At 45.5% G+C, this 288358-nt stretch overlaps 1 protein-coding gene and 1 long non-coding RNA gene across 13 annotated transcripts; one reads left to right on the plus strand and one right to left on the minus strand.

Annotated features, from left to right (window-relative positions):
• Nucleotides 1-24805: 24805 nt before the first annotated feature.
• On the minus strand, nucleotides 24806-188636 carry Osbpl3 (oxysterol binding protein like 3). Of its 11 annotated transcripts, XM_052173709.1 has the most exons (25): nucleotides 188148-188636; nucleotides 160140-160231; nucleotides 117871-118051; nucleotides 100699-100934; nucleotides 81676-81792; nucleotides 81472-81525; nucleotides 80584-80697; nucleotides 76731-76898; nucleotides 76067-76190; nucleotides 73705-73808; nucleotides 73409-73501; nucleotides 72263-72419; nucleotides 64835-64965; nucleotides 62237-62344; nucleotides 54876-55010; nucleotides 53701-53794; nucleotides 49170-49420; nucleotides 46199-46336; nucleotides 38752-38815; nucleotides 35590-35668; nucleotides 34603-34747; nucleotides 31660-31804; nucleotides 29299-29425; nucleotides 27410-27532; nucleotides 24806-25163 (listed from the first exon to the last, which is right to left on the minus strand). In XM_052173709.1, exons 4-25 carry the CDS (start codon nucleotides 100789-100791, stop codon nucleotides 25067-25069), a joined length of 2661 nt encoding a protein of 886 aa, XP_052029669.1. In that variant the 5' UTR covers nucleotides 100792-100934; nucleotides 117871-118051; nucleotides 160140-160231; nucleotides 188148-188636; the 3' UTR covers nucleotides 24806-25066. The 11 variants fall into 11 exon arrangements, with proteins under 11 accessions (XP_052029669.1, XP_052029667.1, XP_052029668.1 ...); XM_052173707.1 differs by lacking the exon at nucleotides 117871-118051; XM_052173708.1 differs by lacking the exon at nucleotides 117871-118051 and having other exon boundaries at nucleotides 100699-100940.
• Nucleotides 144371-157642, plus strand: LOC127678609 (uncharacterized). 2 transcript variants are annotated; one of them, XR_007976606.1, is made up of 4 exons: nucleotides 144371-144475; nucleotides 148753-150414; nucleotides 154519-155887; nucleotides 156826-157642. It is a non-coding gene; the product is annotated as an uncharacterized LOC127678609 (long non-coding RNA). The 2 variants fall into 2 exon arrangements; XR_007976607.1 differs by lacking the exon at nucleotides 154519-155887.
• Nucleotides 188637-288358: the final 99722 nt, after the last annotated feature.

Here is a 288358-nt window from a genome sequence, read left to right on the forward strand (position 1 = left end):
TCATCATAGAAACTGGTTCTGATCAAAGGAGCTTGGCACCCTTCCATCCCAGCTGTTCCTTCCCTTCTACCTTCTGTCTTGGGATGACTGGGCAAGAGGGTTATCTAACGCAACTCGACCAGAGACTTCTCAGCCTCTAAAGCTGCAAGAAATAAAATCTGTTCTTTATAACTCACCCAGATTCAGGAATTCTGTTCCAGCCTCCTAGTCAAGTAAAGTGTCGATCTGACTGTTATCAGAGTTTATTGCCCTGTAACCCGAGGCATTAACCCTTTGAGCAGTGTCATCCTCATAGCAGAACTTTGAGCAGACCCCACCTGCGAGGGCTCCTGTCAGATATCTAGGTAACCATTTGAAACTGAGACTCCATGAGTTTCTGAAGCAATGGCGGTGCCCTCGGATCTCATCCTTTCTACCCTGTGCAGTGACTATTCATGAACTGCCCGAGGCAGACACTAGCGGTGACATGTAGGTGGCGCTTTCTAGGTACTATCACCTCCTGATGTGCTTCCGAGTACTTTACCTGAGGAAGCTTGTGCATTTGGGAATGCCAGTGAGGCATTCAGTGTTATAACTCAGAGCTATGCAAGCTCCCCTGGTCCTATTGTTATCAGTAGTAACTGTGTTCAGCACGCACGTTGTCTATATCCAGCATCTCGTAAACAAGCATGTATTAGTATTAAGGAAGTACTCTGGGCTGTAGGGGAGACTAAAGATCCCTTCTACCATCTCAGTTCCTAGTTAGAATCCCTATATCAAGAAGCAGATTAACAAGAGGCAACACACACACACACACACACACACAAATATATTAGAGTACAACATACTAAATATAAGATTTAAATATAAAAATGTGTGTGCACCATACATATGATACATGGGTATGAATGTGAAGGTGCAGATAACCACATAGAAACATGAAACAGGAGGACACACTGTGCCTTCCCCTATCACTCCCTGCCTCGCTATTTTGAGTCAGAATCTCTCACTGGGTCAGAAGCTCCATGTCTTGGCTAGCAGGTTGGCCAGTAGGATCTGTTCATCTCTGTTCCCTGAGGCTGGGTTTACACTCACACAGAGACACAGCTGTCTTTGTATGTGGATGCTTGGGCTTCAAACTCAGGTCCTCATGCCTGAACAGCAAGCACTCCCACCCACTGAGTCATCTCAGCCTCTGGTAGAGCATCTTCAGCAAAGAATAACAAATCTGTATAGAGAGAAGAACCAAGGAAGGCCATAGTTTGTTTCCAGAGACGGCAAACTGGGGGGAAGTAAGTGTGTGGGGAATCCACGTACCTGGGGCTTCGCTTTCAGGCTCCCCTGCGCCATCTCTCCAGGCTCTGAACCTAGAACAGTCACCACCGGAGGGGCCTTCCTACCCTTCCTTCCATTAGTCAGAAAAACTGAATCCAAGGGCTGCTTCTCTGTTGCTGCTTGATTGCCTTTAGCCAAAAATTAACTATTATGGCAAGTAGGGATAATTTGGGGTGACATCTCGTGATCTCTTTGAATGCCAAGCAATATACTAGCTACCGAGGACACAAAGGTGAACGTGAGGAATGTTGTCCTGGCCCTCCATGTCCACAGAGCTTTGCAGCTTTCCTAGAAAGCTAGCAGAAGCAAAAGGGAGGGAGGGGGCAGTGATGGGAAACTGCAGGTTGTGTTGTGTAGCATAGTAGAGGAACAAAAGTAACCACTCACAAAAAGTAAATTTTGGTATGGTAACACAGAGTAAAGCCCTGTAACATAAAGACTCCAGTGCATGATAGCTCCTGATTGGCTCAGTGACTCATCTAAGGGGGGGTCCAGGTGCAGGCAGAGGGAGTTGGGGAGGATAGGCTCTTTGGGAACTGGGCTGGTGAAGGAAGGCTCTGACATAGTATACTGGCTGGTTTTATGCAACCTGACACAATCCAGAGTCATCAGTCTATTATCCAATCAAAGAGCTACATGTGCAATCGGGCCCAAGCAGGTTGTAAAGACCCAAGCAAGCCAGTAAGTAACACTCCTCTAAAGCCTCTGCATCATCCGCTGCCTGACTTCCTTTGGGGATGAACAGCAATGTGGACGTGTAAGAAGAATAACCCCTTTCTTCCCCAACCTGCTGTCTTTGGTCATGGTGTCTTGCTGCAGCAACGGAAACCCAGCTAAGCCTCAATGAGAAGCAAGGGAGTTGGCTCCCACCCCCATGAGAGGTTTATATGAGGCCGGCACATTCATTATTATCAGAGGTCAGCAGCCAGGCTCACAGCCCCTAATAACTGCAAAGGAGGCTGGGAAGACTGGGTGCAGGCACTCACCTTTAATTCCAGCATTCAAAATGAAAAGAAGCCAGGTAGGTCTCTGAGAATTGGAGGCCAGGCTGGTCTACACAATGACTTTCAGCCAGGGCTGCATAGTGAGACTCTGCCTCAGAGTTTATTTATTTACTTATTAGTCTGTGAATCCAATAAAGAGACAGCAGTAAACTCAGCTACAAAATGCCTTAGAGAACAAAGACGCCTCAACCATCTTGGTTTTGATGGGAGAACCCCTTCTGGGACAGCCCAGACAGAGGGGCCGATTTCAGTTAAATAATGTTTCCTCAGTTTGTATGAACAGTCTGTTTTCTAAAAATGATCTTTTCTTACTCATCTGCCGGGTCAACGGACAGCTGAGAATGTAGATGGCACTGTGGCTATGGTAGGCAAGGGTGTGGTAGTTTCATCTAGAGCAATTTATTACCAATAAAGCTTCCTAGCTGGGTTGTAATTGGAGGGGGACAGGGAACTGTGTACACGGTTGTTTGTAGGGTTCTTAAAAGGCTAATTGCAATGGGAAAAGCAGGTTGGCAAGAAAAACTGATCTTGGCATATGACTCCATTCTGATTGCTCCTTAAACACACCAGCCAGATGTCTGCCAGTGTGGACAAAGGAAGAAGTAGCTTCTGGAGCTGAATGCTGTTCACCTGTGCACCTTGGATTTTTGTTGTCTAGGTTTTGTTTTTCTTCACTGTTGGTAGAGGGGGAGCATTTTTTTCTATCACACTTTGAAATCTGCACATATCTCTTTTTCTGCTCAAAGGACCGTACATGTAAGTTCACGCTGAGCCTAGTTTTTCTGGAGAATCTAGGCAGCCAGTAGGAAGTGGGCTCTCAGGAACTTCTGATTCCAAGTGGCTTTGCTCTCCACGTTCAAGGGCCAACTTCCTCAAACCGGAGACAAGAAAAGTCCCAGTGTCTGTGAATTCGGAGATTCACCGGAGAAAATCAACTCCACCATTTTGGACCAAGCTTTATTAAATACAAAATACTGAGAGATGGTGGACTTTGGCCAGGACCATTTCCAGGCATTTCCCAGCTGAGAGCAGCCTCGAGCCACGGTTGCAGGGGCTTATAAGTACAGACCTATAGGCAACCATACTTTTCCATGAGGCTTTGCTATTTTTCCAAGAACTACAACTCCCAGCCTCCCAAGGAGTTACCTGGTTCCTGGGTTTACAGGTTAATTTGGGGCATTGCATGCCTTCCAAAGCAAATGGCAGTGACAGAGGCTGACTGAGAAGACTGCATGTTAACCTTTGACCCACACATAGCCATGCACACAGGCAAGCACAAGGCCAGCCTGAACGACATAGCAAGTTGCAAGGGTTTATGGTCTGAGAAGAACAGAGCAGCAACCAAAAGGCAGAGATGGAGTCTGGCTAGGACTGGAAGGTTTGAGTCCAGGCCTGAGTCCACACTTGGATTTTAGACTTCTTCCTGATAGGTAGATTGGGAATGAATCAAACATCTAAATATAGATGCCTTTTACTTTCTGGCTAAATAAGATTCATCTATTCAAAAATGTTCTACCTATTCTCTGTTTGATTTTTAAGCACATTTTTTGTCGGTTTGGTTTGGTTTTAAGACGGAATCTTCCTGTGGTACCCCAGTCGGATCCCACCCAGAGTGGCCAAGGCTAGCTCTGAACTCTGTCTTCTTCCCCCAGGACTCTGAATGGTGGGGCCACAGGCTGTGGCACCTTACCTAGCTCTTCAGTTCTGCAGAGGTCTCTGATTGTGAATCCTAAAGCAGCCCATGTGGTCTAGTCACGGGTTTATTGTATCTCATCCTGATATTAACATAAATTATTTTGATTGGGATGATAGCACATGCTTATGACCGCAGCAGTCAGGAGGATCAAGAGTTCAAGGCTAGCCTGCTCTCTAGCAGGTCTCTCCACAAACAAAGAAACAAACAAACAAATCCAAAACATTTTAATACTGCCAGTCGGCAGACAAACAAGAATAGCCAATTGAACAATCAAAAAATCTTTGTGAATTATAGACACTGGGTTTACTCTAACAGTAGGAAGAAAGGTATAGTGTGGCTTTAGAGGGAACTTCAAGAAAGAAAGGCGTTCTGAAAGCTTTCATTTATTTTTAGTAAGGACTCTACCATTTCTTATGAATTGCTCTAAACAACAATCATGCTAGATTTTAAAAATCTGGGATAAAATTACATTTAAAACCTTTTATTATCTGATATCTGCAACAACCAAAAACATTTTCTCACATCACAGCTTGGAGTTGATTTCCTCTTTTTATAAGGCACCTGATAATTCCCTATTAGGCAGTCTAGAAAAAAATGTTTTCTAAGGCTCCCAGACAGACTTATATGATCTCTTATTAAATGCCATCTGCTTTGGCTGTATTAATGTTTTATCAAGGACCATCTGGTCGTCGCTATAGAGCATACAGACTCTTTGCTGAGTCAGTTATCACCATCAATAAATCATAAGTGTTATTGTTAACAGAGAACTTAAGCTGAGCCGTGGAAAAGCACAGAGGACCCAGACAGCCACTTCCCCGGCGTGCCCATGGGTAGTCTGTGGCCAGCTTGACTCTTCGACGTGACCTGTCTGAGTACCTGGTGTTTCACCTCGAAATTGAAGGTTGAACCCAGTCACCCAGTTACAGCACACTCAGAGTAGTAGGCCAAGCACCCGCCACAACAGCTCAGGGGAGGAGAGCTGTTGGGAAGGCCAGGATGCTGGGCTGCTGGGAGCTGGTGGATAGAGCCCTGGTGATGGGGGAGGGGCACAGCACCAGGTAGAGCATTCTAGACTGGAAACCAACAAGAAAGATGAGACCATATCCCTGAGGAGGGATTTGCATGACAGTAGGATGGCATGAGTTTGGTTTAGGGATTTTTTTTTAAACCATTTTTTTTTCACTCCACTTTTCTTATAACCCATACTGGCTTCACATTTGCTATGAAAGCCAACTCTGGCCTTGAACTAAGAGCTAATACTACAGCCTCTGCCGCCACACCCAGTTTCAATCTTTTCTCTACAGTGTAGAGTCTTGACCATCTTACTCATCTTCTTGGTCTTTGCTTTGCAGTCTTTGGAGATCACTCTGATCAATCTGGCTAATGGGTTCAGTGGATTAAACACACACAGACACACCCCTCCTTCTTCCACTTCCTCTCCCCCTTCCCCACTCTACCCTTCCCCTTTCTCTCTCTCCCTCTCTGTGCAGGCAGACATACATATGTAGAGGCAAGAGGACAACTTTTAGGAGCCATCTCTCTCCTTCCACCATGTAGATTGTAGGGAATCAAACTCAGGGCATCAGGCCTGGTGGCAGACACCCTCACCCCACTGAGCCATCTTGCTGGTCCTAAACATCCCCATTATATCAAAGTGTATTTGGTGCAGCACACTGGAAGCAAGTAAGGCTAGACCCTGAGGTCTTGGGTCTTTGAGATGAAAGCCTTTGGTTAGTTATTGAACACATTTTACTTTCTGTCTGTGCTGGGAAATCATGAAGATTGAAGGCACTGCCCCAGGGTAATCTAGTTCCACCAAAATTAATTTACTTTATTAAATGGTTTCAACTACCAGTTCAAACATAGGTGGTCTTATATCAAATTACATAATATTAAGTTTGTACTGGATGATATTTTATTTTGTTAGCTTCATGGGTGAAGGAAGGAAGGAAAACCCACTCACCACATTCACTCCATCTCTGGTAGGTTCAGGTTGTATTCTGGGCACTGGGGGGAGCAGCTCAGAGCTCATATTCTAGTTGATAAAATGACAACAAACAGAACCATTAAAAAAAATGATGGCTATTGCTTGTAAGGAGCAAGAAGACATGGCTTAAGACTTAACAAGTAAGTGGAAACCAGAAAGCATCCCACTTAGGAGAAATGGTGGGAGGATGAGGAGTTGAAGGTCAGGTGATGACAGTCTGGGTACCTGACACCAAGCATCAAGAAAAACACAACCAAACAAAAACCGTACACTACTACCATCAAGTGAAGACCTGTGGCCCGATAGAGAGCTTGTCTAGCACGCATGAGCCCTGGGCTTATAAACCAGACACCGCAGCATGCGTGTCTTTAATCCTAGCACTTGGTAACCGCAGAAAGGTCAGAAGTTCAAGGTCATCCTTGGCTATACTGTGACTTGGAGGCCAGCCTGCATTGTATGTGATCCAGTCTCAAACAAGGAAAAGCAAAAGAGAAGACAAGAGAAAGAATAAACTGGATGGAGTGAAAAATCAGATGCTTTCCTTGGGTCTTGTGGAGAAGAGGGGTCAGAGGGCAAATCTCTTTCCCAGAAGGACAGATACCGGAAACCACAGCTGCTAGAGCGGACTACCTGGCGGGCACTTGCACAGCTGCAGGAAAATATCTGCTGTGATCAAGGCTCAGGGTCAGGGCGCATTGGCTGTGAGTTAACACTTCCCGTGCTATTGTGAGTTTTATGCCCAGGATTTCTAAGCAAGTTCTTTGCATTGATATGTTCTTAATACAAGGGCTTGTTTATCCCAGTCTGGCTTCAAATTCTCTGTGCGCCTCATGCTGACTTTTAACTCATGAACGCCCCATCTCCGCCACCTCACCTGAACTGCATTACAGTCTGACTCCAATCAAGGTGCGCCCATAGACCATCCCAGAACACTTCCCTCTGTTACCAGCAGACAGAGAAGAAAACAGTCAATTTTAAGATTTCAGATAAATTCTTAACAAGACCTATTTTCAAGAAAAGCTACTTTGAGACAGGAGAGATTGCTCAGTGGCTAAGAGCACTTCCTGCTCAGGCACAAGAACCAGGATTGTGATAAGGGCACTCGTGACAGGTGGCTCACAAATGCCTGTCACCCCTGCCCCAAAGGATCTGACATCATCTTCTGACCTGGGTGCTCTGTAGATACCGACACACCCACGAGAGCACACATACATAAGTAAAATATTTGTTAAAAGAGAGCTGTTTTACTAGAGTCAACATCCTCGAGGTTTTATCAGGTCATTATACAGCCCCTTCGCCTCTAGCCATTCTGCCCAGTTACCCAGTACAATACCCCAGCTCACAAGAAACAACTACAAGGCCCACCAAAACATATCTCTTCTGCTAGCCTATTTTTTGAGTTGTCTCCCTTATAATAACCAGACAATAATAAAAAGCACTCTTCTGGGTTCTGCATGAGCCATTCTAGGAGATGACTGAGACAGGGGAGGGAGTGACAGGGACCCCTTCCCTAGATGATAGCTGAACATGGATGAGCCAGAGGCTGAGCCCTTACCCTGTGAGGTCTGCATTCACTTGGGGAGTTGATATAAACTGAAGGGTTCGACATGAGAGAACTGGAGAAGAGAATCGGGCTCAGAACACCCCAGACAGAGCCCAGGAGTGGTGCAAGCAGGCAGATGAGAATATAAGCTCACACAGCATGCTGGAGATGAAGGCTCTGCCCAGGCACCGAGCCTGCCTTTGAGGCCTCATTAGATCACAGGACACAGACAGAGGAAGAAGTAATCTTCCAGGCTTCTGGATATGTCGATAGAGATGTAAGGGAGAGAGTCACACTGAGAGAAGAAACCAGAGGAAATACCCAGAGCAATTAGGACAGAGAAATTCTCAAATTAACATTGTCAGTTAATTAACGTGGTTAGACCCAGCTGTGCCATGGTGGCGCACGCCTTTAGTCCCAGGACTTGGGAGACAGAGGCAGGTGGAGCTCTGAGTTCAAGGCCAGCCTGGTCTACAGAGCGAGTTCCAAGACAGCCAGGTCTACACAAAGAAACCCTGTCTGAAAGAAACAAATAAAAACAAAACAAAAACAAACAAAAAACCCATACAGATCTAGATATCTCATAGAATACTAAATAGGATAAATGAGGGGTGGGGAGCACACAGAAAATTCTCTCTCTCTCTCTCTCTCTCTCTCTCTCTGGCACATCATAAGTAAAGTATAAAAAGACAAAGAAGGTTAAAAAAAAAACATCCTTTTGGAGGTGTATTTTGTTTTTTTGTTTTGTTTTGAGATGGGGTCTTACCATGTAGACTAGGCTGGCCTCAAACTCAGAGCTATCAGCCTCTGCCTCCCGAGTGCTTGCATTAAAGAAATGTTTAGTTAGTTTTATTTAGTTAGTTAGTTTCATTTCTGTTGCTGTGATTAAAATATCCAGACAAAACAACTTTAACAAACTGAATTTATTCTGATTCCAATCCAGGTCACAGTCCATTGTTGTCTCCAAGAAGTCAAGGCAGGAACTTGAAGTTGCTAGTCACAGGCACAGTCAGGGAAGAGCAGGAACACGGGAGAATAAACACCAGCATGTCTAAGACTTGATTATCCATCTCTTGTGCAGTGCATGGCCCCTATCTAGTGGCTAATGCTGCATCTGCCCTTGACCAAGACAATCAAGACAACACCACAAGCCAGGCTTACCTAGACAATTCCAGACTGAGGCTCCTTCCAGGTTATTCAAGGTTGTTTCAAGTTGGCAATCAAAACGACCATGAGGTGCTTTTTCTTCTTTTCACGCTGTCTCTGTTTTTTCTCCCATTTCACTCAAAACACTTTTAGTTAAATTAAGATAAGTGTTTGAATCTGTGGTAGGTCATCAAAGCTACTTTAGCTTCTTTGTGGTCTGGGACAGGTCCCTTGGTCACTCAAATCTGAGGGCATCAGTTCCTGGCCTCCAGATTATAGCTCTGGTCAGTATTTTCAGGTTACAGTAACGTGCCTTTAAGAACTCCAACAAGGCAATCACTGATAAGTGGATATTAATTAGCCCAGAAGCTCTGAATTCTCAAGACACAATTAGCATATCAAATGATACCCAAGAAGAAGGAAGGAGAGGACCCTGGTTCTGCAAACACTTGATCCAGCATTGTAGGGGAGTACCAGGACAGGGAAATGGGAGGGGGGTGATTGGGAAATGGGTGGAGGGAAGAGGGCTTGTGAGACCGATGGGGAGGGGGGGAAGCGGGAAAGGGGAAAGCATTCGGAATGTAAACAAAGAATATAGAAAATAAAAAAAAAGAACTCCAACAAGCATAGGCAACAAGCAACAATCTCCTGGGAGATCTAACCTGGAGGCTCCATGTCTTCTTGACGTCTAGATGGAGTTAAAACTGCACAGAAGCCTAAAGCTACTTGAAAGGGGCCGGATCGACTCCTATAACCACATCAGGACGCTCACATGGGATTTAAAGCTCTCCTTTTGCCTCCATGGGCACCTGCACATATACACATAAACAGACACACAAATACACATACACACAAATACACACGTGTACACACAAGTGCATGTACACACTCACAGATAAGAAATCTGTTCTCTAAAAGGAGGAGCCTAGAAAGATGTCTCGGCAGGTAAGAGAGAGCACTTGCTGCTCTCGTAGAAGACCTGCGCTCAGTTCTGGGCATCTGGGAGACAGCTCATAACCACCTGTAACTCAGGCTTGAAGGTCCAGCATTCTCTTCTGGCCTGCTCTAGGCAGAAACATACACATACACATAAAAGAAAAAATAAAATATTAAATAAAAAGGGAGGCCATGGAATGAGTTGACCCTGACTGGCGAAGGATCTAACTTGAGAGACTTGGATAATTCCCAGCAACAGTCACCCCACCTGGAGCTGCGTGGTGGGGCGGTGCTGGTTACAGATACACACAACTTCATGCTCTCGGACCCTGGCTCGCTGTTCTGGCTCTGAGGGTCCAGCCGCAACGGAGGGTGTAAGGCAGAACTCATCAGTTAGTGTAAACAGCTCCTTCCTCGTCTTCATGTCTGGGAAATCTGTCTTCACTGTCCTGCAAATGCATCTGCAGCAACTCAAGTTTTATATCTTTCTTAAAGAAAACCAGTCGATTCCACTCAGGCTGATAGCCTTTGGGGCGGAAGTGAATTCGTGTTTAATCTTATATCGCCGGCTCAGCTGGAATCCAGTTCTGCCTGGGATGTAGACATCTCCAGCTCTAACTGATGACACACCAAGTTAGATCCGATGGCTGACCATAAAGTGCCGTTACTGGTGTGCATTTCAGTCAAAATCATAAATCCAAATACCCACGACCTTCATTTTAATGTGGCTCACGACGAATTCGTTTTAATTACGCTCATCTTTGATGTTGATGACAGCTCGCATTCTTCTTCCATTTACTACTTTGTAATTTGTTCTTTTGGGGGGTAGGCCTCACATAGACTCTCAACTTCAGATGCATTGTGTATTGTGTAAAGAGTTTTCATGGCTAATTAACAGTCTTAATCGTATTGAACTTCTTACTATAGCTCCCTCTCAACCCTTTCCTTTATACGATTTTTTTCTTGTCTTTTGAGATAGTCTCAGTGTAGTCCAGGCTATCCCCAACCTGGTTGTGTAGGCAAGGACAAGTGCAATTTCAGATTTTCTTGCTCCAACCTTTGGAGCACTAGATTAGATTCCTGGTTTGTGCTTCTGCACCCAGTTTGTTTGTTTCTTTTCTTTTCTCTTCTCTTTCGTTTATATTTTGATAGTGCTGAGGACTGAAGCAGAGCTTTGGGAATGCTAGGCAAGCACTGCTGTGCCATATCCCCAGGCTTCGCCCTCCTTGTTAAAACCACTGGGGGGTGCGGGGGTTGCGAGCAAGAGGCTTCATGCATAGGATTGGGCCTGGGATGCACAGGCCCCGAATCTGTGGACAAGAACAAAGAATCCGTGGGGGAAAAGGAAAGACTTTTTCCTTTCCCTGGAACATACAGTTCTTGTCACTGTCCTAAACCAGTATAACAACTGTCCACACCAAATAGTAATTGTATTCTGTTAGCAATTATTATTGATTGCTTAGGAGAGGCTATGTGCAGGCTATAAGCAAGTGCTGAGCCATTCTGTGTGAGAAATTCGAGCATCTGTGGATTGGGGAATCTGTGTGTGCCCTGAAGTCAATCCCTGTGGATAGCAAGGAACAGCTACATAGAACAGGGAGTCCATCCCTGAAAGATCACCAGCTCCAGGTGTTCCAAGCACCCTACAAATTGATCTACAACCCCAGTTTCTGTCCTGCAGTCTTTAGGCAGAAAGAGAAAATATGTCTTTTTGAGAACCTCTTGTGATTTGGGACGGACTCCAGTGTCTTTCTAATCCCTCGCCTTTGACAGCTGTGGAAATCTCTGGACTTTCCAAGATCACAGAAAGATTCAGATGCCGTGACGTGAGTCCAGCACAGCCTCTGTTTGCTTTTCCTTCAGTTTTGAGTATCCTCTTGTCTTTAATTTCCCTCTCTTTAATTTCATAGATGTGTCTGGAATGCTCAAATGTATTCAAAGTATATGAGGTCAAAGTTGAAAATAAATCATCCTGCAGGGTTTTTTTTTAATTAAAAAGAAGTGGTGTGTGTGTGTGTGTGTGTGTATACTCATGTACATGTGCACATGGGTGCCAATATCCACAGAAACCAGACGCAGGTGTGGAATATTCTGGAGCCCTTGTTATAGGCAATTGTGAACATCCCATGTGCTGGAAACATAACGAGTCCTCTACAAGAGCAGTGTACGCCTCTAATAACTAAGCAATCTCTTAAGCTCCCGTTTATGACTTTAAATAAGGTCTACTATAACCAGGTTACCTTCAAACTCATTCAATAGCCAAGGATGACCCTGAATGCCTGATTCTTCAGGCTCTACCTCCCAAATGCTGGAAAAAGCAGTGTGGGGGATAAAACTCAAGGTTGTGTGCATGCCAGCCAACAACCTACCAACTGAGCTACATCCGCAGGTCCATCCTGCATGCTTTAAGAAGGAGGGGACAATCTGTCTTTCTGAGAGACTTGAGAATTAGAAGGGTGTCATAGGCAGCTGTCACCCTTTCCCCACCATTTCTCTCCAACTCTCACACTCACTTCCAGTTTTAAAGTCATGCACCCACAAACTCACTCAAGCTTACTCTTGTGGTTTAGATGTAAAATACCCCTCATAGGCTCATGTGTTTGGACATTTGGTCTCCAGGTGGTGGCGCTATTCTGTAAGACTGTAGAGCTTTTAGGAAGTGGGGCTTCAATGGAGGAAGTCACCCACTGGGTGCTAGCTCCATTTCCTGTCTCCTCTCTGCATCCCAACTGCAAGGACAATATCATTAGGCATGCAACAGTCCTGTCACTATGCCTTCCTTAGCATGGTGGACTATATCCTTACACTGTAAACCAAAAACAGCTCTTCTTCCATTTGGTGGCCAAGTATTGAGTCATTTCCATGAAACTGTAACTAGTACATTTGCCCAGTTTCCTTGGGACAGATCGAGGGATGGAACACAGCTCCTGGTTGTCATGTGCACATATAAAACCACAGAGTGTATGGAAGGTGTTACTAAACCATTGGGTAAACAAGAAACTAAAGCCAGCAGCTAAGTCCTACACAGCAGCGATCCTGGGAGACCCATCTCTCAGGTTTCCTTTTCTTAAGATGCTCATCAATGAAGGCAGCCCCTTTCCTAAAGACTCCAATGCCAGGCTTTATGGTCACACTTTCTTCTCCTGTTACAAAATATTATGTGGCCACAAAATCTAGTTTTAAGAAGGCAGATAATGTACTTTAAATTCTCAGCTTAGGAACAAGGAAAAAGCTAAATTTATATCCTCCATTATGTGTTCAGTACTCATTGTTTTGACACAGAGTCTTAGTATGTAGACCAGGCTGGCCTTCAACTCACCAAGATCTGTCTGTTTTTGGCTCCTGAGAGCCAAATTAAAGGTATGTGCCACCATGGCTTGCTAGATAGCTTTCGATGTGTGTTATTTGATTAAATTCTATATTATAAAATGAAGATGGTTATATAATAAGATTATGGTCCACTTAATTTGAAAAATGAGACACAGAGAAACAATAATTGTCCTAGTAATTCTTAAGAATGCAAAAGTGAGCCAGGTGCTGGTGGTGACGCCTGTAATCTCAGAACTCTGGGAGGCAGAGGCAGGTGGATTTCTGAGTTGGAGGCCAGCCTGGTCTACAGAGTGAGTTCCAGGACAGCCAGGGCTACACAGTGAAACCCTGTCTCGAAAAAACCAAATCCAAAAAAACAAAACAAAAGAAAACAAAAGAATGCAAAATGGTACAAATGTGTCAAATGAGTAGAATTCTATGGTACCTCAGAATTGCACATGCTTGGTATCCTAGCACTTTGTTAAAAAGAGAAGAGGATGGTAAGTTCAAGGCCAGCCTGGCTATGTGGTAAGTCACAAAACAGCCCGGGTTACATGGGACCTGTCAAAAAACTGTTTTAAAGATTAAAAGGAGATCTTGGGAATTCCTGACACATTACTGGTCCCTCCAACTCACCAGTCCCAGCTAGTTCTTAGAATCTGTCCTAAGAATGAATTGTAATAAGGATGATTTTCTAGGGACCAGCCATAATGGATATGGTTAGGGTATTTCCAAGTCTCCACTGTGGTGGAAGTCCTGTGTCACCCATGCTCAGACATCTAGTTCCTGCAAATGTCAGCATCATAATTCTAAATCTTACCCATTTTATGACTAGTCTCTTTTAAGACTTCACCATGATTCACCATTTCATTGCTGAAACATTACAGTTAATGCCGTAGTGAAAACCAATCATAGTCCTGGGAAGCAACTGAGCCTGATGGTCAGGAGCCATGGGGCCTCTTTCTCCCTGTTCCAGTCTGATGCAAACTGTACCCTTCTCACTCTTAAAAGGCCATAAATTCATTCACGTGTGTATGCGTACCTATGTTATGGTTTGGATGTGAATTGTTCCCCCAGAGGCTCATGTATTTGAACACTTGGGTCATAGCTGGTGGCACTTGTTCTGGAAGGTCATGGAACCTCTTGTGTTGTATTCCATAGCTGCCTGCAGCTATTATGAACTGGGTTGTTGGAACAGAAGCTGAGGGATGGATGAGGAAGGGGTGAAAAGAAAGGAGGGCCAAGACAATATTTCACCGATCAAGGCCAGAAACTTTAATGGCGGTCGGAACTTTTAACAGTTTGGGCAAACCCTTCACCCCAGACTCCAGGCTGAGTTCCGGTGGAAATTGTCTAGCTTCTCTTGGAGGTCCTTGTCTTGACTGCTCCAGCAGCTGGCTGAGTCACCTGCTTAATTCAGGAATTCCTAGACCTGGAGGAACAATGAGCTTAACCTTCACTGAGCTTCTTCACCCTAGGATAAAAATTCCTGCTTTAACCTACTTCCCTATTATGTCCTAAAGACAGATTCCTGCCTGAAGCCAGGGATTGTCCTTGACCAATGTCAAACTCAAACCATGTGCATGACTGCCCCAATATGGCTCTGTACACTCTTGGTCTGTGGAACCAAAGCTCAGCCTTTCTCCATGTTCCCTTCCACCCCGAGACTCCACAATGGACTCTGCACCTTTACAAATGGCTTCAGGGTCTTTCTACAGGAACTCCAATCCTGTCACATGGTGCCAAGGCTGAGCTGTTCCCCTCAACCATTTTGTGCCTTTAAAACCAATGCCACGTGGGAACCTCTCATACACTGCCAAATTGGGTTGTCATCTTGAGAGGCAACATTGGTCCATTTGGACCACAGTGTGTGTGTGCACCCTGAAATAATACTTCCCAGAAGATTTCACCTCAATGCTGCTGCCTCTTGTTAACCACAGCTGACTTCACAGGCCCCAGCTAACCCCAGCTCACATGTCCCAGTAAAGCAACAGATTCACTTCAGTGGCCTGTAGTCTAGTTAATCACAGCTAATTCATCCACCCTAGTAAAACAGAAACCACATGTTCTTAATTCAGAATATCATCTGAACAGCCCGAGAGAGACTTTGCTTCCCTCTGAAATGTTATGAGCCAGGCCTCTGCTGACTGTATTTCTCTCAACTCAGTAATCCTCCAAGCTCCCACAGAACAGCCCATTAAGTTTTGAATATTTGATGGCTTTTCCAGACCAAAGTTCCAAATACTTCTGCAATCCTCCCCCAAAACGTCATGGTCAGTCTGTCAAGGCAATAGTCCATGGATCTCAGTACCCTTTTCTATCCATGACCTAAAGCACTTTGGGGAAGCAAGGTCTTTTTTGTTTGTTTGTTTGTTTTTCCACTTACACTTTATCACCCATCACAGAGGAAAGCCAGGGCAGGAACTGAAGCAGAGACCTCGGAAGAAGAACACTGGCCTGCTCGCTGCTTGCTGTCCACAGCTTGCTCAGCTTGCCACGCACACCCCAGGCTGGGATGGCACCAAGCACACCCCAGGCTGGGATGGCACCACACACACCCCAGGCTGGCCCTTTCACACCAATTATCAATCAAGGAAATGTCCCACAGGCCAATCTGTGGGGGAATTCCTTGATTGATATTTAATCTTCCCAGACAACTCCAGTTTGTGCAAATTAACAGAGTAACCAGCACACCCAGGTTGGATTTGAATTTCCAGTGGCCTCACTGCCTCAGGCTCCTTAGCACTGGGGTAATTGGCATGTAAAATTTCAGTTCCTTATCTTATGGTTTTGGCTCTTTGGGTCAGTATCTGCTATGTACCAGAAGCTGGCCTGATATTTGCTCTATATGTAGCTAGCCTCAAAGCTTATAGCAATCCTCCCATCCTATCCTCTAGAGACATGTGCCACCATCACTGTGCCAAGTAAAAATTTCTATTTCTAAAACCACCACATTCTACTCCCTGGCCCCTATAGGCTTGTAGCCATAACAAATGCAGTTAGTCTAACTTCGAAAGTCCCCATAGTCTATCACAGTCTAAACAATGTTTAAATGTCCAAAGTTCAAAGTCTCTTCTGAGACTGATGCAATCTCTTAACTGTAATCACCTATAAAATCAAAGAGAGAGAGAGAAAGAGAGAGAGAGAGAGAGAGAGAGAGAGAACCCAGATAACCTATTTCCAACATACAATGGCACAGGATGTAAATTATCATTCCAAAATGTAGGGAAGGGAGCACAGTGAGGAAATACTGGACCAAAGCAAAACCAAAAACCAGCAGGCAAACTCCCTGCCATGTATCTGGCCCCAGTGGCTTTCCTTAGACGTGGAAGGAGACCCAGTATCTCCTTTAACACAATGGCCTCTCCATGCAGGGACATCCCTGATACATTCCTGGCCTCAGAAACTTTCCTTAGTACCAGAAGGAAATTCCATCCTTGACACTAAAGACAGAATCATGTGGCCGAAGCTGCCACGTTCTACTGCGAAACTCTGCATTTCCATGTCTGGTGAAAGTGTTCTGTAGATCTCCAATTCCTTCCAGCTTTCTTGATTGCAACACACTTCTTTCTCATGAACTAGTTCCACTCCCCATTAGCAGCTTTCCCTGACAGGTATCCCACCACTCTAGCATCTCCAACATCTTGGGGTCTCCAAGGTAATCAAGGCATCAACTTCACAGTTCCACACAATGGCCTCTCTGGGCCTCCATGAAGGGACACCCCTGCCATATATTTGGCCTCAGCAACTTTCCTTAGTAGCAGCGGGAAATTCCATCCTTGATTCTAAAGACAGAATCATGTGGCCGAAGCTGTCAAGTTCTGCTGCTTGCTGGGGCCAGAACATGTCCCCTTGTTCATTCTATTTTCAAGAGCTTTCTGTTTGCCATGGTTTTCTGAACTGCCTAGTCTTGACTGTTCTGAAACTTGTTCTGTAGACCAGGCTGGCCTTGAACTCAGGGATCTTCATGCCTATGTCTCCCAAGTGCTGGAATAAAAGGTGTGTACCACCACACCCGGATCTAAACTTTCCTTTAATTTCTTTTAATTATAGATCTTTATAAGCATGGACACTGTGCCTCGAGATCTGGATTAAAGATGTGTGTCAATTAAAGACATGTGATCAAAAGCATATGTCATCACATAACAAGATCTGAATCAAAAGCCCTTGTCTTTCAGCCTCAAGATCTGGAACAAAAGCATGTTGTGTTCCTGCCTCAAGACCTGGATCACAAATGTGTCCTCTATGTCTAGGTTGTAGTTCATTCTAGGTATAGTCAGGTTGACAGTGGAGAATAGGTATCACAATCTACCCCTTATCAACTTGACATACAATCATATCTTCTTATGGCCAAATGAAAACAATAGCATGTCCCAGGTCATAATAATGCCTAATATAACTATCACCTGTACAACTACAAACACATTGCAAATTTGGAATAGGTGTCATTGTCCTTTGGGGAACATACTTTGGTATCTCAAACATAAATATGATAATTGGTGTTTAGGAAATTGAAAGAAAACACAAACATTTGTACAAATACATATCTTAACAAAGTACAGCAGAAGTACTCATGTCAACTATAATCCTCGCTTCTGCAACTGGTCGTGTGGCCTTAGATGGTATTTATAACTATCTTCCTCTACTACCTATTCTGTATTTCCTACATTCTCTGCGTGCAGGTCTTGGATCTTTTCCTGGAGAAGTGGGCCACACCTTCATTCCTGATGGGTCTGTGTCCTCTATCATCCTGCTTGGATTGCTGTTGCAGTTTCCCATTGACTTTAATCACAGGACACTAAGTAGCACTGAGAGACACCCTAAAGGATCCTTCTTACTTCTTGAGCCTGGCTGCTCAGTTCAAATCACCCTCAGCACCACACCTTCCATGTTCCTACTAGCATTAAGCCACACTGAAAGCATTCTACTGCTTTCCTAATCCAATGTTCCAAAATCCACATTCCTTCCAACAAACACATGGTCAGGCCTATTCCAGCAATACCCCAGTCCCTGGTACCAACTTCTGTCTTAGGGTTTTATTGCTATGAAAGAGACATCATGGCTGAAGGAACTCTTATAAAAGATGTCATTTAATTGATGCTGGCTTACAGGTTCAGAGGTTTAGATCATCATTGTCTTGGTGGAAAACATAGTAGCACACAGACAGACATGATGCAGGAGAAGCTGAGGATCTACATCCTGATCTGCAGAAGAGGACTGGATTCCACACTGGATGGAGCTTGAGCATAGGAGACCTTAAAGCCCATCCCCACAGTGACACACTTCCTCCAACAAGGCCACACTTGTTGGAGTGCCACTCCCCATGGGCCAAGCACTCAAACACATGTGTCTAGGGAGAGCAAACCTATTCAGACCATCACAAGTATTTTGCCTACATGTATGCATCTGCACTACCTTCATGCCAACTCTGGGTTTGTTGTTGTTTTTAAGATAGCCAAGTTATGTCACATAAGTGCTCTCCTGGGAACAGCCAGGCTTCTGGGGGATCACTGGCTCCTTTGGGGACTGGCCTTGTTGCTCATTCACTAATCAGCAGAACCCCTCCTATCCAGTGTCTGAATGTGGCTCCCTAGAACCACCCTTGTCACACACCCAGGAAGCAGCTGAGCCTAAGTTTGTTTCTGGGCTTTGATACAGGCCCCAGAGAGCTGATGGCACTCACTTTGGTTCAATTTTTTTTTTTTTTTTTTTTTTTTTGGTGTGGGGAAGCCAAACTCCCTTCCTCTTAAGAACATATGAGATTTTAAAAAAGAAAAATGGTCATGTTTTGGATATTGTCCAGCTTTTCCCCATCTGTTCTCCTCAAAAGCTTTTTCTAAAAGGCTGTGTGTGAGCCAGGCAGTGGTGGCGCATGCCTGTAATCCCAGCACTCTGGGAGGCAGAGGCAGGTGGATTTCTGAGTTCGAGGCCAGCCTGGTCTACAGAGTGAGTTCCAGGACAGCCAGGGCTATACAGAGAAACCCTGTCTCAAAAATCCAAATCAAAAAAAAAAAAAAAAAGGTTGTGTGTGTGTGTAGGGGGGGGGGTGGGACTAGGGAGATGGGTGGTCATTAAGAGCGCTTGCTGCTTTTTCAGGGTCACAAGATCAGTTCCCAGTATCCTCGTCAGACTGCTCATAACTGCCAAAACTTCAGCTTGAGGGGATCAGAGCACAAGTGTGAGTGTGTGTGTGTGTGTGTGTGTGTGTCTTGCTCGCACTAAATGCATGTATGCATACGTGTGTGCATGCATGCATGTCTCTGTGTGCACGTGTTTGTGTGTGTGTATACATAAAAATAAAACGTTTTTTAAAAGGCTATGGCAAGAGTGAGAGGTTGGTTGTATTTCAGACATAGTAGGCTGCAACAAGAAAAATATGGCCAAGCGGATCCATGGACCAAAGGCATTTGTACTGATGTGACAGGCAGCCATAATGATGTAAACAAAGGAATCCCACTGGCTTGGTGAGAATGGAAGACTTGTTTTGTTCCACACCTGTGGCCCCAGCCTCTCTCTCTAGAGTTCTCGTAGAACATCCAGAGAGGATATGACAACTCAATAGTGTAGGTTGACCAGTTATCTCAGTTCATCTAAGAGTGCAGCAACTCCTGGTTAGCAGGACTCAACGTTAGAACAGAGAATGACCTGGGCAAAGCCAGGAGCATTGTTTTGCTTTGGGTGTCAGGTCCTCCCCTCTCTCATCCCTGTCACTGAGGCCCAGACTTCCTCTAGATTTGTCACCAGTTTAGAGGAACTTCCATCACCTCTCCCTGGACAATGTGGGCAACATCTGACCACACTGTGATGACTGACTAGCCTACCAGCTTGCCACCAGATGTGTGGCTTGTAAAGGCAGAGACATGGCTAGATTTAGAACTGTTTTTTTTTTCTCCATAAATGTGTCCCCAAGACTACATCACAGCAGCATCTGGGTCCGCCTTTTGTGCAGCTCCTTTGAAAAGTTCCTGAGTGATAACTGGGCATGGAAGCACATACCTGTAGTGTCTATCCTGGGCAACAAGAGAAACTCCAGTGCAAGCAAATCAAATATCACCTTGTCCCCACTTTCAATTTCAAAGACACTATAAAACAATATGAAATCTATGGAAAGAAATTTGTCCCTAGCAGCATAACAATTGTGTCCCAGACCCGTGGTAGTGCTAAAATGCTGATCAACACTGTGCCCTGGGTTGCCTAGGTTTGAAATACCTGGGAAAAGTGTGTGTGTGTGTGTGTGTGTGTGTGTAAATTACTCCCAGGACTTTAACCAAATTTAAGAGTCTTAATTAATGTATCCTTCCCAGTCTGTGAGTTTAAATGACAGCTAAGAAGAGCCTCCTCTCAGCTCATTAAAACTGTTACATGAGTGGCTGATTTGAGACCTAGGAAGGGATAGCTCTTCCAGCCAGTTCTGGGTTGTCTAGCCAAGTGGCATGCTCCTTCAAAGCCACGCTCCTGATGGTGTCTCCTTTCTGGGAGCTCCAACGGCCACTGAGGCAGTAAGTTTCTTGCCCTTTTAACCTCCCATGCTTCACACCTGCTCTGGGCCCTTCATTCAATTCTCCTAAATCTGTTGGGTTGGCCTGTGTCATGAAGTGTATGAGAACGCCAGCTGGGCACAGTCCTGGCTTGCTCATTACTGATGTCCGTGACTACAACGACACTCGTATTTTATGGGTATAGTAAGAACATGACTAAATATTTAAACTAATGGCTTGAGGTATATTCTCCAAATTGTCCTCTCAGTTGTCTGGACTGTGATGTTTTAATATCAGCATGAGCGAATAGTGGCCAATAATTTAAAAAAGATTTTAGGCTGCTTTTCAGACACCTTTTAGCACCACTCTATTGTACACAATGCGGGGACAAACCAACTTGAACCAAATGAAGTTCACTGAATGCTCAGGGATACGCCTTGGACAGGGAGACAGGTCAGTCACGATTTGTGTGACTACACAGGCGTGATCAATTCGCACTCTTCCATTTCATGTTCTGACACAGAGCAAGCCGAATAGTGCAGTACGGCGGGTGGAGCAGGCGATCCTTTGACTAGAGGTGACCTCCCAAGCTACTAGTGCCCATGTCAAGAGCTGAGAACGCTGGGAAATGCTGGGAAGAAGACTCCGGCAACTCAGGTCTTCCCAAGCTCACAGTCTTGGTGCCTATCACTTCAGGTGAGCAGTTATGCTCTTCAGTCAGACTCTAGGCAACATCTCGCTGCCTGTTCCGTCAACCACAGCAATGCACAGCCAGGAAAAACAAGAGACAAGGCAGCCTTTGCTGTATTCTTTATTCTCAGTCAGTGAGCTACACAGGGGTGGAGGAACAACAAACTGAAAGCTCTGGGGAAGCAAAAGGAGTGTAGGTAGTGGGGTACAAGTTAGATTTTACAAATGGTTAAATAGAAGATTTACAAGTCTCATTCCCCGCCCCCCAAAAGCATATCCTATGGGGTAACAAAGGAAGATAAAAAAAAATTCATCACAAATTAAGCAAATGAGTCACTTCTGACAACCACATCCCCTAAACTCAGTTTCAAAAACAAACAAAAACAAAAAATCGGCTTGCACTGTAGACCATCTTGATTTGCAGACACATTTGATACGTAGGTTTTCAACGAAGATAAATCACTGATTCACAGGATCAATACAAGACAGAAAACAGATCATGTGAAAATAGCTTTGATCTACTAGCAAAAATAGATTTATGCTGATGTTGGTATTAAAAATAAAGACATTCAAATAAATTCAAACCAAACATTGTAGCCTGTATTCCTCACTCAGCTCTGACTGGCAGGTAGAGGGGTTGAGGACAGTCTCTAATTGCTACAGTCCTCCAGCTTGCGGTGTGCACAGTAGGCCTACATTAAATAGCAAAGTAACCCTCACCTCTACTTTTGGCTTGACTTCTTTAAGGGTAGAATAAAACAATACATCATAAATCTGGCAAATATAGAGGAAAGACAGTGCTAGAAGACTGAGCAAATGATTTATTGGAAGTAATTAAAAATAGGATATGAGGAAAACAGAAGCCTAAATGGAGTTAACATTAAAAAATGCAGTTTATGTGGTTTTCCATCAGGAAGCCCCCAGAGGCACTGGAAGGCTTGGAGACTGCTGAGGCTTTCTTGCTACGTAGTAGGTAATTGTATTCATGACCTAAGTGAACCCCCATCTGTTTGGTACAAGAACCCTCCTGAGTCTGTTGAACTGCAATCTGTTTAGTTAGTACCAGGCTCCCCCAAGTGTCTCAAAATGTGCACTGCATCCATCTGTTTAGTACCCTGGTGTCTGGGAAGTGAACTGTATATCTTTAGTACCTGACTCCCCCTGGTGTCTGGGAAAGAAACTGCATCTCTTTAGTTAGTACCGGACTCCCCCTGGTGTCCGGGAGGTGAACTGCATCTCTTTAGTTGGTACCAGATTCGCCCTGGTGTCTGGGAAGTGAACTACATCTCTTTAGTTAGTACTTCACTCCCCCTAGTGTCCGAGAGGCATCCTTGCATCAAGATGTGAACTGCAGGAAGAAGCTGACTGAGACTTTTATTACAACAGGGCCCGTGGAAGAAACTGTACCGCTCCTTTGCTACCACCAAAGATACTCATTCCTTAATGATGCTTTCCAGATTAAGGTTGTGAGTACTGAGAAGGAGAATACATGAGGTGCAGCGTGTAGTTAGCACAAGGTCCCACTACTGGGAGAACATCTGTAACTTACCATAAACTTGAAATAAGATAATTAGAATGGAAGGGGTGAAACATACACATCAAATGGTGCAGTGATTGGCATTGTGTATGGGAGAAAGTCAGGAGTTCAGAAAGGTTAAACTTTACCTTAATTCTTCTCAAAACAATGCCGCAGTTCTGCTTTCCTTATGAAAACATCCAAGTTCTAGACATACAAACTTGGAGGCTGGGTGTGATAGACAGGAAGGGGGGGGATGTAGCAGCCTCCTCCCCCTGCAGGGAGTTTTAAGATTCAAGTAGCAGCATGCGCCTCCTGACCTTCTGCACTTCCGAAAGCCCTTTATTCAGACACTGGCAGTGACTTACAGAGCATGCACACAGTTCTGGAACATATTTTGTTCATTCCTGTCCCTGATTCAAATAAGGCAACTACAGAGGAGATGTTTGGGTCATCTGCGTGTGTGGTTCCAAATTAAAGCTTGAGGTCAACAGAAATTATATCATGAGATACTTTAAGAATTTTCAAACAACTGTCTGTACTGATTCTGGGGGTGCAGTCTCAATGTTGTGGTTTTTGTCATTTCTCCTCCTTTAGGGCAGCCTCCCGAGCAGGTCTATTTCACAGCCAGTATTTCTAAAATCCCACATGAGTCCTTGCAGTTTTATTTCCCGCAGAGATCCTTCCTTACATCTCCAGTCTGTGGTCAGAATGTGGATAACACTTGAAAAGGAAAAAAACAAAACAGGAACTACAGAATCGCTACACCACCCAGCTGCTAGAAATGGAAATGAGATGCCTGCTGCGATCAACTTGGCGTCTCTATTACATGGAATAAATGAGCCAATATTTAATGAGTTGCTTAAAGTAACAGTCACTTGTAGATTCCAAAGACTACTGGTTCACCTTCAGCCTTCAGCGCTCCACTGAGAAAACTCCACGCTGTCCAGGCAGTTGTCTGGTGTGACTGTAGAGCTGGCTCTCTCCTTCCGTCTGTTACGTGCGTCCTGGAGACTGGACTCGGTGCCAGGCTCAGATAATAAGTGCTCAGCTCTACCTGCTGAGCCCATCTCACGGGCTCCCTCAAATTCAGTCTATAGAAATCGCTACCCTATCATTATACGCCATGTTTCATAGAACTGCTACAGACATTGAGTCAAAGGCTTAACAATCAGGCTTTGGTTTTAATGTGCTCTGGGCAGAAGTCAGAGTTGTTTTGATAACACAAGTCAGCTACTGTGTACATTCTACTATTGTGATTTAAAGTAAGACATTTATAAGAACAACAGTTTCCCTTTGGTAGCTCCTATCTGAGACAGATGGAGAACTCAGAGTATTACAAATAAGAAGAGAGTCAAGGAAAGAGGCAATGCCTTGCAGCTTCCTCAGAGGACGACACAGAAGAACAGCAGTGTTTGTCTATAAGGCAGATGGTCAAACTGTCCATCCAAGGTCAAAGGTGCTCGGCAAGAGGTAGAGAACACAGAAGCCGTGCGGAGGGACCACATGCCGGGTTATTTAAAGCCACCGTGACTTCGCTCAACTTTAGAAGGTCACACTGCTGTGGGCTGTTACTGTTTGTCTTGTACTAAAAGAGAGACATTTCATCCTCAATAGGGGCCAAAAGGAGGGCTTGCAAGCCAGGGGCGGGGCAGGAAGCCGAAAATAGTTTCTTAAATTTTTAAGGATTCAGCTCATACTAAAGAAAAACAAAATGTCTGCTACCTCCTTAGGACACTACTGGGACCCTGAATTAATGGAGTCTTCTCTGACGAAGGCAAGTTCTCGAAGCAAGCTGGGGGCAGTTTTATACATAAGGCAACAGGAGTACAGGGAGAGAAGTTTCCCCTTCCGGTTGGGTGACACCCACCTACATAAAAAATATGCATTTCACTAACTTTGTACAGATTCCTTAACCATGAAAATGCAAATGAAAATATTCTTGGTACATCAGCACCGGCAGAATTGTTCTGTGCGAGCAATCGAAGAGCTGTCTGAGGCAAAACGATATCCCAGCTACCAATTAAACCTGGGTAGCTATGCATGGGTGAGTAACCCTGGGTCTTATTATTTCTTAACGCACCTGGGAATTTTCTTTTTCTCCAGTGTGATTTCATAAGGCATAAATTTGGATTCCCCCCCCCACCTCTGGAAAATTAGTGTTAAATTTTTTTGTAACCCACACATTAACATCCAATCTTTCATTTTTATTAAATAGTTTATATATAAAAAGAAATACCGAGGCGTTCTACATCCACATAAACAATCATGGTAACACTTGAAGTTGTAAAGAGGCTTACTGAAGGAAATACGTACTTCAGTGCTTACAATGCTACACTAAGCATGAGCGATCATTCTAGATACTATCTGTTAAACAGACAGACAGCTGTGTGCGGCTTCCAGAAGCAAATCTGGGCAGAGTACGGGAAATCTTTCTCCTTCACATTTCACCACAAGACAGGATGGTCCAGCTTGGAAAAGCCAAGGTCCTTCCTCAGTTCCAGGTAGGTCCCGTTGCTTACCCAAGCATCGTCACTGGATTTCCTGTGAGAGATGAGACGAGACAGCTCCTCGTAGAGTCCGCCATCACCTCCTCTCTCCCCACCCCCTTCCCCTTGCTTGCCCACTCTCGCTCCAGACAAATTCTTTGCTCTTGCTTGGGTATTTGAGCGGTGTCCCAAGACCGGCAGCCATTTTTTTACTTCTGATATATAATTCTTAAGCCTGGAATCTGGGAAGGTGGTGCTTCTAAAAGAACGTGTGTGTGTGTGTGTGTGTGTGTGTGTGTGTGTGTGTGTTGTACATCAAACAGGGTGGGCTGATAGCCATCACACTGGGAACAACTAAATCCTACCCAGTCAACCCGGCTGACCAAAGTCAGTCTAAGATAGCATAAAGCCAAACAGAATGAACAGAAAGGAACCGGACCGTAACAGTCTGGAGAGAGAGAGCACTTTTGGTTTACGGCTCTGGGAAAAGATAATCTGCTATGCAGCTAGAAATTCAAAGGGCACAAAAGGATCCAGAGCCTATTTTCTGCTCAGCCCTACCTCCCAGCCTCACGTCTGCTCCCAGGTGGTGATGTTGTCAGCTTTTATTCAGCCAGAGAAAGCTCCTGCCAGCCCGCGGGCTCCACAGGCCCCTCCGCTCCCTTTCCCAGCTCTGGGCGGAGCTCCGACACCGTGGTCTACACTGGAGCTCTTTTACACAGTGAGCTCACGCACACAGTCCACACAGGAACGTGGGTGACGTCTGCCTTCACTGCCCCTCTGTAAGCCAGCACACTAAGGTCAAGGGCCCAATTCAGCCTCCAGCGCCCGTGTGTTTTATCACACTGGGACCAAGGCCAGGGTCTCATGCTCTCCAAGAATTATACCAACAAGCCACAAGCCCAGCCCCACATAATCTCTGAGATCCTGTTTTATTAGAACACAGCCCTACCCTCCTCTTTAAATATTATCATGCTTGCTTTCATGCTGAACAACCGGGCTGAGGCCTTGTGGCCTGCCCAGCCAGCGGCGTCTACCATCTGCTTGTTGTGGATGGGTAAGCCTGGTGACCTGAGCCACGGGGTTTCCCATTCCGTTTCAGACAGTTGAGGGATAGTTCACTGGGGATACGGATGACAGGGCAACTTAGCGACTTGCCCCACTGATGGGCGGCTAAGCCGCCATTAACTCCGTTAGGAAGAAACATTAGTCCCAGTGTAGACAGCGGTGTCGGAGCTCCGCCCAGTGCTGTGAAGGGAGAGGCGGCGGCGTGTGCAGCCCGCGGGCGGGGGCTTTCTCTTATGTTCTTAGTGCTATTTTAATTTTTTAATTTAATTTTAATTTTTTTTTCCAGAGGCAGGGTTTGTCATTACTTAACTTGCCTAGGCTGGCCTCGAATTTGTAATTCTCCTGTCTCCGTCTTCTGTGCCACTGGCTCAGACTCTCTCAGCATTTTGGAATATAGACCTCTGTCCTGCTGCTGAGATTAGTCCGTTCAGCCTTCCAAAAGCGGCTCCTGCTGTCCATAGCAATAAATAAACCCAGGGCCACACCAAACAATAAACCACTGGCTGCGGGGCAGGAGTGGACCCTCATGTCGCATCTGCTACCTAAGCTGCGATGAAACCCTCAAATCACACAGAATTCTGCCAAGATCGTCAGGAGAGACCAAGGCCCCTCCGGAAGATTTCCTGGGCCCTTCTTCAACCCTCTCTACTCTCTGGGCCTCTGTTTCTTCTCAGTTAAAATAGAGAGGAGAAAGGATAAACAGCTACAATTGCTCATAGCTCTTTTACAATTTTAAGTATATTTTAAACAAGACTCTCTCAACTATTGATTGATTGATTGATTGATTAACAGGATTTCACAGTGTAGCCCAGGCTAGACTCAATCTCTTACCAATCTTCTTGCCTCAGTCTCACTCATCCCGGGATATATTTGTATGACTGCAAGTCACTCATGCCCAGCTCCAGAAAGTTATGTGAAGAGGAAAGACCAATCAGACCATGCAGACGTGAGCACAAGTGTATTGGAACTGCTGATTCGAGGCCCAGGGACGACAAATCCTATAGCAGGGCTGCCATCAACCAGCCTGTCCTGTGAAATCTATCCAAGCTGGCAAACAGCCACAGCTGCAAATGGCCCGGCACTGGGGCCAGCTCTGAAGCTGCCGCCCTCTTGGGCTACAAGGAGGCACCATTGAGGCACTGGGGAGGAGCAGGGGACTACAGGGGAGGCAGGGACCCTGACTCAGGGCAGCCATGCAGAAGCGCGTCCCCACCTCCTCCCTCCAGAACAAACCTGAAAAACCGGGGCTGGTGCTCCACCCCGTTCTCCTCCAGGACCCTCCGCCTCTCCCTCTGCAGCCTCTCGATCCTCTGCTTCTGAGCCTCAGCCTCCTCTATGCTCCCTTCTTCTAGAAGCCTGGGGATTGAGGGCAGAGAGGAAAGGAATAGTCACTGAAATAGATAATACCAGACACTTCTGTGTACAAGACTCAAAATTCAAAACCCCCAACACCCAGTCTCTTCTTCCCACCATGATGCAGCAGCCTGAGCCAGAAAGAGCACGGCCCGCTGTGAGCAACAGGGTTCAAAATCTCCACCCGGAGAGGAAGCCGCGAGCCCAGGTCTGTCCTCCTCCTCCCTGCTCTCCCACCACGGGAGCCCCACACTGTTCGTTTCGTGGGTACGTATTTTTCAACTATAAATACATATTCTTACTCCTTCCTCCGTTCTAGGTGCATAAAACGTGGCAAAGCAGCTTTGTTTTACTTTGGTTTTTACTTAACATCGCAGAGCTCTGTGCACAGTAGAGCCGGGATGTCTTCATTTTTAAAAGCTGTATTCAGTTTTGTGGACATACCTTAATTATATGCTCTATGTTTAGACATTGGGTTGGCCTTACTATTTTTAGTGTTACGCTTAATCTTGCTGTAAATGACTGTGGACAGCCACCTTTTATACGTAGGAAAGTGTATCCGTACAAGAAACTTCCAGGATTGTTGGACAAAAGAGTGAATCTTTAATTGATATATTATAAAACTATACTTTATAGTGAGTTCAAACAATGTATACCCCTTTTATATTATATAATATTTTACAACATATAATTGCAATTATAGCACGCTGTTACCAGCTATAGATATTTTTTCACCAGTCTAAGAAATGATATTTTCACCTGGTTTTTGTGCCATGTTTAAGAAATATTTGAGTTTCTTGTCTGTGAACTGTTGAGGTTTTTTGTCTGTGAACTGTTCAGTCTCCCAAGTCCACTCGCTCCCTATTGAGTGATGTCTTCCTGGTTTCTAGACCAAATTCGCACTGTAAGGTTGTAAGTACAGGCGTGTGTTGATCATTAACTTGGAACCTGGTTAAACAGTTGTACCAACCATGTCATTAAGGCTTTCTTACACAAAACTAGATTGTACACAGCCATCTTTTCTTTTCTTTTCTTCTCTTTTGTTTTCTTTTCTTTTCTTATGTGTGTGTGTGTGGCGGGGGGGGGGGGGGGGGGGGGTTGGTATTTTTCGAGACAGGGTTTCTCTGTGTAGCCCTGGCTGTCCTGGAACTCACTCTGGAGACCAGGCTGGCCTTGAACTCAGAAATCCGCCTGCCTCTGCCTCCCAGAGTGCTGGGATTAAAGGCATGCGCCACCACCGCCCGGCTATAGCCATCTTTTCTTTCATGTGGTCTTTAAATTTTGAGTCTCAATTTCAGAAGGTTCGAGGGGAGATTATTCTGTATTACAGAGTAGGAAACTGAGGTAGGGGAGGATGGAAAGCCCTGTCATAGACCACAGGACTCATGAATAGCAAGCCCAGAATCAGAAGTCAGATCTTAATGCACTAAAAGAAATTTAAATTGATGGGTCAGGAGAGCTGGGTGCTTCCACTATTCCAAATAAACAGTAAATTCTTTATTACTACACGCAATGAGAGTCTTCAGAACAGCCCCCACCACTTCCTCTTTCCTGGTATTTCAATAGAAATGGGTCCCTACAGATGTACTTCCACCACACAGGCTCCAGTCCCCCTGAGACAGCTGTATCAAGCCCCCATTTTATCCTTGTGTTTCTGATAACAATACCAGCCTCAGAGTCCAGGTGGCCAGGCAGTTGTGAATACCACTGTTTGTAGATTGTTTAAATGCCTCAGGAGAGAACGGTCTTTGGAAAAAAAAAATCCTTACCTTTGATCTGGTCTAAACCGAGTGTCGGTGGGTGGTAATAAAGACCTTGACAAAGGATCCATTTCATTTAACTCTAATGCAAACTGTGTGAAGCCGTAATACTGCTCGTAGCCTTTCGGCATGGGATCTGAAAGAGAAATAAACCACCCGGGTCTAATTTGCAATTCATTTATGTTTAATTCCGGCACCTTTTCCATCTCAGACCAGCTATGTTTTATCTCTAACTCTAAACTGCTCTATTTCTATTAAAATATTCTGACTAACAAGCAGCTACTGAGCATTTCTCTGTAGACTTTCCTGTCTAAGTTTTCCATCGCAGGGACTCTCCTCTCTTTGCCTTGGTCCTGTAGTGAATTTATTCAGTGCTGTGAAGCATCTGTAAGGTACGAGCTATCGCAGAATTTGTTATTCAAATACAAATACCAGGGGCCCCGCTGACATGCCACTCAAGACTGATGAACTGAGCTCAGAATCTACGAGTCAGAAAGAACTGACTTCTGCACAAAGTTGTCCCCTGACTTCCACATTTGTACTGTCATGAATATCCCTGCACTCATATCACACACACACACACACACACACACACACACACACACACACAGAGGCACGCACACACGCGCGCGTGCGCGCACACACACATACACAATGAAGTTTTACAAATCAAATAAATAAATCCAGTAGGCCTTTTCTTAACCAGCTAGACTCCCACTGCAGAAGACCCAAGTTCATACAACTAAACAACTAGAACTCCCCGGCAGCTGCAACCACACTGACCCTGAGGCCAGATTACACAAGAATTCTTTTCTTTCCTCCTTGACTTTCCCTCACCAAGTCTCAACCCCTAAAATCTCACATCACAGGGCTAGGACATTAGGTTCTAGTTTGCCCTTACTTTGATCTCGGCTAAGAATCAGGATCAGGTACACACCAGGGAGATCCAATGCGGACTCAAGACCTTCCCTTACTGCCTCAGCACTTGCACCCTCACATAAATGTCTTCCGTGAACTCTGCCACAAGTACACTTTTTGAATCTTTTCAAGGCCCACTGGCAGCCAATCCCATTCTAGATATCTCATCCTAAGTTCATCCACAGCTTTGCTGTGCTTTCCAGTTGAGACCCCACCCACCAGAGTAAAGATGGCAGTGGTTTCCTTTCATATGGGCCAGAGGAGCTGGAAGCCCACGTAGAGACACGGTCAAGGAAGAATGGTGAAGATCTGACAGTGATCAGGAGAGACTGTCTGTCATGCAGCCTTGTGGGTGCCCCTGAAGCTAGAAAGGGGCTACTGGGATGTCACACAATAGCCTTTAGGACAGGAGAAGATGTGGCGGCAGCCTCTTGAAAGAGACACTACTGACCCTACAGTCACGTCTCCTCCTAATGGGATATAAGCTGAAGTTACAGTCGCATCTCTTCCTAATGGAATGCAAGCCGAACTTCAGGTGAACTGAGCCTTCCCTGATGCCCACAGTTGGCAGGGGATGGGCTGGGACTCACTTCAGGCTCAGGTGCTGTTAAGTCACATTGGCTGGGAATCCTGGGAGGTGCATTATTCTTGAGAAAAGGGAGGTGTGGGATCAGAAGCTCTTTAGTCCTCCCTGACCTCCCTGCTTGACGTGTGGCCATGAGGTGACATGATACTGCGATGTTACAGTCATCTACACACAAGGGAGGAATCATGTGTTGCATGTTTCCTCATTGGTCTATGTCTCTGATTCCGGTAGGCTACAGAGGTGACAGCACGGGGCCATCACCCCTCACCTTACTAAATCCCTACCTCGACCCCCAACCTTTCTCTCTCTCCCTTAACCTGACTAACACCATCCTTAAAGGCCTCATCTCAGGGCAAAGGTTTAATAAAACAACTCCAACTTGGAAACAGGTTCTTTTCGGATCTGAAGCCGAGAGGGTTGCTGGTACAGCCTGGGCTGCCACAGATTTCTTGACACAGCTGCTCTGGGGGGAGTGTCCTTCTGGGATTTGGGGGTTGGAGCAACTGGGGGATCCTGCATGCCTTGGGAAGCCTAGGCCACTCTGTTTTTCTACGCTAGTTTGCTCTAGAATGACTTGCATTTTGCTGTCATTCCAACAAGGCCTGTTGGGACGTCATGTGTGAGTCCCCAAGAGCCCATCAGGCCACCCTTGGATTGGCAGTGGCTCCTTTCTGAGGTCCTGAGAACCCAGAACAGAACCTAGCAGCCAAGCTGAGATGCTGTTGTTAGCACAAGAAGGACTTGACAGACCGGCCAGCATCGAACCTCATTCAAGCATCAGGCAGCTAGATCCAGAGCAGCGCTTGCTCACCCCGCGCCACTCCCCTGCCCCAGGCAGCTGTGCTTGGGGTCCGGTGGACACTCACTGGCTCTCCAGACACACGTGGAGGAGGAGGCGCCACCGCAGTAGATGCTCTCATGCCATTTTCCAAACAGCCGGTGCACAGCCTTCCCACTGCGGTCGAATACCGTGCCTTCGATCTCGTGGGCATTAGTGCTCCAGTATTTTGCCTAGGATGCAGATGAGAAAGCTCTGGTATTCACTTATTACAGGTATTAAAAAAGAGAAAGGAAGCAAGAGAAAGAAAGCTCTATGGCTGGGCACAGCGGAGCACTTCTGTAAGGAAGGCAGGAAGATCAGGAGTTCAAGGTCATCCTCAGCTGCAAGGGGAATGAACTAGAGGCTGGTCTTGACTACACACCACATCTCAGGGGAAAGGAAAAAGGCCATGAGAGTGTTTCTATATGGCTGGCTATGAGTTGTTTATTTTGTAAACAAATGCAAAGTATATGTTCTCATCATCTACAAAATGATATTTTAAACTATATACACATTGTGGAATGGTTCAAGCTAATTAGCATATTTTACCTCACATTTATTTAGGTGAGAGCACTTAAAAAAATGGTTGGCAGTTCTCAAGTCTGTCGAGACATTGTTAATAGCTCTCTTGACTTTGCAGAAGATTGTATCCTTGGATCAGTAATTTCCCTAGGGCTCACCCCTACCTCTGGGAACTAACACCCTACTTCCTGTTTCTAGGAGTCAATATTTTTGGTTCCACTTACAGATGAGGTCACGTGGCATTTTTAATGGGCTTGGTTTATTTCACTTTGCACAGTATCTACGGCATTCATTTATGTGTATACGGCATATGACGGGACGCCATCATTTTTATGACTGGGTAGTGTTCCATTCCGGAACTGCACCTTATCTAAGTGTTGATAGCCCTTAGACTGATCCCTTTGCTCTGGTGAACAGCCATTCGATGAACCTGGGAGTGCAGGTGGCTCTCGTGTCCTTTGGCTGTTGTCTACTTAGAGCAGCTCAGGGTTTTGAGGCCCTGCATTCTCCCTAGAGGCCGCACTAACTCATGTCCTGTCAGCAGTGGGCAGGGGCCCAGTCTCTTCAGTTCTTCTCATCTCTTTGGTGCCAGCTACCCTGAGCAGTAGTTTTAATTTGTATTTCCTGACTGATCAGTAATGCTGAACATCCTCTCGTCCAGCTCTCGGCTGTCAGCATGGCTGGCTTTTAGGGGTGATTTTAGCAGGCTCCCTGTCACTGAGCCGTGCTTCTAGCTCTATTTGTCTTGTTGAAAACACTGGTGTGTGTGTGTGTGTGTGTTACAGCACACACATGGAGGTCAGAAGGTAACTTTCAGGAGTCGGTTCTCTCCAACCACGTGGGTTCTGTCTGGAGGCCAAATTCAGATCCTCAGGCCTGCAACAAAAGCCTCTAGCCTCAAGGCCAGCTCAGTGCACTTTACCTATGTCTTCTCTGTGATGGGATCTTACGGCTTTTACAGCGTCCCCTGCTTTACTCTCCTGAGTCCCAAGGGTTGGTGTGACAGGGTTGCACCACCACACACAGCTCCCCGTTTATCCACCGTGCTTGCAACTGAGTTCCATTTTGTGCTTTGTACTCGTCAGACTACAGATATTTCCCTTTCTGCACATGGAAATCCAGTGGTCCAAAAGCACTCTTGAAGAAACCATGTGTTTCTTTCTCACCATGTGTTCCTGGGATCCTTCTTAAAATCAATTAAATATAAACATATGGATTCACTTCTGGGCTTTCTAGCTTGCTCCCACAGCCTAGCCTAGGGTTCTGGATTTAAATGAAACAAACCAAACCAACCAAACCAAACCAGAACAAAACTTCTGCTATCCAATGAACATTGCAGTTAACTTCCTATTTGCAGTTAGTAAGCCAATAACCCGTATTTGTAACACAGGAACACAAACTCAGTTCTTACACTCTGCCAAGTACGGGGTACATGGCAAGTGTTCTCTGGGTAGTGCATTCGCAGCTGCCCCAGGTATGTCACTGACTAATGCCTGGGAGCTTTCACGTCTGCGATTTAAAATTAACTCATAATTCCTTCTCCTTGAAGAAAATAGCCATTTGCAGACCAGTTAAGGAGGTTGTTTAAAACTGCAGTTTGTATTATTTCCCCATCTAGGCCTGTTCCATCGGCAGGGCCTCGTAGGAGCCACTTTCTCAGCCTGTATCAGTGGAGGTCTGCGAGGCAGCCTGGCTTGTGGCTTACTCAGCCTGAGTCCTGCACCATAGCTCAGTTCAGCTTTGTTTACGCAGTACCACTCAGCAGCCAGCAGAGGGAGCGCCAACTCCCTAGAGGAGATGCTTTGGAAATCTCCAACTACCTGGCCACCCTTAAAAGTTCCTCATGAACAGAAGGCATTCCTCTATAAATCAAAAGCCCCAGTGCTATTTCCAGTGGAAACTGAAGCCATATTTGGAAAGCAGAAAATCTGAGTAACATTTTCAGGATGTTTTCTGCTGATTCCAAGCTTTGATAAAATGGTGGGACACATCAGCAGGGAGGTGTGAAAGGGAAATTAGAAAGTGAGTGCTCCAGCCACGTAAAAGTCTCAGGGAAGAAAGGAGTGCAGACCTTTATTGGGAAGTAGGGGTTAGATTTTTCCATTTATGATATTTATCAACAAATCAAATGTTGATGACTGGATGGGAAGTCACAGAGGAGACAGCCATGCCCACAAAGGTGTCTTGGCATCTGTGGCCAAATTCTTTCAACATCCAATGCTCATCTCCACAAACTACAAGCATATCTCCTATAGAGTGCGGCATGATGGTATACACCAGAACCCTCAGTACTCTGACAGTGGATGCCATCTCGTAAAAGAGTCTCCCAGGCTTTGCCCTGAGGGCGGACTACCGAAGCAGGCAGGGTCAATATCTTGGTTACGTGACAGAGTGGAAGGCAGCCCACGCCCCGGGCACCTGGCACAGCCTCAGCCCTCCAGCATCAGAGCACACTCACTCCAAGTACCTTTATGAAGTTCACTTTGCAGTGGCACGAGTCGTCATTCAGGTTCCTGATGACAATTTCACCATAGTGCTCAATCCACCGCTGCCCGCTCAAGATGTTGTGGATGCAGGAGGTCACTTTGTTCCACTCGAAGTGGTCTCCAAAACTGAAAGAGAAGAGTGAGTCAAAGATGGCTCCCAGTAGGGCCAGCCACGGCTGCAGCAGCCATCTTAGTTAGCTGAGGCCCCTGAGCCAGAGAGCACCTCTGCTGTCACCCTCCTGCCTCCTGAAGGCACCGGAGGCTTCACTAGCAGCTGGTGGCCTTCTGGACCACCAGCCACACCCTTCCACAGAGGAAGCATGGAGATCCCCGTAGGAAGGGGAAGTTACTAGAAGGAAGTATGGGGGTGCTGGCCAGGCTCGCAGACCTTACTACTTACATCTTTTCCATAAAAAAAGAATTGTATCTTTTCCATGAAAAAAGAACTCAGGCATTGCTTACAGAGTTGAGTAGCAACTGTGAGGAAATAGTAAGCGATATTCTAAGTGCTTTATGAATAATATATAACTTTCCCACGCATCCCATGAGGCAGGTGAAGGCATTAGTGACAAGAAAGGTGTGGCAGCCTGACCAGCAGTCATAGGTGAAAGGTCACAGCAGCACATGATTCCCAACAACCTGCCCTAGGGTCCGGGGGCCTCTGAGGGAATTCTGACAGGGAAGCAGGACCAGAATGATAAAGAAAATGACCTTTTATCATGGATGGAGGAAGAAATGAGTGTTGACACACCTCAGCTTTGAGAGCTGCTGTCCAAAGGCGGCATTTCCGTCCAGTGAAAGAATTCACTAGACTTTGAGCATTCCAGGGAAGGTGCCTGAACCCACTGCCAGGCGGAGTCAAAGAGAAAAAGCACAGACTCCGAGGCAGGGGGATGGTGGGCATCCTGCCCCTCCCTAATGTAGATTTCTGATCTGAGAGCTGACATTTCCAACATGGAGAAACTTACGCAGGCAGAGTCACGTGGGTTGTGCCAATTGGGACAATTTCCATGGATTTACCCCAGAATTTATTTTTCCATCTCACATCTGAAATGAAATATCAAATATCAAGTTATTGAACAAGACAGCTAGAAGGAGACTGTTCATTCTATAACTGTCACAGTCAAATTAGTTCTAATGGAGATAATTGTTCATTCGCTAGAAATGCCAACTGGACACCCAAAAACAGAGCCAGGAAGGCACAGCTGTAGGACAAAGTCCTCTTGAAAGAATCGACGGCATGAAAGTGGGGTGGAAAAAGTTGGGGTCACACAGACACAGGCTATCCCAGCGGGCTGTAGCATGAGATGGCGCGGGGGCAGAGGGAAGGCTGGTATGTCTACAGAAGGCCTTAAACAAGGCTTGTCAGAAGGGGCCATGTAACAGGGTTTTGTAGAATCCAAATGAGTTTGTGGATCATAGAGAAATCGGTGCTGGGAAAATAGAATTTACAGGGCTGGAGGTATAGGAGAGTCAACTGTGGCTGTGTCCTGTAGGTCTGAGATTATCTGAAGGTCAGAGTAGAAAATCAGATTGAGGAGACAGTTGGTTCCGCAAGCCTGCCTAATCAGCCTTTAAAAAACAAAACAAAACAAAACAAAACAAAACACAAAACATTCAGGGAACTAGCTAACGAGAAGAGATAAAAACTTGCAAAAAAAAAAAAAAAGAAAGAAAGAAAGAAAGAAAGAAAGAAAGAAAGAAAGAAAGAAAGAAAGAAAGAAAGAAAGAAAGAAAGAAAGAAAGAAAAAAGTCAAAGCCATACAGAGAACAGGTCACGGGCAGGAGGGGTTGAAGGTAAGGTGGTAGGAGAAGTGGCTGCCGCACGCTCAGGGGGCAAGCAGAGTGAGTCAAGCCCACAGCTGTGGTGCAGCGGGCTCTTACGGGAAGCAGCAAAAATGGAGAATGGAGTGGCAAACAGACATAGGCTGAGAAAAGAAGGGAATATTTATAAGCGATGTCAGCTGTCCTAATTTGTGGGTGCTGACATCAAGAGAGAGAGAGAGAGAGAGAGAGAGAGAGAGAGAGAGGGGAAAATCAAACTGGGAAGAAGGCTCTGACTGTTGACTGCACCGAGACAGAAGAACTGCAGGGAGAGGCAGAGGCAGGGCGGCCAGGAGCTGTGTGGCTGCGGTCCAGGTGAGACAGGTGCGTGGATTCCTCCAATGAAACACTGCAAATGGCGAATTTAAAAAGAAACTGTTTCTGGAGTGATGAAACTATTTTAAAATTAATTGTGCTAATTTAAAAAAAAATCACAAAGATATACTTTAGGTGGGTAAACGATATTATGTGTGAATATTTTTCAATAAAATTGGTATGAAAACTGGAAAAGGGAGAATTGGATTTGAGCAAAGATAGTAACAGCCCACTGCTACATTTATAACACACACAGCCCCACAAAGGCCAGGCTGACTTTGCTGTGTTTCTTACTGCATCTAGACTGGTGTAATAATGCCAGCTGACGGCAGACTGCAATACCTGAAAGATGCATAACATGAATCCTGAAGTAACAACTAAGGCATAAAACAAACCCTCACTCTAACTAACCTAAGCATAATACAACAGAAGAAATAAATGGGCATATAGACAGTATTCAACTAATTCAAAAGAAGGCATAAAAAGAGGAAAGGGGGAAAGAGGAACAGATTTCACAAATAAAAAATAAGGCACACTTAAATCATCTACACCGATCTAGAGTCACAACAAACATAAATGATCTAAACAACCCAGTTAAAGGGCAGAGAAATGGGAGGGGAGGGGAGATGAGGAAGATTTGAGGATCCTATACCCAGGAAGCAGGTGGACTGTACCCAGGAAAGGGTCAGGAGGAATGTAACATGGGAGCCTGCAGGTATTATTCTGAGAAGGCTCTCTTGTTAAAAACAAAAATGCAGACTTTAGGAAAACCAAGAAGCACTTCCAGGGTCAATGAGATTTATCAGGTGGAAGCGTAGGAGCCTTATGAGAAACCTTTTCAGAGGGTTTTAGTGATAAGTAGACAAATCTTAGGTGAAGCTTCAATATCTAATATTAAGCATCGATAGAAAAAATTAAAGAAAAGAAACACTTAAGTTTTACTTTTCAACTAGTAATATTGACAGTCTCCAGACAGAGTTAAGTGGGTAATGGAGAAAGATAAGAAGTGTTACAGTGTGCTATTGTAGTTTCAAATATCATGTATGTGTACATGTCAGTGTGTATAAAGACTGCTGCATGGGAGGCTGCACTATACCTCGGTGGTAGAAGTGTTTGCCTTTCCCAAACCCTTGGCTTATGTTCTGAGAGCAGCAAAAACAAAGCCAGACAAAAGCAAAACAAAGCAAGATGACAACTACCACGAAACACGGACGAAAATCTCCAAACAACACTCAAAACAAGCAAGCAACCAACCAACCAACCAGTCAGCTAACCAACCAACCAGCCAACCAGCCAACCAACCAACCAACCAGCCAGCCAGCCAACCAATCAACCAACCAACCAACCAACCAACCAGCCAACCAACCAACCAGTCAACCAACCAACCAACCAACCAGCAGACCAACCAACCAACCAACCAACCAACCAACCAACTAGCCAACCAACCAACCAACCAACCAGCCAGCCAACCAATCAAACAAACAAACAAACAAACAGCCAATCAACCAAACAGCCAAACAACCAACCAGACAAAATCAAGAGGATAGTGAGATGATTCAGCAGGGAAAGGTGCTTGTCACCAAGACTTTACGACATGAGTTCCATCCTTCAAAACCACATGACAGAGGGTGAAAGCCCAGCCCTGATGGTTATCATTTGACCTCTGCACTCACAAGCGTGCGCAGACACACAGACACCAAACAAACAGGGAAAAAGTTCAGTTGGTAAAGACACTCATAAAAACAAAGATGAATAGAAGTCAGGTGCCAACTGTATTTTTGGAAACAAGATTTAAATTTTTAAAAAGCAAGAAACCAGTTTGCTGCCTACCCTCTGCTAAAAAGCTGAGAATGCTATAAATCCTGAAATAAGTGAGGCATTCTGAGAGAAGTTATAGGGGAAGTGAGAGGAAAAGCTCTGAGATCAAACCATGGGGAAGGAGTGATCCTTTACTGCTGTGAAGGCGGAGGTCAAATGGATTAGCACTTTACCTTGCCAGAAAACAAAGTTTCCGGACTCAGCATGGCAGGCGGAGATTGGTGGGTGGTGGCTGACCTGGTGGAGACAAAGGACAAAACAGTATGAGTTCAGGCTGCTAAGTCTGCCATTAGTTTCCCTTGAGCTGAGCATAGGAGCAGTGCTGTCTGTAGCTTGGACAAGTGTGTCCACAAGAGGGCGCTCTTGACATAGCCAGCTCCTCTCTACTCTGGTGGGAAGGAGGAAGCTGTGAATGGAAGAAGCCCCCAGGAAGCAGGCCCAACCTTCAGGTGATGAGTACATGGGCATGATTTGAACTGTATAAAATAAAAACAGGGATGTCCGAGGACCACACCCTCCCCAGCCAGCACTGCGTTTAACATTCTTTGAAAAGACCTCCAAGTAAGCAGTCTTTATATACACAATGGAGTACTATTCAGCCATTAGAAACAATGAATTCATGAAATTCTTAGACAAATGGATGGAGCTGGAGAACATCATCCTAAGCGAGGTAACCCAGTCTCAAAAGATCACTCATGGTATGCACTCACTGATAAGTGGATATTAGCCCAGAAGGTTGGAATACCCAAGACACAATTCACATATCAAATGATGCCCAAGAAGAAGGAAGGAGTGGCCTCTGGTTCTGGAAAGGCTCAGTGCAGCAGTGTAGGGCAATACCAGAACAGGGAAGTGGGAAGGGGTAGATGGGGGAACAGGGGGAAGGAAGAGGACTTATGGGACTTTTGGGGAGCAGGGAGCCAGGAAAGGGGAAATCATTTGAAATATAAATAAAGAATATATCGAATATAAATAAATAAGTGCTACTTCTAAGTAATACAACACCATGTCTCCCCAGGGCTCAGAAAACTGAATCATAAAGTCTAGACTCTTAGGTCACTGATGAAGTCAGCCCAAGACAGTTCTTTTAAAAATACACCAATTCATTCATTAGCTTATTGTGCATGTGTGTGTACATGCACATACATATGCTTAGACACCATGGCTTGTATGTGGAAGTGTGAAAAACATTTGTAGGAGCCAGTTCTCACCTTCACTTTGTGGGTTCTAGAGATGGAACTCAAAAGGTCCTAAGGCTTGTCAGCCAGCGCCCTTACCCCCTGAGCCATTTTCCTGACCCCTTGGATAATTCTAAAGACTAATGTCTCTGTCAAGCAGAGGTAACCACAGCCACTGAAGAGAGTTCACCAACCGTTAGGGGGGAAATGTGTTGGGACTGGGTGACGGCTCAGTCCACGAAGCGACTGCTGTGTGTGTGTGGATCTGATCAGAGCTGGGCGGGCTGGCTGACTGGCATTCGGTATCCCAGCCCTAGGCAGAGACAGATGCGTGGGGCTCCACTGGTCAGTCAGCCCAGGCCGCTCTCCCAGGAAAACAACAAAACCGTGGGAGATGGCACCTGAGGAACAACTCAAGGTTTTCTTCTGGCTTCCACACGTGCACCCGTCAACACACAAACACATGCACATGAACACATACATATGCGCACACACATGAACACGCTACACACTCACGAAGGAAAATGTACTTATCATCAATATATTGGTTGAGTTAGTGATTACATCCTAGAAGGGGATGATGCTCAAAACAGAGACTGTCACTGGGGGCCCACCATTGCTTTACCCATCAATTAAAAAGATAGAAACAAAATGGTGGGGCTGCGTGCCCTGTCTTCTTTATCTCAGTAGCACTCAGGGCCATGTGCTAGTGACACAGATCAGTACTCGTAAAAAAACAGAAAACAAAAGCAGTCGTATTGGCAGCGTCCTTCCAGAAATTTCTCTGATTTCAAAGACTGTTGATAGAGGTATCTTCTCTTTGGAGTCTCTACCCACAGTCTTTCTTACGAACAAGATGGAGGATGAAACCAGATGGGTCATATTTCCCAAACCACAGCTTTTGAAGGGTCAGCAGAGTGAAACAGAGAGTCGGCACCTTGGGGTTAGGCAGCTGAATTGTTCTCAAAAAACATCACGTTAACAGATCAGCACTGAGCTCTACCTGGCTTGAGCGGGTGTGTAAGGAAACAGGATAGTGGCTGGTGGATGGCGGTGCATGGGATGGCGGTGTGGCGCGTCCCCAGGCGCTCACACGCCTCCTCTGGGCCCACCTGTGCTGAGGAACTGCTTTGCAAACTACCCGGTATATGGGATATGGAGAGCTGCAGGGCTGAAGAATCCCCAGGCAGCCTGCCACAGCCTTCACTGACAGACTGGGGAGCAGACAGAGACAAAAATAGCACCCACACCTTCAGATTACTCAATGAAATCCCAGCTCTGCGAAGGAGGAGGCGGAGCCCGGCTGTTGCTGGCTGTGATAGTTCCCCTGTGCTGGAGGCCCCTGCTTTCCTCTGCAGGGCTGGAGAGGAATTTTCACTAGCTCAGGGACCCAACTCTATAATCAGGCAGTCCTCTGCCTCAGAGCACTATACCACCCTAATTTCTCCCACGTGACAGCTCTCAAAATAGTCTAGTCAGGTTTTAAACTGCAGGATCACAGGCAGTTAAATTAGAATAATTTAACTCCTCCAACCCCAGGTCTCTAGTCACCTGACACGTCCCACTATGGAGTGGGGCAGGAGCAATACAGCTGTCATCAGGAACTTGGTCCACTTATGAAAATCACCAAATATAAAGCACACTATGGTATACAAACACCTGGTACCTGCTCTGTAATCATTTTAAATCCTATAAAACAGGGAGAAGTGTGTAGTTCATAAGGAAGGCCTTGGATACCTCTCTAGAAAGGGAGAAGCATATTGCCCACAGGGACTAAAGGACATCCTGTGATACATACATTTGATAAGAATACAGATATGTCTTTTAAAAACCAGGATAGCAGATCAATAAAATGATCATTGTAAGGCACCCTTACAATGAGTGAGCTCTTCCTGGCCTGGAAGAGACAAAATTTTAATTGTTTCATGAAGGCAGAGTAGTCTCCTGTCTTCATTAACCTTATTTTATAAATTAGGAAGCAGGGCCTTTCTGCATAGACCCTGCTGCCCACTACCTTCCCAACTGATGTGCTGTACCTGGTCCCAGACCCTGCGCTGTGCTCTCTGGGATCAGCAGGGACTGCATCCAGAGATGTCTCTCCTGTGCCTTCTAAAGCCACAGCATGCCATTAAGGTGCCTTTTCATGACTACTTAAAGAAAAAGAAAAAAATCTTTCTCTGCTTGCATCCACGCCAGAAACCATCAACTCGTGGGAGCCCTGAAGGGCTGGTGAGAGGTGGGGCCAGCTGCCCCACGACCATGCACCAGTGAGTATATGAACAACACAAAATAGACTTTTCTCTCCACACACCTATTTTTTTTTCTTTTGAGAGGAGAGGTCAAGAGGGGAGAGGCGAGACGTGGGAAGACTAGCAGAGAGAAGAATGCAATCGGGGTACATGATGTGAGAGCCCCCAAAGAATCAATAACAAAATATAGTTTACCCGCTGAAAGTTCAAAATAGATATAGAATCTGACGACTTTTCCTCACCCTGATCGCTCTTACCCTGAGCTATGCCTCATCGTGTCCTAACTGGATTCTTATAGAGTCCTCCGAACAGGTCTCCCAGACTGTCCATTTCCACGTGATCTGTTTTCAAGGCAATAAATATCCTGTCACTGTTTAAAAAGAATTTTTTTAATCTGATCTTTCTAACCTTTCTGTGCTACATTTATTTCTCTGTAATGCAAAGTCAGAGAGACTGTTTTGACTTCAACATACGACAAAGTATGTGATAAAGATACTGATAAAGGTACTGCTCTCAGTATCTTTAGAAGTGAACACTACGAGATACCAAACAGTTTGAAAGTCTAAGGCTTGTCCTTTTGAATGCCCAAAGAAAGGGTCCATTCACAGGTGATACTTGATCTCTGCGGTTGGAAGCCTCTCTATGCATGGGAAGGGGTAGCCCAAACTGCTGAGTCTTTGGTAATTAAATCTTGATTCTTTGTTTTTGGAACAAGGTCGATAGGTAGCCCAGGCTAGCCAAAATCGTGATCCTCCTGCCTTAGCATCCTGAGTACTCAGCTAACCTCATCAGTCTCTGTTATTACTACATCTTAAGCCAGGAAAAAGAAATCTTACAAAAGATTGTAAAGGGGGATGGGTTGAGGGCTCAGCAGCGAAGAGTTCTTGCAGAGGATCAGAGTTTGGTTCCCAACACCCTCACTAAGTGGGCCTAACTACCCATAGTTTCAGCTCCCAGGGATCCCGTGTTCCCTGTGGCCTCCAAAGGCACCCGAGCACACAGGTGTGTGTGTGTGTGTGTGTGTGTGTGTGCATACATGCACATGAGCGCATGCGCGTGCACACACACACAACCTTAAATTGGGGCCCCTGCTTAAATCATTACTATGGTTCTTCAGATATCTGTACTGCTGGAGGTCACAGGAAACCACAGAGTCCCCCCCAAACTTGTCACCTGCACACACTGGGCAAGTGTAGCCTCATGATGCCTCCATGGGGCAGATGGTCTCCTGGGCCAGAATCAGGAAAGTCACACCAGCAGGTACAGACATAAAATGACAAGGATTTTATATCAGGGAGTTGGGGTGGCAACAGCTTGTGTGGGGCCAGAGAGGCTCCATCAGGGGGAGAGTCCTCCTGACTGTCAGTGACATCACCAAGCCACACCTGGATCTTGGGATCTTGTCCAGAGGAGGGGCACAGCCTGTTCCATGAAGGAGGAAGGTTGTGTGTGTGGTATGTGTGTGTGGTGTTTGCGTGTGTGCGTGTGGTGTGTGCACATGCTTGCGTAGAGCTGAGCTGAGGTATGCCCAGCACCCCATAAAAAGGAGACTCTCACCTAAACCCTGATCGCTTCTATGGCAGAGGGAAGACACATCTTCACATTGAATACTCTCCTATGATAATAACTTGCTAATGGGGAAATCCACCTGTCCCAGCAAATATATACAGTGGTAGCATCCCAGTCCCAAGAGGCTCAGCCTTTCCTGGGTGCACTAAAAGCTGCAGCCATTTAAGCCATAAGGCTAAAATCCAGACAGAGGACACGGCTCCATTTCTATCAGGATGAGTGGTCATTGTGACAGCAAAGCCAGCATAGGCTGCCTGAGGGCTTCTTCTCCGTCTCACCAGCAGCGCTCAGCTCCTGTGCTGGCAGGGGGTACAGCAGATCTTACCCTCCTCCTGGGCTTCCGCCACTCCCCTAAAACTATTCTTAACACTCTATATTTAAGAGTGTTTAAAAGTTCTCTCCAAATATAAGAGCAATAACCATGCATTCTTTCAGCGAGTGTATTATTGTCCCAGCATCCCTCCGTGGGCCATGGGCTGTCACTCCCATCAGGAGAGGACACAGCGGAGGCTCCACGGACTGAGGCTGATTATGCAAGGCACACACCGGGCGAACGGGCACACCCTAGGCCTCAGACAACGCCAGCCGTTTTTGCTTTTCGCCTTGGGATCCAGTTCACACAGACTCAGGTATGTGGCACTCTCTGGTGACCTCTCTGGGTACATGGGCACCTGCCCTTGGACCCTGGTCCTCCTCTCCAAGTGCCACAGCAGATGTGCTGGCAGACCCCGTGGCTGGCGCCACCCCTCCAGGGCTGCAGGGCTGCCACTCACCTTCCCACAGCGCATGCCCCCCTCGTCCCTGGCCCCCCAGCCCTCGCCCCTCGCTGCCCTGATTGTCAGCTGTAGTTTGGGGCTATTTTGGGCCTTCATTTTTTTTTTCTTCACAAGAGTGCATATAACACCATGGTAACCAAACCATGTTTTCATTTATTCTCATTCCATTTTGAGTTCAGTATTTAAATAACCCAGCTGAATCTGAAGCAGACAGATGACTGGATCCCTTAACTACTGATTTAGCCCCCACCTGCCCCTATTCAGCCACATCTATCTTATTTCCACCCAGGAAGCCACTGGCACTACACTCGGGGCATTTGCCTATTGATTTTCCTCTGAGTTCCAGGGAACACAGGTGTCCTAGGTTTTGGTTTTGGCATTGTCTGTTTTGAGATAGGGTTTCACAGGGCAGCCTAAGCTGCTCTAGAACTCTCCATGGAGCCAGGATTGACCTTGAACTCCCAACCCTCCTACCTAAGGCACAGCCGTTCCCAGCCTATACTACCTTAAGACAAGCAGCATATTCTTTGGTTTCTTGGAAGGTGGGTGTGGAGGTTTGAACCTGTAATCCCTTGACTCCAGAGGTTGAGGCAAGAAGAGAGGGTGTTTGAGGCCAGACTGTGTATGCAGTGAGATCATCTCAGAGAAAAAGAGAGACAAAGGGTGGGCGGCAGAAAAGAAAAGCCAAGCTCACCGCTCTGCCGCCGTCCCTCCCAGTCCTATAATGCAAATCCATTGATAAAAATAACCAGAAGGCAAAGAATGTTTCAGCAAGCCCCACTCCCTCTTCATCCTCCGTTTTCTAGGAGTTGACAGAGAAATATATCAAAGTAATGATGACTAGTGTCCTGAATGGGGAGAAAGGCGGTTTTCATCTTTCTAAAGGTACGGTTTCTATTTTAGCTGAAGGAGGAGGGTTCCACATGGGCAAACACACGGGCCATTCACTCCCCAGTACACGTGAGCCCTCACACAGCAATGAGGACAGGGATCTCACAGAGCAGACATACTTCCTAGACCAGACCCTTCCCTAACCCCACAGATCACTAACAGTGGCTGTCACCCCCACTTTAAAGAGAAAACTGAGGCACAAAGAGACTAAGTAACTTGCCCAGAGTTCTATAGTCTGTAGAAACAGAACTGCACGTCTACTGTGAGCTGCGAGCTTCCAGAACCTCCCATGCTAAGTTTTGTGGAAGACGCTAATAGACCCCAGGCCATAGAAGGACAACGTGGCTATCCATTAGATGACAGGGACTCTCTGTCTATCTCTACAGCCTCCCATTCCACTGTGGGGTCTGGGCATCTGCAATAGCACCAGGCACACAGTAAACATTTATAAAAAGGACACAGCTCGTTGCTCTAAATAATAAATACACACGTGAATGATTCTCTTATGTAAAACTCTAGACCACTGCACTGATGTGACCACGCCCACTCTGAGGGGTACCCAGGCTCCATATGGTGGTACCAACTGTTCAGACACACTTTCAACCTCTAAGTCACACTCTGGTCAGAGGCTCTGTGCCTTGGCATGTCCTTTTACTAATGATCTGAAGGAGAATAAGTACTGTTGCTACTACAGCTGTAGCTGCTGTTACTACTGTCGCTGCTGCCACTGCTGCTGCTTCATTGTCCCCGGCAGGTGCTCAGAGTCACTGAGGCCCGTGTACCGTGGGTGGTAGCTGGGCTCCCACAGAGAGAAAATGGATCCTGGGTTTATGTTGCCAAGCCTGTAATTATCTCAGTCCTTTTGAAGCCAGTGAAAGGGGGAAAATAAATATTTCAGAAGCACATTTAATAGCATGCAAAGCAATGCTCTCAACAAACACAAAGGGCGCACATCACCTGCTCAGCAAAAAACTGGAAACCCTTGTCCTGTCGGATGCATTCGTACGTTTCTCCAAGGACCGGGTTAAAGGGCTTGCTGCCTGCTCGGAAGTAGCTGGATGCGTATGCAGAGATGGCAAAGGCTGCCACGTACACCTGTGAACACAAGGAAGGGCGGGACTGGCTTACTCCTGTGTCACCAAGAAATCTGTCATAAAGAAATAAAACATCTATTTCAGAAAGACAAGGATTGGTCTTTGGTTTAAAGACAACTCGAGCAACTTAGATTTACAACTGTAGGTTTAAATAATGTGCATTTGGGCCCAGAGGCAAGTCAACCAGTTGCAACTGCCTACTTATTTTGGTGACTGATATCTGGAAGCCAAGATCCGATTGAGGGGAGGAAATTCATCTAACAGCATGTCAAGGCTAAAACCCCTACTTGTAGCCAGGCAGTACAGGCAGACCCAACGTCAGGGTGTCAGGGCAGAGGATGGGAGTACAAGGAAGTCAAAGGATCCCCTAAATTCAGAAATACAATACACTCAACTAATCACCAATTAATATAGTAGAAACCCAGAAACTTAAAATTCACACTGACCAAAGGACCGTGAGAGTCACTGTTACACCCTGAGAAGCAGAGGTGTACTATACATTCAGCTCAGTCCCATCTATAATTGGCTGTGTTTATATGTGTGTGCACGTGTGCACATGTGTGCACGTGTGTCATGTGCATGGAGTAAACATATATGTGGTGGTGAGAGAGGTCAGAATCAGGTGTCTTCCTCAGGTGCTTCCTGCCATATTTCTTTGAGGCAGGGTCTGTTACCGAACATGGAGTTCACTGATTTGGTCAGCAAGCTCCAGGAAGCCACCTGTCCTGTCACCTTCCAGTGCTAAGGGTTACCCCTCCACCAGCCTTAACATAGGTTCTGTGGATCAAAGTCAGGTCCTCCTGCTTACACCACACATGCTTTACTGACTAAGCAGTGGCCACTTCTCTGTCTCCTTAGCTTTTGACACCAAACAGTAAACTCTCTCTCTCTCTTTTTTTAAAAATTTTCTATATTCTTTGTTTACATTCCGAATGCTTTCCCCTTTCCTGGTTCCCCTCTCCCGTAAGCTCACTTTCTATGTGGAATACCGAACACCCTGAGTCTCCTTTAAAATACAGGGCTGGAGAGGTGGCTCGTTGTTTAAGAACACTGCTGCTCCTGCAGAAGACCGGTGCATGGTTCCCAGCACCCACATGGTGGTTCACAACCTCCTTAACTTCAGGTCCAGGGGATCCAACAGTCTCTTCTACCCTCTGGGCTCCTACACACATATGGTGCACATAAACTCCCTCAAGCACATGCATAAATATGCTACAACAAACTAAAGAATGTAGTGTTATCCATGACACTGGAACTGAGGAGAGAGAGGCAGGCAGAACAAACTCTTCCCTCTGGTGACGCGAGGAGCCCACACAGGAGAGCGTGGTGATTACAAAGCAGAAAAGGAACCATCTGGGCTGTGGCTTTAGCTCCTTGATCACACTCAGGACATTCAGAACAAATTCAGTGAATTTGTTATTCACTTTTTACAAGATCTTATAGGTCATGCTGGTCTAGAAGTGCATCAATTCTCCTGCCTCAGCTTCCCTACTGTTGAGTTGAGATTATACTATGCTCAGCTCAAACTTTTGTCCAAGATCAAGAATAGGAATAATCAGTCAGCAACAAACGTGCACCAATCCTCCTGCCTCAGCTTCCCGGTGTGGGATTCCAGGCTGGAAGCACTGTGCTTTCCCATAAATATCTGTTCACAGCCAAGTGCAGGGAACAACTGCTGAACATCTTAAGGGTCTAAACTGCCACAGGAGAGAGACACACTTAAGAATATTTTCATGTTCAAAGCGAATCATTTTCTTTGAACCAAGCTGCCATAAATACCGACTTTTAGCATTTGCCTTAGATGCTTCCTGTCTCCTGTCTTCAGCACACACTCTCTGGGGAAATTTAACAAAAGGGCAAAATCACAACTTGTGCTTTTTGACACTTAGGACCATTACTATCAAGAGAGAAAATCTCTTGGATGAGAAGACCCCAGAGATCAGGCCAAATGATCACGGGATGCCTCTTTTAGCAAGATCTGAGGGTCCCCTTTCATTTCCAAATCATGGCAGATAAAAAGCTCTATGAGGGTCAGGACTGTGGGCTGTGTGGAGTCCGAAGGGGTTGCAGGGAGTGAAGGGCATTGTAGCCTCATTCTGTGAAGCCCCACCCACGGGGGGAGGTTCCTCTCCAATTTAGCCAGTCAGCAAATAGCAAGCGAGAAATCTGCATGGGGCGGGGACACTGGGGTCCCAGCTCACAACCCAGGGCAGGTATCCTGTGATCACCAGGTCACACATGAGGAAGCTGGAAGAACAGTTTCCAGAACAAGGATTTTCAGGAGTTTCACAAACAAAGTTGTTTATTTAAATAACTCTATAGGTGGTGGGCAGCGGGGGGAGAGAGGGAGAGAGAGAGAGGAATTTTTCTGGTATAATGATATAAAATGTCTTTCTGTGGATGCTATTTTCCAAAAGCGTAGGAACGAATGGGACAATTCCAGAAATAAACAAAAACATTCTCAAGGGAAATTTACTCTGGATGAGAGAAACAACTCAAGAGATTAAATTCTGAGGGCAGTAAAAATAAACACCGCTTAAAGCCATGTTTTCCAGCCAGGCCTATCAGAATCATCAGCCAGAAGCTTCCAGAGAAAGAGCAAGCACAAGAACAGAAGCGCCCGCCCCCAGCCCCCACCCCCCAGCTGCAAGAGCCCCTTGCGCCCCCAAGGCAGTTTCTGATGCGGTGGCGGCTGCTCATAACCAGGCAGGGGAGGGCTGCATATTTTCTGAGAAACAGCCATGATCTCTAAGGAGCAATCAAAATGAGGACTGGGCTCTAGCCACTGGCCTCAGAATGGCTCCGGAGACTCTTGCGGGAGGTGGGGTCCTCACCATCCTCTCCAGGGGATTGGGCATGCGCGCGGCCTTGTCCAGAAGCTCGCTGTACTCCAGCTCCTCGCAGAGCCGCTGCAGTGTGTTCAGGGGCTCGTTGAGCTCCACCGGCATGGCCACCTTGGACAGGTCCTTCCCAATGTTATTGCGCAGAATGCTCCACACGCTAACGCTACTGGTGTTGGGCCCAGGTGCCGGCAGGCTCGTCCTCCTTTTGGACCTGGCTTCCCCACTGCTTTCGAGAACAGGCCCTGAAAGGAGGGAGATCGAACTGACTTCCGGAAGCTTTTGCTTTTATTTCACCATTTAAAGTCACCCGTGAATATAACCTTCCCTAAGCAAGTACTATAAGAACTCAGTTACCCGGTGTATGGCGGAAAGCTAGACACTGGCAAAAGAATTCTGAATAATTAAAGGACTCAGGACTAGGATGCAGCTCTATAGCAGAGCATGTGCTCGTGCTCCAACCCTCAGCACTGCTAAATAAATCAAACTATTCCTGGGGAGATCTTTAAGTTCCCACTCAAAAGCCAGTTCCTCACAGCTCTCATATTCAGAATACGAATGGAAACAGGGTTTCTATGCCAATAGGAGGTTAGATTGGTGTAAACTCAAAAACTTAAACACAACAAATTCTAAAAATCAACTCTGTGTTTACCGTTTTGTTTCAGATGCAGTCTTATTCTGTAGCCCAGGCTAGTAATCATCTGTTTTCACATTTCCAGTACTGGGATAACTGAGCACTATCTACTGGCTAAGCTGTATTTACATTTAAGTTTACATATATAAGAAAAAATAGTTTCCATCTATGATTCTACCAACACAGATAATATCCATTTCCATTTGGGACTACTGTAAGTTAGCGTATTCATCGCCTGTGTTAGTCTCACTGTACGGGCCTTCTTATGCTATGCTTATTCAGCTGAGTGAAATACTTTTTAGTTATTTAAATTCATCAATAACATCATTTTTATAATTGTAAAAATATCCCAAGTAATAGGCATGTCATAAAATGTATCAAACCACTCATTACTATTGGGCCATTAAGTTTTTCTCAGTGTTCAGCTATGATTCTAAAATAAATAAATAAACAAACAAATGCAAAGAAAACCTAACAACAACCAAGAGTAGTGAATCTCACAAATCGCCCGGTACTCGGATCATTTTTCAGCACATGCAGGCGAGGACGGCCGTGACAGGCTCTAAATGTTTTAGACTTTTGGTTCATGTGATGTGAATGTTGCTTGAAAGGCAACTGAGTAGATGTGGGATAACCCCACCCCCACCGCAGCTCATCTGCTGAAGACCTGATTCCCTCGCTGATGGATCCAGTTACGACGGAGAGCTGGCTGGATCAGGAGACTGATGTTGTGATCCAGGACTTCTGCTTTATAGTAAGTGGACAATAGAAGGGTCTGGAGAGCGCACTCCCCTGGGGCTGCTCCTTCCTCCCGCCTCCTTGGCTTCTGGGCTCCCTGAGGTGAACTGCTCCATCACATCATCTCCATCACAGCATGACCATCACATGTTCCACCTCTCCACAGACCACAAGAGTAGGGCAAACGGCCAACCAAAACCTCTGAACTCACAAAGGAAGCCTTCCCTCCCCTAAGCTTTTCACCTCAGGAGATTGTCACAGTGACAAGACCCCCGAATATCACGGCTGCACACCATTTCCCACAGGACAAGAGCAGCTGTGAACCTCATCTCCTGAACCCTTTCCAAGCTGGTCATTATTTGTTTATTGCCCTCTACCACGGTACTTTCAGACAGGGCATTTTTATATACCCCAGGCTAGACCTGAATGTGCGATTCTCCTGCCTCAGCCGGCCAAGTGCTCGGATTGCGAGCTTGTGCCTCCATACCCAGCATCACTGTTTGTTTGGAATGCTGTCACATTGCTAGGAAGACACTATCATCTCCTGATTAACTGACAGTGGAGAACTTCCTGGTGAGTTCCAGAATGCTTCTGTGGGAATGTTTCTTTTGCTTTCATGTCTGCTGTTACGAGTCATCCTGACTCGGCATTTACTTCTGAACTGGGTCGGGGGGGGGGGGGGGGTTTGGTCAATGAAGTGCTTTACACTAATGTCTGTAAAACTGCCTGCATCTCTGCCCCAAGGTCTGTGTCTTTCAAATGGCGTCTTCTTGCTGTACAGATGAATGGCTATCACACCACTTTCTGGTGCGTGCATACTGAACATAAACACTCATTCACTCACTGCACAGCCAATCCTCGGAACAAGGAGGCAGCCTTGACAAAGCCTGAAATGGCGGGGACCACACCGCGTAGTCACACGGTAAGTTAAGCATCCAATTAAGTGCCACATTTACTTTAATTGGTTAAATGGGCAAAATTTGACTCAGGTGCACAGCTGAAAATGACGGCATCTTTAGAGACAACCTTGCCGGCCAGTCTCAGATTTTCCTTGATGTACTAGTCTAAGGTTTCGAAGACTCTGCCTCCACAGCCCCTTGGCTGCTGCTCACCCACGCCCTGCTTCCACTGTGCTGCGGTTCACCTCAGCCTCTGGCATGTGTTCCTCTTCTGAGCTTTTAGGATACTTCCTGAAGTCAACAATGTTATTATGCCCACTTTATAGGTGGGAAAGAGCACAGAGGAGGGCTGAGCACGCACAACCACCAGCAAGGACTAGAGATGGGGCTGTTCTCAAAAACGCCCTTCAGTCCACATTCTCAGCAACTTCGGGGGCATTCAGCACAGGAACGGGTCCTGCCACATGACCTGTGCTATTTTGGGAATGAAGCTGATAGGAAGATTCCTGACCACGCAGTGTCCTGGTGCAATAGCTGAAGTATAATAACTGAAGAGCGCTTGGTTCTGTTTTTTTTTTTTTCCATTTTTATTTTCTCCCTGATAAAGAGTCTCATCTATCAAACAGACTGGACTTGAACTCTCTATGCAATCAAGAATGCTCTTGAATTTCTGATCCTCCTGGTTCTACCTCCCTAATCTTGGGGTTACAGGCAAATACCACCATGTCTGACTTTACCTAGTCCTGGGAGTAGAACCCAGAACCTCACGCATCCTAAATAGTTGCTCTACCAACTGAGCTACACCATGGACACAATGCGTGTTCGTCCTTCTTCCTTCGGTAGGCAAACAGTCGTAGGACATAAACAAAGGTTATTTCCGCAGGCATCTTTTCAAGATGTCTAGAAAGCCTGTCACCATCAGAGACTGTCTGCAGAGAACTGAGGACATCTGACTCTAGCGTTCAAGTTCAGCATGAAGGAAGGTCTGCCCAGTGCGTGCTGCGTTCCAGCCAAGCTGCTACGGACTAAGCAAGAGAATCGGCCTGGCGGCCTAGCTCTGCTATCTTAGCTGCTGCTAATGCACCATAGCTGTTGTCTATGTTCTGGACCAACCCTCCTTCCGGTTTTACCTCTGCATCCCCTTCACCCTGCCTCTGAGAGATGGGGGAGGGGCCTCAGCATCTGTCATCCTCCTAGGTAGCTGGAGCACCATTCCAGTGCTCAGGGAGGGAGCACGGCAGCGAGGGACGGCTCTCCATTTCCCTTCTTATTCTGTTTTCATAGAAAATAACTCACATTCCCATCCTTGACCTTCTACTTCAGACTCGTGGGGTTTCAGGTTTCCCATCAAGGGATGGATCTCTACAGAGCACAGTATCTTCCTTTTAACATGTAATGCTGAAAGGAGGCTTTGTAGATGCTAGGAAGCTGCCCACCTGCTGCTTAATCCCCGAAGCAGTGGCTCTGTAGTGTTTAGATAATCCATCAGCATAGTTCACAAACATTAGCCGAGCTGAGACACTAAGATAAAGGCGCCCGCCCGCCCGCCCGGTACAGTCCCTGTCCTCTGTGTAGGTATGAGAGTGGGTGGTGGATGGTGATTTCAGTATTGAAAGTGGCAAACCAGAAAGCAACACTGAGACTGTCTGATATCAAGGGACTTGTGCAGGGGACTGTGTGCCCAGGGGACCATGAGCATCTCCCTAAACAACTCTATTCTGCTTCCCGAAGTCATAGGCTGCTGAGGAGTAGCCAGACACTCCAGGGACCCCACAGCTTAAACCCACATTATGATGTACCTTTCTTCAAAAATGACATTAATCTACTTATGTATCATTCATGTGCTGCAATATGGTGTCTGTGTGTGTGTGTGTGTGTGTCTGTGTCTGTGTGTGTGTGTGTGTTTATGAGAGGCATGGCACTTATCTCAACACTGGAAAGGCACAGACAGGTGGATCCCTGGGACTCTTGGGCCAGCAAGAAGTCCAGTCTAAGTGACAAGCCCAAATGTCAGTAAGAGACCCTGTGTCAAAAACTAATACACACAAATGACACCCAAGGTTGACCCCTGGCTTACATACACGCACGTGTGAAATCATGTACGTGTACACACACACACACACACACACACAGTTGCAGGCTTCCAGAGATACACACACACACACACACACACACACACATACAGTTGCAGGCTTCCAGAGATACACACACACACAGTTGCAGGCTTCCAGAGATCCTTTAATGCAAGACTTACCCAAGGTCTGTCTTTCATTGTCTAAATCGTTACTGAGGTTGTCTACAGACAGATTATCACTTATGTCACTGACGTATGAATCATCATCAGAGATCTATGGGAAAGAAGAGACAGCACACATGAAAGACAAGGCAGACAAGAGAGCAGTCTTTCTGAAAACCCTGTTCTAAATGATCAAGCACGCCCTGCCTCACATTACAAATCCACAGAAGTAATTTGGAGTTCTATTTCTATAGAACCCCCTCCCCAATCTGCCTAGGTAAAGCTCACAGCAAACAAGGAAGGGAGGGAGGGAGGGAGGGGGAGGAGAGAGAGAGAGAGAGAGAGAGAGAGAGAGAGAGAGAGAGAGAGAATATGAATGAATGAGGCTGAGGAGGATTCTGGTCCGGTGCCTGCCTAGGAGGGAGGGGGAGGGGATAAAGGGGACCCAAGTTCGATCCCCAGCACAGGAATAAAGGAAAAAAGAGACAGGAAGAAGGAGGGAGGGAAGAAATCCTTCTATATTCTTGGTTCTCAAAGAAAAACACACAGACAAAAAATTCCAAGGCTATTGCTGTCATCATAAAAATTCTTATCTAGAATCATTTCCAGAGCATGCTAAGTCTTTAGTAAAAGGGTGGACAACTAGTCTTTGAACTCATTGTGAAAATATAGTCTTCCATTGACATTAATACATAAACAAAGCCATATTTTATTATAAATCATAAATTATATATAAATATATATATTATATTATATTTCTCTATATTTAATGGGTAACAATTTCTAACTGTGGGGCTTGACTATTCCAGAGAGTAAGGTGTCTTATGCATCCATTTAATGTTTATAAGTATAAAGTAATATAATAAACATCAGACAGTAACAGTATAAAATGGGTAACATGAATTAGAATGATTAAAAAATCCACACAGAATATAAACAGGCATAAGCATAGATAGAATTCACATCTAGGGATGGAAAATTGCAAAAAATCTAAGTGACAGAAAAAGAGGGAAGGCACGTTTTCCACGTCTTCTGTCTAGCATATCGCTTTGTGTTTGGGGGTGCATTACAAGCAGACCCTGGAAGTAATGGCGGGGAGGAGCCATGGAGTCCAGCATTTTTGTTGACAAATCTTTGCTAAGCAGCTTGGTGAGCAAACTCATAAAGTTGGTGACTGAACACAGTATTCGAACCTCGTTTTCTGAAGAGCTAGGAGACAGCAGAACTTCCTGGGCATCAAAGAACTCCGAAAGGGAGTCGGTGATGGACAGCCTGCTCTCGTTGGAGAGCTGGTGCACCAGGGCTCGGTTTTCATCCCTGGAGTTTTCCTAGTGGAAGAGCAGAAAGAAAATTACATGGATTTAGAACAGTCTCAAGAGAAACAAACTACACAAATGATTTAAATGATGGGTCACAGGCCCATGCAAGCAGGAGCCTCAGAAGCAGAGTTCTCTCCCAGACAGAGATTTCACTCACAGTCTGGGAAGATACCTCAGGCACAGGCTGCAAGTCTCAAGCACAAACCAGCCTTGTTCTGCTGAGGAGCAGGAGGGCTCTAAGACAGAGGCACATCCTCCTATTCTCTACGGCTCAGCGGGTGTCTTTCCATTCTAAACTTTGCTCAATGCTCAGCTGACTTCAAGCAGGGCATCCTACAGCACACTCAGAGACCAACATGTTGTTTCCAAGGGTCCGCCAACGAATAGCTCTGTTTTGGTCCAGAGTTGCCTATGGTGGTAGACCATCCCTTATTCATGGAGGAATGGGAATAATTTCTTTGTCTCTCTTCACCCACAATGACTCTTAAAAAGGAAGGAAGCCTCAGGCCCTGGTGTGACTAACAATTTAGCAGAGCAACACTCTACTATTTTCTCCCATTCCCCGATTCTCGACTCCACTGAGTCCAGACTCATGCTCAGGGAAGGATCCGGATATTCAATGAGCGTGCTTTCTATTCTATTTGCAGGCAAAATTTCAACCCCATTCAATGAATTAAGCAAATATTTGCACACAGAGGAACATGGAAACAGACAAGGCTTCTGACTGGTGGGCGTGTACACAGTAGACAAGAACCACCAACAGACATTGGGCTACACAAGTGGAGGGGAAGGTGACCTTAACTTTGACTTGTGGGAGCTAGACCTGGTTAGGACTAACTTAGGACGGGGTGATTCCCTGGAATCGTCCCTAGTCAGCTTGGGTTCTCTGCTGGCCGCTGGGCTGGGGTGGCTCTTGTCCTGCATCTGGCAAGGGAGCCACAGAGCAGGCTGGAGAGGCAGCCCAGGCGGATGCTGTCAAGCCCAAAGGCCTCACGAGTTCAGGATGCTCTGCTCAACTCATCAACACACCCTGTGCCCAAGACATCCACCAAGGCGGGAGGCCTCGGCAGGGTTTCCTACTAATAAACAGCAATGAACCCCTCAATTTGAACTGACTTTGGGAATAGGAAATTCTGCACCTCTTGTCTTGGAATCTTTCTATGTCATACCAAGGTATAGGTCTCAATACCTTATACAGCCTCCAAAAAGTCAACTTTCCCTCTCCCTGTGAATATCTCCCAAGTATGGCAGCTGTTTGCTTTCTCTTTTTTTTTTTATTAAATGTAATTACATCATTTGCCCCCTTTTTCCCTCTGACCCTTCCCATGTTGCTCCCCTGTTCTCACTCATGGCTTCTGCTTTAACTGCTGTCACACACACACACACACACACACACACACACACACAATTTATAATACAGCCCACCCAGTCTGCATGTTATTTGTATGTATATTTTCAGGGATGAATAAATGGTATCAGATAATCAATTAGGAGAGGAGTGTCTTTCCTGGGAACGTCTACTTCTGTCCTCCGCACCCCTTAGTAGCCTTTAGTAGTTCTTTAACTGGGGTTGAGTTTTCCCTCTGCCATATTATCATGTCTTTTGGTGTCCTGTTTGTTTGGGTCTTGTTTAGGCAGCCACGTTGATGAGACATCACTCACTAATAGGCAGTTGTGTCCTAAAGGAAAATAGACATCTCTCTCCTCCAAAGACCCAGGCATAAGACGACTGAGCTGAAGTCCCAGCCCAGCAGGACTCCTTAAAGGCCATGAAGGCACAGAACATTCCTGTGTCTCCTGTAGACACTGCTGTTCAGAGATGCTAATGAGTTACTTACTTGATCTGCTCATCAATCCCTCACCACACACACCTGCTCAAGCGTCCTCTGCCTAGACTGATGGGTCAGAAGGATTTTCTGACTTACCAACACTGAAAAAAAAAAGGATGTGTTGCGGATCATTAGCTAAGATGTTTAGGTACAGCTGTGTTTTGGATTTCACTTTCAAAATGTATTCTTGAGAATGTAATGAGGTATCTTGGGGATGGGTCAAAGTGCGAATATAATGTTACTTGCATTTCCTATGTACTTCTACACGTAGTCGTAGTCTAAAGGGTAATTTCAGAGTATTTTTAGTGAACTAGTTTTAGATTGACACCTGTCATGTGAGGTATAGAACTTTCCATGTGTAGTACCATGGGGATCAAAACGTTTGGGCTTTGAAACTTTTCAGATTTGGATTCTAGCCCCTACCTGTTCTTGGTGTTCCTCAGTTTTAGCGACTGCTTATGAATTCATACTGAAAACTTCAGGACACAGCAGCTCCACCCTCCAGCACAGCTTTTTAAAGAATACAGGGTCTTGTTTACTGCAACAGTAACATTGTCTGTCATAGTAACTTGCCTCACTGCCTCTCAGGAGTGGTTGTCTATCTGTTGTTTATATTACAAAACAATATAAGTATAGTCATATGCCAATGATATTTCTGTCCAAGTGGCACAAACGATTTCAACAGAGTTGGAAAATCCCCGTTCCCCGATGATGTCAAAACAGCATAGTGTGACCTGACTCTGTGGAGATCTGTGGAAATGTTGGCAGAATGAGCCCACTAAATCTGGCTGTTTATAAATACAGGAGGTGTGGCTATGCTCGGTGCACAGTGCTGACAGAACACACAACTGCCACTGGGCTGAGTCGTAGTGACACTCTGTTTAGACTGTACTCCGCACACATAAGGAACCCTAGGTACCCACTGGAGCACACTCCAATCCCCAGAGAGGAGACTCTATTGCCCAGAAGCACTACCAGTGGGACAAAGGGCAGAGAGGCAGGTGACCTGTATGCCCTTTGTTAGTCAATAGCAACAAAATGCAAACTGCAAATGGGGAAGCGGCAGGTATTTTTTTAACAGCTCTCGTACAGGGCCTTGGGTATACAATCAGCTGTAATCTAGCCTGTGTGTATGCTCTACACATCACTTGTCAACACGATCACCTGATGACATCCCTGAGTATATCCTAGTAATTAAATACCTCATGACTGACTTGAAAAAGAAAAGTTTTAAAAATCCCACAGAAACAAAGCCCATAGCTCTGTATGCTGGTGGGTGGGGTTAATCTGTTCCTACCTGTTTGTTAATGCCTTAAATTACTCGCTATTCCTGGATCTTTGTTCACAGAATAAAGATACTATCACTGATTTGGCATTACCTAAGCCTGTCACTCTCCCTGAAGATATTTTTTATTTTTTATGTACCTCGTTTTATAAATATTTTCTTATAAAAAGTCAAATTCTGTTAACACTTCTTTTGAAAATTTTTTATTACTCCCTAGTTTAGGAAATCCTTATCCTAGCAGTTTGATAAATATTTGAATCAAATTTTGTCTCAACTTTCATATTTAACTTGAATTTTAGCACACAACGAAAGAAAAGTTAAGCTTCTTTTCAAATTGCTTTCAGCTGCGCTTTCCTAATTTATTGAATAATCTGCTTTTTCCATTGAGTTTTGATGCCTTTCTTATCCATCTATTTATTTCTTTCAGGAGAAATATAAAACCATGTCTATGCCTGAGACAGTCAATCCACGAATCTCCCACTCACTTTAAGTAGAGAACCTTGCAAGAGCACCAGGTCTTCAGGCTCAGCAAGGTTTTCTTGGTTGTGCAGAAGTATGAAACTGTGGTAATAACACATGCTCTGGCCCATGAGGCATGGCTTTATTTTATAAGCTGTGTTTCTCATGGAAGTTATTTAACTACTCTGGGCTTTGCTTTTCCCTGTTTCTAAAATAAAACTACCATCCCCTGTTCCATAGAATCAAGGTTAAGGGTGTGACAATAGTGTCCAGTGCCTGATTTAAAAATCAGCAAAGAAACCCACATACAAATAAAGGAATTAAGTTATCTTCTCTTAGGGTTTTTCTTTTTTAAGTTATAGTTTTAAAGGTGCCTTCAATGGGATTTATTTATTTGTTTGGAACAGAGTCTTACTGTTATCTTAGACAAGCCTGGAACTCAGTACTGACCCTGGGTTGGCTTCATGCTAGCCTTTGCCCCAGTCTTCTGAGTGCTACGTCACCATTGCATTCATTCTTAAATATCACTTAGATACAGAAGTTATTACCCTCACTCGGCCTTTGATTTTTTTTAAATAATTTATTTCTTATTCACTTTACACACTGATCGCAGCCTTCCTCCCTCCTCTCCTCCCAGTCCTGCCCTTACAAATCCCTCCCCCCATTACCCTCGCTCCTTCTCTGAGGAGAAGGGGAGCCCCTCCCCCTTGAGTGCTCCCTCCCACCCCCCCCACCCCCGAACAACTAGTCCCAACAGGACTAAGCAATCCTCTCCCTCTGAGGCCCACCAGACAGTTCAGGTAGGGGGAGGGATCCAGTGGCAGGCAGTGGAATCCAGGACAGGTCCCCCTCCAATTGTTAGGGGACCCACAGGAATACCAAGCTGTGTATCTGATACAAATGTGTAGGAGGCCTAGGTCCAGCCCCTGCTCTTTGGTTGATGGTTCAGTCTCTGTGAGTCCACAGCCTTTGATTTCTAATCTAAAATAATATAAGATTATATTACTCAGCCTACAAAGGCACCTGCCACCAAGCCTAACTTCTCCCCAGAACCCACATCGTGGAAAGTGACACCCGACTCCTGCAAGCTGCTCTCTTACCCCACACATGTCCTGTGGTACAAGTGTGCACATGTACATGTGTTATGTGCATATGTACACACTATACACACAGTAAATACATATTTGAAATGATTTAAATAACCAAAAATTTAAAGTTAGTAAACACACACACACACACACACACACACACAGGATTTAGGCATGTTTCAGCCTGTGTGACCATTCTTATTTATTTCTGTTCTTACTTCCTGAAGGCAATGATGGAGTTTCTTTGCTGGGAAAGTTAGCCTGAGTCACTCCGTGGCGGGAACAAAGAATAAAGCATTGGAAATAGAAACTCTTGAAAAGAGGAAATAAGTGAGACAGCGACACAGGCCAAGCTGAGACCACCGCGGAGGGAGAAGTTCAAACCTATGCTATCACCCTCCGGGACAGCTCGCAACATTTCAGCCTTCTGGCATTTCTTTTGAGAGGTTAGTCCCAAAAATGTACATTTTTCTAGACCTGGGATTTGGGTTTCATCTCAAAACACAAAAGCCTGAATGACATCCACTGAACAGGTTCATAAATGCACAGCCCAGGCTATTTAACCATAAACATAGAAATGTAATTCACATGATAATAATGTATATTTAAACAGGTAGGAATGGCTTGGAAGCCAATGTGTAGCTGGAGATGCTCAGTCATGTCCAGACGTGGCAAAGACCAGGCCCTGTGTCAGCTAACATGCAAACCTGAAAGGGCCGGGCCGGGGAATGAGCTCAGGCCTAAAACAGACTACTGTGAGCAGGATACGTGCTGAAGCCCACCAAGGGCTGTGTGTGTGTGTGTGTGTGTGTGTGTGTGTGTGTGTGTGATACACACATGCAGGGCTGGTCTCCCAGAGGTAGTGTGTCTGCAGAGGAAGTTCATCTTCAGACATCACCATGAGGGTGTGGCTCTGGTCTGATGCAATGCTCCTGTCAGCATGTCTTTGCTGCAAATAGGACAGGTGACCTGAGTGGATTGGCCTCAACTCTCTACCTATCCTCAGCTCACACACAGAAGGGATCGTGGGTGGGTTTTTAAAAGAGGAGATTACAATGAGGCATTTATAAATATATACACACACATGACCCCTTTTACTACCCTGTATGTGAGCGTGTGGGTACAGGTTGTGTGAGAATATGTGTGTGTGTGAGTGTGTGGGTACAGGTTGTGTGAGAATATGTGTGTGTGTGTATGTGTGTGTATACTGTGTGTGTATATGTGTGTATACTGTGTGTGTATACCATGTGTGTGTATACTGTGTGTGAATATGCGTGTATACTGTGTGTGTGTGTATACCGTGTGTGTGTGTGTGTGTGTGTGTGTGTGTGTATGTGTCTGAGGGGGTGGGACAGACAATTCTAGGTGTCGTTCCTTGTTCCTCAGACTCTGCCCACCATTTTCTTCTTTTTTTAAAATTACATGCAGAGGTCAGGGAACAGCTTTAAGACACTGATTCTCTTCTTCTGGGGCCCAGGAATCCAGCTCAGGTGTTCAGGCTTTGGAGACAGAACCCACTGAGCCATCTTTGTTGGAGAGAAGGGACAGTGTCCGTGGCCTGGAACTCACCAAGGAGGCTAGGCTGGCTGGCCCATCATCAGCTGTCTCTACCTCCCCAGCCTCGGTTCGCAGCATGTGCTGTCACCCCTGTACATTTGATGTGGGTTCAAATTCAGGTCCACAGCATTTATTGACTGTGTCACCTCCCCAGCCTGCTTCCCTATTTCTCCTGTTTAATCTACTCCACTTAATCAGTTGGTCAATGGAAAATTCTACACATCTGAGGAAGACATCTGAATACCAAAGACACTTATAATCAGCTGTCACAGTTATACCCATTCTTATTTTTCAAGGATCACACTATAGTTTTTCTGAAATTGTTCCTTTTAAACACATTCAAGGGACCATTGGAGGCAAAAATTCCAAATCTGGAGAAAATACCTCTTTGTGTGTGTGTGTGTTTGTGTGTGTGTGTGTGTGTGTGAGAGAGAGAGAGAGAGAGAGAGAGAGAGATCTACGGATTGAACTAGGGTCTAGGAGGCAAATGCCTACTAATCCGCTAAGCTATGCCACATCTCAGTAAAAGGCCTTTCTAACGTGTGTCTACTCACTAATCGATTTCGATTGTAGTGCAGCATCTTTTTCCCCCTAGGAGTACACAGCTGTGTTCTGAAGGAGGAAAAACAAAACAGGAAGAGGAAGAAGGAAGAAGGGACACAGTAGACAAAACGACGCCAGCACTTTGGCACTTTGGATCACAGAAACTCAGGTTTCTTCAGAAATGACAAGGAAAACACGCTTGTCTCTCTATCGTTGCCACTGCAGCAACACACAGAGGGAAGTGGGGTGTGGAGACACAAAGCAGGCAGCTGAAGAGTGTACAAGCAGCATTCTACCCACAAGGCTTTGCAACACAAGAGCTCAGCAAGGCCTGGGCTGTGGCAGTAGCCAGGGGAGGCCAGAGGCACGGCGGACACTCAAGGGGGTGGCACAAGGAGCCATGCAGCTGGACAGAGGGCACCGGGGACAGGTGGCAGTTGGAGAGAACAGTCACCAGACGAGAAACCTACCCACCTCTGCCAGGTTGTCCCCCGACTTGGGAACAGCAGGCGGGTCGAGGAGCAGAGATTCCGCATGGATTCTGCGTAATCGTTCTTTAAGATCTGTGTTTTGTGCTAGGGCCTGGAACATGTTAAAAAATAGCAGGGCTTTATTAGTAAATGGGCGGTTCAGGAAAAGCAGCAGGGGACTAGGCAAAGCAACTCTAGGAGTGACGACCCCCTGGGTGTGGCACCCTAGGGGTGTGAACGGGCTTCCCCATGGCTCCAGGGCATGGAGCCCTTGATACTCCATGTTAGCTGAGGTGGAAAGAGGTTAGTGCGGTAGGCAGAAGGAAGTCAGACAACATCAGCTTTTAAGACTGGCGCCTCACAGTCACTATCTTTTCTTCCTGCCAGGCTGATCTCTGGGCCAGCTCCCAACTCCTCCAACCCAGTGATTCCTAGTTCCTCCCATCCTTGACAAGATGCCAGTGGACATGACCCAGTGTGATTTAATTATCAGTCCATCTGTCATGGGTCTTCAAAGTGTGCTGGTCCCATTTTTAGGTATAAGACGATTTATTCTTCAAAAAATAAACAAGCCAAACCTTAGTAACTAGACACACTAAGGGCTAGAGCATCACAGTGCTAGGGAAGAGTGGGTGTGAGCCGTAAACATAAAAGAAGCCAGGAGACAGTTACTGATTCCCTGTGGGGCGGTCCCACCTCCTGTCTCAGCCTGTCTGCTAGGGCCTGGCTCAGGGGAAAGCAGGCTGTGCTCTTGCTTCACTTGGCATTCCTGTGCATCGTATGAGTACAGGTCTATCGTGAGGAGGGACCCGACTCTCCTGACTGCCTTCTCACTTCCTGGGTCTCTGCAAGGGCTTCATGTAGTCCCGTTCTTAGCATCACTGTTGAACATTGGGGAGATGGTCTCACACTGGAACCCAGGCTGCACTCCTCACACTCGCCTCAGCCAGCTTCCCAAGGACTGGGATTACAGGGTCGCCATGCCGGGCTCTGGTTTCACGTTTTAGAGGTCACAGAGGACACAGGTTATCTAAGAACACTTGAATCACTGAAGAAACTCTGAACAAGAATGAGGGTTATGCAAGTGCATATAACAACCTCTGTGAGGCAACATGACACTGTTGGGCTAGAGCCCAGAAATTGTGTGTGTGTGTGTGTGTGTAGCCACCTAGATTGAAACAGTGAGAATGTATGTACCAGTAAGAAATAAACTTTAAAGGAAACAGGCATAGACTCAAAGCACCAACCCAATGGTACTAGTTGTTCCCACAGTCTAAAAGATATCACTTTTCCTCCAACCCTAAGAAAGGAAATGGAGACTCCACATGTGGAGTGAGCTGGTATTATTATTTATAACTTTTCCTTCAAAAATCAACTAGTTGGCACGTAACTATAATATAAGTACATGGGAGGTGGAGGCAGGACCACATGACCACATGAGGCTAGCCTGGGCTATTATGAGATTCTATCTCAAAAACCTAACCAAATATAGCACAGTTGGAATTGCCACTGAAAGAAAGTACCTGAAGTATCCACAGCAAGTACTGTGTACTAGTGGCCAAGGGTTCATCAGTAACGTTACATTGTATACTAATTAACTTACAGTAATTGGCAGCATTACTTTTCTCAACAGCTAGGCAAATATAAAAGATAAATGGACCCCCCCCCCCCCAGTGTTTACGGTAGCTTCTGGTCACATGATCTGAAATCCCTTTCTCCCACCTGACCCAAAATACACACTCCATATGAGCAACCATTCTTTCTCTTCTCAAGGCAGAAATTCCAAAGTACAAGTGAGGAGAAACGAGCAAATACGTATGCTGTTTCAAAATTTCTCTGGCTTCCTGAGAGGTCAGGGCTAAGGCATCAGACATCTTCAGCTTCCTGAGTAGCAGGGGGCACAGCGTAGAATGGAACCCCAGGGCACAGTGTATCAATGGAGCCCCAGGACAGAGTGTATCAACGGAGCCCATTCTGAGCAGGGAACTGAAGCTGATCGGGAAACCAAGCGTGAGTGATCACGACCTGCTGGAACCCATCGGAGGCCCGGGCAGTGGTTTTCCTGTTTGAAGACTCACCCTGTGTCCGTGAGGAGGAACAAGCTAAAGGGTTTGTGCTATGTAATCAAAAAGCATAGCATGTGCATATCTGGAGGAGCATCAGGTAGGTTCGCAGTGGACACGGAAGACCTGTAAATTGGAAATTTCTCACTGCCCTGTGTTATTTATTAAATCCATCTAAAGTTACGAAGCCTCTGAGTTGCAGACTCTCCTAAATGCCAACTTTTGTGAGCATTAGCCAACGGCTGTCTGCGAGGCAGCCACACAAACATACAAGTTCTATAGAAACAGAAAAAAATCAGTTAAACTCAGAGAATCGAACAGTTACAAAAGCCCTAGCTTTTACGGTCTGGGATTGGTTTGAATAGGTAAAGTCTGAAGAAAGGCTCGAATATAATCTGGATAATTTGGTTTTCTCCCCAAGATTCAACTCAACCATAAAAATCATCAATTTTCAATGCAACCATGGAAACGGAAAGCTTTAGTAACTCACAAGCCCGGCACATTTGCAGACATCTAGGAGACAGAGATAAGCAACTTACGGATGACAGAGCGTGCTTCAGACCGACGACCTGCGCAGAGGGCGAGGACGAGGTGTCCAGCTCCAGCAGCTGCCTCAGCTTTTCCCTCTCCACAGATATGCTATTGAAAGCCGACCTTAAAGCGAAGTAAACTATAAAGATAGAATCATTACAAAAAGGAACAAAAGAAGAGGCATAATTAAAAACTAAATGTAGAAACTGCACTTCTTATGCAAGCATTTAGCAAAGTGTTCTGAGTTCAGCAAATGCACATTCTACATCGACTCCTTTACAAAAACATTGAATGTGTGGGAGCAAACCCTAATGGAAACTTGTAGGCTCCGGTGACAACATGAAGTGACACAGGTTCATCAGCGTTAGTGTTCCCAGTCCTGAGTGGGAAAGCCTGAGAGTGGGAGAGGCCTGTGTGGATGAGAAACTATGTGGCTCAGTGGAAAAATAGAATCTCTTAACATTTACACACACTGGTCGATCTGCCCAGGTCGCCCATGACATTACGACTTAGAGGTTAAGGTGACCACAGTTTTATGTCCTTAAATTAGGCTAGAAACAGTTAAGAACAAGGCTCACTGGCTATCTGGGAAATATGCTATCGTTGTATCAGAAGAGACAGGCTGCACCTCAACCAGGTGGTCAAAATCAACAACCAGTGAGAGTCAGGTAAAGCCTGGGTGCCACAGCTCCAATGGCTTAGAACAGTCACGCTGTACTGAAGGACAATCAAGGATGTGCAACCTGGATCTGATCAGGAGAGAACCACAGACAGCTGAACATCCTGTTTTTAAAACTGGCTGTATTCTTCAAGGGCACCGAGATGTCAACTTTATGAAAAAGTGCCCCCAATTAATCCCGGCTGAAGAAGCAGGACAGTGAAGAACAATGCTGGGTGTAGACCAGGTACCCAACGGGAGAATGGCATTAAAGACATTTTTCAGAAGCTGACATTGTGACTGGGAGACCAAAGTGTCATTTCTCAGTGACATGTCCCGGGTTAGATAACTTCACTGTACCCAGTATATACACTAGAGCATAAAGCATCAAAGAAGGGCATACGGCACAGGGACCCCACTCTCACACGTCTCGGAACAGTAAAGGCATGTGTGTAGAACGGGCTGGGGATGGGGGACAGTGAGAACTCCAGGCAGAGGCTTTATGCGAGTTCTTTATTCTACTCCTGCAGCTTTTCTATAAGGTCAAAATGATTTCAAAATAAGGGGCCGCCCTGTTTCCTGCTAGTTTCCTCTGACTGCACTCCGATCCCCCTCCTTTGATTTTACAGCCACTCTGATTCCGTGAGAACTTAGAACCAGAATCAGTTAAATGCCCAAACTGGAATTTTCAGAGTCTGAGGCAGGAGCTGTGGAGGGGCCTCAGCAGGTAAAGTGCTTGCTCGCAGGTCTGAGGACCTGTGTTAGATGCCCAGACCTCACACAAAGCCAAGTGTGATACTGGACTCCGCAATCCCCATGCTCCAGGTGAGATGGAAAGTGGGACTAGACTCCCCAGGAGCTCGTAGGCCAGGCAGACTGGGGTATCCAGCAGGGACAACAAAGAAACCCTGTTCTACACAGAGTAAAGTGAGGACTGACACCAAAGGTTGTTTTCTCTCTCTCTCTCTCTCTCTCTCTCTCTCTCTCTCTCTCACACACACACACACACACAGGAGCTGTGGCATGCACAAGCACAAATTCATACACTCAAACACACACACTCATACAGACACACATGCATGCATACACATACAGAGAGAGATTAGAAAAACATAAATCGGTATGACAAAATAATATCTATTAGGTTCTGATTACATAGGGTGCAAGTTACTACCTAGGGTTAAGGGAATCGCTACCTAAAGTACTGATCCTAGAGACCTAGATATTATCTTTCCATTCTCTTCCATTACAGCTTGTCACAGACGGGCAGAAGGAGGAAGGCATTGTGACTGGCTTCTCCAGTGACCTGGTATTTTATTAAATTTCACAGGCTTGCTTTTCCACAGGTTATCGTTAGCCAGGCATGGCCTATTCAATAACAGAAACTAAATACTCGCTACCAACTTGCTTCCTTCATTTGTCAGCAAGATGGAAGACTGCCTCCTGTCTATCGGCAGTTGCTGACTGACTAAGGCTGGGGGACTCAGTGAAAGATCCCGGAGGATAGGGTCCTCCATCACTTATTCATTCGACAACCTTGGGCAAGGTATCTGATGTGGAGATACTGGGAACATTTACTTTATACCCTACAATAAGGTTTAAATAAGACACTGCAGGCAAAGCCTCTAACCCAATGCATTAATGTGATACATAATGAGTGTTGCTAACAGGATAACAGTTATGATGGTGCATGAGAGGACACTCTGGCCTCTTGGCAGAAGACATCCAAGTCTTCCTTGTGGCCTGGGCACCACAATAAACAACTATGTAACGATGAGGTTGGAAAGAGAAAAACAGAGGTATGCACCCCATGGAGAGGCAGAACTGGAGACATGATGGTGGTGACAGGTGAGAGACAGGGCTGGTGGGCAGGCTGTCATTGCCCAACAGGGATGACAGATGGTGTACAACAGCCTAGAGCTTTACAGACATAGATGCAGCCCTGAACCTGCTACCCAGCTGCAGGATCTCCCTGGCTCTGGGCAATGATGGAAGCCCAAGATGAAGAAAGGGCCACTCTCTGGATTGAACCTCCTCAAAGGCCCAGCATGGCCCTTGAAACCACTGGAGGCCATGTTGGTGTCTGCGGTCCAGGCTGCTGTGCTGCTGACCTGACGATGCCCTCGGGCTTTGGTGTCTTAGGGGCCATCCTGATGTGTGTGGCATGTATAGCTCTCTAAGGCCATGTTGGAGTCTCTGCTCCATTCTGAGGGCCATGGGTGGGTAAGTAAGTGTCTTGGTTATAGCCAGGTACCATATTGACGTCTGTGGCCCATGTTAACACCAAATCCCACGTGGCCGTCCCAGGTCTGGACTGCTGCCTTTCCAGGCATGTGAATGTCCATGGGCATGGGAGACCTGTCCCCGCCCCCCTCTGGCCTCACCCCTCTCTGGCCTATGCATGGCTTTCCTCAGCTGATGGCTTCTGGCCTGGACACAGGCAGAGACGACTCATCATCCCTGCTGGGGCTGGACACTAGGAATTTGACCATGCACCAAATGAGTATTCAGACAACACAAAATAGACTTGCTTTTTTCTTTTTTCTTCTGAGCGGGGAGTCAAAGGGGGAGGTGGGCATGGGAAGACTAGGAGGTGAGCATAATCGGGGTGCATGGTGTGTGGTTCCCAAATAATTAAAAAAAAGAGAGAGATGTGTGAGATGCAATGGGGCCTACGTTCTTGAACTCTGAGTGGGTGGAGTAGCGTGATACTTAGCTGCCATCAGGATGATGATCATAAATGAACGCTCATGGGGTAGAGAGTGCGTGACTGAGGACTGACCTGAGCTTGCTGGGCCAAGGAACAGCAGCCTTGAGGGGAGGACCACAGGCCACACAGGGACCTCTCTGCATGCCATGCCTTTTTCCCCTCAGCCTCCCCCCATCCCTGAGATACCCACAGCTGTCCCAGTGGGTCCCTGGGGCTTCCATCTTTCCGTGGATACATTTGTTTCTCCAGACACCATGAGCACGCGCCCGGCTGGCTCTGCTTTCTCAGCTCATCTGTTCCGTCTTTCAGATGCCAGGTGAGGCTTTCTACCAGACTAGCCCATCCCTGTTTATGCTTGTCAAAGGGACAGAATGGGCACTGTCTGCTTCACAGTGTTCAGCTAGGAGAGCAGGCAACAGAGCTCACTAGTAGAGGGCTTGCCCAGTCAGAACACAGCTCTCCAGTCGCCAGTTCCCTCATGCTCAGAAAAAGAAATGTATATGTAAGAACGCAGTGGGCATAAACAGAGAGAAACCCACAGTCCTGTTTTATTGTCAGATATCAAAAACTCCTCCTGGAGGATGAGAAAAATCAGGTCCCCTAAGAGAGAGAGAGAGAGAGAGAGAGAGTGTGTGTGTGTGTGTGTGTGTGTGTGTGTGTGTGTGTGTGTTGAAACAGGGCCTCACTATGTAGCCCAAGTTGGCCTCAAATGTGTGTTCTTCCTGCCTCAGGCTCCCAAATGGCAGGATTATGACTGTGTTCAACCACAGTTGCTTAGCTTTCTTAAATAGCCTAAGACACACCCAGAGGATATTAAAGTGGCCACTCTTGGTCAACTCATGATCCATAACTCCCAGAGCAATGGCTAGAGGCTGTTCCTGGGAGACCATAATTACACTGTAAGACACCATGCTTACTAGCTTTATATCAATTTGACACAAGCTAGAGTTATCTGAAAGGAAGGAACCACAACTGAGAAAATACTTTCAGGAGATCCAGCTATAGGGCATTTTCTTAATCAGTGATCAGTAGGGAATGGCCCAGCCCTCTGTGGGTGGTGCCACCCCTGAGCTGGTGGTCCTGAGTTCTCTAAGAACAGTGAAAAGGCACCCGAGAACACAAGAGTCAGCACAGTAGGGCTTCATTTTTCTTCTTTACGTTCATTTTTGCATGCATACAGTGTGTGTGTGTGTGTGTGTGTGTGTGTGTTCAAGGAAGCATCCTTTTTTTTAATCTACCTTTTATGTTTTTGGCAGGGAGGGTTGTACAGGGTCATTCAATGGAGTAACATTCCTAAACTATCTGGAATGACTTGATGATCTGTAATCTGTTTCTTTCAAGTTTCAACCCTTACACGGTGTTCATAGCTGTAAAATACCTTTTACCCCACTATTCAATCTGAATTAATTTAGTGAATTGCATTAGTGACTTTTGCTAATTAATCCTACTTGTTTCTGAGTACGCATGTCAATGCACTTGCTCGGCACACTAACAGTGAACTCTAACTGTGAGCAATGCATGAACAGCCCTTTCCTCAGGTCCTGCACCACTGTGACAAACACAGCTTTTCCTTCAAGGCTTCCGGAGCTTAAACCAGCTCAGCAAGTGACCATTCAACCCCAATTTGCCACCAGAGAACACCCCGGGCACTCAGGAATAAAGAATTTGCCTTTGTTCTCATTTTTGTTTTCATATTTGTAAATGAGCATTTCTATCGTGGATAGGATTCCGGGAAGTTTGTTTCTCTCCTGTGTCAGAAGGAGAGTGTCTCCTTCTGTGGTGGTCTGGATGAGAATGGCTCATATATCTGAAAAGATCGGGTCCCAGTTGGTGAACTGTTAGGATTAGGAGGCGTGGCCTTGTTCGAGGGGTGTGTGTCACTGCAGTGCGTCACAGGAACTCAGAAGCAGCACAGAAGAAGTCCCATCCATGTACTCTGTACCATTTCTCCCATGGTAACACTTTATCAACCACAGCACAATATAAACCCAGGACAGGGATGGTAGAGAATCGGCGTGTGCTCAGATTTCTTCAGAATTACATGCACTCATTGGTACATGTGTATGGCGACAGGTTAACATGAGTCATCACATTGGAAAACTCCTATAACCAGTGCCTTGATCAGAATGCAGAACTGTCCATCACCACAAAGGTCCCTTTATCATTACATCCCCAGTCCTCATCCCCTCCCCCTCACTGTTCCTAAACTCTGGCCTCTACTAATTTCTTCCATCATTTACAAAGTGAACCCACTGAAGTTATTTTCATTCCACTATGTCTTTGTGCTTTCTCTAGATTGTTGCATATATAAAAGCATGTCCCTATTTATTGCTAAGTAGTTTTCCACTGCATGGGTATACCATGGTTTATTTAACTATGCATCTGCTGAAGGACATTGAATTGCTTCTAGTGTTTGGCCAGTACAACAAATCTGCTTGTAATATTTTAGTTTTGTGTTGTTAACAATAACAATGCAGGCTCTACTTCTGAGCCACAACCCCAGCCTGTCCCAAACATCTCTGTACAGCTGTTCCCCATAACTGTTTTCAGTGCTCTGAACCACATGCTCAGGGGCACAGTGGTTGAATTTTTATGGTAGGTACGTGCTTAGTTTTATTTACTGGTAGGCCACCGTCTTCCATGGTCACCAGTCACCAGTGAGATATCTGGTTTCTGGGGTCCATTAAGAGGCTGCTCTTCTAAGAGTGTGCAACAGGCCTCAGAGCAGCAGCATTTGCATTTCTGGAATGGCTAACATAAACCATAAACCCACATTTCTGTTTTCATAGAAAGAATAATGCTAGAGTACGTGCCTTTATATGGATGTGTTTAAAGTTAATTCCTACAAATGGATTCTTCAGAGAGGAACTGCTTAATAGGGGTTGAAAACGGGTGATATAAATGCCATATTAATCCAACCATCCGCATATGAATGCTCCGATTGTAGAGTATGGAAGGCCCTCCACACTCTAATACATTCTAAATCACCTTTAGATGCTTAAGTACCTGTACATGGAAGATCAGTATAGAGTTGCTGTCCTGTTTTGTTTAGAGGGTAATGATGATAGAAAAAGTCTGTGCTCAAGATAGATGCAAACTTTAAAACATTTTCCAAAGCCAAAGCCAGGCAGTGGTGGCGCACGCCTGTAATCCCAGCACTTGGGAGGCAGAGGCAGGCAGATTTCTGAGTTCGAGGCCAGCCTGGTCTACAGAGTGAGTTCCAGGACAGCCAGAACTACATAGAGAAACCCTGTCTTGAAAAACCAAAAATAAATAAATAAATAAATAAATAAATAAACAAAACAAACAAACCATTTTCCCATAGGTTCCGTCAGCTAAATCCCAAACCCTCAATGCCTCCTCCATGCTGCCAAAACCAAAATCTTTGCAACAACATCTACACTGACAAAGACATAAATAAAAATGAGGCTTTCGAAAGCCTTATCAGAGCAGAAAATGAGCCTACTGAGAGATTCCCTGAGGACGCCCCAGACTCAAGGCACAGGGCGTGTTAGTGAGATGTCGTGGAAGCTGTAACTGCAGGGATGGATGGACTGGTTAGAGCTGCAGAACCATAGAGAGATTAGACTGCTGCAGGTCCAGAGACTAAATACCATATATAGGGCTAATTCTAGTCCTCTCGAACATTCCTTGCTTACCTCTGGGTTGGAACTAATGCCTTATGACTAATAGATTTAAAAAACAACAACAAACAGACAAACAAATAAAAAATACCTTTTGGAACTAATTAACTTAAAGCTAAGAATGTCATCAGATAGTATTTGAGCCTACAGAAAATCTCCCTGCTCACTGCAATCACTTCTCTGGTGTATCTACTGATGTATTTGAAACCTGCCTTGATTTGTGACTTTCCTGTTCTTTAAAACTTCATTAAACTGCTTGCACATCGGAACATAGAATTTGGGGCAACCTAGATCTATGTTCCTGGGTCACAGACACTAAAATTGGCTCCAGAATAAACTATTCTTCCCTTAAAGATGATATGTGTAGTCTTGTACTGACAGACATTTCCGTCACATGTGTCAGGAAGCAGGAAACCCCATTCACCTTTATGAGCGACATGGCACAGATCCTCCTGCATCTTGGAGAACTCTGACGACGCTTCGGAACCATCCGAGTAAGACTTCTCTTCTCCAAAGTCCAGGGTTGACAAGTTAGGATTGGAGGAGTGCAATCTCACAGGGCCAGGAAAAGGTTTAGGGACCTAAAGTGACAGCACAAGGAGAGATTTGTATTCAGAGTAGCACCTCCATGACTGGGACTGATTAAGGGGGCATCTTAGAAGTGCATCTTCCCACCGAGGGATAGCTTCAAAAACAACTAATAAAAACTGGGGAGAAGCCACGTACGGCCACTGGCATCCTATAAAACTACAAATGGGCAGGAAATCACATGCTGTCTCAGACACAGTAGAAACTTCAGTCCCAGGTTGAAAATGACGATGAATGTCACCGCGTCACTAGGCTGTCAGAGCAAATTGATTCCCACATGACTTTCTACACGTGCACCGGGAGCGTCTACAAGACGAGCCTGCTGCTCACACTTGAGCACACAATGTTCTTTACTCAGAAAGCATCCACGCTCAGCTCCCAGGGACGACAGGAGTTTCTCTAAAAGCTCCAGATTCAGTTTGGCTCTAATAATGTTTCCATCTAGTATGTGGTCTTGCCTATAGCTTAGCTGTGCCTGGGAAAGACAGCTCCTGGCACCCCAAATGGTGGCTCTGGTTGGGGGTTGGGAGTTTGAAGAAAAATGGCAAAAGGGCCTGCAGGATAGAGGCTCAGGCCTGCGAACTCTAAGAGAAGGTAAGGTTCACGGGAAGGGATGCTAACAACAAATGTAGGTCAGAGAGTCCTGGACCACAGCCGCCGCATCACAAGACACACACTACAGCAGAGCATCACAGACAAGCTAGATGTTAAAGGAGGAAAGACCCCAAATCCTCACAAGCGTGGCAGCCCCTCCAACATCAACCCATTTCCCCTTCAGAAACTCTCCTCTGCCCAAGTATCTTCACAGCCTTATCTCTGTGACCAGAGGGTCTCAGGTTTGGGTGTCATCTCTCCACACAAGGCACAGAGATCAACTCCACAGCCTTCACTTTTTTCTGTCCTACTTGAGTGAGAGGCCCCTGCACGTGGTGTGTGGAGAGGCGCCGTGAGCAAGGCAAGCCTGTGGCGAAGCAAAGGTTACCTGCAGTGTTCCTTTAGCATCTTTGCCAATAGCTCTGGACCGCCACCTCCTGTGTGATCGTTTTTCCTTTTTGGGACTTTCAAAAGCTCCACCCTTTGTTTCAAAACAGGAGAGAAAGAGAGAGAAGCACAGACAGTAAGGTCCACCAAAACTACAGGGACAGACGCACAGGACAGTGACCACAGCCACCCCCTTAGGTTTGGCTAAAGCAGCTGGACAGAGGACATCCCATGGTTAGTCAAGTGTGAGGAACGAGAGTGGAGGCAGAAGGCGAACAGAAAAGCAGGCAGGCTAACCTGTATGGCGCTGATGGATGGCGCTGAGTATGTCCGATGCAGGACGTCCATGCTTTCTAAGAGCTGACTCATTTCCAGCAGATAGGCATGGCAGTGTGCCAGGTCTGTGGGAGGAAGGGCAGATGCTCACCACTGTCCCAACACCAGGGAGCACCAGGCTCTGTAGTCCAGATTTGATTACCCCACAGGCTGCCTCAATTTAAATCCAGTGGTGGACTGTGACACAAGTTCTCTGTCCTTTGGGGATAGTTACACATGAAGCTAGAGTACTGAGAGCTAAATTGATGTATTCAGAGTGCTCAGAGGAACGGCCTATAGCAGGAACTCAAAACCCCAGCATCCACACCCCAATGCAGCAACAGGCTCGAAGTTGTACTAGTATCCAGGATCCTGCCTCAGGATGATGGTGACTCCCCGCAGATGGGCCTCGGATGATAGAAAAGCAGGTTAGACTAGACCCTGGTCACTAACTGGAGAAACAGTCCACCCCGCATCTGGCTGGGCTCTGGCTGAGGACGGGGATCCTGCTGAGTAATGGACGGCCCACATGATCGACACAGTCTCTCTGTCTCCAGATGCTCAGAATCACCAGCGTGCCCACGGATCTTAGGCTCCACCCCTAGTTTCTGATTCAGGCATCTGGGTTGGGCCTGGGAATTTGCAATTTTGATAAACCCAGGCCAGCCTGCTGATGCTGGTCCAGGTACAGTGTTCTGAAGACCATTTTGTAGTCCTAGTCTGTGGAGCTAGTAAGTGGCATTATGGGAGGGGTAGAGACCAGAATCCCACTGGAAACCGCATCTCACGGAACACAGGGAAGGCTGCCACCTGACAACTTTCTCTAATAGTGCCCCTAATTCAAGGACACACTGAAATAACTGTGTGTGTGTGTGTGTGTATGTGTGCGTGTCTGTGTATATGTCTTATGTGTTTGTGTGTCTATCTCTGTGTGTCTATATGTGTATTTCTGTGTGTCTTAATGTCTGTGTGTGTATGTGTGTCTGTGTATCTGTTTCTGTGTGCCTGTGTATCTCTGTGTTTGTCTGTCAGTCTAGCTTATTGCTGTATGTCTATTTCTCTCTCTCTCTCTCTCTCTGTGTGTCTGTGTGTGTGTCTGTGTGTGTGTATGTATGTGTCTGTGTGTGTGTGTGTCTGTGTGTGTGTCTGTGTGTGTCTGTGGTGTATGTGTGTGTGTGTGTGTGTGTGTGTGTGTGTAGGCCTAAGGGCACCTCTGGTCTTCTTCAGGAACTCTATTCACTTTGTTTTTTAAGGAAAGGTCTCTCACTTGCCAGAATCTTACCAAGTAGCCTAAGTGTGCCTAACCCCAGAGGATCACCTGTCTCCAGCTCCCCAGTGCTTGGGTTCCAAGCACACACTACCACATCTGTCTTTGCTTGTGGGTTCTGGGTATCAACTCCAGATTTGCATCTTGCATAGCAAGTACTTTAGAAATTAAACTATCCAGCTCTCAACTTCTTTTTAACTCAAAAATTTCCAATTCAAAACTTTCAAATTCCATATGCTCCAGGCCTCACCTTAGACAATTAAGCCTGAACTCTCTCCCCCACTGGAAGCGCCAGTCTGGTTCTCCAGATGAGTTTAGCTAATTAGGCTTGAGAACACTGAGTTACCTTGTGTAGGAGTAATCAATCCTGCCCCTCCCCAGACTCACTCAAGGAATGCTGGGACCGGGTCACCAGGGCGGTACCCCAGACTAATTTAAACAGGATGCTTGGGACAGAGGCATAGGCGCCCCTACATTTTAAAGGGTCCAGATGGCTCAGCAGTTAGGTTAAGAGTATATACTACTCTTCCAAAGGGCCTGACTTCACCCACACTGAGCAGCTCCAGGGGATCAGACGCCCTCTTCTGGTCTCTATGGGCACCTGCACTCACATGCACCCCCATCCCCAATACACACCACACATAAACATAATTTAAGACAGTATAAAAATCTCCATTCTAGTGTAAAGTTCTAGTGTAGACCGCTTACACTGGGCTCTCTCTCCACCTGGCCACTCACTCCCTTAGGGACACTGATTCTTCATCTTGGGTGGGCAGCAGAGTCAGTTTTCTTGCATTGAAGAGATCATGAGCTAATAGTCCCCACCCATGGAGATATGATTTATGGCTCTGGGAGGAACTCGTGCACCCATCCTGGGACTAGATTAGGAAGTCTGTCTGCATCCAGGTGAAGACACTAAGCTCTGTGAGGAGAGCGTGTGCGCTAATGACCTTCATGAGCAGAGTGAGGGGTAGGATGCAGAAGAGTGACTGTAGGGGCTCAAATGCATGTGAAGGCAATACCAAGCATGCATTGGCAGCACCACGGCCAAAAGAGACCCAAGAGTCAGACTGCTACCTTTTGAGCATTTTTCCATGTCCTCTGAAGACTGTAGCCAGAATGGAACTCGCGTGTCTCCACCACAAGAAAATGACAAATTGCTTCCAGCTGGAAATGAATTCTGCTTTGATAGACTGCTACGCTGTTCACAGATGACAAGAGCAGGTTAGAAATCAAGACCCAGCCTGGCAGGGACAACTTCTAAGGGGAAGGATAGCGGGGTGAGCCGGTCCCTAACAGATGCAGTGGGAAGAAGCTTCCTGCAAAACGCCCCACGGGAAACTGGAATACCGCTGGCCACCACCCCAGCTAAGCCACACCGATGGCCTCCACCGTCGTCCTTATCTTCTACGAAATGATGACGCCACAGTAAAGATACTTTGGGAAACAGTCCGCAATCCTGTGTGGCTGTACACATGCTTAGCTGCACTCAACAGCCAGGTGGGTAAAACACAGTTAGTATGGCTCAGAGAAAGCCTGAGTCTTCAGGGATCTCAGATCGCTGCTTACCCAAGCTCCCTGCCTTAATCTGTACTAATTGTATCCTGGATCTGATACTGGTTAAGAGATTACCTGGATAGCACCACCCTCATCTACCCTGCTCCACCCATAAACCCTCCCCTCACTCCTGGAATGTCCCTCTCGGTTCTTTCAGACTTGTTACTGGCAACACAATCATTACCTTCCTGCTGGAAACAGACTCGAACACTCCTGGGGCAGAATCTGTGACAGAGGACCCTGGGAAAAAGTGATTGACATCTCGGGGGAACATGGCGATCTCATTCTGCCGGTACATTCTGTGGTGACGAAGCTTGGACACCCACTCGTCAAAAGCTTCTTCTGACTTCACCTGCAGGGGAGTTGAATTGAGAGATGTAGAAGAGAGCCACTGGCTAAAAAGGATCAGTTATTTATCGAAACAACGCCACTTCTGACCTGCTCTCTTTGAGCTAGCGTACGTGAAAAAGAAGAGATTGCATTTACTGTCTTGGTTTCATTTTATGCGGTTTCAGAGAACACCTGAGGAAGAGACACAGTCACAAAATACCATACGTCTCCTTTGAGGTGTGTTAACCACCATGCAACTTTTAAGAATGCAAACAACAATTTTACTAAACAGCAAAGAATCTAAAACTCACATTTATTTCTTAAAATGTTTCCAAGTTCTCTCGCCTGAGACTAGTCCACTCCCTGCTGAATCTGTCAGTTCTGTTCTTCATGTAAATGCCTGTAGCTCAGACTTTATGAAAAAGTCTGAACTGATGACACAGCAGGTGTTCCCTGAAATACTGGCCTGCAGGCGTCCACTCTGTGAAGGACGCACGGCCGGAAGGAGCTGCTAATGCACGAGCCGGTTCACTGAAAACCATTTTGTCACTTTCAGAAAAAGGAAAAATATCTGACAAAGCATTGTAGAGTACTATTATTGTTATTTTTTAAAATGATTTATTTTATGTGTATGAGTGCTCTATCTGCATGGACACCTGAATGTCAGAAGAGGGCGCCAGATCTCATTATGGATGGTTGTCAGCCACCAAGGGGTTGCTGGGAATTGAACTCAAACTCTGGAACAAAGGTCAGAGCTCTTAACCACAGAGCTATCTCTGCAGCCCCCTCATTGTTGTTATTATTATACAAATATTTATCCATTCCCTCCATAGATAGGAAATATAAATATCCACTTTCTAGGAAGGATGTTTTCAGTTGACAATTTTTATTTATTTATTTGAGACAGTATATTGCCAGGTAACCCAGGAATGTGCCTCTCACCGTGCAGTGTAGTGTGCTACACTCACTATGTAGTACTTTCTGTGCAGCACAGATGAGCCTCAGATTTGCTATGCAGTCCAGGCTGGACTTTGACTTATGAAAATCCTTCTGTATTAACTACCTGAATGCTAGAATTATGGGCATAGCACCATGCCTGCTATAACTAATAATTATTCTCAAGAAATAGTTTAAATGCTCATAAAAATGTTAAAAGAAATATAACAATTATTTCTATACTACAGACATCTTCAAGCCAATGTTTTGTGTATAAAACGCATTCATAATTTCAAAGTGAAAAATGAGATGCCTATAGATTAGGATATGGACTCATAAAGCTATAATTTAAAATAACCTCCAAATATGCCAGGTAGGCCAGTGGCCTGCCAGGCCAGTGCTGTGACCATTCTGATAAGGTAGCAGCTGGGAGAAGGTTGTGCAGACAGACAGACAGACAGACAGACAGAGGTTGTGCTGCTCAGAGGACTTTATGTTGCTTAGAGGAACCTGAAGATTGAGGCTCTTCCTTCGTACAAGTGTGCAGGAAGCCACAGCACAGACAGACACACACTTGTCTATTTGTCTCTTCTGCATTGTGAGCATTTCATTTGCCAGATGTAGTTAAAAGGAATTTTATAAGAATCTTGTGTCATCCTTGCCCTGATCTGCTCCCCAAAGCCCTGGGAAGCCAGTGTCCAAGGCGTTCATTTTGACTCGTTTTTTAATTGGATAAACTTCATCAAATAACTAACCACAGTCTGGCATAGGCCCTGAAGTCAATTTCAGGACTGTGGCTGGGCAGTTTCTTAACTGCTTTTCTGCCCAGACTTCTTGGGTAGAAAATAAGAGAAAGAATCAAGCCAGGTGATTCTTGGCTTGGTGGAGCATGCCTGTAACTCAGCCCCCAAGATCTGTGAGTTCAAGGCCAGCCTTGTGGTGATGGCAGGGGGAGTGAGGTGGGAGGGAAGGGAGGAGGAAACGGGGGTAGGGGGGGTAGGGAGACCTCAGCGAACATCAGTCGATTACACTCCAAGTCAGGACTGATCCTCAGGGATGAACGAGAACAAAGCAGAGTTTACAGTGAGTCACGAGACAATTGTTGCTCCGCCTCAAGGTATCAAGTCCAATGCATCTTAAGACGTTCTAAGTCTTTAAAAAGCAGAAATGAGTGATAGCTTCACCTTGCTAACTAGAGTTACAAACAGGAAGGGAGTCATCATTTCCTGACCATGTGAAAACACAGAGGGAAGAGTCATGGAACCAATACAGGTACACAGTGTCAACTGTCCCAGCAGAGATTAACCACTGAGGGAGGAGCAGAGGGATAAGGTTCACACACACACACACACACACACACACACACAAATATATAATTTATTATACTCCTTAAATTATAAATTATAAATATAAAATTATAATATTCATTATTAATTACTATATAAATAATTTGTAGCTCTCCCCTCCTTTGCTTTGCCAGTTATTTCACTGAGGAGATTTTTTTTCTGTCAGTAAATACTTGGAAATATTTGAGGACAGTGTGGGTTGTTACCACTAGACACACCCTTGGTGTCCAGTGGGTAAAGGCTGGAACTGAAACACTGGCGACGCTCCCACAGCAAAGCACCATCGGCCCACAGCGACAGGGAATTGCTTTACACACTGAACTAACCCAGGGTTCAGGGGGAGGTTAGTGGACAGCTATGAGACACTCGTGCTAGGCAAGGCCAGGGACTGCTGAGATCCTTGGTTATCCCAGCCCCCAGCCCCCAGCCCCCAGCCCCCAGCCCCCAGCCCCCAGCCCCAGCCGCCAGCCCCAGCCGCCAGCCGACAGCCCTAACATTGAGCATGCTGACTAAGCATTTCTCGATTTCCCTCCAACATTCAGGCACTGCCTAACCATTATAAACAATAATACACTTAGGAAACTTACTGACACCCAAGGAATTACAACAAACCTTAAACACACACTCTTTCATGTTTTTATAGGGGGCAGAGGTGGGGTAGGATAAAAACAACAAAAACAAGACAGGGCTTTTCAAGAATTAAATGACTGGTCAAAGTTTAACGGCCAGCAAGCAGTCAAGTAAGAGCTGGCATTGCCCTGGGCCTCATGTCTAACGTTTCCACGACATCACCCACCTTCAGGAGAAAGGCCGTGGGTAGGAAGCTTTGAGCCTTAAGATCTGCCAATGCCCACTTGAGCAAAGATTGACATTTAACTACAATATGAGGATTCTAAGGAAGTGTTTGTAAAACTGGCTGAAGTCCTAAGTCAGGGGTCCACAGGGTAAACACTATCCTCAGGAGAGCGTATTTTAATCTAGGGTAAATGGTTCTATGCTAAGCCACACAGCCTGGGGGGAGGAGCACATGAAGGTGCTCTTGTCATTGACTGCTGTCACTGGGGAGGAGTGGCAACCTTTGGGAATGGTGTCAAGGACATTCAAGCAGGGTTAGAGAGAGATGGCCCCAGACAGCTAAGAAAAACCTGGCCCGCCCTAACATCAAAAGTACCCCTTAGGGGCATTTTGGTGATGAAAACTGCCCACAGGTGGAATGGATGTCCCCAAATCATCACCAGCATGGAGATGGTCAGTGGCTCTCAGTAGCAAGGCCTCTGCACAACCAAGCTGGGAGAGTGTGCCTGGAGCCTAGGAGTCTGAAGCCAGCGTGGAGTGGATCACAAGACTCTGCCTCAGGCAACTTCCCAGCCAACAAAAGTCCTGGCGTGCCTGTGCAGTGGGAGCAGGCCCTGGCCAAAGCCTCACCTTCAGGTGGTAGATGTGCTCCTCCGTGTCAAGGTCTATACACTTAGACGACTTCTTCACAGACATCACGGAGAGCCCCACGTCAATGCAGCCATGCAGTTTCTCTCTCTCGATCTACAGAAGCACAGGAGGGCTGCTTGAGTCATAGTAGTCAGGGCGGTTGTCGCAACCTCCCATCCCCCAACCCGGACACTGTGATTGACAGGGCCCGCCATGCAAGCCGGACCCAGTTAAGAGTTGCACACGAACTGCATTCTTTGTCTGAACAGGAAAAGCACTCTCCTTATCTCACAGATGAAGAGCCTGGAGGACAGAAGACTAAATAGGAGTTTTCATAGCCAAGATGCAAGCAAAGGAGCGGAAACGCCATGAGTTGACTTCAAGGCAACACAAGCGAGAGACGTGGCCTTCCCCTGGAATAGTGCCTGTCATCTACATTCATCCATAAGGGACTTAAAGGAAGAGTGCAGACAAGAAACTAGGGAGGACTCGAATGACCAAGGAAGGAGAGGAGACAGGCCCACTGGCCACTCAGAACCCTCTAGACCAACCTCCTAGGTTAACTCAGGAGGAAGACCACATTAGCCACGGCTTTCTCCACCAAGGCCCTCAGTGGTCATGAGAGTGGGAAGAGTGCTTACCACATGCTCTGTTCCTATAATAGCTAAAACCAGAGCAGACTGCGGAACCCAGTAAGTGTCCTGCCCCTTCTCCTGCTGGTGAATGGATCCCACCCAGATCTAAAGCTAACATAGCGGGTGTCAGGGCGGGTGGAAACCGGCTCCGCGCCCTGGAAAAACCATTACCCACGGGCGCTGTGCCTCAGGGCTCAACTCAAGCACCCTGCACACTTCTTCAGTATCATGCTGGGCTAAGATGAAGACTTACATCCGTTTGGCTCTTGGCATATTTCAAGATTCCCTTTTCCAGGCAGAAGAATCTCTGTGGGGAAGCAAAGAGAACTTAGCAAGGCATACATGCTAACATCCCTCCTCTGCGCTCCGACTTCAGATAGAATATGAGTTCTCAAAGCTCAAAACTGAGGGGGTAGAGGGTGTGCCCACGGAGGAGCAGCTACCGCGGATGTCTCACCTTGTGCCAGCCTTTTAAGGGCCACTTCCTCTTTTTCAGCAAAAATCCTTTCTGCACAGGCGGCTCCTGGGTGTACGTCATCTCCCCCCTCAGTCCTTCCACCACCTCCCAGCTGTCCTGTTCCAATGGAAGAAACAGCCCAAATGTCACACCTTTAAAAGATAGTAATACCAAGCAACAAGCTACTGAGAAACAGTTCAAGACAGAGAGTCTGGATACTTTTGATAAGAAGAAATGTAAATTTAATTTCCATCCATTTCTTGGACTTTATAGATTCAAGGCTGTAGTTTAGTGGCATCAAATTGGATTTTTTTTTTTAAAAGAAAGACCATCTCTCCCTCTCTCTTTTTTTTTCAGTCTTTGAACCTTGACAGCACAGTTGAAGGGAAAGATCTTACTATAAATTCTATTTTTGCTCACTTTGATGTCATCTCGCAGTTACTGTTCAGTCAGCAGAGCTTAGTCTAATGTTAACCAAGTGCTACCTATGTCAGCAAGAAGCTGTGTCTGTGCACTGTGCATGCTAGGGGATCCTACGGAATGGCTGAGAACCCGGGCTAGAGAGTCAACAGTTAAGGGACCTGTGGCTCTACCAGGGGACCTGAGTTCCAACCCCAGCCCCACCTCAGGTGGCTAACAACTGCCTGAACTCTAGCCCCAGAGGGTCTCACCCTATCCCCCACCCCTTCGGGCCTCCATGGGCACTGCATGCCTGTGACATGCACACACACAGGCACATAGAAATACATAAAAATATTTAAATCTTTGAAATGGAAGTATCTGCAAAAATGGAATTGGATGCAAGCTAGGGAACCCTTTGAGCTGACTGGAAACAGGGGCTGCATGGGTGACTGTCTTCAAATTCCAGGGGCTGAAGTAGCAGAAACACAGACATGTTGGAAAGAGTTCTGTCCCAAGTCTTTTCATCCCTTTCTCCCAGAAATTTTTAATCTCCCCTCCCCCCTTTTCTTCTCCAAGAGACTTTTCTTTTTAAGACATGCTACAATTCCAGGACTTGAGAGTCTGAGGCTGCTTCTGTCACACAGCAAGAGACAAAACAAACAAACAAACAAGCAGCAGGAACAACAAATTCCTTGTATTTTTGGCTTGGGTTCTTTTCAGTTTTGAAGAGGTTATTCCAACTGAATGAAAAGAAAATTCCAAATAATCAAAAGAAAAACAATAAAAATTCTGAAAATGTCTTTTAAAATACTTAAATCATTGCTAAATCTGTGCAAGATAAACCAAAATTGGTTAACATCCTTGGGAGTAGCATAGATGATGATGATGATGATGATGATGATTGATTGATTGATTGATTAGGTCATAATACACATGGAATGCACACACTGGAATTCATCTTGAGTCTGGATACATGTACTAGATATTATATAAAGTATTCCCCACTATGGGTAATATAGTTTTACATACATATGATTCTGGAGAAGATCTCTTGTAGACACTCTGGCTTTGAGTCACAGCTCCAACCCTTGGGCAGATGGTACAGCCAGAGCCCAATGAGTGGATATCAGGAGTTAGACCATAAATCTGATCAGCCCTGGGGCATAGGGCAGGGAGAGGCCTTGAAGGGCTCTTTTCTATGCTTCCCAAAGCCCAGCACAACAGCTCTAGCAGCAGGATCCTTCCCTACATTAGCCACTGAATTCTTTGTTAACCTGCCTTTTATCTGAGCCCTTTTCACTGTGAATGGAGATAAAGACACATCCTAGTTTTTAAAAACAAGCACTGTAGGTCTCTCAGCATCTGGGCTTCTTCAATGGTTAGAAGGCAGGATCAGGTGGTACTCAGTGTTTAATTTAGAGAAACCTTTTGGCCAGGTAGCAGCATTGAATGGGACTGTGTTGTAACAACCATCACCAGCTGCTCAGCCTCTCAGTTCCACCCAGACAATGACTGGAAAACATCTATTAGGTGATGAGCAGCACACTGCCTGTAAAACACCAAATGATCCTGGAATCATTTCCTTCGGCTTGGAAAGCCACCTCTAGAATTGTGTGTTACCCATTTCAGTGCTGTGACTCTTTTTTAAGGCCCTGCCATAACGCCCCTCCTCCAGAGGAAAGCATTCCTCCACCCTTTCCTCCATCCTTTCCTCCAGCACCCACTGTTCTGCATTTCTTCCAACCACTTCCCCTTCCTTGCTCATAGTGACCTGGATGAGTCTTATCCATAATGGGCGGGAGCACCTTGAGAGCTCCTCCCCACCCCCCCCCCCTAATCTTGTGAACAGCAGGCTCCTGATAACTAACTCCAGTTGTGGATTAAAAGTTAGAGGCTCATGTTCCCGAAAGGCTACATTGTGGCACATCATGAAATTCTTAGACAAATGGATGTAGCTGGAGAACATCATACTAAGTGAGGTAACCCAGACTCAAAAGATGAATCATGGTATGCACTCACTAATAAGTGGATATTAGCCTAGAAAACTGGAATACCCAAAACATAATCCACACATCAAATGAGGTATAAGAAGAACAGAGGAGTGGCCCCTTGTTCTGGAAAGACTCAGTGAAGCAGTATAGGGCAAAACCAGAACGGGGAAGTGGGAAGGGGTGGGTGGGAGGACAGGGGGACAGAAGGGGGCTTATGGAACTTTCGGGGAGTGGGGGGCTAGAAAAGGGGAAATCATTTGAAATGTAAATAAAAAATATATCGAATAAAAAAAAAGTGTGCCCAGTGTCCTTGCGCCAAATGACTGTTTTCAGATTACATACAATAGACCCGTGTTTGTGAAAGATGGGCACATGTGGCATCATCGCATGCAAATCCAAGGCTTAGCCCCTTGGAAAGCGCTCAAGTGGATTGGCCTTTGGAGCTGTGCTCCGACTCCCAGGCAGACGGCAAGTGCAGAGCACTAACTCTAGAACTGCCCGGCACACCTGCTCAGTCCCTCTCAAGGAGCTCGGTGCAACTGTCAGGAGCAATGGCCGTTACTCCACACTTCCCCGAATCGGGGAAACACAGATGCGGTCGTACCCGTGGCTGAATGGAAAAGAAGAACAGAATGTCAAAAGTGTATTTTCTGACTCAGGTTAGCAAGGAGGCGCCCCAGGATTCTGGAGATACGGTTCACTCCTCCCAGCCAGCCAGCATGAAGGGCAGGGCGCTACAGTAGTAGGTTCACTGTCCCTTCAAGTCAACAAGCGAGGAAGGGTGTGAATTTTCTGCTAAATGTCATCTGCTTTGTAGGTTCCATCTTCTTCCGAGGTTAAAAAACTTGCAAGTGTCAGCAGGCAAAGAAGCCAGGTTTACCCCATGAAGAAAGGGCAGGCTCTCCTTGGCTGGGAGAGAAGGCTCACAGGCCTTTGTTAGACCCTGTATTCATTCAAATGCTCGCTTCTTCCCAAGTCGCCACCGAGCTATCAGGTGACAGTTAAGAACCTCTATCCATCTCTGAGATTCACAGTGGCCTGAAGCTGTTCCCTCGGAGGCTGGGGAATCTGGGGCACTATCGATTGACAGTGCTGGGACGAAGTCTCTAGCATCTCAGCTTCGAGTGAAGGGGCAATGAGACAATGAGAAACTTCCAAACTCCTCAGCCTTGCACAGTGACAAAGTGTCCCACATTCAGAAAGATTCTGCAAGCATTATGAGACATCTTTGGAAATATGACCTGCTTGATGTCAGCTGACCGGAAAGGGCTGGGGTATAGCCCAGCTTGGCCGTAAGTCAGCTCCACAGTAGTCAACTCAGTGCTAAAGTAGTCACTGTGCATTAACAGATAATTTACCATTTAATTAACTCATGAGTTGTTAATTTTTTATTTGAGCCCCACCCCAGGGTTTTGGTGTTTTCTTCCCAAACAACCATAGAGACCTTCTTCTTCACCTTGTGAAGAACTCTAGCAGCGTGGCACATACAGGGTAGCCACTAAGAGGATTCTCCCCCTGGTATCTCTTGCAGTCTCCAGTCAAGAAAATAGAGTAAACTCTTGAATCAAGTAAATGACACCAGGTAGTTGGCTTTGCAAGAAGGGGTTAAGTTGCAGTCACAGTTCATAACATGTCACTGAGTCACAGAAAAATCAAACACAGAGGTGTTTAAAACACACGGATGAGTATTGTAACAACACTACAAAAGGACTGGAAAGCTCGTTCTAGATTCCCACAATCACGAGCCTTTTGTCAGTTCACTGACCTAAAATAGTTCGTAGTAGATATTAATAAACTGCACTGAAAGAGTCAGAGAAACTGTTACCATGGCTAACATCATAGTTGACACATGCTTTGTTATCAGGGTTAACCCTTGTATAACCTTCAAGAGCATTTTTATTAGGATTCTTTCTTTTCTTCTTTTTTTTAAATGTAGAAAGTAATGAAGAGAATTAGGTTAATTTCCTGCTGCGGTAAAGCTGCCAAGTGCCACAGCCTCCCCATGGCACAATCTATGAGGTTTAATTATTCTGCCCTCACTGTAAAGTATTATTTTTCCCATCTTTAGATGTGTAAATTCCAACAATGAACAAGGAAAAAATCCTAAGTGGTAAGGGGACATTGGGGGTGAATCCTGGAACTGGTCCACCTCTAGACTCAACTGGAAGAAAGGCCTCAGAAGCCCTGGGCCTGCTCAGAGCTCCTAGCTCTCTGGTCACAGGCATGGCAAGTGTGTAGGAAATCAGCCCATGCATTTCACTGCTGCTAGCCCTTTGCCCATTTGCCCTTTCCTGCCGGAACTCCTGCCTAACCTCCTTCTCTGGTGAAATTCTATTTCTTCTCAAACCTTCTCTGCTCTGAAGAAAGCCTGTCCGTCCTCTGAAGAGAAGTAGTAAATGAAAACCAGCTTACACTGCCTCTTGTCCAGCTAGAATGTGGGTTCCCTGCCTTATTACTCTTGTTCATTATATCGTCTGTGTCCTCAGTAAATGTCAGCTGAGCAAGTCTGAGAGCAGGAGCATGGAAAGGGCCTTGAGTGCCCGCTAAATGGTATTCAAAGAAAGCGGATGCAGGCTGGGGAGACGGCTCAGTGGGTGGAGGTCGTTACTATGAAGCCTAAAAACTTGAATTCAAGTCCTGGAAGAGGAGCCACGAAAGGAGAGAACAGACTCCTGGAAGTTGTCTTCAGATCGCCACACATGTGCCAGGGCAATGGATATGTGCACATGTGTGTGCCTAAACATACCTATGTATGCACACAGAGAAATACAGAAACTCACAAACACAATGTAATAAAAATAAATGTGAGATGCCAGTGTTCCAGGCTAAAGGGACAGTGAGGGAGCGGCACCCGGGTGCCCTCCACACTCCATGATGGTTTGAACATAGGGAATGCACCCTGAGTGAAGTGAACACCCAAGACAACTCCACCACCACAGAGACCAAAGTCCTGCCATGGCTATCTCTGCTCCCTGAGCCTAATACTGAGTCTAATATGTGGGGTTAGTGTCTCACCCCGCATGGATCAGGCTGAAAGGTCATCAGGACCATGAGACGGAGAGAGAGAAATGTGGCTGCAGTGTCCCAAAACTTCTGCTAAAGCTCAAACAAGGCTGATCTGGCCATCATCTGGCACTGAGTTCAGTCTATTTTACAGAACGTCTAAAAAGTGCCAAAGATAGAAAGCGGCTTCGTGATTAGGAAGGCGGCTGGGCATTGATTCATGCTCTTCAGTGGGCCAAGTTCATTTCCATAGTGCTGAGTGCACGATTGCAAGCGCTGCTTCCTTCCTCCCAGCGCAGCTGTGCGCGCACTGCACCACTCCCAGGCCCCACGCACATGCCCAGTTCTCAGCTCCCCTGGCTGTGATATCAGAAATAGAAAAGACTGAAACTTCCATTCTCCCTGCAGCTGAGAAGTGGGGAAAGGGACCTGGCAGGCCTGAAGAGCAGGCTGTTCTAATTAGTCTGGTATCAGTTTACCAGGTTTTTAAAACCCAGAGGTCAACATCCGGCATTAAGTCACGTGGTCACTGATTACACCCATCATCAGTGAGTTTAAAGGCATTTTGATCTTGTAAAGCCTATCACGAAAAGCTAAAGATAAGTAACACTACCTTTCATGATTTTTCTATGGGCACATGGAAGCACGTGTCAGCAGAACCACCACTCTGATGTGTCAGACCAACTTTACGCTTAGACTGCAATCACTGGGAAACGGAGTTACCTTTCATTAAGTGTCTTTCTCTCAGCTAAAGTTTTACAAGTGCCAAAAAGCTAAAGAGCAAGAGAAAGAAAAAGAAAAACATTTAGAGGCAGATTGGTATGTGAGGGTCAAATGCAATGGAAATCACTGGGAGATCCTGTGAGTACGCATCTCAGCTCACGGGCTGGGGAGGGGAGATCCTGTGGACACACATCCGCATTCACGAGTGGGGGAGGGACTGAGCGTCAGTCATTGGCTGGGCCACTTCCAGAAGAGCAGGCTGTCTTTAAGAGCTCCAAAGGACGAAGACTCCAAGGACTGATGAGTAGTGCCCTAAGCCCTTAGAGTCCAGCTCTGCAGGAGACCGTCTAACAATCAATCATCAGTGGCACAAGTGCTCTGGGAAAGAGTACTCCTTAGCCCTGGGAGTGCTCCATCAAAGGCTAATGGAGCCTGGCCTAGGAGGACAGAAAGGATGCTAAGTTTGAGAGAGAGAGAGAGAGAGAGAGAGAGAGAGAGAGAGAGAGAGAGAGAGAGAGAGAGAGAGAGAGGTCACAATAAATGAATTCTTAAGACCTCAACTAAATCTTGTCAGGAACACATGCCCTGGGAAGCACAGCTTTAATGATATCACCTCAAGCACAACTCTGACTTCTGGATAGAAGATTCTAGAAGGGGATGAGCATGGGCTTGAGCCCACATTGATTCTGAGGGTCGTTTGGGGATCCTCAGTCACTGGGCTTTCTCTCCCATCACAGAGGTGAAGAGAGCTGAGAGAGAAACACCCAGAGGATCCAGGCCCCCAAATGCTCCCAGGCTTAGTACCTGGCCAGTTACAAAACACAGACACCTGACAGACTCACTGGAAGACTTCTAGGCACCCAGTCCCCTCAGAAATCATGGGAGGCAGTGCTGAGGGTGACAGCGGTGGGAGGACACCAAGAGGGTTGTCAGCTGTCCCACCACTCCGCCTGAGACCACCTTGGGTTTCCAAAGAAAAGACATATGCTTGCAACTGTACTGACCACAGGCAGTTTTATAATTAAAATACCATTTTAAAAAACGGAAGCACACATGCAACGACTGTCCCCAGCCAGCCGATGACTCACTTGGCATTTATGACTATAATTACTTTAGCACTTTTTAGGCTCCTCGGATATATTTGGAAGTTATTGATATTGCTAAATATTCCTCGAATAGTATAAAGGCTTAACAGCTATGAAAACATCCCTTACACATTTCCTCGTTCCCCACAAATATTGTTCTGTAAACAGGCCTTGGAGGGGGTATAGCTACTACTAATGATGGAGACACCCATGAGCCACTCTGCCCAACTGCAGCCTACCATTGCGGGGTGGGTGGTCACAGCTCTTATGATGGCGGTCCTGACAGTAATAAAGGGAGTAAAGTGTCCTGTGTGCCCTCATCACCCATCACGCAGAGGGGACCATCACCGAAGTCCAAAGTAGCTTGCCCAGGACTTAACTGCTAAGCAACAGGACATATCTGTGGGCTCTGCAGCGCACACACAGAATCTTGCATCTGGACAAGAACATCCACAAGTGCAGTAGGGCCCAGTGGAATTCCTTCAGAGCCACCAACTCCCTGCCCCTGCCCCACCTCCTGCCCCTGCCCTACCACACACACCCAGACAGGCATTGATTTTCCCACCCAGGGACACAGAACCTATTCTGGCCTTTTGTTTTGTTTTGTTTTTTGGGGGTTTTTTGTTTGTTTGTTTGTTTTGTTGTTGTTGTTGTTTTTTTTTTTTTTTTTTTTTGGATTTGGTTTTTTCAAGACAGGGTTTCTCTGTGTAGCCCTGGCTGTCCTGGAACTCACTCTGTAGACCAGGCTGGCGTCGAACTCAGAAATCCGCCCACCTCTGCCTCCCAGAGTGCTGGGATTACAGGCGTGCGCCACCACCGCCCGGTGAATTCTGGCCTTCTTTTATTTGTATCTTTTGTAATCAAAGGCTTTCCCCCAGAGTCATGAAATGTCTGTTGAAATTCATATTTGAAGGAGGATATGATGGTAACCTGTTGAGTTCTTTTGCTTAAGAATCTAAGTGAAATCAATTACCTGGGAGGTCACAAAATCAAGAGGCTTTGGGGTTCCTTCCATCTTGCAACATCCTTTTTTATTTATCTTTATTAACTTTTGACTTAAAAAAAATCTGTTGTGTCATACAGTGCCCTGTGGTAGCTGAACACTGGCAAGAAAAAAATTGCAGACTCTGTACTCAGAGAAAACACAGTGGCACTCTGTGACCCCTGAGAAACCCATGTCTACGCTAGACACCCATGCTGCTCTCCAGTCTCCATCTCAGGGTGCTCAGAGAGCTAATGGAAGAACCTTCTGGGGAATGCCCATACGTGACTTAGAATCACAGGCGTGGGTTGCATGCATTTAAAATGGCAAACCCTCCCATACACAAAGGTCACACACTTAGTACACCCCACATCTGACCAAGCAATGATACTTGGGAGGTTATCATGCATGAGAAATGCAAAGGCGTTGCAGATTGAAAGGTGCCAGATGAGGACTTCACACACTATAGCAGGGGCTCAGACAGTCACCATCCCCAAGGTATCTCATGCCTTTGAACTAAGAGCTTGAGCCAGGACTCTAAGCAGAGAGAATTAATTTTCTGAGGCTGTTATGGCAAATGGCCACAAACTTAGTGGCTTAAAGTTTCAACCAATAAATCTCTCTCTGGTTTTGATTTTGAAATGAGGCCTTGCTATATATAGCCCGGGCTGCCCTCGAATGTAGGCTCCTCCTCTCTCAGCCTCCTGTGTGCCAGGATTATAGCCTATTCTATGACCACCCAGCTCTGAGGTTTAAAATCCTTCAACAGTGCTGGAAGCCTGAAATCCCAAACCTGGGGTAGGCAGAGCCAGGCTCTCTCTGGAGGTTGGAGGTAGACTGTTTTGGGATATCCTGGTCTCTGGAGGCTGCAGCTTCCCAGCTGCCCCTCAGCTTGTTGCTACTAACCATGCCTGTTTCCATCTCCACAGCATGCTCTCCCCTGTGTTTCTCCTGGGTGGCGTTCTTGCTGACTAATTTAGGGCCCTTCAGACAACTAAGGATATCCTGCCCCTTTCCAGGTCCTTAAATTAACCACATCTGCTAAGGCAGTCTTTCCAAACAATGTGCATTCACAGGTTATGAGGGTGAATGTGTGTGTGCACCTCTTTTTTAGGGGGCCAGTAATCAACCAAATCTCACAAGGTAAAGGAGAGAATGAGGTCAGAGATGTGCCAGCTAGCAGGACCCAGCTAACAGGACACTGACCAGCTATTTCCCCCATGTGAAAAGTCCAGAGGGGAATATGACTAGACTCAGTGCCAATGCCAGCACCCAGCGGCAGACCGGATTACTCTGCCTGTCCTCTGGAAGGCAGAAGATGCTCACTACTCTACTACCAGCGTCTAGGTGTCTTCTGATTGGCCTTGTCCTGCATCCTGCGCTGTCACTTCTGGGCCATTAGGATTTTTTTTTTTTGTACTTTTATTTATTATTGTGTGCCTATGTGTGTGGGATGTGTGTGTAAGCATACACATGCCACTGTGCATGTGAGGTCCGAGGACAACTTTCAGGGGTAAATTCTCCCTAGCATGTTGAAGCAGGGTGTCTCCCATTTCTACTGCACTTCATACTCTAGCGTTCAAGCTTCTGGGGATTCTCTCTCTCCGCCTCCATTTTCTGGTAGGAGCACAGGGATTATAGATGCTTACCAGCACACACCAGGTTGTTTGTTTGTCTGTCTGTTTTAGTGGGCTGTCAGCCTTGTGTGGCGAACGCTTTAGTGGCTGAGCCATCTTGACCGCCATTAGCCTGCCATTGCCTTCTGGCATCACCAAACTACCGATGTGGCATTTTTCTCTTCCGTGACAAGAGCTGAAGAGGCAGCTCAGCTCGAGGCTGCAGCTCAGGCGTCTTGGGAGCCATCCAGGCGCTGCATAGCTGGGAAGACGTACTCCCCTACAACACCTGGGTTCCGAGGCGTCCTTCCTGTGACCTGCACTGGGCTACTGCCAACTGTACAAAAACATATTTATTTTCTTAAGGCAACTCAAGAAGTTTTTTATCAAGACAGTGATTCTAAAACAGAGAAAACTCTCTTTGTGGCTTTTTATTTCATTTTTAATCCCATCTATGAGTGCTGCCATGCACGTCTGTCTGTCTGCATCATTCCTGCTTGAAGTCAGAAGGGGATCTGGACTCACTGGAACTGGAGTTAGATTTGTTTGCAAGCTATCATGTTGGTGCTGGGAACTAAACCCAGATCCTCTGCAAGAACATCCGATTCCCTTGCCCACGGAGCAGTCTATTAGCTCCTCCTCGATGCCTTTTATTCCAGAAGCACAAACTGGACCAGACAGGTTGGAAACTTTAGGAAGCAATTAGGGTTCAGTTTCCCTTGCTCTTTTGATCAGGTATGAAATAAGGGCCTGGCCTCTGTAGACAGAGAGAGGAACAACTGCTTGTCCTCTCTAGACACAGAGAGGAAGAACCACCTGTCCTCTGTAGACACAGAGAGGAACAAGAGCCTTTGTCCTTGTCGCTTTCACTAATGCTTTAACCTCTTCCCATATCAGATGTCTGCTTCTCTGAAAGCCTCGGTGAGAAAGTGCACTGTGAATTAATTCTTATTCTGTCACCCTTCCTATACCAGAACATAATATCACAACATAGCCATGGCCAAAAGGCTGGTGGGAAAATGAAGTAAAAGCCCAGAAAATAAGCCAAAAAAGAAAATAGATTGTTCTTTTCCTCTGCTGGGACGACCAGAAAGAGACAGCTCTCTGCAAACCGGGGCACACACACTACTTCACCCACCCATCCTGCCCTGCCTCATGCTCCCAGAGGTGATAGTTAGGGAGGCTTTTCTAAGCAATCATTTATAAAGGACATGTGGACCTTAAATTGACTTCTGAAGGCGCCTCTAGCATCTAAAGACAGTGTTTTCCAAAGAGATGGCCCCTTGGTCCCCTGACTCTGGACACAGCAGTCAATATCAGAAACATCCATATTTCATTTCCACAGCAAGACAAGCAATCTGGACTTCATTAGTCATTTTGGGATTTCAGAGGACAGCGTGAGGATATGCCAGAAGCTGTAAAGTTGCTCCCGTGTGGCTCTGACCTGCGGCGTCCCTTGTAGACTCTTCCTCTCACTGAGGCCTAGATAGATGCCAAGCCCTTATGCTGTCTCTGCCCACAGCTCTAAGGATGAGGCAGGGAAGCAGCCACCTGTGGGGTAACTTGAGGATCCCTGGCACTCCCATGCTTAGAGAAGAAGTGTGGTCTGTTTGTCAGGCACTTCCACAGCAGGTCCTGTGGACTCTGACAATTTGCATAACCTGATAAAGAACTCAGGCACACCGAGGGTGCCTAGGACAGGTTTGTCCAATATTTAAGCCCAGGCCTTCTGTCTCCAGAGCTAATGCTTGCTGTCCTTAATATCCTATGATGATTTGTTATGGTTATTTTGTTTGACCCCCTGAAACTTATGTTGAACTCTGTCACTGTGAGGGATGGGGGTTAGGGTCTTTAAGAAGTGATGAAGTTGAGGCAGGAGTTGACTGTCCTTAGGCCGTAACATGGAAAAGACCCAGGATAAAGCCACAAGCTGGCCCCATCAATGTGAGAACAATGAAAGGATATTTCAATTAAGAATATTTCAATTATCAGCCAGCAACGCCTGCAACGTCAATGTATAACAAGGCCAGCCAGGCCAATAGACAAGCCAAGCTAACAAGGCATGGGTTAAACGTGGACAGAAGGGGGCTTGGATGTGAGGCCACCACCATAACTGGGTAAGCATCACATGAGCAGTACCTGGCCATCTCCATGGCTGCCCCAGAGGAACAAGCATAGAGTGTTGTGTGGCCCTCATAGCTCAGCTCATGATAGGTCCACCAGTCTCAATAAAAATGACCTCAGTCTTTGTCCAGTCTCTGCTTAAGTTTTATTTAAAAAACAAAAACAAAAACCTCTTAGGCAAACCCAGTGGTTTTCCCTCTCTTGGGGCCCCTCCCACTCTCGGGGGTCTCTCTCCATTTTCTTTCACTTCTCACTTTTCCTTAATGCAGCTCTCACTGTGATGCAGCCACCTGGCGCGGCTCATGTCTTTGACCATCATCAGCATGCAACACTGAACTTGGAGCTATTGTTTCAAGGTGACTCCCTGGTGACCACCAACTGCTTGGCACCCAAGTCATCCGGTCAGGACCCAGGAAGTCCCCATTGCTCTCAAAGGTCAGCACCAGAGTCATTAAAAGGGGACGGTGGCCTTCCTTTCTGGAGTGACTTCTCCATTAGTCACCTAGCAGGTCGTCATCACAAAGGTCGTACAGGTGCTCCTGGTGCTGCTGCTTTCTGCTGTGAGTTCAAGCAGCACGGCGTGACTCATGCCAGGGTTTTCCTCGACTTTGTACTTCCCCAAATCAAGAGCCAAATAAAGTATTCTTCATTCTTTAGAAACCATCAGTCTCAAATACCCCGTGACAGCAACAGGAAAGGAACCAAGGTGACACCAGAAGACAACGTGGCATGACAGGGGGTCCCATAGTCATGCTGCCTTAATGTAGTGCTGATGCAGTCCACACTTTAATAAGGAACCTCATCAAATTCAGTGCCACTAAATTAAATCAATCAACGTGACTGCATTCACCTCCTCTTCTTCCTCACCCTTCTCTTCTTCCTTCTCCTTGACAGAGTCTTATGGCCCAAGCTAGTATCAAACTTGCAATCCTCCTGCCTCAGTCTCTCAAGTAGTGTGATTATAGGCATACACCACCACACCTGGCTTAGATCTCAGCATGTTCAATACTCAACCGAAAATGTCAACACCTGAACATTATATTTTACTTCACTGCAAAACTGATAAATTCTCTCCCAGTCAACCTATCTGTTCTGTAGATTCTAGCACTGAGCCCAGGCTGGTTGTGGTTTCTGAAGTGTAGCATCAGCCAATGGCTGCATAAATTAACTCTCATCTTTTGACCCGAGGGAGCTCAAATGCCACTGAAAGATAGCCCAGGGATAGCAGGTGACAGGAGCAAGCTGAGTGACCATGGGGAGACTCACCCAGGAATACATCTCTCCTTTTCAAGCCCCAGGCTGAGGCAGGAGCGTGCTTGTGAACTGTGTTAGCAGAACTTACTTTCTCATCTCTGATTTTCATGTCAAATGCTAACATCTCGTTACAGAATGGGAGCCTCACTCCACCCGGGGCCTTTCATCAGCGGGCTCTCACGTGTGATGCTCTGTTGGGCTCCTCTGTCCTCCATAGTTTTACATCTCCTAATCAAGTATGTTCAGTAGTAGCTTCTCAAGAGAAGTAGTTGAAAAAAATATACAAAACCCCCCAAAACAACCAAAACCAAAAGATACCTTGATAACTGGGCTCTTCTAATAAAGACAAGCCATACCCATACCCATCATTTTGTCTAGTCCCGTCTGGCTTCTAAAATACAATACTTTGACGTTTCTAGGCAGGAATAGAAGGGGAGCAGTGAGGGAAAGACAAAAGGAAATGATAATTGCTCCTATTTTATACGTTTAAAAATAGCAAGTGTCTCTCCTACCTATATACCCCTTCACCTACTTCATGAATCCACAGAACAGCCTGCACAGGCATCTTTCTGCCTAGCAACCACATGTCTAGTAACTGATTAACTTGATCTTCATGCCCTGAACATCCCTCATGGGCCAGCCCAGGCACTTTCGTCACTATTTCACTTAGTTCTCATGTTCTCCTTCGAGAAAGCAAGTTCATTTAGCATTGATACATAAACAGGGGAGTATCTACATGCAACTGCGTACATACATGCACGGGGAATCTACACAGGAGTGAGAGACACGTGCACAGGCTGCGGGGGAGAGAGCTACACAGAAGTGAGAGATAAATATATGCATGGGGATCTACAAGGAGGTGCGTGGCTCCCGTACACTTTACACGTGCATATTGAAAGGACAAGTTCAAGTCAGTTCAAGAATCAAAGACAAGCAAAGACAGCTTCACAAACAGAAAGTCCAAGGTATAGAGACTCTGATCACCAGCTGTCTGTGCTGGATGAGAACCTAAGAGAAGACTGTTTAGGAAGACTCAGTCCCATGACCAACAGGGCATTTTATTCTTATTTTAAAATATCACACATATGATGTATATGAGTGTGGTATGTATGTGTGTGACATGTACAGTATGCATGATCTGCACAAAATGTGGTGTGTGTGTATAATATGTGTAGTGTGAGGTTATCTATAGTATTTTAAATTCAAGCTTTGTCTTCTTTCTGCTGTCATGCAGACTCCAAGCATAGTAAAAATGAGTAAAGTTATGCACTTCTAGGCTGTCTCATATTCATGGAGTAAAAACAGAAGTCTGAAAAGAAAATGTTGTATGTATATACATTTAGCACACTCGTGCCACAGTTTCTCATACAGATATACATAATATCTTTTCTTCAGAAAGAAATAATATTCTGCCTTTTAAAAGGATGTCATCTTTACATCTGTGACATGGATAAAGCTGGAGGGCACTACGCAAAGCACCGGAACGCACACTGTGCACTGTCATAGGTAAACATGCCATGTGAGAACTGGAACTGACAGAGGCAGAAGGTGGGATGAAGGTACAACACACTTGTAGATTAGAGGACATGAGGGTGTAGATCCAAAACTCAAAGTTCCAGTACCTCAGAGGGAAGCAATTCTGAACATGTAAGGTGTCTGTCTCCACTTCCCAGGGCTGGTTTCACAAGTGTCTGTCACCACACCCAACTTTATGTAGCTTCTGGGGGTTGAGCCCAGGTCCTTGGACACCCAATGGACCAAGCATCTCCCTCCCCAGTCCAGGAGAGCAGATATTAAATGTTCTTGCTAGCCACACACCAGCTCTAACTATGGAGGATGATCGGAACATTTGTTATCTGGACTGTGTTTATCATCCACACCATATGCAAATATCAAAATAGCATAGTATAGACTATAAATAGGTATAATTTCCATTTGTCAGTCACACCTCAGTAAAGCTAAAGGGGAAAAAGATTATGTTTGTAAAAGTCTGAAAGTCTTCATGGGTCTGAAAGAAAAGTAAAGAGTTAAAACATACTGTGGGCGAAAGTGTCGGTTGGCTTACATCTGTGAGCTTAGGGAGCTAAAAGGGCCTCCACCTGAGCCAGGCTCATTGCCACGAACCAGGATGGTGCACTGCCCACGGCACAAAGAACGGAGGTTTGGCCATCTGCTCATCCGGGGCAGTGGAAGGAGGCAGCTGAACCTGGGCCAGGTTATCTGCTGGTCTGACGAGGATCCATTCCATTCTCACCATGGAAAAGGAGTTCCCAATGCAATGTGAGACTTGCCCTGGATCAGAGTCCCTGGGAGTAGAAGGCAGGCCACAGCCTATCCCAAACCAGGACAGGTGACTATAGATTTCACAGAAGACATGCAAGATGAGGCTCTGACCTCAGTCCAGAAAAACTAGCATCATGGATAACGGCTGGTGATATGCACATGGGACAAACTCACTTAGGATGAAAGGAAAATAGACAGTGGCACCTTCAAAACCAGAAGTCGACAGTTGCTGCTTTACCCTGTCTCCAGTGCAGCCTGTGGCTGTGGAAACCTTTACCCTGTCTCCAGTGCAGCCGGTGACTGTGGAAACCTTGCCGTTTTGAGCATCCTGTGATGAGGCTGGAAATGTGCTGCTTTGCTTAATTGAGCAGCCAACAGATGCTGTGGAAGTGGCTGAGACCCCAAAGGCCAGCAAAGGAGAGCTTCCACAGCTGAGGGGCCAGCAGAGCGCTGGCCAGGGTGTGAGGCAGGCAAAGGCTAGTGATGGATGACAGAGGCATCCAGGACAGATGAGCTGTGTTAGCCAAGGGCAGAACACTTACCTCTGTCAGAAAACAGTGGAGAGACTCGGATGTACAGTTCCTCCAAAGTCAACAGGGGTTTTAAAACTAAATTCAGGCTAGTCATGAAATAAATATATTGAATTCTCTACTTTCTCTGCCACAGAGGAAATACAAACATTTACACTAATAAAGTATTCTAGTTTGCTTTTTTTGGCTGTGATCAAGACCAAAAACAACTTGGGGAGAAAGGGTTTACCGGTTTGCTATGCCCTCCTTCTAGAAGGAAGTGAAGGTAGGAACCGCAGGCAGGAACCTGAAAACACTGTTCACCGGCTTGCTCCCCGCGGCCTGCCTGATCAGCTTGCTTTCTTATGCCACCCAGGACCACCTGTGTAGGGTGGCACTGCCCACAGTGGACTGACCCCCCCCCCTCATCAACCAACAATCAATAAATGTCCCCCAGACATGCCTACGGGTGAATCTGCTAGCGACAATTCTGTATTGAAGATCCTTTCTCCCAGAGGACTTGTTTGTGTTGTTTATGTTGACAGAAACCTGACCAGCACAGAAAGCAACTGTGTGGATTGGTTATGCAAATTAAAGTGGAAGGCCTTAGATAGAAAAGACCTTTTGATAAATGTCAAAAGTAGAAAAGTTTGAAGCGTTGGGTGGGGCGAGTTCCTCTTGCTATTTTTATGGAAACTAGGAGTGAAACTAGCATTGTGAAAACCAACTGACCAACACCAACGAACATGCTGGAAGACATAGTCCTCTGGGGAGGACTTGCTACCTCTCTGAGCACCGCCTCCCCGTGAAGCAAAGGCGGGCAGAAGAAGAGGCGCTGCTTGGAGAAAGTTGCTGGAGTGGGGGGAGGGACAAATGACACATTCTGCTCTGGTCCAAACCTGAGTGCTGGCTGAAGAAGTGGGAAAGCCTGGTGGCAGCTGCCCAAGTGAGCAGGCACACTCACTCCCACGCAAGCAGATCTCTAGGGACCTATGGTGTTAGGCCTTTAGCTGGAGACAAACTTAATCATTTAAAAAAAAAAAAATCCCAGAGGCAGGGGAGTTAGGTCAGAGGGTAAAGGTGCTTATCCCAGGTTCTAGTTTGCCTTCTTCTTTGTAAGAAAGACCACAACAAAGAGCAACCCGGAAACAAAAGGCTTTATTTGGCTTTCACAGCCTCATTACAGGCCATCACTGAGGGCTGCCAGGGCAGGAACTCAAGCAGGGCAGGAACCTGGAGGCAGGAACTCAAACAAAAACTACAGAGGAATGCTTCTTCCTTACTTGCTCCCCATAGTGTGCTTGGCTTGCTTTCTTATTCAACCAAAGGGTGGTACAGCCACTGCCTCCAGTGGGCTGGTCCCTCCTACAACAAGCACTAAGCAAGAAAATTCCCCTACAGACCTGCCTACAGGGCAATGTAATGGAAACGTTTTCTCAGCTGAGGTTCCTTCTACTTTCTCAGGTGACCTGAGTTTATGTCAGACTGATAGCAGAAAACAAAACAAAACAACCAAAACTAACCAACACACCACACAACATGAGAGTCTCAGTTCATTCTAGTCAGGTCATAGCCCAAGCATCTGAAATGTCAACATTCTTACTAGATGAGAGGCAGAGATAGGAGAGTCCTTGGACCGGGGCGGCATGGTATTAAGCAGCCCGGTATTAAGCGGCATAAAACAAGGAAGAGATTGTCTCAAGGTGGAAGTTGAAAATCCACAGCAGCGATTGTCTCCAGTCTCTACATGCACATCATGGTACAGGTGCAGCCCTATCCACAGGCATGGACACATGCGCACATACACACAAAGACAAGTACTGAGAAGGAAAAAAAAAACCCCAGATCTTAAAGGGCTCCCCACAGCAAGCTTTAATTTGCCCGAAAGCATGGACTTGTGTGTGACAGAGCTCCCCTACTGAGACAAGTGTTCAAACTAAGAGACACTTAGCTGAGTCACCATTATTCACTGTTCCCGAGGTGGGCTGCTCGTTGCTTAATTATTACTTCCAAATCTGGACAAAAGCAAATTCTTTGGCCAGACTTCTCACAGGGCAAAGGCAAGAGCCAGTAAATACTGAACAATTCAAAGGCCTCTCAGGTCGGAAATCCAGCTTTCTTGCATATCTCCCTTGGTGAAGCAGGGACGGACGGCTCCCAGTGATTGACATGCCCTTGTAGTCACCAACAGACACCAGCAGATCTGCCAGCAAAGCCTTATTGGAAAGGAGACCAAGAAACAACTAGTGACCATGGACAGTTACCAGGGAGTTAAGGATTCTCGCCTCTGTTTTACTGTTTTCTCCATCATTTTCCCATGTTTACTAGCTTCTCTTATCTCATTAGGAGAAAAATAGCAGGTGAGACTTTAGCTCCTCACAGACAATCTGGAGGTATAGGCTTTCATCAAAATATTGGTGAATAGAAGGAAGTAGAGGTAGTAATGTTATTACTGGGAAAGCGATAACTGCTATTTTGGTTACTAGGGTATAAGGAAAGGTGGGAGGGGCTGCCGAGGACCTGGGTTCGAGTTCCCAGCATCGTGGTGGAATGGCAACTAATATTCAGCTATAAGAGTTCCAGGGGAACTGATGTCACCTGTCATCTTCTGAGAGCACTACACACAAGTGCTGCAGAGACATCCGTGCAGGCAAAAACACCCATAGACAGAACACAGAAATTAAAAAAAAAAAAGAAATCTTTAAAAAGAGAAAGTTGGGCCCTCGAGCAAGAGATGGTGCTCTCATTTAGCATCTGCTCCTCACTGGGGCAAGTAATCTGGTCCATGTGACTCAGCTTCCTTGGAGGGAAAATGGGAATGTTAGTGCCTGTGTTGGTAGACAGTTGCAAAACAACACACAGAACCCAATGCGTTCTCAGCACCCTGGAGGGGCATGAACTGATCTTCCTCATGTAACCAGGTAGGATGGACAACAAGGGCTTGCTCTTAAACCGAGAGGAGATGTCTCCCAGGGAACACACATCTGTACCTGCAAACCCCGCTCTTGCTTCCGGCTTGCACGTTAAGACCCACAGAGGTTAACCCGTTACCTGCCGGCTCCCTTGCTTGGAGGAGCAGCTACTTGTGCTTCTTGAAGGTGAAACCAACTTTTGAGACACGCCCAGATTCTTCTCGTCACTCATGGTGGAGAGCTGGTCCCTTGGGCTCAGCGCAGTCAAAATGCCATGGGAAGATGGTAGAGATGAGGGTATGAAGTCCTCGCAGGCAGGTGTCAGCTCTTACCTAATGCGTCTAAAAGCCATTCTGGATGTCTCAGAGGAAATCTCTAAAACTGAAAGAAAAATAATTAGAGAATGACAGAGACCAAACATCAGCCATTATTATATAACAGTCTGTGGAGATGCACGCCCAGAGTCAGCGAACCAGAGTCAGGAGGTCACTTTCTGGCTGCCAGGGTGTGGGATCAGGGAGAGACCGGAAGTGACTGCTTAAATAGTTATCACCCTTAGAAGGTGATGAAAATGTTTTGGAACCAGACAGTGACAAAGGCTATACCGCACTGTAAAACTGTTCAATGTCACTGAAATGCACAGATGGAATTACTGAAAAGATGAGGTCGATGTAATTCTAATCATTTTTAATTCTTTGGGGGTTTTGCTTTTTTATTGCTTTGTTTTGCTTTGGTGTGTGTGTGTGTGTGTGTGTGTGTGTGTGTGTGTTTTGAGAACAGCAGTGTGTTTCTTATGCAAAAGGAGTTTTTTTAAATTCCTTCTAAAGACATCTGTAGTGTAATGTAACAAAAACTGGAGGGGATGTGGGGGTGGGGGCAGTGAATCTCCCACATCTGGTAGCACAACAGCAATTGAAGTAGTGATCAGTGGGTAGGGTACAGGATACTCTGCCAAATCCTCCAACAGTGGCTTCCATAAGGATTCCCACAAATACTGTCTCATTCTTTAACAGTCTGATGGGAGGGTGTTATCTCTGTTTTACAGAGAGGGCCAGGGAGCTTCTAGTAAGTGAGGTCTCTAGCCAGGCACAAAGTGGGGAAAAACCCCGACTGGGGCCTAGACAGTAACTCTCACCCCCAACCCATGTCCAAGTAGCTATTAAGGCTGCCAGCTGCCAGTTCTGCAGCTATAGGAGTCTTATACCCTCACACTGCATACAGGAGAAACCCCAGGAAGCACCATTTTCATCCCCAGCCTTGGGTTAAGGGCAATTGATGTGTTTGGCTTGGGCTGCAGAAGGCCAGGGCCTTACTAAACACACTAAATTCAATTAATTCTGCAACCCCCCTCAGAGTGTTCACACAGTTTAATTTTTAAAGAAGACTGCTACATGATTGCTCTGAAACTAACTAGTCAGATAGGATATCAAATGGGATTAATTATTAAATACTCAAGTTTTATAATGTCTTTCAGGCATTTTGCTCTCTAAAAATGATTATATTAAAGCTCTAAGCTAAAATCAAAGCAATGTAGTGAACTATCTAAATCTCAGAAAACAAATTAAGGGACCTATAGCCATAGAAGTCAAGTCCCAAGAGTGGTAGTTTGGAGATGATCCCCCCTTCTTCTCTGCTCACTGACCCTCTGATAGGTTCATGCACGTGAACACTTGGTCTGTAGTTGGTGAGCCTGGTTTTGGAGGTTTAGGGGTGTGGTCTTACTGAAGGGCATATGTCTTAGTGACGAGCCTCACCCTCCTCGCTGTTCTCTCCCTCTGCTCTGTGCTTGTGTTTGAAGACATGAGCCCTCAGCCTCTGGTTCCTTCAGCGATGCCTACACTCCACCATCATAGACTCATCCCTCCGGAAACATAAGCCCATGACAAGCTTTCCACCTATAAGCTGACTTTGTCGAGGTGTTCTATCATAGCAACAGAGGAGAAACAAACACAGCACATTACTCTAGCCTGCTCTCCCTCTCTGGAATCATTACAAACTGGCTCTAACAACGTCTAGGCCTGAAGACAAACAACGCTGGCTCTCTATAAAGTTAGCTCTGCTTACAGGCCATGACTAAGTATAGCTGAATCAGAAGCAAATTAAACTAGCTTAAGAGTGCCAAGAGTAACTGTAAAGACACTAATAGTTTGTCTGTTGTCTAAGAAAGGGGAAAAAAAGAAACCAATGGTACCCTCAGTGACTCTGTGTGTGTGTGTGTCTGTGTGTGTGTGTACAGCCATCACTATGGCAACATGTCCACAGAGGCCTAGGAATACTAACAAAGGATTTCTGTCATTTGTGCCAAGCTTTGTTTTTCTAAGCCAGAGTTTCTGATAAAGGAGAACATGGGAAGGGAGTGTGTGTGTGTGTGTGTGTGTGTGTGTGTGTGTGTGTGTGAAATGTGGGGGAGGGACAGGACCTTGGGCATTAAGTTGAGTCATGGGTATTATAAAACCCTTGCCTCCAAAGGAGAAGCCCAGACCCCAACTCAGGCAACGGATCAAAGGGGTCGCCTTTATCTCCTGACTCACAGTCTCACTTTGGAGGGAACTAATCGGTAGATAAAGGCTCTGAGTCTCTAAAACCATCGAATTGGCTCCTAGGGTTCGCACTCACCACACCTGTCTCCCCCACCTCCCATTTCCTCCCATACCCATTCTAAAGCAGTCTGGGAATATGAGCCAGGGAAATATTTGCTCTCTGGGACTTTCTGTACTCTAAAGGACAAATGAAGTTCATTCTAGAAAGAGGATATGTTTAATTCTCAGAGTAAAGAACAAAGGAGCAGTGCCTTGAGTCTACAGATCCCAGCACCACTACTGGAGGTCACTGTATACTTGACAACTCCCATATCCACGCTCAGGGACTCTGCATGGCTAAGCCAGAGCTGTCGGGGGAAGGATTCCTGCATCCACTCTCAAGGACTCTTCCGGGTTGGGATAGGCCCACTCTAAGGCAGGGCTTGGCCTCAACTAAGGGACATCTTCTACTCTGAGTAGTTGTCTTGACCTATGAAAGTCATAATGATGAATTCCTCAGGAGATATATGGGACCAGGAGCCCATGTTGCTGATTCAGAGACCTCTGAGATACTAGGATGAGGACTGACCCACTGTACTGGCTGGTTTTGTGTCAACTTGGCACAAGCTGGTGTTATCACAGAGAAAGGAGCTTCAGGTAAGGAAGTGCTTCCATGAGATCCAGCTGTAAGGAATTTTCTCAGTTAGTGATCAAGTGGGGAGGGCCCATTGTGGGTGGTGCCATCCCTGGGCTGGTGGTCTTGGGTTCTATAAGAAAGCAAGCTGAGCAAGGCAGAGAAAGCAAACCAGTAAGAAACATCCCTCCATGGCCTCTGCATCAGCTCCTGCTTCCTGACCTGCTTGAGTTCCAGTCCTGACTTCCTTTGGTGATGAACAGCAATGTGGAAGTGTAAGCTGAATAAACCCTTTCTTCCCCAACTTGCTTCTTAATCATGATGTTTGTGCAGGAATAGAAACCCTGACTAAGACACCCATGAAAGACATTCAATGTTCCTGCCTCACTTAATGACCCCTGGATAAAAAAAAAAAAAACTTTATCTAACTCAAGAAACATGCTGATCTGAACAAAATGTAATAGCTTCCCTGTCATACACAGAATGGCCATTTATATCCATTTTTCTTTTCCTTAGCCTTTTCCAGTAAAGTGCACCAATCTTAGAGTACATATAGAACTGTACTTTGGCAAATACAGAACTAGCACCTGGCTTGAGGAACAGAACATTCTGCAGCTCCCAGAAGCTCCTGCGGCTGATCCTCCTGTACAGGGAGGTGCTCATAAATTGCCACAAATTCTTGGGGTGTGCTGGAGCGGCCTCACAGGTTTGGGGATACTTTTATTTCTGGTTTTTTCAAGACAGGGTTTCTCTGTGTAGACCTGGCTGCCCTGGAACTCACTCTGTACACCAGGCTGGCCTTCGAACTCAAAAATCCACCTGCCTCTGCCTCCCAAGTGCTGGGATTAAAGGCGTGCGCCACCACCACCCGGCTACTGGGAAGGCTTTTGTGCACCTGTCTATTACAAGTGTTATATCTATGACAGAATTCAGCGTCAGGCCTGTTTCCAAATCAGCTTTATCACCAAGGGGAGGACCCATAACTTCTCCCTTTTTTTAAATCATGGAGCCTGCACATCCAAAGTGAAGAGCCGAATGTACTGAGCCCAGTGAGAGCTACTCCAGCAGGCCATGCAAGCAGGGTTGAGAATTAGTCTAGAGTTTTCAGATAGCCCCTTTCTCTGACAGTCTTCCCAGGGGCCACCCAGCCCAGGTACCTGGTACCAATCTCAATCATTATATCCAACAGTTCCCCACCCAACTCCCAAGAACACTGAGAGAACCTGTCTTCTGCTATGTGCTGGGGCCAAGCCACACTGGATCCCTTGACTCAGCTGGGCACCTGTCCCCAGCTGCCTCACCACTGTGGGTGATGCCCCCCATGTTCAGCTTGTGCCGTCCAGTTAGCTCTCCTTAGCAAAAAGACAGAACAACCTGATTTGCTGTTTTGTGAAAATAAGAACCAAACCTGGCAGCTCTATGCTCTGGGTCTGGGCTCCAACCTTAGAGAAATGCTCTCAGGCTTTCCAGCTTCTCTTATGGGCCCAGCTCACTGAAAACCTTCGCTCTGCAGACATGATTCTAGCATGTTCGTGCAACGACTCTAGAATTTTCTAAGGTCTTTGATGGAGAATGTGTTTTCTGGTTCCTCTTAAACCCATGTCTGTAGGTATAGCAGCTAATGGGTTTTGTGTGTTTACTTTTATTGTGGTCAGAGTACTTAATGTGAAATTGGCAGACTTCGGGTGTACCACGAAGGCTCATTATCTACAGGCAGGAGGTTACACGCCAGAGCTCCAGAGCTTATGTTGCAAAAACACAACCCTGTAGCCAGCACAGCAACGTCTCCTCCCACCGCTGCTTCTCTGCGTGTGACTATTTCAGACTACTTACGTAAGAGAGGCTGCCCAGTGCTCCTCTTTCTGCAACTGGCCAATTTCACTTAACACATGATCCATGCTTTTGTCTGCGCTAGGATTGTTCTGTTTCTATGACAGGCCACATGCTGGCACTGTGTTCTTGATGCATTCACTGGTCCCTGGGCCTTAGGTCGTTTCTATACCTTTGCTTTCGTGCCCAGTGTTCGTGAGAAGCACAAGTGCTACCATAAGCCTCTATCAAAGTTTTGTCCTCATGTATCCTTCCTAGAAGATTCCACTCTTGGCAATCTTACCTGTGCCAAGTTTCAGTAAGGCAGCTGACACCCAGCTCTTTCCCTCTCTTGAGCCTGCTGAGTGGCCCTGTATTGATCCCTCTAACGTCAAGACTCCTAGAAACTCCCTTGGAGGTCATGCCGACACCTGCTTCTGACTTCCCAACCAACCACCAGTCCTCATCCAAACAGACTTCTTCTCCCAGATCCCCAAAGTGTGGCTCTCCTGACGCTCATCAACTCCAACTGGCTTGATAATATTTAATTCTCAAAAACACCGATCCATTTTCAGCCCCCACAACCCTATGCAATTAGTGTTTCTCTCCTTGCTTACCTACTTATTCCTCTCAGAGTCCCGTGACCTGTCACTGTCCAGGCAGGCTTTCCCTCCGTCCCCTTATCCCCAAGCTGCTTATCCCAAGAGGGTAAGTAGACGTTGCAAAGCCAGCATGTGAAACATGCGACGATACCGTTGTACTGAGGCCCTTGGACTCCGGCTCTCTGCCACTTGATGCACATTACTACATGGATGGGTTGTTTTCTCACCTGACCACAGGTGTTGATGACAGAAAAGGCATCATTGGGTTCTACTACAACTAAAGCACTCAGCGTGGTCCTTGGCAGATGTCAGTCAACTATATTTTAGCTGCTACTACCCAAACTCCATCTCCAAAAGCTCACACTCATAAAAGCTCAGGGTACCCCACCCTTCCACAGCCACACCCCTTTATCCTCACTCATCTGTCTTCATGGAACCCCTCCTTACCCGGTTTCTCTCCCCCACCTGCAGAAATGTCCTCTATCCTCCTCGAACCATTTTTCGACAGTACCCTCTCCATGAAGCCTTTCCTCCACCTCTTCCCGTCCACAAACAGCTGTTTCCTTTTGGACTCCAGCTTTACTTTTGGACCATGAAAGTATTAGTCACGTTTCCTATAGCTGGAGTCATTCATTGCATCCTGACAGCTAGAAGCTGGGATACATCCAACTTACAGACGGCATTTTATCTGTCTCTGCACTCTGCAGAAAAGTCAAGTCCAAAGTCCAAACATCAGTAGCAAAAGTTGCAAAGGCTGGGACCTCGTCCTCCGGGTGAGCACGTGTATTCCCACAGGCATGAGCCCCACTTCCTGTCCTCTGAACTCACTGGGTCAGGGAACCTTGTGCACATGTCTTCCTTTCATGCATCCCATCCACAGACCTCTCTGAAGTGTCTGTAGAGCTCTCTGCCATGTCTAAGGCCTTCTTCTTTAGTTCATCCTCTCTCCCTGCCACTCTATATCTCTGGCCAAGGCTTCTCTGTTGGGCTGGCAGGTGTGCTGGGTGGAGTCTAGAAGATGGGGCGGGGCCTAGCTAAATAGAAAAAAAAATATGCCCGCCCACCCCCCACAATGAAGGGAGCTGGCCCAAGAAGGCCACTTGCTGTGACATTTCTCAGTCTTGGCTTCAGAGCAGGGTCACTGTGGTAAGCTACAAAACCCCCAAGCCTGACCCTACTGTATATCAATTCCTCCATATCCTCCAGGCTGAGGGCAAAAGGAGCTCGGCAAGTTCCCTAGCGTGTTTCCAGAGGGCTTAGCTACAGACTCACGTGGACTTCCACAAAGGCAGGTAGGTTTACACGCAGAGCTCCCTTCTCTTCTTGGAGTGTTTAATTTCACCTGTGCACCTAACGCCAGACCTATGCTGTGGTGTCTAATTTATAGCAAATTAAAATGCAGAGCGGGCTGTGACTTAGCAGTTTGAAAGGTAAGGAGAGAGAGAGCACCATCCAAGAACCTAAAACAGCACCTGGCGGTTTGGGCTGTGTCCGTGGGTGGGCGGCTGGCGTTACCCTCCCTTTACTGATGGTGCTTGGGAGGAACAGCATAGAGTTTTAACAACTGGCAACTGCAAGCCGCATTTTATTATTTAACTTAAAAGACTATCAACTGAGTCACTAGGTGGACTGCAAATGCATTTTTTAAAACTTTTCCATATCCAATGAAAACGTACTTATCTTTTCTGAAATGTTAAGAAACAAAAAAACACCTCAATGTCTAACCCTCTATAAATACATTAACCAAGCGCTCAGACAAGAAACTAAACCCTGCATCAGCGGGTCATGTATCAGATATGCACACCTCAAGATTGTTAGCCACCTGACGGAGACTTAAGCTCTAAGCGAGCTCTGTAAAACGACAGGCTCCTGAGTCGTACTGTGGATGGACTGTTCCCATAACACCGGGGCAATAACAAGCAATACCTCGTGAGGGAAACACACTTCCCTGAATGTAGGTGGCAGGAAAAAAAAAGCCACACAGCAAGTTTTACACTTCGCAGAAGGATGGCTGTGAAGAAACGAACAGGAGTCGCTTTTAAAGTGTTCGAGCTGGAAAAAGAAGGTAGCGGAAGTAGAAACAGAAGGAAAAGGCAGAACAAATCAAAAGAAAAACCCGGGGTGGATTTTAGCAGCTAAGACACCAAAAGTTACAAAAACTCTAGAAGCACCTGTTTCCAGGGTAGGCTACGCCACAGCTATTGACTCTGTCCACCGAGGTAAAGTGTGCAGGGTTTCCGAGGACACAAGACTCCCTTCCTCCCTCTTCACTTCGTCTTGAATGTCTATGACCGCTACAGGGGCTTGGTAGCTGGTGAGTTGTTCGGATGGCAACCAAAACACACTGTGGTTAGGTTTTGTTTGAGACATTCTCATTATGTAATATAGGCTGGCCTTGACCCTACAATACTTCTGCCTCCCTTGTGCTGATGATGTCATAGAACTGTCACCTTACTCATACAATGTCCCCCTGCTCCTCATGCTCTAGAAAAGCAGGAGTGTTGGCTGTGACTTCCAGGATGATGTTAGGAATTATCACCCAGCCACCATCTCAGACCAAGCCGCTCACCCTTCGACTTGTTACTGCATTAGTTTCGCTCATTCTTTGTTACTAAATATCTGCAGCTAGAGTAGGGTAGGGGGACTAAAGGGTACAACAATGGTTTGGGTCCATGATTTCTGTAAGATTTCACCTTATCAGAGTGGGAAAAGAACAGCGGCAGAAGCTACCGTCCATAAGGCACAGAACAAGAAAGTCAGGAAGTGAATGGCTATCACACTCAAAGGCCTACCTTCCAGACCCTACTTACTTCCAGACCACAACTCCTAAAGGAACTTCATCCTTTATAATGACACCACAAGCTGAGGACCAAAGCATGAGATCCTGGGGCACACTTCTGATCCCAGCCACCATGTTCACGGTAGCCAATACAAAGGCGACGCAGGGGAAGGCATCTGAAAACAGAGACAAGCCCAGCTCACACCAGCATCACATGTCAGCATACACACATGAACATGTATGAATGAGCAAGTCTTTGAATGATCTCAGCCCCTACCTACCCATGGCCAGCTGACACTGAACAGGGTGGAAGGCAGCCCTTTTCAGTGTCTGCCATCTGTAGAACTTGGGCCTAAGTAAACGTGGTCATGCTCGTAGCTTGCCAACCTGTGGGAACTGAATGCACACACCCATCTAAATGGATCAAATGAGCTACCGACAACTGTTGCAGGAACTGCCTGCTTCCCCAACCCAACACGACAAACTGGGGGTGTGCTTTGCTTGAAGTAGTCTCAGTATGTACCTAACCCAGGCTGGCCGTGAACTGATAAAACTTCTGCCTCCCATATATTAGGTTACAGGTATATGCCACCACACTAGGCTTTATCTGAAGACTAAGATTTTACTGGTCATGTTGGTGCATGTCTATAATTCCAGCATTCGGGAGGCTGAGACCAGCCTGGGCTACATAATGAAGTCAGTCTTCAAAAAAGACCTGTGTTTTCCTAGCAGCTGGTAATGAACTGTCAAGTGTGACCTTAAAATAAGCTTTATATACTGACTGTTACCACCCACCAGCCAGAGCTTACCAGACCCTCAGGCTCAGAAAATACATGAGCCTCCTTTCAAACTACATATATATGAGTATACATACATATGTATGTATGTATGTATGTATGTATGTATGTGTGTGTGTGTATATACTCAGATTCATCTGTCCCTAATAGACTCCTACAAGTGTTACTTTCCCTATTGCTGAGCTAAACACCTGACAAGAAGCAACTTAAAGACGGAAGAATTTATTCTGACTTACAGTTTGAGACTACAGCCCATCAAGGTGGGGAAAGCACGGAAGCAAAAGTGGCTGGGTCCATAGTGGCTGGAATCTGAGGCTGCCTGCCTGCTCACATCTCAGAGACTCAGCTCGGCGGGCAGCAAAGAGGAAGTCAGGAAGATCAGCTATACCCTCGCACGGCCCTCATCCAATTGACCTACTTCAGCTAGGCCCCGCCTCCTAAAAGTTCCACAACTTGACAAAGTGGTGGCCTTGGCTAGGGACTAACTGTAATACATAAGCAAGCCTGTAAGGGACATTTCACAATCACACCGTAGCACCCTGTAATCTTGCCTTTGTTCCCTAGCCATGCCAGAGGCCACCCTGACCTCTACATGTGTTGATGGTTGCTCTTCTAAGTCTTACTGATTCCCACATAAAACATTTTATTTGGAGAGTTAGCTTTACCAAAACTCTGGGATGTTTGTTACACAACACTAACTAACCTGCATCCCTACCAGGCCTCTAGGCTAGGAAGAAGACATTGTGACAGTATGGGACCACAGACTAAGTGGGCAGCCACACCTATTTGTCCCCTACAGATCATCAGGCTCCTTCTACCTGGAGCCTCCTACTCCCGCCTTCCCGGGCAAACTCAGAAGAGAGCTCCTTGGCCCTCAAGCACAGGCCTCACCTTTGCCTAAGACAAGACCCTTAGGTGAAGCAGACACTGGCTAGAACATGGACCTACTGGCTGATCAAAGTGAGCATGTGATGATGGTGGTTGACAGACCACAAGTGTGGCCCTGGAATTCAAGACTAGGTAGGCATAATGGGGATATGGAAAACAAGTCCCTTAGAAGCCTACCTTTTGACTAGATCTCAGCATTTCTCATGTGTTACACGGTGACCCCTTCACAACAGTTAACCCCAGGCTGTGAGCACATTCTCAACTGGCAACTGAGCCTTAAAGGAAATGTCAAAGGCATCAGGGTCAGTCAGTGAGGGGACAACAAAGAAGAGAATCCAGTTCTGTCCTTCCCAGCAAGGATACAGAGACACTGGGAAACAGGGAGCTGAAGCAAACGTTCTAAGTGACGGATGCACTTAAATAATTGTAAAGAGCAAATCTATTGTGAATTACAGCCAAATTGCCCATTCCAGCCTGTGGTAAAAAACGTGTAAACATGTAGGCCTTAGCTGGGGGTGATCAAGTAAATCCTGTACTGCAATGATCTAGTCCCACCTCCTCCCAGGATACCCTGAAGGCTTTATGTGCCCTAAAAGCAGAGGGTGCCAACAGGGCCACGGGGAAAACAGTTTCATAGTGTCACCTGGGTGGAACTACTGAAACCAAGGGAAGGAGGAAGTTGCTGGAGAGCCACTCATCAGAACAGAGACAAAGCCAAAGGGTCAAGGGAGGGGAAGCCGTAGATGAGACTCAGGGCTGCCAAGCAGTGGTGCCGACACTGGGGCCTGCGGACACACTGGCCATCCACTGGAGCCCTGGACACAGGGCCTACTATGCAGTAAGCTAAATTTGTGTTTAGTTTAATTTAAAATCATCCCAGACAGCTTCAGAACATGGCAGTCTAAGTCACTTACCTCCTCTCCCTGTTCACAGAACGCTCTCTCTAATCACTGCTCATTATTGACACAATACAAGGTGAAAGACGGTATTCCGCAACAACATAACATCAGTTGAAACAAACCAGCTGCCAAGTTGTAGGTAGCTGAAGTTATATACTCTTTCCCATTATCTTCCAATGGCAACAAACACTGCCCTGACCAGCCAAGAGTCTTCTCCATTATCTTCCAATGGCAACAAATACTGCCCTGACCAGCCAAGAGTCTTCACAACAGAGAGATGGAAAAGCCAGGATCTGGCTGAGATCCCCCAGGCATGTCATGGAGTCCTGGACATTCATAAAGCTGCCCCAATAGGCATCATCATTCCATGTAGCAAACGTGAAAATTTCACCAATAAACAGCCAGTTTCCCAACATTCAGATTTATCCATAATTGATGGCTAATTTACAATTCAATTTTAGCCACTGCTCAATCCATATTCCACTGCTGATTAGTAAATGCTGTCCCATTCAATGGACTAGTTGGTAGAGAGCTTAGCTTTCATGCACAATGTCCAGGGTTTGGTCTTCCCACCACACACATATTCCAGTCTATACCAGGCCTGATGATGCATGTCTGCAACCCTAACACTCTGCAGGAAGTGGAAACACCAGGGTCAGGGGTTCAAAGTCACCCTTGGCTACAAAGACAGATCAAAACCAACCTGGAATACATGAGACGCTGTCTTTAAAAACAAACAAAAAAATTAAAACAGGAACCCTATAAATAACAGTATGAATTGTCTTTAAAAATCAATTTGACAGTAGAAAAGTTGTCTTGTTTTTTTTCTTTCTTTTTTTTTTTGTTTTGTTTTGTTTTTTGTTTTTTCGAGACAGGGTTTCTCTGTATAGCTCTGGCTGTCCTGGAACTCACTCTGTAGACCAGGCTGGCCTCAAACTCAGAAATCCGCCTGCCTCTGCCTCCCAGAGTGCTGGGATTACAGGCGTGCACCACCACCGCCGGCAAAAGTTGTCTTTCAAAATACGGACAATAGGGGTCTGGAGAGATTGTTCAGCAGTTAAGAGCCCTGACTACTCTTCCAGAAGTTCAGAGTTCAACTCCCAGAAACCACATGGTGGCTCACAACCATCTGTAATGAGATCCAATGCCCTCTTCTGGTGAGTCTGAAGCTAGAGTACTTGACCAGCCAGCAGCCTATGGGTTCCACCCTCTACACTGAGCACACAAACATGAGTGACAGTCCTCAAAAAGGAAGAATTCACCAACAGACTCAGAATAACACACCCAGAAATTGTTTCAAAAAATTAAATCCACCAAACATCAAATTATTAAAATGACAAGCCATGGTAAAAAGACCCATGGTTAACAGAGCATTGATTAGAGCCATACGCATTAGAAAGACACTAAACTGTAACAGCATTAACTTAAAAAAACAAAACAAAAAACAAACTAACAAAAAAAAAACAGGAAAAAACACGGTAATGCCATCCTGTGGTACTTGGCACGTCCTGCCTCCCACCAGCTAAGTGGCTTCTATCCTTTCTGAACACATGAGAAGGTGGTCCAATAATAAAATATGACTTCACAGAATATCAGCCATTCTTTCCCCTTTGTTACTTCAAAAAAAAAAGTTTCACTTTAGAATACAGACTTTCCCAGCCTTACGGAGCTATTTCTCTGTTCATCTCTCCATACTGTAGAGAAAAGATAAATATTCACCAAGAGGATTTTCTGGCTTAGATTTGGGGTGATAATTGACTTTCTCCTTTAAACTTTTTCTTCCAATTGATCTTTCAAACTTAAGGACATACCACAGAAGTAAAACTAAAACAGAAGTCATTGTGTGGCCTCTTCTCCAAAAACCCTCTGCGCTCTCCCTCTTGCTTCACCCCCACTTACCAGCCTCGCCTTCTGTGTTCTCCGCGGTGTTCTCTGCTGCCTGTGACAGGCTCTGCACTTGCTCACCCTCTGACTGTGTCTCCGTTCTTAGAGAAGCATTACAGGCCATGTGACAAGAGCAGAGAGGCTGCCTAGTATCACTTCTGGGGCAGGCCATCAAATGCGGAAACCTCAGGTAAGCACTGATAAGATGCACAGTGGGGGTTGACTCTTCTGACTGAAAGAATGAGCCACCTGCCTGCCCTGGGAATCCCAACCACAAAGCTGTCACATCACAGAGGTGACACTCAACCCACAGGCTAGTAGATTTACTGGAAGTGAGGCAGCCAGACCACTAAGATGCCTGGTTGTTGTCATTTCCACGTCCTCCCCTCCCTTATCCCCTCCCACCTCCTTCCTTCTCTTAACTTGTTACTATTGTATTAGTCAGGGCTCTCACAAGTCACAGAACTTATGGAGTGTGTGTGTGTGTGTGTGTGTGTGTGTGTGTGTGTAATTTACATATATATAAATATATGTGTATATATAAATTCCATATATGTATGGGTAATTTATTGAAATATCTTACAGGCTACTAATTCAACAATGTCTTGCTGTGAGTGGAAAGTTCAAGACTCTAGTAGTTGCTCAGTCCCACAGGTTGAATATTTCAGCAGGTCTTCTGTATTTGCTGGAATCCTGAAGTAGAATGGGTGAGGGCAAGCAGGCAAAGAGCAAAACCTTCCTTCTTCCATGTCCGTTTATAGGCTTCTAGCAGACGGTGTGACCCAGATTAAAGGTATCTTCCCCATTCAAGATCCAGAATAAACATGTGTCTTCCAGCCTTCAGAACTGGGTCAAAGGCATGTTGTCTTCCAGCCTCAAGGTCTGGATCACAGGTGTGCCCTCCATTTCTGGACTGTAGTTCATTTCAGATATAATCAAGTTGACAACCATGAATAGCCATTGTATGTCTTAGGGTTTCTACTGCTGTAAAGAGACACTCTGACCACAGCAACTCTTATAAAGTAGAACATTTAACTGGGGCTTACAGTTTCAGAGGTTCAGTTCATTATCATTATGACAAGAAGCACGGCAGCATGCAGGCAGACGTGGTGCTGGAGATGAGGCTGAGAGTTCTGTATCTTGATCCTCAGGCAGCTGGAGACTGTGCCACACTAGGCCTAGCTTGAGCATATGCGACCTCAAAGCCTGCTCCACAGTGACACACTTTGTCCAACAAGGCCATACCTAATAATGCCACTTCCTATGAGCCAAGCAGACGCACACATGAATCTACAGGAGCCATTCCTATTCAAACCACCACGTCTAGTTAAACAAGTAACTTTTATTAGAAGCTGGAAATGAAAAAAAAATTAAAAAAAAAAAGAAGAAGCTGGAAGTGTGTGTGTGTAGGTAAAGTGGGGGAAGGTAGAGGAGTTCTCAAGTTTACAGAGTAGTCTGTGTGTCCCTACTCTTGAACAAGACGTGGTTTTCTCTTTTGTAGGACTCCAGGATGCATCTGGCCATACCAAGTTTCTCTGCCACTCACACCATCATTGGTTGTCCATGTTATTCTATTCCAGAGAAGAAGGCATCAGTTTGCTTTTCATGTGTCCAACTCTACCCCCAGTTGCTCTGGACTCTTTTTGTCCTCAGGAGTATCAGGACAAATGTTGTAGAAACCTAACTTTCAAATGCATTGCACTGACAACTGTCAGACACCAAACAGAACAGGCCTCCCAAGTAACATCTCAAAACCAACAGCAAATCTAGGTGTCATGACACACGTCCATAATCCCAGCGCTCAGGAGGAGGAAGCAGGAGGATTGCTATGAGTGCATGGCCATTCTAGGCTATACAGAGAACACAAGACTCTGGGCTACAGAGTGATGTCATGTCTCAAAAAAAAAAAAAATGAAAACAAAACCCTCCAAAACAAAACTAAAGTAAAATGAAGTATTCATAGTCTAGTAATTGGAGTATTTTACAAGTGCTGTGTACCTATACACAGAATTAGATCAGTTTGGTTGCAAATCCTAATTTAAGTTCTTAATGATACAGTAGCCACAGCTTCAATAAAATGTACTATCACAAATAATCCAATCTAAAAACAAGTGCCAATAAATCAAGAACCTTGACTCCTTACTCAAAAGTAAAGTTCTTACTCTGCATTGTGATTATTTAAACTGCCAACTCCCAAGACTGATGGGCTTTGGGCCAGGGAATATCCTGCTAATTACCAGTACTGAAGGGCTTTGTGTTGAGTCAGTAATCGAGACCCCAATGGCTGCTGCTTCTACCTACCCTCTTGAAAACACTGTGTAACCCATCTTGGCACACTAAAGGCTCTCAGAAACCTACAGGAGAAACTGCAATTACAACAATAATTACAAAACCCAAACTGCTACCTAGGATGAACTCATTCCTGAGCTATTTGATAACACAATGCACTCTCTGAGGTAGCACCCATTTCTCAACATGCCTTAAGCCTGACAGCTCTGTCTAGCTTTCAAAGGCAATTATCCTGAGTCCAAAAAAACAACTTGGTCTCTTTAGGTAGGTGGTTTGCCCGTGACGGCTGTAATGGCTCAGCGAGCACAGGCACTATTCTTTGGTCATGAGTCAGGTGCACCTCAGCCAGTAATAACTCTGGGGTGACCTTTGTTCATAGTTTCGTGTCTAGACTTTGGAGGTATGGAGAATCAAGGAAACCCACGACTACTGCACAATGTCTATTGCTATATTTGGAGATGCTTCCCTGTGGCCCCACCCTCCTTGAGCATCCTTTCTCACATTGCTGTCCCTATCCAACGTCTCTATTTCCCCTTCCCCTTGTATTTAAAAGTTTATTACTGAGAATCAATCCTTTCTAGTTGTCTCAAATTGGTTTAAAAAGGAAGTATTTGGATGTCATAAATATATCATTTGCAGAAAGTCATGCTACTTAAGAAAGCTAAACATGTAAATTTTCATATGGAAAATTGTCCCACCAAATCTAATGTAAAAGATCCTTGTTCTTAAATATTCATACAAATGAAAGGGGTTAGTTAGAACATGTGCAAGCATGCAGCATTATATTTCTGCAAGCAGATAAGATAGCATGATCAACACCTGGGATTCACTTATCAAACGTTCACTGAATGAGCACTTGCTATAAGCCAAGCTTGGTGTGATAATTAATCAATCCTGAGAATCAGCTCGGTGGGATTTAGAGCCACTTTCACAGACAAACCCCTGGACATGGCAACCTGGGTGTTTCCAGAAAGATTTAACTGAGCTGGGAAGACCTACCCTCGTGGGTAGTACCATTCTTTATCCCAGACTAAATAAAAGGGAAACGGAAGTGGAGTACTATCACGTGTCTCTCTCTGCCTCCTGACTGAAGACGATGTGACTGACATGAGCAGCCATCCTCCTCCTCTGACGTGGTGGACTGACTGTTCCCTCAAACCTTGAGCGGAAATAAAACCACTCTTCTTTAAGTGACATTTGCCAGGCATTTCATGACAGGAATGAGAAAAGTAACTTATATAATCAGTTCCAGACAGGTGTTGACAAACTGACACTACATCACAGGACATGTTCAAGATTCCCCAAGACATAGCCATACAATGACCTTGGAGAAATCAGCCTCTCCATGAAAAAAGATTGACCCTTAAGCAAGAAGAATTCAGAGCCACTTAACAAGGTACAAGAAAGGGAGGGAATAGGCAACCGACGCATGTTTTATGCCTGGCATGTCTGGGCACCATGCTAGGTGCTCTCATGTAATCTTAGGTTGCCAGGATGATCCTTTGATTTGCACTTTCACTTTAAGGTTAAGGACTCAATGGTCAAACTTTTATAATATATCCAACTCCGTCTAAATCCACACCATTTACAGAATAATGAGGTCTGATCTGAAACTGAATGCATGATCACTTCAAAGTAACGTTTCCAATATGACTCACAGAGACAGAAGAAAGCCTCAAAGCATGTGGTGTGGAGGAGTGGGCATCAATAGCACATCAAAAGGTAGTCCTTCCTAAATGGAAGGGACTCACAATTCTGATTTTGAAGTCACTGCAAAGCTGCAGGAAGCAGCACTGTGTGTTGATGTAAGACTACATAGATAGATCAGCCAGACTGACAAGGCATCATGTTTATGGTCCAGCTATTCCTTTATTACAAAGAACAGAGGTGCGTTATATGTATATCTGTGGAAATACACGCAGAGGCTCACATTTGGAGGTGGCTTTTTTTGATGACCTAGAGGAACATGGCAAGGGATAAGAGAGTTCATGTGAGTATCCAGTGTTATTTCATTTTTGGTCAAAAAAAAAAAAAAAAAGAGGAGAAAATGCCAAGACAATTCAACAAATGCTACTGGATGATGTAAAAATCTACAGGCAGAAAGATGAAATCAAATGAGGTTAAAATTTTATATACTATCATATAAAAAATTAACCCAAAGTGGACCTAAGACTTAAAACCAAGAGCTGGAAGTGTAAGACACTTCCTGACCTTGAATGATGTCTTCGTCACTGTTGCTGTGAAGACTCACTGTGCAAAGCAACGCTTATGAAGAAAGCACTTAAATGGCGGCTGGCTTACAGCTTCAGAGGTTTAGTTCACGATCCTCAGGGTGGGAAGCATGGTAGCATGCAGGCAGCCCTGGATCAGGAGCTGAGGGTGACATTCTGACCTATAAATGGAGAGACTCTAAGCGTGGCACGGGCTTTTAAGACCTCACAGCCCACCCTCAAAGACATGCTTTCTCTAACAAGGCCACACCTCTTAATTCTTTCAATAATTTCAAATAGTACTCTCTAGGGACCAAGAATCTAAATATATGAGCCTATGGGGGCCATTCTTATTCAAACCACCACAGATGAGGTAAGGTTTTCTTCTGTAGGACAACAAATGGGGAGAAAAGGATAACATCAAAAGATAAATCTAAACCCAAGAATGGGGGGACTGTAGTTTATGTGTTTGATAGAGTTCTGGTCTCCAGAATATGTTAATATAAACCATGTTTACAACTCAACAATACAAGGGCAACTTTTTTTTTTTTTTTTTTTGGTTTTTTGGATTTGGTTTTTTTCGAGACAGGGTTTCCTCTGTATAGCCCTGCCTGTCCTGGAACTCACTCTGTAGACCAGGCTGGCCTCGAACTCAGAAATCCGCCTGCCTCTGCCTCCTAGAGTGCTGGGATGATTACAGGTGTGCGCCACCACTGCCCGGCTTAAGGGCAATTTTTAAAAACTGAGATCACGAGCTGGAGAGATGGCTCTGGATGACTGCTCTTCCAGAGATCCTGAGTTCAATTCCCAGGAACCACATGGCGGCTCACAACCATCTGTAATGGGATCCTATGCCCTCTTCAGGTGTCTCTGAAGACAGTTACAGTGTACTCATATAAATAAAATAAATAAATCTTTAAAAGAAAAACTGAGATCACTACAGAAGCTACAAAATGGCTGCCAGACACATAAATAAATGCTCAATATTCTTGTTATGAGGAATATAAGTAAAACCCACCAAGATATAGTGTCTTATATCTTAATATATAACCACCCTGTAAAGAGGCTATAACTTATATAACTTGCTATCCAAAATGTATTCTTTGGATAGCAGTCTGATAGGCCATCAAACAGTTGAAAACGGAGTGACAAATGACCCTGCAACTCAGCTCCTAGACCCATCCTCAATAATAGGAAAGCATGACCACTTACCCAAGAGCATTCATGGCTGCATAATTCACAGTACCCCCAAAGTAGAAAGTACATGTTGCTAACATCCCTTGAGAGCTTCAAGAAGGTTTCTGAAAATCCTACCAACATTATTTTGAACATCTACAGGCTTAACTTAAAAAAGAATGAACTTAAAATCAAAGCGAAGCCTTTAACCTACATGAGTCCATACAAGGCCCAATAGATCTATTGGGAGTCTATGGAAAGTAAGAACGAAAGAGTCAAAGGTCAAACCAACTTCAACACATGAGACTGCCCATACGATCTCTAGGCAACACAGTCATCCTGAGACCCTCTAACCTTCTCTTGAGAAGCAGCTAGATAGTCACACAGAGAAACTTGGGGTTTCCATGATGTCAAAGACTTTCTTCTGTCTTGGGAGGGGCACCTGCTTAGATCTCTTCAGGTCTATTTGCATGCCATCAGGGGCCCAGTTAAAACCCTTACAGAATGACTAAAAGCCCAGTTTGGAAGGGATGTTAAAATGATCTTCCCACTCTGTAAACAACTGGCTGATCCCTGATTTGAAAATTTGCTTTATATTTAGCAGTGATGTTATCCAACATTTAGGGTGGGGTGAGGGGAGTTACTGCTCAAATTCTCAGAAATACCACTACCTAGGTTAAAACAGGCACACACATTTACACAGAGATTCACACAGACCAACCCTTCACTAGTCAGTAAACACACAACTTAATGAGCTCTGATGTCCCACCATCTTCAGTCCAAAGCCCAGGACAAACAGAGCAAGTGCATATAATTCCAAGTTTTGAGAATCAATTGTTTGAAACCATTTATTTATAGCCCAGTTTCTCACAGATGTCTGCTGGCTTGTAGTCATGGGCCCAGGCCAAGGCGTACCTGAGCAGCTGTTGAAATGTACTTCAAATAGTGAGGCGGTAATACCTCGTTTAGAGGAAAAAAACACCTTCAGGTTCAACTCCACACTTCTCAGACATGACAGCATTCTCGCTACAGCTTCAGGAGACAGAAAGAGCTCACACCCTCTCTGGTCCCAGGAACTCTAGGCTGGAGGGAAAACTGTGCAGCACAGCGCATGCTGGAGCCCGCAAGAAAGTCTCCACGAGGGACCTTCATCTGCAAGGGCTCTGGCTTTGTACTACCACCACACAAGTCTAAGGTCAGCCTATTTGGAAATGAAAAGAAACATGAAGTAACATTATGGGATTGTAAACTACAACATTCACACAGAAGGTCAAACTGCTAGATTTCTCAAACTTGCAGTGTGGGGTGTTTGTTCTGCACGTTGTCAGCCAGGCCTAGACCTGAGTGTCTAGTCACTCTTCTCATTCCTGTGACAAAATGACTAACAATGGTTTAACTCAGAGAAAGAAGAAGGGCACACAGGAGAGAGAGAGATACTAGCAGGAGATAGAGGGGAGTGATCTTTCTGATAAACCCTTTTTTAATCTACAAGCCTGGGCTTTCCCCACAATGGGAAGGGTGGGGCTTTCTGAATCAGCGAAGGCCACCGATGAGGCTCCCTACTCAGTGGTTCTACTATTTGATGATAAAACAGTACCTGTACCGGCTCTACTATACGTAATGAGAAATTCCAGAGACACCACAAAGCCCCCCTGTGATGACAGCCCACGGTGTGCTACTTGGTAGAGTTCTAACTTGGGTGTTTCAAAGTGAGGCTTGCCCTAGCCAGCAATGTGACCTTCAGCTTATGAGCCTCCTGGGACCCTGATTTTCTCAACCAGAGACCAATTCCCTAGGCAGGCAATCACATCGCTAAGTAACCAGGGTGGGTGGGAACATAATATTTTTCAGGGGACACTGTGAACTTTTGGAGTTTGTTTCTATAAACATGCAGGAATTAAAATGCATCCTCTCTAACTCCATGTGGAGGCTGGGGAGTGCTTGGCAGCCATGGCAGCCTCTCCCCCATCTCCTATTCCCTCACATCCAGTGAGCCCACAGCTCTGCCATGGCCTCGGTCTGGCATGCTCTCGGCCAGAGCACCTGCTTCTGACTCACAGCCTCACTGCCAACCCTAATATTTGTTCCAAATTCCCCAGCCAGGCTTCAGTTTCCAGGTCAAGGATTTGCTATTCACCCCTTTCCACTATCCCACCCTTGGAGCAAAAGGACTAATAGACCACCCAGCCCAGGAGAACTGCAGGGCCACGTGTATTCTAAACCCAAACTCTACCCTAGGCTAATGCCAAAGGAGAAAAACAGGGAGGAGACCCTGACGTGGAACCCCTGCCTTGTATGGAGCACGGGAGATGGGAAGGGCTAAGCGAATCCTCCTCACCTAGAAACAAGAGGCCTCCCCTTCACTGTGGAGGAGGTGGCTGATGCTCCAGGTGTCCTTGAGCTCTCCTGGCTGGGCAAGGAGCAAAGCTGCCCCAGTCCATGGTACCCAGGACAGACTTCTCCCCTACCTAGCCTCTCCTCCTCTCTCCATAGCTCTACTGTCTAGGTGGCCGCAGGACACAGGCAGCCCCTGAGTTGACTAGATCTTCTCTCTCAGATTCTGAGAGCTGGACATTGGGACCTAGTCAAGCTCTGAGGCCTGCTGGATTTACATAACCGCTGGAACCTGAGGGGTAGTTCTCCACAACCTAAGTGCGGAGAAAGCAGGGGAGGGACAGTGGCTGAGAGGGAAGCACACTGAGAGGAACAGGACGAAGAGAGGTGAGCCACCCAACAAACCAGTCAGACAGGCAGAGTGTGTGTGTGTGTGTGTGTGTGTGTGTGTGTGTGTGTGTATGAGAGAGAGAGACAGAAAGAGAGAGAGAGAGAAACCCAAGGATAGATGAGTGGTTTAGTGGGAGGGAGAAGTTGCTAGTATTTCTGTCTCCAGGGGTCAGAGTGACATATGTCAACACAAACACACACACACACACACCCTCAGGCTGCTTGTCTGGGGAGCTGAGCTGCCACTAAATAATCCCAGTAAGAACCCTCCCATATCTAATCCCCTTTCAGTTACTATTTAGAAAAATCAGTTTCAAATGGCAGCACCCAGTGAAGAGAAGGATGGGGGCAGACAGATTGGCAAAACATCCGGGGAACCTGCTGAGCCATCAATAGCAAGAGTTTATAAACATGGTCTTACCTTTGGCTCCGTGTTTATAATAGAAGAAAGAGTGTATATACAATCCCATGAGCAGAGGCAGCAGCAAGTTAAACAAAGACCAGACTACATTAATTCTTCCAGCAAATAATGAAGCCTCTAAAATAAATGTTTGTGGCTGAGAACAGGACATTAACAATATAAAACTGCCCCCTGCCCTGCTTTTCCCATTTCCCCTTCATAACGCCTCGACTGCATGGAACTATGAGAAACACCTGTGCTGCTTAGGTTTTCTGTCACCTCGACACAAACTCAAGTCTTCTGGGAAGAGAAACTTCAATTGAGAAAATGTCCCCATCAGATTAGACTATAGGCAAATCTATGAAGCATTTTTTTTAAATTAATGATCAATGTGCAAGTGCCCAGGCCATTGTGGGCAGTGCCTCACCAGGACAAGTGATCCTGGGGTATAAACGAGCAGGTTGTGCAGGCTGTGGGGAGCCAGCCATGAGGACTGCGCCAGGGAACAGTCTCTGAGTCCCTGAAGACCATGGTCTGCAAGAGTAAGCTGATAGCGCTGCCCCGCCCCAACCTGCATTTGATGATGGTGTTTTGTCACAGTAACAGAACACAAACCAGGACAACACAGAACAGGAAAAATGGACACAAGAAATCATCCAATGACATGGAAAGAACCTACACCCCATTTCTCCCCTTTCTTATTGTCTGGATTTTCAATATTTCAATATTCAATTTTCTTTCTTTTCTTTTTTTTTTTTTTTTTTTTTTTTGGTTTGGATTTGGTTTTTTCGAGACAGCGTTTCTCTGTATAGCCCTGGCTGTCCTGGAACTCACTCTAAAGACCAGGCTGGCGTCGAACTCAGAAATCTGCCTGCCTCTGCCTCCCAAGTGCTGGGATTACAGGCATGCGCCACCACCGCTCAGCTCAATATTCAATTTTCAATAACAGCTTGTTCAATGTTTTATGCCTAGATAGGTAAAAATAAAATGAAGGAGAAGAATGTGAAAGTGTAGCCCTTATATGCTTTTCATGGGGGACAGGGGTGCTGGAGTGTAAATCCAGGGTCTCAGACATGCCAAACACACACTCTACCATTGAGTGATGCTTGGGTTGCATGTAGCCCAGGCTGGACCCTGAGCTTGCTGTGTAGCCAAAGATGACCTTGACCTAGTGATCCTCTTGCCTCTACCTCCCAAGGGCTGGGACTACATCATGAACTCTAGATTTCCATACAATTTTGCATTTGTATTTGTATTTGTTGTTACGAAGTTGGGATTTTCTAGCTCAGTGGTACCAGGATGGGTTTCTAAGCAGACTTGAATGGCAAACCCAATGACTGCTGTTTCCTTTTTTCTGGAAACAGCAGTCATTGCGTGGCCCTTCTTCTCCACCTTGTCATGGTGACTTTATTTATTAAACATTTCTTCATGCCTGCCCCTACATGTAAGGTGAAGTTGATGCTCTGCTGGTGGGGAGCTAATTCTATTTTTAAATGTTTTGTGAATGTCAATTACCTTCAATCTAATGAGTTCTCCTGAGGCCCAAAGGAGCCACTGGACAACCTGACTGTGGCCAGGAGGCCCTGAGACGCCACACATTCTCACCCTCTAGAGCTCTGGCGGCCCGGAACTACTGACACTCCTGTCCTGGGATGAGTGTGTCCCGCTCGCTTTCCTCATCCCACTATGAGTGCCCTCTTCTGCTTCTGTGTGTGGCGCATGGGCAGGCACACCACACACACACACACACACACACTTCTGGCATGGTCTTCACTGAGCCACAGTAAGCAACTCCTGTCTATGAGCCCTTTGACACATCCCAGGAGCCCGTGCAGTGCAGACCAGCAGGTTTGAGCTGACAGGGCTGTGCATACCTGACTTGGTTACTTATTGTCCAATCCTTGGAGCACTGGGGCTCATGTCTCCTTGCTATAATGCAGACTGGTGTCTTTTCTAGAACAGAAGACACACCCCAATTCCAGCGTAAACACCCCAATACTGTGTTTACGCAGCATCCCTACAGCCTTGCTGTCCCTTTCATTTAACAGCGAGGTCCGCCTTCCTTTCGATGGCCAGTGGGCAGGCCTGATAGGTTACAAGGGAGCACAAGCAAGGCCCGCTTTCCTTCCATGCTAACCCAAGGAGAAAATCCTCCAGGAGCAGTCAAGGAGCTTAAAATGCAGCGGGCATTTCCTACTCTGCCGGGCACACGTCTTTGCCTGGTTCTTTCTCTAGCTGTAGCAGAGTCATGGGTCTGTATTAGTGATGAAAACAGGAAGAGAAATGGGTTTCCCAAACAGTGTGACGACGGAGCAGGCTATCTTCTTAATGCTTTAATGCTGGAAGAGTGAAGAGAGCAGCTAGCTTTCCGATACTTCCGTGGCCTCTGCTTTACCCATTTTCAAACATGAAAAAGGAAGACAGGAACAGATACTTTGGTTCTCACAACTTACTTCTGAGGCAAGATGGTTTACCTGAGGCTAAGAAGAGAACGCTCACTGCTTCACTCAGGTGGTCCTTGAAACACTAAAAGCAGTCCTTGCTGCCTTCTGCAGAGGTGTGATGGAGACAGCCAAAACTGGCTAATGAGTGGGTGGGCTCCTAGAACACGCCATGGTGCAGTAACTGGAACCAATTATCGTTTGTGTGTACACCTGTGTGCACAGTTATGTATATTACCCATGCATAGGGAAGCCAGAAGAGAATATTAGGACCACTCCACTATTGAGCCCTTCTTTATTCCCTTGTAATTAGTTTTTTTTTCTTTTCACTGAAAATTGCCCTTTCCCCTCCCCCAATACTAGGGTTACAGGCATGTGTAAAACCAGGCCTGATTTTTTTAGGTAGTCGCTGGAGATTCAAACTCAGGCCAGCATGCTGGTATAGCAAGTGCTCTTAGACTTAGAGGCATCCCAGCCCTTTGACAATGGCCTTCTTGGTATTCTGAAAGGAGGCAGCCTACAGAGAGCTATTCATAGCCACAGGGCAGTGTTGATAAGGTAGATTTCACCTCACAAAGCCATGAGGGAAAAGGGCATAACCTTTACTTTCTCTTAGTTAGGGATTAAAAAGATTTGAGTAGATATGGGCACTGATGACTATTCGATTAGCTTTTCCACAATGAGTCTCAGGTTCCAAGAGGCACAGGACATGGGAGCACTCCTGGGAGGGGAGCACTCCTGGGGGGAAGTACAATGCCCCATTCTCTCCACCTTGATCCCACCTTCGGGGACTCACATGCCTTCAGCTTGAGTCCTAGACATTTCAGAGACAGCTCTGAAGCAAGGAGTTGGCAGGGGAGTTGGCAGAAGGCAGACATATATTTTATATGCAGTTTAGAGGTTTCTGAATAGCATTTTTCTAAGCTCCAGGCTTACGGGATTTACATTTTATGACTCAGAACACTAACTGTGATCGCCAACGTTCTTATTTTTAGACTTTTTAGGCAGAGAATATGACAATAAATTCTACTTACTCTTTCTACAAACCCTCTCCACTTCCTACAGGGAATAAAAAAGCACTTGGCATTTTCTGGGTGTTATTTTATTTTCATATACAGGTATGTAGTAAAAAAAATTGATAAGCAAAGAATTAATAACTGGATCTCAAAGTGATTCCTACAATTGCTGCACAAGTTGGCAAACTATCCCAGGGATACAGAAATAACTTATGAGCATGGGTGGACTGTTTCGTTTCCTCAGTGTGCTGGCTCCCAGTTCTGTCTGTCTGCTTAGACAAGTGGCAAGGGACACGACAGAAGGACCACAGTGTGGCAGAAAAGGAGATCACAAAAGTAGTTTATGCTTTCTTTAGACCAATAACACTTTGCCCTCCAGAGTCTCACCTGCCCTCTGTTCTTTTTAAAATAACTTTTATCAAGGTATAATCTATATACCAAAATGCACTCCTTTTAAGTGTCAGTTTGATGAGTTTGTAACAAATATATCTGCCTACATAACCACCACTTCAGTCAAAGAGGGAACATGTCTCATTCAGAACCTCCCTCACAGTCTGGGGTGTGCCAGCAGCTCCACACCCGAATCCTCTGTTACTGCTATTATGTGACTTGTCCTAGGACTCCTTAGCCCTGGGATAGCATAATGTATAAAGCTTGGGTCCGGCTTCCTTATCTCAGTAAATGTCAGCTGCATTCCCTGTGCTAGCGGCTCCTCATTTCCACTGCTCAGTGTATGCAGTGCGATTTATCTGAACCTTGCTGATGAATACATGAAGGTCAGATTACCAACACGAACCTGCTATGAGCATTTGCATAAAAACCCTTCTTTGGGGCAAACATATAGGCGTGGGACCTAGGCCACTGGGTATGTTTAACTCTACAGACGGCAACTTGCTTTGTAAAGTGGCCGTTCATCTCATGACCAAGGAAAACGCTTGGCAGCAAAGGCTTCAATCAGTCATGTGGATGAATATGTAAGCGAACTTCCCTGAGTTTAATTGATAAAATTTAAAAGTTTAAAGCATCAACTCTGTTTTGTTCATCCTCACGGAGAACCCCACATCCTTAGGGAATGGGGCAAATTAGGTATAACGAACAATGAATGGGTCAGGGGCTGGGGCTTGACTGTCAGGACCAACTTTCTCACTAAAGAGCTCTCGGGTATCAGAAAAGCAAACTATCTCATCTCATCTATTTTTCCTAATTGTGATAAATTAAGTAAATTAGTGATAATTACGTAAAAAGCCATCAAGATGGCTCAGTTCGGATAAAGTGTCTGCTACCAAGCCTGATGACCTGAGTTCGATTCTCCAAGCCCCACATGGTTGAACGAGGGAACTAAGTTGTCTCCTGACCTTCACATGCAAACCCAGCCACAAGCATGCCCCCTCATCAATAAATAAATATAAAATAAATGGCTAAGTTAGACCAAATAATGCTGAAGTTCTTGTTATAAATCAGTTTTGCTGAGAGCATCAGAGTCCTTTCATAGGCCAGCATTATTCTGTATGACTCCCGTGGTTTTCACCGAGAGTTGGCATCCTTAGTCAATGAGGAAGGACTAACTCCCCCAATACATGCGCATGGACTAAGACTCCATCAAGAAAAGAAGCTTCATTTGATCCCCTCTGCCTGGGTCTTCAAGCTGCGTTGCGGATCCCTAAACATTAATGTCCTCTCTCTTGTGGTTATCTGAATTTAATTTCAAATTATACCTACTTCTAAAATGCCTAAGCACACACTTCTGGCCATTCACATGAACTTTCCTTCTGAAGCCTTAAACTGCACAGAATGACCCCAGTCTCAACCTTTGCTGCTGTGTTTCTCTATAGGTGAGGTAATCCTACCAGTTTGCAATGTAAGGACCTACGCAAATGCCAGAAGTTCTGTCTGTCTCTTGGTGCCCATAAGGAAAGGTGAGGTTGGGCTGGTGAGATGGCTCAGCGGTTAAGAGCACTGACTGCTCTTCCAAAGGTCCTGAGTTCAAATCCCAGCAACCACATGGTGTGTCCTCTTCTGGTGTGTCCGAGGACAGCTACAGTGTACTTACATATAATAAATAAATCTTTAAAAAAAAAAAAACAAGCAAAAAAAAAAAAGGAAAGGTGAGGTTAATGGAGCAGGCGGCATTGAGGAGGAGGGCAGGAGCCATGCGCTCTTTATAAAGACCTCAAGGAGTAGAAGGACTGGGTCAGAGGGGGCCAAAGGTGGGAGCAGATGCATAGCAGAACACCAAAGGAAAGGAGGGCTTGTTGCTGCTGTCGCTGCAGCAGCAAAGAAGTATAAACTAAAGAAAAAAAAATGCAACTAAAACATCTGGTGTTTGGGGATAGTGGAGAGGAAACCTTGACATTTTTTATCTTCAATTCCTGTCTAAACACACAAATCATACATTGCCTATTCAAGATTCAGAATTCAACAAAGGCTCCCCATATCTTGTTCTAGAGAGAGCTCACACTATGCCAGCGGAAACTGAATAAACCTTTACCACAACAAACAGCAAAGTCAGGGGCTTCAGTGGGGGGGTCCATTTCAAGGTGAGTAAGGAAACTCACCTTGTTGGCTAAAAGATTATTTACACTAAAAGATTATTTATTCATGCTGAAATGCCATCTCTCTGTGTTGCCCAGACTAGCCTCAAATGCACAATCCTCCTGCTTCACTCTCCCTGTGGCTGACTACAGGCCTATGTCACTCGGCCAGTCTCTGGACCCTGGGTTTAACTGAAGGACCCGTTCATGAGCTGAATTCGCTGGTGAGATTTCACTGACAATATTTCAAACAAAACCAATATCTGGAAACAAAAAAACCCAAACTTCCCTCCAGTGCAAATGCCAAATTCAAGTATGGCTGGATATGGAGATGTCTTTTTTTTTTTTTAGTTCCAAAAATTACTTAACATTCTCACAGGAAGTACATGTTCAGAGACAGAAAAAGAGCTGTGAGAAGACACTGCCCCCGGATGTCCATTCCCCCGCCCCGCCCCACCATCACCCCACCACATCCAGGTGAATGCCATCTGCAGTCACTAGGAATGTACGATCAGAGCCTCATTTCTAGAACAAGCCTATTCTGAAGGGGTTGTTTTCTGTGGGACACTAGGGAAAGAAAGTATCTGGCTAGAAAAGTGTGCAAGAATCAACTGCAAAGTGTGACTGAATTTGAAAAAATAGAATGGAAGGAGATAGGGAGAATTTGAGAATTCTGGATTGTGAAGCAGGTTCCCATCTGTAGTCTAGAGACTAGTAGCACCAAATATGTCTGGGTCCAATCCCTAGACCCACAGACAGTTATATTAAATGGCAAAAGGGACTTTGCAAGCATGGTGATGGTAAAGTCTGGACGTGGGAGTAGTTTTCCAGACTATCCAGTCGCGCCCTACCTAAGCAAGAGGCCTTCTAATAGGGAAACAGGACGAGCATTAGCAATGTAATCACAGAAGCAGAGGAACAAAAGCTGGAGTGACATGAGACCATTAGCCCAGGACTGCAGCAGCTTCCCCGAGATGGATACAACAGGGAGTGTGGTCCCCACCAGAACCTCTGGAAGACACTATCTTGCCAGCCCCTGGTTTTCAGCATCTGACTTCCAGAACTGATCCATTAGAGCACCAGTAGGAGATGAATGTATTGCCTACATTGTGTTTCAAGGGGGTAGGTGAAGGAAAGTGAGAAATTGTGGTGGTGGGCTGTGAAAGGCAGCCTGGTCCCTGGTTGAGCACAGGCTTGAAACCTCGGTGACCCTGCAGGAACAGTAGACATTTGCCATGCTCCTGGGCCTCTGGCTCCTGTCACGTAGCTACAGCCCCCCATAGAGAGGTCTGTAGCCATCAGTTACGTAGGAGCAGCACACCAAGCCCTCCTACATGCACATAAGGTATCCCCAAGCTCTCAGACCAAGCCAATGGGAAGTACCTGCTGTCAGATCCTGACCCACCCCCAAACTGTTTATAATAATCCTATCCAGAAGGAATAAAGGTGTGTGAGAATTACTCCGTCATCTGAGAGCTCCTGCCATAAGAGTTGCAACATTGCCACTTGGGAAGAGATCTGCTCTCCCAAAACGCTACCGGAAGCTCCCCGACACTCCTCTCTGGCTAGTTGGCCTCTTGTCAGCTCAGCCCAGCTTCTCAGCACAGAGCAACAGGTGCAGCATCTTACAGCAACTGTGACAGCAATGGCAGAGACGGAGGTGGAGGCGGCTGCAGCAGCAGAGGCAGAGGAGGCATCTCTGCTTGCATTCTCCACCCCCCACCCCTTCGCCTGAACCATCCCACCTGGCTGAGCCAGAGATCTCTGTGGAAAGCCTCCAGTACACAGGCCCACAGGAAACAACATACAGAAAAGTAACTTATGCTAAACAACAAATACTCCCATCAGCCAGGTGGAGCAGGACACACTGACACCAGTGCCCTGGTGATGAGGCAGCTGGATTGCAAAGGCCAGCTTGGCCTATGTAGTAAAACATTAGTTCAAAAAGAAATGAACCTAGAATAACTCAACTGTGAGTCTGAGCCACCAGCACATGCAGGGCTACAAGGTTTAACGATGATAACTAACTCTGGCAACTAAAAAACCTAGGTCTGGTCCTCTTTCCTCCATATACAGTGATGTGCCCTTAGGCAAGTGTGTTGGTCTCAGTGACTAACCAGTATTCAGAGCCCATGAACTGTAATGCCTCTGGACAATGCCAGTAGTCTAGATCTAAGCCATGGTCTGTAGGTATCCTTAATCAAGCCCAGCGTGTCTTCTCTCAGTCAGGAATGCTACTGTGAGACTGGGCACACTCTGAGCTTAATGAGATTTTTGTCAAGTCCTCCATGATAGGACTTGAAGGCACTCATCACCAAAGCCTACACTATCTTTCCTGGCAAGGCCACACTGTGAGCTGTAGACCTGAGACAGGCTTACACACTGAGTGAGAGAATACCAACACATGAGAGGACCATGAATATGTGAAGAAAATACAAGGAGACAGAGGGTGCTGGGCTCTCAATGCCTATTTTCCCTAGTTTTCATAAGGCAAAATCTTATCACCAATCTGATGGTAGCGGGAGCTGGGTAGGGGATCAATTAGGTTAGGAAGGCAAAGCTCTTAAGAATGAATCAATACCTCCTGCTCAAAAAATGGGTCCCAAAGTGCCACCTGCCCCTTCCACACTGCAAAGACACTCCAAAAATGGTATGACCTATGAATGAAGAAACACATTCTCAAGGGATGCCACTCTGGCTGCCACTCTGATCTTAGGCTTTCTAGCTTTTGGAAGAGTGAGAAATACATTTCTGCTCTTTTTAAGCTATGCAATTTTTGGTATTTTGTTCTAAGAACCCAACCTGACAAGTTGACTGAGGCAGGCATTTGAGACGCCACTGCTCCAGAATGGCATTTCTGACACTCCTTTTTAAAACAAAATAAACACTTCAAAACCGGAGTGGCCCCTGCCGACAGACAGCCCACTGTTGTGAGGTGAGATGCCAGGCTGTAACCAGTCGACTGCCTTGCCTTCACATTCAAATTCCACACGTGACCAATGGATGCTGCTGCAGCTACTCCAGGCTCCACAGTTCACGGGAGGAGAACGGACAAGCCGCTGCCCAAAATAGTTTAATAAGGCCAGCAATGACTCACAGAGTGACAACAGGCCGAGCCAACAGATGCCTGCACAGGGCAGCCCAGCCAAGAAGGGGAGGCTCATGGCACAAAGTTAAAATGGAAACTCAAGGACACGAACAGCCAGCCAGAGGCCATGAGGGCCACCAAACACTCAGGCAAAGTCAAACGAATATTTAAGCTTCACAATTCATTAACACCATCTTGGTGTCAAAAACGACAGACCCATGAACGTCAAAGGCAACGACATACACCTACCTAGGAATATTTTTCCTCCCACTGAACTCTGAATAGGTCCCACGTTTACTCTATAATTGTATGTATAAAGCATATTCCTTTGTGTATGAATAATTATGAAGAGGAGGAGGAGGAGGAGGAGGAGGAGGAGGAGGAGGAGGAGGAGGAGGTCAAAACTCCCAGACATGAGCAATGACAATGACAGGCACAGGTTAGTCTAATTCCCGGAGATTCACCCACAGTGTGACTGCTAGGATCACTGATCATATTTCCCATTCTACTGCTATTCCAGAGAAAAATGAGTCACTCCATAACACTAAGTTTTTTAGAGCATAACACTGTAAGTTTTCTTTAGAGAAAACAAAACAGCAACAACAAACATCGACAATAACAAAGGCCCCATGAGTCAGTAGGAAGGCTCATCAGGTAAAGGTGCTTCCCACCAAGCCATGCTACCTGAATTTAATCCCGGGCCCACATGTGGTGGAAGGAGAAAATTGAGTCCCACAAATTGTCCATTGAACTCCGTGCTTGTGTTCCATGCATGGCACCCCGCCACACACACACACACACACACACACACACACACACACACACACGCTTGTTGTCATGACACCAGCTCTATTTTTCTATAAATAGCCCATGGATAAGATGGGGAAGGCAAAGCTTGGAAAAAAGAAAGGAGCAGAATGGGATTGAGTTTTGCAAGATGCACACTCACACAAACACACACACACTCACACAAACACACACACATACACACTCACACACACAAACACACACACACACTCACACACACAAACACACACTCACACACTCACACAAACACACACACACACAAACACACACACACAAACATACACACACACACACTCGAGAGAGAGAGCACACACACATGCACAGGCACACATACGCACATTTAGACCTAATGTGTGATAGTTTTACAATGGAAACCTATGAGAAAGTAATTTTCTCAGCTGGAACCAAACATAGGGAGAGAAGGTCACCCCAGAGTATTGTTTTGATATGAAAGTTGACTCACACTGCAGGGCAGACCTCTTTTGAAAAACACCTGTATCAATCATCTTAGTAGATTTTTATTTTGAAAACCCCACAGATAAACACAGCATGTCAAAACTGATCTTACGGGCAAGGGTGAATCTCCTTTGCTGTGTGTCTGGAAAGCAGTAATCTTTTCATTAAAACCCTTTTGTGTGTCTGAGTCACAAGCTTTAATGACAATCAAATTTCTTGGATCACAGACAGAATTTTCATTGAATAGAAGTGAGGTGAAGTACTTGTCAACAAAATCAAACACCTTCATCACCTGCTGGAGAAGAAGGCGCCTGCTGTGCCCAGACAGAAGACAACTCTCATGTATCACAGCATTTACCAAAAGCATCCTGCCTCTTTGCTCCCAAACACTGAGGAGGAGACAAAGTCTCAGTGGTGCCCAGACTGGTCTCAAAATTAAGTTGGAGATCATGACGATCAATACCAAGGAAGCTTGGCTAACTGTTCAGAAGGCCTCAGTCTCTAGACGAAGCCTGTAAACTGAGTTTTCAAGACAGCTTCCATCTGAGCGGATGGTTTCCAGGTGCTTGTCACCCTTGAAATGCAGTGGAATGGAGCATGGGGGGGAGTGGGAGGGGCTGAACTAAGTCAGCTCCCATCTGCGGTCTATTCCTTGCCCATCATTCAACACTTAGATTCTCTGAAACAACCAAATGGGAAATCCATAAAAAAATAAAAATAAAAAAAAAATAAAAATAAAAATAAAAAAAAACACTTTTCTGACTTTATTCCATTCCTTGTAATGCACGGTCTTCAAAATTGCCAGTAGCCATTGGAGGACATTCACAAGGACCTTATAGTAGTCTGTTCTCTCTTAAGACCTTTTTGAAAAATATGGTCAATGTTGCCTGTGGCTTGTGGTAGTAAGAAAAAAAAAGAAAGAAAAATGTATAGAAAAGTTGTTAAATGGTCGGGCAGCGGTGGCGCACACCTTTAATCCCAGCACTTGGGAGGCAGAGGCAAGCGGATTTCTGAATTCGGGGCCAGCCTGGTCTACAGAGTGAGTTCCAGGACAGCCAGGACTATACAGAGAAACCCTGTCTTGAAAAAAAAAAATACCAAAAAGAAAAGAAAGAAAAGAAAAAAAGAAAAGAAAGAAAGAAAAGAAAAGTCTTTAAATGATGGAGAGTCAATGATGTGCTTGCGTTTACTCTGTATAATATCCACTAAAATACTAAAACAGGCATATGAGATTTTTTATTTAAAATAATTATATACTCATAGCTGTTAGGCCTCCAACCCAGAACAAATGCCTGAGATGCCCATTAACACATCAAGCGGATGCTGGCTGCCTAGTTCTCCCAGCATCCCTCAGTCTCTACCTGTTAAAGGGCCCTCTTGGCTGGCACACACCACCCCATACCCTGAACTTTCCAGTCCAGCTAATGGGCAGAACCTCCCTCCCCACAAGCTCCTCTGGCCCCTATATCACTCAACCGTTTTGGTTTCGCTGGTCTCTTGGCCCAGGTCACCCTTCTCGTCAGCGACTGCTTTCCCCTCTCCTCACATGGCCTCGCTTATTTACTCCAGGTCTCCCAGATGTCTCGCCTTTGGCTGCGCTCTCCCTTGTATCTACAATAAACTGTCTTCTCCACCATACCCAGGAGCAGTCACACCCTTCCTTTTTTATTTCTCTTTTTCATTCAGCTAAAAGCTATGAAAACAGTCCAGAGCAAACCACCGAACCTTACCCAACACATGCCAATGGTGGTGTCTTATATGTAACTACAGCTCCAAATAGATAAACATCATCCACTACGCAGCTAACTAGTACAAGATGAATCCGCATTCTGAGCTGTAGAATCCCATCAGTGTCTTATGTGCTCTGACATCTGTCTAGTGTGAGTGTGCTGTGTGTAGTTCAGGACATTCTGTAGTACATACAGACTGTGTGACTGCCAAGGCAATTAAGACAGTTTCATTGCCATGAAGAAACCACAAGGGACCTTCTGAGGTGCTAAAAATGGTCAATATCTTGATCCGGAGGTGGCTACACTGTATACCTAAGGGTTAGACAATTAAGTTACCATTCTGCCTGAACTTAAAAAGAATGGCAACTATCGATTAACATAACATATAGGTTTTGTTTTGTTGAGACATTTGTTGGACCTCTTTTTCATGTGAGACATCAGAGTATTTAGGAGTGCCTTAACCCCCTATAAACATTGAGATTTAATTTTTTCTGTAAATTTTATTTTATATTTTCTAATATTTATCTTGCAATGAACAAAAATAGCATTAGTAAAGCAGAGGGGGAAAGACAGGAGAAAAAGAAAGGAATGGAGGATGGGCTGGAGAGACGGCTCAGTGGTTGGGTGTAGAGAACCGTATTGGGGTGCTATGCCACCTGGCAGGAACTTGGCATTGACCAAGGTGAAGTTCCTCTCCCAGCCTTCAAGCAAGAATTCTTGTGCTAGCCATAATCCTGCTCTACCTAGGGTGGAAGGCGTTGGGAGCACTGACTGCTCTTCCAGAGGTCCTGAGTTCAGTTCCCAGCAACCACATGGTGGATCATGACCATCTGTAATGGTATTCAATGCCCTCTTCTGTCTGGTGTGTCTGAAAACAGCAACAGTGTACTCATATAAATAAAATAAGTATTTCTCTAAACAAATGGAAGAATGAAAGGAAGGAAGGAGGAGGAAAGAAAGAGAGAGAGAGAGAAAGAGAGAGAGAGAGAAATGGAAAGGGAAGGGAAGGAAGGGAGGAGAGGGTGTGGCAGCCAAGCCTACATCCCTGCTACTGGGGAGGCTTCAGCAGGAAGACCCCAGTTCAAAGCCTGCTTGGGCTACAATGGGATGTGAGGGCCTGGGCGATATAATAAGACACTTTGCCAAAAGCTACAAATTGTAAAGAAGGGGCTATGCGACAGTTCAGTTTGAGAGCCTGCTGAGCATGGACCCAGACCGGGGTCAATCCACTGCATGGGGTCAGCACAGTCTCCTGAAAGCAATCGCTTTGTGTCTACTTAATTCATTCTGAGAGTCCTCCTGGGAGAAGAGTCATCAGCAGGATTATTTCCACTGCGCCCTAAGGCACAACCAACCTCTGTCAACTTTGTGATGAACAGGTCCAAAGCTGGTTGTTTTCCAAAATTAACTTGAAAAGTCCTCCTCAATCTGATCCCAGACAGGGAAAGAAAACTATTTAGCAATGATTACTCCTCTCACAATCTGTAAGAAATGACAACGGTCTCCAATGCAACCTTTAGTGGCATCAACAGTGCGCAATAATCTGGCACAAAGGCCGTAAGATGCCCCTAAGGACACCGCCCTCAAGGTCAAGCCACAGCACAGTGAGCCGCCTTCTTACACCGCCAGCCAGAATGAAGTCCTGCACATCCATGGGACAGTAAACATCCAAGTCTGACCCCAAAAAACAACCCTGGCCCTGGGCTTTGAAGGTTTCTTTGAAGGTTTGTAGGCCTCTGCCAGGTGACCAAAAGAAAGCAAGGTGAAGAGCAATGGTCCCAGCTACAGACACTGTGCTCGCAGGCCCCAGTGCCGCGGGGAGGGGCGGGGGCTGCCGTAGACAGGTGGACACAGGCTCAGAATGAGGACTCTGGCAAACACGCTGAATGCCATTGATGTCGGCCTGTACTGACCCACAAGCAGCAGGAACCAGACTGGTACTAAGGTGAGAAGCAAGTTGAAATGGAGAGAAAATAGTTGAGCTCTTAAGAGCATACCTAGTGGACGTTAGAGAGGCCTTGGGTAGGGCCAGCAGTTGTAAGACATTGTGAATGATTTTCATTTTAGCTAATGACTTCATGATATACACAATAACAGCTTATTGTTCTGTGCATTATTCTTCAGTCTTGCCCATAAAATGTCACACGATATCCTGGTTGTTTCCTTTTAGCTGCTCTACAGAATTGTTTTCATGAAATATACAGCCATTGATCTGCCTTGTTCCCAGACATTTACATTGCTTCCAGTTTCGTGTTCAAACAATGCAGCAGCAAACAAAATGTACATATGACACATATGACACACACACACCCACACACACATAGAGTGACACTCTAGGCATCTAGAAGCTGACTGACTGCTAGGTTCACAATGCTACTGGCTATGAAGCACCTCCTATCTGCCACTTAACTGCCAAGAATCTCAAAGCTACCACCCCCACCCTCCCAGCCCCCACCCCGTCTTCAGCAGCCCTTCCCCCACTCCCCAGCACTGGTGCCTGCGGGCACCATCTGTCTGTCTGTAGTGGAACCAAATGGTATTTCCACTAAGAAAACTCGAGCTTCCATTTCACGCCGACCCTGCTTTGCACAGCCACATTATTTAATGTGAACAAACCTGTGGATATTGAATAGTTTGCTTGGGTTTTTTTGTTTTGTTTTGTTTTGTGTTTTTGCTTTTTCCCCAAAATATATCCCTTGAAACAGGTTTCAGACAGTGACGCTGAGAGGGAACTACAGACTATGTTCTGCTTAGGCAACAGAGCAGAAATAGCTGTGAGGAGATGTAGTTGGCCAAAATTAACAGAACTAGCACCTACTCTCAAAAGGTGGACTAAACAAGCAAGAGCTTAGCTGCAAGAGCTTACCTTGAGTTCAGAGGATGACACCTAATCACCACAGTGATGGATTAGGTGAGACCTCTGAGCAGTAATTAGTCTATGAGCAGGATTAGTCTGATTTTAAAGCCCCCCCCCCCCTTGCAGTCCTACCCTGCTGTCTGCCCTGAGACAGAGGAAAGACCATCTGTGAGGCACGGAGCCTTCACCAGACACCAAACCTGAAACACCTTGATGGTGGACTCTCAATCTCCAAGATGATGAGTGATAAACTTGTGTTGTTTATAAACTGCCCAGGTTGGGATGATTCGCTATAGCATCCTGAATTAGACCACGTGAACTGTTACATAGAAAAACTACAGGAAAGACCTTCCAAAATTGACTGGCCCTCTCTGTGGACATAAAGTACCCAACATCCTTCCTCCTACCCTGGATTCCAAGACTTCTACCGGGTCCAAGACAGCTTCTAAAACTCTGTCATCTTCAATTTTAAGACAAGATGAAGGGAGGAAAAACAGAAAGGACCGGCTCTCCACTGCACACACAGCTGGCTTTTTATTAGACCTCCTGGAAGGCTTCTAAATCACTCAGTCCCCGTCTCTGGGACTCTCTCCCCGTTCCTCTCTTTTGCATGTGCAGCACACACATCCATGCACTCAGGTAAGCACACACACATAGGCATATGCATGTGCCAGCTTTAGTCATATGACAGTACCTAGCTGCAGGAGAAACTGAATACGCTGTTTGTTACTGAGGTATCTATTTTTTGAGATAACATGTGCAGGAATGAGAGAGGAAAACAAGACGTCCCATACTTAAGGGAGAGCATGTGACATGAGAATTATTACTGGTCAGTATAAATGAACTGATTAAGCAAGATGTCAGACACGAAATAAAGGGTTGGGGGAAGGGGAGGATGCAAGAGGCAGATTTCAGGATCCAGGGCTGAGGGCTATCAGATGAAATCATGGGAATCCTTAGGTCGACCAAGGTCAGTGCACAACAAGAAGAGCCAGTGAGGGGGAAGGCAAAACCTAAGAGAACGAGAGGAGCAAAATTACTGCAGGAAATGAGACTCATGGTGTGGGGAGAGCATTGTCCAAATCAAAAGGCAAAAGGCTTCCGCGGAAGCAGGGCTGTGAAAGCCACTGCAGCCAGCCTAGCAGTCACTCTCATGGGCGCCATCATTCTTACTATACACAAAGTCACTGGAAATATATGTATGTGTGTGTGTGTGTGTGTGTGTGTGTATGCATGTATGTTCCCAGTATACTGCAGAGCCACATGCTTGTATAGAGCCTACGTTCACTCTCAACCCTAGGCTCTAAATGGAGGATTCTAAACCTCTGAGATGAGCTCATGCCTCTAGCCATAGATGACCTTAGGTGAGCTCCTAAGACCCAGCCCTGGCTAATGAGCCTCTAGGCAATGTTTAGAGGAACAGCGCACAGGGACTAAAGACTGAATAATACATTTGCCCCTCCAAGACAAGGAATGGAGCCACTGGGGAACTGGACCGCTTCCAGACTGCTTCATGAGTTTTCTTATTCATTTGTTTGTTTATTTATTTAAGATTATCATGGAAATTTTTATATAGATATAATAATGGTAGGCATACAAGTATTCCTAAGTTGATTGAAAGTGGAATGATAAACATTTTCTGATAAAGCTGAAGATTTACATGGAAAATATTTCTGATAAAATTGAAGAAATATATAGAAAAGCATATTCGCATCCAAAACCATTCACACAAGAGGGAAGCCCTAGGAGACTAGAGATTCAGAATGTAGAATCCCGCCGGGTGGTGGTGGCACACGCCTGTAATCCCAGCACTCTGGCAGAGGCAGGCGGATTTCTGAGTTCGAGACCAGCCTGGTCTACAGAGTGAGTTCCAGGACAACCAGGGCTATACAGAGAAACCCTGTCTCCAAAAAAACCAAGTCCCAAAAAAACCTAGAATGTAGTATCCCAATTCAATCACCGAGAGTTTCAAAGATGATTAGCAGCTCTGAGGGCTGGGGATTCGCAAACAAAGCTTGGACGGTTTCTCCTAGTAACTCGGTATCTAGAACAAAGACACGTGCCAAAGCTGAGCAGGAGATCCGGAAGAAGCTGTACTTTTGAAGATGATATGGCAGGTGTGGGCTGCAGCAGTGAGAGCCTGGGAACCTGGAATCTGCAAAAAGATTTTAAAATGCTCTCAATGGGGGCTGGAGAAATGGCTCAGTGGTTATAGTGCTGGCTGCTCATCCAGAGGTCCTGAGTTCAATTCCCGGCAAGCACATGGTGGCTCAAGATATCTGTAATGGGATCCGATGCCCTCTTCTGGTGTGGATAGCTACAGTGTACTCATATAAATAAATAAATAAATAAATAAATAAATAAATAAACCTTTTTAAAAGATCAACTGCTGGTAAAGGAGCCAAAAATCCGTTAAAGAGTGAATTCAGGGACAGAAGTAAATAGCCAGACTGCATCTGAACAGAGATACAAGAGAGAAATTCAGAGGAGGCAGACATGGCACCCATCAAAGTACCCATGACAGGCCATCAGAATGGCTGACTGTACTATCCAACCACATCAGAGAAATAGCAGGGTGCAGATCAAGGCAATCGATCCCAGTGAGTCTGAGGAAGGACTCCATGAGAGAAAAGCAGCTAGGCAGAGAGGAAATCCTGGGGCTGTGACAGAGAGGGGTCACAATCATAGGAGGACTAAACTGTAGCCACTGAGCGGGCTGCTCAGACGGTGGGAGGTCGCTGAACCAGACGGATAGGGAACAGGAGATGAGCAGGTCAAGTCGCAGCAGGCCACATCCGAGAACGGCCGCTGAGGGGCTGAGGGGATGACGGCAGGCAGGGGCAGCTGGCAACTGGAACTCTTCCCACCCCAATCTTCTCAACACTTCTTTAAGGAGAATAATAATGGAATAGCACAGAGTCTCTGGCAATAAGCAGATAGCATGTTGTAAACCCTAGAAAACCCAGCCTCTATTTCTAGGCAACGCCTCCTCCCCCGGTCCTCCTCCTCCTCCCTAGTTGGGCAGTGTCCATGAGAAAAAAAAGACACACAGGAGGAAATTCGTTGCATCAAAGATGCCTCTCATGTCTGCCACTGGCATGTACTGGCTTTGGTCTATTCTGGCTTACTGCCTGGTTCAGGGTGCAGCGATTGCTTTAGCCTAGAAAACTGCGCTAGCTCCAGCCTGTCTTGCCCACTTGGAGCATCTCATGCGTTAGCAGATGTCCTCCCAGAACCGGGCCCTGCTCTGTGCTCCTCATGGCTTTCTGCTGTGATGAGTGGCCAGCCCCCCAAGCCCTCAGGCCACCAGGTAGACCACTGAACCACTCGGTGACAAACTATTCTCAGAAGTCACACATGCCTTTCCTTCAGGTAATCTCTCCTTTGCATTTCCTCAGCCTCCAGCACTGACTCTCATTTGTGCACAGCTGCCTCTGGGTGAAGAGATCGCTAATATAGCCTAAAATAATAATACATTCAGCTATTTGGCATATTATCCATCACAGCGAGGGATTCGTCACACATTCATTCTTTATAGGTAAACGATGAATAAAACAAAGTCTTGACCTGAGGAATGTTAGGTTTCAAGACTGGGGCAAAAGGTTGCAGTGGTGCTCATTAGCATATCAAAGCGAACCTGGCCTCCAGGTTCTCCCTGCATCCCTCAGTTCCCATGGGTCACCTGCCTGCCCACTTGCTGGCACACCCCTCCCCTTACCCTAAACTTCGCCAGCCCAGGGGCAGGACTACCCTTCTCCCAGCTGCCCTTCCCTATGTAATTCAACCATTTTGGTTACCTGATCTTTTCATTTACTCTCTTTTGGGCCTCCTGGCTGCTGCATTTGCATCTGCATCTGCACCCTCTCTCCCCCCCTCCCCCTCCTTCCCCTTCCCCTCCTCACATGCAAGGTTCTGGGTCCTGTCTACTCTGGACTCTCCCAGATGTGTCTGCCTCTGGCTGTGCTCTCCCAAATGTCTATAACAAGCTTTCTCTTCCACCATACCTAGTCTTTTTATTTCTTCTTTTCATTCATCTGGTGCAGAAACCCCAGACCAGTCATGTTCCTTTCCTTTTTCTTTCTTTTGTCATTCAGAGATGTTGCCAGCGGTAGAATGGATACTCAGCATACCCAAGACCCCAGCATGGTTCCCAGCATCCTACAGATTTCTAAAAATTTAAAAGTCAAACTATGGAATGATATCATTCAAAGTCCTACAAACATGTGACTTTTCCTTCCTGCATTTTTCTCCATTTTGAGATCCAGCACAAGTTTCACAGCCAGTACCTGCACTGTCTTTCCCCGGGAGACAGAAGGCTATAACCTGTTCGGTTTTCTACACAAAAAACCGAGCTTTGTTCCGGGAGACTGCTATGTATCCACACTGCCTGCTATGAGCAGAAAAAAAAAAATCTGACGCCAAGCCTAACCAGCCCAGCCTTTCCCCCACACTGGCTCTCACAAAAGGTGTGGGAATGTATCCATTTGTTTGTTTGTTCGGCAGAGAGCACAAGAGTTTCTGGGTGTCTCTGGTGCTAACATTTTGCTTCCTGTTAGGTGCAAGGTTTCTGTCTCTTTTCTGAAACTTTAGAAGCTGGAAGCACTCAGCCTTGTTTTCCTTTAAACTTTCAAGGCGGTGTAGCATGCGCTCATGCTTTATAACACAGCGCCTGGAGCGGCCGCTCTCAGCCTGGGTTACTAATATTCCTGCATCTGGTAGCATCCTGGTTAAGTAAGAGAAAGGCCCAACGGAACCTTGTGTTGGGGCATAGCAGACTTGGCCATTCAATGAGCTTAAATAAAAAGGAAATGACGACAAACTACCCCTCTTCACAGCTATAATACAAAACTGTCCTGCAAGCTGGCTGTGCTTGCTAGAACTCTCGGAGCTGGGGAGCTCTCGGAGCTGGGGAGCTCTCGGAGCTGGGCTGGACGGATGCTCTTTCCCAACTCAGTTAAGACACTGCCTGTTTGGAGGCTGTCATCTGTGTAGTCCCAAGGAAAATATCAACCTGAAGCTAGAAGAAACATCCAGATAACGTGTAGGCTTTCAGAAAGGTGACCCATTAAGTCACACACTAATTCCCTAGAATTAGTGGCAGCCCAAGGACTTATGATTCAACCTGTTACACCCCTTGCATGGTTTCCCTAGCACAGCACCACACCCATGGCTCTCACTGACTGTGTTCAAGCTGAGAATCTGCTCTCTCTCTCTCCCTCTCTCTCTCTCTCTCTTTCTGTCCCCAGGTCCTGTGGGAGAGACCAGAGCGCTCAAGCGACAGAGGCAGCCTTCATATCTGCTTTTATCGCAGAGGTTTTAAGAAAAACAACCCTTCAGACTAACCATTCGGACATTTCATTCCAAAATCAAAAAAAAAAAAAAAAAAAAAAAAAAAACCAAAAACCAAAAAACCACACAGGCAATTCCCAGCTTTTTGTCAGGTCTGCTTCCAAAGCACATGAAGCTGGAGAAGATACCCGTTCTGACTTTAAGCTTTCGGGGCCCTGGGTCTTTGGGAAGGCTGGGGGATGGGGGGGGGGGGTGTCAGTTACCAGCAGGCTCCTTGTCAAAAGATTTTAAAAACATAAAGGAATCCATAAAAATAAAGTGGCAGAAACTGGGGCATCTGCCTCCTCACAGACTGAGCGGAAGTAGGCTGAATCTACATTTGTTAAAATACGTGACTGAAGGAGGAGCCTGAAGACTGGAAACGCAGTTATCCAGTGTCCATGAGAGATCTGCCCATCATTCCTAGATGGCAACTGTAGATGTGTATTCCCACAGATGAGGCCTCTCCACCCAAAGGCACACCTGCACCGGGGTCATTTGGAGGAAACGCAGACAGCTTTTAAAGACAAAGAGGATCATCTAAGAAACCCGTGTAAACAAGGCTCTGTCTACACGTCTCTCAGGGCTTCAGAGGTTTACCACTAAGAATGGAGGATCATTTTTCCCTTAGTAATAAACAGGAAACGTCAACCTATGCCTGCTCTCTTCAACAGGTGCATAAACTTGTGAAATTGCTGGTGTTGGAACCAGGATTTCCTCCCCCCCCCCCAGGTACACAGATCCAGAATAACACACCTGAAATGACTCTTGAAAGTCCACCATTTCTTCTGCCCCGCCCCCTGCCCCTCGCTGTACCTTCAAAGTCAGTACTGGGGATAAAGCAGTGTCCTCCCTGCCTGAGACACAGCACAAGCCTTCCCTGCACAGTGGCTGCATCTGCTTCTGTGAGGATCCTTAGTAACCTAAAAAGGAACCCCACCTTTTAAAGGTTTTGCTAAACTACTTAAGACTGGGGTGAGCACTCTGACTCGGCCTGTATTTATAAATGTCTCCGAGGAAACCTAATATTAGTGCAGTGCTAAGAAACAGATTCAATTATGAAGCAAATCACACAAGTCAAATTTAATAAACTGGAAACACAAGCTCTAGGAAAGCGGGCATGTTTTCTGTGCTGATTGTATCTTCACTAGGACACAGTAAACTGGGGCGAATTGTTGATGATGACATGGTCCTGAATAAACTGTGATCAAATGTAGTTTGGGCTCATTCACTTTCAGTCTGTATCTTTTTTATACCACTGTGCTTTACCCACCCCAAAATCCATGTGTGAAGTCAACCTTAAATCTCAAGAGTAAACCCAACCGAACACATGATATCAGAGTAACAGCAAGAATGAACTAACGATCTGTTAGTCAGTCACCATTCCCAGTATGGATAGACTGTAAGTACCCAAACATTCTCTTTTTCTTAAATGATTTATTCTATTTTATTTTATATGCACTGGTGGTTTTCCTGCATGTATATCTGTGAGAGGGTATTTGATCCCTTAGAACTGGAGTTAGACTGTTATGAGCTGCCATGTGGGTGCTGGGAATTGAACTCAGGTCCACTGGAAGAACAGTGAGTACTCTTAACCTCTAAGCCATCTCTTGAGCCCCTCAAAACAGTCATTTAATGAATAATGAAAATCAAGAAATTTAAACTTCCTAGTATAAAGAAAAGACTGACTACTGAAGAGAAGCCAAAGATTCAAACACTAGGGTTCTTTGCACCAGTCGATGTGGGTGGAGCGCTGGTTACAAGAGTGGTTATAACAACTACACTCACCAGCCAGAGCATCTAGTCTCTCCTTGCATTAGCCTCCTTACTGAGGCTGCGGGATGCTAAGAAAAAAAACGCCGCAAGGCAGACACCATAACACAGAAAGACCCAACCCCCCAATAACCTCTCTTCCTCCTCAAAAAAGAAAGCGTGCAGACGTTTCCTGGCACTGTCTTATGCAAAAGTTTGTACTACACTTGCCATTTGTGTTTCCACTTGCTAAGGCTTAGAACTTCGACACGAGGTGCTCTTCTTCTCCTCTCTTCAATGGTGAGTAGAAATCCATTCATTCCCATTCATGTTTACTCCTCTCTGCGTTTAGTTTGCGTGGAATTTACTCCAGTGTGACAACTTTTGTTTCCTCTGAGATATCTTTTCTGTACAACCGGCTCCTCTAACTTAGCAACAACTTCAGTGATGAACATCCCAGGGACCTCACATCTGTACTAATCTAGCTCTGGGCTCCATAAGCGCCAGCAGGCCCTCCTCCGCCATCAGCCTAAGGACTCTACAAGCAGGGAGCCCACATCCGCACCCTGTGTTCAGCCACCCTTTCTGCACTTAGACACTTGGGCAGCAAAATTTCAACACTGTTTTTAGGTCACTGTCCCGCTTAACCCCACCTTCGGCCTGGCCACACTACCCTCCAGCCTCACGCTGGCCAATGGCTCACAGTGGATCTTTAAAGTGACACCTGTCAGATACTTGGTGGCTTTTCAGATATGTATCTCCCAGCCTTGAGCCTCCTCATTTGCATGCCTTGGTGGGGTTTTCTGGGTTAGAAGGTGTACTGGCTGGTTTTGTGTGTCAACTTGACACAGGCTGAAGTTATCACAGAGAAAGGAGTTTCAGTTGGGGAAGTGCCGCCATGAGATCCAACTGTGGGGCATTTTCTCAATTAGTGATCAAGGGGGGAGGACCCCTTGTGGGTGGTACCACCTCTGGGCTGGTGCTCTTGGGTTCGATAAGAGAGCAGGCTGAGCAAGCCAGGGGAAGCAAGCCAGTAAGGAACATCTGTCCATGGCCTCTGCATCAGCTCCTGCTTCCTAACCTGCTTGAGTTCCAGTCCTGACTTCCTTTTGTGATGAACAGCAACTCAGAAGTATAAACTGAATAAACCCTTTCCTTCCCAACTTGCTTCATGATGTTTGTGCAGGAATAGAAACCCTGACTAAGACAGAAGGGAGCTATTTTCTTCTTAGGCCACTTCCAGGAAGAGGATGCTGAACCTTGAATGAGTAACTCAGTGCACTATTCTAGAAAAAAATACAAACCACAATACAAGCAGCAATAGTTCTGGCCCAAAGGAGTCAACATCTAATTTCTTTTTCCTGACAAATTCCAAGATTAGGGGTATTTGTTGGGTTTTTTTCCCCCTTTGTATCTGAGTAAGTCCAAAACTACCCGTCAGGATATTTGATAGAGAGTGCCTAAGACTCAGTTACTTCATTAAAATGAACAAATCAGGCAGAAAACATGCTAAGGACCGGCTGTGCCCCATGATACCCCTCACTGGCAGTTCTCCTTTCCCCCCAAGATGAATAAACACCATCATCTAAACTGAGATTGGTTTCACACACATATTCACAGAAACTTGGGAGGCTGTGGCAGAAGGATGGCTGTGAGTTTGAGGTCAGTTTGAGCTACAGTAGCAAGTTACGCCTAAGCTGTAGTGAAAGACCCTGTCTGAAGTTAATCAGTTAATCTAAAACATAATAAAAACAGAAACATCTCCTTATAATGTTAACGCTTCTCCCCCAACACAGATTCCAGATTTTTCTCTACCACAGCCAATTTTCTAAGGACAGAATCTTTTTTGAGTTGTGTTTTGGCTACCTCACCACAATATCATATGTTTCTTCATTCAATAAGGGTTGAGAAAACACCAAGTATTATTCTCAGAATGGGAGATACATTTGTGGCAGAAACCACTGCTAGGCCGGTCTCACCTAGCACACTGAATAAGGCCAGATGCAAAGCTTGCATTCACCAGACACTTGCTGAGGTGTTCTGCATGAGCTGGGAAGCCAGACTATGAAAACAATGACTTCAGATGTGGTTTAATGTGTTGAAGTGTCTCGTTCAGACACAGTGGAACGATTCCTGGCAGCTAGAGGAGAAAAGCAACCTGAGGTGCAGGTAGGACACGGGGATGTATATCCTATTGGAAAGTCTCAATGCAAGTCTCTTCATGCACATGGTAGGATGCTCACTGTTAGGTTAAGGCGTGGGAACTGAGAAAGGTCACCAAGGAACTCACATCTGCACAAGTCTAACTGAGGGCCTTCCATCAGTCAGCAGATCCTCTGAGCTAGGAACCCTACATCTGCACCCTATGTTCTGCCACACTTTCTGCACTTTGATGCACTGTTTTTAGGTCACTGTCCTGTTCCGCCCACCTTTGGCCTGGCCACACTACCCTCCGGCATCAAGCTGGCCAATGGCTCACAATAGATCTTTGAAGTGACACCTGTCAAATACTTGGCTTTTCAGATAAGCATCTCCCAGCTGTGAGCCTCCTGATTTGCATGCCTTTGTGGGTTTTTCTGACTAACTTGTGGTACAAACCTGTAGATAATGTCTTAGTTAGGGTTTTACTGCTGTGAACAGATACCATGACCAAGGCAACTCTTATGAGGACATTTAACTGGGGCTGGCTGACAGGTTCAGAGAAGCTTAGTCCATTATCGTCAAGGCAGGAACATGGCAGCATCCAAGAAAGCATGGTACAGGAAGAGCTAAGAGGTTTACATCTTATTCTGAAGGCAAACAGAAGACTGGCTTCCAGGGAGCTAGGACAAGGGTCTTAAAGCCCAAGCTCACACACTTCCTCCAACATGGCCACATGTACTCCAACAAGACCACACCTCCTAATAGTGTCACCCCAAGCATATCCAAAGCATCACAGATAAAATAGTGCAAGGAGAAGAAGAAAGACTGCATGTGTCTTTTCTCAAGGAAGAAGAGAGCCCGGTTATTGAGGTTTCAGGTCTCTCTGTGTTATTATGGTGTTTTTACACCAAGGCATCTTTTTTTCAGCATCCTAAGTAGCCTCAATAATTGGCCGACAGTTCCCACAACAGGGGAAGAGCTTGTTGGGTTAAATAGCACTTGTCTAGTACACAAGAGACCTGGATTCTAGCCCTAGTATTGAAAAGGGAAGAAAATGTTCATTGTCCAGAAGAGGTTCAAATAATATCCAAACTCTTCAGAAACAAAGTAAAGCACAGAATTTATCTCAGACTGCAACACCATTCATTTTAGATATTCTGATTTCTTGGCCTATCGTGTCCTCCAGCTACTAAGTAGCAAAGTACCTTAAAACATAATAGCTTGAAACAACCATTTTACTTTCTCATAACTCATAACTTGAGGCCCAAGAATTCAGAAACAGCTGGGCTGGACAGGGCTGGCTCAGGCTTTCCCATGCAACTATAATCCTACTCCAGGTGTGGCTGAAGTCTTCTGCAGACTCAAGTGGATGGCTGGCTGAGACAGCTCCCCTCAACCTGCTGCTTAATGGTGGCTGTAAACTGAGACCTTAGCCAGGATAAGGGCTAAAGTGCCTACAAGTGGCTTCTCCTACACAGGACTCTATTTCAGAGAAGTTATATTTCTCTATGTCAGCTAGTATCCCCAGAACTAGTGTCCCAAGAGCAGTAAGCAGAATTCATAGAACCTTTTACAACCAAAGTCACACCCAGTGAGGCCTGTCATCCTCTCTCAGAGGCAACTGGAGTACACGAAGACTCTCTCTAGTCTTGGGAGGAGATTTCCAGGATTAGAGGTTTTGTTTTGGTTTGTTTCTGGAGTTGGGGATTAAACCCATAGCTTAAAAATTCTTATCAGGTGTTCTTTTACTTACCTGCATTCCTACAATGACTATTAAAAAATATACCAATAGAGTATGTGAAAAGGCAAATTAGTTTTAATATAAATTAAAGGCATATTAGGGGAGAAAAAAAGCCAGGCAGTGGTAGTACACGCCTTTAATCCTAGCACTAGGGAGGCAGAGGCAGGTGGATTTCTGAGTTCGAGGCCAGCCTGGTCTACAGAGTGAGTTCCAGGACAGCCAGGGCTATACAGAGAAGCCTGTATCCAAAAAAAAAAAAAAAAAAAAAAAAAAAAGTATGTTAGTTTCAATATAAATAAGTGGCTGGATAAACTTTTTATTTATATTTTAACTGTGAGTTCCTTATGATGGAAATGGGCTATTTTGTTCCCTTCATATGCTTTCTGCCTTCTTCAACAAAAGAATCAGAGAACAGTTGTCATACTTTGGACTCTTACAAAGGCTTCATTGGCCTGTGCAGGCGGCCTGTGTCCTGCGGAGCTCTTAGGGTATGCCGGAGCCTCCTCTCACCTGGAGGCCCACACCTGCTCTGGGGTAAAGGATTTTCAGCAAGTGTGTAGGGGTGAGAGGCAAAAGAGAAGGAATAGACTAGATTCCATCTCTATGTTCATCTTTAGGTCGGATCCCAAAGGTCTTTCTCTTTTTCCTATCGAGCAACAGTACTCTAAAATGGGCTCTTTGGTTTGTTCTCAAGGTGAAAATGACAACTCTACCACTCACATCAAGATCCTATCATATCTTTAAGTCACTACAGCAAAGAGAACAGTCCTACACTACAGGACATTGGACCACTGAATCCTAGCAATACTTGGGGATCCTCCAGACACAAGCTGGAAATTGTCCAATCCTGTGATGGTTTAGCCATTGGAGGAGGGGCAGTATATCCACGGATGCTGGACTGAAAATCCCAAGGTCCCTGAAGAAGCTTCTGTGAGTCTGTGAACTTAGAAAGTAAAGGCAGAACTGAGACATTCAGAGTGTGAGTCTTCACTATCCTCCTTCCAAAACTGAGTTAAAACAGAGAAAAAAAAGACCACTTGGTCATTCTGAATGGTGAGTTCCATGGTGAATCCAAGGACTACAGATTCAGGCCCCAGATCTGTGGAGCTGTCCTGGGAGCTCACAGACTTTGGGACTGTCTTCCCAACTGATGCCTTTGCCCTCTGATGCTCCCAGGACAGCCCCCTGGGAAGTCACACACGCTCAGTTCACTTTTACAATGACTCACACGACATGACTCTCAAAGTCATTAGAGCATACTGTTTTATTTCTAACTGTTAGAACACAGATCAAGAATGGCGTGGTGTGAGAATTCTGAGTGCTTGTGAGAAAACTCCAAGAAAACAGGAATCTGTGATTTCAGTTTCTTTGAAACACAGAACTGCACTTGGAATGTGTTTCAGTGTTCCTCCCAGAGGTAGCGAGCAGGAGTGAGTTTCCGTCAGCTTCTGCTATACCCATGTGCCTCTATGGAAAAGCATTTTTTCTGCCATGTACAGCCTGTCCCTGTGATTGAATACCTTATTCATGTGATTCTTCTTAACCCTCTGAATATAAATTGTCTGATATTCTGAATACAGTTGGCTATTACATAGGACTTTAGTCCACCTCATTTCTAGGTGCCACTCTGAAGTGGAAAGTTAAGAGTTCTTTGGAAAGTCAGTAGATGTTTTGCTGAGGCAAACACGTGAAGGAATGTTTAGCTGAAGTGGGCACAGGAGAGAGGATGTTCTGCTAAAGCAAGCACATGAAAGGACACGTGATGAAGAATTCTTTACTAACAACACGCATGTATTGGTCCGCCTTACACTGCATAGTTGAGCTTCATTTATCAGGGCTCCAAAGAGAGAAATGCATCAAAAAACTTCTGGTGGTGTGCTACGGCTTCTTGCTACTTCCTCAGACTCAGGCTGATTGGCAAAGTGATGGCAGCTGGGACAAGAACCACGCTGTGAGGCAAGACCTGAGGAGGACTCGTGATATTTGGAGGGTATAAAGAAGACTCCACAGAGTGATGGAGACGGAGCTTGGCTTGCTGGTACAGCTAAGTGGGCAATACTTGTGTGTCTCGATTCTTCGCTGATCTTCACTTCCCTGAGAGAGGCACAGCAAAGAAAGTCTCCGGGCGTTCCTCCTGGTCCCTCCTGCTGACCGAAGCCAAGGCTGAGGCCTGGCTGTCTCTGCTAGGTAGTGTCACCTCTGCTGATTTGTGTTTGCTAACCTGACTCTACTGAACTGGACTGCTGGTGTAGCCATGAAGTGTTTGCAAATGGATCAAGCCTGCTAACCTGTGAACTGAACTGCCGATTTTCAGACAACACAGATAGAGGTTGCTCCAAAGAACCTTTGTAAGCAGGTCTGCTTCCCCTGTATCTTTTCTTTCCTACTATCTCTAGTGGGTGGTGGGTTAAAAGGGAGGTTAAAGCATTTAAGAACCATCAGTGAAAATAGGTTTTGAAAAAATTAAAGTTATACCACTCTCCTAGGTTTATGCTGCCAACTAGAGCAGTAAACATCTAACCACATAACTTCCCTCCTTACCCATGGTAGGAAGACACAAGTATTAGCAAAAATATCTAAGAGTCACTATTTCTGAGTAAATAGCAGGATACTGCCTAAAACTTGGACGCTGAGAGAGGCTGTATGACCCATAGAGAGATGCCTCAGAGGTTAAGAGCACCTGCTGTTCTTGCAGAGGACCCAGGTTCAGCTCACAGCATTCATTCCAGGCAGCGCAATACCACCTGTAGCTCCACTCCACGGGACCTGATGCTATCTTCTGATCTCCATGGGTATAGGCACTCACGAGCACGTGCACATGCAAACACGCAAACACACACACACAAACACACACATGCACACACAAATGCACACACTCACACAAAGGTAAAAATAAATCTTTTGTAAAAATAAAATAACCTATACATTAAACTATGACATGAACAGAAGTAATACATATATGTATATGTATGTTACTATAAATGTATGTATATGTGTGTATATACATATATAGGTACACATGTATATGTGTACCTATATATGTATTTGTGTATCTGTGAGCATATATGTGTCTTATATGGTTATATATGTGTTAATATGCATATATACATGTTTACATGTATGTGTACATACATGTGTAGATATATGAATGTATGAACATGTGCATTCACTACATGTTTCTCCTGTACCAGATTCTGGAATGGATGCTGATGATTCCATAGTAGGCATACCTTCCATCCATGAGTTTGCTTCAAGATTAGGAGATGATATCAGAAATTAAACACAAAGAATAGTTGTCTTTTAAAAATCCAATGGTCAGTTCTAAATATTTTACTGGAAATAAAAACAAACAAGCTCTAAATAGCATACAGCAAACTCACAGACCCTCAGAGAAACCCTGAGCTGAAGCTGACAGCAGGATGGATTACAGGTCATAGCGTCCCTGGGGATAGACACATACAAATACACACACACACACACACACACACACAGCTCTCACTGGGCTTCCTGTCTGGAAACACTGACCTAAAAAATAAAGTCTTGCCAGATATAGTGGCACATGCCTTTAATCCCAGCACTTGCAAGGCAGAGGCAGGTGGATCTCTGTGAACTTGAGACCAGCCTGGTCTATGGAGTGCACTCCAGGACAGCTGGGGCTACACAGTAAGAGGTTGTCTCCAAACACAACCATTCCCCTACTCCCATCCCTGCCAAAAAGGGCTTAAAAGAAGAAAGAGAAGCTAGAGTTGCTATTTTCAAATATTTGAAGTATTGCTAACAGAAGACACTGGCTTCCTCTACTTCTGAGGAACTGACTGATGTACTTCTATAGAGAAGAAATCGTATCTGTCCTACTTCAGATGGCAAGGCTAAGGCTTCCAGGCGTCCATGAATGTCCCAGACTTAATTCATCACTAAGAGAAAGACCCTCTTAGCAATCCAAAGACTACAGCTGAGCCACTGAAGAACCTTTCACAGACAAAATGATGTCTGCTGCCGAAGCTGTGACCTACGGCAGCAGAGGCCTGGTGCACTTGGTGATTCTTCCGACTCCGATGGACTATTTATTACCCATGCTATGGGATGGGTCATCCCTATCTTTTCCCAACCAACTTTCCAGGATCTTAACTCTACATCTGTACTGAATATGTGCCTACCTGCTTGAATGTTGAAAATCTTCTCACTAAGAACTGTTACCTCAGTCATCAAGGATTCAGGAAGATGCTAAAAGCATTGACAGAAGATGAGGGACTGTCCCCAAGAAAAATACTTTCTATGTATACTAAGTGTTTGCCTCTGTGTGGCTCATCAAAAGGAGGCAGCTCTTCTAAAGCCCTGCGTGCTGCCCAGGTGCACAGAAACACAAGGACGGCAGCTACCAGGTTTAGGCAGGACCTGCATGCGCTGTCAATCATTCAGTAAATGGCTTGGCGAACTGTGACTTCTGCAACCTCTGCTGCTCTGCTTCTGCCTCAGCTTCTCGGTACCATGTATAGTCAGTCTCACCTGTAAAGACTGTTAGCAAGTTCATCCTGATGTGGAGATTTCATGTCAGCAATATGGTTGTGAATTCACCTAGAACGTATCAATGTTTCTTCACATTAGAGCAATCATGCTTTACATGCTATAACAATTTCCATTATCTTTCCATGATAAAATATGCACACACAAGCATAGTGTCCTATCACCATCCTATGCCATGTTTCATCAGTTCCTGAACATGCATTTCCACTTTCTAATATTTCTAATACATAATATCACAGCGTGATGGCCACCATGCCTCCCTAAATCAGCCTATCTATCGTGTCTGGCTGTCTATTTCCCTTCTTAATGGTAGGTGGGTGGTGGTCTCCTAAAACATAGTTTTGGTTCGCTGAAATGGCTGGCTGTACTGCACAGTCAACCTGATGGCAGTTAGTGAGAACAGATCCTCAGAAGGGCGCTTGTTTCATTCCATCAGCCTGGCTCATCCCAACCGTGGCCACAGTGAGGGGACCCAAGCAGAAAGGCCTCCACTGAAAGCTCCCACCACAGGCAGTGCAGGTCTCTATTTCTTCTCTGGGTCAGAGTTGCCAACTTAGCTAGAAAGCAAACACAGCCCAGATGTGTGTGGACTTAAGTGGCCACCGAAGGCATAAGGTGACCGAAGACTACGGTGTGACTATAAATGTTCCAGCTCCCATCAAGCAGAGAGAGCAATTGGGGCAGAAGCAGATTGCCAACAGCATCAACTTTCATAGCACACTTGCTATTAACTCTTCGCTGACCCTGCCATGTCAGTCCTCCTCCCTGGGATCCTCTGAAGAAAGAAAAAAAAAATAAACAAAACAAAACAAAACTACCTGCACTCAAATCCTTGCTTTGAGCTCTGATTTCATGAAACCAAACTAGGGAAAACTTGAGGGAAAGCCCCAGGCTTTGTCAATTATTTAACAAGCAATGCCTTATGAGCCAAAGGTATGCTTGCAAATTAACTGCCTGGAGTCTGAGATCTATTTTCCAGAGAAAGTCTATTGTAAATTATTAGCTTTTCCCACCAGGCCATAAAACTCATTTACTCTTTTAACTGGACAGAACACCAGCACAAAAGTTCCTAAAGAAGTGGATAATAACTTCGCCACGCCTCACTTCTTTACCAGGAAACAAAAAACAAACAAACACCCTAAAGCATATGCATGGAGAGGGGAGGGTAAAAGATGGTTTCTACAGAATCATGATTTGCAAGAGAATCTTCCTATTAATTGTGGTCTAAACAAACAAAACTAGGCAGGGACAGGAACAGACACTTTAAGCACAGGCCTGCTGCCTGCCATGCACTCTCTAGATGACATAGGACACCCACAGTGAGGGCAGCTCTAGTGAATGCACAGAGATCTCACAGTGTTTTCATCTTCTAAACTGAAGAAGCCTCATTGTATTCTGATGCCAATGAGAATGGAGGGAGCTGTGGGACCCTGGATGGCAAGGCTTCCTTTGAATGCTATTAAGTGGACTGCATCACAAGACAATGAAAAGGAAGCAGGGAGGGAACATGGAAGGCCCCTCCCCGGGCTACATCTTCAAATGATGAACAAGGGGCTCAGACAGGGCTAGTGCCTTGAACCACTCAGATACCAGAATGATACCTACAGTTGTATAGATAGCAGAATGATACCTACAGTTGTATAGATAGCAGAATGATACCTACAGTTTTATTCAGAGGGGTTAGTAACGGATGAGCTAAGGTGTTTAGCAGAACCGAGGTCGGCCACCTTTGGTTTGGGGAAGCTGAGTGAAGTCCCCGGGGCTCAAGATTCAGCCAGGGTTATGTAACCACTCGCCACAACGGCTCTCATCAAGGGATAATCCATACTGTACCCTGGCAACACCAGACAGTATATCCTAGGTTTTCATGTCCAAACTAGTTCATTTTAGTATCTTTGAAGAAAAAGCTGAAATTGGATGGTCGTTGTTCTTACAGGATCCACCTCAGAACATGAAGTGCTCAAATGATTTCCCCAGTGCAACACAATTCATGGGACAATCCTACGAGTTCTCCTCTGGGCACTGCATCTCCATGATGAAGAGTGATGATGGCTCATATCTGGGTTCCCTGGCCAGGAAAATATGCAGCCATTAGCTGAAACTGTGAACAAGAACTCGCCAATTCTCTCCAACCTCCTGCCAATGACTCTGGCCTTTCTAGACATCATACCCCTGGAATACTTTCCCTTCAGCACTCCAGTGGCTCAGACAACCATCTGTGACTAACATTCCTGAGATGCAGCCATTGTCAGCTTGCCTGAAGAGTTAGAGTCTATCTTTCCAAACTGAATGACTCTTCCCAGACGTCCTTAAGGACGCCAGCAGGTTCTTATTTCCATCTCTGCAGGAAAGAATGCTCTGAAGTTGAGCTTAAATGTCTGCTATTAAAGAACTGAATGTCTGCTGAATGACGGCCAAAACGTCTATTATTCCTCTTAAATAGACACTTACTAAGCAAGTGCTGGTTATGCCTCTCAGTACCGAATAGATTCTCAGAAGAAAATAAAAGAGGATTAAGCACATTAGGAAACAAACAGCCATGCATCCTGACTAAGCAGTTCAGATCCACAGAATATTAAAAGGGTGCTAGAAACTGACCCCAGGACCTTATATATGCTAACCACTAGCTTCCTCCCCTCAGCTCCATCACCACTCCAGGGAGCTCCCTTTAAAGGGAAGCTGATGGATAGACAGTGCAGATACCCAATAACTGTTATCTGAACAAACACAAAGACAGATGGACTGAATGGAAGAAAGGAAATCCCAAGTCACTTTAGACCAAGCCAATGAGACTCCATTTAAAAATGGCCAGTGTCACCTGACACTGCTTTAAATGTTCTAGGGCATAGCATGTGTCCAGGCTGGAGACAAAACAGCTCACAAAGAAAATACTCTTCATGCCAATCAATGTGAGAGCCAAGAGAGAAAAACTGTCAAGGGCAGGTCCTTCCTTAGACGCTGAGTGCTCTCAGAGAAGGGGTGTGGGAACAGGAGTTGCAGACAGCTGCACGAAGTTTCCAACCATAAAACGCCTCTCTTCACGTTCACGGTATTTATTCCACTTCCAAAAAGTTACAGATTTCATGGGAAACAAATTAACAATTGTTCAAGTACTCACTGACTCAGGTGACACATTCCCCACATGCTGCTCTGCTGGACCATCTGTCTTCCCAAACACTCGGGTTTATCATTGCTATTGTTATTATTATTCAAATTAAAGTATCTTTAGACTTGAAGTTATTATCCTCTCCATCAAAAGACAGTTCTCTTTTAATCCTTACTCCATAAGGATATCAAGTCCCAAGGTAAGTCATCAAACCAAAGCAGCTCTAAACCGTCTGCGTAATGATGAAGGCTTTATAGCTACTAATATGCTAAGAGCCATTTGCATGCCTTGAATGCACATAAACGCCCACTAGAGTCACACACTGCAAACAAAGTATTTAGATAAGCAAGTAGTCTCTCCACTCCAAGTATATGAAGTCAGTACTGTCAGCCAGTCGCTCATGTAGCACAAACCAACCAACCGACCCTAGAGGGAGTGTTATGGTTTGGATGAAATGTGCCCCAATAAGGTCAGGGTTTGAGTAGTTGGTCTCCAGCTTGGTGACACTATTTTAGGAAGTCAGGGATCCTCTGGGATGTGGTAGTGTAAGCTACAAAGAGGTTGGGGAAGAAGACTTGGAAGGTTATGCCTGCCCCTGGCTCCAGGCTAGAGCTCTCTGATTCTTGGTTAAAGAGCAAGCCACCATGGGAGAGTCCCACCACCATATCTCCATGATAAGCCCCCCTGCCCAAAACCAAGAACAAACCCTTCCTCCATTAAGTTGCTACCTACGATGATGTGTATTTTGTCCCAGCAATGAGAAAAGAACTGCGGTTGTTTGAAAAGAACGTCCCCCAAAGATGCGGGCATTAGAACACTTGGCCCCCAGCTGGTGGCACTCTCTGGAGAAGTCCAGAACTGCAGATAGCACAGCATAGGAGAGTATGCTCTCTCTGCTTTGTGTTTGCAGTGGAAGGTGTGCTTTCTCAGCTCCCTGCTCCTGCCCACACCTGCCGCTCGCTCGCTCGCTGCCGTGCTTCCTGGCCGCAATGAGCACTCATTTCTATGGAACCCTGGGCCCAAATCAACCCTTCTTTACGCTTCCTTGGTCATGGTATTTTATCATAGCAGCAAAAAAAGTAACGGATACAGGAACCAACACTGGTTCTCAACCTGTGACTTTCAATCCTTTTACAGGGGCCACCTAAGACCACCGGAAAACAAGACAGATGTAAGGAAACATGGATTATGAAGTAGCAACAAAAATAATGTTGTGATTGAGAATTAAAGCAACATGAAGAACTGTATTAAAGTCACGGCGTTAGGAAGGTTGAGACTCAATGCCTTAAAGTCTACTCAGAGAGTATAACAATCTAGAAATGCATGTTCCTGCTTTTTAAAGGTAGGCTACTGAAAGCTAACCTGGGGTTTGAGGAGATAATCAAGGTTATTACTAATGACTGGCAGAAGAAGGAAAGAGAATAGACCTACTATGCTTGCCATGACTTGCTATGGGAAGCTCTCTACAATGTTATGACACAGCAAGAGGAGCTATACGAGATGCAGAGGACCTGGATTTGAGTTCCAGCATCCACATGGCACCTCTGGTTCCAAGAGATCTGACACCAATCACCTGTAACTCCGGTTCCAAGGGATCTTGTCCCTTCCCCCCACAGCATTTAGCTGTGACCCTCCTGGCTAGCAACCCCCACTCTTCCCCAGGAGTTATCTCCGGCCTATTCAAGCTGTGACATTCCTGGCCTACAGCCTCCACCCTTCCCCTGGCGTTATCTCCGGCCCATGTTCCATTTGGAACAATACAGCCACTTTCACCTTAACTACCAAGGCCGCCTCAGCGCAGTTCCACCTGGAGACCAGCAGAAAACTGCGTGACTGGAAGCAGGCAACTGCTGAGAAGAAGATCCGACGAATTCGCGGCCACTGGGGGGCAGGGTGGTTTTCCAAAGACTATAAATATTGGCTTAATAATAGTAAAGTCAGTCTCTATGGGCAACTGTCCTCTTGACTCATTTCTCTTTCGCCTCCTTCCCGTTACCCCCAGAATTCTCTTCCAGGTATTCCAGTTCGCATGTGGCCGCAGGCGGCTACAGGATCTGACACCATCTTCTGGCCTTTGTAGGCAACAGGCACATATATCGTGTATAGACATACATGTAGGCAAAACACGCATGCACATAAAAAAGGGAGGGGAAAAAAAGGTCATTCTGTATCTCAAAACTGGAAGACTTTAGCAGGAACACAATGACCATACAATGTTTCTAAACATTTCAAAGACAGAATCAGGCACAATTCCAGCACTTGACATTTCAAGGCCAGCCTGGTCTACACAGAGAGTTCCAAGCTAGCAGAGCAAAAAGTGAGACTCTGTCTCTAAATTAATAATTTAAAAAGTAAGACTTATAAGGGTAAAAGGTGCTTTGAAGGGTCTCTGGCAAGAACAAAAGAAGTACCACCTGAGCTCTGGTAATGGGCCTTGCTCAGAGTCCCTGCTGTGGCGGTAAGGGATGCATCTGAGGACAGAAAGAATCGTATGGCCAAGCAATAGTGAAGAAAATGTGACCTAAAGTTCTACAATGTGTCTTACACAGAAGAAGTCTCATGAGAACCCAGGTGGTATGGACCATGCATACACTGCCAGCATTTAACAGTACAAAGGAGGCTTCTGATAAGTTGTTTTTAATTAGAATATTGTAATAACAAGTCATTTTAATTAGCATATTGTTAACTCTTGTACAAAAATATTCTTAAAGACAGTAGCAAATTTACCCACTGATGATCATCACCAATTAGGCAAAAAACTAGAATTTTTCCCACAAAAGAGTGAGTACTTCCTTTCCTGTGTCATCTGAGGACTCATGTCCTGGGATGTGGCACTGGGACACAGTGTCCGTCATCAAGACAGATGTAGTGTTTTGGTCACTCTCCCTGGCTCCAGGCTAGAGCCCAGCCTTCTGGAGAGTGGCCTTGGGGGCTCTGCACTTTCATTTCCTCTAGAGGACATTCTGAGACTTGGGATTGGTCTCTTTAGATCTCTACTTAAATGATGCTTTGTAGAGAGGCTTTTGACCCTAAGTAAAACCAAATGTCAACTCCTGGCCCCCTATATACACTCCCAAGTTTCTCATCTCTTCTTAATATCCTCCATAGAATGCATTAGACCTGACATACTTAACTATTTGTTTATAATGCGAAGGTCACATACTCCTGTTACATTTCTAGGACCTACAAGGGACAGGGTACTGAATTCACAGGCATATGATAAGCATCTACAGAGTGGATTTCTTCTTTAAACATCCAACTGCAGTAAACCACGATCATTCAGCATATCCACTGCACAGCAGTTTCATTCAGATTAGTTCTTGACCCTACAAAGAAAACCCTGCACGTGAAGCTACGATGCCAGGCTGTTTCCCAACTGCTTCCAACTTACCAACTGGTTTCACCATCTACAAACTACCAGAGTGTGATTCCTACTTCACATTCCAGAACACCAATATCTCCATTTCTATCAAGACCAGGAGCAGCCTCCATGAAAAGCACTTTCTGATTCCCACAGGTAAGAGTAAAAACATCTAGATGTGAAATCAGAGTGAGTCCCAGTGACTCAGGTACCTGCTTGGTAGCGCCAAGCACTAGTCTCAAGGCTTCAGGAAAACCTCTCTGGGTGATAGAAGCATGGTCAAGCCTGCCCCAGGCTGATCACTGGCCCCACCACACCCCCAGCTAACTAATCCCTTTTCAGTTCTTTCCGCCACGTTTGGGCCACATACAGCAGGCAGGCTTGTTTTGCTCTCTAGGCAATCTGGCCAGTCAGACTAGAATACAGCTAAGTTTTAAAATAAAACCCTCCACCGTTCTTCTCTACCCTGGCTTTATTCCCCACCCGCTCAGCTGACGTAGTCATGAAAACTGAAGGATAAAACCACAGTGTCAGTTTGTTCACACCTCACAACCACAAAGCCAAAGGAAGGCACAGACACGCAAGCTATCCCCCACCCCTACACAAGCAGTCAGGTGATAAAGCAAGTCTCTCCGTAGACCTCAACTGTTCAGACGCCTTGCCCAGCCCTGCAGTGTGAATTTTCCTTGCACTTTCTGACCTTAGCATCTGTCTTAAACTACTTACATAGCTGCCTTATAGGAATATAAATGTATTCTTCACTGCAGATAGACTAATTTGTTTCTTTATAGGGAAACCCTAGCCTTTCTACTCTGTTCTTCCAGCCTTCAAGTACCACTTTCTCCTCCTGATGTTCCTCTTGTTGGCTGAAATCCTTTGTTCTATTGCATCTTTAGTACCTGGTCCATGATCTGTTCTACCAGTGAAGGTCTTGGTGAGGTCCTGAGTACCTCACCTCTCCACACAGTTCTGACTGCTCGTTAGCATACTTGGAATAACATTCTATCTGCTTTAGCCAGCACAGTCAAGGGCAAATATCAAATCAGTAGAGCTGCCATTAAAGCGTTCTAGAAAGTTCCAGTGACTATACCTGAATAAGTTCAGTGCTTCTGAAAGAAGACAGGCAGTATTATCAACGTTGCATTAGTCTCTTCTCTTGGTCTTGGCTGACACAGGGCAGACCTGACAAAGAAAAGCGAAAAAACAAGTTGCCATCACTAGAGCACTCTAAGGTCTGGGACAGAAACCCTTTCCCATCAGTTAAGAAGATTACAGTTCTAAACAGACTCCCAGTCCCAATCCACATTTGCTTTAAGCAAAAGCTCACCGTGCCTTTAACCACCTCTTAATGAACTCAAATTTGCTGCTCAGTGCTAATAAGTGTGAAACTCGTCCTTGACGGAGGTGGATGAGCTGAGGGGGAGCCGTGGTGACAAGAAGGAGAGCAGACATGGATCCGGAGCCAAGCGCTAGTCAGTAAACCTCCAAGCCTTCCTATCATTTGCCATCAGTTCATTTCACCTAAAGAGTGCTTGAGGGCTTTGCCCTTTGTGCTTTCATTTGTACATGCTAGATGAAGTTATTTCTTGAACAATCCACTTAATGTTCTCAATTATACTATCAGCCACTGAATGATTTCATGCAAACTGTTTTTGTAAAACTGGATCCTGGCTTCCTCATCTGAAAAGCAGCAAAAATTGTGGCTTCATCTGATTATCATGAGACCATCAAGAGACAGAACGTGCTTTAGAGGACGTTGTAAACTCTGACCGTTTAATGATTTGCCTGTCACTCAAAGGCAACTGCCATCTCATTCCTTCTTTGCAAGAAAGAGTATGATTCAGTTACGTGTTTTAAAACTCGACACTCTGGCCCTCCAGCCACAATTCTCCTCTTAGGAAGAAATTAAGATAACCAATGCCATCTCTATTTTCTTTCAGATAAAAAATTACACTTCCCCTAATTTCTAAACAAATATGCTGTTCTCCACATCTTTAGGACTGAACCACAGACATATGCATGAGACAGGAAACTGTCTCAATCCATTATGAGCTATATGGGAAGCCATTAAAGGAACTGACCGCTATTTCCTTACCACCCTCCCATGCCAGTAACGTGCAGTCTTGATCGCAGCCTGTGCAGAGGTGAAGCTCAGGCGGGAGCTGCATTTGCCCAAGCAGACCTGCTGAATCAGAACGAAGCACATTTTCAACTTCGTAAAAGATTTCCAGATTACCCTCCAGAGAGGCTTGAAGCACATGACCTATGCAGGCTACAGCTGCATACATTAACCTGCTACTGTAACAGAATGAAGGCCAACCCCCATCCAATGGCAGAGCAGAAAGCTATATCTCTGTGTATCTTACTTGCTTCTTCTAATGAGGTTTTTTTTTTAAATTATTCTAGTGTTTTAATTATATAGGCAGAGCAGTCTGTATTTATGTATATAACAACAAATAATGAAAAAAGAGACCATGAATTTGGAAAGAAGTAAGAAAGAATATAGGGGACGATCTAGGGGGACAAGAAAGGGGAGAAATGATGTAATTATGTGATAATCTCAAAAAATAAAAAAAAATTCAAAATTAGTTTCTCAGAGATACTAAGATGGCTCAGTAAGTGCTTGCCAAGCAAGTTGAGGATTTGAGTTCAGATCCTCAGCACTGTCACAAAGGCATGGTGGCCTGCTTGTGACCCCAGAGGTAAAGACAGGAGCTCTGCACAGCACGCTGGTCCGTTAGAATAGACAAGTCCATGAACTCTGGGTTCACGTAAGAGGCCCTGCCTCCATATATAAGGTGTGTGTGGGGTGGGGATGTTAAGGAGGACAACCCACGCTGATCTGTAGCCTACACACACACACACACACACACACACACACACACGAACACACAATGCCACACATATGTATACATGAGAAAAAATAGTTTCTCTTTAAATATTAGCAAAATCAAGGCTGGTGAGATGACTCAGCATGTAAAGCACTTGACACACAAGCCTAACAGTCTGAGGTCATCACAGATACTTCACATAATGGTGGAACTCCACAGAACTCTCCTCTGACCTCCACACACACCACACAAACAATGATAACAAATAAACAACTTTTCCAGCACAACACTCTACCATGGTCCTCCTCTAGGTCCCCTACACACAGTAGCCATACCGAGTGAAGAAGACTTCCCGGAAAGCGCCTTCCCTCCCCCTTCCACTTACAAAACTGCTTCAGAATCAGATGGGAAGACTGTCAATGGTTTTGACACTGTTGTCCCCTCCCCTTCCTCGGGTACCCAGGATGAGTCTCCAGAGCTTCATGACAGCATCACCAGCATCCTTGTCTAAGCTCCCTGGAGATCAAGGCTGCTTCCTAAACCTCTGCACCCTCCACTGTGTCCAGTATTCTCCCTCCAGTATGAGATGGCAGATTGGTGGAAAGAATGGATTCATAACTGTATACATGCTCTTTTTTTAAATATTTGTTTCATTTTTGTTTGTGTGCATGCACGTGTGTATACATGCCACATGAATGTGCAATATACATGCCATATGTGTATATATACAAGCCACATGTATGTGTATACATGCCACATGTGTATGTATGTATGCCACATGGGTGTATAAATGCCACATGTATGGGTGTATACATAACACATGTGTATATACATGTTACATGTGTGTATGCATGTCACATGTATACATGTATGTGGGTAGATGAGGAAACCAAGAAGGTGTCAGATTCCTGGAGCTGGAGTTAACAGGCATTTGTGATCCACGTGACATAGGTGCTGGAAACTGATCTCAGATCCTCCAGAAGAACAATAAATACCTTGACCCACTCAGCCATCTCTCCAGTCCTCATGAATATGTGTTCTAAAGTGTCCCAAACAAAACTACAAATCTAGTGATAAGAAAAGGCAGATAGAGCTCTAGGGATCAGTTGGCCTAGAAGTGCATGCCACAACTCCATAACTCCTGACAAATCTTACCTGAGTCTGTTGTCCTCACATTGGCTGGGACTTAAATGACTAAAAGTTGCAACTGAGATCAAAATATCTCTTAAACCACTGTATTAAGGCCTAGTAATTCTACAAAAAGATCACCAACTTCTTTCCTAAAGCAAGGTCATGCAACTTAAAAATAAAAAGATACAGTTAAACAGTAACTAGACTGCCTGAAAAGAAACTAGACAGGCAGTACCCACACAGAGCCCCAGAAACCTCGTGTGCTACTCAGGAGACAGATGTACGCCAGCGCAACTACCAGTCTACTCTGTTCAGAGGAGCATACTCAAACCTGTGGCTAACAAGTAAAACAGGTACATACTTGGGCAGTGACCAAAGCAAGGTCCAGGTACACTCATAGCAACACGAATTAGCAATGGCACCCCAGGGGGAAACCATACATTTGTCAGTTGTAGACAGGGCACACTGTCACGTAATCAGACAATAGAATCTAACAGCATCCAGACTGAACAAACAACAGTGGCACACCAAGACACACACAGAGAGGTATAAACCAAGACACAAAGTGAGCCAAAGGCTCATCCAATATGCATCCCTGTAGCAAGATCAAGCAAGGCTGATCAGGCAGCCTTACAGCTCTGCGGGACAGGGAGGAGCTTCTGAGCTGTGGGTGATGCTCTGCCTCCCACTCTGGAGACTGGTCACAGAGATGCATCCGGCTTGTGAAAGCTAAATAAGCTAGATATCAAGTTTTCCATACTTTTCTGCTGGATTTTCCAGGTCATTGAAAATTTTACCTAAAATAGAGGGAAGTAGGCTAACCCTGTAAATGTCTTTCATGAGCAGATGTTTTTAAAATGCTATAGTGACTGTCACCCAACTGCAAAACTGAATTGACTTACACTTTGACCAAAAGACTACAACTGTTAAGAGGTGTTAAGAGATTTTTTTTCACTTTTGAAAAACAGCAGAAGTCACAAATGGCATTCAATTTTTTTAAGAAACAAGATGACCAGCCAGGCAGCGGTGATACACACCTTTAATCCCAGCACTTGGGAGGCAGAGGCAGGCAGTTCTCTGTGAGTTTGAGACCAGCTGGTCTATAGCACAAGTTCCAGGACAGCCAGGGTGACACAGAAAATCCTGTCTTGGGGAAAGAAAGAAAGAAAAAAAGAGGAAACAACAGAAACCAGATGACCAAAGGAGGTGGGCTACTAAGTAATGGTGGTAGAAAAAAATGAGAAAAAAATATCAGCCTTAAAATGGTACTAAACTAGCCGGGCGGTGGTGGCGCACGCCTGTAATCCCAGCACTCTGGGAGGCAGAGGCAGACAGATCTCTGAGTTCGAGGCCAGCCTGGTGAGCTCCAGGACAGCCAGGGCTATACAGAGAAACCCTGTCTCGGAAAAAAAAACAAATCAAAAAAGAAAAAAAAGGTACTAAACTAGCTTTTACTCTTTAGAAACATCTTCTGTTAAACTACCAGGAAAAACCAACAACTATTTTTTCCAGTGCAGATACATGCCTCCACAGCTAGCTTTCCCCCAAAATTATTTTAAAGCGCTGTGCAACAGAGAGAGCAAGAATGTGCCCAAGGCAGTGATAATTATTGGCAAGCGCAGGTGTCTGAACAGAGGGAAGCTGAGGGAAAGGAAACACGAATCCTTCCGCCTCATTAGGGTTCTAAAAATAGTCTCAAAATACAAAGGCATGGGTGCCGCATAAATGAATGAGAAATTTAATCAAAGGGGGTTTTTGTGAATCTTGACCACAACCCAGACACAATTACTTTGAAGATTAAAAAAGAAAGAAAACAAAACAAAACAAGAAGACATGATGCTATGATCCAGGCCACCAGGGCTTAAAATAAGCAGAGAAATCAACAACACAAATATGATAGTGAGGACAGATTTTTTTCTTTTAAAGATTGTTCATACTTAGCTAGGAAATCTAGAAATAACGGGTGCTCAGAGGTCAAGAGCAGACCTGAAGGCTTATCTCTTCCAACTAGGTGTTAATTCTCTTTGAATTGGATTCCCCCCACCCCCCACCCTCCCACTTCCCCACCCTCCCACTTCCCCACCCTCCCATCCCCCCAACCCCCCACTTCCCCACCCTCCCACCCCCCAACCCCACCCCACCTCACCCCACCTCAGGAGGGGTAAGTGAACAAAGCTTAGGCATCCAGGCAACCACCAGGAGGAGGTGATCCTCCACCTCCAGCTGTACTAGGAGACGGCAAGCCTCAGACTCCTTCCAGCCCCCATCCAACTCCCACTGGTCAATGGACCAAACAGGCTTTGCCTGGATGCGTCCCCAAGTGTGTGTCGCACCTGAAAGAAGATGCAGCTACAGCTTTAGTTACATCCCTTGATATCACCCTGTCTCTGTCACTAAGAGGCAGTGGCATTTGCAGAAGGCAAGTGACAGCAAGGAAAACCAAAATATTCAAACAGTCAAACTTTACAGTATTTTATTTTTATTTATTTATTTATTTATTTATTTATTTATTGGTTTTTTAGAGGCAGGGTTTTTCTGTGTAGCCCTGGCTGTCCTGGAGCTCACTCTGTAGACCAGGCTGGCCTTGAACTCAGAAATCTGCCTGCCTCTGCCTCCCAAGTGCTGGGATTACAGGGGTGCGCCACCACCACCCAGCCCCCAGTATTTTAAGGTCCTGAACTGAGAATTCTTGTTTCCTGTAAGTTTCCAACCTAGTGATCGATACTAAGCATGTTATGGAAGGGGAAAGAAACATTCAGACCTACATTTCTTCTGTCAATAGCAAGTATCTGCCACAACAGCCACCAAAGTCAACCACAAATGACCTGCCAACACTCCATTCTGATACTACCGTCTCAATCTTTCCTTAATTGTACAGGGCACACATGACCCTTGGGCAAGTAACTTCCCTGATAATCCTGGTCCCAGCAAATGGGATTTGGATTTGATCCAAACCAACAGCCCACAAACATCAATGGAAGCAACTGTTGCTCCTGTGTGGACTGCTAAGAGGCGCTTCAGAAGGGAAAGCCTGCCTGAGACAAACCCAGATGAAAATAGACAGTCTGTGGGAACAAACAGGACAGCCAAGCTCAGGCTCTGAAGCTAATCTTACTGTGCATGGTTTCTCTGGGTAGCCCCGGCTCTCCAGGACCTCACTCTGTAGACTCAGAGATCTGCCAGCCTCTGCCTCCTTAGTGCAGCAACAGAGAAGTTCTTAGCAACATCAACCGAAAACTTTATTGTTCTGAATGTCTGTCATTTGCAAACAAATGGCCTCAGACATTATTGCTTCCTCATTCCTTTCAAAACCTTTAAAGGATTAGTTCTTCAGCCAGACATCCTACCCTTGATTATATAAATATAAATAAGAATATCAATAAACAGAAGTCTTTTGAAATGGAACACTGTGGAAAAATCAGTATTAAATAGGCCTGCCTGTGTTAGCCTTGGAATCTGAGGGGCTTCCAGGGAGCTCTATTATTTCCTCCTTCAAAAAGAGAAAGGTCGGGGGCAGGAGAGATGGTTCAGAGGTTAAGAACAGTGGCTGCTCTTCCAGAGGAACAGGGTTCAATTCCCAGCACCCACATGGTAGCTCACAACCATCTGTAATTCCAAGGAATCCGACACCTTCTGCTGGCCTCTGCCAGACACTTAAAGGCAAAATTCACATACACATGAAATTTAATTTAAATTTAAAAAAGGAAAGTGTCCTTGGTATAAATGGTTATTGACGCCTGATCCTATTACCACACTGCTTCGGGTTTGGGAACACCGAATGTCCGCCCGACTGCTCGGTTAAGCATTGGTGGCTCTCCGAGGCTCACTGGATAAAGTTGGGAGGGCTTCCTGCCTGCATTTATTTCTCTCCTGAATTTGCCATATTTGGTGGAAAGGAGATGAGCTCAAAAGAATATGCTGGAATCTAAAGCGTTTCTTTGGCCCACCTGCCCAGGGAGGGAGGCCAGGCCAGACATGTGGGCAAGCCTGTTGCAAGTGCTTCTGTACCAGTAGTCAGAGTCTGTGTTTGCAACGTGTTCTCGGTACAGAATCCTCTTCACGCTGGATAGCACACAGCTACCTCAGCTGTCTTCACAGAGAACACACCAGCGGCTCCTTCTCTGCAGACCCTGCCCTGGGCACGTGCAGGGGAGTTCACAGCTGAATGTCTCACACAACAACCTGGGAAAGATGGCACTATGCTGAACCTGGTCTTCAGTGGGAACATCGGCCAATACGCAGTTGTAGGAAGGAAGGGCCAAGGATGACATTCTAGCTACACGAGAGCGGTCTCAGTTAAGCCACCTCTTCTTTCAGAGGTCTAGTTTTCTTCTCTTTAACATGGGATGGGGACAAACAGATCAGTGTTTGTCACTGTGGGTCTTGATCCAGGTAGTGGGTGGTAAAGTTGACTTGATGAACCAGGACCAACTTTACAGCCAGATGATTCTAGGGCAGAGACACAGAGTGCACAAGGGGAACCAGGAGTACCTTTAAGTACCAGAAAATACAGGGGTAAGGAAGATCACATGATGAGGTCACATGATGGATTTATGTCAAAGGCGGTGGGAGTCAGCTGATGAAGCTCCTCATAGCTGAAATTGGGACAAGTAAGAAACAGTACACCCTGCGCTCCCGGATTAGAACCTCAAGTAGAAAATAAACACCTGTGTGTTCACAGTGATGTGTAATAAGTATCAAGTGGTGGAATAACTGATTGAATGACAAATAAATAAATAGGTAAAAGGAAGAGAGAAATCCTGACTCTTAGCTAGATCCTCCACCCTTTAGGAGCTAAAACAGGTCTCCACTCCTTCACGATGCAACAGGCACAGAAATGCAAGTCATGGTACCACATACCCTCCACGGGGCACCATGGGAAAGCCACTTGGATCTGTGAGCCTTCCTCCTTAGACTCGAAAGCCATATAAAGCCATTCTATAAAACACGCCCCACGCCCCTCTCGAAGCTTGGAAGGTGGGCGTCAGGAGTGGTTCCTCAGGCCTTCCCAAATGGATCTTTAAAGGATCTCCAAGAGTCGATCCTCTGGCTTGCCCTTCCACTGCGTGAGGTAAGAAGCCACACCAGACGGCAGCACCTGGATCCTGGGTATCCCATCTCCCGAATTGTCCAAGGATACATTTCTCCTCTTTTATAAATAGGTTGATCTCTGTGTGTTCCACATACACATTTGCCTGCTCATGTGTAGAGGTCAGAGGTCAACAGCAGATGTCTTCTTCGATTGTTCTCCATGTTACTTTTTGATATAGCGTTTCTCACTGGACAGGGAGCTCATGGATGCTGCCAGGCTGGGTGGCCAGTGAAAGCCAGGGATCTGCTTCTCAGAAGCTCCGGGAATACTGGCATGTATGGCTCCGTACAATTTTTACATCATGTAAAACAAGGATCTGGGATCCAAACACAGGTCCTCACATTTGAGCAGCAAGCACGTTTGTAACTGAGCCGTTCCTGGCCGAGAGCCTCATCTAAGCCTGGCTGGTCTTCCAGAGGATCCAGGTTCAATTCCCAATACCACATGGAGATTCAACACCCTCCATGGGATTCACTGCCCTCTTTCTGACCTCTGAAGGCAGCCATCACGCACGCGGGGCAAAGACATATGCAGACAAACACCCCATACGGACAAAATAAAAATTCTAATTAATTAATTAGTTAACCTAAGGTTTTCAGTTAGAGCATCACAAAACACACAAAGACATCTGAGAAACTGTCTCAGCCAAGAAGAGCCTGGGAGACGCACAGTTTAACGTAATAGGAAAAGCTGGTTGGGACGCCAGAACGGCAAAAGAACATTCAGAAGTACTATGCCAGCACCAGCTCGATGGCTTGATAAAGGGAACCCACTAACATTAAGATGTTACTACTAAGGAAAACTTGGTTGTGGCAGACAAGGGCTTTCCGCACTGTCTCCACAACTTTCCTATTGCTTTTAACCCTTCTAAAGTTAGAAGCGATTTTTGTCTGTGTGTGTTGGAAGGGTGTGATTAAGGCACACAAATCTGAGTATGGTCTGCATGTTTACAGAGGAAGTTTGAGTTCTATGTCTTATGAGGCTGGAGGGCTATGACCCCACCGCTTGGCTGGCACAGTCACTCACCCCAGGGGGAGTCACTCAGCTATTCTCATGCCAATTTTCCCCACCAATTCACCAAAGTTAATACCCATCCTGTCTCAGGGTTGTCTCATTGTTCTGAGTAGCTGGTGTCTTATTGGCATGATAGAACACCATCCCCAAAAAACAACTCAAGGAGACAGGTTAATAGTTCAACATCTCAGTCCAATATCCAAGGAAGTCAGGGAAGAAACTCAAAGCAGAAACCTGGATGGAGGCAGGACTGATGCACAGGCCATGGAGGAGTGCTCCTTCCTGGCTTGCTCAATCTGCTCTTATACCACCCAGGACCAGCAGGGGTGGCTGTGCGCTCAGTGGGCTGGGCCCCACACCCAAACCAAACATTAATCAGGAAAATGCCAGCCTCCCCCCAGACTTGCCCACAGGCCAATCTGGTTGTGGCATTTCCTCTTCAATTGAAGTTATTTGTTCCTGAATGTGTCTAGCCTGAATCAGGTTGACATAAAACTAACCAGCACACCGTGTTTGTCAGTTTTCCATTAATGTGAAGGGGAAGAAATGGGAAAAGTCACTGAAAAGTTTCCACAGTCACTTGGCACATGTGCCTTCAAGCCAGCAGCAGTACAATATATACTGTGACAGTGGACATGTGTGGCACAGGAAGCAGGTTCACCTGTGGCAGCCAGAAAGCAAAGCTGAGACAAGCAGCTGCCCTGCAGGATGACATGATTCAATCTGGGAGGAAACTGTTACACAACACTCGTCCCTCCCTCCAGCTCTTACATTCTTTCTGTCCCATCTTCTTCAATGATCCCTGAGCCTAGGAGGCGTGACTATAGATCTTAGTCCACCTATGACTAAGCACAGGCCACCACGTCACAGTAACAGCCATGTGGTCTCAGGAGCTCCCCCATGGTTAAGAGTGAGGCTGATAACGCCTATGGGCGAAAACACAAGTGTAGACGGCAACTTGACAGGCACATCACATCCATCTAGAAAAGCCACAGAAGTTGCTTCCCCAGTGGAACCTATGACCTCCCAGACACAGCTTTTGTTCTGGCTCTCAGTGCTAGGCTTGACTCCTGTGTTGGGGCTGGCCTTAGATCCAGTCAGAAGGATGTTGGTCTTACCCACAACCGCCGAGCCACTGTTGCACAAGCAGGCACATGCAATCTTGTGTGTTGGTATTTTAGAACACAGTTCATAGCCAAGCAGGAATGTTGGTGATAGTTCACCTGCAGCTGGCACGGCCCCCCTCTGGCACTATGAAAGCCAGTCAGCAGGATGCAAGTTTCCAGTTCAGATCCAGCTTAATTTCTCCATGTTCTAAGTCAAGGCACGGATGCACTGTGTCTTCGGCAATAGGGTCTGGCAAACGACCAAGGGCAGTAGCAACAGCCTTTATGATCTGTGGGACCTCGGGGACTTCCCCAGCTGACAACTCAGAAGGAGATGGCCCACCCCAGGCACTGGGGATTTTATTCAATGACCTCACAGAAGTGTCCACTCCCACCCACATAGCGTACACCTTTTGAATATAAACTCTGTGGCTACTGTTTTAACACATTTTTCCTCTTAATTAACCCAGCCCAAGTAGGACTGACTATAAGGGAGGTGGAAGTACCATTGTACATGGTTGTCTTATCAATGGCTTTCCAAATCTGCAAAATTCTCCAAGGTTAAAACTACATCTAGATAACAGAACCTTTTCCAGAGGATGGGCAGGATGAGGCAACATCTGGAACTACTGTCTCATAACAGATCGGTGGGGTTCCAAAGATAACCTTGGTGAAACACTCTGAAAGTCAGTTGTCATCTGTCCTCAGCAAGGGTCAGGTGATCCCGGAAGTTCACAATTATATAACTGAAGCTGAAATAAGTGAGGTCTAATGCAGCACAAACAGGTTCCATTCCTTTGTATCATTAGCTTCCTCCAAAGATCAAGGTCAGGTACAAAGCATCATCACATGCTTTCCTTAGTGGCTGTTCCTGGTTGTCAACCGACTCTATCTGGAATAAACTACAATCCAGAATTGGAGGGCTCACCTGTGGCCCAGATCTTGAGGCTAAAGACACAAGTTTCTGACCTGGATCTTGGCATGGAAATCTTGAGGCACAGTGGCCAGGAAAAACTTAGACCCAGGCAAGGTAGTACATGCCTTTAATCCCTGGAGACCGAGGCAAGGAGATCTCTGAGTTAAAGGCCAGCCTGAGACAAGGCAAGTCCAACATCCAGGCCTGGTGGTACAACCTATAATCTGGGCCACACCTTCTGCTGGAGGTCTACATAAAGACATTGGAAGAAGGAAGATCTGCTCTTCACCTGCTTGCACTCACTTGCCAGCACATCTGTTGGAACCTACTTCTACAGAAGGCCAGCTGAAACAACTAGCCTCGTGGGACTGAGCAACTACTAGATTCTTGGACTTCCCATTCACAGCTGACTATTGTTGGGTTAGATGGACTACAGACTGTAAGTCATCACAATAGATTCCCTCAATACAGAGAGACAGTCCATAAGTGCTGTGACTCCAGAGAACCCTGACTAACAATACACATAGGTAGGAGGTGCTAACTTAATTTGTTCTCTGTAATCCTTCGCAATTCTCTCTGAACTACTATGTTTACACGACCTGGAGCCCGTGCTGGGAGCCTTCCTACATGTCTTCACACTGATCAACTCAGTGGGTCTGACTTAGTCAGCTCAGACCTACTCTGGGCCAAAGGTAAATGTGGCCCTGCTTTCCCACTGCACCTCTGGTTCACTAGGTCAGAGTGGCCCTGGGTTGGCACATGCCTCTAGCCTCCCCATTCACCATACCTGGCTGTTGGGGGAGTTTCTAGCTGGGCTAACAGTCTACACCCCTAGCATTATCTTTTGCTGGAGGAAAATGTACCCTCCGTGGTCTGGGGGGATTACCCCGTCCTGGGACAGGCTTGATGTGCTTCATCTGTGTTCTGTCAACCTCTCCTTAGGCAGAAGCTCCTTAGCACACAATTTGCCTTCAACAAATCTATCAGCTTGTCTTAGGAACTCCAGCTCGACACAAATCCTGTCACATATTTTACCTGGGTGACTCTTTTACTTGGAGGACACTCATCACATGCTGTTCTAAGTCACTGAGATCTGCCAAAGCCTTTCCTGCTTTATTAAGGTCTTGCTCCACTAAAGGACTCAGCCATTAAAACTTGAAACTTGCCTTGAGGTTCCTTCTGGATCAACCTTTAACTCCTCTGTACACAGAGTTCTGTCTGGCCCAGTGAGCTAGGGTTCAAATATAGTCAACCTTATTCCTAGTCCCTCAGTGCCACCTACCCCTCCTCTATGTTCCTCCAGTTCCTGATATTGATGTGGACTTCCAAATGTTCCTAATGGCCTTGATAAACCAGTCCACTGGAGACTGCTCTTATTCACACCGTCTCGGGGTATACAGCCTTTGCCTTACAGAGGGGATGGAAAGTTACAGTACTTAGTTTTTCTGCCTCCACAGCAGTTAGACTGATCCCAGCTGCTCCTGTGTCCCTCAGCCTCAAGAGCCAGGTTCTTTCGCTACTTTGTTGAAAAGTCTTCCCTAGTTCTAGCAATTCAAATGCTAACAATTTCCTGATATAGCAGTTAATGCCCCATCTTCGTGCTGGATTACAGATTTTTCCTCTCCTTTTCTACTAAAGGTTGGACTTATCTCTTACTGCTTTTACCACCTCCCCCTCCTGTTTATCTAATTTAGTTGCCAAATCAGAAGCTAACACAGAATACTGGCTACATGTCTCTTTCTTGTCAAAACTACTCCTTTACACACACACAAGCCCCTGCCTGCCCGCCATCCTGGCCTCAGGTGCATTTCTAACATAGCACAACACTGACCAGGCAGCCTCTGCTGCTGCACTCATCTCAAAGACTATCCGGTTTCCTCTACCTCTTTAACTGTTTCAGGGTGTCTCCACGGTCACACAGTGAACTCCATTCATCTAGTTTGCATTCCGCCCCATACCACACAGATGAGGCTGCTATTCTGACACTGCCTCCCACAGACACTCCTAATCCTGATGGCTCTGCCTCAGTTGTATGTCTCACTACTTACGGCAAGAACCATACAACCACTCTTACAGCACAAAGGCACAAGAACACCCACCATACAGGAAATTACAACAGTATTGGAATTTCCTCCAGGGAAGCGCCCACCACAGACTTCTCAACCTCAGTAACGGGCCTTGCTATCCTTATCCAGGACCATGCATTTGCTCTTTCCTAACTCATCTTTGGTTCTATCAGGTCCCTGTTCAGACACCAATTATGGTTCCTGCCCCACTAAATGTGAAAGTCAGATCTGAGGAGTGTTGTTTGAAACACACACATTTATTCATTCCTAACAGGGATCCCATACAAGACCAAAGTATGGATACCAGCAAAGTCCAACTTGGTGAACCAATAAATGTTATTGGGGTTACTTACAGGCATATGGGTGAGAGGTTACTCACTGGAGCAGAAACAACTCAGAGACAGCTGCATCACCATGGCCTGGCCCAGCATGGGTGACAGCTCACAAAGCTGGGGACCTGGAACTTATTGCACAGTCAGATTGCAAAGTGTCCAAGGGAAGACTTTTCAACAAGCTTTTGAGGCTGAGGGACACAGGAGCAGCTGGGATCAGGCTAATTGCTGTGGAGGCAGAAAAACTAAGTACTGTAACTTCCCATCCCCCTCCTTAGTAAAGGTTGTATAACCCGAGACAGTATGAAAAAAAGCAATCCCCAATGGGCTGGCTTATCAAAGGCATTCGGAATATTTGGAAGTCCCCACCAATATCAGGAACTGGAGGGCCGTAGAGGAGGGGCAAGTGACTCTTGTCTAAACCTCTTTCGGGCAGCCTGGCAGGTTTCTACTTCTTCCAGGCAACTGGTCTGGTCTCAAAATCTTTGTGACTTTTCTCCTCTAAAAATCTTTGCAGCTCAGCTTCACTTCGCCAGGGCGGGACTCTCAACTTTAATTGCTCCCTCTGATAGAGAGGGGCAAGGTGGGTCTGGTCAGTTTCAGGAACTTCCTGAAACTAGTTTGAGTTGTTTACCTTTTGCTTAAGGAGCTTCCCAGCAGGATGGACTGTCTCAATCTCAAGGAAACTGTTACACAACAGGGCCCCACAATCAATATTTGAACCTGGTGTTACAATGTTGCTAGGGTAAAGAAGCAGTATACCAGAGAAACTTATCCCTGTTTCAGAGTCACATGATCCCCTCCTCTAGATGGGTCTTTTGCCCAGCTGGCAGTCACCAGGCTGTTCCCTTGGCTCCTTCCATCTATCAGCAGTTGGCTAAGGAGGTGCAGTGCTCAATACCCTGGAGGACATAGGCAGGGCTATGACTTGTAAACCTCAGTGCAGGCTACACAGCCACAGCAAGTCCCAGAGCCTCAAGTCCTAGAGCTCGGACAGCCTAGGACTCTGGCAGTGAAGGAGTCTCGGCAGCTGTTGCAACCCCACATCACATTTCACAGAGGAAATCCAAACTCTGTCCTGTGAGCCCAGCACTGTTAAGCAAAGCTGTTACCTGTGGATTAGAAAAGGCAGCCAGCTCTCTCTCTTACACAAGTGTCAGTCTACCTATATGCATTGTGCAAAGAAGCTAGGCAGACGCCAGAGAAGCAAAGAGCTTTCTGAGTCCGAACCAAGGACGAAGGCATTCAGATCTCAGAGGAACAAACCAGTCCTAATGTTCATCTGGCCCTGATACCAAAGTCTAGAAGAACAGGAATTTCCAGTCAAGAGCAGACTACCTTCAGGAAGTCCATACATGCAGCCTTTGTCTGAATCTTGTTTAGGCTATCACTTTTTCCTCTCTGAGTCCTTATTATTGGTATGATCCCTTAGTAATACATGTACAAGGTTTAGGTCACTCTGACTATGGAGCCCTAAGGGGCCCACAGTTTGTGCTATGTACATATGCATGTTTGTAAGATTAGAGACTCGATCATACCAACCCCTTTCTCCTAAGGACAGAGGCAGCCAGTCTCTGTCAACACCTATAAGATACAATGTATAAACAGTGCACATAAATTTGTCAACAAATCACCATTCACCAAACTTTGCTTATTCCCATGTAGAATGGTCTAGAGATAGTGCCTTCCTTCCATAAACTACATATAAAAAACACATATAAAAACTACAGATAAAAACATAAGCATACTGCCACACAGGCAACTAAAGCTTCCATCAAACACCAAGAGACTGGGCTGAATGTGGGAGCACACATTTTTAATCCCCAGCACTCAGAAGGCAAGGGCAGGTGGATCTCAGTGATTCCAGGGCTAGCCTGGTCTACATGAGTTCCAGGCCAGCCCTGCCCAGGCTTCGTAGTCTAAAACAAAACAAGGCAGCACCAAGAGACCAGATGTGTAAAAGCCATCCCAGTGCCCTGTGTTTCATGGGCCACGGCATCATCTAGCTACCTTTTTATTGTGACTCTTCTGCCTCTTAGCCTCTCTTTTCCACGATACGCAGTCCTCCAGGGAATGTACTGCTTACTCTTTGCATCTGACTGCCAGCCTTATTGGTGAACACATAATCCCTCGTTCAAACCGTCTGCTGGGACTCCAGCTGGCTGAGAATTGAACAGCCATGCACACCTGGAATTCCTATCAAATCCCACCTTCCGGCTACAAAAGATAGCTTGCTTTCCACGCAGGCCCATTGCTATCTTCACCTGGAATGTCTTTCTCCTTACTTCCCCATTTTCTGAATTACACCCTGCTCTGAGGCCCTGTTCGATCACCATGCAGTCCAGCAGATGGTCCTGTTTAGAATTCCTACAAAGCTCAAGGAGTGTGGAAGCATAATCCCATCCTAAGGGTGGCTGTGAGAACTAAATGTGGTGATGGACTTTCAGTAAACATAGAGGGCAGCGATTCCTTTTCAATAGCTACTCTATGAGAGACATGACTATCATTAGGCTGTTGTGGTCCTTACCCGTGTGGCTGATGCTCCTTCTCTTACCGGCCTTTTGGCTTACTGTCCCCAAGGAACCATCATGCATCCTGCTTTTCCTCCTGGGACCTGCCTGAGACTGGGACTTGTCCTTAGGAACCTTCTCAGCAGTCATAAAAGCCACTGAACTGCTGACCCAGATAGGATAACAGGCTTTGCCTCTTTCCCAAGTTGCTACTGAACATTCCCATAACAGGCCAGCTAGGCACGTCACAACCAGAAGCACCCTTTCCCCTAAGAGCTTCTGTCTCTGCTCTCCCAGACAGGAACACTACATCTTAAATAACATACTAATGGAAAGTAACTCAGTTACTCTCTGGCTACTTTGGAGTCATACTTAAAAATAAGTAACACATTTACTTGTAACAAATTCAAAAATCACAATACCAACCTCACCATTAATCCTCCTGTTTCCTGCTACCCCTTCCTGGGGGAATTTAGTATTAGCAACCTCTTATGTACACCTCAAGATATTTTATATTTGTATGTACACAGAGAGTAAACGTAAATGTTTACCAAGCAGCTCTCTGGAAAGCACCCTGACTTGCTGCACTTGTTCATTTCCATGCTATACCGACCCCCATCATGAACAATTCACGAGGCACTACAGGTGAGCAGCAAGGGATCGCCTGGGAAAGGACGCACATGCCCTGGAGGCTGACTGCGGACCACAGGCTCTGTAGGTGTGCTCATGTGTAAAAACATAGGCATCCATGTACATCCATAGATATATATGAAATATACTATATAGGGATGTATTTTTACACAATAGATAATATACAATCCCTTTGTTGACAGTCTATGTATACCACACTTCTATATATTCTACATGTTACTTGTATTTTAACTTTAATGATAAGGCTTACACATTTATAAGTCTGATAAAATCCCTAGAATTGTTAACTGCTGATTCAGGCAATGCATACATTTGTGATTTTGATAAATCATAGACATTAGATTAGCTTAAACTTCCATCCAGTATTTGAGCCCTCATTCCCTCAGTCCCTTGCCAGTACTAACATTGTCGTGATGTGTGCCAATCTGGCATGTGAAAAATAGCAGCACCTTATTAAGGTTTCGTGAAAGTGATTAAAGTTTCAGCATTTTTAAGAGTCAGCGCTGGGGGCTGGAGAGATGGCTCAGTGGTTAAGAGCACTGACTGCTCTTGCAGAGGTCCTGAGTTCAAATCCCAGCAACCACATGGTGGCTCACAACCATCTGTAATGTGATTCAATGCCCTCTTCTGGTGTGTCTGAAGAGAGCAACAGTGCACTCACATACATTAAATAAATCTTAAAGGAAAAGTCACTCCTCTACAGCTTTAAGACCTGTGCACTCATATTCTTTACCTCCAGAGTAACTTATGGATTTGTCGAAGCGCTTTATATACTGATAGAAGTACATCTGTGCAGCATGCAATGGTACTCTTTTCTTAGGTTTTTGTTGTCCTTTGAAATAATTAAAAAGATTTGGTCTTGCAAAAAAATTATATGCACAAAAGCTTCTGGGTTTGTATCATGTCTAGGAAGGATTTCCTGTCTCCATTAACTACTGAAGTGGGGTTCTCATTTTACTGGCTGTTTTGATGTTAAGTTTTTGTTCTATTTGGAACTTATTTTAGTGGAAGATAGGACACAGATTCCAGGTGCATTATCTCCCCCATAGAACCATCTTTGCCTTTCTCTCAACTGCCACTACCAGCTCCTGGTCCTGGAAACTGTCTTACTAACTTTAAAAATGTCTTGATAGTAGGACAGTAGTGGCAGACACTTTTAATCCCATTACTGGGGAGGCAGATGCAGGGGGATCTCTGTGAGGTCGAGGCCAGCCTGGTCTCCAGAGTGAGTTCCAGGACAGCCAAAAGCCACACAAAGAAACCCTATCTCTGAAAAAGAAAAGAACTTGGTAACATTTCTTCACTCTTCTCCAGTTGTGGCCACCGTGTATCTCTGGTCCCGGCCTTTGACCTCTACCAGCGCCAAATGTTTTTCTCTGACTCACAGCTGACCACAGTGACCAGCCGCCACTGGCGTCTGTTCTTCATGCTCATCAGCACCCTTAACGGCAGCATGGGTCCTTCTCTGGAGACTCCCAGGCGCCAATGGAAGCAAAGCTGGTATGTCCACTCACATAAGAAACCAGCTGAAAACTGTTCTGACCCCGTGAGAACAAAAGCCATATTAGGCTGCCACACCCTCAAATACCTATGCTGCTCATCTTCTTCACTGTCAAGCTCACTGGGTTTGGAGTCCCCTAGGAGACACACCTCCAGCTGCGACGGTGAGGGCTTCCAGAGAGGTCTGACTGAGGAGGAAAAGAGCGTCCCCAAATGTAGGCGACACCATCTTATGAGCTGGGTACAGGACTAAACAAAAAGGAGAGCATGGGCGAGCAGGATCGTTCATCTCTCTCTGCCTCCTGACTGTAGACAGCGCATGACCAGCACGCTCCTGCTGCCACGCCTTCCCCACCGTGATGGACAGCATCCCTTAAATCACCAACCAAATAAACCCCTCTTACTTTAGCTTGCTTCTGATCAAGCATTATGTCACCGCAATGAGAAAACTAATCCGTACCCCTAACTCATCTCAGTCCCTGACAAATGAGCTACACTACAAAGAGAGCCAGCAACTTATTTTAAGCTCCTCTGAGGGCTATACCAGTCAGCTCGGGTTGTTAGACCTTGTTCAGTTTCAATTACAAAAGGAACAGAAACTCAACTTTGGACTCAATGCTCATTAGTAAATAAACAAATCTGTGTGTAGCATCAGAGAAATTCAAACCCTTCTCCCCAGGTCCATGTGGCCTACAACTGAAAAGACAAAAGGGCAGGACTTGGCACATCTCCTTCTCCTGGGAGGCTCTCCAGCCACAGTCACTCTTCTCTTCCTCGTTCAGATCTTTGCAGCCCAGATCATGACCCACAGGAAAATAGAACTTTGCTCCCCAGGGTCCCAATTAAAATCCAGACTCTTTCCCTTTGAGCTACGTATCACCATGGTAACTAATGAATTCTCTGTTTAATGTCTGCATCCCCTTCTAGCCGGTAAAGTCCAGAAGATAGAGTCCACTGGTGATTCCCCACCACATCCTGTTTCCAGCATGGTGCCTGAGACTTAGAATGGGATCCACAAATGCTCTTCAAACGAATGAACATCAAATCTTACTTCACGCATTAATTCTTTAAAATCGCATTGATTGTTTAGCTTTTGCCTTTAAGCATTGCAGCTCACTGCCCAATACTGATGACTCAGAGAGAGAAGTTTGTTTTAGAAGACTTAAACTTTAATTGTCTTATGAATACTAGAATATCTGACAGCAACACAGGACACAGGATTGGAAATCTTCACTGTGCTTTAACACACAAGTGAAAAAATTTTCTGTTAAGGAGAGCCTTTGGCCAACACAACACCACAAAAACTAATTTCAGCATCTTAACCAAAAAGAGTGAAAATTTAAAAAAAAAAAAAAAAAAAAAAAAACCCTACAGAAATCAAGAGTCTGTGATCCTCTCCTGACCCTTTATTAGGAACCACGGCGACTGGACTTGAAGCTCTGATTTTATCCCACAAAAACTAAGTCTGTGATCCTCTCCTGACCCTCCATTAGGAACCACAGCGACTGGACTTGAAGCTCTGATTTTCCCATTTCCATGAAAGGGATGAGTCCTTTAGGGGAATTCTTCTGGGCCATACCTCCTCCAACACCTGAGCATATTAGATCCCCTATCATTCTCTGAATAAACAGACATCTAGACAGTGATAGAATGTTCATCTAAATAAATTTTTGTAGGAAAGCAACCGACTTCTTGGCTTTAAATCTCCACATAATCATTTAGCATTATATTCCATGCATGCTCAACAGAGGCCATTAGAAAGCAGGTCCAGGAAAAAAAAACACAACTCTGGAGTATAAATAACGTAGTCAAAAACTACAAATTCATCCATCACTTTCCTATATTCTTCTAAAATGAAGAAAATATTTTATCAACTTCAAAAGAATATAATAAACAGCTAAAGAAGAAGCTCTGGCCTCTCAGGCTACTAGTCCAAGCATTGTAAAAACAATTTTCAAGTGTGGAAAGCTACACTTGAAGACCAAAGCACCTTAAAAAGAACCCATATGCCGGGCAATGGTGGCACACGCCTTTAATCCCAGCACTTGGGAGGCAGAGACAGGTGGATTTCTGAGTTCGAGGTCAGCCTGGTCTACAGAGTGAGTTCCAGGACAGCCAGGGCTATAGAGAGAAACCCTGTCTTGAAAAACCAAACCAAACCAACCAAACAAACAAACAAAAAACCATATTCCATAAACTTTCCAAATATATTCTACTGTATGCTTTTTAAAATATCACATGTCCTTAGGGTTTTTTTTTAACATACTAACATGAAATGCTCAAGCAAACAAACAAAAAACCATGAGCTGCAGCCAGTTGTGATGGCACACACCTTTAACCCCAGCACTTAGGAGGTAGAGGCTGGCAGGTCTCTATGAGTTCAAAGCCAGCCAGGTCTGTAAAATGAGTTCCAGGATAGCCAAGACTACGTGGAGAAACCCTGTCTCAAAAAAACAAAAACCAACCAAACAACAAACAAAAATATGAGTACCAGCATTGTCCAACAGACTATATATGATCCCTATATATAATTTTAACTTAAGTCATCAAGTAAAAAAGATAAACAAATGATGAGATTATTGTTTAATCTATGCCCTCATATGCCTGGAATATTATCATTTCAACATGTAATCAATAAAAATGTTTCTGAGACATTTTTACATTCTTTCATAGTCGATCTTCAGAACTCAGTATGCATTTTACACAAACATTACATCTTGGTAAAGAATAGTCAAATTCAAGTGTCCAGTAGCCACATGCAACCAATGGCTACTCAGTAGACAGTGCAGACACAAAGAACATCCCAGAAGCACAGCACCTACTTCAGTGGCCACGTATCGGCAGACCTTGTCTTCTCTACACCGGTACAGTATTTCATCCATATTCACATCTCCCTGGTCAGCTCTTTTTTAATTGTTGGGTTTTTTTTTCTTTTAGTTGGGGGTCTAAATAATCAAGCTGGATTTGTAAGCTCTGTGGCAAAGTGTAAGCTTAGCATCTCAAAGGTTCTGAGATGGGTCCCCATCACCACAGGAAACCAAGATGCTTTGAGGACCCCAGCATGACAGTTTCACTAAAATACTTTATCATCCAGCTGCTTGCTAAGGACCCATCTCCTGTCACGTGGCACAGGGTGTCGCATCAAGATGCGAAGGCCCTGCCGTTCAAACGAGGGCATGAGTGCGCGGAACTCCAGAAAGTGTTACAAAAATCCACCAGCTCCTCCAACTGGCCAATGGAAAATAAAACATGGTATATACAATATGGTAGAGAACTCATGGAAATCTGCCTGCATCTGCCTCCTGAGTACTGGTATTAAAAGCATTATGCCTAACTTAAATATGGTATACTTAAAAATAGTGTAAAAAAATGAAGTATGGACTCCTATCATCCCAGGGATGGAACCTTGAAAACAAAATCCTCGATGAAAGGAATCTGACACAGAAGGTCCCACAGTCTATACCTGCCTTTACAGATCAAGTGAGTTCATACAGACACAAAATAGGGGTAATAACCTGTCCTAAAATTAGTTATGGTGAGTCACACAACTATATGCATGATACTAGGAGTTATTACATTACATACTTTCAAAGGATGAATTACATGATACATGAATTATGGTTGTATGACACACGATGTCCTAGGGTTTCCATGGCTGTGATGACCACAGCAACTCTTATAAAGGAAAATATTTAAATGGTGCTGGCCAACAGTTCAAAGGTTTAGTGGGAAGCATGGCAGCACACAGACACGATATTGGAGAAGGAGCCAAGAATTCTACATCTGGATTGGTAGAGAGCAGGAAGAAAAAGAGACACCGGGCCTGGCTTGAGCTTCTCAAAGTCCAAAGCCCACCCTCCCCGTGACACACTCCTTCAAACAAGGCCACACCTCCAAAGAGTGCCACTCCCAATGAGTCTATGAGGGCCATTTTCATTCAAATCACCACACATGAATTATGGCCCTACCGCTGTTGTTGTTTTAAAAAGTAGTGGCCAAATATGCTACACACACAAGGTGTTTATACTACATTATCCAGATGTAATACAAAACAACAAATACAAACATAATACAAATGTAATACAAAACTGCTTACAAAACCACAACAATAAACTCCAGTCACCAATTTAGTCCAAGCCACTTGATCAAGCCATAAGACTGGACCCAGGGCTGGACCTGATTCAGAGAGACCTTAGAAATCATTAAACTTCAAAATATTCATTAATGAATGAAAATCCACAAACAGAATGAATTCCAAAGTGGCTGTGACAGACAGACAGACAGTATAGAGAGCAAGTGCATGTGTGTACATGAGTATGGATGTCAGAAGACACCGAGATGCCATCCCTTGGGTGCTGCCCTCTCCGTTCTAGACAGGGTTTCTTACTTGGAGCTCAACAACCCAGGCAGACCTAACAGAAAGGAAGCAAGCGTCCCCAGCTCCCTAGAGCTAGGACTGCAATCACCAGCCACAGCAACAGGTTTGCAGGAATCAAACTAAGGTCCTCACAGTTGCAAAGCAAGCACTTTGTCAAGCCGTCTCACACACCCCCCCCCCCCCCCCCGGTAATAGACTTTTAATAAGAGTAACACCAGCACAGATAAGAAGTGTTGTAATAAATATTTAATCTCAGTCAGGGGTTTCTACCCGGCCTTTGAACATTCAGTTCCCAGATAAAAGACAAAAAACTTGTATTTAGAAAAAGCCCTAAGTGCACTAGAGCTGAGCAGATATCTACTCTCTAAGCTATTAGTATCTGTTTCCCCAGCCATAAGCCCAAGCTGTCAGTTGCCGTGTTCCCTCTGGGCCACTCTAACTCCAGTTGGCCAGCCCTCATAGCTAAGTTTTCATGATTCATCTCCGCATGGCATCGTTCTCTCCACCTTCTTCTCTCTCTCTCCTCATGGTCCTCCTCAGACCCCAAGCCCGAGAACCAAAACCCACCTACCTCTCTTCAGCCCACCTATAGGCTGTCAGCATCTTTATTCAACCTAAAAGTATTATTCTAATACTTTTAAATTAAGAGGCAAGATCACATATCATTATTTGATGTACGTGAGGATTCTCTCCTCCCAGAGGCAACCAAGGCCAGTAATTAGCATTGCAATACATGGCAACAGACCAAACCTCAACAAATTAAAAACAGTGTACACCATATACATGGTATTTATTCTACAGTTTTGTTACATATAAGAATTTACGATTCCCTCTGTGGCTTAAAAGGGCTGAGAATAAGTGCTTCCCGTGAATTTCACTAGATGCTCTGTTGCTTCAGCATAAACTTATGAAGGTATGCATTAAAGTATTATGGATCAAACACGAGAAAACAGGGCTGGGCCGGATGGCTCATGCCCATAATCCCAGCACTTAGCAAGAAGAGGCAGAATAGAAAGTTCAGCCTGGAGCCACATGACATCACCCTGTATTTAAAAAACAAAACAAAACAAACAAACACAAAACTAGAAAACAAAATGACACATTCCAGCTGCTTTTTTTTAACACAATGTAACCAAATATAATGGTCTAATATTCTTGTTTTTAATTGAGTCTTTTCTATCAAAAGGACACCTTATATCAAGTATAGAAACAAGAGGAATGCACTCACCAGGCCTTCAAGACATTTAAAATCTAGGAAAGGGGACTGGGGAGATGAAGGCATGAGTTAGGATCCCCAGAACCTACATCAAATTCAGCACTAGGAGAGACAAATATGTACATTCATGTGTATCTGAATGAGCATACACAAATACACCACACATACTTACACATACGCATCACCGTCATCTTCATAATGTACATAAAAGTAAGGTATCATACATTTAAATATAAAGAATAGGCCAGAAAACGAGAGGATAAAAGGGCCTGGAGACCCAAAGGCACAGAGGAAGAAAGGAAGGAAATCAACGGTGTCTTCAGCGATCAGAACTGGGTGTTCATTCCCACTTTTAAAAAAAAATGTTTTGACAAGATCAGTCACAGTGCAAGCTTTGATCCCAGCACTCACAGGCAGAGGCAGGTGGAACACTGAGTTTGAAGCCAGGCTGATCTACACAGAGAGTTCCAGGCCAGCCAGGGATACGCAGTCAGACCTTGCCTTGTTTTTGTCTTTGTTTTTAAGTGCTCTGAGAGTTTGGGTTCACAGAGATTATGCTTTTGGAAGTAGTTTCTGAGCTCAGCTTAAAAGACTTAGGTTCTTGTGGTGGTTTGACTATGCTAGGCCCAGGAAGTGGAGCTATTAGGAGGTGTGGCCTTGCTAGAGTGGGTGTGGCCTTGTTGGAGGAAGTGCGTCACTGTGGGGGTGGGCTTTAAGGCCCCCTAGCCACATGAGTGACAGTCTGTTCCTGGCTTCCTTTGGATGAAGATGTGGAACTCTCAACTCCTTCTCCAGCACCATGCCTGCCTAGAAACTGCAGTGCTTCCTGCTCTGACCATAATGAACTGAACCTCTGAACCTGTAATCCAGCTCCAACTAAATGATGTCCTTATGAGAGTTACCTTGGTCATGGTGTCTGTTCACAGCAATGGAAACCATGACTAAGACAGTTTCTACAGAGAGTAAGGCAGTGGGAAAGCACTGAAGGCAACAGGCACGCATGGGCAAAGACTAGATGTTCTGGTGACAAGGTTCGGGTGACCAGCACTCAGGCCAGGAATGCTGGGGCAAAGGCCAAGGCTGACCCTCTGATCCTGAATCCCGACCTGGGCTAAGGAGTCTACGCTAACTAGGTAGTGAAAAGGATTTGGGGTTTGACTCTCAGCTCCAACATTTACTGACAGCAAACAGAAATGGGACTTTCCTACACTCACCTTGTCATTGAGGGACAACGCAAGGGCTCTGATGAGACTTGTAAAATAGAGAGAGGTGACGCATGGGTGGCCAACATCCACGACAGGACTCTCCACATCTAAATCCAAAGTGCTGCTAAAACTAACATTGTTAGTAACTCTAAAAAGCCACCCAAGAATGTTTAATAATACAATATTGACAGTTCTTAAACAGTCTGCCTTACTATACGTATGCTAGACAAGAGAAAGGAAGGAGAATCCACTTGTAGACAATGCTAGGGCAAAACTAAGGCACTGCAGAGGCTGCAAAAGACCAAGAAAGATCCTGAGACAAGGGTGGAGGAAACCGGAATGTGGTCTGAACAGTTGTAACTGAGAAGGCAAAGCAGAAGTTTCTAGAGAAAGCCAGAAAGCTGGTGAATAAGTGTGGCTTTAGGCAGAACTGGAGTTTGCAGGAAACTCTATGGCTCTCAATTATGCATGGAAAGTGCTTTCAGCTTAACAGCGCCCACCAGCCCCGAAGTCTCACACCCCCCTCACTTCCAGGGCATTCAGATCCAGCCCTCGCTGGAGCTCTTGAAATGGAAATGCCAATTAAGAAAAGGTAGCCCTGCCAAGAAGTGCATTACCCAGACCCTCATGCAGGGAGAACTTTATTACCCCCGAAGCCTTCTGGAAGCTGAAGGAACAGGGATGCCTGCGGCCCCCTCCCCCTCTTTGCCACTAGCCCTTTAGGAGGCAGCCATACCATCTCTTTCCAAATCTCTCCACACCCTCAGTTTCATGCAAGGGTGGAAAGAGCTAAATGTTCTCACTTTACAGAAAAGACACTTCAGAACCTTCTGGGCCGAGTGGCTTCTGCATCTGAGAGGAACTACTCAGCTTTCCAGCACTTTCCAAAAGGGATGGAGATGGTCCACACTGGGAGCTCATTTACCACAGTGGGGAAAAAAAAAAACAGTCTGATTCCTTTCTGGATTCAGATGAAAGGGGGGGATATCCTTTCTCCCTATTAAAAGCCCTTGAAGGACCAGACCCACAAACCACAAAAACCAATGGCAGTGAGACCCTGGACCACTCAGAAACAGGGTATCTGGAATATTTGGTGCAGGCACCTCAAAGCTTACAGCCCAGTCTCAGCATTAGCACATTTACCACTGGGCTCCATCACTGGGTTAACACTGATTAAATAGTCAGAGAAGAGACTTTAGAGTCTGAGGGAAGGTGCTAAGGGTTTAGAGTCAGACAGATAATGAAGAGCTCGGGGAATTGCTTCTGACCCCAGGCAAATTCCTGAACCCAGCTGCAGTCTCCTCAGGTGACAGAGCCCATCAAGATGGTGAGGATTATGACATAATTCATCCTGTGCAGTCTGGTATTATCTGGCCTACAATGAGTAGTCATTACTGAAAATGGATCTCAGGGATAAAACGGCAACTCTTAGCTGATCAACATGCCCACTGCCTGTAAAAGTGGAAACCACATTTTCATCTCTTAGAAGTAACCCAACACAGAGGGGGGAGGAACTCTGCAAGGAGGGGAGTAGCTGGGAGGGGCAACATTTGGGATGTAATTAAAAAAAAAAAAAAGTAACCCAACAAAATAGAAAACAGGGTAGAGTCATAGTCCTGCCCAGACAACCTAAAGGCGGCTGGTTAACCTGCAAGAGCCTTCCATGCTGAAAATGTGTAGCTAGGGGCAGGGAGATGGGTCCTTGAGTAAAAGGCCGCTGTTATCAACGTGATTGTTGGAGTTTTCTCCTTGTATCCCACAGTGGAGAGAGAGAAGCAACTCCTGAAGTCCTCTAACCACCACACACCTGTATGTACAAGCACAGGATTGTGAACACACACACACACACACACACACAACACACACATGCACAACATGCACATGCACACGCACAACTGAAATAGGGGACTTAAAAATCTAGCTAATCAGACAACTGTGATGTTAGTGACCATCCACATGCTCCTAGCAAACACCTTGATGGTTAGTGTGTACTTATCAGCAGGAGTTACTGCCATTTATTAATTTTCCCAATAAAAAATGGTAAAAGATGAAAAACCAAACCAGCCATGAAATCAATATTCTCAGACTATGAAGAAGTTAACATTTACTCATTCCATTAATGAGTAGACAGAGGAATAGGACCGGGTCTCTGCTTTCCCAGAACTTTGCATCCTAGCAGCAGAAGAAGGGTGGCAGATGGAAAAACAAGCACACGATCCCTGGCAGCTTTAGGCTCTGTGAAGAGCTGCAAACAGGGCAGTGTGGCGTGGATGGACAGAACGGACATTTAGCTTGAATACACTGCAATCTGTCTGAAGGTCTCTGGCAGTCAAAAAGAGGTCCTCACCTTGTATGATGCTTTGAGGGTTGAGTGTGGATGACCCAAAGTCAGACCTATGCTTCCCTGTCTCTGAAACCATCTTTTGCAGCTACAGTGTACATAAAATACACTACCCAAAGGTCCTCATCCAGTAATTAGATTCCTAGGGCACTGCAACACCCCAGCCGGGTTCCCAGACACAAGGTGAGAGACAACTTTAGGTCCTTCTCAGCTCCAACAGTCTGGAAGGCGCGCGGCTGGTTAAAAAGGGTCTGAAGGACACGAGACAATGCCACGGGCGACGCCAGAGGCAGCAAACGCCCGCTGAGTGCTTGAAGCCCCAAGGGAAAGGTGCTCTCGGTCCCAGTGCAGACACTGTGGAGCGGTGTGATCTGGCTGGAGAAGCCGAAGAGCGAAGCACCGCCGGGCCCCAAGCTCGCGGATGTGGTAAAGTCTCCCTCCTGGCCCAATTAAGCAGGTTTCCTGTGCCTCCCGCTCCGGCACAGCGCCAGGCTGTGCCCGGGACAGCTCTTCTGCGCGGCATCCTCATGCACCCGCACGCAGGCTCCGGAGATCCGCTCCTTCTTCGGGTCCGCCCGCGCGAGGCTGTAACTCGAGGGGCGCAGCTCCAGGGTGAGCAGCACCAGAGTGCTTCCTCCCAGAAAACTGGCGCCTACACCACAGGCGACCTCCTAGTCTCAGGGATGCCCGTGCACTCGGGCTTCCAGGGACCACTACAGACATATCATGAACCCTAGAGACTGGCTGCGTCCCCGAACCTTCCCGGGGGCCCCACCACACCTGAGTCTGACGGACGCCCTGTTGCTCACCTGAGTGTTCCGCTGCTGAGGACGCTACTCGGTTTCCCAATGCGTGCTTCAGACCAGGAAGGACGCAAACCCAGCTTCTCGGGTCCCTGCAAGTCTCAGCCGACGGCAGTTCCAGGACCAGCCGCAGGAGACTGGGGCGCCGAGCGCTGCTCGCCGAAAGATGGTGGGCGGGAGCCCGCGCTGCGTTCCAGCTCTCCTGGGTGCTGGGGTCCCTGGTCCCCTGCTACTGGCCGGCGTGAGATACAGCGACCAGTTCTCCGTACTTTGCCTAGAACTTTAGGGCGCGCGCCGCCGGGCAATTAGCTGAAGAGCTGGAGCGAGGGGAGTGGAGCTAGGGGGAGGAGCCTGAGTTCTCCACCGGGCAGAATAACATGAAAAGGGCGGGGGGCAGCAGAGTGGCTCCCACTCCCACCAATCAGGAGTCATCCGGGGGAAGGCGGTGAGGCGTTGGACTTGGAAGCTGCAGGCGGATTCCGTGACGCTAGCCAGGGTTCAGGGCGTGTAGAGGGGCGGAGAGTAATGGTAGGTGTGGCTGGGCGGGGCAGCGGCTCCCAGCATCCCAGGGCAGTGCGCGCCTCTTAGGCTGTCAGTAAATATTTATTGAATGACTTAGGAGGAAGTTGGGGTTCGTGCGGAAGGAGCTCTTTTAAGGAGAAGGTTCCAGGGGACTCAAGTAATCCAACGGGCAATAATCACTTGAACACTGAAAAGGGCTGAGAATAAATAGGGGGAGAAATATGTGGCAAGCCGAGAGTTAGACACAAGAGGTCAGAGACTGGGTTGGGACACTGGGGACCTGGCTCCCAAAAGCAGTTGTCCAGATTGGTGCGGGGTTACAAAGAAGGCAGGAAAGGAGAAGGGTGTTGTTGTTACAGTTCCCGTTCATGGGCTAGAAAAGATGCAATGTAGTTGCGATCGATCGAAACGCAAGAGCATCTGGCTAGACACCCAGGCCCATCCGACTTCACTGCCCACTTGCCAGAATCCTAGCTTGGATGCCAGCCACTGATAATTTGAGGTCAATTTGCAAACCTCACTTGAGTCCAGCGGCGCAGGTGGCCCGGTGTACAGGGAATGATGAATGCCAGGAACAGATGCGACCCTGCACCTGCGGTAAAGGCACACAGGGTTTCTGCCCTCTCAGAAGCTACATTTTAGAGAGGATGCAGACGATAAACCAAAGAGAGTATATCAGGAAAACGTTGGTGAACTGTTAGCACGGAGAGGGCACCGTGTAGAGAGCCTCAAGGAAGCGGGGAAGGAAGGGTGATCAAAGTAGCTCAGGCCCCTGAAGGCTTCTGGGAGAAGGCTCTCAAACAGGCTCCCAAAGCAGGAAGGACTCAGCAGTTCTAGGGCTCAGGCAGGAAGCGCCTTCTGGGCAGTAGGAACTGCAGATGGTATGTATTTAACCCCTTTAAGACCCATCTGGCCTGCCTCACCGAACTGGGCATGTTGGCTCCTTTGGCCACTACCCGCGGCTGACATTGTCAGTCTGACCCTGTATTAACGTTTCTGAGGCTCTTTCCCACATCTGTATAAACCAGGTTTCATTCACTACATTTGGATATTCACTTTCTGGAACCTTCTACGGATACACTCTCTGGGACTGTCTTTGGCTCTGGCAGGTGGCCGGGGAAGTTTGTCTAAGAAGGCAGATTCTCTTGATGCTGTGAGCCCTAGAATTCAGTTGGCAGTCTCAATAGGAATGATGCAAACTACCCGGATGGAGCACCAGTCTAGGAGCAGGCCTGAGGCACCTTGCCCACGCCCAGCTCAGGTGCCTGAGTGACACTACATCTAGTATTTCTCAGGACATCCTCTCTTCCTCTTTCCTCTCCCCGTTTCCAAATCATCTTGTTGCATCCGGGTTAGCTTTCCTACCGGAGACCTGCCTTTTATCCCACAGAAATGTCTTTGTTGCAGGGGAATCCAACCTTTGGACTTTGTAAACGGTGTTTATCATCTCCAAAGTTCACACGCCAGATTACACAATCACATAACTATAAGCATACATGTATTGTGTTGAGCCTAAGTCATAGCTACCCGGAACCCAACCAAGTTGTGGCCTGTACCAAATGGTCTGGTAGACAAAGGTTGGACAGAAAGCTATGGTTTTATTATTTAAACTGGTATACTGTCCTTAGATTTTTCTTCAGTTTCTTCCAAGCTGACTGTGTGTTCCTGTTGGTAATGAAGGCAGTTAGTGAGTCAGGATGAGAGATTTGTTCATATTCAAAATGCTTTGCCTACAAGAAAGAGGAATCTCAGTGAGTCTTTTCAGTTTCACTTCCTCTTCTAAATAAACTTCCAGGCGCTCAGCTCCTACAAATCAAGAGGGGAAAGATTAAAGTTGAAACCCACGCAGAGTTAATTATCTTGCAAAAGCTCGTTGCCATCCTAAAATTAGCTTTTCCCCCCAAGTCTTATTTTAGCACAATGATCTGAATGTACTAGAGAAAGATCAATGACTGCATATAGTAAGTTTCTAGAGTCTTCTCTGAAGAGCTGAACAAATGCTGTTGATATTTCTAGAGGCTCTATCACCTTGCAGAGGTTTTTTGCATTGGTTTAATGCTTTTCTTTTCTTTTTTTTTTTTTTTACATTTATCAATTGTGTGTGGGGGATGTGTGGGTGTGGGTGTGTGTACATGTGCTACTGCATAAGGTGAAGGTCAGAGAACAACCTGCAGGAGTTGGTTCTTTCCTTCCACCAAGGGGGTCAAACTCATGCTTAGTGGCAAGTGATTTTACCCTCTGGGACATCTCCCTGGTCTGGCCGAATCCTTTTAGCCTCTGAAGTTCCTAGTAGTTAAGCAGATGCTGCCTGAAGTTGCCTATCAATAAAGGAAGCTGGTCATGATGGAGCGTAGGCAAGAACTACAGAGGCTCCTAGAGCAAGAGCCCCTGGCTTCCTGGCTTCCCCTGATGCCTCCTGGCTAAGCAATCACCTTTCCTATTTTGTGAAATGAAAATAGTCATTATACATATTGGCCTACTTAAGAGTTTTACAATCTGGAAACAATTGCTATGTAGACTAAGATGGAGTTCCCACCAGCCTCAATATGATTGAGATTTTTGGTCCAATAATTCTTTGTTTGCATGTGGGGATGTCCAGTGCCTGGAAGCTGCACTCTACCCACCAGACACAAAGAACAACTGTCCTACCAGGTTGTAGCAACCAAGAAGTCTCCAGATATTGTCCAAACACCCCTGGAGGGTTATTGACCACAAACTACTGGCCCAGAACATAGCCACTGCCACAGATCAGGAGTCAGTGGAAGTACATGCTTAGGGCTAGAATTCTGGCCACGAACCTAGGGCAAATTTTGCTTCCCTAAACCTATTTTCATAATGGCAATCCTAATAATACCACTTCTTGAGGCTGTCTAAGAATTAAATATGATTGTGTAAGAGCAATTCGTGTAGTGCTGTGGTGTGTATGCACTGCAAAAATAAAGTTTCTGCTCCCACTGTCTTCCTATGGAGAGAAGACATCGGCCTCACAGTCTTCCTGTAGGGAGCAACCACTGGCCTGCACAGGCTCACTGTCTTCCCGTGGAAAGCAAGCACTGTCCTCCACGGGCTCACTGTCTTCCTGTGGGGAGCGAGCACTGGCCTGCAGGCTCACTGTCTTCCTGTGGGGAGCAACCACTGGCCTGCAGGCTCACTGTCTTCCTGTGGGGAGCAACCACTGGCCTGCACGGGCTCACTGTCTTCCTGTGGGGAGCGAGCACTGGCCTGCATGGGCTCACTGTCTTCCTGTGGGGAGCGAGGACTGTCCTGCATGGGCTCACTGTCTTCCCGTGGGGAGCAACCACTGGCCTGCACGGGCTCACTGTCTTCCCGTGGAAAGCGAGCACTGGCCTGCACGGGATCACTGTCTTCCCGTGGGGAGCGAGCTCTGGCCTGCATGGGCTCACTGTCTTCCCGTGGAAAGCGAGCACTGGCCTGCACGGGCTCACTGTCTTCCCGTGGGGAGCGAGCACTGGCCTGCACGGGCTCACTGTCTTCCTGTGGGGAGCAACCACTGGCCTGCACGGGCTCACTGTCTTCCCGTGGGGAGCAACCACTGGCCTGCACGGGCTCACTGTCTTCCTGTGGGGAGCAACCACTGGCCTGCACGGGCTCATTGTCTTCCCGTGGGGAGCAACCACTGGCCTGCACAGGCTCACTGTCTTCCTGTGGGAAGCGAGCACTGGCCTGCATGCTTTGGTTGCTGCTACTCCCTTCCCTGACTCATGGCAGACAACAAGAGTAATCCAAGCAGGTTTTATCAGCAAGTTCTATTAGGGCTCAAAATTCTTAACCCTGTATTCTAGGAAGCTATTACTGGCAGAACAGTGTGAGCATGAAAGAGGGTGCTGAAGGGATCATCCAGGGCTGAAGAACCTTGACATCCCACGGCTGAATGTGAGGTAAGAAGAAGAGGAGGAGAAGGAAGAAGAGGAGGAGGAGGAGGAAGAGGAAGAGAAAAAAGTATGTCCTACTCATCTCCCCACTTCACTTTTATCTGAAAAATGTAATAAAGTGGTTTTTGTTGCATAGAATCACCTTAGAAGCTGTCATTCAAGAGTGCTAGTGAGTGCATGACAAAGATTGTACAAGAATTCATCTATTCCTTGATTAAATATAGATCATGCACCACCTTTGTATAAAGGACCATTCTTAGCAGGCACTTTATGACATACAAAAATGGATCAGAAGGTGTTTCTGCCTTCAGTATTTTCACAAACTCCTCCCTAGGTCAGATCAAACATGTATATAAATAACTACAGTACAGCTGCAAGAGCTCAGGTCCAAGAGACTGGACGCTGTCCTGAGAGGACCAAAAATGTGTTCAGGGAAAAAAAGATGAATCATTTGGGAAGTAAAAGCAGAGAGTAACTTCCAGAATGGCTTTGCTGACATTTTTAACTTTTGATTTAAAAATCTGTTTCTTACAGTAAAGCTCCCTCTGTAAAGGAAACGGTCACATTGTTAGAGTTCCTGCTTTAGATCCAATTCCTGCTTAATGTACAGAGATATTATCTGTGAAACTTAAGGTCAAAGTTTATTTTAATTCTGAATGAGTCATCTTTTAAATCAGATGTCTAACATTTCTGGAATGTTCCAGATCGCTCACCTTTAGAACAAGATAGCTTTCAGCTTTCTCCCAAGCATTTGGCAGAACCAGATTTTTAAGCATGTTATCCTTGTTTATATAGTTATTTGAACAAATATAAAAATGACCATTAGAGGAAGAAAGGACGTAGAGGGGCAGAATTTCCTTCAGGACTGAAGTATCAAATTATCTCTGAGAACCAACCGTGGGAACACACGCACGGGATCATGTTATCTACTGTAAATACTAAGGACGGTCCACATGAATTATAGTAAGCATTTGTTTGCCAGGCACTACCAACCTTAGCTGCCAAGACTGCTGCCACTCCTGCCACTATCAGGAGTCTGCCTGTCAAATCAGAATGTTCTGGCAGAAATGTCAGGACGTTCCTTCTGTTACAAGCCACACCAGCAGAATGTGTGCTTCAAATCCTGATGTTCCCCTTATATCATTTCTAGACCCATGTGCTAGAGGAATGCATCTAACATACACATCCCAAATCACACCTGCAAATCTAGCTGCAAGCGAGGCCTGGAAATGCAGTTCTTTTTTTTTTTTTTTAAGATTTATGTATTTATTATATACAAGTACACTGTAGCAGTCTTCAGACACTCCAGAAGAGGGGGTCAGATCTCATTATGGATGGTTGTGAGCCACCATGTGGTTGCTGGAATTTGAACTCAGGACCTTTGGGAGAACAATCCGAAGAGACGCTCTTAACCACTGAGCCATCTCTCCAGGCCTGGAAATGCAATTCTTACCTTTCTGTGCTGCCTGTACACATGAAAGGGAATGGATCAGAAACTGAGTGAGTTAGCTGGGGATAAAACTGTTGGGAAAGTGTTTGCCTAGCATGTGCAAGGTCCTGGGTCCAGTCTTACCTAGTACTGCAAGTTAAATGAACCAAGCCATAGCATCTCTCATTTCATACACACACACACAGAGAGAGAGAGAGAGACAGAGAGACAGAGAGACAGAGAGAGACAGAGAGACAGAGAGACAGAGAGACAGAGAGACAGAGACAGACAGACAGACAGAGACAGAGAGAGACAGAGACAGAAAGAGACAGAGACAGAGAGATACAGAGACAGAGAGAGACAGACGGAGACAGAGACAGACAGAGACAGACGGAGACAGAGACAGACAGAGATAGAGACAGACAGAGACAGACAGAGACAGACAGAGACAGAGACAGAAACAGAGACAGAGACAGACAGAAACAGACAGACAGAGACAGACAGACAGAGACAGACAGACAGACAGAGACAGACAGAAACAGAGACAGACAGAGACAGACAGACAGAGACAGAGACAGACAGACAGACAGAGACAGACAGACAGACAGAGAGAGCTATCCGTGCCTGGGTGCTGATGTGTAGGCTCCATGCATGCATGTGGAAGTTAGAAGACAACTTTCTCAAGAGTTGTTTCTCACGATCCACCCTGTTGATGCAGGGCCATTCTTTGTGCTATGTGGTCCAGGCTGACTTGTTCTTTAGCTGGTCTACTACCCTGTCTCTGGCCCCCACTTGTTATAGGAGTACTGGGATTATTAATACAGGACATCGTGTTTTGGCTTTTCATGTAGATTTTGGGGCTGAAACTCAGGTTGTCAGGTTTGAGCGGCAAGCATTTTTATCCCGAGTTAATCCCTGGCCCAGCTTCCTTCCTTCTTTTTCCTTCCTTTCTCTCTCCTCTTGTTCTCCCCCTCCCTCCCCGCCTCTCTTGCTTCCCCTCTCTGTTTCTTTTCTTTCTTTTTTCCAGATACACAGCAAATATATTAGCAGAAAAAAATTATGTAATATATCCCTTTTTGATGTTTAAATTTATATTAAGTAAACAATGTGGATCATGTTAGTTCTATCACACTTTATGAGTCTCCTAAATTCTCATCTCTATATCCACCATTTATTTCCTGGAAACCTGTAACAGACCAGGAGCTACCTTTATCCTCTTTGTGGTAGTGAGAGTGAGAAAGGCCAGGACATTTGGTCCCCAGTTGGCAGACCATTTGGGAAGGATTCGGAGGTGTGGCCTTGTTAGAGTGGGTGTGCTACTGAGGGTGAGCTCTGAAGTTTCTAAAAGATGATCTCCAATCTCTCTGTCCCTGTTTCTCTGTGTCTCTGTCTCTGTCTCTCTCTGTGTGTCTCTCTGTCTCTCTCTCTGTCTCTCTCTGTCTCTCTCTCTCTTTCTCTCTCTCTCTGTCTCTGTCTTTCCCTCTCTCCCCTGCTTGTAGATGAAGATGTAAGCTCTCGACTGCTGTTCCAGCACCATGACTGCCTGCCTCCTGTCACACATCATGTTAGTCATAGACTCCCCGTCTAAAACTGGAAGCCCCAAATAAACTCTTTCTGTATTGCCTTGGTCATAGCATCCTTCACAGCAACAAAAAAGTAATCAAGACACTCCTATAAGCCATTCTCTAAAGCAAATGTTTAAAAGGGTGGAGAGACACCTGCAAATCCTGCAATCATAGAACTCTCCCACAGTTTTCCTGTTGTTCTCAGGCTGCAGACACACACTCTGTGAGTGGATCTCACATGGATTCCACATGGCCAGGCACCCTCCCCCTTCACATGCCCTCTGTCTCTTCCATTCTCTACACTGGTCTGCCTCTGCATTCTGGTTTTTGTTTGTTTGTTTGGTTGGTTTTTTGGATTTGGTGTTTTCGAGACAGGGTTTCTCTGTATAGCCCTGGCTGTCCTGGAACTCACTCTGTAGACCAGGCTGGCCTCAAACTCAGAAATCCGCCTGCCTCTGCCTCCCAGAGTTCTGGGATTACAGGCGTGAGCCACCAGCGCCTGGTTATTCTGTTATTTCCTGGCACGGGTCCTGGTGCATGTGTTCCCTCTCTATACCTAGGATGTGCCATTCCTTTTCTTCCTTTGTGAATGGTGATTCATTCTTTAGCCCTCCTTCCGTCATCCCTTCTTCAGGGAAATCCTCCCACACAGCCTGTCATTGTTCTAGCTGAGACTGGGAGGTTTGTTTTGTTTGGAGTGTGCTTATTTATTTTGACAGCACCAGGCACAGTTCAAGATTGTAGTCACCATTTTCTGATCAATCTCTGTCTCCTCACAGATGGAGTATGCATTCATCTTCCTGTGCCTGCCTCGGCAGCTAGCGGTAGGTTAGCCTTCAAATATTTATCACAAGAATAAAAGGAATCACAGAGAAGTGACCTTTAGCAGGGGCTGCCCATGTCAGGCCTAGAGGACATGACTGCTCAGTCCTAGAAAGACTCTCCCAGCCAGCCAAAAGTAGAAAGATGCTGTCTCCTTAAAGACTGCCCAGTTGCCAAGGTTACAAGTTATGTGACTTTTGCTTTATCCTTTTTCCTTTAATATATGACCCGATTTCCTGAGCCACATCGACTCCATCAGGATATAAGAAGAAGATGAAGAGGTCAGCCTTTGTCTATGTCCATCCTGCTGTCCCATAGACCTTTCTCTATTTACAGAGATGAAAACTAGAAACCCATGGAAGCATTTACTTCTACCTTTCCGCGAAGTGGGTGGCACCTTTGCAGAGGTCTCTTCATTTCCCCACAGTATTCTTGAGATAGGGTTCCATCGAAAGAAAGTGCTTTGGTCCCTGGTTCCTGTAACTTGCCCATGAGTCCCTGCTGACCCCCAGAACCTGGATGCCATTCTCAGATGAGATTAGTCCTTCAGAGGAAGAAACTATGATGCCCTTGTTCTTATAGAAGCTTAAGACAATGAACTGAGTGTTTTGGAACTGCAAATAAATGTGCCTGTGAAGAATGTGTACTTAGCCTAGACCAGTGGTTCTCAACCTGTGGGTTATGACCCTTTGGGGGTTACATATCAGATTGTACATTATGATTCATAAAATTAGCAAAATTAAAGTTTTGAAGTAGCAGCAAAATAATCTTACGGTTGGGAGCCACCACAACATGAGGAACAGCACTGAGAAGGTTGAGAACCACTGGTATAAAGCGTATCAACACCTGGAGTCCCTTTATTCAAGAAGTAAGTGGGGCATTCTAGACTGATTCTGAAAGTACAGTTTCACTGATGCCTCATGCACACCAGGACTCACACGCAGGGCCTGGGGCACTTCTCACCTGGTGTGAGGGTCAGGCTCTCCCATAATCTCAGATACTTGGGAGGCTAAGGCAGTAAGAACACAAGTTCTAGGCCAACCTGGGAAGCTTACAAAGGCACTGCCCCAAAATTAAGGGGGAAAGGACCTGGAAATAATGATTAGTGATAAGGTACTTGACTGCTATGCAAAACACCCTTGTTTACCCAGTGGTTCCCAGAATTACTACATGTGTATTTTTCTTGCTGAAAAAAAAAACTTACAGCAAAATAACAGCAAAACAATAATAAAACCAAAAAGCAATGAGTCAAGTAGAATAAAAATGCCTATAAATGTCACTTACAAAAATCCCTTCCATTATTTAGCGTTTCCTTCTAGTATTTTTTTTCACATAGATGTAATTTTAGGATAAATACACATGAATTCTGTTTGACTTGATATTGCATAAGATTTTCTAATTGCTGTTCCATGATTATCAACATAAAGTCATAAATCTGCCATTTATGGTGATCATTATGAAAACTATGAACAGGGGCGTAATATCAGCAAACTTGTACTGCCCTAGAAATATCTACACTTTTATACAAAGAACTCGATTGGAACACCACCTCTCCTAGCTAGTAGCTCTTTCTTAAGCAACTAGCGGCAAGTTTTAAACTTTGCATCTTCATTTAGAAAAAAAACTTACTATTTTAGTTTATATGCACGAGTGTTTTGCATGCATGCTTGCCTGCACATCTGGGCTCTACTTGCATGCCTGGCACCCCAGAGACCAGATGAGGGCATTGGATGCTCTGGTACTGGAGTCACAGATGTTTGTGAGCAGCCATGTGGGTGCTGGCAGTCAACACTGGGTCCTCTGGAAGAGCAGGCAGTGCTGGGTAACACTGTGCTTTCTCTTGGCCCTTCTTCATTTTCAAACAAATTGGAATTGGAAGTAGTAATTCCATCAGCTGACGTAGATCCCAAGGACATTTACCCCATCTCTATTTTAATCATCTTCCCACTCATTCCTCTTAGAGAAAAATCTGAGAAAGAAGTTCCTGATTTAGAAGACAGAATGTGTCTTCAGAGCTGAACTTCAGAGGTTTCCTGGGGCCCTGACACCCAGGTACTGAGGTAGGAACAGAGTAGGCAGACCAGAGGTTGATAGCCTCTGGCCATCAACTTTCTCTTACTGTTCTGGGGTCCAGAAGCTGGTGGTTTCTGGCAATTAACTCTCTTTTGCTCTCCTGAATCCAAAAGCTGATGGTGTCTGGCAATTGACTACTGCTGATAGCAGCAAAGGATTAAGAAAAGAAACTTAGGTACTTAGGCTCTTTACTCTTTAACTCATGGGCCTTTGGCTGGCCAAGAGGCAAGAGGCTTGGAGCTCATTAACTCTTTGAGAGCCAGGGAGAAAGAGAAAGGATAAAGAGAAAGTCATTCATACATGGGCACACACACACACAGACACACAGACACACACAACACAGACACACACACACACACACACACACACACACTTGGTGGGGCCCAGCCATCCATTTCATCAGTTTTACAAATGCACAAGCAAACTTACATACATACACATATTCCTACATATGATGTATATGCATCATAGAGATGGACATCATGCATATATACATATATACACATATATACATTTGGTGGATGGAGCAGAGCCCCAACAGCCACACTTTATTTTTTCTCAGCCTTTTTATACCTTCTAAGACAAATGTTCTTTATAAAATTACCTTAGAGATAAAATGTCACACAAAAGGGAGTTATAAGGATGTCTGTAGTAAGTTCAAAGCAGTGTTTCATTCCATTAGCTCATTATAAGTTCAAAGCAACCGTTTCATGTGGCCTTGCTTTATCAAAGTGCATACCTGTGGCCTCATCCTTGGACCTCACCTAGAAAGCTTTTCCTTGATCACAAATCTGTGCCAAGCCTAGTTCCCTTCTCAGTGTAACTTATAAAAGCTCTTTGTACTCCTTCACTTGTGCAGCCTTTACTTACTATTCTTTGAAGAGGGGGCACATTCTATTCTCGACCCTAACTTTATTATACCTTTCTGGAAAAACAACTAAAACCACCACCTCCTTAAACTTTCTTCCTAAAATTATTTGAATCAAGTGAGGAATTCTGTAGTCAATAACACATCTAAACAGCATTAGTTCATGAACGTTCATCTTCGTGTTGATCCATGGGTAACTGTCAGAGTTGGGCACAGGTGGGCAGTGCAGAGATGCTCCTTCAGTGTTCTTGATCTTGAGTACACTCCTGATGACTTCCTCTCACTCTTAGTTAGGAGCTATGTAGGCTACCTCCTCAGGAAAGAAGTAGATTTGCTGTGAGGTAAACAAGCAGGTTTTCTAACATCCAGTAGCTCACTGTGTAATCAGATATGTCATTGTGTGATATGGGAGAGAATGGGATAGAATGCCACACTGCTATTACACATCAATAGAACCAGGGCACAAGCCATGTAGGAAAGGCTACGGCAAGCAAGTTTTCTGGAGATAGCCCACCATTTTGCATGGCTGTGCGGGGTGTGCTCTAAGAGCCATGGACCCCAGAGACTTTGTCCCAGGATTACTTCTCATTGCTAATAACCCTTTCCTAATATGCCTATTACATAGCCAGATGACTCCTGGGCATCAGCCCACCCTGTTGGTCAAATTTCCTAGGATCCCAGATGTTGGCCAACACCAAGTGCCCAAGTGGACCTTTGTAAGGGCAGAGGCCCAACACTCCCCTCTGCCCATGATCTCTGTACTCTGATGTGCAGCTTGTCTGCACACAAGGCCTCTTGAGTAGTAAAGTTTGTTCCTACCTTCTCAAGAGCAGGCTGAGCCAGGGTCATTTTCAAGTTCTTGAAGGTCTTGGCTGTGTGTTCGAGACAAGACTCTCGGGGCTTCTCCCAGGGAAGTAATGAAGTAATGTCTTAGGAAATTGGTATCGGAGGGAGCTGGTGTGGAGGCTGAAAGTACACCCAAGACATGTGTCCTGGTTTGGATGTGAGCCCAGAGATTTATGTGTTGAAAGCTTAGTCTCTAGTGAGCCAATGTTTAGAGACTCTGCCCATGGAAGGGTCTTACATCATTAGGGACATGCCCACCGAAGAGACAGATCAGCCTCTGTGGACCCTGCTCAGTCCCCAGGCACCCTTCTAGCTCCTTACCTGGCCACCTGATTGCTTCTTCTCACTTATGCTCACACTATGATGCAGTCTGCCATGAATCAATGAAAACAGCCCTTGTGAATTAATAATCCTCTTTTCTTTATGAACCACCCAGCCTCAAATATCTTGTCATAGTAGGAAAGGCTAGGCTAGTACAGCAAGCTAGTGACATACCAATTTAAAAAACTATATATTTACTATATTTTCCTGTTTTAAAATTGATCTATCTAATTTGTGCTGGGGGACATACATAAATCAAAGCACATGTGCGGAACTCCAATGTGCAGTAGTCTAGAACCTTCTACCACGCAGAGGTCAAATTAAGATTGTTAGCTTTGGTTGCAAGCGTCTTTACCTGCTGAACCCTTTCACTGGCCCTGTTCAAAATTTTAATAACATGCAGGTCCCAGTGGTGCATGCCTTTAATCCCAGCATTCAGGGGGAAAGGCAGGCAGATCTCTATGAGTTCAAGGCCAGCTTGGTTTACATAGCTAGGTCCAGGCCAGCCCAGGATGCACAAGTGAGATCCTATGTCCAAAAAACAAAAACAAACAAATATTTTAATAACATTTTATATAGTAGAAAAATCTATCCAAAATATTATTTTAGCATGCAACTAATTCAATATATTGACTAGTGAGAAGTTTTTGTTTCTTAACTGTAAATTTGGAACCCAGTGTGTATTTTTATTTCTGGGTCCCTCTGTTGAGATGAGTGATATCACAAGCACTCAATATTTTCTGTCATATTAATCAATAAAGATCATTTACTCTGATTTTTTCAGAACAATCTGACTCTTTAATGAAGTTCATTCCCTGATGGAATGAAAATCGAAGTAGTTAGACACTTTAAAGTACTTACTCATATATTAGTAATAGGCAAGAAATAAGTCTACTGTTGCCTTTGCATCCAGGAGAAACACTACATCTGTAAACAGTATCCATCCTGGAAAAGTGGAGAATCTGTACTGTCAGGAAACACACAGAGATATCCACAGCGGCATCCCAGAGATCCCGGGCCCGTTGGCTCAGGACACACATTGCCTAGTTTTAACAAGATTATGCCATTTAGAGAGATCAGGAAACAAGTGGGCACTGAGTGTGGGAGTGAATAGGCCTAGTGAGGACCCTAAAAGATAAAAAAAAAATCCAGAGAGAATCACAATATAGTAACAGACAAAATGGACAGAATACATAGTTGGGTTGGATCTGATTTCTGGTAATACTATCTGACTTAATTTTAAAAAAAGAGAGCATGCTTGCGTTTCTCTTTTATCTGTGTGGGGTGGGTGCTGACCACACACTCTATACCAAGCTTTGCCTGTCATGATGCCTGGCCCTACACACTTTCCTCTGCATCTTTGCTTAAAATAAAGTATATGGTATATGTGAGTGGCAACATGGTTGTGACTGATCAAGACAGAAAGACTAGATTTAAAAAGAACATTGTCTTCATAAGGTCACTTTTGCCCCCATATGGGGTACTGGGGATACAAATACTGGGGAAGGAAGTATGAGGGTAGATGTTGTCTAACATCCTACCATGTTTCACACACACACACACACACACACACACACACACACAATGATTGATCTATACTGCCAAAGATGCCGCCATTGAGAAATCCCCCCCTTTTTTTAAATTTATTGATATATTTATTTACATTTCAAATGATTTCCCCTTTTCTGGACCCCCACTCCCCGAAAGTCCCATCAGTCCCCTTCCCTCCCCCTGTTTTCCCACCCAACCCTTCCCATTTCCCTGTTCTGATTTTGCTCTATACTGCTTCACTGAGTCTTTCCAGAACAAGGGGCCACTCCTCCGTTCTTCTTGTACCTCATTTGATGTGTGGATTATGTTTTGGGTATTCCAGTTTTCTAGGTTAATATCCACTTATTAGTGAGTGCATACCCCTTCTTAACACTGGTCACATCAGTGGCCATGGGCCGGAGAGATGATCCAGTGGCAATGGCACTTTCTGCCAAGCCTGACGACCTGAGTTTAAACCCTATCCTCCCACACTTGGAAGGACAGAACCAATTTTCTCAAGTTTTCTTCTGACCTCCATATTTGCACCTAGATATGTACATATAGACGCACAAGATAATTTTTTTATTGTAAGAAAATTACTATACTGCCCTTGAGCTTAAGGTCTCTGAAGCTCATCTTCTCATGTGAAGAAGGGAGAAAGCCAGTAAGATGAGGTCGCTGCTGGAAAGGGTAAAAGCACTTGCCACTACGTTTGCTGAAGTGAATTCAATCCCTGCAATTACCATGTTGGAAAGAGAGAGCCACTCCTACCTGTTGTCTCTAACCTCCACAAACATGTAGTGGCACATGCACACGCACGCGTGCGCAGACACACACACACACATGTGATTTAAAAGGATAGGGGGAAATGCCTGAGCTGCACTAGGGATGCACATGACACTTAAGTGTCTGACTCAGAAAACCAAGACAACCAAGCTGGTATTCAGTGTAGTAAGCCACCTTTGTTCATTCGCCATCACAAGATGGCACTGACCGGATGCAGCTCCCTGGTGGTAAACAACTTTAATACATGCGCAGTATGCTGTATATGTTATCAAATTTATATGCTAATGAAGAATTCACTTAGTTCACCTATTAGGAAGCGGCGCACTATCTATCTTCTGCAGACAGGGCTGAAAGGCTATATAAGGGTGTCAGGGAGAGGGCTCAGGTCCCCAGTAAGAAGAACAAAGAAAAAGTCCTGAATAAAGCCTTGCAGAGAAGAACCTGGTCCTGTTGCATCTTTCCTTGCTGGCAGGGTTGGGCACAAGAATGCAGAGCATGGTGCAAAGCTTGAGGGTGCCCACAAGGCAAGGCAGCTAAATCCCGTTCCATGTGTGCCTCTGAGCCTCCAGCTTGAGGGGGCTGGGCTCCCTTGACCATCCAGTTGGGTGGGCCACTTGCACAGGCACAGCTCCCTTCCAGGAGCGCCTCATAATCCTGCAGATGCATTGGCCCCAGTTTGCTTTCTGGATTAAGGTGAGTGACAGAGACAGCAGGTACTGAGAGCCAAGAATATGATGGCTCTGATGGGCCAGTCATCTCCAGAGAGCACTGACGCAGAGGCTAATAGACTTACTGGATGTAATGTGATGTAATGTCACTCTTCCTGGAACAGAAAGCCAGACTATGGCCTTCCAGAAACTCAGGATATTTAAGAGCCCCACACCCATCCCTAGACGGCTGCCAAAATATACAGCTAATGTGCCCGAAACTCCTTCCTCAAGTGCTCCTTTTTTTTTTAATATTTTTATTTTCTATATTCTTTGTTTACATTCCAAATGATTTCCCCTTTCCCGGATCCCCCCTCCCCATATGTTCCATAAACCTTCTTCTCTCCATCCATTCTCCAATCACCTCCCTCCTTTTTTTCTCTGTCCTTATATTCCCCTCCAATGCTAGATCAATCCTTTCCAGGATCAGGACCTTCTCCATACTTCTTCATGGGAGTCATTTGTTACACGATTTGTGCCTTGGGTATTCAGAGCTTCTGGGCTAATTAATATACACTTATCAGAGATTGCATTCCATGTGTATTCTTTTGTGACTGGGTTACCTCACTTAGGATGATATTTTCCAGATCAAACCATTTGCCTAAAAATTTTGTGAATTCATTGTTTCTAATTGCTGAGTAGTATTCCATTGTGTAAATATACCACATTTTCTGTATCCATTCCTCCTTTGAGGGGCATCTGGGTTCTTTCCAGCTTCTGGCTAGTATAAATAAGGCTGCTATGAACATAATGGAGCATGTGTCTTTATTGCATGCCGGGGAATCCTCTGGGTATATGCCCAGGAGAGGCATAGCAGGGTCCTCCGGAAGTGTCATGTCCAGTTTTCTGAGGAACCGCCAGACTGATTTCCAAAGTGGTTGTACCACTCAAGTGCTCCTTTAACATGAGTGTTGAAGGGTCTGCCTTATTCTTTCATAAACCTATTTCATTATTCTTTCTTATATCAAGAATCATTACTGATTCATGTTGGCCATTCCGGCTCTACTGTACTAGACTACTGCCACATGTGTAAAGAGTTTGTGAGTGGATCGCGCTGTTGTTGCTGCTACTGACTCCTGTGAACTGAACTGTTGATTTCTAGGCAACACAGATGGGGAGTTGCTCCAAAGAACCATTTCTGAGCAGGTCTACTTCCCTCATATCCTTTCTTTTCCACTACCTATGGTGGGTGGTGGGCTAAAAGGGAGGTTAAAGCGTTTATGAACCGTCATTAAAAAATAAGGTTTGAAAAATAAAGTTATGCTAAATTCCTTGCAGCTTTGCACATTTTTCACTGGCAAAGGGTGAGAGATGTTCAGGAGATGTAGAGAAGCACTTCCTCAGAAGCTAAAAAACCCAAGTCCTTCTCTACAAAGTTGTCTTGTTTTTGCTTATTTATACTCCTGGGGAGTATCCAAGAGCTCCTGCTTCCCCGAATTCTAGAACTGGCCCGTTTTGGATAGTCTTCAGAGCAGCCTCTGGGGTGGGTAGGGCTGAAACCACCTTAGGAAGGAAGAGGCATCCTTACCTCCCAGCCATCACAGTCCTGGGACCATTGCTCCCTGCTTTCCCACAATTCAGTGAGTTTTCAGGAAGCTTCCAGATCTTCACATCTATTCACGGAGGGGGCCACTCACCCAAGAGAGCCACCATTTTCTTCTCTTTTTCTCTGTCTCACTCAATGTGAATTATGTCCTCTCTCTGGCTGCCATACACTGTCAACACTTCACAGGGGTTTTACTGAAAGAACTTGTGATGTCTATTCTTAGTTGTCAACTTGACTACATCTGGAATGAACTGCAATCCAGAAAAGGAGGGCACACTGAAGTGGAAAGTTGAGGGTTCTTTGGAAAGTCATTTAGATGTTGTTTTTCTGGGGCAAACACGTGTTTTGTGTTTAGTGAAGGAACGTTTCGCTAAAGTGGACACAGGTGTGAAAGGCTAAGGCAGGCTCGTGAAGGAACATTTCTCTGAAGCTGACACAGGAGAGAGAATATTTGGCTAAAGCAAGCATGTGAAAGGACATGTGATAATAGATTTTTTGCTAACTACATACATATATTGGCATGCTTTACACTACATAGCTGAGCTGCCATCTGTCAGGACTCCATAGAGAGTAATGCACCCAAAAACTTCTGGTGTTGTGCTGCGGTGTGTTGCTGCTACCAAGGACTCTGAATTAATACGTGTGCTAAGGCAAGGCATGTGGAGGACACGTGGCGTTTGGAGGGTATGGAGACAGAGCTTGGCTTGCCGGTAGGTACAGCTAGCTGTGCACTGCTGTGGGTCTCTCGTCCTTGCTGGTGTTCGCTGATCTTCACTTCCCAAAGAGAGACACAGCTGAGAACTTCTGCTGTTCCTGTTGGTCCCTCCTGCTGACTTGAGCAGAGGCTGAGGCCTGGCTGTCTCTGCTAGGTTGTGTCACCCTGTTGCTAACCCAACTCTACCAAACTAAACTGCTGGTGTATCTGTGAGGTGTTTGTGAGTGGATCGAGCTGCCATTGCCTGCTAACCTGTGAACTGAACTGCCGATTTCCAGACAACACAGATGGAAGTTGCTCCAAAGAACTTTTCTAAACAGGCACACTCCCCCATATCCTTTCTTTTCCACTACCTCTGGTAGGTGGTGGGTTACAAGGGAGGCTAAAACTTTTAAGAACAATCTTTAAAAATAGAATTTGAAAAAAATTAAAATTACAACACACCTGCGAAAGATTTTCTACTTGGTTTGAAGTGGGGGACTCTACTTCTAGTCCAGACTTCTGAACCAGGAACACACATTTTAACCCAGACATTGAGGTGGGAAGACACACTGTTAATCTGGGCTCTACCTTCTGCTGGAAGCCTATATAAGGACACGGAAGAAGGAAGGTTTTGTTTTTTGCCCATTTGCCATCATCTTTCTAGCACATCCAGTCCTTCACTGGCCTTGGGGCCTACCTCTTTAGGATTCCATCTGAATACAGAAGATAGCCAGCCCTGAGGGACTGAGCAACTACTAGATTCTTGGATTTTTCGTCCATAGCTAGACATTGTTAGATTAACTACACTGCAGCCTTTAAGTCATTCCAGTAAATTCCTCTTTTACACACACACATACACACACACACACACACATACACACACATATATACACACACACATATATGAGAGAGAGAGAGAGAGAGAGAGAGAGACTAAGATTCGTTCCATAAGTTCTGTGACTCTAGAGAACCCTGACTAATACAGAGTACCTTCAGCTTTTATTATCAGTTCAGGCTTGCTAGTGAGACTTCCAACCCAGGAGGACAGAGAATAGAAAGTCTTTACCCGGCTCTATAATCTACTTAAATATTTGCATATATTTACATTACATATGTGATATATATATATATATATCACTTCAATAAACTCTATTTTCCACATTGCAGTCTCTATATAAAGATAAATTCAAAGAAATATAATCTATCCACAAAACTTTAGTTAAAAGACATTCTGATTCTCATACTTTCCCCTTAAAGGTGACTCCCCACCATTTGAAGTGCTTCTCAAGCTTTAAAGGTTGTGCATGAAAAATCTTGTGGTTCTGCGTTCTGCTTCTTCCCTTGTGTCCAGATGCTGCTGCACTATAAGTCAGAAAGGATGAATTGGAGCCCAGATCTCAGTCTGACTGTGAATGCCAGGAGTGGAGGGGTGGGGGTGGGAGAGGATGGGGAGCCTTTTCTGAAGACTTCAGTGTTACAACTCTTTAAGGCAGTATTCAATGAAACAGTATGACTGAGTGTGTGTGTGTGTGTGTGTGTGTGTGTGTGTGTAAAATTTGGGGTGAATAAGGACTATATAAACCTTGGAAAGTGAGAAGGGGTTTTTCGGGTCAGAATACACCGGCTGGGACTACAGGTCCTGGGAATGCTTCATTTTCATGGGGAGGCATTCCTGATGCTTGCCAGGCAGATTCATATCGGGAGAAAGGGAACTGAATTTTGCCAAGGACTACTTGACATTCCTCATGTAGAGGACGTGGGGGTTAGGCTCCCCAGATAAAGTCAGGAGGAGAAGATGAGATAACTACCTAAATGCACACTAAAGGCATAGACCTGGGCTTGTGGAACAGTTTTCAGATTTTTTGGGGGGTGGGGAGCGGAACTTTGGTGGTAAGGTTGCAGTCTACCATGAGTGGACAACCCCATGAGCTTGGTGCAAAATGAAGCTACTGGAAGTAAGGCAAGTGGAAACCTACTTCTGTATATATAAAAAGAGATACCATGACCAGGCAACTTTTATAAAAGGAAACATTTAATTGGGAGCTTGTATACAGTTTTAGATCATCATGGTGGGAAATAGACAGGAACGGTGCTGAAATAGTGGAATGGTTGTATGGGGGGGGAGAGTCCGTGGCGGGGAGAGATTGGGCCTAGTGTGGCCTTTTGAAGCCTCAAAGCCCACTCCCAATAACACATCTCCTCCACTAAGAACACTGGCTCCTAGTCCTTCCCAAACAGTTCCACTAACTGGGAACCAAGCAGCCAAACATATTGTGGGCAGCTTTCAGATGCTGCTTCCTCTGTGACTTGGCTGCAGGTTTCATAGCCAAACTGCTGACTAAGGCTGAGTTATTTTTCTAAAGCTACTGGAAGTAAGGCAAGAATCTCTTTCTGTAAGGGTTCATGATTTGCTGAAGAATAATTCCTCAGACTCAAATAGTATACAAATGCAAAGAGTGTTTTATTCTGCAAAAGTGTGTGTGTGTGTGTGTGGGGGGGTGTCTCCCTTTTCCAAGATAAAGAGATAACCAAGTGTACTCACAGACCTGATTTAAATCACATTAAGGGGTTCCAAGGCAGGTGACCTTTATCTTGCTCCATCTCTAGAGACAATCCTTTACCAGAGCACGGATGCTGGAAACTGTTGCTAAGCAAGTCTAGGAAATGCTGCTGACCCATTGTCCTTCTTGCCTCAGGCCAGGTGACAGGGCAGCTTCTGAGTCCTGGACTTGCCTGGACTTGCCCAGTTCTTAGAAACAGAGATTTAGGCCTCATCTTCTGATCTGCTGTTTAAAGCCTGTCGTGGAGTCACCCCAGCCTTCTCAGTTCTTAGCTGCCTTAGTCCTTTGTCCTATGTCCCTCTCTGACCACAGAGTTGCAACAGGACATAACAACTGGCTTCCCTCGGAGGAAATGGGAGAGGTGGTAGTTGCGGATGGATAAAGTGTGGCAGGGGAGTCGGGGGATGGGAGAGAGAGAGAGAGAGAAAGAGAGAGAGAGAGAGAGAGAGAGAGAGAGAGAGAGAGAGAGAGAGAGAGAGAGCTCCAATTCAGTCTTGCAAATGATAGCCTACTGCTCTCATGATGATCTGTTCTTTACAGGAGAACCGATAGGTTCATCCCAACCTCAAGAAGAAAGGACTACACAATGTTGTAAATGCCAGTGAGCAAGTGCCATTGGGTATCAGGAACTGATGAAGCCTACTGTTATCACAGAACTTACTCATTCTAACACATGGGATTCCAACATGTATAGACTGTACATCGTTTTATCAGCCATGGTTTCTAGTTTATTTTCTCTTCACTTTTTGCATTTTATTTCATAGGCTGTACACTTTTCTGTAATGTTTTACAATAATGCTTAATATTTTGTCAGGATTTTTATCTTGCCCCAACTTAGCCATCAAATGAGATGAGGAGGCATCTTCTTCCCCACCTACAACTTTGTGTTCTCAAAAACATTTGAACTCTAAGCTTTATATTCTGAATATAGTGGGTTAAATAAAGCATATTATTAAATTTAATTTTAACTGTTTCTTTGGGTCTTTTAAATATGGCTTCTACATAAAAGTTTCAATCATAATTTATAATTACATGACATTTTTACACTCATAGGAGGGGCTCACAGATGTGGTTTGCCCTTTGTGCCCGTTGAACATCACAGCTGTGGGTTGCCCTGGCTTGATTTTCTTTTCTTTTTTTTCACAATGTCTTCATTTTCTTTGGAATAGTTTCTTAGCTCTTGAATCAAACACCCTTCCATTTATTTGTGGCTGTGGCAACTTCAACCCTAAGTAATTGTGTAGAGTCAGGGCTGGGGACGTACATAGCTTGGTCTGTAGACTGATGACCTGCACCAGGCTCTGCATTCAGGCTGCAGGGCTGCCGAATGAGTAGTCAGCAGAGGTGACTACTCTGCAAGGCCCTGCACGGCTGAAGACAGCGTTATTTCTCTCTCCTTGGTTTATATTTGCCTGGGCAGACACTACTTCATTTTCTCAGATAATCCATTGCTGGAAGTTCTGATCAACACAGATAATCTCTTTGGTTTTTTCCTGACTGTAAGCTTCCAGACTTGCTCTTTTTCTTGCAGTCCAGACCTCAGGAAGCTGCACTGAGGACCGTTTTTATTTTTCATTAATTCTGTTTGATACTTAGGGGCCTTCCTTATGAAGGCTTTCTGAACTATAGATTCCTTTTCTTTACTCTGAGATTTGATTTCTATTTTAATTTCATTGGTTGCTCTTATCTTTTTTAAATCTCTGGACAACCCATAACAACATTATTAGAAACATTAATCCACCCTCCATGGCATGTATATAATCTATTTTTTCCATCACTCTGGGAAAACAATGTTGCTCCGTCTTCCCCTAGGCAGACCTTTTGTCGAGCTCATTCTTCTATCCCACTGTTGATTTAGTTGATTCTGTGTTGTGTTGCCTCTTAGTTTTCATCTTTGATGTAAAATTCTGGAACTGAGAAAGAAAAACAAGTTGATACCTTCCAGTCTGCCACTTTAAATGCTTGCTTATTTATTATTTTTATTCTGGGGACACAGTAGGATTTATTGGAGGGTCTAGGCAAGAAGTTAGCGTGAGGGAAGCCTTCATATGTGTGGAGCTGGCTATACATCCAGGGAATGAGGGGTGGAGATGGGGGGTGGAGATGGTTTTGACTCCATAGTCACAAAGGTTGAGTCACTTCTCAGTCACCAAATCCATGAGCATCACTCTTGGCAAAGCTCCCTTCTTCTGACATGAATATCTTCCTGCACCTGAGGAATTAGGACCTGGTTCTAAGAGACAATTGAGTTATAAGCTCCTTGTGCCACAGGATGGTGCGGACAGAACTGGGAACCTAGCCAATGTTAATGCTGACCATCCTACCCCAAAGTTTCAAAAATGCAGTTCACATACCTGTCCTGTCCAGAGCCTAGACAGAGCACCTCAAGAGGAGATGTGAATACCCATTGGGCAGAGCTTTCTCTAAGGTCCTTTATTGCAGAACTTCTTAAAATTTTCTACTTTTAATCCCAAGCCAAAATCACTGGAGGATCACTTTATTTTTAATGAAATTCAAGTCAGCAATTCAAATAATAATTTTTAAAAATCAAGCATTCTAATACAATACAATCCAAAGATGTACTACTTTGAAATCTACATGTCTAGAATGCTGTCTATAATTGAACCACCATGCTTCTGTAAGAGTAGAAACTCTGAATGGACAGTGAAAACACTATTGGTTATAAGGCCACATGGTCTGGAATCTGAGCTGAGGTGTTGCAGGCAAGTGCGTTGTTATTGCTGGGCATAAAGCAAGCTCAGTGTGCATATTATATATTCAGAACCAAGACTGCACTAAAGTCATTAGTGCCAGGAACACCTCAGATTCACTAAGCGTTTAATTTTGAATTAATCTTTGGTTTCTGCACATTGAGAAACCTTTTACTGTTGCCAATTTTTTCCAGCCCCCACATTCAGTTACATGACCCCATATGGGTTTGCACACCACAGGTTTAAGAAGCTCTACTGCAAAAAGTCAAATGCCACATGTTCCCTCTCTTATGTGAATCATAGCTTCCAATTTTTGAGTCTGTGTATTTAACTTGAAATGCCTGTAGAGATCTGGAGGCTGGGAGGGCAGAGGGAGGAGGAAGAGGCCTTAAGAGTGATGGAGAGAGTAGACCACATGTGATGTGAGAGTTGTGGAGGTGTGACTGAGAAATGCCCCCTGTGGGCTCATGTACTGAATACTTGGTACCCAGCTGGTGGTACTGTCTGGGAAGTTAGGGGACCTTTGGGAGGTGGTGCCGTGCTGAAGGAAGTATATCACTGGGGGAGGGCTTTAAGTGTTTATATCCTGCACCTCACTTCCTGTTCTCATTCTCTGCTTCCTGTGTGCAGATAAAAATGTGATCAGCCATCTCCACCACCATGTGATGCTTTCCCCTCTGTGATGGCCTCTATTCTTCTGGAACAAGGAGCCATCATAAACTTCCCTAAGTTGCTTTGGGTTGTGGTACTTTATCACAGTAGCATAAAAATAAACAGTAATACAAAAGTAGAGGAAGAGAAAACAGGAGAGGGCAGGGTTCAAATAGAGATGGGTAGGGAAGGAGGTTAACTAAAAAAAAAAACTACAGGTATATGGAAAAAACATACGGAAATTTAATTTTAAAACTAATTTAAAATATAGTAGGGGGAAAAAAGAGAGTTTGAAGAGAGATGCACTGTGTGGGTAGACAATGTGGATCCCAAAAGCCATGGAGACAGTATCCTGTACTATCTACATGTTTCTTCTTCTTCTTCTTCTTCTTCTTCTTCTTCTTCTTCTTCTTCTTCTTCTTCTTCTTCTTCTTCTTCTTCTTCTTCTTCTTCTTCTTCTTCTTCTTCTTCTTCTTCTTCTTCTTCTCCTTCTCCTCCTCCTCCTCCTCCTCCTCCTCCTCCTTCCTTCTCCTTCTCCTTCTCCTTCTCCTTCTCCTTCTCCTTCTCCTTCTCCTTCTCCTTCTCCTTCTCCTTCTCCTTCTCCTTCTCCTTCTCCTTCTCCTTCTCCTTCTCCTCCTCCTCCTCCTCCTCCTCCTCCTCCTCCTCCTCCTCCTCCTCCTCCTTCTTCTTCTTCTAATTTTCTGCTGCTGTGATAAAACACCATGACCAAAAGTGGCTTGTGGAAAGACTATTTGATTTTAGTTTATGATTCCTGGGAGAAGCATGCAGAATGGCAGGGGAGGTGTGGCGGCTGTGGGCTAGCAGGATAGAACATCCTCACACACAATGGCAAAGGAGAGAGAGAACAGGAAACAGGTGAGATTAGAACCTCTCAAATCCTGAGCCTCCTCCAGCAAGGGCACATCTCTAAGGACCTATAACATCCCCCAAACAGCACTGCAACTGATAACAAGTGTTTAAATACCTGAGCCTATGGGGGATATTTCTCATTCAAATCACCATAATTATCTTGCATAATTATTGCAAACAGAAGAAAAAATAATTTTTCTGCAGAAGAAGAATATTAATTAAAAGAACTGCTTTATTATAATTGAATTTATCTTCTACCAATTACTTTCAACTTATGAACACAAACAGGCTCTAAGACCATAAACATAGTACAACTGATAATTCAGACAGTTATGCTATAGACTATATGTTTTAACACTGAAATGCAAACTCTTTCCTACATACCCAATATCATATAGTTGATATGTATTTAGACATAATGGATTTTAAAAGGAAGGGTCTGTGTTTAGAACCATTCTTTTTTAAATAAAAGAAAAGACTTTTCTAAGGTTATGTCTTTCACTGTTAGATTATAAATTCCCAAAGATATAAAAATCTCTGTAGCCACATGGAGTGTCCCTACATTAAATTGACCCTTCATTAGAGACTGCATCAGACTCCAGGTGATACTCCAGTGAGGAGCATAACCAAGGCACAAAACTGCAAATCTGAAACCAACTTCTCTTTTAAAAAGCTCCCCAGACCAGGGGTAAGTCTGGCTTCAGCCAGGGTTCTGGTGAGCAGGTGATGGAATCTAAGTGAAGCAGTTTGTGGCAGTCAGAATGGCTACAAATCACAAATCACAAAGCACTCTGGGACCCAGATATTTGGTCAAGCTTTATTCTGGGTATATTTGTGAAAATGCTAGGGGCTTTTGGGTTTGTTTGTTTGTGGTTCTTTTGGTTTCTATTGATTGTTTTGGTTGTCAGTTGGCTGTTTGGGGCTTTCTTGTTTGGTTTGATTTGGTTTTGTACACAAGGACTGGCCATAGAGCTCAGGGTGGCCTTGTAGCTGTGACCCACAACCTCCTGTACAGCTGTTCAACACGTGAGCTGTAGGAAATGCTTTTTCTTGGAGTATTATTTTTACTTACCAGACAAGCAATGGATATTTGTCAGGACATAGTATAGCTGAAGAGTACTCTATTCTGAGAAGACAAATCAAATCTTTCTTTGCCAACTGCCTGTCTAAAGAGATACAGGTTGTCTGCATACAATTCTTCAGCCAAAATAACTGACAGAAACAAAGTGAGTCAGAAAACATGAAAATGGAGTCCATCCAGTCAACTCTAACAATGTAAGACCATTGCAACTCAGTGTTTTTCTGTGCTTTACTTTTCTTTGGAGGGGTCCAGCTAGCATACCCATGTTTCTTAGATAAATATTTACCAAATTTGCTAGTATTGTTTTTACATGAATTAATAATCATTTAAAACTTTTAAGTTTTATTATCCAGTGTGATAAACACATTTAACCTTCAGAAATAGAAGTTCTTTGGGATCCTCAATAATTTTTAGAATGTAAGGAAATCTTGTGACCAAAAATTTAAGGACACAGAGTTAAACTGAGATGTATGTAGTTCTGAATTTAATGTAAATAGTAAGTAGCTTTAGCAAACATTGGGAATTATTTGATTGCATAACATTAAATTCAGTTAAGGTAGTTTTGGGACATCAGTTCTGCTGGTGGAGTTCATGTGACAGCTTGAGTGGGTTACAGTCCCCAGATATCTGGTCAAGTATTATTTTAGACACATCTATGAGAGCTTTGGGGGGGGGGTTGTTATTTGTTTGTTCATTTTGGCTGGTCAGTTGGGTGTTTGGGGCTGTTTGGTTTGCGTTGGCTTGCTCTTTAGAGTCAGGGCCTGACCATATCATCTTGACTTGATTTGAAGTTGCAGTCTGCAGCTTCCCAAGTACTGAGCTTGCAAGTATGTACTCCAACCACATTGAACTTATGAATGATATTTTTGTAAATAAGGTTGACATATAAATCGGTAGATTTCGAATTAAGCTCATCACCATCTATTATGTCAATAAGCTTTCTGCAATCAGCTGAAGGCCGCCCCCCATTAAAGACTGAACCCCAAACAAAAAGGAACTTAGAGGCAGCCTTTGAACAGGAACTTCAACATTAGCTCTTCCTGGTCTTAGCCTCAGGCGCACCTTACAGATTTACATTTTCTCAGCTTCTACAATTCTATGAGCCAATTCTTTAAAATCAAGCCTTTTCTCAAGACCTCTGTGTGTGTGTGTGTGTGTGTGTGTGTGTGTGTGTGTGTGTGCAGTTGTTCTGTTCCTCTAAAGAGCTGCCTAACATTAGTTTTATCAGTAAAAGATACATACACACATACATACACACATATATTACATATATACATCTTTGTATAACAATAATTAAGAAGTCATGAATTTGAGAGGGAATCTGGAATGTTGGAGGAGTTGGAGAGGGGAGGGTAAAAATGATATAAGTGGGATACTTATATATAAATTTCTCAGAAATGATTTAATTAAAATATATGAGGAATTCATAATAGCAGCCAATAAATGCTTGATGGGCTAGAGATTAAAATCAAGGGAAGACAAATTGTTTTACATTCTATTTATAATGTTCACTAATTATATAAAATATCTTGAAACGTATCAGTTACCATAGAAATGGTTATGTGTAATAGTTCTTTACCTAAGGTCCATGCTTATAACACCTGGAAAAGTACAAAATAGTTTCTCTTCTAAACCCCTCTCCTTGACACTCTCCCTCCCATCCAAAGGACTTCTTCACCACCCCCCCCCAAGGCCTGAGCTTTCTTTTTCTCAGTTTCTTTGAGAACTATCTCAAATTAAAGTACAGTGTTAATGACTTCACACTTCCCAAAACAAATTAAATGTTAAATGACAAGCTAGAGGAAAGCAGGTGTTTGGCCCCAAAGTAATTATTCTCTAGTAGTGGGTGGAGAGGTCCCCAGCACCTAGGTAGTGGGTAGGGAAGCTAAGATAGCATAATTTTCTGAAGACTTCCAAATTTAGGCTCAAAGTGTTGACTATCTACCCACACCATCTCTGTAAAGTGTACAATCTTCCTGAGGAGTGGGTGTAGACACCCTAGCGTGGGTTCTAACAGGAGACGGTGCATGGGCAGTGGTTACATGAGACACAGTAAAGAGCTGAGCTGGACCCACTATGCAGACAAGCTAGTGGATGCCATCCTATATCAGCTCGTGGATCAGACATCACACAGATACTATCATGAAGTGCACACGTGCCTAAATAACCTTAAAGTTTTTCATTTAATTTTACATATGTGTGTGTGTGTGTTACCTGCATGTATGCCCATGTACTATGTGTGTGCAATACTTGTGTAGGTCAGGAAAGGGTATCAGATATACAGGATCTGAAGTTGTAGGCCACCATGTAAGTGCTGGGAATTGAACTTGGGTCCCCTAGAAAAGCATCTGATGCTCCTAACCGTGGCACCATCTCTCTAGCCCCATGTCCAAATAATTTTTCTGGATCAAGAAACTTAAAATCACTCATAATACAAACAAAGGTAAATAACTTTTGTTTCTTTTCAACTCCAAATACAATATCCATTTGTATGTATGTTTGTAACCTTTGGAGACATGAAAGCCATGCAATGTAGTTACTGAAAGTTAGCTCTACTTAGCCATGCATGGTGGCACACACCTATAGCATCTGCATTTAAGAGGCTGAGGTAGGAGGATCCTGAGTTGGAAGCTAGCTTAAACTACATAGTACAACCCTATAGGAAAAATTAATAAATTAAAAATTGTGTAAGTTTCACTGCCAAATATTGGAGTATGCTGTCATAACACAGTAAGAAGGATTTAAAATTTTCAACTGTATAAAAATGTGGTTTGTATTATTAGAAGAGTAATAAAGAGACCATGAGACTATGGCAAATTTTTTTTATTTCCCATGCTTGCCCATTTAAATTTGGTCCCAACCCTGATTTAGGTTGCAGTTGCTCACCGTAGCTTGAATATTGATGGTGACAATTGTGGGTCCAGCTGGCTAAGAACCGGAGGACAGAGGAACATTCCTGAGCATCCCTTCATTGGTTGTTAGTCATTCCACTGACGAGCCCAGAATCCAGACTGAAAACAGCCTCACAGCTTTCTCCAACCTGAAGTTTCAGGAATTGCCCGCTGGAACTTCATTTTAACAAACATTCAGCAAGGGAATAGAACAATAGCCAAATAGCAACTGCACAATACACAATATCTACATTGTTACTATATACTTTTATGTTTTGTGTGCATGTCTGGTGTATGGGTGTGTGTAGAAGGAATCTCATGTCTCCATGGAAGCATCACCTGTCAGACAAAGCTGATTGACCTATAGCTGAGGCAGGAAATAGAAGGTGAGATTTCTGGTAGAAAAAAAGGATGCTGGGATAGAGAGAATCATTGGAGATTCACTCTGATGGAGACAGACACAGCTGAGCTGAGTAACCAGCACAAGGTAGAATTTAGATTAGAATAAATAGGACATTATGAGTCAACCTGCAAAGCTTTGGCCTAGGCACTTGTAAATATATTTAAGTTTCAGAGTTGTTATTTCAGGAAACATGAACTGCACAATACACACTATCTACATTGTATCTACATAATATCAGGAAACTTGGTAGAGAACACCGTTTAGTGGGTGTGTACTTGGTTCTGGTAAGCTTTCACATGCATGTGATGTATGTAGAAGCCATAGGTCAGTAAGCTTTCACATGCATGTGATGTATGTAGAAGCCATAGGTCGGCATCAGGGGACTCTCTGTTACTCTCCACCTTGTCCGTGTCTCTCGCTGAGTATAAAGCTCACTAATTCTCTTAGAGGAGCCAGCCAGCAGTTCCGGGGATGCTCACATCCCAGCCTCCCCAGTGCTGGGATTGCAGGCGCACACTGCTGTGCCTAGCATGGGTGCTGGAGATGAAATACTCAGATCACTTTTACTTGCACAGCAAACACTTCACTATTTTTATTGTGTCTATAAGTGAGAACTTTAAATAAATGGAGAGTTGGAAAAAACAAACGAAAGTCCGATATGAAAGACGACACACAGGAAAGAGAAAAATCATTCTCCACAAGCAGATTCACAGATTCATATTGTTCTAGCATAAAACATTTTGGGGGCAATGCAAAACAAGCAAGAAACCTCTAAAATTGTTCCAACAGTGCAATATAGCCAAAAAGAAAGTTGAAAAGAGATAGGAACACATGCCTAATCTAAAGAAAACTAAACAAAAATAAAAGAAATCTAATTTCATTGGATACCAAAGAATGCAAATTTAAGAAAAGGAGAGACTGCCCAGGCTCTTGGAGTAGACAGAAATTCTGATTAAAAGGACACACCGAGCGTTGTGATAACGGAACACAGATACACTAAAGTCTACTAAAATGTATGCCTTTTGTTTACCCAAAGACACTGCTGAGAAGGTGCTTGTCTTAGTTTGACTTCTGCTGCTGTGATTAACACTATGGTAAAATAACAACTTGGGGACAGAGGGTTCATTTTAGCTTACAGTAGTTCATAGTCCATCTGGTGAGGAAGGCAGGGCAGAAACCTGGAGGCAGGAACTAAAACAGATGCCACAGAGGAGCTGCTTACAGGCTTGTCCCTCATGCCTTGCTCAGCCCATCTGCCCATGGGTGGCACTGTCCCCACACCACCTATGGGCTGAGCCCAACCATTAATCAGGAAAAAGCACCATAGATTTGCCCACAAGTAATCTGATGGGAACGTTTTCTCAGTTAAAGTTCCTCTTCCCAGATAAATCTAGTTCGTGCCAATCTGACAAAAACAAAACAAAACAAAACAAAACAAAACAAAAACCAATTGAAAGAAAACAGGACAATTGGGACCTTTGTCCAATTGTCACATTAGCTTTGACACATTGACAGATCATTATTAAACCTGAACCTTTCCTTTCTTGTTTATTCCCAAGATCTCATAATAATGTCAAAACCATAATACAAAACATAATTTTAAAACTCTCATAGTCATAAAAAAATTGCTTTAAAGTTCAGTCTCTTTAAAACATCCAAGGTCTTTTTCAAAGTTTAAAGCCACTTTAAAATATATAAAACTTCTCTAAAATATCCACAAAAAGAACCAATGCTAACTCTTTTTTGTTTTTGTTTGTTTTTGAAGACAGGGTTTCTCTGTATATTATTGGCTGTCTTGGAACTTGATCCATAGCCCAAGTTAGCCTCAAACTCACAGAGATTTGCCTACCTCCTGAGTGCTGGGATTAAAGGTATGCATTCCCACTGCCAGATCCCCACTCTAAAATCTTAGTCTCTCCAAGATACCAAACTGTCTTAGTTGCAGGCTCCTGCAAAATCAAAAATAAGCTACAAACTCCTTAATTTAAAAAGTGAAGGACAGGGCACAGTTACAATAGAGCAAGCAAACCAAAGTCCAACAGTGCAGAGCTCAGTGTCCTTTCTGGGACTCAGCATCTTCTCTGGCTCTGCCACCTACAGAGCACACAGCTTGTCTCCTTGGCTTAGGCCGCCATTGGCCCACACTTGTAGCTGACTTGTGAGTAGGGCTATATGGTCATGGCATCTCCAAAAGGCTGGGGTCTCTGCAGCAAACGGGCTGTACCTTCACCTGCCAGCCTCTCCTGCTCTCTTCAGGGATTCTAACCCTGCTCCATGGTGCTAAGCCTCAACTTCCCTACATGGCCTCTTCAGTCTCGGGGCTTCCACTGCAACTGAGGTTCTCCTGGAATTGCACAGTGCCGAGCCTCATCTGCTCTCTATGATCCCTTCATGACTTCAAATCCAGTCTCACCCGGGAAACTCTTAGAGATACCAAGCTCCATTGCCAGCATGAGGTACAGCCTTGGCCTCTCTGGATCACAGCTTCTGTGGGCTGACCCTGAGGAAACACATCCCAGAAGATTTGGCCCAACGATGTAGATCTCGTTGCGGTCAAAACTGACTCTCCAGTCCCTGCTGCCCACTATCAGTTGCTCCAGCAAATTAAACATTTCGGTTTAGCACTCTGGTCTGTAGTTAGTCACAGAGGACGTTTCAGCTCCAGCTCTGATAGAGTCTTTGCTTCCCTCTGAAACTTCACAAGTGAGGCCTCCACCGTCTGCATTACTCTCAGCACCCGTCTCCCGGGCTCCCACAGAACAGCCCACTGAGCTCTGAGCACTCAGCAGCTTTTCTGACCCAAAGTTCAAATGTCAGCAATCCTCCCCCAAACAGTCAGGTGTGTATTTCTTTGTTTGCCTTTTATTGCTGTGATAGACACCATGACTAAATGGTAAGAATTCATTTAGTTTACTGTTCATAGCACATCTCAAAGGCAAGGCAGGGCAGTGATTCAAGGCAGGAACCTGGAGGCGCCAATTGAAGCAGAGCCCATGGAGGGCTTGCTCCTCACAGCTTCCTCAGCCTGCTTTCTTATAGCTCACAGGCTCACTTGCCTAGGGCTGGGACTTCCCACCTCAGTCGTTAATCAGGAATATTCACCACAGGCTTGCCTACAGGCAATTTGATGGAAATGTTTCTCAACTGATGTTTCTCTTCCCAGACAACTGTAGCTTGGGTCTAGTTGACAAAAAAAAAAAAAAAAAAAAAAAAAAAAAAGAAGGAGAAGAGGAGGAGGAGGGAAGGAGGGAGGGAGGGAAGAGAGAAATTAACTGAGTATCCAGTAAAAGGATACTCAAAATACAATATTATACTTTCTTATATAAGTTAATAATAAATGGTCCACTCAATGGGAAAACGCTCCTTTCACAAGAGCATTGTCTCCCAATGAACAGTGAATATGTGAAAAGTTGATCATCAATCACTAAGAAATGAAGATTAAAGAGACAGTGCCGTCGTACAACTGGCTGAAGTGAAAACACAGGGTTACAGAAGGCAGCCGACACTCCTTATTCACTGCGGGGATATCTAGGTTGGAAGAACCATTCTGGAGATTAGTTTGTCAGTGTCCTCTGCAGCCGAATGCAGGCATATACTGCTGCTCAGCAAGCCCACTTCTAGATGGATGCCCAGAGAAAATGTAGCCACCAACTGGTTTACACAGAAATGCTCATAACCCACAACTGAAAACCATCCAAATGTCCAGCAGAACAAAATGGAGAATATATATAGTGTGCCAGATTTCTAAAACAGAAGTCTGTAAACAAACAAAAGCAGAACTGTCTGTCGCTGTTAGAAGTGGAGAGAGCCATAGTTCGAGAGGAAGCTTGGAATAGGGGGCTGGCGGACATTGCTACAGATGGGAACTTGCTGACTGTCTCATTTTTGCTAATTTCAGGAGTGTTTGCTTTGGGAAAAGCCAGACACTTTCCTGAATGTACCCTTATACTTGAGGATCTTGAACACAATCAGATGGCGTTTACATGGTTTTTAAATTGTCGATCCTCAACATTGGCAATGGTACAGTACAACAAGTATTTTTATATACTCTTGGCAGAAATATAAATGTTGTCAACATTCTTGGAAAGCTGATTAGCAATGTGGACAAAAAATATTCCAAAGTTTATGGTCTTTGACCTAGTAAGTCCATGTATACGTATTTATCTTAAGGTAATAATCCACTTGATAAAATGACAAGGGAAAAATTATAACAGTGTTACGTGTAGCTTTTCACTACCCCACCTATGCTCCGGGAATAAGCCATACTACCAGCCCCCACCCTGCTTCCCTTGAATCCATGGATAAAGGACACACACACACACACACACACACAAACAGTTGCTCAACTGTTCAACTTGACTTCTTGGCATAGTTGCTGGGTGTTACTATCTCCTGCCTGGAAATCTCACCCTAATTATTACTCTTAGCTCTGATCCTCCCACCTGCCCTAACTTTAGTTGGTCATTTGAATCTAGTCCCTGCTAAACATCTCTGATTACTGGCCTATAGGAGTGACCACAGCCCACCACTCTTCCAGAGACCTCACATGGTTGCTTGATTCTCTCCTTAAAGCAAAGTAAACTCTCCCTCTCCTTCCTTGTGTCTCCCTTTTCCTCTTGGGATCTGGAAGTCCCACGTGGACATTCCACCCAGCAATTGGCCCTTGGCTTTCTTTATTGACAGATAAAGAACCAATAGGGGAACAGGACCTTAGCATCAGAACTGCCCTTACATGACAGGAAACTAAACTATTCATATTCCATACACTCCAATATATATATTGGACACACACACACACACACACACACACACACACATATATATATAAACAAGAGACTGGAAGAAAAGTACATGGAAAATCACAAATACTATGTTCCTAACTGCAATGAAGCCATAATCCCAGTGTGATGGTATTGGGGTATGTGGCTTTTGAGAGTTGACCAGATTTACAAAGGACGTGGTAAGTCTTCCTGGTAGAATTAGGAACTATCAGAAATTGGAGACAGACAAGGTCTTCTCTTTATAGTCAGAGGCTACAATAGTAAAGTTGCTTTAATGAATCTGGAAGAGAGACCTCAGTCAAGCTAAGTCTTGCTGGGATACTGACCTTGTAATTTCTGATCTTTAAGTTCTTGGGAACTATGAGAAATAAATGTTTTTTTTTTCTGTAAGTATATGACATCTTGTTATATTAACCAAGCATAATGATCTAAAGTTTTGTCCGAACATATAGATTATTTCTCTTTTTGTTTCACTGTTTTTGATATACACCATCAAAAAAATTACATTTTAATTTAAAATTTTATATATTTACTGAGGGAGGCATTAGTCATGGTTTCTATTGCTGTGATGAAACACCATGACCAAAAAAATCAAGTTTGAGAGGAAAGAGTTTATTTGGCTTATCATCAAAGGAAGTCAGAATAGGAGCCTGGAGGCAAGACCTGACTCAGAAGCCATGGAGGAGTGCTTCCTACTGGTTTGTTCCTCATGGCTTGCTAAGTTTGTTTTCTTATATACTCCCAGACCCACCTACACAGGGATAGCATCACCTGCAATGGACTGGCTCTCCCACTTCAATCACTAATTAAGACAATGCTCTACAGACTTCCCTACAGCCCAATCTTATGGGGGCATTCTTTTTTTCAACTGGGGTTTCCATTTTCTCAGTTGACTCCATCCTGTGTCAAGTTGGCATAAAATTAGCCAGCACACATGGTATGAGTGGGGAGGGCAGAGGACAGCTGTGGGAGTCCTCAGTTTCCACCAAGTGGAACCTGGGGATATGACTCAGGTCATCAGGCCTGGCAGCAAATCTTTTTACCCACTAGCTCACTAGCCCTGTTTTAATTTTCAGAAATGTAATTGCTCACTGATTGTAAATCCTCCTAGGGAACAGCCAAGTGAAGGCTGAATGTTTCTCATCAGTATCTGCTTATAAATATATATATATATGTATATATACATATATATATATAACTTAGCATATAAATATAAAGCATGCATGCACAGGTAAGGAAATGTGCATTACAACATTTGGTGGTTTGTTTTTTTTTTTTTTGGTTTTTAAATTAGTGCTTAAATAAAAAATAAAAACATGGGGAGCTGGATGTTCCCGTTTTATTGTCTGCCCATGGCATGATTTAAGCATCATGTATCGACATAAGCAGTGCTTTCCTGAAACATAAACTGCTTAGTGCCACTGGCCACATGCCAGGTCCCACCTGCTTAATACCTGCTTAGCTTCGGCTGGCTCCTGTGTTGACATCCTGGTCCTTCTAACATACCGTAAAATGCCTTAACGACACACAGCAGATAATTAGTAAGTTTACACGGTAAGCTCTCTAGATCTAGACCAGCCATTATTATGTAGTATTCAATACTACCCACTAGTTCGATAATCAGAAATTTGAGAAGTACATATGGTTTTATTCTAAAGGAATCTAGATGAAATTGCGACTGGGTTCAGGGTTCCTCAGTAAGTCCCTGTTTGTTCCTTAGAGTTGAAGAAGGAAGTTAAGTGTCCGATTTTTCATCAAAGATGGTTTGTGCAAGGTGCCTCACCAATCTGGGCTGCGCTGTTACACTGAGCACTAAATTAATAGAGACTGCTGTTGGCACACTACAAAAGCCAAATTATTTAGAAGTACCCCAGGGATGCTTGATTTTCACATGGACTGCATTATTTGTCTAAATACCAAAGGGATGCACCAATAACTATTCTCCTTGCCCTGAACACAGCAGGTGAGGCTGCTGTGAATCATGTATCCCTGTCACTTGAGATGGCACTTACACTGTCCCCTGTTCCAGTCCTCCTGTCCCTTCCTACTTTGAGTCTTTAAACCTGGCAGCTGGTAGTTTTCTCTGTCTATACACACACTTCTATATGGATGAATTAAAATCTAGGGGCCCACCTGGCATCTCAGGGATTTTGCACATCAATTCCAACAGTCAAGGGTAATTAGGAGTAATTCCAACCTTAGCAGCATTTCTGTGGTGTCATTAAAGAAGATGCTCTGTACATAGTCCATGACAACAGCTCTTCAAATTTTTTAGTCCTCTTTGCAGCAATCTGTCCCAAGCCTCCGTCCTGGTTCACTCTAGCCTCTCTTCTCAAAGTCAGTTCCCATTCTGGCTTCCCTGTGCTGCCCAGTAGGTTGCCTCCAATCTGTAGTTTAGCACCTGGAAAGGGGGAGAGGGGAGGAAGAGCAAGAATGATGGAGCAAGATCTAGATGCTTTTGCCCAATAGCATATTGTAGTTAATAAATAGACCGGCACAGACTAAATCTCCTATACGTGAGACCTAGAAGTGGGTATATTGACATTGGGATTAGTTTGGAAAACCAAGGGAGGGGTGTTTGGTTGTTTTGTTGTTTGTTGGTTTTGCTTGAGAAAGAAAATAACATTTACTGAGTGTGGAATGTTGTGCAGTGCCCCATTTATGTGTTGCACTTAGCTAGCACATCACGGTAAGAGGGATTTGCTGTGGCCTCTGGGTTAGACCTGAAGACTATGTATGCTTCTGTTTAGTGCCAGGTATAGTGGTGCAGGCCTTTAATCCCAGCACTTGAGAGGCAGAGGAAGGTGGATCTCTGTGCAATTGAGACCAGCTTGGACAGTCGGAGCTATATAGTGAGACTGTGCCTCTAAGATAGATAGAGGATGGATGGATGGATGGATAGATAGATAGATAGATAGATAGATAGATAGATAGATAGATAGATAGATAGATAGATAGATAGATACTCCTGTGTTGCATTCAGCTCAGCAACAACATATTCTCTGAGAAATTATTCTTCCAAATTCTCGCATCCCCAAAGGTAATCTTCCAGTCTGGAGCTGGCTGGACCAGAGGTGTTCATGTGACATTTTCTGAGACAATCATATATTCATGGGGCTTTCCAGGTTAGCAAGGTTAACGACGGTGCCTTGTCAGAGTTGGAGACTAGATGACCTGTGCCTGCTGAATCTCATGGCAGTGAAGTGGTGCTGAATGTTCACACTGGCTGGAGAAGCTGAGAGGAAACCTGTCTTAGTCAGGGTTTCTATTCCTGCACAAACATCATGACCAAGAAGCACGTTGGGGAGGAAAGGGTTTATTCTGCTTACACTTCCACACAGCTGTTCATCACCAAAGGAAGTCAGGACTGGACCTCAAGCAGGTCAGGATGCAGGAGCTGATGTGAAGGCCGTGGAGGGCATGTTTCTTACTGGCTTGCTTCCCCTGGCTTGCTCAGCCTGCTCTCTTATTGAACCCAAGAATACCAGCCCAGAGATGGGACCACCCACAAGGGGCCCTCCCCCCTTGAGCACTGATTGAGAAAAGGCCCCACAGCTGGGTCTTCCCAGTTGTGGCGCTACCCCAACTGAAGCTCCTTTCTCTGTGATAACTCCAGCCTGTGTCAAGTTGACACACAAAACGAGCCAGTACAAAACCTATACCCTCACAAATGACAAGACTGAGACTTAGAGAAGGCTGGTGGGTAAGGTACAAAGCAGGAGCAAGGCAGGTGATTTGTTTGTGGTGGAAGCAAAAGAGATGCTTGATCAGGGTGCTGCAAGGAAGATTTGGGGGCAGGCGGCATTTGGAGAATTTAGTTGGGAGCATGCGGGGGGGGGGGGGGGGTAACCCCTTGCACTGCTTGTCCTCTGAATGCGTGTTCATTTTTAGTCACCCTCCCATAATCCCTGTAGTTATTTTTCCAGCCTGGGAAACAGAACCTTGGTAGCAGGCAGTACTTCTGTTCTCTGGATGACACATGGTAAACCACAAATGGCAACTATGGTGTTCTGGGCCTAAGATTATTCTGGGGGTCTGTTCCAAAGGGTTGTTCACTATTATTGAGCTCACTGTCCCCAGTCAGCCTGAGATGGATTCTGGTTTGCTGTCCCCACAGTAGTAGGGCACTGTGCTTTGAAATAATCCTGCCCCCAAAATCAGGAATCTGCGTCCAAATGCTGAAGGTCTTTGTTCCCAATTGGAAGGAGAAGATCACACACACACATACAAACACACACACACACACACACACACCAAAACATAAAAGGAAACAAAATGGAAAGAAAACCAATGGACCAATGGGCACAGCCTGGGGGCATCAGAGAGCTACAGCGCTATTGAAAATTTTAATTAAAATGAAATAATATTAAAAAGCACTTTCAGAGCATCCTCTCACACTAACTTCTTCATTCTCTAGGCACTTGATTTAGATCATTGAGAAACTCTTCTATGATTAAGTGGCTGAGCCTGGTCATTAAACCAGGGATCAGCAGGGCCAGAGCTCAGACTCCACTCCCTGCCCTCTTGTGCCTCCCCACTACTCGGTCTCCCTGTCTCTACAGCTGCGAAATGCCTCAGGGGTATAAATTACTTTCCATGCTTATGTTCCATGGCTAAGTAAGCAAAGTCTTTAGGGGTCACAGAACCAGAGAAATCTAAAGATAAATCAGTTCCCCAAAACAAAGAGCTGTTATTTTTCTTTTGTTGTTTTGATAAATCACAACCAAAGCCAGACATTTGTTCAAGGTCGATGATGGTCTGCTTTCTTTTCTTTCTTTCTTTTTTTTTTGGCCAGGCCCTGTCTGGTGGGAAGGAAGGACACAGAGAGATTTATTGCCAGCTATCATGGGGAGGCCATACCTAGAGTCTCGCCAGTCAGCAGGTGCTGTCCACATCACTAAGTGTGTCAGATTCATGAATAGCAAGGTCACTTTGTCCCCTGACTTGGTCCTGCCAAATTCAAAACCCAGTTCAAAGGCTGTGCTGCTGGCTGGCTATATGTGCCTCCTAGTGCCTCCTGCCTGGATGCTGTGGTACCCCTGGCAGATGCCCACCATTAGAAGCATGTTCCCAATTCCAGTCCCTCCTGCCCTCGGGCCTGGCAGGTGAAGGGAGTCAGTGTTTGCTTGGACCTTCCCAGTGATGACTCACTCTTTTTACTTGCCTGGGCATCTTCTGAAAGGAAGGGTGGCCCTCCCCTCTTACCTCTGTGCTTTGCTTCTCAGTTTAAAAATCATGTCACCAGAGGGAGGGATGACCCAATGTGCAGAGATCTGAAACCAGATGGAACTGCCAAGGGAGAGGACCTGACTCCCCAGAGCTGGTGGCAGAAGAACGTGCCGAGGGCAGGAAAGCATCAGGAGACATTTCTTTAACTCTCAGTTAAACTTTACAGTCCTGTGTAATGTGAAGATTCCACCCCTGAAAATTCATCTTTATATCTCTTAGGGTCTAACCTCAAAATAGAAAAGCCTTCTGAATATTCCTAACAGAGCTCAAGGCAGTCAAGTGGTCTCCGATAGAAGGGACACAGAGTCCTGTCTAGAAGCCCCACGCCCTGGCTTAGGGGATCTCTATGACAGGTGGTATTATCAGTCTAGGGACAAAGTCACCTAACAGAAGCTAGAACCTTCCTGGGCCAGTCTAGTAGGGGTAGGACCACTGAGGAGAGACTGGCGTTACAGACAGATGTCCCTTCTTCTTCTCCCGGAGTCTCATTTCCTTTCATTTTGGACAAGCCAGGTTTAAATCTGGGAATACCAAGGCTTGAGAATCTTCACCTGGGAGTTCCTACCCAGTCTTTAGAACTGGAGTAAAACTGGAGGAGGGCAAGTCACATATGTAGCCCAGGGAAGCAGAATAAAATAATGTACGTGTGAGTGCTTGCAAACCTTGTCTTAAGTCATAGATTCTTATGCCTGATCATAAAGATTGAGTTTGGATTCAAGATGTGTGTAGCCATTACAGGCCTTTCATCCTGGTAAACAAAACAGAAGATCCTTTGGAATAAAGCTGTTGATACGGTGTATCAGTAAGTTATCATGCACTGTTTAAGTTCAATGAGACACAGGCTCTGGATTCAGGGTTGGCACTTCAGACCCAGTTATATTTGTCTTAGCATGTCCTCCAAGACCTCTTCTCCAGGAATGGACTGCCCCATACCCACCCTGTGGAAAGGAGAAAGGAAAAGAGACTGATAGCCCAAGAGTACGCATCATGTCCTTAATGACAGAAGGAAAGAATATTGGGTAAAAACACTGGGTTCCTGAACACAGCTCGGGGAAAATCAATGCCAGAACCTCCCCAAAGCTAAAGACTAGACTACCGTCTATCCCATGGTATAATAGAATCTCTCTGGGCCCTGTTGTCTGCCCACCTTGGTGAGAAGAACCCAAGAAACAAGACACCACAGCTTTCAGTACCTTAGCCAGTTGATGCAGCAGGCAAGACCCCAGCCACACATGGTCCACACATCCTCTTCCTGCCAGTCACTGGTCCCATGGTAAGTTTCTCTTCATGGCTACCTTAAAATAATCTCATCTCTCCATTGGAAAGTAACAAGCCTGGGAGCTGGAGACATGGCCCAGCAGTTAAGAGCACTGGCTATTCCTCCAGAGGACTTGGGTTCAATTCCCAGCATCCACAAGGCAGCTCACAGCTGTCTGTAACTCCAGTTTCAGGACATCTAATGCTCTCACACAGACATACAGTAGGGAAAACACCAATACATGTAAAATAAAAATAAATCATTTTTTAAAAAGAAAAAAAAAGATACCTATGGTGGGAAGGGGTATTTGGAAGTCTCACCCAGGAACAGATGTTCTTCCTGGGACCCTCTAAGGGGAACAGAGGTTCCAGCTGACGGCCTTGGTTCCTGATTTTGCCTAGGCAATATCTGCTGGACATTGTATGTGTCTGATGCTCTACAATACTTTTGGTACTCACCATGTTTATTAATCGTGGTTCAATTGTTGTGAAAATACTCTATGACCAAGACAACTCTTATGAAGGAAAGTATTTAACTGGGGGTTTACTTGCAGTTTCAGAAGTGTAATCCATTATTATCAAGGTGAGGAGCATGGGGCACACATGGCACCGGAGCAATAGCTGATAACTACCTGGGACCTCCTCCTGCCAGTCACTGGTCCCATGGTAACTTTATCTTCATGACTACCTTAAAATAATCTCATCTCTCCATTGGAAAGTAACAACTCCAGGAGCTGGAGAGATGGCCCAGCAGTTAAGAGCACTGGCTACAGTAGTCCATAGGTAGAGAGAGACTCTGGGCTTGACATGGATTTTGAAACTGCAAAGCCCCCACCCAACACACACACACACACACACACACACACACACTTCCTTCCAAAAGGCCACACCTCTTAATTTTCCTAATCTTTCAAAATAGTGCCACTCCCTGTGAGTAAGCATTCAAATATATGAGCTTATGGTGGTCATTCTTATCAAACCACCACATTCCACTCCCTGGCCCCCAAAGGCTTGTAGTCATATCATAATGCAAAACTGCATTCCTTCAAACTTCAGAAGTTTCCATAGTCTATCACAGTTTCAACCCTGTTGAAAAGTCCAAAGATCAACATAGCTTTAACTGTAAGCCCCTAAAAAATCAAAATAAAAAGGCTGATCATATGATTCCAGCGTACAACGGCACAAGATATATATTATGATTCCAAAAAGGAGGAAATACTGGACCAAAGCAAGACCTACAATCAGCAGGGTAGACTCCAAACTCTGCATCTCCATGTCTGATGTCAAAGTGCTCTTCAGCTCTCCAACTCCTTTCAGCTTTGAGGACTGCAGCACACTTCTCTCTCTTGAGCCAGTTCCACAATCAGTGGATGCCCCATGACTCTGGCATCTCCAACATCTTGGTAGTCTCCAACACAATCCAGGCTTCACCTAATGGCCTCTCTGGGCCTCTGTGCAGAGACACCCCTGACATGTGCCTGGCCTCAGCAGCTTTCCTTAGCTGCAGAGGAAGATTCCACAACCCTTTTCTTATATCCTTGTGTCTGCAATCTGAACCATGTGGCCAAAGCTGCGAATTTCTGATGCTTGATGAGGCTGAAGTTTGCCCCCCCCACACACACACACACAAGCCTTCATTACATATGCAGCAGCAGAAAGTAATTCTTTACTGCTTAAGTTTTCTTTGATTCCTTTTCATAAGTTGGAAGCTGAGCTAGCCCTGAGGTCACCACTCCCCTTAGTCTATTTCATGTCATGCTTTTCTATAAACTTTCATCTCCTTAAGCTCTAGACTTAGCTCTCTTACACTTCCTAGTGTTCCTCTTCTCCTCAAACTGTACACTTTGTATTTCTCCATGACCCACTTGTTCTTTTCCATTATAGATCTGCGTAAGAGTGATCATTAATAACCACATGACGCATACAGTCAATACTAGGCTGTCTTAAAATTTCCGCCAATGCCGTTAATCCAAAACTCTTCAATTTAGCTTTAGGCAGACTCTTTTTGGACAAGAGCAGAAAGCAGCCACAATCTTCTCCAAACTATCAGAAGAATGGTTTCTAGGCCACCTACTAACAGGCTTCTGAACTTCTTGAGCCGAACCCCCACAGTTCAAATGATCTTCAACACCACTGTCTTCCATGCTCCTACTAGTATGGCTCATTAAACCCTGCTTAAAGTGTCCAACTGCTTTCCTAGTCCAAAGTCCCAAAGTCTTCCATATTCCAACAAGCAGCATGGTTAGGCCTGTCATAGTGATCCACCAGTCCTCAGTACAAACTTCTCCCCATTCCTGGTGCCAACTTCTGTCTTAGTCACTCTTCCATTATTTTAAAAAGACACCATGAGCAAGACAAATCTTAAGAAAGATGGCGTTTAATAGGGGGCTTGCTTATGGTTTCAGAGGTTTTATACATTACCATCATGATGGAGGATATGTAGCATGTGGGCGAGTGCTGGAGCAATGGCTGAGACCTGTGCCCTGATCCATAGGCAGGGGAGGTGGGAGAGTCATGAGCCTGGAATGGGCTTTTGAAACCTCAAGCTCCCTCCTCCCCACAGTGACACTCTTCCTCCAACAAGGCCATACATTTTAATCCTTCTAATCCTTTCAAATAATGCCACTCCCTGGTGACTAAGCATTCAAATATGTGAGCCAATGGGGGTCATTCTTATTCAAACCACAGTATCATTTTATTCTTGCTTGCTGAGTATTATATAGTATAAATTCAGTCCTTCAAAACTGAAAACATAATTATGATGACGCCTTCCCCCATGGAGCAAAAGCTATAATAGAATAAGTAAAAATTGATGGTGTACATGTAGTAAGAAAAAGAAAAAAGAAAAAAAGAAATAATTCTAGTTGACCCTGGAGTTTATATCCTCCTAGATAGTTGGAAGTAAAGAATGAAGTTGATGAGGTCATAGAGAAGAGGTTATGCAGAACTTCCCTACAGGGATGATCAAGTAAGATTAAAAAAATCAAGAGGATACTTCAAGAGATCAACAAAGGACCATCTAATTTTAATTTCAGCAAGAAAAGCCCAAGTATATAAACTCTATGAATTACAAATATCATAAATGTTAGAGGATAAAGTCCTACATGAGACATCTACAGCCCCTACAAAGCTTCGGAAAATAGGGTGGGGTGAGAAGGGAAGAATGGGGAGTTCTGCGAAACTCTTGTCTTTTGGGCACCACATTGGCTATTGCACCCATGAACTCACAACACCTGAATGAGAAGATGGGGCCATCAACATTCTATCCTGAACATGGGAGAGCCTCGTGAGGCTCCATCTCTTCTTCAGAAGCTGTTGGTAGTGAATGGTCATTGGGGAAGGAAGTCATTTTCTTCAGTGATGTAGTTACTAGAGACCAAAAGGACGTGAAAGTGGGAAGAAGACTTCCTGGAAAGAAATGGCTCCACTCCTAAGTGGAGGTGGATGAGAGGGGATCAGGGGTTGAAAATAACCAAAGTACTTTGTAGGCATTGAAAAATTATGGGGGGAAAACCCCAGTAGAGGTTAACAAAGAAGAAATGGAGGACAAAGCAAAGGGTTTTAGAATAAGTCCAAATCTTAAATTGAGTTTATTTAGATAAAATAAAATTCATTGCATATTCTTACTCTTCTCCTTGGACTCCATAGTGGGATTTTATGACTATTGAATTTTCTGATTCCTGAATTTCTTCCTATTCCCAAGATTCTGGAATCCCGGCCTGTTGTGTTAGAGCAGTTTCCCGTCTGTCAGTCATGCGCTGACGACTCAAGCGTGGCTAGGGTTAAGGGCATATCGAACATTAATTGCTATCCATCCAGGGAATTGAATTTCCATCAGTCACCAGTGAACTCTGTTGGTAGCAGGAAAGCCAATCTCATCCACCAAGCAAGAGGAAGCACATTAGCCACACCCTTGGTCCCAGCAGCCTCTTCTTCAGTTTCAGATCAGATGAACTCAAGTCATACCCCCTGAAGTTCTTTGAGCCACGCTGAACCTATGAACTGTAAGCTGTGCATCTTGTAATTGTTGAAACTGCTCAGAAGTACATGGGACTAGACATGGCTTAGTGCATGGAACACTGTCAAAAATCACTCCGCAGACTCATTTTACACTGGGGTATCTGTGTGAGAACTGGGCTCCTTATTAAAGCTAATAGTGGTACTGCTGCTCTGCAGATTTCCTGGCACCAGAGAATGAGCAGTGAGTATGTCCTTGGAAGCCTGCTGAATGGGCCCTGCAAGCTTAGACTTGAGCCTGCTTTTCCCTTCCAAGCAATTCTACTAGCCATTTAATATTTGTAACACATTCTTCCTGCTTAAACTGGCTTGACGACGTCTCAGGGTCATCTGAGGGAGTCTCAATGGAAGGATTGCCCAGTTCCCATTGGCCTATGGCCATGTCTGTGAGAGACCATCTTCACTTATGATTGACGTGGGAAGGACCAACCCACTGTGGGCAGCACCATCCCCAGGCAGCTGAACTTGAGCCACCTAAGAAATCTGGCTGGGCATGAGCCAGCCAGTGAGCTGGGTATTGAATCAGGACCTCACGTTTGTGTGGCAAGCAAGCCCTTTGCTGACCGAGCCCTCTCCCCAGCCCCTGATCCTGGAATTTCCACCTCCAAAACTGTGAGTTAAATAAACCACTGTGTGGTGGCTATTACTTGGGGGTTTCTACCCCACCTTAGATCATTTAGTTCCCAAATAAAATCTTTATATTTATAATAAGCCTTAAAGCACTAGAGCTGGGCAGATAGCAACCCTCTGTGCTATTTTGTCAGTAACCCTGAGATAGCACTTGCCTTGTTCTATCTGGGCTGCTCCTACTCCATCAAGCTAGGCCTCTTGGCCATGTGCTCACGATCCACCTACCCCTACCTAGAAGTATGGTGACTTCTTCCTCCTCTCCCTCCTCTCATGGTCCTTGCCTGAGTAACCAAATCTTGGGATTCAGTATTTAGCATTTGAATACAGAGCAGCGTGAGACCATTCTACTACAAACCACTTTTCTCCATAAGTACCCAGCCTCTAGGGTTTTGTTACAGCATAGAATGGAAGAATGTGGTGTGTGGCATGCCTGGGGCACATTCCGGTTACCTCATTCCATCACTTATTTCCAGCTTCCACCCAAGTCAGACATCTAGTGTTAAGTCATCGTATCGACATCCTGGGAAACAAAGAACACCTTTACTCTAGCCATTAGCCATCCAGGAAAAGGGAGTGCATAGGCAGATTTTCCAAACCTGCTTTTAGGGTGTGTCTTAGTTACCACTCCATTGCTGTAATGAAATAAATGACAAGGGTAACTTCTTTTAAAAGAAAGCATTTAATTGGGTGATTTGTACAGTTTCAGAGGGTTGGCTGATACCATCAAGGTAGGGAAGGTGGCGGCAGGCAGGCAGGCAGGCAGACAGACAGACAGACAGAAAGGCAGACAGGCAGACAGACAGGCAGACAGGCAGACAGGCAGGCAGACAGGCAGGCAGGCAGACAGACAGGCAGGCAGACAGGCAGGCAGACAGGCATAACACTGGAACTGTAGCTGAGAGCTTACATCTCAATCTGTAGACAAAAAGCAAAGAGAAAGACTGGGCACAGTAAAGGCTTTTAAAACCTTAAAGCCTCCTCCAACAAGACACACCTCCTAACCCTTCCCAAACAGTTCAATTAACTGTGAAGCAAGCATTTAAACATGTGGAGCCTACGGGGGGGGGGGGGGCATTCTCATTCAAACCACCACAAGGGACCGGAAGAAGCAACAGAAACGACCTTCAAGAACAATGTTTCCTGCTCCATCCCCCACCTCCAGCATTCACGCCTTCTTTACCATCCGTCTTCTTCCTTTCCTTCTTCCATTACTCTGCTGGACTTCTCTAGAGCCATTTACTCCTGCATGTATCAAATATTTATCTAATGTTTATTATGTGCCAACTAGGCTCTAAGTTCTTTACACTAATTGCCTCAGTTGACAAGGTCCTCAGGACAGCCCTAATCTGAGTGTTATTTTCAACTATGTTTTGCAGTGAGAGAGAAGTTGGGTAACTTGTCTAAGATCACACCTTACACCCCACCCATTCCTGTCCTTGGAGGGATGGCCATCCGTTGATCACACAGTTTGTTGCTTCTATTCCTTAAACACGCTTTCCCTCTTCCCCCCCTCTACCCTCCCCTCCCCCTCGCACTTCCTTTCACTCCATTTTGGTTGGTGCAGGCTCCCCCTGGCCACAGCCACTCTGGTTTGCAAAGTCTGCCAGCTCCTCCTACCCATTTCAACTCCTCCTTCCTGTTCTTCCACGTGTCACAACTGTTTCTCAGGCCCAGATGGGGTGCTCTTTCCACAGCAGTGCTGAGGAATGTCTAGCATGCCTGGCCTCAGGCTACCACATGGCAATGAAGGCTCTTAGCCTCTGTGAGAAACAGAAATGCCCGAGACCTTTCCCATGTCTCACTTGAGACATCTGTTAGAAACACATATGCACATACGCTATCTCTCTTAAACTTTCTTAAAACCCTTCAGTGAGTTTGTTTATTGATCCCCTGTCATGCCAGGGACTGGGTTAGGCAGCAGAGAGGTGGTAGAGAGTAGGGCAGAGCAGCCCCGCGGCCCCACCCCTACCCCCCCCACCCCCACCCCCCACCCCCGGTCCTCCTGAGGTGAAAGATCGAGAGTGGATGGAAGAAGCTGAACTACCGTTCTTAGCCTTTTTCAAGGTTGCACGTGGAAAGTCTGGACAAGATGATACACGGGCCCTAAGACTCCATGTGATCCCTGAAAGCTGAGCTTAGAGAGCAGGTGGAGGAGGGGGAGGACACAGGTTCTGATCAGAAAGAACAAGAGAAAGGATAACTGTGAAGTACTGAAGAGCACAGTTCTAAAGAGGAGGGCATTGGGCTAAGTCCTGCAGATGCCGGAAAGAGTGAGGCTGGGCACCATGGTGAGGAGGAGACTGGGTGGGGGACTTGGGGGTTGGGAGGGGCTGAGGCGGCCAGAGGCCATGCATGGTCTGAGGGGTGTGCCAACCGTAGTGATTGCCATCCCAGGAACAGCGAGAGGAAACTGATTTAAAAATGGAGTTACCATGGATTAAAATGCTGTTAAGTACCCCCAGTTAAGTGAGCAGCCGCCACCACAGTCTGGATACAGCACCCCACTACTGCTCAGAAAGTCCCCGCCTGCTCCTCTGCAGAGCATCTCCCTCCAGGCCTTGGCAACTGAGCTCTGCTTTCTCTGTCGTCATCGTGGAGAGGATGCACCCGCAGTGGATCCCAAGGGTCTAGAGTGGAGAATGGATCTAAGTGGGGATATAAGACCAGATGGGAGCGGTCCATTTGCAGGCCTTTGTAACAGGCTCTGCATTGTGGTGGTGACTGCAGGGATGAGAGGAAGGATAGCTGTGAAGTAAGGAAGAACCCAGCTGGTCAGCATGGTCTCCAGGGCCCTGCACCCATTAGCCAAGCCCACCACATTCACACAGAGCGCTGCTCCTATTCGTAGGCTCACTGAGGTTCTCCATGTATACAACTTTGTTCTGTTCTGCTATTGTCCTTAAAGGTGTCCTTTCCCCTAGCTGGACAATGTAGTTCTTCACGACCCACTATAAAAGGCATTTCTTCTGGAGAATTCATTCTGATTCTACCTGGTACCTGGTAGGCCATTCCTTTCTCTATCATTTTTGTATTGAAATTTGTAGTGTTTTTTTAATTCACTCCCCGACATAGATTGGAAGTTTCTTCATGATAAAGACCACATCAACATCAGGTTTAGGTGGCCTGTCACATAATAGGTGCTCGATAAAAACTTGCTATGCAGATCCTTACCTCTCTTTTTATCTCTGTCCTTCCCTCCCCCTCCTCCCTCCTCTTCCGTCTCCCCTTCTTTTCCTTCTTCAAGTGGTTGTGAAGTCATGGAAATAAATGCTCGGTGGTAAGCATAACATTGCAGGTAAATGGATGATTATTTTCCTCCTCTGGTAGCTCGTATAGCACCTTCCAGCACTATGAACACTCATCAGGAGGGATGAAGCTTCTAGTTGAGGACCACCTCAGTTTCCCCATGTTTAAAAATGTGAGCATGTGGGATCTTCAGCTATGAACCCCAAAGCTATAACAGCAACCTGTTTGCAAGACATATACCCACTGGTGTAATGGTGACAGAGGTGTTACAGAAGTACCTAACCACCTTTTCACTGGACTTGGGCCTGCTCTGTTAGACCTATGTGGAACTCACACCTGCTGATAATGAATTCAAGACCCTAAGACTAAGTAGGTCATGGGCCCTAAGTGAAAACTGACAACAATTCTTCTGCTAAATGAACAGAGCAATACAATGACCCCTAAGAACTGTACCCACAGAACGGCCCCTGAGGACATACGCTGCACCCACAGGTCACAGCGAGGCTGAACCCACAGCACAGAAGTCGATGGGATTAACATGAGGCTCGCAACTGGACAAAGTGCAGTCAGGGAGAGACCTTGGAGCACTCGGCTCTGAAGGGGACATCTGTGTCACACCCCTCCTCTCCTCTCAAGGTTCAGGGAGCTACTCTGGAAATGTGAAGAGCCAGAAGGGGAAGGCTCCAAGGAAATGGCACCTTCCAGCCGTGAGAGAACTGGTGCATGCACGTGTGGACTCACAGAGACCGTGAGAGCACGAGTGAGCCCTGCGCAGGTTCAAGGCTGACCAAACCCCAGCGTGGGGAGCGGGAGTGTATGTGAAGTCCCACCTCCAACCAAGACGCCATTGCAATTGATGCCTGCTGGAAGGGGGAAACTGTCCTGTCAGTGGAGTGAAACTGGGTGTATCAGCCACACCCACAGCAGGCCGAACACTGAGGAGTAGCTAGCTGGACAACAGAACCCATGTTTCTGTTATTGTTTGGGGGTGGATTCTTTTTCTGGTGCTTTTTTTTTTTCAGAGAGAGGAAAAAATATGAAGTTAGGTGCGTGGGGAGGGGAGATCTGGGAGGAGTTGGGGGAAGAGAAAGAAAACAACTGAAATGTACTGTATGGGAATTTTAGAAAATACGTTTTTAAAAGAGAAAGCAGGGCTGGAGAGATGGCTCAGTGGTTAAGAGCACTGACTACTCTTCCAGAGGTTCAATTCCCAGCAACCACATGGTGGCTCACAACCATCTGTGATGAGGTCTGATGCCCTCTTCGGGTGTGTCTGAAGAGTGCTATGGTGAATACATTTTAAAAAAAGTTGAGAGAGAGAGAGAGAGAGAGAGAGAGAGAGAGAGAGAGAGAGAGAGAGAGAGAGAGAGAGAGAGAGAGAGAGAGAGAGAGAGAGAGAGATTAAAAAAGAAAGAAAGCAGGGGGCTGGTGAGATGGCTCAGCGGTTAAGAGCACTGACTGCTCTTCCAAAGGTCCTGAGTTCAAATCCCAGCAACCACATGGTGGCTCACAACCATCTGTGATGGGGTCTGATGCCCTCTTCGGGTGTGTCTGAAGAGTGCTATGGTGAATACATTAAAAAAAAAAGTTAGAGAGAGAGAGAGAGAGAGAGAGAGAGAGAGAGAGAGATTAAAAAAGAAAGCAGATAGAAATTGGTTCCCGTGAGCATGATTTAAGCTAATGTGCTAGGCCTTCACCTGTGACCGGACTCTGCTAACATGCTCAGCCTTTTCCCAAGAAGGGACTCTGCCAACATCTCCATCTTCACCCGTGGCGGGACTCTGGTAACAGGCTCAGCCTTTACCAGTGACGGGACTCTCCTCTGCCCTGCTGTACTGGCTGCATACAGCCCAGACCCAGGAGCGCACGCGCGCGTCTGGGAAGATTGCTTGGAAAGCTCTGGGCCAGGTGGAGCCCTCTCCATCCGATCTGCCTCGCTTTGGCCTGGAGAGAACTCGATCCTCACGGCCTCTCGGGCATTATACCCATGACGCCAAGCTCATTTCCCAGCCCTGTGCCCACCTTTCATGTTCTCACCACAGAGAAAGACCTCTCTGCCCTCCCCGTGGACCACTGGCCAGAGACAGCGCCCAGCCATGCAGACCACTCTGACCCCAGACAAAGCATACAGCCGTGGCCTGGCCTGGAATCTCAGGTCCTCTGCGGGCGGGCAGACAGACCCGTGCGGAGCTCGCCTACGAGCGATCACTTTCTGTGAGTTAAAGAAGCGTTTCCTTTTGCTGATCTCTCTTTCCACTTTGGCCTCCTTTTTTATCTGAATCTCACGCCACACCCTTGTTTTCTCAGAACCTCCAGGCTGAGTAAGGAACAGGGAGAAGTGGATGCTCTCACATGCAAGTTTCAGCAAGTGCTACTGCAGGGCTTAGTCACTTTTGTTTAGTCATTAAAGTGTCCTTTAAACCATAAACTTGCCAGAGGCTGATTTATCTCTAGTGTGAAGAAATCCTCAGGTATTTTATATGTCAAATCTTTTGGTCCTAGGTTAGTTGCACAAAAACTTGCTCTAATACTAATACTAATACTAATACTAATACTACTAATACTAATACTACTAATGCTAATGCTAATGCTAATGCTAATGCTAATACTAATACTAATGTAAAACTCTCTGCACCCACACCTTTGAAGTCACTGCCTCGCGTTTGTTTACTGCTTCAATTTTCATTTCTCCCCCACACCCATCCTGAGTGGAATGATTACAAGCATATACCACCATCCCCAGCTGTTTAATTGCTTTTTTAAATTGTCAGATATGCATTGTTGACACATTATTTACCAAAAAGTAATAATAATAAAAGGTCAAAGAAACTAAGAAACTAGTTGTTACGGAGACTGATCCTTGCTGCTCAAAGACCTTTAAAAACCTGCAGCTTTTGTGTACCAAATGTTTTCCCAACTGCTGGGAAGAAGACAGGTAAGACTATGAGCATGCCCCCACTGAGGCTGAGACACATCGTAGGCAAAGGGAACCGGGTGATAATGAAGGTGGAGAACAGTCTCTGGAGGGGACTTCCGGAAGGCTTATGTTGCAGCTAGACTCCATCACCAGCAAGTAAGTGGATGATGTTTTCCAAAGGAGAAAACAGCAGCCTGCGGCACGGAGCTTAGCACATGCGCACGCGGCGGTCCCTCGGGTTTGCTAACCTGTGCACGCCCCGGTTAGCGGCTGAACACCTGGGTTCAGTCTGAGCTTTCCTGCTTAGAATGTCTATAAACTTCAGCATAATTCCTGGCTTTGTTTTTATTATCTGAAAGGGAGGAATCAGGCCTAAATTTAGATTTCTGCAAAGGGGCTTTTGTGTTAATGAAACAGCTCATAAAATGGCTGCCATTACACACCTCCCAACAAAGGAGACGTTTGATTGCAATTCGTTCTTTTTGAGAAATTTATTTATTTTTATTTTATGTGCATTGGTGGTTTGCCTGCATGTATGTCTGTATGAGACTTTAGTATCCCACTGAACTGGTGTTACAGATGGTTGTGAGTTGTCAAGTAGGCCTAGGAATTAAACCCAGGTCCTCTGGAAGAGCAGCTCTTAACTGCTTAGCGGACATGAGGATGTGATGCTGTCAAGGGCAGAGAAAAGCAGTGCGAGCCCGCCAGGGAAGCTTCAGTCCGTGAGTGTGAAGGCAGATCTATGCCGTGTGGGGCAAAGGTGGACAGGAATATAGGTGAGACCAGAGCAGGGAAGGAGAGGATCACACTTTAAATAGCTCACACGAAGAAGACTGAAACCAGGCAGTACTAGGGGCAGTAGGGAGGTGATATAATAAGCCTGGAAGATATGAAATATTAATATAATTTATAATATTAATCATAACATAGATTTTGAGATCGGATCTGAGATGCACTGGAGGGGTCAGTTTCATGAGGCTTGGTGACTAGAGGCATGAGGGGTAGGCGAGTGTCGGGGGCCACACCCAGGGCCTGGCTTGCTTGGTGCAGAAGCTGCAAACCCACATCTTGTCATAGAGGCTGGGTGGCGAGCGCTGTGTGTTTGTGAATGTGGAGATAAACAAGGGCTCATTGTTGGACTCAGTGGCTTTAAGGTCCCAGAGCCTCTGAGGAAGGAAGGGGCAGAATAAAGGAGTGGCACGCGCGGACAGAAGCCCGAGGGGAAGTTTCATCTGTCCCTTTGTTTACTACGCTCACGTATTGTTTTGCAGAGGGAAATATGGTTTTTACAATTTCCAACCATCTGCCTTTTGCTGGGAGTGGGAGGCAGAATCAGCTTCTGCTGCATTTGAAGAATAAGGGGGGGGGGGGGACTGAGAAACCTGAGCAGATTGTGGTGGGAGAGAGGGAGCGAGAGCGAGAGAGGAAGCGATTAAAGTTTCATCCATTGAGGAAAATAAAATAAAATTATGAAATTTGCAGGAAAATGAATGGAACTGGCCAATACTGCATTTGGTAAGGTGGTCAAGGCTTGTGAAAACAAACCCTGCATGTTCTTCCTCATATGTAGATAGTTCTTATGTCTCTGTGTGTATTTAGGTACCAGTAAGGGTGGGTAGAGGTCCGAAACCAGTAAGGAATCCTGAGAGAGAAGTAAGGAGGCTTTGCGGAGCTGAGGGGGTGCAGAGGGATGCACGTAATAGGAAAACGGAAAGGGGAATACTGGGGGTGGGCAGATACAAGCAGGGACTGGGCAGAGCTGAGAGGGAGCTAAGGGTCCACCAAAACTAAGATAAGGAAACTCGTGACTCTATATTAATTCAAATAAAAGTAGGGCCAGCACGATGGCTCCACAGGTAAAGGTATTTGTGGCCAAGCCTGGTGACTCCAGAATTGGACCCATGGGACACACATGAAAGAAAGAGAAAACTGACTCCTAGAAGTTGTCATCTGACCTCCACATGCTATTGCAGAGCTCTCTCTCTCTCTCTCTCTCTCACACACACACACACCTCAAATGTAAACACAGTAATTTTATACAAATAAAACTTAAAAAGAAATTAAAGATGCAAGAGTAAAGGTATGATTGGGAGGTGGAGGCCGGAGTCACAGTCGCCAGCTGGGTCCCTGCTCTGGCACGTCTTGGTGAGGAAATGAATCCCGCCAGGTGTACAATCCCCCGAGGTTATGAAAGCGGTGTGGCAGTTGGTTCTCCTCAGTCTCATCTCAGACAAGGAGCAAATGAGTTGAGCTGTGGAAATCCGGTTACTCTCCCATCACTAAGCTGAGCTGTGGTCATTCCTCGCACCTCTGCCCTGTAAGACGATTGTTCGATTGTTCGACTTGTAACGGAAGTCTCTCAACAGCAAATGTGCAACCAGCCAGTGCAGGGGTAGAGGCAGGGAGCCAGCACACCAAAGCCTCACACCCCTAGCCCTTGCTCTTGCTCTAGCAGCCCGTGTCAGGCAATGCACTCTTATACCCAGAGTGGGCAAGCCGGGCTCGTCTCTGCAAACTCAGCAGCAGTTCTGCCGCTGCTGGACTATTGCAAGTGGAACCACGTATTTCTTATGTGTGATGATGCCACTGTATCCATACATGCGACACCAAATTATTTTTAAACAGAGATAGACAGCTTCTTGCTATCCCACAACCTTTGGATAATTTACCTCTTGTCTTAGAGTTCCTGTTGCTGTGATAAAATACCACAATTAAAAGCAACGTAAGGAGGAAAGGGTTTATTTCAGCTCACAAGTTGTAGTCTGTCATCCAGGGAAGTCGGGGGAGAACTCAAGCAGACCTGGAACCTGGAGGCAGGAGCTGGTGCAGAGGCCATGGAGGGTGCTGCTTACTGGGTTGCTTTCCATGGGTGGCTCTGCCCATGCTTTCTTACATACCGCAGGACCACCCCCCCCCACCCAGGGATGACCACCCACAGACAGTGGGCTGGTTTCTCCCCCATCAATCATTAATTAAGAAACTTGTACCATGGATTTGCTCATAGACCAATCATGTGTTAACATCTTCTCAGGTGATGTTCTTCCCTCTTCCCAAAGGACTCCAACTTGTGTCAAGTTGACATAAAACTAACCGGCACACCTATTCATACACTTACCGTACTGTATTGATTTCCTCGTTCATATTCATTATCCACACAATTCTAAAAAAACAAATTTTCAAGAGTAGGAACTAAGCACCACCGGACTTCCTGTCCTTCATGCCAGGCTGCTCATTGATAGCAGGTGGGTACATTGTTTATTATTACATGAATACATGGTTTAAAGGGGAAGGAGTCCACCAGTACACATAAATTGGCTGTAATCCTGTTCCAACAAGTATGTATTTTAGCAAACCTTCAGACGAGATCTTGGAGATAATTCATTAAAAACTCGATATGCTATTGATTTTTTCCCCAATGAAGTTGTGTTCATCAAGATTTTTTTTTCTTTTTAGCTCCAGGGCTAAAAAGTTGGTATAGGGTTCTAATTCAAGCGACAGTAAGGACTGAAGCAGGAGGATTCAAAGTCCAGGGCCTACCTGGGTGACAGAGTAAATGTAAGACCTGGGTCACTTAGTGAGACCTGGTCTCAAAATGTAATGTAAAGGGGGGGGTGCATAACTAGTCAGAAGACTCTGTGTGGTTCTGTACAGTTCACGGAAGACGAAGCGATCTGGAGCAGAGGTCTGGGCGGCACCACTTCTGCCGGGTGCTTTTGCTAACGCTATCTTGAAACAAACCTAGTCCTCTAGAAGCGTCGTTAAAAATCTATACTCCCAAATATTAACATCTTATAAAATTGTTATCCCATTGTAAAGGTCAACATACTTACATAGTCTCAGTGCTTGTTAACTAAATTATCATTGTATTTGAATTCCACCTCTTAAGGAATGTCTTCTTTTCCATCCCAGGATCAAGCCACAGGATCTCACATTGCATTTTAGAGGGGCGCAAACTATAAAATATACAAACTTAACCATTTTTAAGTGTGTAGTTAATAATGTTAAGGAGAACTACATTGCTGCAAAGCAGACTGTAAGAGCTTTTCCCCTTTCACTTTCCCCTCCCTGCTCCCTTTTCTCTCAACCATCTTCTCTCCTTCCCTTTTCCTTTTAGAAAGGCAGGATCAAAGTTGGCTTTGAGTTTGCAGTAATTCTCCTGTCTCTGTTTTCATCAAGAGCTTTCCACAAAGGTTGTGGGACAGAGGCTGGAGAGTTCAGAGGGTGAGAGTGCATGCTCCACGCATCGCTGCACGTGTCCCAGTAACCACATGGTGTCTGTCACGCAAGTTCCAGGAAATCCAGGACCCTCCCTCCTCTGATCTTCTTGGGCACCTGGCTTGTGCATTGGACACAGACACACACACCAGCGAAATGTTCACACACATCAAATAAATAAATATTTTAAATAGTTTTTAAACTTGCCTTGAAAATTTATTTTTGTTTTGAATTATGCATTTGGGTGGCTATATGTTCGTGGGAGTGTAGGTATTCCCAGAGGCCAGAAGAGGGGGTTGGCCCCTGACATGAGTTCTGGGAACCAAGTCTGAGACCTCTTGAATGCTGAGCCACTTCTCCAGGGCTACCCCACTCCCCTTTTATACATATTCTTTTTAAATTTCTTTTAATCTTCAAAAAGATGGTGTGTGTGTGCATGTGCGTGTGCACATGTGCGTGTGTACATGTGCATGTGTGTGTGTGTGTGTGCCCGTGTGCGTGTGCACGTGTGCATGCTTACCAAAAGAGGGCATCAGACATCCTGGATCTGGAATATCAGGTGGCTATGACCTGCCTCGCATGAATGCAAAGCAACTGAACCTGGGTCCTCCTCAAGAGAGAGCTGTCTCTCTGCCCCATGTAGAGACTTTGACCTTCACATCTGAAACTCCCAGTTCCTTCCACTCTGTAGCACTGGCCATGGCTGTAAATCTGAGGACGTTTAGTACTTTGAATAAATGCAGCCCTGTTCTTTTCTTTGTCCACCACAGAATGATACAGTGACGGGGCCCTTGGCAGACAGCAACCCCTACAGTCTGAACTTCCCAGAATCCAAAACAACAAGCCAACAGACCTCTGTTCAACATAAAATCTTAAAAACTGAATCGCACTTGACTTCTCTTTTTCCTTCTGGCTTGTTCCAATGAACACATGCAGTGCCGTCCATGTCCACCCTGCTGAAGTGTGTACCAGAGAGCCCTCCAGTTTAAAGGCAGAACAACGTTCTAGAATAGAAACACGCCCTATTTATTTATTCATCCTGTAGTCAATAGACATTTGGGTTGCTCCTCCCTGTGCCGGCTGTGACTAGTGTTGCTGTGAACATGCTCGCTTGTGTATTTGTGACACCCTGATTTCAATATACACCCAGAGGTAGGATTGCAGAGCATGCAGCAGCCGTATCTCTGACTTGCTGAGGGGCCGCCACCCTGTTTTCCAGAATTGGTGACTGCTCATTTTCCCTTGTTTTCCAGAGTTTATTAGCAACCAAGTCCTGGGAGCTTTGTCCCCTTTCTAACTGTGCCTCTCTGGCAAGGTGACACACCCATGGCTTCCCACACAGCGTTTCCTTTGCAAATGTCACCTGTTTGTTACGGTTGTGGATTTCATTCACACCCTTCATCTTTCTCTCCCTTTTCTCACCTGGCCTCAGACATTTGCAAGTCCGTTGTCTGCATGCTTTTTCTAGAAGTTCAGCAGGCCCAGCCTGGCCAGCATGCCTCTGAGAGCCTGCTCCCACATCCCCAGCTAGAACTCGGTTGCCACCCCCACCCTCTGTAGAGTCACTCCTATACTGTAGCAACCGGCACAACCCATTCTATCAGCTCCTTAATGGTGTACTGGAAAAGGACAAAATGTTCACTTTAGATTGGTTCCAGACACCATTAGAGAGAGAACTGTTTTTATGTCCTCTTTTATGAGCTCTTTTTCATACTCTAAAGGTAGGTTGAATACACAACATCAGAGGCATTGGGAATTTATATATATATTATATATAGTAACTTTCCGGAGGACTATGTGTTCTCTGACTGCAGGAACTATGGCTCTTCTCCCTTGGTATCCAGTGGGTATATGGTAGGATTTCCGTGCCATTGGGAAAGAATTTACCCTCAGTGAACCAACACAGCTCTGACATTCTGATCTGATAATAATGGATCTAAGTCAGTGGTGTCTAAGAGAAAATATCATCATCATCGTCAGCAGCAGCAGCAGCAGATTGGGAAAAAAATTCTTTAAAAAAAAAAAAAAGCCTCTAAGAAATATTTGGAAATTAACCCCATGTTATCTTAGTGATAGAACCCTTCTTAAGAGGGAAATAAGTCATCCCTGCTGTAGAAACACAGTGGGTCTAAGGCAGAGGTAGAAGGCAGCAGCCTGTGGTTTGTACTGTGTCCTCTGCACAGGCGCAGGGCTATCTGGGGCGGAAGGCTTCCAAGGCTTTGTGAAATAGCCACTGGTAGTGTTTTCACACTGGAAAACTATTACATAGAGGAAGGAAGGATTAGAAGTTGACGATTTCCTTCCTGTATCAGTCCATCATCTGTCTGTCTATCTATCTGTCTATCTATCTATCTATCTATCTATCTATCTATCTATCTATCTATCTATCATCTTCTACTTATCAGTCTATCACCCATCTGCCTAATCTATCTACCATTTATCTAACCTTAGCTGGATGCACCTGGTCAGTCTGAGGAGGTGATTTGTGTATTTTACGTGTCCGTGGCACGTATGAAAAATGACACATAAACTATATAACTATGTGACGACAAAGTTGACAAGCTTTGAAATCCAAGTTGGATATTTTATCCCATCACCAGAACACAGCCTGATATGTCAGGAAAGGCCCGAGGAGACATGTTTGAGGGTCCATTATTCACAGTACTGCACAATATCACTGTATAACAGTATCCTTGCTGTTACCACAAGCACTTCTCACTGAGTGCAAAGCTTGAGCATCAGCCCTTCCCTGGGCAATGCGCATTAGGAAGGTAATTGCTGGCGAAGGATTGCAGTGGAGCTAAAGAGAGGGGGGAGGCCAGGTCTGGGGGCGTGGCTTTCATCAGTGAAAGACTGTAGCAGTTACAGCAGTAACCCAGTCATCCTCAGAGTGGATTCGTTAGGGGAGAGTTTGAGGCCCTTCTTCTGCCCTGCCCCTCCAGCTATGGATAGCACGACAAGGGGCAAGAAGGCACTCAATAGATGCTAGACCGTCAGACCCAGACGTCCCAGCTTCTAGAACTGCCAGACAGCAAATTCTCATTCATTATAGACTGTCCATCTCTGCCACTGTTTCAGAAATTGAAATGGACTAAGACACTGTGCAGATACCAACTCTGTGAGTCTTATCTGGTCAATGGGCCTCATTTCCCTTTAGCATCAAATACTTGGAGGAAATCTACATTTTAATTTCCCACAGGCTTGAGAATGCAGAGAGCCAAGAGAAGGCTTAAGTTTTAGAGATAGACCTACATTCCCACCCCCCATTGTGGTGGTTTGAGTATACTTGACCCAGAGAGTGGCACTGTTAGGAAGTATAGCCTTGTTGGAGTAGGTGTGGCCTTGTTGGAGGAAGTGTGTCACTGTGTGTGCTTTGGGGGGTAGGGGTAGGGGTAGGCTTGGAGACCCTCCTCCTAGCTACCTGAGAGACTGAGTCTTCTCCTGTTTGCCTTCAGAAGAAGATGTAGAACTCTCAGCTCCTCCAGCACCATGTCTGCCTTCACACTGCCTTGATGATAATGGACTAGACCTTTAAACCTGTAAGCTAGCTCCAATTAAATGTTGTCCTTTATAAGAGTTGCCATGGTCAGGGTGTCTCTCTTCATGGTAGTGGAAACCCTAAATAAGGCAACAACAGACAAATAAGCAAGCTCAGGCATCTCTGTATTTAACCCTGAGACACTAAGCTATCAGGAGTCAGGGCAGCTTTCTGCACCACTGGAAGCAACGGGATGATTTATAGCAGAAGAGCGTCTTTCTGTATAAATGTATACATGTGTAGATTAGGTTATTTGAACTAAAAGACTTATATATTTGCTACACACACACACACACACATACACACACACACACACACACACACACACACGAGAGGGCATTACTGTGGCCCAGATGGGAGGTGGCTTAGAGTAAGAGAAACAGAGAAGACAGAACAATATGATTCACAGAAGCATTTGAAAGTACTGTTGATGAGGCATCTTTTGTTTTTGTTTTTGTTTTTTTGTTTTGTTTTGTTTTGTTTTTTGAGACAGGGTTTCTCTGTATAGCCCTGGTTGTTCTGGAACTCATTCTGTAGACCAGGCTGGCCTCGAACTCAGAAATCTGCCTGCCTCTGCCTCCCAAGTGCTGGGATTAAAGGTATACGCCAGATTTGTAAATAATTTTGATACCGTCATTTGTCAGTCACCAGAGATGCATCTATCAAAGCACAAGGTGGTGACACAGACAAACCAGAGCTCTCCTAAGTCACTGAGGCAATGTCAAAGCAGGGCTGCTCTGAAAATCTCCTTAGCAGTTTCTTGCAAAAATAAACACAAATTGACCATATTATCCAGATACCCAAGAGAAAGGAAAGGTATCGACATGAAAGGATCCACATTAAAATGGTCCTACTAGCCTTATTCTTAAAAACTAAATTGGAAATTACCTAAATGCCTGTCAGTGGGTGAATTTTACACGATTTGTCCAATGGAATATCACTCAAAAGCAAATGAGAAAAAAAAAAAAAAAGAAGTGAATGGCTGAGAGATACAAGCCACTGAGCCTCCAAGATGAGAAAGATGGAGCAGGTGACCTCTGGGCCCCAGAGGAGCAGGCGGGCACACTGTTGCTGCCTCGAGAGCCCTCTCTGCTCCCCTCAGTCCTTCAATCCACACGTGTAAAGCCCTTGGGCAGTTGTAGGTCCTGGTAACAGAGCTGTGGGGAAAGACCACAGTGGCCTTTGCCATCTTCTGGGCTCTGTATTCGCTGACACTCTGTGGTACCCACTCCATCTCCATCAGGCTTGGGGGATTGTTTCCAGTCTAGCCTGGTGAACCAGAGATCAGTCACCTTGCACACAGGATAATAGCAAAGAGACCGCAGGGGACAACAGAACTCAGTGTTGCCTCTGTTTTGCCGAAGACACGCCCTGCACTCTAACCACCATGGCCACTTGTATTCTGCTCAATGATTAGTACTGGTTTTTCCTTGTCTATAAAATGGTCCTCTCCCAGACAATTGATCTTCCTCTCTCCCAAACCTTAGTAAGAACAACCCACTTGATATATGTATCACTGTTTCTAAGATGAAACATCCTTTATACATACACACACACACACACACACACACACACACACACACACGACCAGGTCTCATTTCATCTCTAAACACCCCCAGAAAAGTAGACAGTACAGAATATGTTGTGCTGTCTCATTGTGTGAGTGGCTTGTCTGGGGTCACAGGCACCCCCCCTCCACATGCTGAGGCCTCATGAATATGCAAATGTCTTCAATACAAGCAGGTGCTGCCCACACTAGTATCCCTCTAAGCTGTGCTCCTAAAAACAAAGGAAGAACCAAGTTTCCAGTAAGAAAATGTATTCTTTGAGAATTCTGTTACTCCCTGGGGACCAGTGTAGATTGAATTAGATTAGAATCAATGAGTGTTGGAAAAGCAACACTGTATCAAGTAGAAGCTTCTGGAGTTATTTGATTCACCACTTCAGAGGGCAGCTAATGGAATTTTACAGTAAGAAGGGAACTCTGAGATCATCTAATTCTGTTCATTGGTTTTGCAGCTGAGGACCCAGGGAGGTGAAGTGATGTCATGATATCAGGGTAGGGACCGAGAGCTGAGGGAAGGCCCTGGTGTCCTGCCTGCTCCTCTCTCCCACCCCACTCACTGTGTGAAGGCTCTAATTTGGTGCACACAGTTCAAAGAACTCCAGTGGGGCTTTTCTTCTTCTGATTTCAACTCCTACTCCTCTTTTCAAAACTTGGAAAATAAATTTCACAAAGGGATTCAAGCAAAAATAGTTGATGAACTATGAAGGTAAAGAGTATTTGCAGTACCCTAGAAAGTTCTCTATAACTCCATTACAGTCGCCCTCCCCTCTGTCTGCTTCCCATCACCAAGAAGTTCTGTCCACAGGAGTAATTCACAGAAATGGAACCGTGCAGTGTGCAGCCTGCTGGGCTCTCCTTTCACTCGATACAATGATTACAAGAATAACTGATCTTGTTGTGTCTCTTAGTCATTCCTCTCTCTCAGAAATTTGATGGATTTTATTGCTGAGAGGTATTCCATTGCATGAAACAAATTCACCCATCAACAGACATTTGGGCTGCTTTAAATTTAGTTTTTAAGAATAAAGCCAGTAGCCAATAGTTAACCAATACCTCCTTTTCTCTTATCAACTCACCATACCAAGCAGAGATGATCAGAAGTATGCCTTTAGGGATTTTTTTTTCTAAAATAGTTGTGGTAGTTAAGCATTTGTTGATTTGAGTAATGATATTAGTTTTAAGTATTTTAAAGATATATGTGTGTGTGTGTGTGTGTGTGACTATTCGTGACTATTCATATAAATATTTTAAAGTAGGGAGAAATATGGGCTTTTGAGTCGTGGAGTTAGGTTTAAATTCTGGCTTACAAGTAGCTTACAGATTTTAGTTTCTTGTTGATAAAAAGGAAGACAGAACAACTGTATTCATCCCTTGTTGATATTCCAACACATTTCCACATAAGGTAGCTTAGGACGAATAAGCATTGCTTCAGAGTTCTGGAAGCCAGTGGGCTACACTAAGTATGTTGCATTTCTTTGCATCCCCTTGTGTTCTCCAACTTGGAGAGGATCGTTCCTTGGCTCGAGCTTCTTTCTCCCATCTTGTCTTGCTGACTGATCTCTGCAGTGTGTCCTTCTCTGACCTTGACTGCTCTGTCTCCTGTTTTTACTTCTAAGTTCCTTGTAATGGCATAGGGCCTAGCTGCCAATTCCAGGAAATTCTCCCATGGTCTTTAATCATGCCTGCAAACCGAGTTTTCCCATTTAAGGCACTACATTCATGGATTCTGTAGATTGGGATGTAGACACTTTTGGGAGCACCCTGCCTATTATTCCATGAAGCACTGCTGGTTCATAAGGCTGCTGTGAGGACAGACAGTACAGATATACACAATGTGTTGCTTGTGGAGAATGTGCCAGAGTGGCAGGTGGGTGTTGTCAGGTCCACTAGGCCCAGGGCTCAAAGCACTCCAAGACAGCAATGGCTGCCCCTTCCTTTCTTCCCTTAGGAGAACTGGTGACAGTAGTATCTTCAGTAGTATCTTGGATCTTATTGTTTGTTAGTTTGTTGTAGTTTAATGTTGAAATCCCTGGTGACTAATGAATCTGTGTGTCGGGATGAGTTGCTGCACTTTGCTGTTTACATCACTAACGAGTCCTGTCTAGAGGAAAGAGGACCAGATGGACAACTCAGAAGTGCTGGTGTAGGGGGGATGGGGAAAGGAAGTCATGCTGCTTTGCTTGGTGTTGGTAAGGGGCATTAAGTGCACCTGTGACTTAACACAAGTCCGGGTCTTGGGTATACAACTTAGCCACAGTGACAGCAACCAAACACATTCTTCTGGCAGAAGCTCAAGGCTACGGAATTATAGGACCCCTCACTCTGTCCTTAATCCTACAAGAGTCTTCTGGTCCCAGCAGTCTCCTGGGGTAACTTACAAGTTATCTAAGCTATAGTCCCCACATTTCTAGCTGCTTCCAAAAAGGGGAACCCCATCTGATTGGTTCATCTGAAGGACCTTTCCTCCTCTTTCATTACTGTGAGGTCAGTAGGTGCACATACAGACAACAGCCTTAAAGAACCCTGTGTCACCTGTGGCTAGTCCTCTGTTGTCACACAGGAGGATGCTTGACTTAGTCCAGGTCACCATTTCTATTACCTACCCTGGATCCCAAATGATACTTTTATTGTCACCGGCCACATGCCAGACCTGCAAGATTGTGTGTGGCTCCAAGGCTGTCATAACTGTCCCCTCCTTCACCTCTTCCAGCCACACTACACAGTTCTTTTTGATTAATTAATTAATTAATTAATTTTTTACACTCCATATTTTATTCCCCTACACCCACTGTCTACCCTCTGACTGTTCCACATCCCATACCTCCTCCCCACCCTTTGTCTCCACATGGATGTCCCCACCCCCCACCCCACCTGACCTCTAAACTTCCTGGGGCCTCTAGTCTTTTGAGGGTTAGGTGCATCATCTCTGAATGAACACAGACCCGGAAATCTTCTACTGTATGTGTGTTGGGGGCCTTGTATCAGCTGATGTATGCTGCCTGTTTGTTGGTCCAGTGTTTGAGAGATCTCAGAAAATTGGAAATAAATCTGCCTGAAGACCCAGCTATACCACTCTTGGGAATATACCCAAAAGATGTCCCACCATGCCATAAGGGCACGTGATCCACTGTGTTCATAGTGGCCTTATTTGTGATAGCCAGAAGCTGGAAACAACCCAGATGTCCCATGACAGAAGAATGGATACAGAAAATGTGGTTCATTTACACAATGGAATACTACTCCACTATTAAGAACAAGGACACAAAAAAAAAAAAAAAAAGGATGGTAGAAAAAAAAAAGAACAAGGACAACCTGAGTTTTGCAGGCAAATGGATGGAACTAGAAAATATCATCCTGAGTGAGGTAACTCAGACCCAAAAGGACAAGCATGGTATGTACTCACTAATAAGTGGATGTTAAAAAGTACAGAGTACCCAAGATACAGCCCAGAGAACTACACTGCTCTTAAGGGTACCATTCACATCGCAGTGCCTGTAACCTAGCAAGTTTATTGTAACATTCCAATCAGAGGAGTCGAGACCCCTGAGGAAGGGACAGCTTTCCTAATGGACCAAAAGAGACCAAACTCTCCTGCAGTGGCACCACAATGCAGGCCACCTCCATTGCTGCACATGGGCTCTCAACTTCAGATCCCATCTCAAAACAGAAAGTTCTCAAGCAAGGGCCTCACAGCTGAGCTCCCAGGGGCCTGGGGTAAAAGAGGGAAGCACCCTGCTGTGTGGCCAGATTCCACAACACTGTCCCTTCATTTTTATCCCTTGATCCATCCTTGAGGAGAAAGTCTTCTCTGAGGAAGACTGTGCAAAGCCTCCGGGCACTCTCCAGCAACGGGTCCTTGGAAGAACTATCATACAGATGCATCTAGACCCCAGGGTGGATTTGCTTCCTGAGACCAGCTCTTCCTCCTCTGCTGTGCTTTAAACAAGGGGTAGCCTGTCCAGGCAGAGTGATGTGCAAAGGTCCTCAGGTGACCTTGAAGAAGTTCAGAGAGAAACAAGAGGTCTGCGGAAGCTCAGCCTGTGCTCCTGCAGATGAGTCAGCAGTATCTGTAGAATGTCAATGGGTGCAGCCAGAGCATTGAGAATGGCACCTTAGGTTTAACTGCCTGGGAAAGCAGGGGCTCCACTGTACTGGGATAGCAACAGGCCACAGACCACAAGGCCCCAGCTACAGGTGTATAGATAGAGCATCCCCATGGACAGATCAAGTCAGCAGCTAACAATTACATCCATTAGTGGAGCAGTGACAACACCAGAGAGAAGGTTCTGTGAAGAGCCTGGTCTATGGGGAACGTGTTGGTTAATGATCGTCAAGGGAATAAATGACAAAGGTGCCAACATGTCTGGTGTTAACAATGAGGCAAATTCAGCAGACTCCGCCAGTAGTGAGATCGGCCTGATCTGTTTCTTCTTCTCTCAAAGACTATGTTTAAGGCAGCAGGTGCACACACAGCCCAGTGCAAGTGAGGGCTGTGGGTGTACACAAGGTCTATGTGTTCATTGGGTTCTTTGTGGGTTCTTCTTTCTCCCACCCTTCTCTACCCCCTTTTCATTCTTTCAACCCCTTAACACTAGATAAGAGAGCAAGAGAAAAAGAAAGGACAGAAAAGTAAGGAGAGAAATCCCCGAATAAAGTCGGGGTTCAGAAAGGGGTGATGTTACTGTTAGATTACTTCCTGCTGATTCGGGGTGTCGAATTCCTTGGGGCAAGTTTGATCTCTGCCATCAAGATATTTAATTTCTTCTTATTGTTGTTTCTTCTTGGCACACAACTACTTAACAAGCCATGACCAACAGCCAACAACAACTAACCAACAACCAACAAACTAACCAACAACCAACTAACCAACCAATATCAGGGCTCTAATATTTATATACTCTCTGAAAAGTCCCCATAATTCCAAATGTCACATAAACCCTGAAGCTGTCTGCAGCTGGAAAAATTACATCCCTGCTGGAGCACGAGGCAAATCAGAGTCAGCTGCTGTGGACAGTCTGAAGCAGCCCCACATCCTACACCTGGGATTAACATGAAAACATAGTCTATTTTTTTTTGAATTTGGTTTTTTCAAGACAGGGTTTCTCTGTATAACCCTGGCTGTCCTGGAACTCACTCTGTAGACCAGGCTGGCCTCGAACTCAGAAATATGCCTGCCTCTGCCTCCCAGAGTGCTGGGATTACAGGTGTGCACCACCACTGCCCGGCATAAAAACATATTCTTATAACATTTCTGTGTTTTTTAAAGAACCCAAAACTCCCAAATTGTCACCACATAAGACTTAGCAGAAATGTGGATTCCAGGAGCCTTTTTATACCCCAGACATCATAGTCAGAGGGTAGCTTTAGGAAAATGCTTTTCCAAACTTTCTCTCTGAAGTCAAGAAAGTCTTACTTAAGGACTATATCCTAACCATTGTTCCCAGAAGACCAGCAGCTGTGTGTCCTCAAAAGAAAATGGAGGGCACACTATAACACTATCTTGTGATATTACATACTTGAAAATCTTCCCCTGAAGATTTTAAATCCATTCCACCTGAAGTTATCAGTTGTAGAGCACTGTGAAGAAAAACAAGAAGTAATGGCAGAGTATTCTGTAACTAAATACGAGTGGTTTAAACTGGTATTGTGCTGAAGGAAATGGCCGTTGGTGGTTTTAAGAGCTTGCACCATAAATAAGCCACCATCAAATCTGTTAACATCAGTCCCTCCACCCCTTAAAGTGTTATGTTATGTCTTTAAAGTACTGCAGTGAGAAAGGTGCAGGGAGGTGTCTTCACAACACAGGGGCAGGAAGGGTTCCATGCAGGCTCTGAGGGTGGGACAAACCTCAGTCTTCACCTTTAATCGGCCCAACTCCTTCACAAGATCATCTGCAGCTTTGTCTTGGCCTTTCCACAGAGCCGAGTTCCTTCTGGGGAAGAGCCTCACAAATCATCCCTCCTGCTACGCAACTGTTCTCAAGAGAGTTTTAGCCTATATTCATTTAACAAGTATGATTATCCGCACATAATCTAAGAGGTCGAAGACCACCCACACTGCGAGTCACTCATCTTCCAAAAGAGCAAGCCAGATACAGTTGTTACTTTTACCTGTTTGTCTGCTAGGTGTGAACTAGTGTGCATTCGTGCACTTCATAGTGAATGAGTGCGCATTAGTTCACTTCACCTTGAATGAGTGTGCATTAGTCAACTTCACAGTGCATTAGTGAACTTCACAGTGAATTAGTGTGCATTCGTGTATTTCACAGTGCATTAGTATGCATTAGTGCATTTCACAGTGAATTAGCATGCATTAGCACACTTCACAGTGCCAGTGTGCATCAGCGCATTTCACTGTGAATTTTTTGTTTGTTTGTTTTTTCGAGACAGGGTTTCTCTGTGTAGCCCTGGCTGTCCTGGAACTCGCTCTGTAGTACCAGGCTGGCCTCGAACTCAGAAATCCGCCTGCCTCTGCCTCCCAAGTGCTGGGATTAAAGGTGTATGCCACCACTGCCTGGCTCATTTCACAGTGAATTAGCGTGCATTAGTGCACTTCACAGTGCATTAGTGTGCATTCGTTCACTTCCCAGTGCATTAGTGTGCATTAGTGCACTTCCCAGTGCATATTTGCGACTGATGGTCAGCACTTTCTCTTTAAGGGGCAAGTTTGTCCATTTGTCACTGTTTTCACATACGTGAATGTGACCTGAAAACCTGATGATCATATGAGAAAGTCCTTCTCTGCCAAAGACTATGACACCTTTTCATTGGAAATGGGGGTTGCCTTTGAGACTGAGAAGGATGATAAGGATCTTCCCCCTTTGACCCAACAATGGGTAGTCAAGAAAAGGCCTGGCTCCCCAGGATATCCAAGAGCATTCCTGTGGATCCTCATCCGTGAGGGGTTGTCTTGGAGGAAATGACTATGGTTACATGGAGTTACACCGAAACAGTTATGTCACGGAAGGACAGGCACACCTGAGTAAAGGGACAGAGACCCCTTTCTCAAGGTGACCCAGTGATAGGCCTGGGGCGCAAGCTGAGTGCTGGTCTGTGATCAGGGAAGCCTGTGCTGCAGCAGGCAGAGATATTATCAGACTAAGGATTACCATCTAACATCCTAAGCCACCACAGGCTGTGTGACATGACTACACAGACGCTACTAGATGACTCCTACTCCATTGTGACTGCATGAAGCCATTCGTGGGTTGGTGAGAGCCTTTTATTGGGATCAATTTACTCCCAGAAAACATCTTGGAAACTCATTGACATGGTAGTTACAGTTCCTCACTAAGTTTGGCAACACTAAGAATACTGCTACAAAGTCCTAAGAAAGTAAGTTTTAAAAAACTGGAAATTGAGAGGCAATGAATTTAAATGAATTTTTGGTCCTGCCGTTGCTGTTGATTTGTTGCTAGCACTGTCAGCTGTGAGAAGATTAGGAGCTGTGTCAATCAGCTTCTGTTGCTGTGGCAAAATGCCTGAGGGAATACATTGAAGAGGAGGGGGATGGGCTCATGGGTCCACAGCCACCAGCCCATGAGCGCTCGGCCCTGCTACTTTGGGGCCTATGGCGGTGGGGCCACAGTACAAGATGGTGACAATATGTGGAAAAGCTTTTTGTGTCACAGTGGCCAAAAACCTGGGGGGGGGGGGGTGTAGGGGAGCATAGTTCTAATATTCCCTTCGAGGGCAATCTCCTAATGACCTAACATTCTCCCATCAGGTCCCACCTTCTACGGATTCCACCACCTCCCAGTGGTGTTACAGACTGGGGACCAAGTCATCAGCCTATGGACAATCTGGGGAACATTAAAGAGCGAAGCCACACAAGAAAATTTGTGTCTTAGAGCTAAGGGAGTACATGGGTGACACATGAAAATGACAGACTGAAAAGGCCCAGGAACAAGGCTGGTCAAGACCAGGTGACACTTTTTAGCACTCTGAAATACCAACACAGGTCAAAATGTTCAGACAAAGTTTTGTGTTTTTTTTTGTTTTTTGTTTTTGTTTGTTTGTTTTTTGTTTTTTCGAGACAGGGTTTCTCTGTTTAGCCCTGGCTGTCCTGGAACTCACTCTGTAGACCAGGGTGGCCTCGAACTCAGAAATCCGCCTGCCTCTGCCTCCCAAAGTGCTGGGATTACAGGTGTGCGCCACCACCGCCCAGCCCTCAGACAAAATTTTAAATTCAATTCCAGTGATCTGTCTCCCGTCTTCTAAAAAGACACACGCCCTTTCGTGCCAATCCACTATATCCCAGCTGTTGTTCGAGTGCTAGGAAGGACAGTACTCGCTTGAAGTTCCATCCTCTTGGAACCAAATAATAAATATGCTGATAACATAATGTCAGGTGGTGGTGGGTCCGATAATGAAAACCAAAGCAGAGCAAAACCAAGAGAGGGGAGGATTCCAGACCAAGGGAGTGTCCATTGAAAGAAGTGGGGTGGAGTGAGGGGTTACAGTGCTGAAGAGGTCTCAGAAAACTAGGTCCCTAAGTCTGAGCAGGCCTTAGAGAGCCATTTGAAGATCATCTTCAGGACGCAGAAGTGAGGTGAGCCGAAGGGGGTGATGACTTGATCTGACTTATTTTGGTACTTTGTTAAATGTATACTTTGTTTAGCATGTAAAGAATAGATTGCAAAGGGTGGGCCAGGGTCAAAGCAGTTAGCCCGCCTCAATGGTTAAAACCTCGCCAACCTGCACTGCGGAGGCATGCTGTGGTTTGGATGTGACTTGCTCCCCACAGTTCATGTGTCAGGACTGGGTCCCTGAGGTGGAAGTCTGGGGGAGGTGCCTCGGTCAGCTGGGGCAGGAACTTAAAAGGGGTTAGATGTCTCTTCTTCTCAGTTCTAGATTCTGTCTGAGTTCTCTGCTTACTGCAAGCACTGATCTGATGTGTTCACGGTCTCTTCTTGCTTGCCCCTGTTTTCTTCCCAGTCTTGTTGCCGCGTGCTCCCTGCAAACTCTGCCCACCAGACCCGGTGCTTGAAAGAGGCTTGTTACAGTGGCCTGCTGGACCCTCCCGTCTCTCTGGCTTCTTGTTCCAAAGGTGAGCTCTTCTTCCCTCACGCAATCCTGCAGCTGCTGTAGTGCACCACCACTCTGAGCTGTTTGGATTTGGGCTAAATAAATCCCTTTTCTTCATAACTAGCCTGCTTTTGATGTTTCATAATAGCAGTGAAAACTATATCATTACAAGGTGTGACCATGGAGATAGCGAGAAATGCTCTGTTAATGGTACACTTGCTGGGATCCCAGCTCTCAGGAGGCCGAGCAGTGGGGAATTCACTGGGCTCTCAGATGCTTTCGTTAGGGTGTGGCCTGAGAAAATGGGTGAATCAAAACACCTGTCTGAAATGGGTGAGGGTTGGGTAGGGTGTGAAAAGAACATGAAAAAGTGGGTGCTGATCTCTGAAGGTCGAGACACCTTTGATGAGAGAGTGGAGGTGTCAAAGGTCGGCTGGATACAGATACTGGACTGGTGGAAAGAGGTCAGTGGTAAAAATCTGAATGTGGGAGTCAGCGTAGCAGATAGTGCAGGACGTCTCGGGGCCATATGAAGTTACCTTAAGGGTTGTTCTAGCTTCACTTCTGTTGCCGCTGACAGACAGCAACTCGGGAGGAAGGAACTTATTTCAGCTCACAATTAGAGGTTACGATGCTTCACTGCACTGAAGTCTCAGTGCCATGAGTTTGAGACAGTGGGTCACATCACACCCACGTCAAAAGCAGAGGGAGATGAATGCACCCGTACTGATTTGCTTGCCAGCTTGCACTGGGATTCATTTTTCTCCTCATACTACAGTTCAGGACCCCCCCCCCCATAGGGACCGCAGGCACCGAAGTGGGGTAGGCCTTCAATTAACATAATTAAGAAAATCCCCACAGACGTGCCCACAGGTTAAGCAGGTGTGGACAGTCCCTCTTCGAAGACTCTCTTCCCAAGGGATTACTAGGTGATACAATTGTCAAATTGTATCAATTTGACAATTAAAGCTAACCACAAGAGGAGTGGACATGCCTAGAGAGGGTGCTGCCTCTCTGGAAAGCCAGAGGTTAAAACCAGCAGCGTGCGACTGGAAGATGGCTGTGTTGCACCTGTGGGAAGATGTTACCAAGCAGGTGGGTGAGGGCGGCTCAGCTGAACCCTGGGTCAGGCGATCAGTGTTTGCAGACGACATGTGGGCAAGAAGAGTGACTAGAAGAAACTGGAGGCAAGCAAGCGGAGACAATGAGTCTATCAGATCAGTGTTTGCAGGAAGTAGAGAAATCAGAATCTAGAAGTACGACCAGTGAGGGGGCCTCGGCAAAGGGGCGATAGGGCAGCGTGGGCGCTGCTAAGAATGATCCTCTAAAACAGAAAGAAGCAATGGTGCAAGAGAATACACACCTCGAAGAAGCATCCCAGTGTGTCAAAGCTCTTGGGATTTAGGACATGTGTCCGTGCCCACGTGCTTGCTCCAGAGCACCTGGAGTGTGACCCTGCTGGCACGGTCCAGATGGAGGGCATCCAGATGGCAGCAACTCGATGCTTAAGCTTCTCCTGTGAACTATGACCTATTATATCATGACATTTGGCAACAGACTTTTAGATTTAATTTTTGTTCTTCAATCCATCCCTTAAAAAAAAAAAATCTAAAATAGGAAAAGGATGGAAAGGTGCTGAAGTAGAATGGATTACTAGGGCTCAACAGCGACACCTTGTGGTAGTGAGGCGAATGGCACTAGCTCATAAGTTTCTTCTGGAAGCACATTCCCCCAGCTTCTACACCACAGAGTCCAAGGCCGACCCCCTTCGAGTGTGGGCGTGTGTGCGCATGTGTGCGTGTGTATATGTTTGTGTTCGGATAGGCAAAGATGACATTTTCCAATGGGGAAAGTGGGCCCTCAGAGTCGCATTTTGATTTGTGTTTCAACAACTGCCTTATTCACCTGAGGAGTTTAATTGCTCTTCTGCTTATTTGGAAGGCTGAGTTCTCGCCTGAATTTCTGAACTTGGGCTGTCACAATTCCTTTGTTATGTAAAGTCAGTCAAGGTTAGCAAGGGACTGTGGCCAAAATCTCACCTGGCTTCAGAGAATAGGAAAGGTCCTAGGTCCTAGGGATTCAAGTTGTCTTGTGGTTTACAGCCTCTCTTAAAATCCATAAAGAGAGCTGTGGTTAATTTTCATTTTTTTCTCCCTATAGATTAATGCTACACAGTGGTCCTGGAGAGATTCCCAGATACAGTAACTCATACAGTTTAACTGGTCAGGGACAGATTGAGTTCTCAATATTTAAAAAAACAAAACAAATCAAAAAATATCCTGAAAAGAATGAATTGTGTAACTAGATGAAAATATTCAAAAATAATAAAAGGGGAAATTTGTGTAGCTGAAAAAAATGTTTCTGCCCCAACGTAATAATGAAAACACCAGAAAAGATCATCACTCCTATGGGACTATTATGGGATTGGGAGATCCGTGGGTTGGACTTGCAAATCAGCCTCCCAGTTGGATTCGGAGACAAATTAAACCTGAGTCAGGGTCGGGGCGTGAACCTCCGAGATTCTCGTGAAAGGAGACGGCTTCTCGTCTATTTCAAGCCAGAGTGGATTTTTATGTCGCTTCCTCTCAGCCAGCTTCAGAAACAGAGAAAAATGTGTGTTTTATTGGAAACTGTACGGTCTAGACACCCCCCAAGACAGCCCCTCTAGGGGCTTCCCATTCAGGTTCTGTGGAGGCCATTTGGTGACTGAAAGAAACAAATTACTGACCCAAGACCATTTTTGCCCAGGGCTGTTCAGGGTCCCGCCAACTTCAGCACCCGGCCATCTGTGCTGCTACCCCAGTACTCTTCAGTCTTCCTCAGCTGTGAATGTGCTTTTCAGCCTCTTCGCTATGCTGATTGAAGGACCCTTATTAGTTTTCTTATTAATAACACCGTAAATATATTTTCTTTTTTACATCTGTATTGATCTCATGATTAAACCCTATTTTGAAAATTATCTTTAAGAAAATAAATTTTGAAGTTATAAAAATAATTGCTTTAAACATTCTCCTTTTGAAATTTATTATTGCTTTGAGCTTAAAAAAAAAATCTGAGAGAAAAAAAGAGATGGGGTGGTGGGGTGCAGGGCAGGCGAGCTCCGCTCGCTCTCGGAGGGCAGACACCCTTCAGGGCTTGCTGCTTTTCTCCCTCCTTGGTTTGGGGTGAGGCCTTGCCTGCCTACTTCTGCCTGAGCTTGCCCATGCCCGTTTCTGTCTCCATCTCCCACCTCGAGTTGAAACTCTAGGAATCCATGTGCTCTTCAAGTCTTGAAGGAAAATAGTTATAAACCAAGAGCTTCATTAAAGAATCTGATTGACCTAGGAAAGGGCAATGCCTTAGCTCAGTCAGAACCCTGCCGACCAGAGTTTCCACCAGTCCTTTTTTTTTTTTTTTCACAATTTAGAAGGAAGCAGATTTGGAGACTGCTCTTTTTGGCTACAGAGCATAGGCTGCCGCCGCCGCCCCACTCCACCTCCCGCCCCTCCACCCCCGTTCCTACTGTCAAGGTTGGAAACTACAAATCCTTCATTTAGATAAAGCTTTAAAAGGAAAGCCAGTAATGCGATTTCTTGTAATTTTCATGCTGCCTTGTTACTAAAAATAGACAAGGAGAAAAGCAAAGAGACTGGCGACATTTAACTCTCTTCGCTTGGCTGGATTTAGAGTCCAACAGGAGCCTGAGTGCTCCTCTCCTCCTCTCGATGCTATAGGAGTCTCCTGGAGTGGATGACCTCAGGGAGAAAGGCCGACCCTGAGGTGAGTGGCCCTGGCTGTGGCTGCACTCTGCCCCGGAAGAGAAGGATGTCAACTCAGTACAGTATCCCCACCTCCCCCCGCCCCCACCCCCGTCCTGGTCTGCCCAGATGTAAATCCTGCTCTGCCTCCTTCTTCCCACCTTTATAGACGGAACCCCCTGCAACCATGAACCGAAATTAATGTCCCCATATATGCTCTGAAATGGCACCTCCTTCTCCTCCCAGCTCCACGCTGAATGCTTTTCGTACCTGCAGGGAATTCACCCCTGCCCGCAGCCTTCCTGGATTGATCCTCTCCCTCTACTTTTCGTGTCCACTGGTTTGGAAGTGAAAATCTGGCCTTGAATTGTCCTACCAAGAATTTTCTGTCTAGAAGTGAGGGGGGCAATGTCTTTGATTTCTGTTGGGTTGTGAGCTTCAGTCAAGCAAATGGCCCCTGAAGAATAAATGAAGAAGTAAGGGTGGAATTGTTCTGATATGGAGTTGAAGGTCTATGAACCAGATATTGGGGTGCTGTTGAGGGTTCTTGCTCCTACACTGGGAAGGAGTGGGCGATGAGCCCCGTAAACCTGAGCCTTCATTTTCTAGTTTCTAGGTTCCTAAAACACCACTTGCTGAAGCAAAGGAAGAAATGGTTAAGGACGGGAAGAGTATGTGGTGAGTTAAGCATCTAGAGCCAAGAATTCCGGCAAGAGAAAGGGAAAAACAGGAGACCAGATTAAAGACTCGGACTGGGGGATCAGCAAGGAAGTGGAGAAGAAAGAACGGATACGTGGGCATTTAAGAATAAATTTCAATACAAATGAAGATGTATTGCAAGTGCTTTTAACATCCTGAGTTAGGATGGGCAAGAGAAAGTGGTCAGTTAGTAGATTGAGATGTTGTTCATTGTCCTAGCCTGTTTCCTGTGGCTGAGAACATAAGGCCACAGACTGGGTGTATTATAAAGGAAAGAGGGCTATTTGGGCCCAAAGTGAGGAGATGATATCTGGTAATCGTCTCCTTGCTGGCAGAGTTCCAAACCAGGTCGACGTTTTTTCTTTTTTGTGAGGGACAGGCATTCACGTTGGAGACTCTTATACAGTCATCAGTATTTAACCATGGATGGATGCTCTGCCCTGAAGATTTTAGTCCCATTCATCTTGTAAATACATCACATTAAGGTTCTGTGTTGCTTTGACTTTTAATAAGGGTTCTTAAATGTTCAACCTCCCTTCCAGTCCACCAAACACCAGAAGTAGAGGGAAAGAAAGGTTATTAGGATACAGGGGAAGTGAACCTGGAGCAAATCCTATCTGCTGTTCTTCCTGTTGTCAGGAAATCAGCAGTTCAGTTCACAGGAATCAGGGGCAGCAAACACTTCATGAATATTCCAGCAGCCCAGTTCAGAAGCATCAGGGTAGTAAACATGGATTAGCAGCAGTGGCCCTGATGCAGCAGAAACAGCCAGGCCTCTGCCAAATTGGCACGAGTCAGCAGGAGTGACCTAGACCAGCAGGGATGCCAAGAGAAGTTCTCTACCTTGCCTCTCTCAACGAAGCAACGCGAAGATCAGTGAAGATGAAGCCTTGAGACCAGCGAAATGTTGCAAAGTCAGCTATGCAAGCCTCCTGCCAGGAGTCCTATTTATACTATGTCCAAACATCACGTGTCCTCCCACAGGTCTTGCCTCACCACATGAGTCTATCTTATCAAAACTACACACGAGTCTGTATTAGCTGACATTACTCTGCCAATCTGCCCAAGTCCATGGAAGTTGCAAGAAGCCATGGGAACCTCATGAGACGTTCTTTAGGGAGTTTCTCTCTATGGTGTCACCACAAGCAGAGCTCAGTAATGCAATGTAAGAGGAGCCAATACAGGTGTGTGTCCTTAGTGAAGAATTCTTTCATGTGCTTGCTTTATTTAGCAAAATATCCTTTCACCTGTGTCCGCTTCAGGAAAACACCCCTTCAGGAAAACACCCCTTCAGGAAAATACCCCTTCACATGTCTATCTCAGCAAAACATGGTGTTTTTTTCCAACACAACTGACTTTCCAAAGAACCATAAGTTTCCATGTCTGTACCTCCTTAATGCCTCACAGTGCCGATGACATTTCAATATGAATTTCATCTGGTATTTTAACCACATCATTCATCCATTTGACTCAAATTCATTCATATGAATCATCAGTATTTGACCATGGATGCTCTACCTTGAAGATTTCAGTTCTATTTGACTTGTAAATACATCAAATAAAGGTTCTATGTTACTATCTTGACACTACTGGCTGATGGAAAGGTGTCTTAGTTAGGGTCTTACTGCTGTGAACAGACACCATGACCAAGGCAACTCTTATGAGGACATTTAATTGAAGCTGGCTTACAGTTCAGAGGTTCAGTCCATTATCATCCAGGCAGGCATGGTGCAGAGGAGCTGAGTTCCACATCTTCATCTTAAGACCACTAGAAGACTGAATCTCTCAGGCAGCTAATAGGAGGGTCTCAAAGTCCACCCCACAGTGACACACTTCCTCCAACAAGACCACACCGCCTAATAGTGCTGCTCCCTGGGCCAAACCCCCACAAAAAGACTTAGGATGATGGAGAGAAGGCATCTTAAGGATTGGGACAAGAAAGGGGGTTCATTTGCTGGGCAGTAGTGGCACACGCCTCTAATCCTAGCCCTCTGAAGGCAGAAGCAGGTAGATCGCTGAGTCTGAGACCAGGCTGGTCTACACAGTGAGTTCCAAGGACAGTCAAGGCTATACAGAGAAACCCTGTGTCAATAAACAAAAACACAGGAAAAACAAGAAAAAGAAAGGTAAAAAGGGGGAGGAGTCAGTGAATCACCCAGTGCTAATGAGCAGGAAACAGGAAGCTGAAGGAGGCTCATAGAGAAGATGTCCACATGCTGAGGCCATGGAGACTTCCAAAGTGAAGAGAAAGGTGATTTGAAGGGCTCATTCCAGAAGCTGCCATTTTAAAGGAAGCCCTGTGCTCCCTCTGCTAAACCTTTCATGGTATTTTTTGTAGAATACAATGTTTATAAACACAGAACATTTCTGATAAGGATTTAAGGCTGTGTGGTTTATGTTCATTGCATTGCAGACTTGTAGATCAAGGAGCGTTGTGGGGTATCCACCAGAGGAGACTGTCCAGACAAGAGTTTAAATCATTAGAAAGTCTTTAATGGCCGTCCTGCAACTATACTGGATGCTCTGGATCCCAGTGTAGCCCAGAGCCTTTTATCAGGGTGAGCTTTTAAGTACAAGCCCCATGTTCTGGGTTTATATATTTCGGTTAACAAGAACAGCTATCTAGAAGCAGAACTATAAAAGCCAAAAAGCAAGGTTAGTCCACTTAGAGACTTTCCCAGAACTATGAACTTTGATGAAATGGGTCTTTGTTTTCATTTTGGCAGGTGGTGCTGTCTATATGCTGAGTTTTATAGCCTGAATGGTACTTCTATCATGGAGTCAATTCTGCTAAGGTCTGGGGGCCTACTAAAGTCTGGGGACTCTACTGTGACAAGAGGAGAAACTCATGGCTTGAGAGCATGAATGACCTTCCTACAAAACTTCCTTAAAAAGCTGGCAACAGAGATGTGCTTCAATTAAAAAATTACTGATAAAATGAGATCTTACTTTCCACGGGTCAGTTATACAAACATTCTGCCATTGTTTCCATTCACCTTTCCTTAATTCATCATACTTTACTCATCTTAACTGCCTAGGACACTGAAGCCTCCATGTTATCCTGGACTCTAGTCGGTGATCTATCAGAGCTGGAAAGGCTGCGTGTCTCCAGGACGGAGCTGTGGTTTCCACTCCACCCTACCCACCACCACTGCTGCCCTCACTGTCACCGTTATTTATGAAAGCCGGCAGAAGAGATCAGACCACCAAAAAGCCAAGCCTAGGGCCAGCTGACAGGGCTGTGTGTGACTGACCCAGGCATTCAACTTCTGCCAACGTGAGCACGTGGCTTTTCCAAAGAGCAGGTAATATCTTGATCCTTTTTATTTGAGGCAGAAGATATAAATGTAAACTAACCAGCCCATTGAGACAACAAGTAGAAATACTGACAATTAGGAGGCATCATACTCTCACAGGGAACTTCTTATAGGAACACCACAATATCATAGCACTGTTCTATGTTCTGGGAAGAAACTCAGACACCGAGCAGGCTCCTGAGAAAGCTTCATCTCCTGAAAGACCTGATGGAATGTTCCTGAGTGTGCCTGTGGAGGTGCGATTCTGAAAGACACAAGCATTTGAGTTGGGAGAATGTGCAGAGCTCACTCTGGCGGATTGGATGAGTCCTATTCAATCCACAGAGACATGATATAAAACAAAAACATAATAGAAGGGCAAATTTGCTCTCTGTTTGTTGTAATCAGGTGGCAGAGTGTTTGTCTATTATATGCCAAGCCTTGGGCTTGATCCAAAGCACTGTGAAAAACAAAACAAAAAACAACAACAACAAAAAAACAAAAACAGAAACCCAGCAGCTCCTGTTGAGGTGGACGTTTTTATTCCCTTGGAGTGATAGATAAGCATCTTTGTCAGCGATTTGGTGGGTGATACCTAGGAAACAAGTCAAGTACCCCTGTGGCTGCGTCTGTGAAGGTTTTCCCAAAGCTCTCCAGGGCTCCAGTCTAATTGAAGGTTCAATGGACCGTTGGGAGGCAATGGAGGAAGACGGTGACTGTGGTGTGTCTTCTAAGGCAGGCGCTCGCCCTGCCCATTCCTGTAACGGCTCGCTGCCGTTGAATAGCTGTGCTCTACCATGGCTTTCAATATCATGCACTACTTCGCCACAGGCTCAGAAGCTGTGGAGCCAGCCACCAGGAGCTGACACCTCCACCCCGTGAACCAGATGGACCCTCCTCCCTTAAGTTGTTATAGATCGGTAGTTTAATGGATGCAGACAGAGAGAGGACAGATAGATCCTACTGTTCTGTTTCTCTGGTAACTCTGACTGATAAGACTTCCAAAAAGTCAAGATCAAATATACATACCATTAGAATCCAAGACTAAGAGGTAAAATAAAAATTAAGAAGAAAGGATATTTGAAGAAATAAGGGGTTAAAATTTGAAAATTAAAAAAACAAACAAACCCTATAAGTATGTATTAAGAGACTCAGCTATTTCCAAACAAAATAAATTTTAAAGCTCCTAGGCACTTTATCACTTACTATATGAAACAAACAAAAAACCTTGAGGGAAACTAGTAAAAAGATATAATACATTCTATACAGAGACACCACCCTGGATTTCTCATCAAAGCCCAGAGTCGAAAAGACATGGAACAATAGTATACTTTCAAGAATGAAGGTGAATCAAGTCTCTGAAGGAAGAAAGTTCAGGAATTTGCCTACAGCAGATCTGGTTTGCAAGATCTGATGGCTGCCAAGCTTTCTGAGGGAACTAGCCTCAGGGGAGGGCTGTTCTCAGACAGCAAAGAAAGGCATTGGAAACACTAACTGCCTGCAGACGGAAATGGGTGTCGATGCAGAAAGGAACCTTTTCTTTGTAAGTTGCCAACTAAGTAACTGTCAAATGCAACCTGTGTGCGTGTAACGAATGCTAGGTATGGAGAGTCGCAGAAGGCGGTAGGGTGCATGCAAATGCAGTTCTGCTTTTTACATGGACTGCCACAGAGCTAACTCTGAGCTACAGAAGTTTTTTTTGTTTGTTTGTTTGTTTTTTGTTTTTTTTAATGCACATATAACCCCTAAAACCACCGTTAAAGAAAAACGTGTACAAAGAGATATAGTCCCAAATCCAAAACACAAAAGTTAAAATGGAGTTTAAAAAAAATTCTTATAGCCGGGCAGTGGTGGCGCATGCCTTTAATCCTAGCACTTGGGAGGCAGAGGCAGGCGTATTTCTGAGTTTAAGGCCAATCTGGTCTATAGAGTGAGTTCCAGGACAGCCAGGGCTACACAGAGAAACCCTATCTTGAAAAACAAAACAACAACAAAACAACAACAACAACAAAAATTCTTATAGGGCTGGTGAGATGGCTCAGTGGTTAAGAGCACCGACTTCTCTTCCAAAGGTCCCAGCAACCACATGGTAGCTCACAACCATCCATAATGAGATTTGATGCCCTCTTCTGGTGTGTCTGAAGACAGCTACAGTGTACTTACATATAATAAAATATATATATCTTTAAAAAAATTTCTTATAGAAGGCCTAATAAAAATAGAAAAAGAACCCTAAAGAAATAGGAAAAAAACCCAAACAATCAGAAGTCAAAAACAAACAGCAAAACAACAAACCTATAGATCAGAATGCAGCCCCATCCACAGTTAAATATGTTATCCAAACACACTAAGTAAAAGGCAGATATGGTCAGACTAAGTAAAAATACTGTGGGCTGTGGGCTGGATAGTTTTGCGTCAACTTGACATGAGCTGAAGTCATCTGAGAGGAGGGAGTCTTAATTAAGAAAATGGTCCCATTAGATCAGGCTGTAGGCAGGCCTGCAGAGCATTTTATTAATTAGTGATTGATGGGGGAGGGCCCAGCCCATTGTGGGTGGGGCCATCCCTGGGCTGGCAGTCCTGTGATTTTAGAAAAGAGGCTGAGCAAGGATTGAGGAGCAAGCCAGTGAGCAGCACCCCTCCATGCAGAGAGCAGCATCCCTCCATCCAGTGAGCAGCACCCCTCCATGCAGTGAGCAGCACCCCTCCATCCACTGAGCAGCACCCCTCCATGCAGTGAGGAGCACCCCTCCATCCACTGAGCAGCACCCCTGCATCCAGTGAGCAGCACCCCTCCATCCAGTGAGCAGCACCCCTCCATCCAGTGAGCAGCACCCCTCCATCCAGTGAGCAGCACCCCTCCATCCAGTGAGCAGCACCCCTCCATGCAGTGAGCAGCATCCCTCCATGCAGTGAGCAGCACCCCTCCATCCAGTGAGCAGCACCCTTCCATGCAGTGAGCAGCATCCCTCCATCCAGTGAGCAGCACCCCTCCATGCAGTGAGCAGCACCCCTCCATGCAGTGAGCAGCACCCCTCCATGCAGTGAGCAGCATCCCTCCATCCACTGAGCAGCACCCCTCCATCCAGTGAGCAGCACCCCTCCATCCAGTGAGCAGCACCCTTCCATCCAGTGAGCAGCACCCTTCCATGCAGTGAGCAGCACCCTTCCATGCAGTGAGCAGCATCCCTCCATCCAGTGAGCAGCACCCCTCCATGCAGTGAGCAGCATCCCTCCATGCAGTGAGCAGCACCCCTCCATCCACTGAGTAGCACCCCTCCATCCAGTGAGCAGCACCCCTCCATCCAGTGAGCAGCACCCCTCCATGCAGTGAGCAGCACCCCTCCATGCAGTGAGCAGCATCCCTCCATGCAGTGAGCAGCACCCCTCCATCCACTGAGCAGCACCCCTCCATCCACTGAGCAGCACCCCTCCATCCACTGAGCAGCACCCCTGCATCCAGTGAGCAGCACTCCTCCATGCAGTGAGCAGCACCCCTCCATCCAGTGAGCAGCACCCCTCCATCCAGTGAGCAGCACCCTTCCATCCAGTGAGCAGCACCCTTCCATGCAGTGAGCAGCACCCTTCCATGCAGTGAGCAGCATCCCTCCATCCAGTGAGCAGCATCCCTCCATCCAGTGAGCAGCACCCCTCCATCCAGTGAGCAGCACCCTTCCATCCAGTGAGCAGCACCCTTCCATGCAGTGAGCAGCACCCTTCCATGCAGTGAGCAGCATCCCTCCATCCAGTGAGCAGCACCCCTCCATGCAGTGAGCAGCATCCCTCCATGCAGTGAGCAGCACCCCTCCATCCAGTGAGCAGCACCCCTCCATGCAGTGAGCAGCACCCCTCCATGCAGTGAGCAGCACCCCTCCATCCACTGAGTAGCACCCCTCCATGCAGTGAGCAGCACCCCTCCATCCAGTGAGCAGCACCCTTCCATCCAGTGAGCAGCACCCTTCCATGCAGTGAGCAGCATCCCTCCATCCAGTGAGCAGCACCCCTCCATGCAGTGAGCAGCACCCCTCCATCCAGTGAGCAGCACCCCTCCATCCAGTGAGCAGCACCCTTCCATGCAGTGAGCAGCATCCCTCCATCCAGTGAGCAGCACCCCTCCATGCAGTGAGCAGCACCCCTCCATGCAGTGAGCAGCACCCCTCCATGCAGTGAGCAGCATCCCTCCATGCAGTGAGCAGCACCCCTCCATCCACTGAGCAGCACCCCTCCATCCACTGAGCAGCACCCCTCCATCCACTGAGCAGCACCCCTGCATCCAGTGAGCAGCACTCCTCCATGCAGTGAGCAGCACCCCTCCATCCAGTGAGCAGCACCCCTCCATCCGGTGAGCAGCACCCCTCCATCCGGTGAGCAGCACCCCTCCATGCGGTGAGCAGCACCCCTCCATGCGGTGAGCAGCACCCCTCCATGCGGTGAGCAGCACCCCTCCATGCGGTGAGCAGCACCCCTCCATGCGGTGAGCAGCACCCCTCCATGCAGTGAGCAGCACCCCTCCATCCAGTGAGTAGCACCCCTCCACCGCCTCTGCTCAGCTCCTGCCTCCAGGATCCTGCTCTGCTGGAGTTCCTGCCCTCACTGCTTTTGATATTGAGCTGTTACATGGAACTGGGAATGAAAGAAACCCTTTCTCCTCACCTTGCTTTTGGTCATGGTGTTTCATCACAGAAACAGTAACCCTAACTAAGACAGGCTCCATTATATGGTTTTGTCAAATCCAGGTACAGTTTGACCGCAGATATAAAGCAAAGGGAGGATAATAAAACCACACACCACACAAACAGTCAAAAGACAACTTACCGGGCTGGAGAGTTGGCTCAGCAGTTAGGCGCACTGGCTACTCTTCTGGAGGTTCTGGGTTCAAGTCCCTCCACTCACATGGTAGCTCATAACTGTAACTCCAGTTCCAGGAGATCTGATGCCCTCTTCTGGATTCTGCAAGCACCTGGTATGGATGTGGTACACAGACATACATTCAGGAAAAACACTCACACACATAAAACAAATACAATAAAATAAAAGAATGTTTAAAAGCATACTTAAAAGCAGATTTTAGAGCAAGAACCATTAGCAGAGAGAAGAGTACTACTACAAAATGACAAAGAGATAATTCTCCCAGACAACAGAACAATCATAACTGCGAATGCACAGAGTGCCTGAAACAAAACCAGACAGGACTGCAAAGAGAGACACATTTAAATCATAAACAACAAACCAGAAGACCTGTATAATACTAACCCATGGTATCTAGCCACCATTTGTAGACGTCTCCACTGAGTCCAAGCAGACTACACGAGTGTATGATAGCATTGAACACCTAGAGGAAGCCAGAAAATAACCCAATGTTTTTTGTGTAAAAGAATAGACATATCTTTGCGAGTCTTAGGCTACCCAGGTCTACGTAGTAAGACCCTGTCTTGAAAAACCAAATATGTGTGTGTAGCATGCAAGTGTGGTGTGGTCTGTGGGGTGTGTGTGTGTGTGTGTGTATAGACTCCAGGTATTTATGAGTTAATATTTAATAAATATTCCTGGAACATTTTCCATATGCTTTTAGCAGCACATCCCTGTATATAAAGGTGTCCACTCCCTGCAGAGACTTTTCTTCAACGATGACTTGGGGTACAACTGGGGTACACTGATGCTTGGGTGTGCGGTTTTGTTTTGTTTTTTGTGTTTTTTGTTTGTTTGTTTGTTTTTTGGATTTGTTTTTTTTCGAGACAGGGTTTCTCTGTATAGCCTCGGCTATCCTGGAACTCACTCTGTAGACCAGGCTGGCCTCGAACTCAGAAATCCACCTGCCTCTGCCTCCCAGAGTGCTGGGATTACAGGCGTGCACCACCACCGCCCGGCGGGTGTGCATTTCTTAGAAGGGGAGGTGGGCATTGTGGGTGTTGTGTGGGATAGTGAGGTAATGGCTGTGTAACTGCAGGTTTCCCTCCCCTTAGCTGCGCGCCTCCACTGAAGCCTCGGACTGACTTCCTGGTTTCCAGTCCCGATGGCATCCCTTACCAGGACCTGATGTCCGCCATGTTAGTGAACCTCCAGTCCTGACCCCACCTCCTGTATCAGAGAGTCATCACACAGGTCACTTTCCTATGCAGAAGGCAGGGTGGGAGACAGTCAGTCGCTACTCACAGCTGCTGGGAAGTGGCTCAGCAGTGACTGCACGGTTTCTGACCCCAGGGCCCTCAGCGGGGAGCCGCCCTCGGTGACCAAGCAGTGACTTTACTTTCTGTATAATATGGGCTGTACGAAGATGGAGTTCTTTACTAGTCACAAAGCACCAGTTCCTTGTCTGGTACATCCAAGGGTTGTATGAATGCTTTCTGTTAAATAAAATAAACAGAGCTCATCCCACATTAGACATTGAATGCAGTGGTAGATGAGATGTTATTTGTACTTATACTCTAGATTTTCCTGTTTGAAAAAAATTTTTATTCCCTGATAGATGTATTCAAATGTATTAGGTACACTTATATTTTATAATCTGACATTTGGCTTTTTTCTACTTTGGTTCATAGGAATAGTATTGCTATGCTAGCTTTAGTGCACACAATCTCATCCATAATTCAGATGGAATGGAACTCTGGGGTAGGCCCAGGTTGGCTTTTACTTCCTGTGGACCCTGCTGCCTCGGTTTCTCCTCAGGTGCACTGTAATGCTCATAGCATTTGTGGTTCACTCGGGGTCTCATACGTCCCAACAGGCCACCTTGTGGCCAAAGAAGACCTTGAGCAGGATCCTCATCCTCCTGTCTCTAATTCCCCAGTGCAGAAATTTCAGCTTTGAGCCACTCTGCCTGGTCAAGTGTCAGAAGTTCAAGGCCAGCGTGGACAAGAGTAAGTTCTGGGCTAAGTGGAACCCTGTCTGAAAAAGGACATGCACATTCTAAATATTTTTGAACTATCAGATCTGGTTCTGTGGCTAGGGAGACGGGTGTCGGGTAAAGTGTCAGCGGGCAAGAAAAAAAGAACCCTGTAAAACCCAGACAAGGCAGCACCCTGGTGTCCTCTTAGGCCTGGTGGTCCGGAGACGCAGATGTGGAAGCTGGTTGGCCTGAGATTACTGATAGACCCCGTGTCTTAGTTAGGGTTTTACTGCAGTGAACAGACGTCATAGCCAAGGCAACTTTTTTTTTTTAAGATTTATTTATTTTTTTATTTATAGCTTTACAATAGCTGTCTTCAGACACACACTAGAAGAGTGCATTGGATTCTATTACAGATGGTTGTGAGCCACCATGTGGTTGCTGGGAATTGAACTCAGGACCTCTGGCAGAGCGGTCAGTGCTCTTAAACACTGAGCACTGAGCCATCTCTCCAGCCCCCAAGGCAACTCTTATAAGGACAACATTTAATTGGGGCTAGCTCACAGGTTCAGAGGTTCAATCCATTATCATCAAGGCAGGAACATGTTAGCACTCAGGCAGACATGGTTTAGGAGGAGTTGCGAGTTCTACATCTTGTTCCAAAGGCAAACTGGAGAAGACTGGCTTCCAGGCAGCTAGGACAAGGGTATTGAAGCCCACACCCACAGTGACACACCTACTCCAACAAGGCCACAGCTCCTACTAGTGCTGCTCCCTGGGCCAAGCATAGCCAAACCATCAAACCCTGTTTTCAATTCAGATTGAAAAGCATTTGATGAATATTCCTGTCTTACATGTGTGAGGACAAACAGATGGACACACACACACACACACACACACACACACACACACATGCGCGCATAGACACACCCCTACCTCTGTGGTCATGTATGTATTATGTACAAATTTGGGCCTTATAGCAGTGTCTAGAGTTTCCCAACTCTGTCACTACTCTTTCCTCCTCACTATTGACTAACGTTTATACTCATGTTCTTTTTGTCTCTTTGCCAGCGAATATGGACTGAATTCCCATGGTGACATGACCATCAGGTCTTTCTAGTGAGGAATCTTTTTTTTTTTTTTTTTTTTTTTTTTTGCTTGCTTCCCTCTTGTTTTGACTTCAATTTTCTGCATGTAGTCCAGGCAGCCAAGGACTGGTGAGCCTCCTGCCCTCTGTCAACTGAGGTAGAGGAGGCAGCTGTGCACCTAGCCCACTTTTTTTTTTTAAATAATCTATGTAGTTGTAGATGACCTTGAGTTTTGAATTCTCTGTCTCCCTCTACCAAATGTGGGGATAGCAGGATTTACCTACCAAGCCTGGTTTACTTGGTTCTGGGGAAGAAACCCAGTGCCTCCTATGTGCTGGGCAAGAGCTGTTCCAACTGAAGAGTCATACCATAGGTCAGGATAGACTAGGACTCACTCTGTGGCTGAGTAAGAACTTGAATCATCATCATCATCATCATTATTGGTTTTTTGAGACAGGGTTTCTCTGTATAGCCATGGCTGTCTTGGAACTCACTCTATAGGCCAGGCTGGCCTCGAACTCAGAAATCCACCTGCCTGTGCCTCCCAAGTGCTGGGATCAAAGGTGTGCGCTACCACTGCCCAAGAACTTGAATTCTTGATCCTCCTGCCTCCATAGTCCTTTTGTGGAGTTACAGGTCTGCACCACTGACTGCCTTTTCTTTCTTCCTTTCTAGATAATTTATTTTTCCTACTGAGAGTATGTCCAAGTACTACAGACATGATCTGTAGCAGGGCTTCCCTCTTCCGAGTTGTGATCTGCTGGAGGGAAAGGAAGCTGTCCCAGTCCCAAGCCCTCTCAAGGAAACTCAGGTCAGTATGCAGCAGTTTTCAGGACTGTCCCTGTGTAGCCAGGTAGCTTTGCAGGTATGTTCTGACTAGCAGCCCTTGAGCTAACCTCATCTAACTTCTCTATGCAGTACTGTGGACAGAAGAGAAGGCTCAAGCCACTGCAAGCCTGAGCCCAAACAGGCACCTGACCAAAAATAAATAAATAAATAAATAAATAAATAAATAAATAAATAAATAAATAAATAAATAAAAATTTAAAAAAAGGAAGATGAAGCCCCACCCCACGCCGGCTGTCAGAAGACTTGGTCCCCTCACCCCTCGGTCCATCTCACCTGCCTCACAGTTTGCTAGTTCTGGGGAGTTTGTGGATTTTTCTTAATACTGGATATCAGAGCTAGGTGAAGGTATATGCCTGTAATCTCAGGACTCTGGAGGCTTAGACAGGAGACTTGTCTTAAATTCAAGGCCAGCCTGGACTATATAGGGAGAAATAGATAGACTAGCTTTGGTGGCAGTGTGAGACTTTAAAAATAACAATAGGCCTGGTGCCCCAGCTCAGCGTGCCTGGCCTGCAGGAGTCCCTGGGGTCTTGGCCAGCGTCAAATCAAATCAGGTGGTTCATGGCCAGAATCCCAAGATTGGGGAATGGGGACAAGAGGACCAGACAGCCAAGGTCATCTTCCCATAGAGAGTTAGAGCCCAGTCTAGAATCATGACACTCTCTTCAAGAATGAGCACCACCATCCCACCCCTCACCCCCAAATCTTAGTGCCCAAATCTGAGACATGGAGGCTCATAGCAACCACATATTCCCCAGGAACCGGAAGTCCTATCTGTCAGTTGGAGAGAAGAAAACTGGGTATTCATATGTGCAGTGATTATTTCCTGTGACTCACATTTGGACTTGGCCTGAGCATTGAGTTCCTCCCCTGTGCACAGCAGTGAGGAGCTCTGAAGTAAACACTTCCTGCTGGCCCTGTGGGAGGCACTGAGGATCTGGGCAGCCAGTGCTCCCTGCTGGCCCTGTGGGAGGCACTGAGGATCTGGACAGCCAGTGCTCCCTGCTGGCCCTGTGGGAAGCATTGAGGATCTGGGCAGCCAGTGCTCCCTGCTGGCCCTGTGGGAGACACTGAGGATCTGGACAGCCAGTGCTCCCTGCTGGCCCTGTGGGAAGCACTGAGGATCTGGACAGCCAGTGCTCCCTGCTGGCCCTGTGGGAAGCATTGAGGATCTGGGCAGCCAGTGCTCCCGGCTGGCATTGTGGGAGGCACTCAGAATCTGGGCAGCCAGTGCTCCCTGCTAGCCTTGTGGGAGGCACTGAGGATCTGGGCAGCAGTGCTCCTTGCTGGCCCTGTGAGAGGCATTGAGGATCTGGGCAGCCAGTGCTCCCTGCTGGCCCTTTTGGAGTGAGTGAGGAACTCTGTTTCCAGTGCTCCCTGGTGGCCCTTTTGGAGGCAGTGGGAAGCTGTGTAACCAGTGCTCCTGTGAGGAAATAGGGAAGAAGGTTTGGAGAGCATGACGACCCCATCCTTTGCCAATAAGGAAGGCAAGAAGGCTGCTGGACCTGGAATTAGTCCGAAACTGGTGTTGTACTGCCCCCTTGTGGTGGTTCCATAGCAGCACCATGTCAGTGTGCCTAGTTTGCCTCCACCACTCCCAGCCACACTGGTCTGTTTGCTGTTGACAGATCCGAGCTGCTGTGCCCACTGGGTAAGCATTCTGCAAACTGGGCTGTGCTTCAGCCTGTGATGTCCCTTTGCTCATTTCTACTGACGGTTCTTCACTGGGTAACTCATTTTGCCCTCTATCTTTTGAAAATGCTATGGCTTATTTAAATGACCACCGTGAGGTCATTTACCTGCCCATGTCCCGCTCTGACAGAGGTGCGGTCCTTCCACTGCAGTAGCTGTTGGTTGGTTAGAGAGCATTTGGATTTCTAGGCTGGTGAGCCACTGCACTTGGATCTTCGTGAACTATCGAGTCTGTTCTACATTTTTATGTTTCAGTTTAGAGGTTTTGGTTTTCTTGATTTAAGCTAACCCTCTCTTCCTGTCCTTTCTTGGTTTGAAGTGTGACTGGGGGAGTTTTTATTTCTTTGTTAATTGGATGTTTTACTCTGTTTTAAAAAGTCCTATTTTACACGACTTTATTCCTTTCACTATTTTGGAACATTAGTTTATATTAACTACACAACATGAGCAATCTCACGGTGACATGCCTATACATGCACAGGAAGAACTGGGGCTACACTAGCCTGATCACACGGCCTCTTCCCCGCCCCTTCCAGTCGCTGGTGTTTCTTTTATGTTCAGATCCTTACTTTCTAAGTACAGGCCAAGTCATATCAAATCTTCCTGTTCAGAGGACTGGCAGGCCATACTGGATGGGCACCAACGTGTCTCTCTGCTTTAGCAGAAAGCCTCTTAGCATTTCCTTTTCAGTTCAAAACTCCTGATTCCAGGCAAGGGCCAAAGGCAACGCTCAGATCCCATTCTTTGGATGCTAAGGAAACGGGCAGCTGAAAGGAATTCAAGAAAAGAATAAAGGTAAGTCTAAAAAAAAAAAAAAAGCCCGTTTTGTACTTCTAGGAAGACATCTCCTTGGTGGGACATACCACAGTGTGTCCCTGCACCTGCTTGGGTCCCTCTGACTGTAGCTGCCATCCATGGGGTATCTTCGGTCTTAAGGAGAGTGAGGGTGGTACTAAAGCTAGTGTGTTATCAGGCACAGGAGGAGGGCAATAATGAAATGGAAGCAAAGGATCAAGCCCGTGCCCTTGAGCTCTTCTGGCCAAAGAGCTCAAAGAACACGTCCAGGAACAAAGATTGCCTAGTGCTGGAATGGTCTGCTCAGCACTCCCAGAAGCTACCGCCGAACACCTGTGCCTTTGGAAAAACAGAAGAGACTTTTTACTGACAAGGAGAGTCTCTCCAGATTCCCAGGCTAGCCTTAAATAAAACTCCTTCCTCCAACCCTAATCTTTTCATGTGCTAGTGGAGAGGCAGTGGGGAGCAGGACCTTCATGGTCCACCCCCTAAGCCCTTTTCAGGTTCCTTCCTGGTTTTCAAGGTGTTGCTGAGAAGGGAGTGTCTGTCCTCTGTGACTTTCAAAAATCAAGTATCTGATTAAAGAATTGGCAAGAAGGGCTTTGTTTCCCATTGTTGGACCGGTCCTGTGTCTCCCTTTCATTGTGTGATGGTTCAGCTTTTTAGACTTGCTAGCCAGTGCTTAGTGTGGAATGTGGAGACAGGGGCTGCCTCCCGGTGACGACGGACATTTTATTAAGAGAGAATGTCCTCCCTGACTACTGCTAAACCGCAGTCCAGTGCCTTTGGCATCTGTCATGGGTAGGTCCTGTGAGGTCCCTTTAATGTGTAAAACTGATGCCTTCTTGTGGGAAAAGACAGCAGCTTACCTTCAAGTGCACAGAAATGGCTGACCCCAGCCCTGGCCACTCAGTCACACTCACTTGTGTCTATGCCCCTGTCTAACAGCAACCATTAATTTTTGAGGCATTGAGAACATAGATCATGCAGGGGGTAAAAAGCAAAACTTTCTCTTCTTTTGTTTGCATTTTGGTTTCATGGGACAGGGTCTCCTGGAGCACAGGCTGGCCTCATCATCACTGCTTAGCCATATATGACTTGAACTGCTAATCCTCCTGCCTCCACTTTCATACATTTTCTAATTACTGTGAGCTCATCTTTATGAGACTATCCTGACTTTCACTTTGTCTCATGTCTGTCAGCTGACCCTGGAGGACTCACCTCAGGTTGGCACAGCTAAGTTGATCATATCTAGATGTGTGGTGTGTGGTGTGGTAGCGGTGGTGGTGGTAGTGTATGTATGTGTGTATGTGTGTGTGTGTGTGTATTTCCTGCCAATTCCCTCTTCAAACTTAAACCCCAATACAACAGTAGTAAGGTTTGGGGACTCACAAGAACTAGTGACTTGCTACGAGCAGAACATGTGGCCTTTAGCAAAGGGCTTGATAGACTGATTTCATGGTTTTTCTTGACCATCTGGGAATAGGTACACAGTACCAGTTGGAACTAGAAAGGCAGCCCCATTACCCAATCAATCTGTTGGTATCTTGCTCTTGCCTTGCCAACATCCAGATACACAAGCAATCAAAATTTCTGTTGTTTATAAGGACAAAGCTAAGAGTTTGGTTTGTCTGAGAGCAGAAGGGCCCAGAGTGCCAAGATATGGCTCCATCTCCCACATTTGTTGTTTATAGGTTCCTGACTGACAGATGTTTTCTTGGTCACTTTGAACAACATATCAGCCTACTGTCTCTGGATCCTGGGCGTTGGTGAGCAGTCTCAGACCTGATGGGGAACATGGGATGAAGTGTGTTATCTTCCTCTCAGCTCCAGATGTTAGTCACATGCCGTGGGGTTGGATGTCATGAAAAACAGCTGAAAGGAATTCAAGTCACAACTACTAATGTAGCCAGGAGCTACCATCCTTTAGCACCCATCAATCTAAGTTTAACGAAAAATTAATTGTCTACTTTGAGTGTAGACATGAGTTATGATGAAGTTAACATAAAGGCTGGGGTCCAGATGAAAAGCAAAACACTGTCTGTCTATTAGCCAGAGAATCCTGCTGGCCCTGTCTTAGGGGCAAGAACCATTCCACCCCTACCAAGGCCGTGCTGGACCAGGGGGACAGCCACTTCCTGCTTCCTGGCTGTAGGCACCACGTGACCAGCCACTTCCTGCTTCCCTTCCCATTTCTTCTTTGTCTTGATGCACTGCATCCCCTGTCCTGGTTAACTAAAGTAACCCTTTCTTTAAGTTGCTCTTGTGAGATATTTTGTTACAGAAATAAGACACCCTTCTTTTGTGAAACAGAATAACATCTGATTGTATGCTACAATGTTTCACTTATCCCTCTGTTGAGCAATATTTTAAAGCATTTAGGAAAATGCTTGCCATGTGTATGAGTAGCACTTGGCAACTGTTATTGTTATGAAGAAAATCTAAAGAAAGAAAATATATCAATCACATCTCTCCCTTTCTTTTCTATATTTATTTGCATTTCTCGTTAATGTAGTTAGATAATTTAAAATTATTTTAAGAACACATACTTTGAGCTTTTTTCTCCATATTTTTACCATTTGTTTAGGAAGAAAAGAAGGAAAGAAGGAAGGAAGGAAGGAAGGAAGGAAGGAAGGAAGGAAGGAAGGAAGGAAGGAAAGAAGGATGAAGTAGGTGGTGCACAGCTGTAATCCAAGACTGGGAGTGGAGGCTAGATCAATTCGAGACTATCCTCAGCTATATAGGAAGTTCATGACCAACCTGGGAAACATAAGATGTTATTTCAAAAGAATAAAATAAAGGAGTATTCATACTGCCTGAGCCATGTTTTATGATATTCTTTTAATTATACAAACTTAAAAATATTAAAGAAGCAGAAAAGTGAATATCTCCATCTCCATCACCTAGGGACCACACGATCAGCTTGGTCAACCTTGCTTCCTGTCTTCTCCCATGTAACCATGGTTTTGCCCCTAGATTACTCTACTACAAATCCCGACACCATGTCGCTTAATCTGCAACCATTTTACTGTAACACCTAAGGCAATCAAACATTCTTAATACCATCAAGCATTCAGTCCCTGCTTCAATTTCCCTAATTGCCTTATACATTTTTTTGAGTTTGTTTGAATTAAGATGAAGATCAAATCAATACATTGCAATTAGTCGATGCCTTTCTATGTCTTCCAACTGTGACTTGCCTGCATTTTGGTTTTGCTCGCAGTGTTTTAAGGAAGTGAGCCATTAGTCTAGCGCGGCTTTCTATAGTCTGGGTTACACCCTTTAGAGTAACTTCTTGTGCTCCTCTGACCCCTGTAGTCCCTGTAGACTCCAGATGCAGCCTGGAGTCTCTGTCCTAGAAGATAGCTAGCAGCCATTATTTAAAAATGTTGCAGATACCTTGATTGGAGTTTGTTGAGACTGGTGTTGGGTTTCTACAGAACTCATATCTGGTTTTTCTTTTTTTCTTTTTTCTTTTGTTTGGTTTTTTTTTTTTTTTTGGTTTTTTGTTTGTTTGTTTTTTTGCTTGCTTGTTTGTTTGCTTGTTTGTTTTTTGAGACAGGGTTTCTCTGTATAGCCATGGCTGTCCTGGAACTCACTCTGTAGACCAGGCTGGCCTCAAACTCAGAAATCCTCCTGCCTCTGCTTCCCAGAGTACTGGGATTACAGGCGTGCGCCACCACCACCCGGCTATATCTGGTTTTTCTTAAGCCATTGAATTGTGATACTTTGCTATAGGTTCTGCTTCTGCTGTGATAAGGTGTTCAAGTCTCTCCACTAGGACACTATCAGGTTTTCCTGCTGGGACTTGCTGTTTTGAATGCAGTCAGGTTTCTCTTGTCCCGACTTCTGGTCTTCTCATGTTGGTCTCTGCAGTATCCAGCACTAGGATTGCTGTCTTCCCTAGGCAGTGGGGTGGTATCTGATACCACTGCCCTTTGAGACTTTCTAGGCCCTTAATGCTGTCCCTCATACCTCTCTCTACCCTGACCTCATCTGATGGTTGATACTCATTGCCAATTTGACACGATCTCGAGCCACTGAAGAGACGAGACCCTGCGTGAGTCTGCGTACCCACGAGGATGGGGTTAACCAAAGAGGGAAGACCCATCCTAGATGTGTGTGCCGTTCTACCAGGAGGTGGGGAAAGCAAGTTGAGTACCCCCATCCATCTCTGCTTCCCGACTGCAGACACCATGCAGGTAAATGCCTACCCACCACTGCCCGAATGTACGGTGCCTTCAAACTGTGAGCCAAGAGAAACCGCACCTTCCTTAGGATGCTTTGATCAGGCGTTCTGTCATAGCGACCACAAGAGTACCAATACCCTATTAGAGAGTCCACCCATGTCAAAGTCCGCCATGCTGGCAGGTCCTAACCCTGTATCTTCATCTCCGATCCTTCCTATGCAACCAAGCAGGCTCGCCTGTCCCTCATTCCTGTTGTCCACTCCTACAAACAACCTCCATCTCAAACTCATGACAAACTCTAATTTCCATTGTTCCCCAGCTCGCACCATTTCCTTTTAATGGCTTCTCCAGACAATGATGTATAATCTGAATTGTACTTAACATTCCTCTAAGAGCCTTCCTAAAATAAGAACTATAACCACCATGTGTTTATTTATCCGATTTTCTTTTTTATTGTACCACAGAAAAATGGAATTTTTAGATTATTTTCCCCATTGAATGCTCCTTGGCATTGACACAGACAACCCCGCCCCCGTGAGGAGCTGAGGAATTATGGGAGTTTGCTTTGTGAGCTTGGAACCAGCTGGGGAGTTAGAAGGGTTAGCGGTGTCCAGCTCAGACAGCATGTGTCCTATAGAATTATAGCACTTGAAATCTTCACCAAGCACCTCCTTCTTTAGCTGTTGGGTGGTTTCACCAATGCTTTTGGAATTTTTCTTTCGGTTCCTCATACTTGACAAAACTTCTGGGTTTTTGTTTTTAGATATATAATTCCTCGTTCTATGGATAGGCAAGCCTTCGAGACCCATAAAATTAACTGAAATGATAGTTATTAAACAAGGGGTGGAAATTACAGTGTGAAGCATGTGTATGTAACCTTCAAGCAAAGTGTCTAGTGTGTTCCTAGGCAGCCAGTGAATCATGTGAGCCTAGCGCCCTCTTGTGTTCACTATAAGGCCAAGCACAGGGGTTTTCTATGATTTCCAAGGGATTTTTTTGCTTTGTTTTGAGATTTCAATTTTCATTTTATTGTTTTTTTTTAATTCAGTTACTTTGCAGAGACCATCGTAGAGCATTAAGTCAAACACATCTGTCTGTCTTCACCCCGTGTGACCACAGAGAACCAAGCGCTGCTACTGTTACCGGAAGGGTGGGGATTTGGCCTCTAGTTTCCAAAGGTTACTGTCACCCTCAGACTCACGTGTTCAGACATCCAGCTTCCGGCTGACCAAACCCACAAAACGGACTTTTTTCTTTACCCTAACTCTTTCCAACCTTGACCTTTCTTTGTTTATTCCTTCTGGAGTTCCCGGGCCCTTACCTGAATCTCTAATCCATTATGATAATGATCTAAGTTTAAATACACTTTTTAGATTTCCAAGGAGTGTTTTCACATGTTATCCATAAGAAATACATCATGGAGGAGCCTATCATCATGGTGGTTCTGCAGAGTTCTGTCTCAGCAGCTCACAACAACCTGTACCTCCAACTCTAGAGGATTGAAGGCCTCTGGACTCCTCAGACACCTGCAAGCATGTGTAGCCCCCCCCCCCCGACTCCATACAACTCACACACATAACATAAAAAAATACATCTTGTATTAGTCAGGGTTCTCTAGAGTCACAGAACGAATGGGCAGTCTCTATATAGTTAGGGAATTTGTTGATGACTTACAATCTTTAATCCAACTCCCCAACAATGGTCAGCAGCAGTTGTGGATGGAAGTCCAAGGATCTAGCAGTTGCTCAGTCCCACGAGGCAAGCAGGTAAGGAAGAGTGAGAGTGAATGAATCTTCCATCTTCCAATGTCCTTCTGTAGGTCTCCAGCAGAGGGTATGGCCCAGATTAAAGGTGTGTGCCACTGTGCCTTTAATCCCAAATGGCCTTGAACTCAGAGATCTTCCTGTCTCAATCTTCTGGAATTCATAGCCACTATGCTTCAAGATCTCCATGCCAAGATCCAGGTCAGAAAGTTATATCTCTGAACGTCCAGATTAGGATCATAGGTGAGCCTTCCAATTCTGGATTGTAGTTCATTCCAGATATAGTCAAGTTGACAACCAGAAATAGTCACTACACATCTGTGGGAGAAGACTTACAGAGTGAACTAACCTGCGACCATGTGGGCTCATAGGGACTGGGCCACTAACCAGGGAGCAGGCAGGGGCTGGTCCTAGACCAGCCTAGACATTAGTAGGAAATGTTCAGCTTGGTCTTCATATGGGACCCCTAACAAGTGGAGTGGTGGCAGTCTCAGTCTCTGTTTCCTGCCATTGGATCCCCTTCTCCTACCTGGGCTGCCCAGTTGGACCTCATTGGAAGAGGATGTGCCTAGTCCTGCTGGGACTAGATGTCCCAGGGTAGAGTGGTACCCAAGGGAAGCTCCCCATCTCTGAGGAGAAGGGGAAAGAACAATGGGGGGAGGGACTTGCGAGAGTGGGATTTGGAAGAGAGGAGGGAGGGGAGCTGTGATTAGGATGCAAAGTGAATAAAAAATAAATTTTTATGAAGTATATGTTGTGGTTGTCGATGGCTTATGTAGCCAGAGAAAACCCAGTCAGTCACTTACTTGCCTTAGACAAAGTAGGCAATGCAGGAGGCAGAGAGGTGAACAGATAGACATAGTTTTTACTCTTATGTGTTCTCCAAATGATATGTGTCCTCCACGATCCTGGAAATGATTCATCATAGATGGGTCGAAAAACCATGGACAACGACTTCAGCTTTAAGCCTCTGTTCCCGTATTCTACAAACCTGGCCGTCATTTACCTTCACAAGCTCCAATTTCCAAGCTGTAAATGAGTACTAATACTTAATTGACAGGGCTGTTAGGAGGACTAAATGAGATAATCTGTGTATTCTTTTTGTTTTGTTTTGTTTTTCTGGATTTGGTTTTTTCGAGACAGGGTTTCTCTGTGTAGCCCTGGCTGTCCTGGAACTCACTCTGTAGACCAGGCTGGCCTCGAACTCAGAAATCCGCCTGCCTCTGCCTCCTAGAGTGCTGGGATTACAGGCGTGCGCCACCACCGCCCGGCCTGTGTAAAGTACACTGTGTACAGTGCTTGTTTAGAATCCATGTTAAGAGTTTTGGAACGGTATAAGGCAAACAGAGCACATACAGGCCAAATCAGGATGACAGTTGTTTATGTAAAGGTGTGGCCGTGGAAGACTCTGAGAGGAAGAACACATTCTGGTGAGCCATCATCTAAACCCAAACTTCTACAGTTCTAAACACCATTGGAAAACACAGGGAGGACTTTCAGTCAAAGGCAGGGAAAGAGAGAATCATAACTTCCATAGTCTCACAATGGCTATGACAGCTGACAATAAAACAAATAAACAGCCAGGCAGTGGTGGCACACTCCTTTAATCCCAGCACTTGGGAGGCAGAGGTAGGTGGATTTCTGAGTTCGAGGCCAGCCTGGTCTACACACTGAGTTTCAGGACAGCCAGAGCTATACAGAAAAACCCTGTCTTGAATTTAAAAAAAAAAAAATACAAAAAACAACAGGACGTTTATATCTTTGCTCAATCTTAAATCCTGAATAAATATCCAGGATTTGCTCAACAGTATTCTAGACCATACACAGTCATACAAGATCATACACAGTCATAAAACTCTTCCAATTCTCCCTTCAGATTGCATGAATCACCTCGTAGCCGGAACTTCCAGGAAAACGTTTGTGGATCATGTCGCTCAAAGAGCCGGGGAACCCCATGGGCTGCTGCTTAGGAGAGAGCATCTGAGAGCCCTAGGCAAGGGAAGAGGGCTGCAGGCTGGCTTTGAGTAAGAGGTAGCTATCAATTAGAACGCGTACAAGGACCTTGCTACCCAGGAAGCAATTTGGTTCAAAACCCTCTTCCTGTCAGGAAGAGCTAACAAGATCAAAAGGATCTCCTCCCTTTGAATGGGAGAGAAGTCTGCTAGTCAACAGCAGGTGAAGAGAAAACCAAAAATAAAATAAAATAATAAAATACTAAAGGAGGAATCAGGCTAGGGGCAGCATGAGAGATTAAAGATCCAACAATTTGTTCACACTTTAATCTGTCTCCTAAAACTTCCTTAAAGTATGAACAGGGCTGTTCTTGGTAAGCCTCAATTTTTTGGGGGAACCTAAGATCGCTGCTTCAGGTAATTCATTAAGACGAATTAACCAGCATGGGGAATAAAAAAATAAAGAAAATGTTTCCACAACCTCACAGCTAAACTGAAGTGGAAATTTCTGGTTGCTTTGGAAACTCAGTTGTCATGTGATGTTTTTTTCTGGACGCTGTCTTCTAAGAGTGTTTTGCTGAAGCAGACATGTGAGAGGGCAGGTGATGTTTGGAAAGAGTATAAATGGAATCCCACAAAGGGTGAGAGGACGCTCCTGCACGGAGAAAATGTGCAGTGCTTTGCTGGTCTTTGCATCCTAGAGAGAAATGCACCAAAGAATTTCTCATGGTATCCCAGTTGATTCTTGCTGCCCAATGACTCATTCCAGTCAGCTAGAAGGGAGGCGGAGAATTCAAGAACCCTAAATAACGTAGAGAAGGTTGGGAGAAAGTAGGTTTAGGGTAAAATCCAAGCCTGTGCTAAACTAGTTGGGAAGAAAGTGCAAATTGGTTTGTGGGACATTTATTAGTTTCTTATTAGGCAGGTATCAGGTATTAGGCTATGAAGAGAAGCAGGACACACACTGTGTCCTGTGAGACTCCACCAGGACCAATACGTGGAAGGGCTTTATAATGAGGCAGAGGGAGGTGGGTGGAGGGGCCATTCAGTGAGGGGGGTGGAGGGAAGGGGCAGAAGACATTTCCAACACCCAGTTGTTCATTCTGACTATTGCAAAAGACTCTGGCCCACTGTTTCCATCTGCAGAAGAAGCTCAGCTAATGTAATTCATGGCTGTTTTCCACTCTCTGAACTGAAAAGGGTTAAAATGCGTATGTGAGATAAAGCTTCTTCCTTTTAAGACCTAGAAGCCAAGGAAACAGACACCCTCACTCTGGCTAGCACCGATCCTCAGCCTTTTGTCACTGTGATGAAATACACAAGGTAAATCGATTAAAAGGGAGAAGGGTGGTTTTGGTCCACAGCTTCGGTTCAAGGTTCTTGTCTCTTGTCTCTGGGTCTGTGAAGAGGGAGAACACCAGAAGGTGGGCACCACGTGGCAGAGCAGTCGGCTCACTCATGACTGCCAAGAAGCAGTGACAGCAAGACAGAAATAGACAGGGACACACTATCCCCTTCCAGTACACGTCCCAATGACCCACTTTCTCCAACTCGCCCCGCCTCCTAAACTTTTCCACCTCTCAGTTTTTCCATAAGTTATGATCCCATCAGTGGATTAATTTGAAGATATGATCATAACTCCGTGGTGATCCAGCCACCCCCAGAGGCCATGTCTCTGAATGCTGCATTGAGGATCTAGCCTTCAATCCTGGAATGTGGGGGACATTTAAGATCCAAGCGTTCCACCAACGCTGTCCCCATGTGGGAGCTCAGTCACACATCTAGGGTCCACTTACTAAGACTACATGTGCCATGGACAGACCCAGTCGGGTCTCCTTCCATGAGAGAAGGAGGGTCCGGTACTCAGGCAGGTAAGGAGTCGTTGAGTGACAGACAGACACAGCACACCAAAAAGCAGTTTGAATCTGCTGTAATTTTATTTTTGTAAACATTTCAGATATATACACATGATTTTAGGAACTGTTTTTTGACTTTATGCCAGGTTACATCAGGTGATGATCAGATGGGGGGTTATATGTTTACAATTTAACTTGAAACTAAAAAGCACAGAGCAGGAAGTATTTTTTGGGAATCTTTTGGTACCCAGACAGTGGTTAATCAACCAGACTTGAGGTCACTCTATTCTTAGAATTCTGCCAAGCTATAGTCTAAGCAAATTTGCTGTAGCTAGTAAATTTTATTAATATTTTATGGCTAGTTAGGCCAATTTGGAACTGTTATCCTGAGCCTTTGTGGAGTTTCCCTATTTACTGGAAGATCCCACCAACACCCTCTAAATAATGCTTCCTACCATATATTACAGTTGTTGGAATTCCCAGACTATTCTCCTTAACTTCTGACACACCTTCCTGGTCTTTCCCTACCAGCTGTTGAACTTTTATCCTTTCACTATCCACTGTATTTGGATTTTTCACCAACAACTCTTCCTGTTGTAACTGATTTATTATGTCTCTAAATGTCTCTCTCATTTTCCTTCCACTTAACTCTGAGTAAAGCTTGGAAAAATGGGGGATCTTGTGTTGAATAGTTTATGAATCTTCTTTGACCCAAGTCTGGTATTACCTGGTGCTGGTCATCAGGTTCATTGGTGTCAGTCTTTGTAGGCCCTGGAGTGATCACACTCTCAGGAATGTTTCCTGGAACACTCCTTGGGCCCTTGATCTATCAAGATCTGGCCAGGTTGCATTATGTTAACTATTATCATAAAAAACAAGAAAGACAAGGCACAGAACCCAAATCCACAGAATTTGATTAATGCACTGCAACAGCTTGCAGAAGCAGGATGCCCAGGACCTCCGGGAGGCCAAGTTCCGAGGAACACACGCCTCAGGTCTGAAAGCACGACTTTCGCCATGTCACATAGACTACCGGAGTTGGTGTGGCATGCTTGGGTCACGATTTTTCAGTAAGTCAGACAGCATTCTATGTCCCATTTGTCTTTTCTTTTGTCTCCTTGAGGAAGAGAGGTCATCTCTTGAGTAACTATGGAGATACCAACACGGTGGTTCCATATGAAGAGGACTGAGACCATGTACCCTCCAAGCACTCTGGCTCAGACCTTCCGTGGAACCAGGCTGGTTTGAATACAGACCAGTAGACCGCAGTAGACTAGGAAGCTGCTGTTCAGGCCTGATCTCCCTGGGCTCACATGCTCAGCTGTTCTCAGCTGCCGTTCTCGTGGACGTTGAACCTTTGTTAAACTTGTTTGTACAATAAAAAGTCTTAGAAGACAGCATCACCTAGACAGACAGACAGACACGCGTGCGTGCGAGAGAGCTTGGAACCCACAGGTCTAAATGGGATATATTCTTTAGACATACTTTGAATGTGTGACTTATAGTAGGGAGGGTTTAGTTTTTGCTTGTTTGTTTCTTTGTTTTTTAATGTACGTGAGTACACTGTTGCTCTCTTTAGACACACCAGAAGAGGGCATCAGATCCCATTGCAGATGAATGACTGTTAGCCACCATGTGGTTGCTGGGAATTGAACCCAAGACTTCTAGAAGAGCATTCAGTGCTCATAACTGCTGTGCCACCTCTCCAGCCCCCTTGTTTTGTTTTTTCAGACCTGAGCTAATTACATTTTCACTGAAACAAACAAACAAAAACCCCAACAAACAACAAAAACAAACTCGTAAAGGAATTTTAAAGTTTTCAGCAAGGCATGCTTTGTTGATGAATGCCAGTAGTAATTGATCTGGAGTTAAAACTTTCCAAATTCCTGCCATTTTTTGGCTCTGCACACAATGAGCCACATTGTTAGAGTTTCATGATATACTATGGGTTAGAAGACAATTCTCCAGGAGGTTATATGTCCTCTGATCTTGTGAACAGAACCTTTGTTCTAGATGACTTTATTTTAAAGATGTTTGTACAACGAATGGTTTATAAAACAGCATCATCTACACACACACACACACACACACACACACACACACGCACGCATGCACGCACACGCACATGCACACGCACGTGTACACACACACACACACACACACACACACATGAGAGGCAGAGAGAGGGAGAGAGAGAGAGAGAGAGACTTTAGACTTTGAATTCTCCTCACACTGCTGGGTTACTTGTGTTGAAATCCCTCTTTGTACCATTCTGTGG

Source organism: Apodemus sylvaticus, chromosome 2 (assembly GCF_947179515.1).
Source record: "Apodemus sylvaticus chromosome 2, mApoSyl1.1, whole genome shotgun sequence".
Lineage (NCBI taxonomy): Eukaryota > Metazoa > Chordata > Mammalia > Rodentia > Muridae > Apodemus > Apodemus sylvaticus.

Excerpts from the sequence above, each read along its gene's own strand:
- Osbpl3 (XM_052173707.1), bottom strand. The coding sequence starts at position 100,791 with ATGAGTGACGAGAAGAATCTGGGCGTGTCTCAAAAGTTGGTTTCACCT. Across the intron at positions 64,966-72,262 it reads GTGCCATGTCGCTCATAAAG|TTTACTTCGCTTTAAGGTCG; the intron begins GTGAATGGGGTT and ends CTATCTTTATAG. Across the intron at positions 29,426-31,659 it reads CACGTGTGTCTGGAGAGCCA|ATCCCATGCCGAAAGGCTAC; the intron begins GTGAGTGTCCAC and ends TTTCTCTTTCAG.